Source organism: Jaculus jaculus, chromosome 19 (assembly GCF_020740685.1).
Source record: "Jaculus jaculus isolate mJacJac1 chromosome 19, mJacJac1.mat.Y.cur, whole genome shotgun sequence".
Lineage (NCBI taxonomy): Eukaryota > Metazoa > Chordata > Mammalia > Rodentia > Dipodidae > Jaculus > Jaculus jaculus.
Genome location: NC_059120.1, coordinates 29819088 through 30107445, shown reverse-complemented (window position 1 = coordinate 30107445; position 288358 = coordinate 29819088). Strand labels below are relative to the sequence as shown.

The 288358-nt window shown below is 40.3% G+C and overlaps 6 protein-coding genes, 1 non-coding gene and 2 pseudogenes across 14 annotated transcripts; 5 read left to right on the top strand and 4 right to left on the bottom strand.

Annotated features, from left to right (window-relative positions):
* Positions 1-11948: 11948 nt before the first annotated feature.
* LOC101594199 lies at positions 11949-12927 on the top strand (annotated as a pseudogene).
* A 41126-nt stretch (positions 12928-54053) lies between these two features.
* Positions 54054-88115, top strand: Lrrc39 (leucine rich repeat containing 39). 2 transcript variants are annotated; one of them, XM_045138843.1, is made up of 9 exons: positions 54054-54200; positions 77157-77262; positions 77675-77680; positions 78423-78540; positions 79503-79639; positions 81199-81344; positions 83316-83468; positions 84775-84911; positions 87987-88115. In XM_045138843.1, the coding sequence occupies exons 1-9, from the start codon at positions 54088-54090 to the stop codon at positions 88040-88042; spliced, it is 972 nt and encodes a 323-aa protein (XP_044994778.1). In that variant the 5' UTR covers positions 54054-54087; the 3' UTR covers positions 88043-88115. The 2 variants fall into 2 exon arrangements, with proteins under 2 accessions (XP_044994778.1, XP_004664004.1); XM_004663947.3 differs by lacking the exon at positions 77675-77680 and having other exon boundaries at positions 78384-78540.
* Trmt13 (tRNA methyltransferase 13 homolog) lies at positions 84441-111328 on the bottom strand. 2 transcript variants are annotated; one of them, XM_004663946.2, is made up of 11 exons: positions 111065-111327; positions 105359-105405; positions 105187-105253; positions 98078-98140; positions 97370-97439; positions 97135-97241; positions 96459-96626; positions 95683-95755; positions 93856-93930; positions 89511-89943; positions 84441-88467 (listed from the first exon to the last, which is right to left on the bottom strand). In XM_004663946.2, exons 1-11 carry the CDS (start codon positions 111197-111199, stop codon positions 88272-88274), a joined length of 1434 nt encoding a protein of 477 aa, XP_004664003.2. In that variant the 5' UTR covers positions 111200-111327; the 3' UTR covers positions 84441-88271. The 2 variants fall into 2 exon arrangements, with proteins under 2 accessions (XP_004664003.2, XP_044994777.1); XM_045138842.1 differs by lacking the exon at positions 84441-88467 and having other exon boundaries at positions 89530-89744; positions 111065-111328.
* Positions 111258-153594, top strand: Sass6 (SAS-6 centriolar assembly protein). 3 transcript variants are annotated; one of them, XM_045138839.1, is made up of 17 exons: positions 111258-111614; positions 123128-123188; positions 126265-126344; positions 126692-126796; positions 127756-127927; positions 128506-128571; positions 129681-129800; positions 136891-137082; positions 139400-139594; positions 139706-139795; positions 139873-140052; positions 140966-141047; positions 142967-143103; positions 145557-145685; positions 149029-149126; positions 151681-151775; positions 151862-153594. In XM_045138839.1, the coding sequence occupies exons 1-17, from the start codon at positions 111379-111381 to the stop codon at positions 151969-151971; spliced, it is 2148 nt and encodes a 715-aa protein (XP_044994774.1). In that variant the 5' UTR covers positions 111258-111378; the 3' UTR covers positions 151972-153594. The 3 variants fall into 3 exon arrangements, with proteins under 3 accessions (XP_044994774.1, XP_044994775.1, XP_044994776.1); XM_045138840.1 differs by having other exon boundaries at positions 111259-111614; positions 151865-153594; XM_045138841.1 differs by lacking the exon at positions 123128-123188 and having other exon boundaries at positions 111444-111614.
* LOC105944462 lies at positions 131810-132515 on the top strand (annotated as a pseudogene).
* A 772-nt stretch (positions 153595-154366) lies between the features above and the next one.
* Mfsd14a (major facilitator superfamily domain containing 14A) lies at positions 154367-196881 on the bottom strand. Its single transcript, XM_012950010.2, has 12 exons — positions 196674-196881; positions 181298-181393; positions 172921-172983; positions 171423-171550; positions 169533-169647; positions 167184-167402; positions 166731-166844; positions 165917-165988; positions 159343-159455; positions 158069-158166; positions 156824-156987; positions 154367-155649 (listed from the first exon to the last, which is right to left on the bottom strand). Exons 1-12 carry the CDS (start codon positions 196755-196757, stop codon positions 155443-155445), a joined length of 1473 nt encoding a protein of 490 aa, XP_012805464.2. The 5' UTR covers positions 196758-196881; the 3' UTR covers positions 154367-155442.
* Positions 196882-201285: 4404 nt separating this feature from the next.
* Slc35a3 (solute carrier family 35 member A3) lies at positions 201286-279503 on the bottom strand. 4 transcript variants are annotated; one of them, XM_004663949.2, is made up of 8 exons: positions 279361-279503; positions 260233-260437; positions 237606-237760; positions 237408-237530; positions 221801-221972; positions 212384-212502; positions 209091-209224; positions 201286-203221 (listed from the first exon to the last, which is right to left on the bottom strand). In XM_004663949.2, the coding sequence occupies exons 2-8, from the start codon at positions 260417-260419 to the stop codon at positions 203131-203133; spliced, it is 981 nt and encodes a 326-aa protein (XP_004664006.1). In that variant the 5' UTR covers positions 260420-260437; positions 279361-279503; the 3' UTR covers positions 201286-203130. The 4 variants fall into 4 exon arrangements, 3 of the variants coding, with proteins under 3 accessions (XP_004664006.1, XP_044993893.1, XP_044993894.1); XM_045137958.1 differs by lacking the exon at positions 279361-279503 and adding an exon at positions 278929-279056; XR_006634260.1 differs by lacking the exons at positions 212384-212502; positions 279361-279503 and adding an exon at positions 278929-279056.
* LOC123456120 lies at positions 209526-209632 on the bottom strand. Its single transcript, XR_006634340.1, has one exon. It is a non-coding gene; the product is annotated as a U6 spliceosomal RNA (small nuclear RNA).
* Positions 250476-250793, top strand: LOC123456053 (ubiquitin-fold modifier 1-like). Its single transcript, XM_045138665.1, has one exon. The coding sequence runs from the start codon at positions 250476-250478 to the stop codon at positions 250791-250793; it is 318 nt and encodes a 105-aa protein (XP_044994600.1).
* Positions 279504-288358: the final 8855 nt, after the last annotated feature.

Genomic DNA, 288358 nt, shown 5'->3' with positions numbered 1-288358 from the left:
ATGATTTTTTGAGAAAGGTACCAATGAATAGGAAAAAGATAGTCTTCAACAAAGGATTCTGTGAACACTAATCTTCACATGCACATACACAAAAAGAAGTTGAGACCTGCTTTGTTTGTATGTGCCCTGTCCCCACAATTTGTATGTTGAAATGTGACCACTAAGATGATGACATTAGGAGATAGGTTCATAGGGAGATGATTGGAAGATAAGCACCCTGCCTTACTTAAGTGTGTTGGTGTTCTTATAAAGGAGTCCTGTAGAGCACTTGTTTTTCCCATTTTCCATGCAAAGACAGCAAAAAAAGAGTGATATCTATGAGGAGCAGGTCTTCATCAGACTAGTACTAGATCTCTTGAGCAGCTTGATCTTGGATTTCTCAGCATCCACAACTATAAACAATAAATTCTCTCAGGAATTAATCTCAGATATATAGTCATAGTTCAACATAATCAAAACTATCAATATGAACATCAAATTTACAGAAACAAAATTGTATGACTGGGGCTGGGAAGATGGTTCAGTGCTTGCTTGTAAAGTTGGCTGGGCCTGGTTCAATTCCTCAGAATCCACATAAAGCCAGAAGCAAAAAATGGCTCATGCATCTGCCATTCATTTGCAGTGGCAAAAGACCCTGATGTGCCCATTCACTCACTGCCTCCCACAAAATAAATTAAAATTAAAGAAAAGAAAACCATATGACCATTTCAATAGATGTATAAAGGTATTTGATAAAATTCAACACCTTTTTTGGCAAAAGCCTTTCACAAATTAACAAGTGAAAGATAGTAAGTGCACATCTAATAGTAACTCTAAGACCAGGAATAAGACAGGATGACTGCTCTCACTACTTCTATTCACTATAGTTCTGAAAATCTTAAAGGAGTCAGGCAAAAAAATAAATAAAAATTACACAAATTATTTATTTATTTATTTATTAGTTTATTTTTATTTATTTATTTGAAAGCGACAGGCAGAGAGAAAGAGGGAGAGAGAGAGAGAGAGAGAGAGAGAGAGAGAGAGAGAGAGAGAGAGAGAGAGAGAGAGGGCGTGGCAGGGCATCCAGCCACTGCAAAGGAACTACAGACATGTGTACCCCTTGTGCATCTGGCTAGCATGGGTCCAGGGGAATTGAGCCCCGAACTGGGGTCCTTAGGCTTCACAGGCAAGCGTTTAACTGCTAAACCATCTCTCCAGCCCAAATTACACAAATTATAAAGGAAGAAATCAAGTTGTAACTTTGCAGATAACAATATTTTATACACCTAAAATGTAATTAAGACTTTAAATGTAGGACTTCTGGTTAAGATGGCAGTGTAGGAACCATGCCAAAGCAACCTACAGGAGAAGGAGCAAAATACACACTTTTACTAAAAAGTGAGGTGTATAAGAAATTTAAATGGTGCTAGGTGTTGTGGGGCATGCCTTTAATCCCAGCACTAGGGAGGCAGAAGTAGAAGGATCACTGTGAATTCAAGGCCACCCTGAGACCACAGAGTTAATTCCAGATCATCCTGGACCAGGGTGAGACCCTACCTCAAAAAACCAAAAAAAAAAAAAAAAAAAAAAGAAATTAAAATGGCTGCAGAGAAGTAGGAGAGATTCAGAGCATCCAGAGCCCACACAGGCAGGCTGAAGTGGCTCCAGCAGCGGGTGCTCCAGGCCCTCAGGGCCACAGCTGCCAGGCTTGGCTTGAGCCACAGGAAAAGCCAGCGCCCAGCTCGGGCGAAGACAGCAGCAGTCCAGCGACCTAGCCAGCCTACTTGAACCCATAGGGCACCAAAGAAGGACCCAAGCAGGAGTGAAGCATAATAATGAGAGCAAAATCATCCCGAAAGGTAACTGGGATTATACCAGGTCAGTACCTGCCTAACAAACCTGGTATATAGCCCTGAACTGGAAGTGCTAATTGCACCTTCCTTATCAGGATAAATTATATGTTAAATCTGATGGATGGTTAGATTTGCCATTCTTAAATAGGCTATATTTTGGGCTTGTTATTTGTTGCTTCTTGATTTATAGTGGCTTTCTTTCCTCTTCTGTTATACATTAGGGAAGGGTCTCACGTGGTCACAAGCTGACTTGGAACCATAAACAGACCAGAAATTTTAACCTCCTTGTTGATAGAGGATCTGGTTGTCGTAATACCTACTTTTTTTTTTTTTTTTTTTTTTTTTTTTTTTTTGGTTTTTTGAGTTAGGGTCTCACTCTGGTCCAGGCTGACCTGGAATTAACTCTGTCATCTCAGGATGTCCTTGAACTCATGGCAATCCTCCTACCTCTGCCTACCGAGTGCTGGGATTAAAGACTTGCACCACCATGCCCAGCTATAATACCTACTCTTGTATATATACTCTGTGCTGTTTTTCATTGACAATGTACATTGTTTAGTTAAAATTTAGAATCTATCTGTATTTTGTTCCACTAAGCCTACTTGAATATTCCCATAGCAGGCAAACCCATCACTATTGTAGATACTCTGAGAGTCTTAAGAGCCACACCTAGCACCTTAAGGTTCTACCCTGAAGACATATAACATCATAATGATTGATACATCTAATAATACCCAGCTAACTAGAAGATCCAAGCATTAAATTAACCAAAGATGCAAAAATATATACATTATAATACAAGAAACATCAAAAATCAAGACAATATATATCCACCAAAAAGTATCAATGCATCAGAAATGACCTCCAGTGAGAACGAGTTAGAGGAAATGCCTGAGAAAGATTTAAAAGAATGATTGTAAATATGTTCAAGGAAGTCAAAGAAGAAATCAAAGGAATGAAAAAGAAAAACAAAGGGATCAAAGAAAACACAGGATGCCAACTTAATGAAATAAAGAGGTCAATACTAGACATAAATAAGGAAATAGAAATAATAAAGAAAAATCAGTCAGGATTACTAGCAATGAAGAACACAGTTAATGAAATAAAAAAACTCTGTTGAAAATCTCACCAGTAGAATGGATGAAGGAGAGGACAGAATATCTAAGCTAGAAGACCAAGTGGCAGATCTAATACAGTCCAACAAAGAGAAAGACAAACTAATAGAAAAGTATGAATGGGAATTTCAAGACACTATGAAAAGATCAAACATAAGAATTCAGGGCACAGTAGAAGGAGAAGAATTTCACTCCAAAGGCATAGTAGGCATCTTCAACAAAATCACAGAAGAAAACTTCCCCCAAATTGGGAAAGAGGTGCCAATGCATACACATGAATCGTTTAGAACACCAACCAGACAAAACCTGGCAAGAACCTCTCCTTGCCATATTATAATCAAACTATCAAACACACAAACAAAATAAAAAAATATTAAAAGCAGTTAGAGAGAAAAATCATGTTACCTACAAAGGCAAACTCATCAAGATTACGGCAGATTACCCAACATAAACTTTAAAATCCAGAAGGGCTTGGAGTGATGTATTCCAAAATCTGAAAGATAACAACTGTCAACCAAGGTTACTTTGTCCTGCAAAGCTATCCATTCAAATAGATGGAGAAATAAGGACCTTCCACAACAAAAGCAGGCTAGAGGTGTATGTGAAGACAAAACCAGCTCTACAGAAAATACTTGAAAGAATCCTCCATGCTGAAGAGAAAGAAAAGCACACATATAAGGAACTGGGAAAAAACAAACAATACTCAAATACTAGTTAACACAAGAAAAAAAAAAAAGGTAGAACCAAAAAAAAAAGGCAAACATAAATGCACAGCTTTCAATAATATCTCTTAATATCAACAGCCTCAATGACCCAACCAAAACCATAGGTTTACACACTGGATTAAAAAGCAGGTCCTTCAATTTATTGCCTCCAGGAAAACCAGCTTTCTACAAAGGATGGACATTATCTTAGGGTGAAAGGTTGGAAAACAGTGTTTCAACCAATTGGCCTTGAAAACAAGCAGGGGTTGCTATCCTAATAACTGCCAAGGTAGACTTCAGTCTAATGTTAGTTAAGACACATAAGGAAGGTCACTATATATTGATTAAAGGCACACTCCAACAGGAGGACATTACACTCCTAAACATATATGCACCTAACATGAGAGCTCCCAAATTCATCAAACAAATTCTATTAGAACTAAGGCCACCAAACACAGTGGTAGTGGGGGACTTCAACACCCCACTCTTATCAATTGACAGATCATCCTAGGAAAAAAATAAACACAGAGACATCTGAACTAAATGAGGTCATAGAAGGAATGGACCTAACAGATACATACAGGACATTTCATACAAATGCTGCAGAATATACATTCTTTTCAGCAGCACGTAGAACATTCTCTAAAATAGACCATATAGTAGGACGCAAAGCAAATCTTAACAAATGCAGGAAAATTGAAATGATTCCTTGCATTCTATCTGACCACAATGGAATCAAACTACAAATCAATAGCAAGAAAGGCTATAGAGCATACACAAAATCATGGAAAGTCAATGATACACTACTAAATGATGAATGGGTCAATGAAGAAATCAAGAAGGAAATCAACAAATTCATAGAGTCAAATGATAATGAGAACACAACATACCAAAATCTCTAGGACACAATGAAGGCAGTCCTAAGAGGTAAATTTATAGTTTTAAGTGCCTATATTGAGAAATTAGAAAGGTCACAAGTAAACGACCTAATGCTTCACCATAAGGCCTTGGAAAAAGAAGAACAAGGCAAACCAAAAATCAGTAGATGGGAAAAAATAATAAAGATTAGGGCAGAAATTAATGAAATAGAAACCAAACAAAACAATCCAAAGAATCAATGACAAGGTGGTTCTTTGAAAGGATAAACAAGATTGATAAACGCTTAGCAAATATGACCAAAAGAAAGAGAAAAGGGACACAAATTAATAAAATTAGAGATGAAAAAGGCAACATCACTACAGATACCAGAGAAATTAAAAAAATCATAGGGACATACTATAAAACCACATAGCCCACTAAGTATGAAAATCTGAAAGAAAGGGATGATTTTCTTGATTTATATGACCTACCTAAATTAAATCAAGATGAGATTAATCACTTAAATAGACCTATAACAAGCATGGCCATCCAAGCAGTTATCAAAAATCTCCCAACTAAAAAAGTCCAGACCCAGATGGATTCACTGCTGAATTTTACCAGACCTTCAAGGAAGAGCTATCACCATTGCTTCCACCATTGCTTCTTAAGCTTTTCCAGGAAATAGAAAAAGAAGGAATTCTACCAAACTCCTTCTATGAGGCCAGCATCACCCTGATACTAAAACCAGGCAAAGATAGAACAATAAAAGAAAATTACAGACCAATGTCCGTCATGAACATAGATGCAAAAATTCTCAACAAAATATTGGCACAGAATACAAGAATATATCAGAAAAATCATTCATCCTGACCAAGTAGGCTTTATCCCAGAGATGCAGGGATGGTTCAATATATGCAAATCTATAAATGTAATACATTATATAAATGGATTGAAGGACAAAAATCACATGATCATCTCGTTAGACTCAGAGAAAGTGTTTGACAAAATCCAACATCCCTTCATGAAAAAAGTCCTACAGAGACTTGGAATAGAAGGAACATATCTCAATATAATAAAGGCTATTTATGACAAGCCTACAGCCAACATATTACTAAATGGGGAAAAACTGGAAGCTTTTCCACTAAAATCAAGAACAAGACAAGGGTGTCCACTGTCCCCACTTTTATTTAATATAGTTTTGGAAGTCTTAGCTATAGCAATAAGGCAAGAGACACACATAAAAGGGATACAAATTGGAAAGGAAAAGATCAAGTTATCATTATTTACAGATGACATGATTCTATACATAAAGGACCCTAAAGACTCTACTAGCAAACTGTTAGAGCTAATCAAAACTTACAGCCATGTAGTAGGATACAAAATAAATACACAGAAATCAGTAGTCCATATATGCTAACAACAAACGCACAGAGGATGAAATCAGAGAATCACTCCCATTCACAATTGCATCAAAGAAAATAAAGTACCTTCGAATAAACCTAACTAAGGAAGTAAAGGATCTCTACAATGAAAACTTTAAAACACTCAAGTGAGAAATTGCAGAAGACACTAGGAAATGGAAAAACATCCCTTGTTCCTGGATCAGAAGAATCAATATTGTGAAAATGGCAATCTTACCAAAAGCAATTTACACATTTAATGCAATCCCCATCAAAATTCTGATGACACTCTTCACGGAAATAGAAAAAACAATCCAAAAAAAAAATCATTTGGAATCACAAAAATATCTCAAATAATATTAAGCAACAAAAAATAAGGCTGGTGGTATCACAAGACCTGATTTTAACCTATACTACAGAGCCATAGTAACACAAACAGCATGGTACTGGCACAAAAGCAAACAGATAAATCAATGGGATAGAATAGAGGACCCAGACGCAAGTCCAGGTAGCTATAGCCACCTGATATTCGATAAAAATGCCCAAAATACTCATTGGAGAAAAGACAGCCTCTTCAGCAAATGGTGCTTGGAAAACTGGATATTTACCTGTAAAAAGATGAAAATAGATTCTTCTCTCTCTCTCCATGCACAAGAATTAAGTCCAAACGGAATAAAGCCCTTAACATCAGACCTGAAACTCTGAAACTGCTAGAGCAAAAATTAGGGGAAACCCTTCAACATGTTGGTCCTGGCAAAGACTTTCTGAATATAACCCCAATTGCTCAGGCAATAAAACCACAGGTTAACCGCTGGGACCTCATGCAATTACAAAGCTTTTGTATGGCAAATGACACACTAATAAAGCAAAGAGGCAACCTACAGAATGGGAAAAAATCTTTGCCAGCTATACATCTGATAGAGGATTAATATCTATGATATACAAAGAATTCAAAAAATTAAATAATAAGAAATCGAACAAGCCAATTAAAAATGGGCTATGGAGCTAAATAGAGAGTTCTCAAAAGAAGAAATATGTATGGTGTATAAGCATCTAAAAAAATGTTCTATATCCCTAGTCATCAGGGAAATGCAGATTAAAACTATGTTGAGATTCCATCTCACTCCTATCAGATTGGCTACCATCAAGAAAACAAATGACGATAAATTCTGGTTAGGATGTGGAAAAAGAGGAACACTTCTACACTGTTGGGGGGGGATGCAATCTAGCCCAGACATCGTGGAAATCATTATGGAGGTTCCTAAGACAGCTAAAGATTGATCTACCATATGACCCAGCTATAGCACTCCTAGACATATATCCTAAGTACTCATCTCATTACCTTAGAAATTCCTGCTCAACCATGTTTATTGCTGCTCAATTCACAATAGCTAGGAAATGGAACCAACCTAGATTTCCTTCACCTGATGAGTGGATAATGTAGATATGGCACATTTATACAATGGAGTTCTACTCAGTCGTAAAGAAAAATGAAGTTATGAAATTTGCAGGAAAATGGAGGGATCTGGAAAGGATTTTACTAAGTGAGGTAACCCAGGCCCAGAAAGCCAAGCGTCGCATGTTCTCTCTCACATGTGGGTCCTAGCTACAGATTATTGGACTTCTGTGTACGAAGGAAAAAATTCAGTAGCAGAGGCCAGTAAGCTAGAAAAGAGATATAAAGGGAAATGAAAGGAATGGAGGGAGTACTTAATAGGATGGTATTGTATATATGTAAGTAGAAGAATAGATTAATGGGGGGTGAAAAGGCCCAAAATGAGGTCAGAGGAAGAGATCGATAAAGGAAAGGTGGAGGGAGAGCTAATCAAAATCTAAGAGGATATAAATACATCATATCAAATTTACTTTTTGGACAATGGAACACTCAGGAGCCATAGATTATTGCTAGAAAATTTTCAGGGTCAGGGATGGGATACCTTCCAGTGAGTTGTTGGCCAGGGAGGTCCCTGATGGCCCCAAAACATTATAAGCCATTGCCAAGGCCGTTGGTTTCCCACCAGGAATAGATGGTAAGACCCTATTGCTGAAGACTCCACATACTTGGGCTGCAAGGCCACTGAGAAATCCTGCTGGAACTGAACTGATAACCTCCTCATAGAGATCAGCTAACAGAAAGCTGAAAGAAGCCATTCTGCATGCAGTTCAATGGGAGAAAGAGAAATCACTAGTGAAGATACTCAACAGTGGACATTTCAAGCCTTATATTTGGCCAGCCAAGCCAAATGAGCCAACTGGTGCAATAGTGGCACATCTGTCATAGTGGAAACCAACTGCCCTCTAATTGGACTGGAGGCCTGCTCCATGGGAGGGAATACATCCCTGATACTGAAAACTTAAAACAGGTGTAGTCATGAGCCCTAGGGGTGTAACATCTGTTGTTGTCTGGTGAAATGTATATACTATGCTTATCAAATTGCCCAGTAAGCACTTTTGTTAATGTTCACACCCTTATATTAGTGCTACTCTCACTTTGGGTAGAGAATTTTCTCTTTTCAGATGGCAGACCTTGTGATGACTCAGAAGGTATCATGGTGCTGGAAAGAAGTGACCGCAGTGCTCAGTACTGCAATATCTCTATCACACCTTCCAAGGTTCAGGGTCTAATGGGGAAGAGGTGGCAGATAGAATGTAAGAGCTAAAGGAAGGGTAGGACTCCATACAATGTGCTCCTTTTAGACACAAAATTGCCTGGATATCCATGGCCTCACAGTGCCTGACATTACCTGCACAAGACCATTATAAGAGAAGGAAAAGATAATGACATCAAAATTAAAAGAGAGACTGATTGAGATGGGGAGGGGATACAATGGAGAGTGGAGTTTCAAAGGGGAAAGTGAGGGGAGGGAGGGTATCACCATGGGGTATTTTTTATAATCATAGAAGTTGTTAATAAGAATTTGGAAATCAAAATTTAAATGGAATATTTAGAACTAAAAGCTATTAGAAGAAAAAACATGGGAAAACCTTCATGCTTTGGTTTAGGCAAATTCAAAAGCATAGACAAACAGGATGACATCAGAGTAAAAAAGCTTCTGGTCAGTAAAAGAGACAGTGAAGAGCAAAATGGGAGGAAATATTTCCTTGCTCTGGTTAAGAGGTCAGTTTTCAAAAGATAAAGAGAACTCAAATAACTCAAAAATAAGAAAAAAGAATTAAAAATGCATAAATCACCTGGGCATAGTGGTGCATGCTTTTAATCCCAGCACTCAGGAGGATCACTGTGTTCAAGGCCAGCCTGGGACAACAGATTGAGTTCCAGGTCAGCCTGAGCTAGAGTGAGACCTCTTCAACAAGTGGTGCCGGGAAAAATATGTAGAAAGGTGAAAATAGATCCTTGTCTTTCTCCATGCACAAGAATCAAATCCAAGTAGATCAGGGACTTTAATATCAGACCTAAAACTTTTAAATTGCTAGAGGAAAAGGTCAGCGAAATCTTTCAACATATTGGCATAGGTAATGACTTTCTGCATATAACACCAATTGCTCAGAAAATAAAACCACTAATCAACTACTGGGATCTCATGAAATTACAAAGCTTTTGTACAGCAAAGGACACTGTGAATAGAGCAAAGAAACAACCTACCAAATGGGAGAAAATCTTTGCCAGCTACTCATCTGACAGAGGATTAGCATCCAGAATATACAAAGAACTCAAGAAACAGAACAATAAAAAAAATCAAACAACCCAATCAAAATATGGGCTATGGAACTAAATATAGAGTTCTCATCAGAAGAAAGCACATATGGCACATAAACATTGAGAAAAGTGTTCTACATCCTTAGCCAGCAGGGAAATGCAAATTAAAACTAACTTGGAGAGATGGCTTAGCAGTTAAGCACTTGCCTATGAAGCCTAAGTACCCTGGTACAAGGCTCAATTCCCCAGGACCTACATAAACAGATGCACAAGGTGGCACATGCATCTGGAGTTCATTTGTAGTGGCTGGAGGCCCTGGCGCACCCATTCTCTCTCTCTGTCTGTTGCTCTCAAATAAATAATAATAAACAACAAAAAAAATTTTTTTAACTACCTTGGGATTCCATCTCTCTCCCATCAGAATGGCTACCATCAAGAAAACAAACACCTTTAATCCCAGCACTTGGGAGGCAGAGTTAGGAGGATTGCCGTGAATTCGAGGCCAGCCTGAGACTCCATAGTGAATTTCAGGTCAGCCTGGGCTAGAGTGAGACCCTACCTTGAAAAACCAAAAAAAAAAAAAAAGAAAAAGAAAACAAATGTTGGTGAGGATGTGGTAAAAGGGGAACCCATCTACACTGTTGGTGGGAATGTAATCTGGTACAGCCATTGTGGAAATCAGTGTGGAGTTTTTTGAGATAGCTAAAAATAGATTTACTATATGATCCAGCTCTAGCACTCCTAGGCATATATCCTAATAACTCTTCTCATTACGTTAGAGATACTTGAACAACCATGTTTATTGCTGCTCTATTCACAATAGCTAGGAAATGGCACCAGCCTAGATGTCCATCCACAGAAGAATGGATAATAAAGATGTGGTACATCTACACAATGGAGTTCTATTCAGCAGTAAAGAAAAATGAAATTATGAAACTTGCGGGGAAATGGATGGATCTGGAAAGGCTTATACTAAGTGAGGTAACCCAGGCCCAGAAAGCCAAACATTTCATGTTCTCTTTATATGTGGATCCTAGCTACAAATGTATAGACTTGTATGTGAGCTGGAACCAAAAATCAGTAGCAGAGGCCAAAAGCTAGAAAAAGGCTGTAATGGAGGGAGGAGAGGGAAGGTCTTAAGGGGATAGTATTGTACATATGTAAGTAGAAGAACAGATTACAGGAAGGGGAAAGGCCTAAGCAAGGTCAGGGGCGGAGATTGTATATAAGATAGGTGGGGGAAGTCAATCAAAATTCAATATATTCTGAATAAGAATATGAAAATCTACTTTCTTAAATAATGGCACATCCAGAAGTCACAGATTATTACTAAAAAATTTTCAGTGCCTGGGATACCTTCCAGTGAGTCATTGTCCAGGGAGGTCCCTGTTCCCTCTAAAACATTACAGGCTATTGCCAAGGCCCTTGTTTTCCTGTGAAAAAGAGATAGTAAGACCCTATTGCTGAAGACTTCTCATGTCTGAGCAGCAAAGAAGTCTCTGAGAAATTAAGCTGGTGCTGAGCAGAAAATCTTCTCTCTGTAGTCCAGCCAACTGAAAGCTGGAAAAAGCTGCACTGCATGCAGTCTTATGGGAGACAGAAACAATGGACAATGAAAACCTCAAGTTTGGCAGACAGGCCAAATGACTGAATGAGTGCAATAGTAGCATGTCTGCTCTGGGGGAAACCAACTGCTCTCTGATTGGACTGAAGGCCCACTCTATGGGAGGGAATATGTGCCTGGTACTGAAAACCTAATCAAAAGCCTATGGCAGAGGTCATGAGCCTTAGGGGTATAAAGCCTACTGTTGTCTGCATAAATGCATATATTACTTTCACCAAAGTGCCCTGAAAGCACTACATTTAATGTTCATACTCATATATTAATGTTACTCTCACTTCTGGTTAGATAAGCTAAAGGCAACATAGTGCTGAGAAGAAGGGACAGAGGAATGTCCAGCACTGAAACATCTCACACACATTGCGGAACAGGTGGCAGAAAGAACGTAGGAGTCAGAGGAAGGGTCCCACTCCTAATTTGGCCTCGATATCCAAGACCTCCCAGTGACTAGCAATACCCACACAAGACACTCACAGTAGGAGAAAAAGATGATGACATCAAATTAAAAGAGAGACTAATGGAGAGAGGGAGGGGATATGACAGACAGCAGAGTTATGAAGGGGAAAGTGGGGGAGGGAAATACCATGGTTTGTTGTCTAAGTATAGAAGTTGTGTGTGTGTGTGTATATATATATGTGTGTGTGTGTGTATGTATGTATGTATCTGTATTAAAATTTTAAAAAACAATGAGGAGTTCCATTGAGGTGGTGTCTCTGGAGTCTTTCTCACCTGGTCAGTCCCAAGGACACAGATTTACAGAATGAGTGAATTGGAACAGTTGAGGCAGGAGGTAGAACAGGTGCACAGCCAGATCCAGGATGCTAGGAAAGCCTGCAATGATACAAAGCTTGTTCAGATACTGCTAACATGGACTCTGTGGGAGGAATACAAATGCAAAGGAGACACAAGCTGCGGGGCCATCTCACTAAGATCTATGCTGTGCACTCGGGCCGTGACTCAAGGCTACTAGTCAGTGCTTCACAGGATTTCCTTGGGATAGCTATATGACGAATAAGATGCATGCCATCCCGCTGAGATCCTCCTGGGTGATGACTTGTGCATACACTTCTCCTTCTGGGAACTACATCACCTGTGGAGGCTTAACATACAACCTGAAGACCAGAGAGGGCAATGTGCAGGTGAGCCGGAGCTGCCGGGCCACACAGGCTACTTATCCTGGGGCTGCTTCACAGATGACAGCCAAATCATAACCAGCTCAGAAGACACAATTTGTGCTTTGTGGGATATTGAAACTGCACAACCAACCACCACCTTCACAGGACACTGTGGGGGTGTGATGAGTCTTTCCCTGGGTCGCGATGCACAGACCTTCGTTTCTCCGGCTTGTGGGATGTTCGAGATGGAATGTGCAGACAGTCCTTCACGGGTCACATCTCACATATCAACATTGTCGGTTTTTTCCCCAATGGATATGCCTTTGCCACTGGCTCTGATGATGCCACTTGCCAGCTCTTTGGCCTCTGGGCAGACCAGGAGTTACTGATGTATTCTCATGAAACCTATTCTGTGGAACTGCTTCCATAGCCTTCTCCAAAACTAGGTACCTGCTGCTGGCCGGTTATGACGACTTCAATTGTAACATGTGGGGCACCCTGAAAGGAGAATGTGCAGGTGTCCTTGCTGGTCATGACAACCGTCTCAGCTGCTTAGGTGTAACCGATGATGGCATGGCTGGGGCTACAGGATCTTGGGACAGTTTTCTCAGAATCTGGTATTAAAGGTGTTGGTGCCTCCAGAGTGCTGGGATTAATGGCATGCATCACCAAGCCTGACTCAGTCTTTTTTAGAGTAGATATTAGCATATAATTCCTGATATTCTAAAAGGCTGGTCATGAAACTTGACATTTTGAGCAGCCCTTTAAACAGTTGAATCTCGCTGTTCACTTCATGCTCTGTTCAGAGCAGGTGCTCGTATTTCAGGAGCTTCATCGAGCAGGTTTGTGCCTGCATCGGAAACTTTCCTTGTGTCCTCTGGAGGTCACAATACACTGATAGAATACACTGTCTTAGCATTAATATTTTTGCAAAGTGTAAAGCTTAACCATTGATTCATAACCAGGTGGCTTTCTCCATTTCATGTAAGAACTGGTTAGCACAACCATCAGTCACGGGCTCTGTGAATGCTAGCCAACTACTCTTACCCAGCTACAGCCCCAGTCCTCATAATTCTTAACATCAAACATGGAAACTCTGCTTTCCTATAGTATTTCTCTTTGGCACAAAATACTGGTTTCTAAGTAACTATACTTCAAAGAATGTCTAGATCCCCACTTTAAGTCAAAATAATACAAAAAAATCCCAGAAGTGTTTTCTCAAAGGCCCTAGAGGAACAAACCCAAGTAGCTCTTCTGCTTGTCAATGGTGCGCATACAAGTGAAGAGCCTTCCCACCTAATGCCTGACAGCAGCAGAGTGTTGGTGCTCCCGACACTGAAGTCACGGGTTATTCTCATGTATGTAAGTGTGTTGTATTCAGTAAACGGTGATTGTTTAGCTAGTTCTGTGCTAACTCACTGTAACCTAAATACGCCCAGGTTGTCTGTGTGAGTTTTCATTTCTGTATGTAAATGTGCTCATACATGTATCGCTGTGGTGAAATCGGCATGTGTTATGTGGATTACAATCAGTTGATTTTAGAAAGGATAAAATGGAGGCAAATTACAATAAAGGATTCACAGAAGAAATGGAATATTGCACATGGCAGGTGAGAACATAAATCATATTTGGTTAAGATTTCTATGAACTCTCTATTTTTTTTAATTTTTTTTTATTTGAGAGCCACAGACACAGAGAGAAAGACAGATAGAGGGAGAGAGAGAGAATGGGCGCGCCAGGGATCCAGCCTCTGCAAACGAACTCCAGACGCGTGCGCCCCCTTGTGCATCTGGCTAACGTGGGACCTGGGGAACCGAGCCTCAAACCGGGGTCCTTAGGCTTCACAGGCAAGCGCTTAACCTCTAAGCCATCTCTCCAGCCCTGAACTCTCTATTAATGTTTGTGAACTACTTATATCACATCATAAAGAGCAGCTTTTTGAAGTTAAAAAATAATGAATAAATCACCTGAATACATATTTCTCCAAAGAAAGCACTCAAATAGCCAATAGATAGACTTAAAAAATGCTCAAAATCAATAATCCTCAGAGAAATGTTAAACTTACAATGAGATATCACTTCACATCTTGGAGAATGGCTATTATCAAAGCAGATGAATATCCTAAATAATAACTGATTTCAGGGCTGGAGAGATAGCTCAGTTTGAGTAGATCTTAGCAGACCTTCAGTAGGCAGGCATGGAAGGTGACAGTTGGGAATCTGATCATTTCCATGCTCTCAGGTAGTCCACTAGACCCCCAGTTATCCTCAACCACTTGCCCAAGCTACAGAATCCCTGAGTCCCCAGCCAGGTTCATCAGCATGGCCCACATGCTACCCTCCCCTGACTGCTGCTTCCACCCAAATCCCAGGTATTCCCTGTCTCTTGTTGAGCTACCTGCAGGCTACCCCCACTCTGCATCTATTGGTGGTCTGCTCACAGTTTCCTTTTTCCCAGAGGTCATCCTATCTGAACTTGGCCCACTCATACTCCTCTGTCTCCCACTGCACTCCCACAAGCTCTACAGACTGAGCCCACAGCTCACTTGTGTTCTCCTGTCTCCTGTCATGCTTCTGTAGGTTCTAATGACTGAGCCCATGACTCACCCATGCTCCCTTGTCTCCTAACACACTCCTTCATGCACCCAGCCTACCCTTTGTCCCACCATGCTCCCACCAGCTTCCCCACTGCCCGTGCATGCTTCCCTCACCTTCTTGGTGGACTGGCCTGTAGGCTACCTTGCTCTCACTTCTCACAGACCCTCCTCACCTTGTACTGCTTATATGTACTTCTTGGCCAGTGCCACTGTCTCCCACACATCAGCCTGATCCAGCCTGGGCTGTAGAACCCAGCAACCCTCAACATGTGTCCAACACCCCCCCACACTCTCAGTGACTACCTGGGGCATCACTTTAGCCCCAGAAAAGGAACACAAGGGTATCAGGTAATCACCTGCCATGAGAAACAAATGAATCCTCCATAATCTGCCCATTTGTTTACAGAAGGAGAGCAAGGGCAAATGTGTTGGCCCCTGAGCAATAGGCAAGACACAGCTGAGACCAGGTCAAAAGGATCCCAGACCTCCAATCATACCTTTGGTAGTAAGTAGCAGCTCAGAGCTGCTGATACACTTATGCCCTCCACAACCTACAGAATCATCACAAACCTAGTCTATTCAAACATAAAAAGGATGACTCACCCAAGACACTACAAAGGGAAATTTGCTTGCTTCCTCCTTAATTAAATAAGACTCCCACACTGAGATGAGTATAGCCTGCAATGCAAAAGAAAAACATGAAACAACAAACTGAGAGATCTCCAACAAGGTTGCCTAGTCCCACAATGGAAGTTTCAATGAAAACAGAGGAGGCAACAGGAATACAATCCCAAAATGAAAACACAAGACATGTGACTCTGACCAAGAAAATTGAGGAACTGGTAGCAAATCAACAAAAAGACCACAATTACATGAACAAAATCCCCACAGCTGTCTTTACTAGGCTTAGTATGATAGATGAAAAACAGAGAGACCTCAAAAGACAGATAAAGGAGCTGAAAAGCCAAGAATGTAGAGGGTCTCAATGACCAGATGGTTAAACTTCATAAAGTCATAAGTAAATGCAAGAATGAATTCCAAGAAAATATTAAGAAAATCAAAACATGACCTGAAGCTGGGCATGGTAGCATATGCCTTTAATCCCAGCACTTGGGAGGCTTAGGTAGGTGGATTCTGTGAGTTCAAAGCCACCCTGAGACAACTTAGTGAATTCCAGGTCAGCCTGGGCTAGAAAACGAGACCTTATCTAGAAAAGCCAAAACAAATAAATAAAAATTTTAAAAAATGACCTGAAATTAACTTGAAAAAGGGATGAATACTATACAGAAAAAGGCAACAGCAGATACAACCCAAATTGAAGTAGTGAAAACCTCTCTATAAAGTCTCAATAACAGAGTTAATTGTGTTGAAGGTAGAACCTCCACGCTGGAAGACAAAACCGAATAAACAGTTTGGCAGACAAAATTTTTTGATAAATTAAAAAAATCTTGTGAAAAGAAGATGAGGGAAATATGGGATACCCTAAAATGCCCTAACACTCAGATCATGGATATACCAGAAGGGGAAGAAATTCAGAACACAGGTACAGAGAATTTATTCAACAAAATTATTAAAGAAAACTTTCCCACCCTCTCAAAAGAGAGTCCCATCCAGATACAAGAAACTAACAGAACTCCAAGCAGACTGGATCAAATAAGAAATTCTCCAAAGCACATCAGCATTAAACCTCTAAACAACAAAAACAAAGTAGGCATACTAAAATTTAAAAAAGATAAATAATAGCACATACAAAGGCAATTCCATCAGAATTACCTCAGATTTCTCAAAGGAAACCCTGAAAGCCAGAAGGCTTGGAATGGAGCACTTCAAAGTCTAAAAACCATGGCTTCCAACCCAAACTACTGTACCAAGTGAAGGCATCCCTCATAATAGATGGTGAAAAAAAAACTTTCATGATAAAAGCCAGCTCTATGTTATATGAACACAAAGCCAAATGGACAGAGAATTCTTCAGGGAATTCTCCACACAGAAAAGTCAAACAACCAATCTCAAGAGCCTAAAAGAAGAAGATCACAATAACCAAAATTAGAGCAGGCTCAAAAAAAGTACAAAGTACAAGAAAACACCAAACTCCATAAAGCACCCCAACATGGCAGGGATTAACTCAAACCTCACATTTATAACCTTAAACATCAATGGTCTTAAATAACCCATAAAAAAAGATACATTAATAAGGTGGATCAGAAAAGTGGATCTTTTATTTTGCTGTCTTTAAGAAACCCACCTCAACCCTAAAGAAAGACACTTCCTCAGGGTAAAAGAATGGAAAATGATAATCCCAGCAAATGGAAATAAGAAACAGGTGGGAGTTGCTATATTAGTATCTGAGAAAATAGACTTCAAACTAAAAATAATTAAAAAGTTGAAGAAGGCCACTTTTTTATTCAGTTTTTTATTTATTCATTTGAGAAAGACAGAGAAAGAGGCTGGGGGGGGTGCGGTGGGAGATAATGGGCACACCAGGGCCTCCAGCTACTGCAAATAAACTCCAGACATCTGTGCCCCCTTGCATCTAGCTAACACAGGTCCTGGAGAATCGAGCCTTGAACCGGAGTCCTTAGGCTTCATAGCCAAGCGCTTAACTGCTAAGCCATCTCTAGCCCCAAGAAAGCCACTTTTACTACTCAAGGGAACAATTCGACAAGAGGATATCACAATGATAAATCTATATGCACCAAGCACAGATGCATCATAGTTTATTAAACAAAACCTACTTGACAACAAAATAGAAATTAACACCACACCATCATAGATGGGGATTTCAGTACTCCACTATCATTAACAGACAGATGATCCAAACAGAAGATTAACAGGGAAATAATAGAGCTCAACATCACCATATATCAACTAGACCTAATAGACATCTACAGAATATCCAACCTCATTATACAGAATACATATTCTTCTTAGGAGCCCATGGAAACTTCTCCAAAATGGATTATATGTTGACATAAAGCATGCCTCCATAAATTCAGAAAAATTGATGTAACTTCAGATCACAATACTTCAAAGCTAGAAAGAAAGAGACACATCAGGAATTCTACCAGCTCCTTGAGACTGAAAAACACACTTTTAAGCAATGAATGGGCTCTGGAAGACATTGAATGATAATAAAACACAACCTACCAAAACATGTGGAACATAATGAAGGCAGTCATAAAGGAAAATTCACAGCTCTAAATGCCTTCATTACAAAAATGAAGAGATTCCAAATTAATAACCTAACCATACATCTAAAGGCATTGGAAAAACAGGAAGAATACAACCCTAAGTGCTCCAGATGGAAAGAAATAATCAAGATCAGAGCAGAAATTAAAAAAGTGGAAACTAAAAAAAAAAAATTGATGATATGAAGAGCTGGTTCTTTAAAAAAAAATAAGCAAGATTGATAAACTCTTGGACCAATTTTATCAAACAAAAAAAGAGAAGTCTCAAATTAACAAAATCAGAAATAAAAAAGGAGAAGTCTCAACAGACATCAGTGAAATTGGAAGAATCATCAAGACATAATTGCTAAAACTCTACTTAACAAAATTGGATAATCTGGAAGAAATGGATGAATTCCTAGACACATACCACCTACCAAACTAAACTCAGAGCAGATGAATCTCATAAACAAATATGCCACTTTCATTGAGATTGAAAAATTAATCAAAAACATTCCTAAAAAGAAAAGTCCAGGACCAGATGGTTTCTCAGATGAATTCTATCACACCTTCATTGAAGAACTGAAACACTTTTTCTCAAACTGTTTCACATAATTTGACAACAGTGAATCCTCCCCAACTCATTTTATGAAGCTAAGATCACCCTAATATGAAAACCAGACAAACATCAAACAAGGAAACACACACACACACAAAAACTATAGGCCTATATCCCTGATGAACTTAGACAAAAAGATTCTAAACAAAATCCTTGCAAACTGAATTCAAAAACACATCAAATCATTATCCCCCTTAAAGCATGATTCATCCCAGGGATGCAGGGAAGTATCAGCATGTGGAAGTCTGTCAACATAATACATCACATAATTCAACATATGCACATTGATAAATGCAAGCACTATATAAATGGACTGAAGGACACAAATCACATAATCATTTCAATAGATGCAGAAAAGGCATTTGACAAAATCCAACATCCCTTAATGGCAAAAGTCCTAAAGAAACTTGGAATAGAAAAAACATATCTCAACATAACCAAGGCTATACGTATGACAATCCTATAACCAGCATTATACTAAATGGGGGAAACCTTGAAGCTTTTCCACTAAAATCAGGAACAAGAAAAAGGTGTCCACTGTCTCCACTTTTATTTAATATAGTATTGGAAGTCTTAGCTATAGCAATAAGGCAAGAGATACTCATAAAAGGGATACAGCCGGGGGTGGTGGAGCACGCCTTTAACCCCAGCACTCGGGAGGCAGAGGTAGGAGGATCGCCGTGAGTTCGAGGCCACCCTGAGACTCCATAGTGAATTCCAGGTCAGCCTGGGATAGAGTGAGACCTTACCTCAGAAAAACCAAAAAAAAAGGGGGGGGGGATACAAACTGGAAAGGAAAAAATCAACTTATCATTATTTGCAGATGGTATATGATTCTATACATAAAGGACCCTAGACACTACCAGAAAACTGTTAGAGGGGCTGGAGAGATGGCTAGCAGTTAAGAGCTTGCCTGTGAAGCCTAAGGACCCCGGTTCCAGGCTCGGTTCCCCAGGTCCCACGTTAGCCAGATGCACCAGGTGGCGCACGCGTCTGGAGTTCGTTTGCAGAGGCTGGAAGCCCTGGCGTGCCCATTCTCTCTCCCTCTATCTGTCTTTCTCTCTGTGTCTGTCGCTCTCAAATAAATAAATTTTTAAAAATTTTTAAAAAATGTTAGAGCTGACAAACACTTTTTATGTAGCAGGATACAAAATTAACACACAGAAATCAGTAGCCTTCCTACATGCTAACAACAAAGAGAAGATGAAATCAGGGAATCACTCCCATTCACAATTGCCTCAAAAAAATTAATAAAAACCTTGGAGTAATTCTCTGTCTCTCTCTCTCTCTCTCCCTCTCTCTGTTACTCTAAAATAAATAAATAAAAATGAACATATTTAAAAAAATTTTAAAGGGGGTGCACATGTCTGGAGTTTGTTTGCAGTGGCCAGAGGCCCTGGTGTACTTCCCCCCGACCTGTCTCTCTCTCTGTAACTCTCAAATAAATAAAAATGAACAAAATTTTTTTAAAAAAAACTTGGAGTAAACCTCACCAAGGAAGTAAAGGATCTGTACAATAAAAACTTTAAAACACTCTAGAAGAAATTATAGAAGACACCAGGAAATAGAAAACCATCTAGAGAGATCGCTCAGCAGATAAGATGTTTGCCTGTGAATCCTAAGTACCTAGGTTTGATTCCCCAGTACCCACATAAGACAGATGCACAGGGCAGCACATACCTCTGGAGTTTGTTTGCAGTGACTAGAGGCCCTGGTGCACTCATTCTCTGCCCCTGCTCTCTCTCTCTCTCTCTCTCTCTCTCTCCCTCTCTCAAATAAATAAAAATAAAATGTTTAAGCCAGGTGTGGTGGCACACACCTTTATTTATTATTCATTGGAGGAAACACAGCCTGTTTAACAAATTGTGCTGAAAAAACTGGAAATCTCTATTTAGAAGGATGAAAATAGATCCCTATCTCTCTCCATGCATAAGAATCAAGTCCAAATGGGTCATGTTCCTTAATACCAGACCTGAAACTCTGAAACTGCTAGAGGAAAACATAGGGGAAACAATTCAATATATTGGCATAGGCAATGGCTTTCTGAATACAAGCCTAGTTGCGCAGGAAGTAAAACTACTGATCAACCTCATGAAATTTAAAAAGCTTTTGTACAGAAAAGGACACTGAATAGAGCAAAGAGGCAACCTACAGAATGGGAGAAAATCTTTGCCAGCTATACATCTGACAGAGGATTAATATCCAAAACATACAAAGAGCTCAAAAAATTAAATAATTAGAAATCAAATATCCCAATTAAAAAATGAGCTATGGAACTAAGTAGAGTGCTCCCAAAAGAAGAAATCCAGGTGGCCTATAAACATCTAAAAATATGTTCTACATCCTTAGCCATCAAGGAAATGCAATTTAAAACTACTTTGAGAATCCATCTCATTCCTGTCAGAATGACTGTCATCAAGAAAACAAATGAAAATAAATTTTGGTGAGGATGTGTAAAAAGAGGAACCCTTCTATACTGTTGATAGAAATGGAAACTGATACAGCTGTTGTGGAAATCAGTGTGGAGGCTCCTGAAACAGGTAAAAATAGATTTACCATATCACCCAGTGCTATACCATTCCTTGGCATATAGTCTAGGGACTCTTCTGACTACCTTAGAGATACTTGCTCATCCATGTTTATTATCACTCTATTCAAAATAGCTAGGGAATGGAACAAGCCTAGATGTCCCTCAACTGAAGAATGAGTAATAAAGATGTGGCTCATTTATACAATGTAGTTTTAGTCAGCAGTAAAGGAAAATGAAATTAGGAAATTTACGGGGAAATGGATGGGTCTGCAAAGGATTATACTAAATGAGGTAATCCGGACCCAGAAAGCCAAATACTACATGTTCTCTCTTATATATGTATCCTAGCTACAAATGTTTAGATTTGTATGTGAGTTGGAGTAAAAATTTGTGGCAGAGGCTTGTAAGCTAGAAAGGGGCTATAAGAGAAGGAGAAGAGGGGAGGACTTAAGGAGAGGGTATTGTATATTTGTAAGTAGATGAATAGATTACTGGGGGTGCAATGGCCTAAGCAAGGTCAGGGGAAGTGACTGAGTAAAGGAAGAGTGGTGGGAGGGTTAATCAAAATTTAAGATGTTATTAATAATCCATATGGAAACCTACTTCTTTGGACATTGGCATACTCAGAAGCCATAAATTGTTACTAGTAATTTTTCAATGACTTGTTGCCAGGGAGGTCCCTGATACCCTCCTCCCAAAATTGTAGGCCATTGACAAGCCTTCTGGTTTCCCACCAGAACTAGATGGTAAAACCCTATTACTGAAGACATCATATGTTTGGGCTTCAAGGTCACTGAGAAATCAAACTGGAGTTGAGCTGAATACCTCTTCCCTGTGGACCAGCTGAGAGAAAACTGGAAAAGGCATGCAGTCCTATAGGAGAGAGAAGTCATTAATAGTGATAAACAGCAGTGGACATTACAAGCCTTAAGATTGGCTAGCCAGGCCAAACATACCAAGTGGTGCAATAGTGGCATGGCTGTTATGGGGGAAACCAATGTTTCTTTAATTGGCCTAGATACCTGCTCCACAGGAGTGAATACATGCCTGGTACTGAAAACCTAGTCAAAAGTCTATGATAGGGAGATCATGAGCCCCAGAGGAGTAACACCTGCTGTTTTCTGGCTAAATGCATATGTTATGTTCTCTAAACTGCCCTGTAAGCACTTTTCCTATCATATATATTAATGCTACTCTTACTTTTTTTGTTGTTTTTGTTTTGTTTTTTGGAGTTAGGATCTCACTCTAGCTCAAGCTGACCTGGAATTCACTATGTAGTTTCAGGGTGGCCTCAAACTCATGGCGATCCTCCTACCTCTGCCTCCTGAGTACTGGGATTAAAAGCGTGTACCACCACGCCCAGCTTACTCTCACATTTTGTTAGAGAAGCTTCTCTTTTCAGATGTCAGAGACCACTGGTAAGAAGTGACAGAGGAGTGTTCAGCACTGAAACATCTCGATCACACCTTCCAAGGCTCAGCTTCCATTTTGGAAGAGGTGGCAGAAAGAATGTAAGAGCCAAAGGAAGGGTAGGACTCCTTACAATGCAATTTTCAAGACACAAAATGTTCTGGATATCTATAACCTTGCAGTGCCTGGCACTACCTACAAGCCCCTAATAGGTGGAAAAGAGAGTAGGAGGGGATGTTATGGAGGGTGGATTTGTGAGGGGGGAGAAGTACGGGAGAGGAGGGAATTATCATGATTTATTGTTTATAATTATGGAAGCTGACAATAAAAAAGTTTAAAAACTTCATACTTCTAAAATCTACTGAAATCGAAGCCTAGTTGCAGCAGCAGTTGGGGTCCCTTTGTTCTCCATGTTGATTCACAAATTCATTTTCTTTTTATGAAACATCTATGCCTAGAGTTCAAATATTTATGTTAGGTTTTTTGCTATACCATATATCAGTATATTTTCAAGTTCCTTTGCTTCAATTAAATCCAGTAAATTCTACTAAATACTTATGATCTGTATATTATGAAAGTTGAGAAGACTTTCATTAAGATTTTCTCTATCTAATACCTGCTTGTCAGATATGCGTTGGTCCTCTCACCAATTGGACTTTTTTTTATTGTTTGTTTTCTGTTTTGTCAACATAGAGTCTCACTCTAGCACAAGCTGACCTGGAATGTGCTCTGTAGTCTGGCCTTGCACTCACAGCAATCCTCCTACCTCTGCCTCCCGAGTGCTGGGATTCAAAGGTACATACCACCATCCTCAGCTTCCTTTTCTAACTTTTAATAAAATTCTCAACTTTATTATTTTTTAAAAAAGAATTTTTTCTGGAGCTAGAAATAGTTAACCCTAAGAGGTATGTTTTTTAAAATGCTTGTAGATAGTCTACAGAATGCACTCACATACATATCAATTGACTCTTTACACAGGAACTCCGCATGACTCTTGCTATTCTCGGCTGTCTGTGAACTAAAATTAGAACTAGGCTGACATTGCATCTCACTAGGTTACAGCCTAACAGAGGATCTCAGTCATTTGGATCCACACTGAAAAAGTTCCCTCTGTGATCTACTCTTAGCTGAAAATCATCAACCATGGCAAGTATATTCAAAAGTATTTTTTCTCTAATCTTAAACAAAAATAGATTGTTGATATATCTTTACTGTGTTCATAATGGCTGCAATATACAACTGAACTTGGAATTTAATATATGAGTCTTGGGGTGGGATTGGGAGGTTATAGTCACCCATGTAAGTGTCATTCTATGGGAGATAGACGTCCCTACCCACAAGAGTCATTTTTTTTGAGATTGTATTTCTTTTGACTGTGAGACACTGTCTTGTCCCCCATGTTATTGTTTTGTTTATCTCACTGCTGTCTGTCATGCTTTTTCATTGCAAGGTAGAGACCACAAACTGTGTGAAAGGCAGAAATACATAACTATTGACTTGTATTCTTCTGAGGGAAACCTGTCATTATAGAGAAACTAATAGATGATTAGTATTTAATGACAACAAGGAAATGGCTGAGAAGTTAAATGTATCTAGTAAAATATTCATATACATGGAGATACTTAGAATTTTTAAAACTATTTTTTATTGTTGAAATTATTTAGCAAATATTTCAATATTATTAATATCTGAGATAATAAATTATAGGTGATATGCCCAGGTAATTGGATTACCAGTATTTATACTGGAACCATCCTTCCTCCTGCCTCTCTTCTCTTACTTTCTTGGTAGTACCATGATAAAAAGAACTGGCCTCAAACTCACTATCCTCCTGCCTTAGCCCACCAAGAGCTGTGATTACAGATGTACACCACTGTGCTTGGCCCCACAGTTGATAGAAGAAAGACCTCACTATCAGTTACTGAGTATGCCCTACACACATTGCTTACAAATAGTGCTCCCTCCTAATAGTTTTCTAAACATTGCCAGTGACATAGCAATCTTATCTTTTATTTCTGTGCAAATAGTTGTTTTTCTGTCACTTACTCTCTTACACACCTGCACATACCCACCACATATTTTTAGTTAAAAAAAATCATATTCACAATGAAAAGGAGCACTCAGTCCTTTCTACCAGTTTTCAGTGATTACTTCCATATTTCCCTTTCCCAAGGTTAAGTAACATGCTATTTCTTATCAACATTAGACATTATTTATGGAACTTCAGGAAGGGACCTGATGATTACATTTTCTTATATGCCTACAAAGTTGTATTCTTTTTATTTATTTATTTGAGAGCTAGAGAGAGGGAGAGAGACAGGAAGAGAGAGAGAATGGGTGCACCAGGGCTTCCAGCCTCCACAAACGAACTCCAGATGCATGTGCCCCCTTGTGCACCTGGCTAACGTGGGTCCTGAGGAATTGAGCCTCGAACTGGGGTCCTTAGGCATCACAGGCAAGTGCTTAACCACTAAGCCATCTCTCCAGCCCCAAAGTTATATTCTTATGTTGAGTAACTTTTTAATATAATTTTTACTTACTTGATAGACAAAGAGGCAGACAGAGAGAGTGAGTATGGGAGTATCAAGGTCTTCTGGCACTGTAAACAAAATTCAAATGCATGCACCTGTGTGCATCTGGCTTTATGTAGGTACTGGGGAACTGAACCCTGGCCATCAGCCTTTGTAAGCAAGAATCTTTAACTGCTAAGCCATCTCTCCAGCCCAACTTTTAATATCTTATTGGTTACTTTTACTCACTGTAATTTTTAAAATGTGTTTTTTAAATTTATTTGCAAGCAAGAAAGATGGAAGGAAAGAGAAAAAAGAGAAAGAGAGGGCTGGAGGGATGGTTTAGCAGTTAAGGTGTTTGCCTGCAAAGCCAAAGGACCATGGTTTGATTCCCCAGGACCCACGTTAGCCAGATGCACAAGGGAGCGCAGGCATTTGGAATTTGCAGTGACTGGAGGTCCTGGCATGCCCATTCTCTCTCTCTCTCCCTCTTTCTCTGTCAAATAAATAAATAAATATAAAATATTAAAAATAGAGACCAAGAGAAGTAGAGTGAGAGTATGTGTACGGGCACACCACAGCCTCTTGCCAGTGCAAATGAACTCCAAATACATGTACCACCTTGTACATTTGGCTTTATGTGAGGACTGGGGGATCAAATCTGGATGCCGGGCTTTGCAAGTTAGTGCCCTTGACTGTTGAGCCATCACCTGAGAGAGGGAGAGAGAGACTGAGCATACGAGGGCCTTTAACCACTGCCAATAAACTCCAGAAGCATGCACCACATCTCATTTACGTGGGTCCTGGGAAACTGAACCTGGGTTCTTTGGCTTTGCAGGCAAGTGCCTTAACCACTAAGTTATCTCTGCAGCCCTCTGCCATATTTTTGAAACAAGGTCTTTCATGAAACCTAGATTTGCATTTACATGGGTCCTGGAGGTCCAAACTCAGGTCTTCTTGTTTGAGTGGCAAGCACTTTATCCACCCAGCATCTTCCCATCTACTTGTGAGATCATAAATCTTAGAACTTATAAAAATATATTTATTTTCTTTTATTTGCCAGCAGAGAGAGACAAGAGAGATGAGAGAGAGGAAGAGAGAGATAAAATGTTCTTGCCAGGGCCTCTAGCCACTACAAATGAATTCTAGACTCATGTGCCACTTTGTATGTCTGGCTTGACATGGGTCCTGGGGATCAAACCAAGGTCACTAGACTTTGCAGGCAAGTACCTTAACCACTGAGACATCTCTCCAACTCCATATAGTAGGACTTTTAAATTTTACTTTTTTCAATTTTAATACATCCACAGTTTACAAACATGCAAAATAATGTCCAAATCAAATATCTGCAGTATAACCATTCAAATTTGTTTTTAGTTTGGTTATCTAAGGTAAGCTCTTTCTCTAGCCCAGGCTGACCTGGAATTATTCTCAGCCTGGTTAGCCTCAAACTCACAGTAATCCTCCTACCTTAGCCTCCTTAGTGCTGGGACCAAAGGCATGCACCACCATGCTGGCTCTAATTTAAAATGAAGTACTTAAACTTACTTTTTGACCAAGAAATTTAGTAAGAAACACTTCAGGAAAGTCACCCAATTACTTCCTAGAGGACTGATGGCATTGGTATTACTTAGCTCCCTCATCGACATCCAGGCATCCTTTGTTCCATCTCTGTAAATTGATGGCATAACCCAGCTACTGAAAATGTGTCACCAACTACCCACAATGCACAGCATGGGAAATCAGACTGACTGAAGGTTAACCAGGGATCCTGAATCTCAATTAAGTGAGGATATTAATGGAAATATAAAATTCCAGAAAGCATTATTTTAATCTCTTAATGATTTTTTGAGGCAAGCCCAACAGACTGACCTCTTTTTGTAAGAGAGAGAGAGAGAGAGAAGGAATTGGTGTACCAGGATCTCCAGCCATTGTAATCAAACTCCAGATGCATGTGCCACCTTGTGTGCACTTGTGCAATCTTGTGCTTGTGTCACCTTGTGCGTCTGGCTTGCATGTAATCTGGAGAGTCAAACATGGGTCCTTAGACTTTGCAGACAAGTGCCTTAACCACTAAGTCATCACTCCTGCCCTCTTAAATATTATTTTTTTTTCTGTTTTGAAAGCTTCTGGGAACATTGTATGGATATACCACATATTTATTCACATGTCTATGAACGGCATTGTTTCCAGTTTGGGCTATTCTAAAAAATGTTACTAACAACATTCATGTAGGGTTTTTTTTATTTTTATTTATTTATTTATTTATTAGAGAGCGACAGACACAGAGAGAAAGACAGATAGAGGGAGAGAGAGAGAATGGGCGCGCCAGGGCTTCCAGCCTCTGCAAACGAACTCCAGACGCGCACGCCCCCTTGTGCATCTGGCTAACGTGGGACCTGGGGAACCGAGCCTTGAACCGGGGTCCTTAGGCTTCTCAGGCAAGCGCTTAACCGCTAAGCCATCTCTCCAGCCCATGTAGGGATTTTTGTTTTGTTTTGTTTTGCTTTGTTTTTTTGCTGTTGTTTTTTCAAGGTAGAGTCTCGCTCTAGCACAGGCTGACATGGAACTCACTGTGTATCTCTAGGCTGGCCTCAAACTCACAGTGATACTCCTCTCTCTGCCTCCCAAGTGCTGGCATCAAAGGCATGTGCCACTATGCCTGGCTAAAATGCACTTTTTTGTTTTTTTAAGGAAATGTTTTACTCTAGCCCAGGTTGATCTGTAACTTACTCTGCAACTCTATGCTGTTCTTGAACTAATGATAATCCTCCTACCTCATCCTCCTAAATGCTGGGATTAAAGGCATGAGCCACCATACCCAGCTTCATGTAGAAATTTTTGTGCAAATGAATATTTTCATTTCTCATTAGTACATATCCAAGAGCAGGTCTTTGGGTTCTGTCTATTTTTCTATATCTTTACTTCTAGGTGTACCTTTTGTTTTTTCAGTTCTACCATTATTTATTTTTTAAATATTTTTGAAAAAATATAATTTTTTTACAGTATTTTCAACTTAAACACTATTCACACTGAACACGTATGGCAGCTTAACCTACCCAAATATGAAGTTTAAGAAGCCAAAAATGTTCTAGCTTTGTTAAAAGAAAAATTGTGCTGCAGACTATTGTCATGATGGTTAACAAAGCAAGGAAAAGCACCACTCAAATCACGTTACAATCTCTTCAGTTCTCCAATTGGATTATGGGCTGGTGTTGGTCTTGTATTAGACTTCACACAGGTATGATACGATGCAACAAATCCTCAGAAAAAAGCAATTCTCAAATCATACTTCCTCAGGTGTTAATACTGAGAGAACTCAGTTATTTCTAACATAATACACCAAAAAAGCTAGCTCTTATCTGATTTTCATCTTGCAACCTCAGTCACCAAAGACACCTTTGATATAATGAATTGTTTCAAATTAACAGACTGTTCAGAAAAAAAAAAAATTTTTTTTTGAGGTAGGGTCTCACTTTAGCCCAGGCTAATCTGGAATTCACTATGTAAGTCTCAGGGTGGCCTCAAACTTATGGTGATCCCCCTACTCTGCCTCCTGAGTGCTGGGATTAAATGCGTACACCACCATGCCCGGCTAGAAAAAGATTTTTGATGAGGACAAATCCAACTGAGAAATCTGCTAAACAATTAGAACCTAATTTAAACTTAGCTTTACAAAGTGTTGATTAATCTTAAGGACTTAGTTTGGCCTCAAAGACAGACAAATTCAATAAAATTTGGAGGATATTTAATTTGGTATTTTGTCACAATTTGACTGGTACGGCTTTCCTTGCTAAGCCATGGGGCCAATTCTACTTTCATTAAATGTTTGACAGCTTTTTACTTAATAACAGTCTCAGCACTTTTATTAAGCATGCAAGACTAACAGAAACTTTGACAATGCACAAGTGTAACACAGTGAAGAGAGAGCTTTTACAAGTTAAGTCTTTTTTTTTAAAGTTTTTATTAGCATTTTTATTAAAAAAAATCCCATGGTAATTCCCTCCCTCCCCACCCCCACACTTTCCCGTTTGAAATTCCATTGTCCATCATATTACCTCCCCATTACAATCATTGTAATTACATATATACAATATCAACCTATTAAGTATCTTCCTCCCTTCCTTTCTCCACCCTTTATGTCTCCTTTTCAACTTACTGGCCTCTGCTACTAAGTATTTTCATTCTCATGCAGAAGCCCAGTCATCTGTAGCTAGGATCCACATATGAGAGAGAACATGTGGCGCTTGGCTTTCTGGGCCTGGGTTACCTGACTTAGTATAATACTTTCCAGGTCCATCCATTTTTCTGCAAATTTCATAACTTCATTTTTCTTTACCGCTGAGTGGAACTCCATGGTATAAATGTACCACATCTTCATTATCCAATCATCTGTTGAGGGACATCTAGGCTGGTTCCATTTCCCAGCTATTATAAATTGAGCAGCAATAAACATGGTTGAGCATGTACTTCTAAGGATATGAGATGAGTCCTTTGGATATATGCCTAGGAGCGCTATAGCTGGGTCATATGGTAGATCAATCTCTAGCTGCTTTAGGAACCTCCACACTGTTTTCCACAATGGCTGGACCAGATTGCATTCCCACCAGCAGTGCAGAAGGGTTCCTGTTTTTCCACATCCCCGCCAACATTTATGATCATTTGTTTTCATGATGGTGGCCAATCTGACAGGAGTGAGATGGAATCTCAATGTAGTTTTAATCTACATTTCCCTGATGACTAGTGACATAAAACATTTTTTTAGATGCTTATATGCCATTCGTATTTCTTCCTTTGAGAACTCTCTATTTAGCTCCATAGCCCATTTTTTGATTGGCTTGTTTGATTCGTTATTATTTAACTTTTTGAGTTCTTTGTATATCCTAGATATTAATCCTCTATCAGATATATAGTTGGCGAAGATATTTTCCCATTCTGTAGGTTGCCTCTTTGCTTTTTTCACTGTGTCCTTTGCGGTGCAAAATCTTTGTAATTTCATTAGGTCCCAGTGGTTGATCTGTGGTTTATTGCCTGAGCAATTGGGGTTGTATTCAGAAAGTCTTTGCCAAGACCAATATGTTGAAGGGTTTCCCCTACTTTTTCCTCTAGCAGTTTCAAAGTTTCCTGTCTGATGTTAAGGTCTTTAATCCATTTGGACTTAATTCTTGTGCATGGCGAGAGAGAAGAATCTATTTTCATTCTTCTGCACATATTTATCCAGTTTTCAAAACACCATTTGCTGAAGAGGCTGTCTCTTCTCCAATGAGTATTTTTGGCATTTTTATCGAATATCAGGTGGCTATAGTTACTTGGGCTTACATCTGGGTCCTCTATTCTGTTCCACTGATCTACATGTCTGTTTTTGTGCCAGTACCATGCTGTTTTTGTGACTATGGCTCTGTAGTATAGCTTAAAATCAGGTATGGTGATACCACCAGCCTCTTTTTTGTTGCTCAGTACTATTTTAGATATTCGAGGTTTTTTGTGATTCCAAATGAATTTTTGGATTGTTTTTTCTATTTCCATGAAGAAAGCCTTTGGAATTTTGATAGGGATTGCATTAAATGTGTAGATTGCTTTAGGTAAGATTGCCATTTTCACAATATTGATTCTTCCAATCCAGGAACAGGGGATGTTTCTCCACTTTCTAGTGTCTTCTGCAATTTCTCGCTTGAGTGTTTTAAAGTTCTCATTGTATAGATTCTTTACTTCCTTGGTTAGGTTTATTCCAAGGTATTTTATTTTTTCTGATGCAATTGTGAATGGGAGTGATTCTCTGATTTCATCTTCTGTGTATTTGTTGTTAGCGTATATGAAGGCTACTGATTTCTGTGTATTTATTTTGTATCCTGCTACATTGCTGTAGGTTTTGATCAGCTCTAACAGCTTGCTAGTAGAGTCTCTAGGGTCCTTTATGTATAGAATCATGTCATCTGCAAATAATGATAACTTGATTTCTTCCTTTCCAATTTGTATCCCTTTTATGTGTGTCTCTTGCCTTATTGTTATGGCTAAGACCTCCAAAACTATATTAAATAAAAGTGGGGACAGTGGACACCCTGGTCTTGTTCCTGATTTTAGTGGAAAAGCTTCCAGTTTTTCCCCATTTAGTAATATGTTGGCTGTAGGCTTGTCATAAATAGCCTTTATTATTTTGAGATATGTTCCTTCTATTCCCAGTCTCTGTAGGACTTTTATCATGAAGGGATGTTGGATTTTGTCAAATGCTTTCTCTGCATCTAATGAGATGATCATGTGATTTTTGTCCTTCAACCCGTTTATGTAATGTATTACATTTATAGATTTGCGTATGTTGAACCATCCCTGCATCTCTGGGATAAAGCCTACTTGGTCAGGGTGAATGATCTTTTTGATATACTCTTGTATTCTGTTTGCCAATATTTTGTTGAGAATTTTTGCATCTATGTTCATGAGGGAGATTGGTCTGTAATTTTCTTTTTTTTTCTATCTTTGCCTGGTTTTGGTATCAGGGTGATGCTGGCCTCATAGAAGGAGTTTGGTAGAATTCCTTCTTTTTCTATTTCCTGGAAAAGCTTAAGAAGCAATGGTGTTAGCTCTTCCTTAAAAGTCTGGTAAAATTCAGCAGTGAATCCATCCGGGCCTGGGCTTTTTTTAGTTGGGAGATTATTGATAACTCTTCGGATCTCCATGTTTGTTATAGGTCTATTTAAGTGATTAATCTCATTTTGATTTAATTTAGGTAGGTCATATAGATCAAGGAAATCATCCATTTCTTTCAGATTTTCATACTTTGTGGAGTATATGCTTTTGTAGTATGTCCCTATGATTTTTTGAATTTCTCTGGAATCTGTTGTGATGTTGCCATGTTCATCTCTGATTTTATTAATTTGTGTCTCTTCTCTCTTTCTTTTGGTCAGATTTGCTAAGGGTTTATCAATCTTGTTTATCCTTTCAAAGAACCAACTCTTTGTTTCATTAATTCTTTGGATTGTTCTTTTTGTTTCTATTTCATTAATTTCTGCCCTAATCTTTATTATTTCTTCCCCTCTATTAATTTTTGGTTTGCCTTGTTCTTTTTTTTCCAAGGCTTTAAGGCGAAGCATTAGATCGTTTACTTGCGACCTTTCTAATTTCTTAATATATGCACTTAAGGCTATAAATTTACCTCTTAGAACTGCCTTCATTGTGTCCCAGAGATTTTGGTATGTTGTGTTCACATTATCATTTGACTCTATAAATTTTTTGATTTCCTTTTTGATTTCTTCATTGACCCACTCATCATTTAGTAGTGTATTGTTTAGTTTCCATGATTTTGTGTATGCTCTATAGCCTTTCTTGCTACTGATTTGTAGTTTAATTCCATTGTGGTCAGATAGAATGCAAGGAATTATTTCAATTTTCCTGAATTTGTTAAGATTTGCCTTGTGTCCTAATATATGGTCTATTTTAGAGAATGTTCCATGTGCTGCTGAAAAGAATGTATATTCTGTAGCCTTCGGATGAAATGTCCTGTATATATCTGTTAGGTCCATTCCTTCTATGACCTCATTTAGTCCAGATGCCTCTCTGTTTATTCTTTCCCTGAATGACCTGTCAATTGATGAGAGTGGGGTGTTAAAGTCACTCATCACCACTGTGTTTGGTGTTATCTGTGACCTTAGTTCTAATAGTGTTTGTTTGATGAATTTGGGAGCCCCCATGTTAGGTGCATATATGTTTAGGATTGTAATGTCCTCCTGTTGGAGTGTGCCCTTAATCAATATAAAGTGACCTTCCTTATTTTTCTTGACTAACGTCGGACTAAAGTCTACCCTGTCTGATATTAGGATAGCAACCCCTGCTTGTTTTCTAGGCCCATTTGCTTGAAACACCGTCTTCCAACCTTTCACCCTAAGATAATGTCTATCCTTTGTAGAAAGGTGAGTTTCTTGGAGACAACAAATTGTAGGATCCTGCTTTTTAACCCAGTCTGCAAATCTATGTCTTTTCGTTGGGGCATTGAGACCGTTGATATTAAGAGATATTATTGAAAGGTGTGTATTTATGTTTGCCATTTTTGTGTGTGTGTGTGTGTTACTGGTTCTATCTGTGCTCTATTCTGTTAACTGGTATTTGAGTATATAGCTTGTTTTTTCTAGGTTTCTTATATGTGTGCTTTTCCTTTTGTTCAGCATGGAGGATTCTATCAAGTATTTTCTGTAGAGCTGGTTTTGTCTTCAAATACTCCTTTAACCTGCTTTTGTCATGGAATGTCTTTATTTCTCCATCTATTTGAATGGGTAACTTTGCAGGATTAAAGTAGCCTTGGTTGACAGTTGTTATGTTTCTGAACTTGGAATACATCACTCCAAGCTCTCCTGACTTTAAAAGTTTGTGTTGAATAATCTGCTGTAATCCTGATGGGCTTACTTTTGTAGGTAACTTGATTTTTCTCTCTAACTGCTTTCAATAATTTTTCTTTGGTTTGTGTGTTTGGAAGTTTGATTATAATGTGGCGAGGGGAGGTTCTCTCCGGGTTTTGTCTGGCTGGGGTTCTAAAGGCTTCCTGTAACTGTATTGGCACCTCTTTCCCAATTTGGGGGAAATTTTCTTCTATGATTTTGTTGAAGATGCCTACTATGCCTCTGGAGTGGAGTTCTTCTCCTTCTACTATGCCCTGAATTCTTATATTGGATCTTTTCATAGTGTCCCGAATATCTTGAAATTCCCACTCATACTTTTCTATAAGTTTGTCTTTCTCTTTGTTGGACTGCATTAGGTCTGCCACCTGGTCTTCTAGCTTAGATATTCTGTCCTCTCCCTCATCCATCCTACTGGTGAGATTTTCTACAGTTTTTTATTTCATTAACTGTGTTCTTCATTGCTAGTAATTCTGACTGGTTTTTCTTTATTATTTCTATTTCCATATTTATGTCTGTATTGCCTTCTTTATTTCATTAAATTGGTGTCCTGCCTCTTCTTTGATTCCTTTGATTTCCTCTTTGATTTCTTCTTTGATTGTTTTCATGTGTTCTTTGACCTCTTTGAACATATTGATAATTATTCTTTTGAACTCTTTCTCAGGCATTTCCTCTAACTCTTTCTCTCTGGAGGACATTTCTGATGCATTAATACTTTTAGGTGGATTTATATCATCTTGCTTTTTAGTGTTTCTTGTGTTATAATGTATATATTTTTGCATCTTGGATTAAGTTAATGCTTGGATTTTCTAGCTAGCTGTGTATTCTTAGCTGTATCAATTGATTTGATGTAATATATTTTCAGGGTAGGACCTTAAGGTATTAGGTGTGGCTCTTAAGACTCTCAGAGTATCTACAAAGATGTTCTTAGGGGTTGAGTTTCCCTGCTATAGGAGTATTCAAGCAGGCTGAGTGGAATAAAATACAGGTAGATTCTAAAATTTAACTAAACACTGTACACATTCAATCAAAAACAGCCCCGAGTATGTATGCAAGAGTAGTTATTATAAAGACCAGATCTTCTATCAACAAAGAGGTTTAGATTTCTGGTCTGTTGAGGGATCCAAGTCAGCTTGTGACCAAGTGAGACCCTTCCCTGGTGCAATCCCAGTTACCTTGGGTGATTTTTGTCTCAGTCAAGTTGCTGCCTGGGTCGTCGGGCTGCTGTTCTGATTTCTGGAGCTGGGCACTTGCTTTTCCTATGGGGCAAACCGAGCCGCTGCTGCCATAGCTGCCACCACCGGAGCCACCACCACTGCTGAAGCTGCCGCTGCCATGACCACCGCCACTGCTCCCCCCAAAGCTGCTGCTGCGGGATCTGCCGTCGCTTCCGCTCCTGGGTCCGCTGCTGCTGGGGCCGCTGGTACCAGTGCTGGAGCCTCTGAAGTTGCTGCCGAACTCTGCTCCTGCTTGGGTCCCGCTGTCAGCCCAAGTTGGCATGGCCAGGTCCCAGGCCGCTGCTGTGTTCGCTGGAGCTGGGCTCAGGCGGTGGGGGAGGGGAGGGAGCCGCAGCTGCTCTGGTTCTCTCGCTGCTCCACGTGTTCTTCTACCTCGCGGTCTGCTCCTCCGCTGCTCACTGCCGCTCTCCCCTCACGTTTCCCGAGTTGTGGAGAGCGCGGTGTGAGGGGAAAATCCCGCACCTGGCTTTTCCTGCGGCTCGAGCCGAGAGACTGGCAGCTTTCTACTGCGCCGCGGCTGCGGCGGTTGGCCGAGCTGTCGGAGCCACTGGAGCCGCTTTTTCCACCTGTGGGGGCTCTGGATGCTCTAACTCTTCTACTTCTCCGCTGCCGCCTCAATTTCCTATACACCTCACTTTTTAGTAAAAGTGTGTATTTTGCTGAGTTTTTTTGGTCTTTTTCCCCCCTAGGCTGCTTTGGCGTGGTACCTACGCCGCCATCTTAACCGGAAGTCCCCCCTTCTGGCTTTTAAAGTTTGTGTTGAATAATCTGCTGTAATCCTGATGGGCTTACTTTTGTAGGTAACTTGATTTTTCTCTCTAACTGCTTTCAATATTTTTTCTTTGGTGTGTGTATTTGGAAGTTTGATTATAATATGGCGAGGAGAGGTTCTTTCCAGGTTTTGTCTGGCTGGGGTTCTAAAGGCTTCCTGTATCTGTATTGGCACCTCTTTCCCAATTTGGGGGAAATTTTCTTCTATGATTTTGTTGAAGACACCTACTATGACTTTGGAGTGAAATTCTTCTCCTTCTACTATTCCCTGAATTCTTATATTGGATCTTTTCATAGTGTCCAGAATATCTTGAAATACACACACCAAAGAAAAAATATTGAAAGCAGTTAGAGAGAAAAATCAAGTTACCTACAAAAGTAAGCCCATCAGGATTACAGCAGATTATTCAACACAAACTTTAAAAGCCAGAAGGGCTTGGAGTGATATATTCCAAGTTCTGAAAGATAACAACTGTCAACCAAGTTTACTTTATCCTGCAAAGTTATCCATTCAAATAGACAGAGAAATAAGGACATTCCATGACAAAAGCAGGTTAAGGGAGTATTTGAAGACAAAACCAGCTCTACAGAAAATACTTGATAGAATCCTCCAGGCTGAAGAAAAGGAAAAGCGCACATATAAGGAACCTAGAAAAAACAAGCAATACTCAAATACTAGTTAACACAAGAGAGCTCAGGTAGAACCAGAAACACACACACACACAAAAATGGCAAACATAAATACACACCTTTCAATAATCTCTCTTAATATCAATGGCCTCAATGCCCCAATGAAAAGACACAGATTCGCAGACTGGGTTAAAAAGCAGGATCCTACAATTTGTTGTCTCCAAGAAACTCACCTTTCTACAAAGGATAGACATTACCTTAGGGTGAAAGGTTGGAAGACGGTGTTTCAAGCAAATGGGCCTAGAAAACAAGCAGGGGTCGCTATCCTAATATCGGACAGGGTAGACTTTAGTCCAACATTAGTCAAGAAAGATAAGGAAGGTCACTTTATATTGATTAAGGGCACACTCCAACAGGAGGACATTACAATCCTAAACATATATGCACCTAACATGGGGCTCCCAAATTCGTCAAACAAACACTATTAGAACTAAGGTCACAGATAACACCAAACACAGTGGTGGTGGGTGACTTTAACACCCCACTCTCATCACATGACAGGTCATCCCGGGAAAAAATAAACAGAGAGGCATCTGGACTAAATGAGGTCATAGAAGGAATGGACCTAACAGATATATACAGGACATTTCATCCAAAGGCTGCAGAATATACATTCTTTTCAGCAGCACATGGAACATTCTCTAAAATAGACCATATATTAGGACACAAAGCAAATCTTAACAAATTCAGGAAAATTGAAATAATTCCTTGCATTCTATCTGACCACAATGGAATTAAACTACAAATCAGTAGCAAGAAAGGCTACAGAGCATACACAAAATCATGGAAACTAAACAATACACTACTAAATGGTGAATGGGTCAATGAGGAAATCAAAAAGGAAATCAAAAAATTTATAGAGTCAAATGATAATGTGAACACAACATACCAAAATCTCTGGGACACAATGAAGGCAGGTCTAAGAGGTGAATTTATAGCCTTAAGTGCCTATATTAAGAAATTAGGGGCTGGACGAATGGCTTAGCAGTTAAGGCATTTGCCGGCAAAGCCAAAGGACCCAGGTTCAATTCCCCAGATCCCAAATTAGACAGATGCACAAGGAGATGACGTGTCCGGAGTTTGTCTGCAGCTGCTAGAGCCCTGGCATCCCCATTCTCTCTCTCTCCCCCCCCTCCCTCTCTCTCTCTCCCCCTTCCCCTTTCTCTGTCCAATAAATAAAAATAAAATAAAATAAAATAAAACATTAAAAAAAAAAGAAATTAGAAACGTCGCAAGTAAACGACCTAATGCTTTGCCTTAAAGCCTTGGAAAAAGAAGAACAAGGCAAACCAAAAATCAGTAGACGGGAGGAAATAATAAAGATTAGGGCAGAAATTAATGAAATAGAAACAAAAAGAAAATCCAAAGAATTAATGAAACAAAGAGTTGGTTCTCTGAAAGGATAAACAAGATTGATAAACCCTTAGCAAATCCGACCAAAAGAAAGAGAGAAGAGACACAAATTAATAAAATCAGAGATGAACAAGGTAACATCACAACAGATTCCAGAGAAATTCAAAAAATCATAGGGACATACTACAAAAGCATATACTCCACAAAGTATGAAAATCTGAAAGAAATGGATGATTTCCTTGATCTATATGACCTACCTAAATTAAATCAAAATGAGATTAATCACTTAAATAGACCTATAACAAATATGGAGATCCGAAGAGTTATCAATAATCTCCCAACTAAAAAAAAGCCCAGGCCCGGATGGATTCACTGCTGAATTTTACCAGACTTTTAAGGAAGAGCTAACACCATTGCTTCTTAAGCTTTTCCAGGAAATAGAAAAAGAAGGAATTCTACCAAACTCCTTCTATGAGGCCAGCATCACCCTGATACCAAAACCAGGCAAAGATAGAAAAAAAAAGAAAATTACAGACCAATCTCCCTCATGAACATAGATGCAAAAATTCTCAACAAAATATTGGCAAACAGAATACAAGAGTATATCAAAAAGATCATTCACCCTGACCAAGTAGGCTTTATCCCAGAGATGCAGGGATGGTTCAACATACACAAATCTATAAATGTAATACATTACATAAACGGGTTGAAGGACAAAAATCACATGATCATCTCATTAGATGCAGAGAAAGCATTTGACAAAATCCAACATCCCTTCATGATAAAAGTCCTACAGAGACTGGGAATAGAAGGAACATATCTCAAAATAATAAAGGCTATTTATGACAAGCCTACAGCCAACATATTACTAAATGGGGAAAAACTGGAAGCTTTTCCACTAAAATCAGGAACAAGACCAGGGTGTCCACTGTCCCCACTTTTATTTAATATAGTTTTGGAGGTCTTAGCCATAACAATAAGGCAAGAGACACACATAAAAGGGATACAAATTGGAAAGGAAGAAATCAAGTTATCATTATTTGCAGATGACATGATTCTATACATAAAGGACCCTAGAGACTCTACTAGCAAGCTGTTAGAGCTGATCAAAACCTACAGCAATGTAGCAGGATACAAAATAAATACACAGAAATCAGTAGCCTTCATATACGCTAACAACAAATACACAGAAGATGAAATCAGAGAATCACTCCCATTCACAATTGCATCAGAAAAAATAAAATACCTTGGAATAAACCTAACCAAGGAAGTAAAGAATCTATACAATGAGAACTTTAAAACACTCAAGCGAGAAATTGCAGAAGACACTAGAAAGTGGAGAAACATCCCTTGTTCCTGGATTGGAAGAATCAATATCGTGAAAATGGCAATCTTACCTAAAGCAATCTACACATTTAATGCAATCCCTATCAAAATTCCAAAGGCTTTCTTCATGGAAATAGAAAAAACAATCCAAAAATTCATTTGGAATCACAAAAAACCTCGAATATCTAAAATAATACTGAGCAACAAAAAAGAGGCTGGTGGTATCACCATACCTGATTTTAACCTATACTACAGAGCCATAGTAACAAAAACAGCATGGTACTGGCACAAAAACAGACATGTAGATCAGTGGAACAGAATAGAGGACCCAGATGTAAGCCCAAGTAGCTATAGCCACCTGATATTTGATAAAAATGCCAAAAATACTCATTGGAGAAGAGACAGCCTCTTCAGCAAATGGTGTTTTGAAAACTGGATATATATCTGCAGAAGGATGAAAATAGATTCTTCTGTCTCACCATGCACAAGAATTAAGTCCAAATGGATTAAAGACCTTAACATCAGATCTGAAACTCTGAAACTGCTAGAGGAAAAAGTAGAGGAAACCCTTCAACATTTTGGTCTTAGCAAAGACTTTCTGAATACAACCCCAATTGCTCAGGCAATAAAACCACAAATTAATCACTGGGACCTCATGAAATTACAAAGATTTTGCACTGCAAAGGACACAGTGAAAAAAGCAAAGAGGCAACCTACAGAATGGGAAAAATCTTTGCCAGCTATATATCTGATAGAGGATTAATATCTAGGATATACAAAGAACTCAAAAAGTTAAATAATAACGAATCAAACAAGCCAATCATAAAATGGGCTATGGAGCTAAATAGAGAGTTCTCAAAGGAAGAAATACGAATGGCATATAAGCATCTAAAAAATGTTTTATGTCACTAGTCATCAGGGAAATGCAGATTAAAACTTCATTGAGATTCCATCTCACTCCTGTCAGATGGCCACCATCATGAAAACAAATGATCATAAATGTTGGTGGGGATGTGGAAAAAAAGGAACCCTTCTACACTGATGGTGGTAATGCAATCTGGTCCAGCCAATGTGGAAAACAGTGTGGAGGTTCCTAAAACAGCTAAATATTGATCTACCATATGACACAGCTATAGCACTCTTAGGCATATATCCAAAGGACTCATCTCATTTCCTTATAAGTACATGCTCAACCATTTTTATTGCTGCTCAATTTATAATAGCTGGGAAATGGAACCAGCCTAGATGTCCCTCAACAGATGATTGGATAATGAAGATGTGGCACATTTATACCATGGAGTTCTACTTAGCGGTAAAGAAAAATGAAGTTATGAAATTTGCAGAAAAATGGATGGACCTGGAAAGTATTATACTAAGTGAGGTAACCCAGGCCCAGAAAGCCAAGCGCCACATGTTCTCTCTCATATGTGGATCCTAGCTACAGATGACTGGGCTTCTGCATGAGAATGAAAATACTTAGTAGCAGAGGCCAGTAAGGTAAAAAGGAGACATAAAGGGTAGAGAAAGGAAGGGAGGAGGATACTTCATAGGTTGATAATGTATATATGTAATTACAATGATTGTAATGGGGAGGTAATATGATGGAGAATGGAATTTCAAATGGGAGAGTGTGGGGGTGGGGAGGGAGGGAATTACCATGGGATATATTTTATAATCATGGAAAATGTTAATAAAAATTTTTAATTTAAAAAAAAACAAAAAAGTAAGTTTTAATATTGCTTATTCACAATATCTTGAATTTTGATTGATGCTCCCCCACTCAATATCTTCCCTGACCATGCTGAGTCCATTCCATCCCCAGTAATCTGTTCTTCTACTCACATATATATAATACCATCCCCTTAAGTGCTCCACTCTCCTCACTCTCCTATAGATCTTTTTCAGGCTTTCTGTCCTCTGCTACCAATTTTTTGTTCCAGTTGTCACAGAAGTCTAAGCATTTGTAGCTAGGATCTACATATAAGAGAAAACATGCAACATTTGGCTTTCCGGAGCCTGGGTTACCTAACTTAGTATAATCCTTTCCAAATCCATCCATTTCCCTACAAATTTCATAATTTCATTTTTCTTCACTGTTGAGTAGAACTCCATTGTGTAAATGTAACACATGTTCATTATCAGTTGAGGAATATCTAAGCTGGTTCCATTTCCTAGCTTCTGTGAATAAAGCAGCAATAAACATGGTTTTGCAAGTATCTCTAAGGTAGTAAGAAGAGACTTTAGGATATATGCCTAGGAGTGGGATAGCTGAGTCATATCTATTTTTATCTGTCTCAAGAACCTCCACACTGATTTCCACAATGGCTGTACCAGATTGCTTTCCTATCAACAGTACAGAAGGGTTCCTCTTTAACTGCATCCTCACCAATATTTATTGTCATTTATTTTCTTGATGACAGCCATACTGACAGGATTAAGAAGGAATCTCAAAGTAGTTTTAATCTGCATTTTCTTGATGGCTAAGGATGTAGAAAAAATTTTTGTTTATATGCCATCTGTATTTCTTCTTTTGGGAATGCTCTACACCTACACTGGACATATATTAATTCTGATATACATGGCTAAGAACACTGCAGATAATTAGAAAACCCAAGCATCAAATTAATACAAGATGCAAAAATCTCTACATTATAATACAAGAAACACAAAAAATTCAAAACAATACAATCCCACCAAATTTTATAATTCCATCAGAAATGACCTCTACTGAGACTATTGTAGATGAAATGTCTGACTTATACTTCCAAAAACATGATTATATCTATAGTCAAAGAAATCAAAGGAATCAAAGAAGAAAACAAACTCTTGAAGGAGAACACAGGAAACCAACTTAATGAAATAAGATCACTACAAGACATGAGTAATTAAAAAATACCAATCAGAAATACAAAAATGAAAAACACAGTATGTCCAATTGAAAACTCTTTAGAAAGTCTCATTAATAGAATGGATCAAGGAGATGACAGAATATCTAAACTAGAAGACCAGGTGGCAGATCTAATATAGTCCAACAGAAAGAAAAACAAACTAATAAGTAGGCATGAATAGGAATTTCAAGACATTTGGACACTATTAAGATATCAAACATGCCGGGCATGGTGGCGCACGCCTTTAATCCCAACACTCGGGAGGCAGAGGTAAGAGGATTGCCATGAGTTCGAGGCCACTCTGAGACTCCTTAGTGAATTCCAGGTCAGCCTGGGCTACAGTGACACCCTACCTCAAAAAACAAACAAACAAAAAACAAAACAAAAAGATATCAAACATAAGAATTCAGGGCATAGTAGAAGAAGAATTTCACTTCAAAGGCATAACAGGTATTTTCAACACAATCATAAAAGAAAAGTTTCTCCAAGTAGGGAAGGTAATGCCAATGGGGATACAGAATACAGATATATAATGCCAAACAGACAAAATCAGGAAAGAACCTCTCACTGTCACATTATAATTAAACTACAAAATACACAAACCAAATAAAATATACTGAAAGCAGTAAGACAGAAAAATCAAGTCATATAGAAAGGCAAGTCCATCAGGATAACAGCAGATTACTCAACACAAACTTTAAAATCCAGAAGAGCTTAAAATGATGTATTCCAAGTTTTGACAGATAACAACTGTAAACAAAGATTACTTTATGCTGCAAAGCTATCCATCCAGATAGACAGAGAAATAAGGACATTCCACAACAAAAGCAGGCTAAAGGAATACATAAACACTAAACCAGCTCTGAAGCCAGGCATGCTGGTGCATGCCTTTAATCCCAGCACTTGGGAGGCAAGGTAGGAGGATCACCATGAGTTCAAAGCTACCGTGAGAATACATAGTGAATTCCAGGTCAAATCAAGAACAAGTAAAAGCTATAGAGCATACACAAAATCATGTAAATTAAACAATACACTACTAAACAATGAATGGGTTAATGAAGAAATTAAGAAGGAAATCAAAAAATTCATCATCAAATGATAATGAGAACACAACATATTAAAACCTTTGGGACAAAATGAAGACAGTACTAACAGGAAAATTTATAGTTTTACATGCCTATATTAAGAAATTAGAAAGGTCACAAGTAAAAACTTAATGCTTTGCCTTAAGGCCTTGGAGAAATAAGAACAAGGCAAACCAATCAGTGGACAGGAAGAAATAATAAGATTATGGCAGAAATTAATGAAATTGAAATCAAAAAACAATCCAAAGAACCAATAAAACTAAGAGTTGATTCTTTGAAAGGATAAACAAGATTGATAAACCCTTAGCAAATCTGACCAAAAGAAAGAGAGAAGAGACACAATTTAATAAAATTAAAACATCCCATGTTCTTGGATTGGAAGAATCAATATTGTGAAAATGGCAATCTTACCAAAAGAAACCTACACTTTTAATGCAATTTCCATCAAAATTCCAATGGTATTCTTCACAGAAATAGAAAAAGAATTCTAAAATTCATTTGGAAACACATAAAGCCTTGAATATCTAAAACAATTTTAGACAACAAAAATAAGGCTGGTGGTATCAACATACTTGATTTTAGTCTATATTACAGAGCCATAGTAACAAAAACAGCATGGTACTGGCACAGAAACAGACACATAGATCAATGGAACAGAATAGAGGACCAAGATACAAGTTCAGACAGCTACCATCACCTGATCTTCAACAAAAAATGCCAAAAAGGGCTGGAGAGATGGCTTAGCAGTTAAGCGCTTGCCTGTGACACCTAAGGACCCCGGTTCGAGGCTCGGTTTCCCAGGTCCCACATTACCCAGATGCACAAGGGGGCACACGCGTCTGGAGTTCGTTTGCAGAGGCTGGAAGCCCTGGCGCGCCCATTCTCTCTCTCCCTCTATCTGTCTTTCTCTCTGTGTCTGTCACTCTCAAATGAAAAACAGCCTCTTCAACAATGGTGCTGGGAAAACCGTATATGTATCTGTAGAAGGATGAAAATAGATCCTTATCTATCTCCATGCACAAGAACTAAGTCCAAATGGATGAAATATCTGAATATCAGACCCAAATCTCTGAAACTGCTAGAGGAAAAGTATGGGAAACCCTTCAAATATTGGTATAGGAAAAGACTTTCTGAATATAATCCTAGTGGCTCAGAAAATAAAACCACTAATCTACCACTCACACCTCATGAAATTACAAAGCTTGGACTTCTATATGAGTTGGAATAAAACTCAGTAGCAGAGGCTAGTAAGCTAGATAGGGGATATAACGTGAATAGAACAAGGGGGAGGGACTAAGAGAATAATATTATGTATATGTAAGTAGAAGAACAGATTAATGGGGGTGGAAAGGCCTAAGTGAGGTTAGAGTAAAAGATTGGGTAAAGGAAAGGTGGGTGTAGGGCTAATCAAAATCTAAGAAGGAATGAATAAGTCATATGGAAACCTACTTTGTTGGACAATGGCACACCCAGAAACCATATATTGTTAGTAGAAAATTTTCAGTGCCAGGGATGGGATACCTCCCAATGAGTTGTTGGCAAGGGAGTTCCCTGATGCCCCCAAAACATTACAGGATATTGCTGAAGCTCTTGATTTCCCACCAGGAATATATGGTAAGGCCTTATTGCTGAAGACTCCATGTTGCAATCAGGTTCGTATAGCTGGTAGAAATCACCCAACCAAGAACAGCTTGTGGGAGAAAAAAATGAGGTTTATTTTGACTTACAGGCCCAAAGGGAAGCTCCATGATGGCAGGAAAACAATGGCATGAGCAGAGGGTGAACATCACCCCCTGGCCCACATAAGGTGGACAAAAGGAACAGGAGAGTGTGCCAAACACTAGCAAGAGGGAGCTGACTATATCACCCATAAGCCTGCCTCCAACAATACACTGCTTCCAGGAGGCATTAATTGCCAAATCTCCATCAGCTGGGAACTGAGCATTCAGGACACCTAAATTTATGGGGGGCACCTGAATCAAACCAGCACACTCCACATACTTGGGCTACAAGGTCACTGAGAAATCCTGCTGGAGCTGAGCTGAAAACATTCTCTGTGTAGACCAGCTGACAGAAAGCTGATAAAAGCTAGGCTGCATGCAGTTCCATGGGATAGAGAAAGAAATCGCCAGTGGAGTTAAACAATAGTGGACAATGAAAGCCTTAAATTTGGCCACCAGGTCAAATGAGCCAATGAGTGCAACAGTGGCATGTCTGTTATGGGGCAAACCAACCACTCTGTAATTGGACTGGAGGCCCGCTCCGCTGGAGGGAATACATGCCTGATACTGAAAAACTATGATTGGGGGAAGTCATGAGCTATAATGGTATAACGTCTGCTGATGTCCATCTCAATGTATTTACTCTGCTCACCAAACTTCTTGGAAAGCTTTTCTCTTAATGTTTATACCCATATATTAATGCTACTCTCACTTTTGGTTAGAGGAACTTTGCTTTGCAGATGGTGGTGACCTTGGGATGACTCAGAAGGCACCATCATGCTGAGAAGAAGTGGCAGAGGAGTGTTCAGCACTGAAACATCTCTATCACACCTTTCAAGGCTCAGGGTTTATTGTGGAAGAGGTGGTGGGAAAGTAGGTAAGAGCCAAAGAAAGGGTAGGACTTCTTACAATGTAATCTTCCAGACACAAAATGGTCTGGATATCCATGACCTTGCAGTACCTGATACTACTTACACAAGACCATCATAATAGAAAGAAAAGATGATGACATTAAAATAAAAGAGAGGGCTGGATAGATGACTTAGCAGTTAAGCACTTGCCTGTGAAGCCTAAGGATCCTGGTTCGAGGCTCAATTCCCCAGGACCCATGTAAGCCAAATGCACAAGGTGGCGTATGCATCTGGAGTTTGTTTGCAGTGGCTGGAGGCCTTGACGTGCCCATTCTCTCCCTCTCTCTCTCTCCCTCCCTCCCTCCCTCTTTCTCTGTCACTTTCAAATAAATAAATAAAAATAAACAAATTTTTTTATTTAAAATTTTTTTGTTTATTTTTATTTATTTATTTGATAGTGACAGAGAGAGAAAGAGGCAGATAGGGAGAGAAGAGAGAGAATGGGTGTGCCAGGGCCTCCAGTCACTGCAAAGGAATTCCAGATGCGTGTGCCCCCTTGTGCCTCTGGCTAACATGGGTGCTGGGGAATCGAGCCTTGAACCTCCACTAAGCCATCTCTCCAGCCCCCCAACTTTTTTAAAAAATAAAATAAAAGAGAAACTGAGAGGGGGAGGAGAAGAAATACAGATGGAGTTGCAAAGGGGAAAATAGAGGGAGAGGGAATTACTATGGTTTATTTTCTATAATTATGGAAGCTGTAAAAGAAAAAAAGATATATCATAAAGCCATAGTAAGCACGGTACTGACACAAAAACCTCACATGCAGATCAATGGAACAGAATAGAGGATCTGGATGTAAACTCAGGCACCTACAGCCATCTGATTTTCTCTTTTAAATTTTTTTTAATTTTTATTTATTTATTTGAGAGTGACAGAGAAAGAGGCAGATAGAGAGAGAGAGAGAGAGAGAGAGAGAGAGAATGGGCGCGCCAGCCACTGCAAATGAACTCCAGATACGTGCGCCCCCTTGTGCATCTGGCTAAAGTGGGTCCTGGAGAATCGAGCCTTGAACCGGGGTCCTTAGGCTTCACAGGCAAGCGCTTAACCACTAAGCCATCTCTCCAGCCCAGCCATCTGATTTTCAACAAAAACACCAAAAAATATTCATTGTAGGGAAGACAGCTTCTTTAACAAATGGTGCTGGGAAAACTGGAAATCTCTATTTAGAAGGATGAAAATAGATCCCTGTCTCTCTCCATGCACAATAATCAAGTTGAATTGGATCAAAGTCCTTAATATAAGACCTGAAACTCTGAAACTGCTAGAGGAAAAAAAGTAGGAGAAACACTTCAACATATTTGCATAGGCAATGACTTTCTGAATATAACCCCAGTTTCTCAGGAAGTAAAACCACTAATTAACCAGTGGAACCTCATGAAATTAAAAAAAAAAAAAAAAAAAAAAAAACCTTTGTAAAACAAAAGACACAGAATAGAGCAAAAAGGCAACCTACAGAATGGGAGAAAATCTTTGCCAGCTATATATCTGACAGAGGATTAATATCCAAATTATACAAAGAACTCAGAAAACTAAATGGTAAGAAATGAAACAACCCAGTCAACCCATGGAAAATGCTAATAAAAATTTAAAAAATAAAAAAAAAAGGGGCTATGGAACTAAATAGAGAGTTCCCAAAAGAAGAAATACAGGTGGCCTTTAAACATCTAAAAACATGGTCTAGAGCTGGAAGGATGGCTTAGCAGTTAAGGCTGCAAAGCCAAAGGACGAAGGTTCAATACCCCAGATCCCACTTTTGTCAGATGCACAAGGGGATGCACATGTCTGGAGTTCATCTGCAATGGCTGGAGCCCTGGCATCCCCATTCATTCTCATTCTCTCTCTCTCTTCCCCTTCCTCTTTCTCTATCAAATAAATAAAATATACAAATATGTTTACATCCTTAGCCAACAGGGAAATGCAAATTAAAATTACTTTTGAGATTCCATCTCACTCATGTCAGAATGACTATCATCAGTAAAACAAATGACAATAAATTTTGTCAAGGATGTGGGAAAAGAGGAGCCCTTCTACACTACTGGTGGAATGTAAACTGGTACAGCCAATGTGAAAATCAGTGTGGAGATCCCTGAGACAGCTAAAAATGGATTTACTATATGACCCAGCTATACCATTCATTGGCATAAGGACTCTACTGGCTACCTTAGAGTCCTCCACATCCATGCTAATTGTGGCTCTGTACACCTTAACTAGGAAATCGAACCAGCCTCAACTGCCGAATGGGTATTGAAAATGCATGCCTTGAGAAGCCAGCGGAGAGGGACGTATGCAGTGCCCAGGCCCTGTATTCCTGGCCCGGGATCCCAGCGCGGTGTGGAGCAGGAGCCACTGGCCCGGCCACCACTTGCCAGCGCGCTGCTAGCCAGCCAGGTAGCCTCGCTGCTCAGGACGAGGTTTGGCCGGCGCGGAGCTGCCGGTCTCCCGCGTTGACTGGTCTCCCCTAGGGACCGGGAGCACCAGGGCACCGGTCTCGCGCTCCCTGAGGGGCACACGCCAGAAGCAGGACGAGACCCAGCCTGTTCGTGCCCACGCACTCTTCATCTGCATTCTTATCTACTGGTATCGACAAAAAGACTTGGAACTGAAATTTAGAAATTTAAATTTACTTTATCTTATTTTCTCTCATTACGCTATGTATATGTGCGAACATGTACTTCCATTAGGTGGGAAGGTGAGGCGGCAAGAAGAAACAATTCTCAGGATTCTTGAAAACGATGTTAGGACAGGGACAAGTATGCTGAAGAAACTGCTACGGAAATCTGATAGGATTTCATGTTGACAGTAAATCTAAATTCTTTCTTGCAAGGTAGACAAATCATAGATCTCTGCTTTTCTTTTCTTTCTTTCATTTTTTGCGGGGGGTGAGGTGGTTCTGAGATAGGGTCTCACTCTGGCCCAGGCTGACCTGGAATTCACTATGTAGTCTCATGATGGCCTTGAACTCATGGGGATCCTCCTACCTCTGCCTTCAGAGAGTGTTGGGATTAAAGGCATGGATCACCATGTCCTGCAATCTCTGCTTTTTCTTTACGGAGCTTATGTAGTATTTAGACATTTCAGCCTTCAGATGGCACAAGTAATTTTTCACTTTGAAATTAACTTTTTTACAGTTAAAAAAATAAAATGTGGCTGGGCGTGCTTGTGCACGCCTTTAATCCCAGCACTCGGGAGGGTCGCTGTGAGTTTGAAACCACACTGAGACTACATAGTGAATTCCAGGACAGCCTGAGCTAGAGTGAAACCCTACCTCAAAAAAACAAAATAAAAAAAAAGTAAAATAAAATGTGGAGCCAGGCCTGGTGGTGCATGCCTTTAATCCCAGCACTCGGGAGGTAGAGGTAGGAGGATCACTGTGAGTTCAAGGCCACCCTGAGACTACATAGTGAATTCCAGGTCAGCCTGGGCCAGAGTGAGACCCTACCTTGAAAAACCAAAAACATAAATAAATAAAATAAAGAAGTGATACATTTATACAATGGAGTTCTATTCAGGAGTAAAGAAAAATGAAATTATGAAATTTGCAGCTAATGGATGGATCTGAAAAGGATTTTACATATATTAAATATATTAGTGCTACTTTCAGTTTTGGTTAAAGAAGCTTCTCTTTTCTGACTCAAAAGTCACCATAGTGCTGAGAAGAGATGATAACGGACTGTTCAGCACTGAGACCACTTTATCACACCTTCCAAGGCTCAGGGTCCATTGCAGAAGAGGTGACAGAAAGAGCCAAAGAAAGGGTAGGACTCCTCACAATGCAATCTTCTAGACACAGGTGGCCTATACATCTATGACCTTGCAGTTTGTCACATACCTACATGTCTTCATAATGAGTGAAAAAGAGGATGACAACAAAAATAAAAAGAGAGCTGGGCCTGGTGGTGCACGCCCTTAATCCCAGCACTCGGGAGGCAGAGGTAGGAGGATCGCTGTGAGTTCAAGGCCACCCTGAGACTACACAGTGAATTCCAGGTCAGCCTGCACCAGAGTGAGACCCTACCTGGAGGGAGGGAGGGAGGGAGGGAGGGAGGGAGGGAGGGAGGGAGGGAGGGAGGGAGGGAGGGAGGGAGGGAGGGGGAAAGGGAGAGGGAGAGGGGAAGGGGATATGATGGAGGGTGGATTTGTGAAGGGAAATGTCAATGTGGGTAAGGAATTATTATGGTTTACTGTTTATAATTATGGATGCTGTCAATAATTTTTTTTAAATCAAAAAAGCCAGGTGTGGTAGTCCATGTTCTTAATTCCAGCACCTAGGAGGCAGAGGTAGGAGGATCATGGTGAGTTCCAGGACACCCTGAGATTACATAGTAAATTCCAGGTCTTCCTGGGCTTGAACTAGACCCTATCATGGAAAAAAAATTCAAATAAGGGACTGGAAATAGCTCAGTGGTTAAGGCACTTGTCTCTAAATCCTAATGACCCTAGTTGTATTCCCCAGTACTCACATAGAGCCAGGTGCACAAAATGGCACATGCGTCTGGAGTTTGTTTGCAGAGGCTGGAGGCCCTAGTGTGCCCATTCATATTCTCTCTCTCTCTTTCTTTTTCTCTCTCCTGGGCATGGTGGCACATGCATTTCATCCCAGCACTCTGGAGGCTGGCATGAGATTACAAAGTGAATTCTAGGTCAGCCTGGGCTAGACAAGACCCAATCTCACGAAGAAAAAAAAAATCAGAGTCTGAGAGATGGCTCAGAAGTTAAAGGCACTTTCTTGCCAGGTCTGACAGCCTGAATTCAATTCCCCAGTACCCATGTAAATCCAGGTACACAAAGTGGCACATGTGTCTGGGGTTTGTTTGCAGAAGGAAGATGCACCCATACATGTGCGTGCTCTCTCTCTCTCCTCCCTCTCTCTCTGTTGTCAAAAATAAATAAATAAAAATACTTTGTAAAAATGTTGCATAAACATCAGATGTTTGGTTACAACAGCAAGAGGTCCTGGCATGTGAGTTTGAATTCATGTGCACACACACATGTGCACATAGATAATAACTGAAATCAAATAAATGAGCTGGGTGTAGTGGTGCATGCTTTTCATCCCAGCACTTGAGAGTCAGAGGTGAGGATCACTGTGAGTTCAAGGTTTGCCTGAGACTATACAGTGAATTCCAGGTCAGCCTGGACTAGAGCAAGACTCTACCTTGAAAAACAAAACAAAAGAACAAATGAAACCAAATACACACAAACACATGTTTATTTCCAAGTTTTTAAAAACACTTTTACTATTTTTATTTGTTTGCAAACAGAGAGAGAGAGAGAGAGAGAGAGAGAGAGAGAGAGAGAGAGAGAGAATGGGCATGCCAAGGACACGAGCTGCTGTAAACAAACTCCAGACTCCAAATGCATATGCTACTTTGTACATCTGGCTTTATATAAGTACTTGGAGAATTGAACACAGTTCATTAGGCTTTGCAAGCAAGTGCCTTAACCACTGAGCCAGAGCCTGTTGCTGTTGCAAATGAACTCCGGATGCATGCACCACATTTTGCATCTGGCTTTACATGGGTACTGCAGAATTGAACCTGGGCCTGTGAGCTTTGCAAGCAAGGAATTTTAACCATTGAGCCATTTCCTCAGTGCCCCAAAATAATTTCTCTAAAGCACTTTTGTAAGTAGTAAGTTAAACTGAAGGGTTTCTTTTATCTGAAATGGGTCTTCTACCCTATATATGTCCTCTGCCTCTTATTATTATTATTATATTATTTTGTTTGTTTTTCAAGGTAGGGTTTCACTCTAGCCTAGGCTGACATGCAATTCACTATGTAGTCTCAAGGTAGCCTTGAACTCATAGTTCTTACCTCTTACCACTGCCTCCGCAGTGCTGGGATTAAAGGTGTGCGTCATCAAGCCCTGCTCCCTGCCATTTTTATTTAAGTCCCTTATGATTATGGTATATTGTATGCATTTATGGATGTTGTCAATAAAATTTTTAAAAATTAAAAGCAAATTTAAAAGTGTAAAAATCTAATTACTTGTAAGGATATAGGATATTCTATTAAATGGATCTAGCATAATTCACAGAACCTGTTGAAACCCCTATTATTAGCTGAAGTGGAGGTGCATGCCTGCAATTTCAGCCCTTGAGAGGCAGAAGCAGGAGAGACACAAGTTCAAGGCCTCCCTAGGCTTCATAGTTAGCCCCAGGCCAGCCTAGGCTACATAATAAGATCATGTTTCAACCTTTCCCCACCCTACATCATGTGCAATTTGTTTTCCACAAGACCAAACAGTCTCAACATATTATCACTTAGCTGAATTCAACCTATATATACGGAATCCAGATTAGATATCCCAAGATGCCCTGCTTATTTTATCATATACCCATTATCTAGCCCCTTTGCTATAGTTGGACATGAAAGATAGTTATTTTGTTTCATACTGTGAATTACCTGGCAAAAAAGTAGACTTGGGGCTGAAGAGATGGCTCAGCAGGTAAGGTATTTGCCTGCAAAGCCTAATAACCCCAGTTCAACTCCCCAGGGTTAATGAACCACTGATCTTAGACCACTGACTTTGGTGGACCATAAACCTTTCCTGGACCATAGCATGATAAGGAACATCTATGACAAAGCAAGCTCATAACTCAAAGATCCTGCCTTAAGAGTTATCAGGCCATCTGGGCAGGCAATTAGAAAAAAAAGGAAAGGAGGCTGGAGAGATGGTTAAGGCATTTGCCTGCAGTGCTTCAAGGACACATGTTCGACTCTCCAGATCCCATGTAAGCCAGATGCTCAAGGTGACACAAGTGTACAAATTAGCACATGTGGGGCTGTAGGGATGGCTTAGCAAAGCCAAAGGACCCAGGTTCAATTCCCCAGGATCCACATTAGCCAGATGCACAAGGGGGCACACGCATCTGGAGTTCATTCGCAGTGGCTGGAGGCCTAGGTGTGTCAATTTAATCTCTCTCTCTCTCTCTCCCCCCACACCCCTCTGTCAAATAAATAAATAAAAATAAAATATTAAAAAATATTAGCACATGCTCACAAGGTTGGCATATGTGTCTGGAGTTCAAGTTCAGTGGCTAGAGGCCCAGCCAATTCTCTTTCTCCATTCCTCCTTTTGTCTGGCCTACTGCTATTAGACCTGTTGCCCACTTGGTTATATAAACCATGTGGCTTCATCCAATCCTCATAGATCTAGCTGGTTGAGGCCTGCCCATTCTGTTTGCAGGCAGTGTTCCTTCCTGGGAGGAACTGGAGATTCCCCATTTGTGAACCCAAGTACTAAATCCCCATTTTCCTTGGGATTCTAAGGTCCCCACAAAGCACAATTCTCTTTCTCATAAAAAAAGGCCTTGGGCTGGAGAGATGGCTTAGCGGTTAAGTGCTTGCCTGTGAAGCCTAAGGACCCCGGTTCGAGGCTCAGTTCCCCAGGTCCCACGTTAGCCAGATGCACAAGGGGGCACACGTGTCTGGAGTTTGTTTGCAGAGGCTGGAAGCCCTGGCGCGCCCATTCTCTCTCTCTCCCTCTATCTGTCTTTCACTCTGTATCTATCGCTCTCAAATAAATAAATAAATAAATAATTTTTAACAAAAAAAAAAGGCCTTAACTTCCTCCCATTCTTCACTCCCAAAGACCCCCATCCTCCCATCTCTTGTCCTCTCGAATCTTTAGCCTCCCACATTCAAACTGCAGCAGTTGCATCCCAGGAGAGTGGCTGTCCCTCCAGTAAAAATAGTCTGTGCCCAGTGTGGTGGTACATGCCTTTAATCCCACCACTCAGGAGGATGAGGTAGTAGGATCACTGGGAGTTCAAGACCAGCCTGAGACTAATTCAGGGTCAGCCTGCACTAAGCAAGACCCTGCCTCTAAAAACCAATAAATAAAATAAAATAAAGCAATTTGTTCTGGCTTGCTTGCTTTCTCTCTCTCATATTCATCATGTTGCTCTAGTCAATCCCAAATTCCATGCCCAATGCCCACATAAAGCAGAAAGCACAAAGTGATGTATGTGTCTGGAGTTTGTTCACACTGGCTAGTCTCTCTCTCTCTCTCTCTGCTTGCAGATAAATAAAATATTTGATAAAGGTCAATTTGGCCTCAATTTCTGCTTATTATCACATATTAATTATTAAAACTTAAACATATTTCCTATCTTGTTCAAGATTTGGTTTCCCCATCTGACTATCAGAAACAACAAAAGCACTCATATTAATTTTCATACATGGGTTTTAAAACAAAATATGACATGTAAAATATACAAAATAGCCAGGAATGGTGGTGTGCACTTGAAGTCTTGCAGGAGGCTCAAGTGAGGAATTTCTTGAGCCCTATAGTTTTAGGCCAGCCTGGGCAACATAAGTGAGGTCCTATCTCTAAACAACCAGTGGATGAACTGATGGTTGAATGAAGGATGGATGATGGATGAACAAACAAATAAACAGAGTTATTGTTTTTGGAACATAGGAAGTGTTCAGTAAGCATTACCTCTGATGGTTATTGTGGGACTTCATAACATTCTTATTGGTCCACTTCCTTCTGGTACAACAGGTCTGTTCTGAGATGGCCTCTGTGATTCAGATATTCAGAACTTAATGAAGTGGATGACCTGATGACAATGTAGAGAAATCATGACAGAAAATATGGTGTGTGCTGGAGCTGTCAATGCTGTGAAGGAAGTTTGGGAAGAAAGAATAAAGAAACACTCTGAAGATGTGAAGCGAGAGAAAGAATTTCAGCACAAGTATGCTATATTTAATTATGCTTGAATTTGTGAACATTCATAATCTTATTATAAAAAATTTATTAAGTATCCCATTGAATTTGATAAAGATTTTATTTTTAAAATTTATGTTAGAGAGAGTGAGATACAGAAAGAGAATTGGTGCTCCAGGGTCTCAGCCACTGTAATTGAACTCCAGATACTGATACCACCTAGTGGCCATGTGTGACCTTGCACTTGCCTCACCTTTGTGTGTCTGGCTTATGTGGTATCTTGATTGTCAAATGTGGGTCCTTAGGATTTGCAGAAAAGCACCTTAACCACTAAGCAATCTCTCCAGCCCAACATTGTTTATTTTTATTTACTTACTTATTTATTTATTTATTCATTCATGTATTGAGAGAGAGACAGAGAGAGAAGAAAGAGGCATAAAGAAAGAGAGAGAATGGGTGCACCAGGGCCTTTCAGCCACTGTGAAGGAACTCCAGACACTCCTTTGTATGCATGTGTGACATTGCATGCTTGTGTCACTTTTGTGTCGGGCTATACGTGGGAAATGGAGATTTGAACAAGTGTCCTTAAGCTTCACATACAAGCACCTTAACTACTAAGCCATCTCTCCAGCCTCTAAGATTTTTTTTATTTAACAAAAAGCAGTGGGATTACAGATGTACTCTACTGCATCTGGCTCTATGTGGATTGTGGGAATCTCAGCTGAGGTCCTCACATTTCTGCTGCAAGTGCCTAGCCCCAATGAGGAAAGAGTAATGCTCTCTTTTGCTGCATCTGTAATAAAATCAGTTCCTACTTTTAATATTTTTATATTGGGCCAGGAATGTAGGTCAGCAGTACAGCATTTGCTTAACATGCATAAGAGTCTCAGTTTTGATTCCCAGCATGATGAAACAGAAGGAGAGAAAGAAAGAAGCAAGGAAGAAGGAGGGGGGGAGGAAGAAAAGAAAGATGAAACTTGAGGGGGAGTTTATAAAATGAATCTTTATTTGTCTTCAGGGCAGAGGCTCACTCTACCCAGCCTGACCTAGAACTCTGTAGCCCCAAGCTGACCTTGAACTCACAGTGATCTCCTACCTCAGCATCTTGAGTTCTGGAATTAAAACTGTGCACCACCATGCTCATCTGTGAAATGAACCTTTTGGAAGCTTTCTAATGCTTAGTAAACAGGAAGTTGACTCACATCCACTGTGCTACATGCTTATAAAAAATGATTTGTGGGCTGGAGAGATGGCTTAGCGGTTAAGCGCTTGCCTGTGAAGCCTAAGGACCCAGGTTCGAGGCTCAGTTCCCCAGGTCCCACGTTAGCCAGATGCACAAGGGGGCGCACGCGTCTGGAGTTCGTTTGCAGAGGCTGGAAGCCCTGGCGCGCCCATTCTCTCTCTCTCCCTCTATCTGTCTTTCTCTCTGTGTCTGTTGCTCTTAAATAAATAAATAATTAAAAAAAAATGATTTGTACATCCTGCCAAGCTTGGTGGTGCACGCCTTTAATCCCAGCACTTGGGAGGCAGATGTAGGTGGATCGCCATGAGTTTGAGGCCACCCTGAGACTACATAGTGAGTTCCAGGTCAGACTGGACTACAGTGAAACCATACCTTGAAAAACCAAAAAAAAAAAAAAAAAAAAAGATTTGTACATCCATGAAATAAATACCCTGAGATCTTAAAAAAGAATTAATTCTAAAACAATGGCATTATAAAAATTACTTTAGGGCTGGAGAGATGGCTTAGCGGTTAAGCGCTTGCCTTTGAAGCCTAAGGACCCCGGTTTGAGGCTCAATTCCCCAGGTCCCATGTAAGCCAGATGCACAAGGGTGCATGCATCTGGAGTTCGTTTCCAGTGGCTGGAGGCCCTGGCACACCCATTCTTTATCTATTTGCCTCTATCTGTCCGTCACTCTCAAATAAATAAATGAAAATAAAACAAAAAAATTTTAAATTACTTTAGAGCATTCTCAAAAAAAAATTTTTTTTGTTTTGTTTTTCGAGGTAGGGTCTCACTCTGGTCTAGGCTGACCTGGAATTAACTCTGCAGTCTCCGGGGGCCCTTGAACTCATGGCGATCCTCCTACCTCTGCCTCCCGAGTGCTGGGATTAAAGGCGTGCGCCACCATGCCCGGCTCAAAAATATTTTTTAATTTATTATTTTATTTATTTGAGAGAGGGAGGGAGAGAAATAAGCATGTAGAGAGAGAATGGGAAACTCTTTCTTGATAAATCAAAATACTAAAGAAATAAATAGATACAGAACAAGTAGCAGTGTGAAGTGAAACTGGAACACACTACTGTGGATGTAAAATAGTGCAGCCAATTGGAAACACCTTGGTGGTTCCTGGAACAGTTAAATATGAAGTTACAATATGACTGAGCAATCCTAAGAATTATACCCCAGGGGAACAAAAATATGTAATTTATCAAAGCCCAAATTACCACTACCTACTTAATTTTTTTTTAATCAATTATGGGCATACTCAGTATGGATACATCACATGTGCCTCATCCCTGCCCCCTTTCAAAAGAGTTCCCTCCTCACTTGGGTCAAAGGTTCTCTCTGTGGGGTTGTGGGTTATGCATTGTGGGAGTAGCAGTTAGTTATTGGGGAGAAGCAGTGCCTCTGGGCATGATGTCCCCACTTGTGGCTGTAACAATCTTTTGGCCCCCTCTGCCACAAAATTCCCTGAGCCATGGTGGGTGTGTTTTAAATCTACTTCAGTGATGGGCTCTTGGGAACCTCTGACCTTGGCAAGTGTTGAGTGTCCTCAGCATCTATCTCCTTCACCTTGGTGCTGATTGTCAGGTTCACCAAGGAATCAGCACTTTTGTTCATCTCTCCAATTCTTCTGTGGTTTCATCTGGGGCTTGGCTGCAGTGCAACAGGTAGTTTATCTCCTTGGGTCTCACTCCCATCTGAAAAATAAAAGCAGATTCTCCAATGGAGAATGAAGTCAGCACAGGTTAAATGTGATAACATTATTAATTTAGAGAGAATTTTATGGATAGAGTTCCTATTTTATGTCAAGATTAATGGGAGCTTGACATTGGGGAGCAAAATCATTGTCTGTCTAGGATTCTGACTTGTTTCCCAGTTGAGATATGAGTTCTTTTCTGCTGAGTAGATCTCTTAGCCAAGGCTGTGTGCCACTTTTGCACTTGTGTGTACATCCTGTCAGGGTGTATGCTTCTAAGTAGCTTAGACCCCAGATTTGCTCAGACACTTGTTTGGCCACATTCCCCCAGTAGCTCATGTAGTGCCTTCTAGATGGGCTACTGTCTGTGGTCTGGCTGTCTTTGGGATTCCAGCCAAGTCTCTCTTGTGTTCCATACCAATAGCATATGGTGTCTTCAGCAGTAGGGTCTTACCATTTACAGCAGGCAGGTAATCAAATACTTTGACAGAAGTCTGTTTTGTTTTGGGGACCTTGTAGGTCTCTCCAATCAACAGCCCATTGTAGGTGGAAACCGCATCCTGGCACTTTGAGTTCCAGGCCAGAGCCAAGGGGAGAGAGAGAGAGAGAGAGAGAGAGAGAGAGAGGGAGAGGAGGGAGGGAGGGAGGGAGAGAGAGAAAGAGAGAGAGGGGAGGAGAGAGAGAGAGGAAAACTTTTAAGGTTAGGCTTCATCCCATTCTCTCCAGGGCAGGCCCTTCATTTCAGGTGTTTCTCCCATGCTCCTGTTGAGGGTTCAACCTTTTCATCTATCTTCAAGGATAACAGTTTCTATGGTATCAGTTCATTTTGGCTTCAGCTTTATGTTTCTCCCTCCCCCAACTTTTCCCTTCCCCTCAAGCTCTTTCCTCCCTCCTGTCTGGGTCTAGACTTGCATATCAACAACCACCTATTTTATTTTATTTTAATTATTTTTGGGGGTGGGGGTTCGACGTAGGGTATCACTCTAGCCCAGGCTGACCTGGAATTCACTATGGAGTCTCAGGGTGGCCTCGAACTCACGGCGATCCTCCTACCTCTGCCTCCCAAGTGCTGGAATTAAAGGCATGCACCACCATGCCAGGCTAACAACCACCTATTTTAAAGCTCTTAATTGGCAATACTTTATCCCACAGAACCCAGTAAATACGACTCTGAGCAGAAGAGTCTGCTGTTGCACACAAAGAAGGGCGGGGGAAAAATATAGAAACATAATCATAGAACACAAAGCCAATTGGTCGTTTCAGAATTATTTTCTTTATAATGCAGGAATAGGAGACAGAACAATAGAAAAATAACCAATTCATTATATCAGATTACTCCAGGTTAACTTTGGGCTAAGAATTAAAACAGAGGAAATTAATCACCAGGTCAACTGAAATTGACCTGTTGAGATCTCTCTCGCGTGCCCCTGATTTTTCAGGAGGTCAAATAACAATTTAGTTTCTTTTTGTGAGACAATTCAGAATGAGTGGCTTTATTTTGATTTTCAGTCTGGCTTGTTTGGATCCAATGCTTAATCTAAAACAATGGTCTATAATTTTTATTTAATAGGTCACACAAAAACATGTACACAAAGGTCCATAGCAGTATTATTCATAGTAGCCAAAATATAGACTTACCCAAATATCTTTCAACTGGTGAATGAACAAACATATGTGGTAGAGCCATTCTGACACAGAAAGGAAAAAATTCCTCATACACACTTCAGCATGGATGGACTTTGGATTATAAGAGGAATCCAGATACAAAAGACATATATTGTATGACCTTTTTTATATGAAATGTGTACAATAGGAAAATCTGTAGGTATTAAAAAGTGATTGTTATAGAAAACAAAAGGTTGTTAGGAAGGTAAAGTGAGAATAAAAAGTGTCTGCTAGCTGGGCGTGATGGTGCAAGCCTTCAATCTCAGCACTCAGAAGGCAGAAGTAGTGCGGGGCTCCTTCCCGCACAGGTAGTGCCGAGGTAAGGACCAGGCCTGCTGGTTCCTCCCTAGGGGTTGAGGGGATGATGAGCGTCGGACGACTCAGAACCTCTCCTGGCCACCGGAGAAAAACCACACTGAGTCGGGAGTCTTTGCAATGCAGGAACAACTCGCTTTATTACTCTGAGCAGTTGCCTATATCAGGTTGGGGATGAAGGCGGGGATTTTAGGGTGGGAGAAGAGGTAAGGGCCAATAGTAAACTTTAACTATTGAAATGGTAATTACAATTACCCGAGGAAGTAGCAGGCCAGAAGCCCTTAGGCATCCTGCTGAGTCATAGCTGGCCAGAGACAGGTCACCAAACTTTAGCTAGGCTCAGGAAGTTCCACTAGGCCTCACGCCTAGGCCTTTCAGGGCCCAACATCTCCCCCTTTTGTTTTTGTAAGAGCATTAGTCACCGTGGCCCCTGTCTTAGGTTGTCCCCCTCTGGGGATCTTACCCGTCATTGAGTACCAGGTGTTTAGCTCACTGAGTCACTCCACGGCCTGTCTTAGGTTGTCCTCCTCTGGGGATCTTACCCGTCATTGGTCACATGGAGGGCAGGGGAGGTGGCAGTGGGTCATCTGAGGAACTTAATTTCTTAGTTGTCAGCCTGTGATATCTCGACCTGATGAGGTTTTATTACCTCTAGCCGCTGGTGAATAAATTGTGTAATTTTGTTAATTACACAAGGCCCAACAGTGAGGATAAGGAGGAGGGGAAGGAGAAGAAGGAGAAGGAGGAGAAGGAGAAGAAGGGGAAGAAGAAGGAGGAGAAGGATGGGGAGGGGTTCAGGTAGAGGGAGGATGTAAGGTGTCATGTAAGCCCGTCTGTAGCAGGTTGTCTTGGGGGTCCCGTCGCCTCCTCTCCATGTCTTCCTGGAGCCTCTTAATCTTGTCCTGGACGATTCCCGATTTACTGGCATAAAAGCAGCATTTTTCCTGTAAAAACAAACATATGCCTCTCTTTTCGGCTGTTAGTAGGTCTAGTCCTCTCCTGTTTTATAGGACTACCTTAGCCAAGGAATCTAGCTTCCAGGAATGATATCTACATCTGGGATTAAGGTGGCTGGGGCACAAAGGCCCATCCAATTGCTGGGCAGAAAGTTACAGGCCATTTTGCCTCCACAAACATAAGCCATTCCAGAAGGCGGGCAGCATTGAGCACTGGGCTCAGTTTTGTTAAAATTACAGAAGGAAATATGAATGTATCTCACATCTATACTGGAATTATTAGGAGAAGGAAGGGCCCAAATGCCCAGAGGAAACATTGGGAAAAGCTGGACGGGGATGGGGAAAGTGGCTGAGCAGCTTTTTAAGGTCGTATGGACAACTGTACTGTAATCAGCCAGAGAGGCCCAGATTGGAGGCAAAGCCAGCAATCCTCCACAAGGGAGGGAGCTATTTAATTTAGCAGGGTAAAGGACCATTTTAGGAACAGTCCTCAGGGGTGGGACACCCCTAGAGAAGTGATTGTCAGTGTCCCCTTGTTCAGACAAATATTTTAGGTCCCTCGCTGGTACCCAAATGGGTCTTTTTTCATCTTGAGGGCAGACACATCCAAACCCTCTCCCTGCTGTGAGGAGCGGATCAGGCCCTCTCCAGGCCCCAGTCAATGGGTCCCTCCATCTTACCCAGATAGAACTGTAGGTAACAGATGAGGACCAATGTTTTTGAAAAGGGGATAATTGTTTATTTTCTTTGGAAAAGTTTAAAATGTTTAGGGTAAATAATGCCTTTTTTAGTTGGTCATGTGGGGGTAAGGACTCCCCCTTTTGTTTTTGTAATTGAGACTTGAGAGTTTGATTATATCTTTCAACTATAGCTTGGCCCTGGGGGTTGTATGGGATGCCTGTGGAATGTGAAATTTTCCAGGTCTGGAGAAAATCTATAAAGGCCTTGCTTATGAAGCAGGGGCCATTATCTGTTTTTATTTGATCAGGTAGCCCAAGAGTGGCAAAACACTGAAGCATATGACTAATGGCATGTTTAGATTTTTCCCCAGCATGTGCTGATGCCCAGCAGGCGCAGGAGAAGGTATCAACTGAAAGAAAGATATATTTAAGGTTTCCAAATGGAGAATAGTGTGTGACATCAATTTGCCAAAGATGATTAGGGCGGAGCCCTCGAGGATTGCTTCCTGTATTTTGAAGGGGGGGTACTTGGAGGAAAGGCTGACAGGACTTACAAGTCCGGACAATTTTTTTAAGGTTTTTGACTGGTACCTGTGGAAACCTGTGCTTGAGACCTCTCCAGTTGACATGGGTCAATAAGTGGAAGCGTGTAGCTTCTGTAATAGTATTACATTGAGGCACAGAAGTCATTTTATCAGCCAAATTATTTCCTTGAGAGAGAAATCCCGGTAAGTTTTGATGACCCCTGAGATGTTGAAGAAAAATGGGATTGATTCTTTGTTTGAGTAGGGAACGAGCTTGAATCATCAAAGGAGATATAGGGTTGGAGTCCAATCTAATATGGGCCTCAACCAGGTTGGGTAATAAATTAACAACATAAAGGCTGTCAGAAAATAAGTTAAATGGCTCTTGAATAGTGTCTAAAGCTAGAATGACAGCAAATAGTTCTTTGAATTGTGCTGACCCCTCAACCTCATGGGAGACTGAATTTATGGGGATAGGCTCTTTTTTCTGTTTTAAAGGAGGGTAAATGACTAGGGAAGCCCCCAGGCACCCTCCATCGGTAAACACGGTAAGAAAGTCAGGGTTAGGTTGAGACAGAAAAAGCCTGGGGGGCTTTCATTCTAACCTGGAGAAAGAACTCATCTATTTGTGGGGGCCATAATGGCAATTAATTTTACCTAGAAACCCCTCGAGAGCCGTAGCAACTCTGTTATTATTTCTCTGAAGCCAGGTGAAATCAGTTATCTTAAAGGGAGTGACAATAAGGTGAGGTTCTGTGCCAAACAACCGGACAGAGGTGTCTCTGCCCTTGATAATGCAATCAGCAACCTGGTTGGTTATAGAATAAACTCTGGGGATCCCACCGATTGAGAGGTGGATCCATTGGATGGGCTCACCTTCCTGGGCCAACAGTGCAGTACATAATGTTTCCCCAGAGAAAATGTAGAGGGAGATGGGCAAATTAGGATTGAACCTCTTTAAGGTCGCAGTATTTATAGCCTGTTGTACCTTATGAAAAATTTGTTGATGACAAGGGGACAAAATTACCTGAGAGGAGAAGTTAAGATCCTTTAGGAGGTCAAACAAAGGGGACAGCTCTTCAGTAGTTATGGGTATCCAAGGCCTCATCCAGTTAATTTCTCCCAAGAGCTTCTGGAGTTGAGGCAAGGTGTAAGAATCCTGAATATAAAGTTGTGGTTTAACAGGTGAAACTGTATCTAGAGTAAGGGTCGAGCCCAAGATCTTAAAGGGAGGCACAGTTTGAACTTTTTCAGGAGCTACTTTAAAGCCGTGAGTATGAAGGATAGTTAGACATTGATGGGTAAGGTCCTGGAGTGTGGAGGAATCCAGGCACCCAAGAATAATATCATCCATGTAGAAATAAAACAGGGTATTGGGGAGATTGAAAAGAGAAGAGAAAATGGATGACAGGTAATATTGACAAATGGGTGGGCTGTTAGCCATGCCCTGAGGCAAGACAGTCCATTCAAATCTCCTATCTGGGCCACAAAAGTTAATAGCGGGTACAGAGAATGCAAATTTTTCCATGTCTCCTGGATGGAGAGGGATAGAGAAGAAGCAATCTTTAATGTCAATGATAGTAATATGGTATATATTGGGAATAGCTGGGATCAATGGGAGTCCCCTCTGGGGGGTTCCAAAGGGGATCATGCATTCATTGATCTTTCTTAAATCATGTAAAAATCTCCAGGACCCATTAGGCTTTTTTATGACAAAGACAGGAGAGTTCCAGGGACTAGTGGAGGGATGGATATGTCTAGCCTCCAACTGTTGATCAATAAGTATGTGGAGTTGGTGTAACTTAGAAGAAGGGAGAGGCCACTGCTCAACCCATATAGGGTTTCCCATTCTCCACTGGATTTTACATGGTGGGGGGCTGTGTAGTGGCCCTTAGAATTGGGGGTATTCATTGGAGTAATTAGGATGACATTCCCTCCCTTCCTTAAACCATTGTTGATTTTTTTTTTTTTAACAAATCATTATAAAAGGCCTTATGATCAGTAGTGATGAAAGCCTCGGCATCTCCAAGGATGTCTTGCCCTAGTAAGTTAGCGGTGAGCCCAGTCACCACGAGTGGGTGGACTTTTCCCTTGTCTCCACCTGGGTCAGTCCAAGGGGGCCACGTGGCAGTCTCCCAGGAGGTGGATTGTCTGCCATTTCCCAGTAGGGGAGGGTCAGGCACAGGCTGCCAAGAGGGGGGCCATCTATTTAAATTACCAAATTTTGCCCCTGGCTCCCAATAGATTTATAACTATCATATATTATAAACTGTACTTAGTTTAATTTTAAAGGTCTCCACAGTCTTGACCAATATAAGATATTGAGATTTGTAAAATTAAACAAGTTAAACACTTAACATATAAAGGCATAGAGTAAACATTTTCATCTGATATAAGGCATAGCAAAGAGAGACTAAATCTCAGCTGGGCGTGGTGGTGTACGCCTTTAATCCCAGCACTCAGCACTCGGGAGGTAGAGGTAGGAGGATTACCATGAGTTTTAGGCCACCCTGAGGCTTCTTAGGGAATTCCAGGTCAGTCTGGGCTAGAGTGAAATCCTACCTCGAAAAACCAAAACAAAGAAAAAACAAATCTTTATTTTTTTTAAATCCAATATCTCTAGCTAAGCATATCAGTCTATTACAAATTTAACCTTGATTAAACTCTTTTTGGGCGTGGGCAGTAGGCCGTAGCCAGCCCTTATGCCAGTAGCCCAGTTCCAACGAAGTTCCCTGTAGTCTTTCTTTCCTCTTAGAAAGCTTATAAGCTAAGCCTCGAAGTTTAATGCTGTCTGTACTTATAATTTTTAAACTTTCATCTGAATAGTCCATAAAATTTGGCTTAACACTCCAGAAGACACATTTAGTTGTAAGCATTAAGTTTATGTCTATTTCTTTAAAATAAAGGTTCCAAAAGATTAACATCCACATGGTCAGGTTCATCTCAGCTTATCAGACAGCTTTAGGTTTGCTGAGATAAACTTCCCGACCAGGTACAGTTTTGGAGGAAGGAATATTTACTGAAGCTTACAGATCGAGGGGAAGTTCCATAATGGCAGAAAAAGCTGGCCTGTCTTCACAGGCCCAAGCAGAGAGAGAGAGAAGCACAAGCCTTTAGAAATACAAAAGCCTTTAGAAATACAAAAGCCGCGGCAAACCGAAGGTGAAGAGAAAGGGAACGAAGAGATGTCGACAAGTAAGTACAGGTTATAGAAGCAAAGTTTAGTGCAGTAAATAGGAAGACTACCTCATAACTTATGAGGGTACGCTCACCCGCAAACACCGATTACCTCCTCAACGACTGCCTCTCACGGGGTGCACTAGTCTGTCGGGGTCCCAGAGCCCCACGTTGGGCGCCAGATGCGGGGCTCCTTCCCGCACAGGTAGTGCCGAGGTAAGGACCAGGCCTGCTGGTTCCTCCCTAGGGGTTGAGGGGATGATGAGCGTCGGACGACTCAGAACCTCTCCTGGCCACCGGAGAAAAACCACACTGAGTCGGGAGTCTTTGCAATGCAGGAACAACTCGCTTTATTACTCTGAGCAGTTGCCTATATCAGGTTGGGGATGAAGGCGGGGATTTTAGGGTGGGAGAAGAGGTAAGGGCCAATAGTAAACTTTAACTATTGAAATGGTAATTACAATTACCCGAGGAAGTAGCAGGCCAGAAGCCCTTAGGCATCCTGCTGAGTCATAGCTGGCCAGAGACAGGTCACCAAACTTTAGCTAGGCTCAGGAAGTTCCACTAGGCCTCACGCCTAGGCCTTTCAGGGCCCAACAAAGTAGGATTGCCTTGAGTTTCAAGCCACCCTAAGACTACATAGTGAATTCCAGGTCAGCTTGGCCTACAGCAAGATCCTACTTCAAAAAAACAAAAACTAACTCAGTAGCAGAGGCCAGTAAGTTAAAAAGGAGATATAAAGGGAAGAGAAAGGAAGGGAGGAGGGTACTTAATAGGTTGATATTGTATATATGTAAGTAGAAGAATAGATTAGGGGGCCAAAGGGCCCAAAGTGAGGTCAGGGGGAGATTGAGTAAAGGAAAGGTGGAGGGAGGGCTAATCAAAATCTAAGAGCATGCAAATAAATCATATGGAATCCTCCAGTTTTGGACAATGGAAAACTCAGGAGCCATAGATCATTGTTAGAAAATTTTAAGTGCTAGGGATGAGATACCTCCAGTGAGTTGTTGGCAAGGGAGGTCCCTGATGGCCCCAAAACATTATAGGCCATTGCCAAGGCCCTTGGTTTCCCACCAGGAATAGATGGCAAGACCCTATTGCTTACGACTTCACATACTTGGGCTGCAAGGCCACTGAGAAATCCTGCTGGAACTGAGCTGATAACCTCCTCCACATAGACCAGCTGACAGAAAGCTGGAAGAAGCCATTCTACATGTAGTTCAATGGGAGAAAGAGATACCACCAGTGAAGATACTCAACAGTGGACACTGCAAGCCTTATACTTTGCCAGCCAGGCCAAATGGGCCAATGGGTGCAATAGTGGCATGTATGTCATGGTGGAAACCAACTGCCCTCCAATTGGACTGGAGGCCGCTCCATGGGGGAAACACATCCCTGATACAAAAAACTTAAAAACAGGGGTAGTCATGAGCCCTAGGGATATAACATCTGCTGATGTCTGGCTAAATGTATATACTATGCTTATCAAACTGCCCAGTAAGCACTTCTCTTACTATTTATACCCTTATATTAATGCTGCTCTCACTTTTGGACTCTATTCATAACTCTGGACTTGTTTGTATAAAAGCGGCACTCCTCATTTTAAAAAATAAGCATAGCCCTCCTTTATCAGCTATAAGCAGATTTGGGCCTCTCCAGTTTTTGTATAGCTGTGTTGGCCAGAGAATTCAGTTGTTTTTGTAGGTCTGCCAATAACTTGGCTATTTAGTGTAAAACATCCATTAATTTAGCAGAGAGGGTATTAGAAAAGTATGTACAGTGCCAGAGAGATGGCTTAACAGTTAAGGCACTTGCCTGGCAAGTCAAAGAACCCAGGTTTGGTTCCCCAGGACCCATGTAAGCATCCATCTGGAGTTCATTTGCAGTGGCCTAAGACCCTGGTGTGCCCATCCTGTTTCTCTCTCTCTATTTCCCCCGTTCTCTCTCTTTGGAATAAATAATAGTATGTAGAGACTCCTATTTCTGCAATTTTGATTGCTATTCATGGGTGCTTCCCAGAACTGTATGGCTTGATATGGTATAGACTGCTACCCAAATAGCCCTCCAATCATGTTTGCCATCACTATGTAGAAAAGGGCTATAGCTATTTTTTTCCCTAGGTTCTAACCCTGTGGGGCCATTGTCCCCACCCCCACTGAAAATACCAGCAACAATACTATTGTCAGACCCAGTTGGATGGAGTAGCATTGTGATTGTGGTCCAGAGGTGTCCTCCATAGACTTCCTCAAGCCTCCTGTGTACATAGGCAAATCAGCTCCAGTGGGAGGATTGGTGTGGGCCTGTAGATTCTCAAGCTTCAGCTGTGTGCACAGCTTCCATGTGTGATCGGAGCAGAACTGCAAATCTCTGGAGTGCTCCTGGCACCTCCGCAGAGGATTAAGAGGAGTTATTCTGGACACTGTTGGACACTGCCTGGATATTTCATAATTTAAACTGTATTTTGACTAGTTTTATAAGTCCCCATAACCCTTACCAATTTTAAGATAGTTGTAAAGCCTTAAGTAGATTTAGGACTGTTTGATAACAGTAACTCCTGTTAAATCAAAATATGTTACATATTTTTAACATATGATGGCACAAAGTAAGCATTTTCATTGTAATAAGGCATAAAAAGGCTGGAGAAATGGAATAGCAGTTAAGGCATTTGCCTGCAAAGCCAAAGGACCCAGGTTTGATTCCCTAGGACTCATGCAAGCCAGATGCACAAACTGGCACATGCTTCTGGAGTTCAATTCAGTGGCTGAAGGCCATGGTGCACCCATTCTTTTTCTCTCTGTCTCTTTTTGCCTCTTTCTCTACCTCATAAATAAATAAAAATAAAAAGAATTTTAAAATATATTTAAAAAAATAAGGCATAACCAGGAGAGACTGGACCAATACAAATGGATAATCATGTTTACCTAAACATAACCAGTAATGACAACCTTTGGATTTTCTATTTTACCACTCCAACTGGGCTGGTCACAACCTGGTCAAACATCCCATCCTGAGCCATCAGTTTTCCATAGTAACCATATCCTAGGGGAGAAATAAACCTTGACTTTGAAGAGCAGGTTACTTTTGGGGGGGAAAATATATATATATATATATATATATATATATATATATATATATATATATATATATATATATATATATATACACATACATACATACATACCTATTTGAGAGAGAGAGAGAGAGCGCAAGAGCGAGAGAGCGGGGCAGACAGAGAATGTGCATGTACCATATTGTACATCTGGCTTATGTGGGTCCTGGGGAACTGAACCTAGATCTTTTGGCTCTGCAGGCAAGCACCTTAACCACTAAGCCATTTCTCCAGGCCTAGAATTATTTTTTGTTTGTTTATTTTTATTTATTTGAGAGTGACAGAGAAAGAGAGAATGGGCACACCAGGGCTTCCAGCCACTACAAACGAACTTCATGTGTGCCCCCTTGTGCATCTGGCTAACTTGGGTCCTGGGGAATCAATCCTCGAACCATGGTCCTTAGGCTTCACACGCAAGCGCTTAACCACTAAGCCATCTCTCCAGCCCTGGAATTATTTCTTAAGTCATCATCTTTTAGAGAATTTGTATTCGTACTCATTGTACCTTTCCTGAGTTGATTTTACCCTCAGCCTTTTTTTTTTTTTTTGAGATAGGGTCTTACTCTAGCCCAGGCTGACCTGGAATTCACTATGTAGTCTCAGGGTGTCCTCAAATTCACAGCAATCCTCCTACCCCAGCCTCCCAAGTGCTGAGATTAAAGGTGTGTACCACCACGCCTGGCCTTCTTTCTTTCTTTTTAATTATTAGTCAATCTTTTGTTTAAAAGCAAACAGTGGCCAGACACAGGCAGAAGGCGGAATTAATGAACGTAAGAGCTTAGTAATGTGAACCAACATCAGACAAAGGCAACTATTGGTCTGAATTTTCATTTATTTTACTGGATGTTTAAGACCATGTAGGTAGCCAAAGTCAACAATATGAAGTTTTAGAGGTCCCTCATGGTCCTGTAGGAGAGAATATTAGGGACCTGTGAAAAGCTCTGACTCTCAGCATTGTGTCACCTGCTAGGATAAGTCAAGGATGTGTTGGCTACATGGCTTCCTTTGGAAGCCTCCATAGTTGACTCTCCTGAAGATACACTGACTTGGACCCTGTTTCCTGGTCTCTGGGTCTCCATGTCCTTTCTGACCAAGAAAACAGGTAACTTACTAGAGGATAGAAGCTAGATTTTGTTTTGTTTTTGTTTCGGCTTTCACAAGATTTTATAGGCAATAAAAATAGATTTTCAATGGTGTGTTGGTGCATGCCTTTAATCCCAGCACTCAGGAGACCAAGGTAAGAGGATCTCTGTGAATTCAAGGCCTGCCTGCAAGTATATAGTGAATTCCAGGTCAGGCTGGACCAGAGCTAGACCTTACCTCTGAAAACAAAACAAAAACCCACAAAAGAGAGATTTTATTTAAAATAAAAATTAAAAAAAAAAGGAGATGCAAAGGGCAATAAGGTGAATTCATGTTGGCAGGGGTCTTCCAGATGCAAGGTGTGATGCCTTTGTCTTTATTTCTGTAGTTATTACAAAGACCTTGGTATCCTGGGCTAGTTCCTAGCATTTATTTTTTCAGGCATGTGTGTGAGAGACAGCATGCATGCTAATGTGTGCATATATGTGTGGAGACTAATGTGGGATATCTTCAATTACCTCCCATCTCATTTACTGAGGCAGTTTCTCTTACTTGAACCGAGAACTTGATTTGGTAGGTCTAGATGTGGATTCAATCTCCAGCTCCCCAGGTTCGAAATAACACGTGTACCACCACATCCATCAAACATTTATGTGCATGCTGAAGGGCTGAACTCAGTCCTCTATCCAAGCCCCTGCTGTGTAAGTGTGATACCAACTGAGCCATCTCCCACCCCTAGCACCTGTAATTATTTAAACATTTGTACACGTTAATTCTCACAGCACTTGACATGTTTTGTGTTAGTTACATAGAACTGAATAATGACAAGCAGCATTATTGATTCTGATGTTATTGGAAAGCTGCCAGATGTTCTGGGTTCTGTAAGCCTAAAGGTGGTAGAACATTTACCTAGCACGTGTGAGGACATAGGTTCAATCATCAACAATGCAAAAAAGAAAACAATCCAAAGAAATATTATCAGTTAACATCCTAATCATTTAGGTGCTGATTTTTCAAATTTAAAATGTCAGGAAAGGGAGGGGAAGAAACTCTACAAACCACAACTGCCAAAGCAGTGGCCAATGTTATAGGAAAACATGGTGGTGAAAACTTTTATAATACTTTTTTTTAAATTTTTTATTAGCATTTTCCATGATTATAAAATATATCCCATGGTAATTCCCTCCCTCCCCACCCCCACACTTTCCCATTTGAAATTCCATTCTCCATCATCATACCTCCCCATTACAATCATTGTAATTACATATATACAATATCAACCTATTAAGTATCCTCCTCCCTTCCTTTCTCTACCCTTTATGTCTCCTTTTTAACTTACTGGCCTCTGCTACTAAGTATTTTCATTCTCACGCAGAAGCCCAGTCATCTGTAGCTAGGATCCACATATGAGAGAGAACATGTGGCGCTTGGCTTTCTGGGCCTGGGTTACCTCACTTAGTATAATACTTTCCAGGTCCATCCATTTTTCTGCAAATTTCATAACTTCATTTTTCTTTACTGCTGAGTAGAACTCCATTGTATGAATGTGCCACATCTTCATTATCCACTCATCTGTTGAGGGACATCTAGGCTGGTTCCATTTCCCAGCTATTATAAATTGAGCAGCAATAAACATGGTTGAGCACGAACTTCTAAGGAAATGAGATGAGTCCTTTGGATATATGCCAAGGAGTGCTATAGCTGGGTCATATGGTATATCATTCTCTAGCTGTTTTAGGAACCTCCACACTGTTTTCCACAATGGCTGGACCAGATTGCATTCCCACCAGCAGTGCAGAAGGGTTCCTTTTTTTCCACATCCCCACCAACATTTATGATCATTTGTTTTCATGATGGTGGCCACTCTGACAGGAGTGAGATGGAATCCCAATGTAGTTTTAATGTGCATTTCCCTGATGACTAGTGACGTGGACCATGTAGGTAGCCAAAGTCAACAATATGAAGTTTTAGAGGTCCCTCATGGTCCTGTAGGAGAGAATATTAGGGATTAGAATTTTAGATGCTTATATGCCATTCGTATTTCTTCCTTTGAGAACTCTCTATTTAGCTCCATAGCCCATTTCTTGATTGGCCTGTTTGATTCCTTATTATTTAACTTTTTGAGTTCTTTGTATATCCTAGATATTAATCCTCTATCAGATATATAGCTGGCGAAAATTTTTTTCCCATTCTGTAGATTGCCTCTTTGCTTTTTTCACTGTGTTCTTTGCAGTGCAAAATCTTTGTAATTTCATGAGGTCCCAGTGGTTAATCTGTGGTTTTATTGCCTGAGCAATTGGAGTTGTATTCAGAAAGTCTTTGCCAAGACCAATATGTTGAAGGGTTTCCCCTACTTTTTCCTCTAGCAGTTTCAGAGTTTCAGGTCTGATGTTAAGGTCTTTAATCCATTTGGACTTAATTCTTGTGCATGGCGAGAGAGAAGAATCTATTTTCATCCTTATGCAGATATTTATCCACCATTTGCTAAAGAGGCTGTCTCTTCTCCAATGAGTATTTTTGGCATTTTTATCGAATATCAGGTGGCTATAGCTACTTGGGCTTACATCTGGGTCCTCTAACTGTTCCACTAATCTACATGTCTGTTTTTGTGCCAGTACCATGCTGTTTTTGTTACTATGGCTCTGTAGTATAGGTTAAAATCATGTATGGTGATACCACCAGCCTCTTTTTTATGGCTCAGTATTATTTTAGATATTCGAGGTTTTTGTGATTCCAAATGAATTTTTGGATTTTTTTTTTCCATGAAGAAAGCCTTTGGAATTTTGATAGGGATTGCATTAAATGTGTAGATTGCTTCTGGTAAGATTGCCATTTTCACAATATTGATTCTTCCAATCCAGGAACAAGGGATGTTTCTCCACTTTCTAGTGTCTTCTGCAATTTCTCACTTGAGTGTTTTAAAGTTCTCATTGTATAGATTATTTACTTCCTTGGTTAGGTTTATTCCAAGGTACTTTATTTTTTTTTTTGATGCAATTGTGAATGGGAGTGATTCTCTGATTTCATCCTCTGTGTGTTTGTTGTTAGCATATATGAAGGCTACTGATTTCTGTGTATTTATTTTGTATCCTGCTACATTGCTGTAGGTTTTGATTAGCTCTAACAGCTTGCTAGTAGAGTCTTTAGGGTCCTTTATGTATAGAATCATGTCATCTGCAAATAATGATAACTTGATTTCTCCCTTTCCAATTTGTATCCCTTTTAGGTGTGTCTCTTGCCTTATTGCTATGGCTAAGGCTTCCAAAACTATATTAAATAAAAGTGGGGACAGTGGACACCCTTGTCTTGTTCCTGATTTTAGTGGAAAAGCTTCCAGTTTTTCCCCATTTAGTAGTATGTTGGCTGTAGGCTTGTCTTAAATAGCCTTTATGATATTGAGATATGTTCCTTTTATTCCCAGTCTTTGTAGGACTTTTATCATGAAGGGATGTTGGATTTTGTCAAATGCTTTCTCTGTGTCTAATGAGATGATCATGTGATTTTTGTCCTTCAACCCACTTATGTAATGTATTACATTTATAGATTTGCGTATGTTGAACCACCCCTGCATCTCTGGGATAAAGCCTACTTGGTCAGGGTGATATACTCTTGTATTCTGTTTGCCAGTATTTTGTTGAGAATTTTTGTATCTATGTTCATGAGGGAGATTGGTCTGTAATTTTCTTTTTTTGTTCTATCTTTGCCTGGTTTTGGTATCAGGGTGATGTTGGCCTCATAGAAGGAGTTTGGTAGAATTGCTTCTTTTTCTATTTCCTGGAAAAGCTTAAGAAGCAATGGTGTTAGCTCTTCCTTAAAAGTCTGGTAAAATTCAGCAGTGAATCCATCCGGGCCTGGGCTTTTTTTAGTTGGGAGATTATTGATAACTCTTCGGATCTCCATGTTTGTTATAGGTCTATTTAAGTTATTAATCTCATTTTGATTTAATTTAGGTAGGTCATATAGATCAAGGAAATCATCCATTTCTTTCAGATTTTCATACTTTGTGGAGTATATGCTTTTATAGTATGTCCCTATGATTTTTTGAATTTCTCTGGAATCTGTTGTGATGTTACCTTGTTCATCTCTGATTTTATTAATTTGTGTCTCTTCTCTCTTTCTTTTGGTCAGATATGCTAAGGGTTTATCAATCTAGTTTATCCTTTCAAAGAACCAACTCTTTGTTTCATTAATTCTTTGGATTGTTCTTTTTGTTTCCATTTCATTAATTTCTGCCCTAATCTTTATTATTTCTTCTTGTCTACTGATTTTTGCTTTGCTTTGTTCTTCTTTTTCCAAGGTTTTAAGGTGAAGCATTAGGTCGTTTACTTGCGACCTTTCTAATTTCTTAATATAGGCACATAAAACTATTAAGTTTACCTCTTAGAACTGCCTTCATTGTGTCCCAGAGATTTTGGTATGTTGTGTTCTCATTATCATTTGACTCTATGAATTTTTTGATTTCCTTTTTGATTTCTTCATTAACCCATTCATCATTTAGTAGTGCATTGTTTAGTTTCCATGATTTTGTGTATGCTCTATAGCCTTTCTTGCTACTGATTTGTAGTTTAATTCCATTGTGGTCAGATAGAATGCAAGGAATTATTTCAATTTTCCTGAATTTGTTAAGATTTGCTTTATGTCCTAATATATGGTCTATTTTAGAGAATGTTCCATGTGCTGCTGAAAAGAATGTATATTCTGCAGCCTTTGGATGAAATGTCCTGTATATATCTGTTAAGTCCATTCCTTCTATGACCTCATTTAGTCCAGATGCCTCTCTGTTTATTTTTTCCCGGGATGACCTGTCATGTGATGAGAGTGGGGTGTTAAAGTCACCCATCACCACTGTGTTTGGTGTTATCTGTGACCTTAGTTCTAATAGTGTTTGTTTGATGAATTTGGGAGCCCCCATGTTAGGTGCATATATGTTTAGGATTGTAATGTCCTCCTGTTGGAGTGTGCCCTTAATCAATATAAAGTGACCTTCCTTATCTTTCTTGACTAACGTCGGACTAAAGTCTACCCTGTCTGATATTAGGATAGCAACCCCTGCTTGTTTTCTAGGCCCATTTGCTTGCAACACCGTCTTCCAACCTTTCATCCTAAGATAATGTCTAGCCTTTGTAGAAAGGTGAGTTTCTTGGAGACAACAAATTGTAGGATCCTGCTTTTTAACCCAGTCTGCAAATCTATGTCCTTCCGTTGGGGCATTGAGGCCGTTGATTTTAAGAGATAATATTGAAAGGTGTGTATTTATGTTTGCCATTTTTTTGTGTGTGTGTGTTTCTGGTTCTACCTGTGCTCTCTTCTGTTAACTAGTATTTGAGTATTGCTTGTTTTTTCTAGGTTCCTTATATTTGTGCTTTTCCTTTTCTTCAGTATGGAGGATTCTATCAAGTATTTTCTGTAGAGCTGGTTTTGTCTTCAAATACTCCTTTAACCTGCTTTTGTCATGGAATGTCTTTATTTCTCCATCTATTTGAATGGGTAACTTTGCAGGATTAAAGTAGTCTTGGTTGACAGTTGTTATGTTTCTGAACTTGGAATACATCACTCCAAGCCCTCCTGGCTTTAAAAGTTTGTGTTGAATAATCTGCTGTAATCCTGATGGGCTTGCTTTTGTAGGTAACTTGATTTTTCTCTCTAACTGCTTTCAATATTTTTTCTTTGGTGTGTGTGTTTGGAAGTTTGATTATAATATGGCAGGGAGAGGTTCTTTCCAGGTTTTGTCTGGCTGGGGTTCTAAAGGCTTCCTGTAACTGTATTGGCACCTCTTTCCCAATTTGGGGGAAATTTTCTTCTATGATTTTGTTGAAGATGCCTACTATGCCTCTGGAGTGGAGTTCTTCTCCTTCTACTATGCCTTGAATTCTTATATTGGATCTTTTCATAGTGTCCCGAATATCTTGAAATTCCCACTCATACTTTTCTATAAGTTTGTCTTTCTCTTTGTTGGACTGCATTAGGTCTGCCACCTGGTCTTCTAGCTTAGATATTGTCCTCTCCCTCATCCATCCTACTGGTGAGATTTTCTACAGAGTTTTTTATTTCATTAACTGTGTTCTTCATTGCTAGTAATTCTGCCTGGTTTTTCTTTATTATTTCTATTTCCTTATTTATGTCTTGTATTGCCTTCTTTATTTCATTAAATTGGTGTCCTGCATCTTCTTTGATTCCTTTGATTTCCTCTTTGATTTCTTCTTTGATTGTTTTGATGTGTTCTTTGACCTCTTTGAACATATTTATAATCATTCTTTTGAACTCTTTCTCAGGCATTTCCTCTAACTCTTTCTCACTGGAGGACATTTCTGATGCATTAATACTTTTAGGTGGATTTATATCATCTTGCTCTTTAGTGTTTCTTGTGTTATAATGTATATATTTTTGCATCTTGGATTAAGTTAATGCTTGAATTTTCTAGCTAGCTGTGTATTCTTAGTTGTATCAATTGATTTCATGTAATATATTTTCGGGGTAGGACCTTACGGTGTTAGGTGTGGCTCTTAAGACTCTTAGAGTATCTACAAAGATGTTCTTAGGGGTTGAGTTTCCCTGCTATGGGAGTATTCAAGCAGGCTGAGTGGAATAAAATACAGGTAGATTCTAAAATTTAACTAAACACTGTACACATTCAATCAAATACAGCCCCGAGTATGTATGCAAGAGTAGTTATTATAACAACCAGATTTTCTATCAACAAAGAGGTTAAGATTTCTGGTCTGTTGAGGGATCCAAGTCAGCTTGCGACCAAGTGAGACCCTTCCCTGGTGCAATCCCAGTTACCTTGGATGATTTTGGTATCAGTCAAGTTGCTGCCTTGGTCGTCCGGCTGCTGTTCTGGTTTCTGGAGCTGGGCACTGGCTTTTCCTGTGGGGCAAACCGAGCCTGGCAAGTGTGGCCCTGCAGATCAGCACCCCTGCTGCTGGAACTGCTGCTGCTCAAGGTGCCCCTGCTGGGTCTGTAGCCACTGCTGCTGAAGGTGTTGCTGCTGAACCCACCGCTGCTGCTGTAGCTGCCACTTCTGGAGCCACCACTGCTGCTGAAGCTGCTGCTGCTGTGTCCACTGCCTCTGCTCCCCCTGAAGCTGTTGCTGCCGAGTCTGCCGCTGCTGCCACTCCTGGGTCTGTTGCTGCTGGGGCCGCTGCTACCGGTGCTGGAGCCGCTGATGTTGCTGCCAAACTCTGCTCCTGCTTGGGTCCCGCTGTCAGCCCAAGTTGGCGTGGCCGGGTCCCGGGTCGCTGCTCTGTTCACCGGAGCTGGGCTCAGGCGGTGGGGGAGGGGAGGGAGCTGCAGCTGCTCTGGTTCTCTCGCTGCTCCAAGCGTTCTTCTACCTCACGGTCTGCTCCTCCGTTGCTCGCTGCCGCTGTCCCCTCACGTTTCCCGAGTTGCGGAGAGCGCCGCTGTGAGGGAAAGCTCCTGCACCTGTCTTTTCCTGTGGCTCGAGCCAAGCCTGGCGGCTTTCTGGTGCGCCGCGGCCGCGGCAGTTGGCCGAGCTGCCGGAGCCGCTTTTCCCACCTGTGCAGGCTCTGGAACTCTTCTACTTCTCCGCTGTCACTTCAATTTCCTATACACCTCACTTTTTAGTAAAAGTATGTATTTTGCTGAGTTTTTTTTGGTCTTTCCCCCCCCCCCCAGGCTGCTTTGGCGTGGTACCTACACCGCCATCTTAACCGGACAACTTTTATAATTCTTACAAGCTAAATTTTCACCTGATTTCCAGGTACCATTGGCTCAGTGATATTATTGTTATTTATTTGGGGTGTGTGTTCCTATGTATGACTACAGACAAGCTTATGTGGCTGTCAGAGGATGACTTCAGATGTCACCTTCCACATTGTTTGAGGCAGGCTTAATTGTTACTCACTGCTCTATTCTGCAAAGCTTCTAGGAAATTCTCCTGCCTCTGCCTCCCTTCTCACCATAGGCACACTGGAATTTATCGAAGCCAGCCACATCTTCTGGATTTTATGTAGGGCCCAGGGATCTAAACTCAGGTACTCAGAGTTGCATAGCAATTGCTTTGTTCACTAAGGCATCTCCCCAGGACTTCAATGGTCATTATTTTTTTAATATATAAATTTAATTTGCAAGGAGAGAAAAAATAGAGGGGGATGGAAGGAGGAAGAGTGAGAATGTGCTCCCCAGGGCTCTAGCCAGTGAAAACAAACTCCAAATATATGCAGCACTTTGTGTACCTGGGTTTACATGGGTTCTGAGGAATGAAACCTGGGCAATTAGGCTTTGCAAGCAATCACCTTTAACCACTGAGAAATCTCTCTAGCCCCTCAAAAGTTATTATTTTTTTTTTTTGGGGGGGGGAGCTCGAGGTAGGGCCTCACTCCAGCCCAAGCTAACCTGGAATTCACTATATAGTCTCAGGCTGGCCTTGAAGTCACGGCGATCCTACCTTGGCCTACTTATGCTGGGATTAAAGGCATTTGCCACCACACTTGGTTTCAAGTTATTTTTGATGGTTCATTCTATAAAACACAGAAGTGTATGGTACTTATGTCCTTGCCTATGAATTAAAATGATTTTCTTGTTTCTTAGGCTGGTGAAAATCTGGGAAGAACGAGTAAGCTTCACTAGGCTGAAAGAAAAAGTCACCAGAGAAGAAGGAAGAGTTATTTTGAAGATAGAAAAAGAAGAATGGAAGGTAAGCTCTCAAGAAGTAATGCCTGATTTTCCACCTTTTGCATTTTGTGGTGGGGCTGAATGACTCCAAGACTGTAATTAATGGCATCATAGTTAGACAGTCTAATTTTAATAACATGAAAAGTAATGATCAATAGAAAAGATCAATAGAAAAGAAACCTAACTTACTATATTGCAAAAATCTGATTGGCGTCCATTCTGCCCACTTAAGTGATTTGTGGCAATTTTTCCTCCAAATCCTTCTAATAAACCATTTCTCATTTTCCATAAAATGACCACCTAGCTAATGAAAACCACACAGCTTTTCAAAATTAATGATTCAGACCTTATCAAATGGAAAAGAATATTACTTTTTTGTTAGGTATGCTTCCTGACTCATACTCTTCTCCTCTCCCTTTCATGCATGCACCCAGGTTCAGGTTGCTTAATTATATCTGGCATACAATGTAAGTCCATCTACTCCTTGGACCAGTGTTTGTTTTTATGTATGTAGGTACTTTTAGCTTTTTTTTTTTTTTTTTTTTTTTTTTTTTTTTTTAGTTTGTTTAGTTTTGTATTTGTAACTTGTTAGTTTTTTTTTTTTTTTTTTTTGGTTTTTCGAGGTAGGGTCTCACTCTGGTCCAGGCTGACCTGGAAGTAATTCTGTAGTCTCAGGGTGGCCTTGAACTCACGGTGATCCTCCTACCTCTGCCTCCCGAGTGCTGGGATTAAAGGCGTGCGCCACCACGCCCGGCTACTTGTTAGTTTTATCTCTGGTCTATTTTACGTTTGAAGGAGAAAAACAGAGAGTTATAAAGAAAACATAACTCTTAACAATTTTCCTAAAATAAGCAGAAGAGAAATTTAAATGACCGGGATGATTCTAGGGACAGTCTTATTTTCAGTAGTGTGTGTACCTTAGGAAAGCTTAGAGCAGACTTCTATATGTGTGCATTATTGACCAATTAGGTTGCTTTAGTTTATTCTATTATGATTGGGGTTTGAAGGTTTAGCAACAAGTAAATCAATAAATGTAATTGTCTTAAGACAGAAGAAACATGAAGTGCTTGGACATGTAATGCAGTGCGGCACAGTACTAAAATAGTGTAAGTACAATAATGACTCTATGATCTTTGACCTTAGACACTTCCTTCTTCTTTACTGAAACTGAACCAACTGCAGGAATGGCAACTTCACAGAACTGGCTTGTTAAAAATTCCTGAGTTTATTGGAAGATTCCAGCACCTCATTGTGTTAGATTTATCTAGAAACACAATTTCTGAAATACCTCGAGGAATTGGTAAGGAAGGTTGCTTTTATTCTCTAGTTTAAAACTTTTTATTGATAGCTTACATAAATATGAACAATATAACATGGTCATAATCCCCTACCACCATCTTCCCTTTCTTCCTCCTAAATCCCTCCTCCACTCAATCTCTTGTTCTTGCTTTTATTATTGTGCTATTTTTCTACCTGTATGTGTGCTTTAAAAGGTTTTTTATTTTATTTATTTGTTTGAGAGAATAGGCATGCCAGGGCCTCCAGCCACTGCAAATGAACTCCAGACTCATGCACCTCCTGTGAACCTGGCTTACGTGGGTACTGGGGAATTGAACCTGAGTTGTTAGGTTTTACAGGAAAATGTCTTAAGCATTAAAACATTTCTCCAGCCCATAAGGTTGTTTTTTTTTTTTTTTTGACACATGTGATAAAGATCTCATTTTCATATATCTCTGAATTTTGAGAAAATTTTCAACGTTTAATCTAACTTAAAGCTATAGGGGATCCAAACTCCTGGAATTACTGAGATGATTTCTATGCGAGAAAAAATTTTGGAAACATTGGTTATATAGACTTTAAAAACAATATTGCTGTTTAGCTATTTCTCTTATAGCACGTTGAAGGCAACCTAGAACAAGTGACTCATTGAACAAGGGGCAAAATCCTTAGGTGAAAATTACTCAGGGTGAGGTGTACTGTTTTTGTTGTTAGACTTTTGGTTTTGGTGCTGGGGATCAAGCCCAAACCTTCATGTGTGCTAGACAAGGGCTGTACCAGTGATGACATTCTGAACCCAGAATATATAGTATAGATAAAACCGAATTACCTCCCTCCCTTACCCATGATGCTGTCCCTTTAAAATTGTGGAAAGAGAAGAACAAGAACTGAACATTTGCCAATGAACAATTTAAGTATCTAAGTAGTAGGTAATAATTGGGAAATACTATATCCACCTGCTTTCTACTGTGTTGCTTTTTGTAGGACTGCTCACTAGACTTCAGGAATTGATTCTTAGCTACAACAAAATCAAGACTGTCCCCAAAGAACTAAGTAACTGTGCCAGCTTGGAGAAACTAGAACTGGCTGTTAACAGAGATATATGTGATCTTCCACCAGAGGTCAGAAAGTTCTAAATGTCTATGATATTATTTGTAATTTACTAGATTACTTCTCCATTAAAAAGTAAAAACTCATGGGGAAATGTTATGAATTTTATTTTAGAGAAAATACTTAGTGAAAATGATTTTCTATTATAAGGCTGGCTTTAAAATATTTTTTTAATTTTTTAAAAATATTTTATTTATTTGAGAGAGGAAAGCAGCACACAGAGAATGGGCATGCCAGGGCCTCTAGCCGCTGCAAACAAACTCAAGACAGACCCACCACCTTATGCATCCAGCTTTACATGGTACCAGGGAAATGACCCTGGATCCTTTGGCTTTGTGGGCAAGTGCCATTTCTCCAGTCCTTAGATATTTTTATTTACTTTGAGGGCAGAGGGAGAGTGCATCCTTCCTGCCATTGTAAACAAATTCCAGATGCATGTACCCCTTTATGCATCTGGTTTTATGTGGGTACTAAAACATTGAACCTGGGCCATCAGGTGTTGCAAGTATCTTTAACTGTTGAGCCATCTCTCCAGCTCAAGGCTGTCTTTTAATGAGAAAATCCTATTTAGTTGTACTGACATTTGTTGGCTAAATAGATCTCCATGAAGGTTAGGATGAGTTTTATTTAATTGTTAATTCATCAAGTGAAGGACAATCCTAGGTTAGTTACAGTGGTTACTTAGTAAATGCTTGTATTATTTAGGTATTACTGAGGAATGAACCCAGGGCTTTGTGCATGCTGGGTAAGCACTTTTCTCCTGAGTGATACTTTTTCGTTTGTCTGCTTTTTATTTTTATTTTTTTGAGGTAGTTTCACTCTAGCCCAGGCTCACCTGGAATTCATATGGAGTCTCAGGGTGGCCTCAAACTCATGGTGATCCTCCTACCTCTGCCTCCTAAATGCTGGGATTAAAAGGATGCACCACCATGCCTGACACATCTGCTTTATTTACTTGTTAGCAGGGTGGAATGGAGTGAGAGAATGAGAATGAGTGAGAGGGAATGGGCATGCCAAGGCATCTTGCCACTACAAATGAGCTCCAGATGTATGTGTCACTTTGTGCATCTGGCTTCATATGGGTACTAGGGACTCACACCCAAGCAATCAGTCTTTGTAAGCAAGTGCCCTTAACTGCTATCTTTCCAGCCTGTCTGTTTGAAACAAGGTATCACTCTGTAGTCCTTTGTGACCTCAAATTTATAATCCTCCTGCTTTAGATTTCAAAGTATTAGAATTATAGGTTTGCCCTACCACACCCTTTTTGGAATGAATACACAGGTGGTGGGAAATTGAAACTGGGCCATCAGGTTTTACAAATAAGTGCCTTTTAACTAACGTGCCATCTCTCTGGCCCCTAGATTTATTTTTATATTTGTCGTGGAGTCCTAATTCTAAATAAAACTCAAGTGTAATACAGGAGTTATTCAATTTTTCTCTTATATCCAATTGTGTGGACAGCTATCATTAAATAAGGCTTAGGTGTAACATGAATGTTGCTTTATCAGGGTGAGTCTTCTGGCAGTTTACTTTGTGGACATCTATTCTGAAAAATTTTGTTTTTCTTCAGCTCAGCAAACTGTTAAAGCTCACCCACCTTGACCTAAGCATGAACCACTTTAGTACAATCCCTCTTGCTGTGCTGAACATGCCTGCCCTGGAGTGGCTGGACCTGGGAAGCAACAGACTAGAACACCTTCCTGATGCCATAGAAAGGTAAAATTACTTTTCTGTACTGAAAAATGCTTTAAAACTACCTATGAAAAGCATGAAATAAACTGAACCAGGCAAAGGGAACCCCATGAATTTGCTATTTCAACAGAATACATTCATATATCCTAAATACATAAAAGGGTTTATGGAGTAGAAAATCTGGCTGACTTCATGTTAGTCAAAATATGCTACAATAACACTGCTTAGCACATGTCAGCCACTTCTGTACACTTTACAAAGAGATGAGGAAGCCCATGCACAAAGGTGTATTACAGGATTTGAACCTACGAACACTGGCTTGAGTCCATGCCCTTAACCATTAGGCATACTCCCTTCCCTAGGTTGACATATTAAAAATTTCTGCCACGGGGCGCTGGAGAGATGGCTTAGAGGTTTAGTGCTTGCCTGCAAAGCCTACAGACCCCAGTTCAAGGCTCGATTCCCCAGGACCCATGTAAGCCAAGGTGGTGCATGCATCTGGTGTTTGCAGTGGCTAGAGGCCCTGGTGTGCCTATTGTCTCTCTCTCTGCCTCTTTCTCTATGACTCTCAAAAAAATTTTTTTCCTGCCAGGTGTGGTGGTACATGCCTTTAATTTCAACACTAAGGAGGCAGAGGTAGGATCACTGTGAGTTCAAGGCCACTCTGAGATTGACTGCATAGTGAATTCCAGGTCAGTCTGGACTAGATTGAGACCGGAAAACTAAAAAAGAAAAAATATATATAATTTTTCTCTTAAGACTGTTGATGGTTAATCTTTGGTTGTCAACTTGACAGGATTTAGAGTCACTATGGAAACAAATCTCTGGTCATGTTTTTGAGGGATTTTCTAGATTAGATTAGTTGAAGTGAGAGGATCCACCTGAACTGTGGACAGTGCCATCCCACGGGCTGGGTGCTGGACTGTATGAAAAGAAAGATAGCTGAGGGCTGGAGAGATGGCTTAGCGGTTAAGCGCTTGCCTGTGAAGCCTAAGGACCCCGGTTCGAGGCTCGGTTCCCCAGGTCCCACGTTAGCCAGATGCACAAGGGGGCGCACGTGTCTGGAGTTCGTTTGCAGAGGCTGGAAGCCCTGGCGCGCCCATTCTCTCTCTCCCTCTATCTGTCTTTCTCTCTGTGTCTGTCGCTCTCAAATAAATAAATAAATAATTAAAAAAAAAAAAGAAAGATAGCTGAGCATCCAGCATTCATGGCTCTGTTCTCCTACCTCCCTGCTTATGAGAACATGTGAAATGCTCAGGCCCACCATCCCTTCTTGCCACATGAACACTTACTTTTTAAACTATAAGCCACAAACAAACCCTTTCTTTCCTCAAACAGCTTCTGATTGAATATTTTGTTCCAGCATCAAGAAAGTAACTGAGACTGGGTGTGATATTGCATGTCTTTAATCTGAGCACTTGGAAGGCTGGGATAGAAGGATCACCATGAGAGTTTGAAGCCACCCTGAGAATATATAGTGAATTCCAGGTCAGCCTGGACTACAGCAAGACCCTACCTGGACAAACCAATAAAAGTAACTGAAATAGACTCAGATACATTTGCAGCAGCTCTTGTAGAAAACTATGAAACAGTGTAACAAATACTAAAATATGCTGATTTTATTTCTGCCACAGTATGAAAGCTATACTATACAGTCTAATTCCTTGATGTAGATTCCTTACTAATCAGGTTATACAAAATAAAGCAAATTAAACCAATAAATATATTAGTTAACAGAGACATTGTAAAAATGGCATTCCTTTCTTGTTCTGGTTTTCCAAGGTAGGGTCTCACTCTAGTCCTGGCTGACCTGGAATTCACTATGTAGTCTCAGGGTGGCTTCAAACTCACAGTGATCCTCCTACCTCTGCCTCCTGAGTGCTGGGATTAAAGGTGTGTGCCACCATGCCCAGCTCCTCTGGTTTTTAAGGTATCAAGAACCCAGCTTTTCATGTTATAGCTGACTAACTGCAGAATCCTCTTCTGATCCTTAAGAATGCAAAATCTACATACATTATGGCTACAGCGGAATGAAATAGCGTGCTTACCAGAAACAATCAGCAATATGAAAAACCTGGAAACTCTTGTTCTCAGCAACAACAAACTTCAAAATATCCCAGTATACATGGAAGAAATGAAAAATCTGAGGTAAAAAGTTGTAGTCAAGGAAATGACATGCTAATTTCTGGTTCTAAGCTGGGGAAATGGCTTAGATTGGTTAAAAGCACTTGCTGCACAATCCTGATGACCAGAATTTGGACCCCCAGAACCCATGTAAATGTACACTCATGTGTCAGTAATCCCAACATACCTATGGCAATGGGAGGTGGAGCCAGGGGAGTCCTGAAGCTTGTAGGTGGCTAGTTTGCTGTTACAAACAAGGTGAAAGGCAAGGACCGACACCCCAAGCTGTCCTCTGACCTCCACACACATGCTATGGCATGTGTACTCACACACACACATCGTACATACATGGGTTATTTACAAGAATGCATACATTTAAAGTTCCTAATGCTGAAATTTAATACTTTTATAAATATCATTGTATAATACTAGTTTATTCAAGAAAGAATACTTGAAACTAAAACAGTACTGGGATTTATCATTTTTAAGAATTATCTTACATTGGTAACCATTTCATGAAAATTCTTCTTATATTGCTAACAAACCTCATTCACAAAACAAAACTCAAAGACATTAAATGAATGATCATTTTCCTTCTAAATAATTACAAATGAACACAGACAACTACCTTACCTATAGAATACACATGTAACTTTTTAGTTTTTGGCTTTTTTTTTCTTGAAGTAGGGTCTCACTTCTGGCTCAGGTTGACCTGGAATTCACTATGGAGTCTCAGGGTGGCCTCGAACTCATGGCGATCCACCTACCTCTGCCTCCTGAGTGCTGGGATTAAAGGAGTACGCCACCACGCCCGGCTTCAGATGTAACTTTTTAAAAAATATATTCTAAAAATATTATTTGCAAGCAGAGACACACATACACAGAGAGAGACAGAATGAATGAATAAATGACTATGAGCACACCAGGGCCTCTAGTCATTGCAAACTAACTCCAAATGCATGTGCCACTGTGTGCATCTGACTTTATGTGAACACTGGGAAATCAAACCTGGGTTTGATCAAGTTCCAGGTCAGCCTGGCCTACAGTGAGACCCCCACCTTGGAAAACAAAACAAACAAACAAAACAAAGTAAATGGCATTACATTAAATATATGTTACACACTAATAGTTGCTTTCATAAGCTTTGAAAAAAAGTTTTGTTTTTCTTCTAGGAAACTTAAGATACAGTACTTCCCAGAAAGATGCTCAGTTACAGAAGGCAGTTTAAATAGTAACTTAGTATACTTCTATTTGATCTTTCTCAAGGGAAATAAGTATTCATACATTTCTATGGCATCTACAAAAATGCTATTTTTTGGTGAACTGTTAGGTTTGTCAACTTCAGAGACAACCCACTGAAATTGGAAGTAACATTTCCTCCCAGAGAGGGCACAGATGGAGAAGAGGAACAGGAATTATTTGGCCTTCAGTTTATGCACACGTACATACAGGAGTCACAAAGAACAGGTATGAGATTAAATATTTTTTGGATGAGGAATGTGCATACAACTTAAGTTCTGATGTCCTAACAACTCCTCTATGGATTTCTCATTCTATCTTGCCTTTTCTATAAAATACAACCCTGATTATAATTTGGATAAGTGGCCTTTAATCCTAGCACTCAGGAGGCAGAGGTAGGATGATCACTGTGAGTTCAAGGCCACCCTGAGACTAATTCCAGATCAGCCTGGACCAGCGTGAGACCCTACCTTGAAAAACAAAAAACAAATAATTTGGTTAAGTGCTAGGTGAAAAGTTGTAAAAGTAGAATCAAGTGGAATCAAGGAAGTAAATCCTTTGGTGAAGCACTTGAAGCACAACCAGCAAGTAAAAATGTGCTTCTCTTCCTCAGTGCATGTACCTCTAGATGACTAAGGATCCAACACAGGGCTCGGGGCGCTAGGCAAGTGCTGTACCATTGAGCTGTAGCTCTCCCCTTGGTCCTGGTCATGATTCTTGAAGATTCACTCCCTGATTCTGCCAGGTGACATACATGTCAGATTGAGTTTGAGTAGACTATCCTTGTTCCTCCTTACCTAGCAAAAGCCCATTTTACTTAGGAATGAAAAAATATTCAGAACACTGATTTTGAACAAACAGAATATGAAGTATGAAATGCAGATTTCACTTAGCCTCGCATAATTTAAAAACTTTTTGTATGTAAGGAAAAGAGCTTTTATATCAAACAGGGGAACAGAGCTTAGAGCACCATTGTCTTAGTAAAAGCAGTGAGATGGTAGGGTAATACAAAAATCATGGCTCTGCAATCCATAGAAGTATGATGATATAAAAGGCAGACTTTAGTTGAGCTCAATCTATCAAAGTTACTTTGAAAAGGAGTATAACCAGACTAGACAGTAAGTCTTTCCACTAGAAGGAGAGATCAGGTCTATCCAAGCAATAGCATGGATGACAGGTTGAGGTAGAGTAAAAAAGTTCTTATAGTTTGAGGCCTAGTTTTGTAAAGCAGCGAGGATTAAATTATTGGAAAAGCAGAAGATAAAATTGGTAAGTGGATGAAGATGAGACAAGGGAGTAGTTCACAATGAGTCTGCTGTTGAGCATAGCAACTGGATAGTAGCGCAGAGCTGAAGGAAAAAGCAGAGTCTGGTTAGGTGAGCCAATCAGGTGGTAGGCACTGAGGAGGATTTTCAGGTTTCATTTTTTGTTTTTTTGAAGTAGGGTCTCACTCTAGCCCAGGCTGACCTGGAATTCCCTTAAGTAATATCAGACTGGCCTCAAACTCATAGTGATCCTTTTACCTCTGCCTTCTGAGTGCTCAGATTAAAGGCGGGTACTCCCACCACGCAAGTGGATTTTCAGTTTTAACAGTAAATTTGATCACCTGTGGGAATGTAATGTCCCTAATTCAGGTGTGACTAGCTTCTGTCATTGCCGAATGAGGTTATCACATACAGAGTTCATGCTTAAGAATCCCAATTGAGTTGCAAAAACAAATTACAAAAATATCCCCAAAACCTCATGTTTTAAGTTTATGATTTTGTGTTGGGCTGCATTCACATACTGAAAATGCTTGGTAAGTGAATGCGAAGTTCAAGAAGGAGGTTTATAAAACCTAAAATGTCTCAAGTCAAGAAATAGCTATACAACATATACCCATCTTACATGAACACTTCTGTATAATGTGAGAAACAGAAAATAAGATTGGAAAATAATAATCTTGACCTATGGTTAGCATTTTGAAAGATGAGCTTACTTTCCCATAAAGTACTAAGCCCCATTATCAGAAATATGTTATTAAGGTAAATAAGCTAAGCCATATACTGTATTGGTATGATAATTCTGGGGTGTATATTTATATCTTTTGAAATATAACAGAGTATACCTCTTGTAGAACATTTTTTTTTATTTCTAGGCATAAATCTTTCAATGATATAAAACAAATTTTGTGACACAAAGAACACTTATGACCATAAAATAAGGATACTCACTGAATGACATGTTATCTTCGTTTATGTTCTCCTCATTGGGGAGTATGAATAACTAACTTAAAAATAATCATTGTACCTTATTTTAATAACATTACACATAAAATTTGAAGAAAAAAAGTAACAATTTAAATAGAGATAAAAGAAGTATGTCTATTATATTAAAAATAGACATGTTAGTTACTACTACTAACTACTTTGTGCTTGGAACTGTTCTGAGAAGTTTACTTGTGTCATCTTTGATTTGATACACAAAGCACCTTTGTGAGGTAGGTTTCATTTTGTTATTATAATCATCTGTTTTAAGGTGAGAAAATTGAGGCACAAACAGATTAAATAGCTTGTCCAAGGTCACATGGTTGTGAGGCCAAAGGCTTAAAATTCAAACCTAGACAGTATGACAAGGCATATGAGATTAAACTAAAGTAGAAAGATCAGGAATTAAAAATGGGCTAGGCTCTTATAATTTATATGATTTTAAATCTACAGGATAAAAATCATTATTACTGTAATCTAAAGTTAATGGTTCTGATCCTCTGTCTTGGTATATGTACCAACAGTTAAGATAATCTTTACAAATACATATAGAAACAAATCAAGGATAAGATGTGGAAGAGAAAACCTGTCTTCCCATGCTTGCTTTAGAATTTTCTTGTGCATAGAAACCATTTATTAGTTAAATAAGGTCTAAATGTGAGGTTTGGTTTCATCATCTAATTTCTGTTGTATTCCAAATTATTTTCCAAACAGGAGTGAACTAACTTACTTTTTTTGTACTTATATTTTTAAAGTGGTGGTCTAATAAAAGATATGAGATTCCTAAGAGTTATTTGCAAGTTTTACAAGTATGCTTTGTATCTCCTTTTAAGTTTTAACTAGATAATTATCTGACAAAAAATCGAAGTGAAATAGATTTTTCTTGAAATTATCTTTTCAGTTTTGGTGTTTGTCAGACAAAAACTGACAAGGGATCGTTACATTTTGAGCTTGAGAAATGAAAAATATTAAAACCAGAGGTAAATTACTTTACCAAATTACCTCAAATATAAGTTTATATTCTGATTATGTGATGACATGTTATTGTGTGTTTCAGGTGACCAAGTCAACTGTTTGCCTACTCTACCGACCACTATAGGTTCCAATGGGTAACGTAATTGAAAACCCTCTGCCGAAGAACACTTTGGGAATATGGTGACTTCTGTTTTGGACTTCTAAAGTTAAAAAAAAAAAAAAAGCTATTGCTTGTTAAATGAGGCCACAGTATTTTTTAAAAGTTCATATTGCCTGCTGTTAATATTTCTGTGAATATAAAAATATAATTTAAAATGAATTTAAAGTTTGTTGGTGGAAGACAACAGATGGTCAAACTTCTTTTCCATCAACCAGTTATTTCTGGTGACGAAGAATGAGTTGGTAAAGCAGTTAACAATACATTTTCCAAAGACACCAAGGGGTCTACGTAGTACTGTAAAGCTGGACTGAATCCCTTCTGCTGTAAATACTGGATGCGACCTTGGTCAATCAGCAATTTGCAAAGATGCCCTATTTTCTTCTTTTCTTCAACAGTAAGAATTCTAAATTGAATAAACACAAAAAAAACAGTATTAAAATTTGTACAAGTTTATAAAAACTTATTTTTGTCACATTTATTGAGTCACCACTAAGTTAGTTACATTATACTAGGTGCTATGTAACTTGCTTCCAATACTTGATTGTCACAATAAGAATGTGTGTATTTTAACTTACTCTAAAATTAGTTTGCAAAATGTATTTTCTTTTTCTTTTAGATTTTATTTTATTTATTTATTTGAAAGGTGGGGGGGAGGGAGAGAGAGACAGAGAGAGGGAGAGGGAGAGGAGAGACAGAGAGAGAATGGGCACCCCAGGGCTTCTAGCCACTGCAGACAAACTCCAGATGCACATGCCCCCTTGTGCATCTGGCTTACGTGGGTACTGGGAAATCCAACCTAGGTCCTTTGGCTTCACAGGCAACACTTTAATTGTTAAGCCATCTCTCCAGCACAAAATATACTTTCTGAAACTGTTGATATGATCATCTTTTTTAAAAGAAAGTAGACCTCTTACTCAGTTTCACTTTCTTTTTTTTAAATATATATATTCCCAAGGTAGTCTCACTCTAGCTCAGGCTGACCTGGAATTCACTGTGTAATCTTATCTCAGGATGGCCTCAAACTCATAGCAATCCACCTACCTCTGCCTCCCTTTAGCCAAGACTGGAAAATAATCAGTAAATTTCACTTTCTGTTGTTCTACTGATGAGAATATTAAATGGCAAATTCTCACAATAAACTGTAAGTTTAAATTATCATGTTCTGTTTATCATGGCAAAGCCTTGTGCAATGCTGCTCCTTCCCTGGGATACAATTAGCCCTTGCTCTAGCATACTCACACTGCATGTGACTGGTTCATTAGTCATTGTGTAGCAATCTTGATTATCAGACTGATGGAGGGAGTATTTGCAATGCTTTTACACAGGGTTCTGCTCCATGCATGGTTTTAGGTGCTGGCTCTTGAAATGTAATACCCAGGGGCCAGGGGGACTATGGTGTAGCAATAATAACCTATAGACTTGTGTCTTCTTGCAGGACTCACGTACCCAGGCAAACTCTCCGTACTGTCCTCTAGGCTTCTGTGTCCTCCATCTTCATGTTCATCACCGTCATCATTTTGATTGACTATGTTCTTTGTGCTCACAGACAAGGCTTCCAAAGATGTTTTACGCATTCCACAAGTGGCCCAGCTACTCATCCGCTGGAAATAGTAGAATTCTGCTGCTCCAAGGCCCAGAGCCCTGAAGTAGTCTTTGCCCACATAATGTCTCCAATCACACCTGTGGTGACAACAGAGTGCAATAACAATGCCAGCCACAGGGTTCCACTTCTGTGGGACATTTGTTTCATTTCCTTCCTTGGCCAAAGTGTTAATTTCTTTTTCTGTTTTATCATTCTTTATACGTTTGGCTAACGGTTCTTCATTCCTTTGCTCAAAACTGGCAGCATAGGTTTCAACCAAGCATCGTAATGCAAGATCTGTAAACACAATTATGTGGCCCCCCAAACCACATCATCTTTAAAAATAAATATATATTTTTTACATTTCTTAAACAGAATGGTTTTAAAACCCAAAATAACAAAAAACAACTCAGTTTTATACTCACAACAATTTGATCATACATTATCAACTTTGTTCAAATTTGCTCTTTCCTATCTTTACTTTTCTAGTGATTTATTCTGTATAAAGTCTACTTCCTGATAAAACTTTTGAAAGCTTAACACATATAATCTGAAAACCTTTGTCCAACTCCTTGAATTGTCTTTCATTTCTCCCATCCTAGACTAGGAGATGACTTATAGTTACATAGACTTTACATTCCAAGGAACTTTTAAGCTTAAGACACCCAAGGAAAGAAATGAAGGAGAAAGGCAATTTTGCTTTGAATACTGCTTCTAATTCAAGATGCTAGTCTGTCTGTCTTTTGTTTTCTCTCTTTTTGAGATAAGGTATCATATAGCCAAGGCTGGCCTCAAAGCCATGGTCTTCTTGCCAGCCAAGTGTTGGTATTATATGCATGTTCCACACCTGCTTAAGATGCTAGTCTTGAAATGCAGTATATTCACAGCAAAGAGCGATGCATTGGAAAGTTGAGAAAAGAGAATCAGAATATGGAAAGTTGGACTCACTGAGTAGCCTTACTATTTTCATGTACTCTTTCAGCAAATATTTACTAAATGCATTTAGTGTACAAAACACTGAGGATACATGATGAATACAAACTTAAAGAGGGGTTGTATGCCAGGCTACAATAAAAAATAGTATTATTTTAAATTAAAAAGATGGATTTTTGATGATCATGGCTACTTCTCATTGAAAACTGCTATAGTGTATAGTTGACAATTTAGGGAAGATCACAAATATATTTTGTAAAAACAAAACATTTGTTTGAGGCCAGCCTGAGACTCCATAGTGAATTCTAGGTCAGCCTGGGCTAGAGTGAGACCCTACCTCGAAAAACCAAAGGAAGGAAGGAAAAAAGGAAGGAAGGAAGGTCTTAAAGTGGACCTGGAGATGTAGTTCAATAATAGAGTTCTTACCCAACACATGTAAAGCTATGGGTTCATTCTCTCACCCTGGGGTGGAGGTATGGGGAACAGTTTAAGAAGTCATTGTGAAGTTTCTGGTTTCTTACTTTGTAACAAGCCAGATCCTCTACTCCCTCCAAAATAACATGAGTTGACATGTCCTAGTTGTAAATGCCCAGATATTTTTTCCAGTGCTAGTGATTATTATTGCCAGTAGCAAATGTATTATTATAATTCTATATCTCTTTTACCCAAAATGTAATCAAAATTAGCTTCCAAATAAATGAGAGAAAAAGGAAAAAAACCACATTTGTGGATTAGATTGTCATACTGTGTCCAATTAATTAAAAACAAGTGAAAAGTTTTAAGCCTATTACCCTAAGAGGAAATAAGTGAATAGTATGTGCTATTTTACTAGTAAATTTAATTCTAAATATGGATTTAAGTCAACAAAAATAATTGGGAAATATTTGGAGAAAGTGATAGTTTTTTATTTATATGTGACTTATGTGAATAATTTTGAGAAATAAAAATATAAAAATATTAAAACAATTAAATTATGTTACAATTAAAAAGGACTTGAGGGGCTAGGAAGATGGCTCAGGAGCTAAGACTGCTTGCTGAGCAAACATGAAGACCTGAGTTTGAACCTTCAGCACTCACATAGAAAGCCAGATTCCTATAAACCCAGTGCTGAGGAGGGCAGACATGAGTACTGATGGGGCTCTCTGTCCAGCCAATCTAGCTGAAAAATGGGGAGCTCTAGGTTCTGTCAGAGACTCTTAGGGAAGCAAGGTCAAAGAACAAGACACTTGGTGCTATCTCTCCAGCCCTCAATCACGTTTTTGTGAGGTAGGGTCTCGCTCTAGCCCAGACTGACCTGGAATTCACTATGTAATCTCCGAGTAGCCGAGCCTTGAACTCACAGCGATCCTCCTACCTCTGCCTCCCAAGTGCTGAGATTAAAGGCATGCACCACAATGCCTGGACTCAAGCTCTTTTTATCTTAAGTACCTTCTCCATAGAAAGGGACAAGAAAATAGCAAACCGTTATGGCCAAGACCATTCATTCAAACACTGAGTTCCTCTTACACACCAAGGATATGCACTATTCTAAAAATAGTAGAATTGGTTATAGAAACAGATAATTAGAATAAAGACATGCAGAGGCAGGCTATTATGACAATACTAAGCAGGCAATAGTACATAAGAGGGCTCCTTACACTGGTGATAACTAAGCTGAAGGTCAAACTGAAACTGAGTAATTCTTTCAATTGGATTTACCATGGAATTCCAGGAACAGCAGGAGCAGTGGTATAGAAGACAATACATAGGGTCTGTTTATGGAACAGTAAAGCCATAGAGAGCTACTGATGAGTTTCAAGACAAAGAAAGATACATTAGGTATGTAGCATGTGGGTTGAATATTAATACTTAAAGGATAGATATACGACCATGGAAGACAGGAATGGCATTGATGAAGGAGACGAACTGAGAAAGAAATGTCACAAAAGGAAGAAAACTGAATTTCAATAAAGACAAGCAACTGAAGTAGAGATAAAAGGGAACATCAGAGAGACAGACAATGGGGAATGTGTACAGAACACAATAAACAGCCATAATAGCTTATGCTTTAGGGAAACATGGACTGAGCGAGAAGAGTCAAAGCTTCAGATGGACTTATTTTTTTAAAGTTTATTTGGTTTATGAGAGGGAGGGGGAGCAGAGAGAGAGAGAGAGAGAATGAGCATATCAGGACATCCAGCCACTGCAAACAAACTCCAGACACATGTGCCACCTTGTATATCTGGCTTATGTGGATACTGGGGAATCGAACTTAGGTCCCTAGGCTTCTCAGGCAAGTGCCATAACTGCTGAGCCATCTCTCCAACCCTGGGCTTGCTTTTGAACATTTTCATGAGGGTTAAATAAGATAAAGTCTATGAAAAGCACTCTAAAAATATAAACAACACAAATATACAGTATTCAAGCCATTTTTAGCCATGTTAAGTACCACCTAATGAAGGATCTAAGTTTCCTGAATGAGCATGGATGATGAAATAAATATGAGGCAAGAAGATGTAACAGTTAACATTTTGTGAGCACCAATTCAGACCAGACACTTTGCCTGTAACCTGGTAAATAATTACTTAATAATAAATAATCCCTATTTTACAGATGAGATAACAACCATTCAGAAAGCTTGGGTTGTGGAAGTTACACAGCTGACCTAAAGGGTAAGCTATCTGACTTCCAAGTGGCTTCTATTACCATACTAGCACTTAGGCTTCATGCATGATAGTTTTGTTTTTTTCCAAGATAGGGTCTCACTCTATTCCAGGCTGACCTAGAATTCATTCTGTAGTTCCAGACTGGCCTGGCACTCAAAGTGATACTCCTACGTTTCCTACCAAGCGCTGGGATTAAGGGTGTGTACCACAATGCCCAGCTAGATGTCTTAGGTTGTTCACATAATGCCAAGACACAAGAATCTTCTAGTGAGAAGGTTACAGGGTACTTAATAATCAGGTTACCAACTCTAAACTCAATACCTTCCAGAAGGTGGAATCATAGTTTCCCTAGATAATACCTTTTCTTTTTTGGTTGACACATACCCCACAGAACTTTAAGGTACCACACAACACAGCATTTACATATAAAACTAAATTCACCCTATGAAATGGTCCAAGTGAACATGTAAGTAGGAAAGCACTGTATTTCACTTAACATGGACCAGTGCTACTATGAAAAAGATGAGTTGTGAACATAAGAAATCTACTCAAGAGAAAACATTCAAATGATTAGAGCCATGCAAGCTAAAACTTACATGTTAATTTAGATGTTGTTAGCCTATTTGCATACCTGTTGCCACACCACACAGATGCTTTCCAATTCCTACCACCGGTAGAGTTCCTTCCCTTAGAACAGGAATTTTGTCTGAAATAAAAAGAAATGAGAGTTCATATAGCCCTCATGTGAAACAAAGAAAGGGGGGAGAATATGAATTACAATCTTTGAATTTTAGGCCTGAAAATCACTAAGACAACAACAAAAAAATATTCTCACTTCATGGAATCTAACATATAACACAGGAACATGCTTAAGGTTTATGATAACAGAAAAGTATTATGTCTAATATTTTTTTTTTTTTTTGAGACAGAGTTGCACTCTGTAGCCCTGGCCTGGAATTCACTATGTACCCCAGGATGGCCTCAAACTTCTTGGTGATCCTCCCACTTCTGCCATGCCAGTTCTGGGATTACATACTATTATGCCTGCATTCAGCTACACAGTTTTTAAGCAATGATTTTTATATAAATACTTGATTGCTTCTCAAGTCTGGATTAAAATTATGGGTGGGGGATGTTCGCACTGCCTTCTTTTTAAAGAAACGATATAGAAGGGCATTAAGGAGAATGACTTAGCAGCATATATGTACAGATGTAAATTCACAGATGACTTATTTTCTTTAACACAGTTTAAAAAGTATCTTGGCTACAGAGAATTAATTCTATTTTTACATTTTTTAAAATATATATGTTATTTATTTATGGAAGAGACAAAATGGGCACACTAGGGTTTCCACCAACTACAAACAAACTGCAGATGTTTGTGTCACTTTGTGCATTTGGCTCTACGTAGGTACTGGTGAATTGAACCCAGGTCATTAGGCTTTGCAACGAAGTGCCTCCTTAATAGTTGAGCCATCTCTCCAGTCCTAAAGGTTATTTTAAAAAAAACATTTTATTTGTTTATTTATTTGTAAGGGATAGAAAGAAAGAGGCAAGAGAAAAAATGGGCACACCATGGCCTCTAGTCTCTGCAAACAAACTCCAGATACATGTACCATCTTGTGCATCTGACTTTATGTGGTTACTTGGAGAATCAAACTCGAGTCCTTAGGCTTTACAGGCAAGCACCTTTAACTGCTAAGCCAACCTGCCAATGAGTTATCTCATTTTTTACATGATTGTGACAGGTATGTTAACTAGCAGCAGAAGGCTAGTGTATGAGGATGAACACTAAATTTGAAAAGGACAAAGAAGCAATCTAAGCACATGTCAGAATTCTTCCAACATGAAACTTCCTTTCCAGTGGATATGAAAAAATAATTTTTTAAGATTTCAATCTTAATTTAACTTATGTTTATTTTTTTTATTTTTTATTTTTTTTGGTTGTTCAAGGTAAGGTTTCACTCTAGTCCAGGCTGACCTGGAATTCACTATGGAGTCTCAGGGTGGCCTCGAACTCATGGCGATCCTCCTACCTCTGCCTCCCGAGTGCTGGGATTAAAGGCGTGCGCCACCACGCCCGGCTAAACTTATGTTTATTTAAGCATTACACATATATATATGCATATATATATATGTATGCATATTTATTTGAGTTGTTGTTTGTTTGTTTGTTTTGTTTTTTGAGGTAAGGCCTCGCTCTAGTTCAGGGTGACCTGGAATTCACTATGTAGTTTCAGGGTGGCCTCGAATTCACAGTGATCCTCCTACCTCTGCCTCCCGAGTGCTGGGATTAAAGGCGTGCACCACCACGCCCGACTGTGTTATATATATTTTATATTAACAATAGACCAATTTTGTTTTTCCTGAAGCACCACTCTACATGAATGGATTTCTAGGGAACACTCAAATTAGAATTGTCCATGCTTTCTGTGAGAGCAACAGTTATGCAACTTACTCAAACACAAATGCTGAATGTCAATCTGAACTCTTTCAAACACTGCATTCTTCTTTCTGTGTTTACCATCAACCTGCACAGAGAACATTCCTGTAACAATACTTTTAATGTTTCAAAAAATGAAGATTTCTTTTGATTTTGAAAATTCAGAGTAAATAAGCTCATTTTTTTTACAGTGAAAAAAGAGAACAAATTTAAAAAATCTAAGGGTGTATATTTTTGTATAAAATTCGGAAATGACACCACACATTATTATATGTTGAAAATTGCATGAAGTATTTCCTTTAACTCATTCACTCACAAAAGAATTAAGGCTCAGAGTCATTAAGTGATGATCTCCCTAGTATTATACTTTGACTTGCTCTTCTGACTCTTTAAAAGAACAAAACAATTTTAACCATCATACTCATGGATTTTATTAATCTAAGTGCCTACGACAATCTACATGTCTATCACAGTGCCTAACAGCGTGCTCAGTCATCTTTATTGAAGGGTAATCTGCCAGACATGCAAATGTAGGAGCAGGACCAAGACTTCATTCCCAGCTGGAGGCTGGCTTTCTGCATACATTTCCTTATCTTTGCAATAATTTTAAGAACTCCTACTACTGACTATCAAAATTTAAGTTTTAAATTACCAGTACACTTAGTGTAAAAAAGAAAACTATTAAGTATATAAAAAAGGAAATTTATTTGAAGAGACATGTTCCTATTTTTTTTCTCCTAGAAGAAAAATACAATGTTTGGTCAGCAATATACTGCAATGATCTCACTTACCTTGAATCTTGTGGTCACTTTTTCTACTAGGATGAAGTGAACTTTTTCAGCATCTTTTAAGGCAATATCAACCCAGTGAGATAATTTTCCCTTTCCTGCTCCAAACTCAACAAAGCATCTTCTTGGACCAAGTAACTTTAATTTTTCAATGTTACCTAAAATAGAAGCCTGCAAACTTCACAGGATTATTTTATAAACTAGAGCAAACAGATTCGACTGTAATAGGAAAACAGCAAGGCAGTTTCTATGTAAGGCAGTATGTTTACATAGACAATCACTGCTTGGCTTAAATTTTTCTTTCTCAAAGTTTAAAATATTAAGTACTCTATATGTGAGGCCATATCCATGCCAAAGATTTTTTTTTTTTTTTTTTTTTTTTTTTTAGTTTTTTGAGGTAGGGTCTCACTCTAGCTCAGGCTGACCTTGACTTGGAATTTACTGTAGTCTCAGGGTGGCCTCGAACTCATTGCAATCCTCTTACCTCTGCCTCTCAAGTTCTGGGATTAAAGGCATGCACCACCATGCCTGGCTATGCCAAAGATTTTAATATATGCTCACACATACTTTTGAAATGGAAATTGTACACTAAAAGAGAAACTAAATAAATATCCTGAGAAAGAACAGAATGGTCACTTCAAATCTGTGATCAAAGGTAGTTACTGTGGTCTCACCATACCTGCTGCTTCAGGTGCTTGGTGGCACAATCACCATTCTTAGGGTCGTTCAGGGCATCATATAATGCTGGATGAGACATAATGCGACCTTTAAGTGTAGAATTCAAACCTGTATCAAAACATAAACATGATATCTTAGGTAACCAAATATGAAACTACAGGTCTATGAACAATCACAAAGTATCAATTCATATCCCACTTGATTGTGCTAAAATAATTTAGTTTAAGCAGACATACCTTCACTTGCTTTTCTCAATTTCTTAATTAAGTTTTCCAACTGCTCTTCAGATAGACTGGAAATTGGAACCTATGTACAAAAGAAACAAAAGAAAATAACACAGCTAAAACACGCTGTAAGGAACTGGGGCAGAGGCCGAGCTTTAGGAGCTTAACAGCAGGACATATCCCATGGCAGTTTAGGCTCTTCTTCCTGATAAACCTCTTTGCTCAGCTGCCACTGTTAGTGCCCAACTGCCAATGCTCTACTCAGTATCTGCCAGGCTACTTTCATTCCTCTAACCTCCTCAGGGACAAGAAGTCTATACAGAGTTCACGAGTTACAGGGGACTCAGAACCATCTTGTAGCTCATGATAGGAAATAATAAACTGAGGGCAGCCCATCCCTAACAATCTGATTCTGTAGGAAAATTCATTATAAATTCAAAGCAACCAATTTATTTCATATAAAAATTGGAACATGGCCTATTTATAACATGAAGACAGCTTACAGACAGTATTTGAGATGAAATATTCAATAGTTAAGTTAAACACAATGGAGCACACCTTTAATCCCAGCACTTAGGAGGAGACAAAGGAAGGAGAATCACCATGAGTTTGAGGACTTTGGGACTACAGAGTGAATTCTAGGTCAGCCTTGGATAGAGTGAGAATCTACCTCAAAAAAAAAAACAAAAAAAAAAAAACCCAAAAACTATTAATACTTACTAATTGTTCAGGTATTCCTGCTTCATCCTTTAAGCCTGCATTAATATCTTGAATAAAGAAATCCTTGACAAAAACAAAACCATAACAGTACTGTTAATATAAAGTTCACAAAAACTAAGCTGAAGAACTGATTCTTCCCTTCATCCCATATTCTCTTTGCCATCCCTGCAATGCATTCTGTCATTAAATACTGAGGACCTACTCCTATGATGTCTGGTTTGCTTTAAGTGCTGGGGATTACTGTAGGAGGTAACAGATAGGCAGATGTGTAATGCTAGCTTTACTTATGTGTTTAACAGTGGAAATTGGTGACTGAGTGGAATGAATGAAGTATTCAGGTATTACAATGTTGTTGTGGGACTGAAAAAATACAATAGAAAAATTAGTTATAAATACTACACTTTGATGGGGTTTTTTTGTTTGTTTGTTTTTTCGAGGTAGGGTCTCACTCTGGTCCAGGCTGACCTGGAATTAACTCTGTAGTCTCAGGGTGGCCTTGAACTCATGATGATCCTCCTATGTCTGCCTCCTGAGTGCTGGGATTAAAGGCATGCGCCACCACACCCAGCATGATGTTTTCTTAGCTAAGAATGCTATAGGTAAATTGTGCTATATTCATGTATTTGAGAGAGAATGAATACAGTTGCAAGTGAATTCCAGTTTCTTGCCACTGCAAACAAACTCTAGACACATGTACCATTTTGTGCATCTGGCTTTACATGGGTTATTGGGAACTGAATCCAGGTTGGCAGGCTTTATAAGCAAGTGCCTTCAACCACTGAGCCATTTCCCCAGCCCGGATAGGATATGCTTTTTTAAAAATATTTTATTCTTATTTATTTATTTGAGGGAGAGGAAGAGGCAGAGAGGGAGATGGAGAGGGGGAGGGAGAGGGAGAGGGAGAGGGAGAGGGGGAGAGAATTGGCATCCCAGAGCTTCTAGCCACTGCAAATGAACTCCAGATGCATGTGCCACCTTGTGCATCTGGCTTACGTGGGCACTGGGGAATCAAACTGGGGATCCTTTGGTTTTGCAGGCAAGTGCCTTAACTGCTAAGCCATCTCTCCAGCCTGGATATGATTTATTTTAATTTTTTTTGTTTATTTTTATTTATTTATTTGAGAGTGCCAGACAAGAGAGAGAAAGGGGGGGAGAGAGAGAGAGAGAGAGAGAGAGAGAGAGAGAGAGAGGGAGAGAAAGGGCACACCAGGGTCTCCAGCCACTGCAAAAGAACTCCAGATATGTGTGCCCCCTTGTGCATCTGGCTAACATGGGTCCTGGGGAATCAAGCCTTGAACCGCGATCCTTAGGCTTCATAGGCAAGCGCTTAACCGCTAAGCCATCTCTCCAGCCCCCAGGTATAATTTTTACATGGGAAATTTATCACAAACTACTTTTATATAGTAAATTTTTTTTTAATTATTTGCATGTGTCAATTGTGTTTGTATATGTGTGTGTATGAACACATGCGTGCCATGGCACACCTGTGGAGGTCAGGGGTGTAAGTCTTCTCCTTCCATCTTGTTTGAAACTAGGTCTCTTGTGCTTTTTTGCCACTGAGAAGGTCAGTTTAGCTGGCCTCATGAGCTTCAGGATTCTCCTGGCTCAGCCTCCACTGCTTTAAACATGTTGGGATTATAACAACACGGCATTAGGCTTTATGGATCCTATGGATTGAACCTAGGTTGACAAGTTTATAGAGCAAGTTTTAACCACTGAACCACCTCCTCAGCCCCTACATAGTACACAAAATTAAAAAAAAAAAATCTTAGCGAAGAGCTTCACAAAGTAAAGCAGAACAAAGCTATGACCACCTAGGTACCAAGTTTCATAGTACACAGGTGTGCCTGATACATGCTGTTCTGTTTTTCTAGCCCTGTATCATCATTCACTACTTTTCTTTCTTCCTTGCCACTATGTCCTGGCATACAGTGAACCTTCCAAGGTTATTACATTTTTAATAATCTGGCTAGTCTCTCAAACTTTTCCCAGAACACAGATTCCAACTGCTAACTGCTGCTGACACACAGATAAGGAACAGACTCACAGGTAAAACCTTGTCATGAGAACCAAAGCGGCTTTTGCTGAAAGGAGACTCTCCATGTGGGCCTGCAGAGGGTTGATGGGTAACTGGAAACAGGATGTAAAAGCTTGGCATCTCTGCCATCATACTGCATCTGTCTGAGACCTGACATTTTAATTGACTCTACCATGTGAAGCATTTAATGAGTGTTTGTCTAAAAACTGGTAACATAAGATTGATTTACTTACCTCTTTTTGTCCCCTTTAAAGAATGAAGTAACTAAGATATATCAAATTCTGGGATTAGTGAACTTCCAAGGCTAACAATGATTCCATGATAGGAATGGAAGCTCTCCTTCAAAAGGGAGCGATTATCTGATGATGAGACCTGGACTGCAGCCCAGGTAGGAGTGATGACTTTCTCAGGTGCCGGCAGGACCTCAGTCTGACCAGCCTGCTTAACCATGCAAGTATCCTATAAGTCCCACTGCTCTTCCACTTACAGTCTATATGATCAGCACCTCAAACACATGGCAGAGGAAGACATTCCCCTAGTCCTTCCTAGTATGCCACAATATTGAATAAATTCTTTCCCAACTTCACAACTTGATTGGACTACTGAGGATAACGGGTGGTCAAATCTGGTCTTTTGGGATCCCAGAATTAGGCCTTTGGCCTGTGACTATGGAAACAGCCTTATTTCCTTTTTATTAAAAAGAGCTAAAGTGCTAGAGGGGTAAATGGTGGTCATAATTTTTCTTGCAAATCATTTTAACAGTAAAATACTTTTAAAGACAGGATTTCACACTGAAGCTCAAGCTGGCCTTAAACCCACCCAGTCCTCTTGAACCACTTCCCAAGTGCCATGGATACAGGCATGAGGTGCCATACCTGGTTAAAGTACTTGAAATTTATAGCATCAGGCCCAGTAGTTCTGAACTGGAAGGCATCTGGCAATGTACAGGAGCATTTTGTCAAAATTACTGAGAAGAGGTGCTGTTTGGAGACAATTCTCTTATGGGTTCTGGATGAGTTTGCTCCAGGCTATTATGGAAGTATAGCTATATACCAAATAACCTTAGAAGATAGAAAGAATGTTTCTTTCTAGATGACATGGCAGGCTTCTTTAAAATTGTCTGCTTATGGGACACAGGTCAGGCAGGTGTGTATACTGCTCAAGTTGAAAGTAAAATGTATTTCCTAGGAGTTTGGGGCTCGGCTTTTTTTTTTTTTTTTTTTTTTGAGGCAGGGTCTCACTTTAGCCCAGGCTGACTTGAAATTCATTATGTAGTCTTATGCTGGCCTTGAACTCTCCACGATTCTCCTACTTCTGCCTCCCAAGTGTGCCACCACGTCCAGTTAGGGCTCAGCTTTAACACAAGCCCACTGGACATGCTGTATTCTCATCTAAGCCGCTCTGTGTCAACTCCAAAGGCCATGGGAAATAAAATTGATGCACATTTAAGAAGCCTTTTTTGCATGTTATGAGGCAGTAATAAAATCCCCAGAGTTTTGGATAAAGTTGAGTAGTATAGCATCTACTTAGTACGTATTCCAACACCAAAAAAGAAAACATAAAGTCCTTTCTCTCAACTCAGGATTGTCTTCTGCTGTCACCCACAAACCTGTGACAGGCTAACTTGTTGTGGCAACTATAATGTTTGCCCCAACATCTACTCTCAGTAAGAGGAGATAAACACACTTTCCCTCACAAATCCTTTTCCTATAAGTACTTTTAGATATACATGTGCACGTACACAAACATGTATGCATTTTTTTAAGCATGAGCCATCAGGCCTAGCTTCACTTTTCTTTTTTAAAAACATTTTATTTATTTATTTATTTGACAGAGAAAGAGGGAGAGAGACAGAGAAAAAGAATGGGCGCGCCAGGGCCTCCAGCCACTGCAAACAAACTCTAGACATGTGTGCCCCTTGTGCATCTGGCTAATGTGGGTCCTGAGGAATCGAACCAGGGTCCTTTGGCTTTACAGGCCAACACCTTAACTGCTAAGCCATCCCTCCAGCCCCCATGTATGTATTTTATTTTATATTTTTTGGTTTTGGGAGTTAGGGTCTTACTCTAGCCCAGGCTGACCTGAGTGAGGGGATTAAACGCACGCACCACCACGCCCAGCAATGTATGTATTTTTTGATCAGGTTGACAGCTGACTGTTAAGACATTACTGTGTGTTAAACATTCCACTTTGTGACTATCATTAAAATTTTTCTATTCTATTCTTAAGTTTCTTTATAAAATAAATTTCAGGGGCTGGAGAGATAGCTCAGCAGTTTAAGGTCCTTGCTTGCAAAGCCCAGAGGTCAAGGTTCAATTCCTCAGTTCCCACATAAAACCAGACACATACACAAAGTAGCACATGCATCTGGAGTTCATTTGCAAAGGCCAAGGCCCTAGAGTGCCCATTCCCTCTCTTATTCTTTCTTTGCTTGCAAATAAGTAAATAAAAATAAGACAAAAAAATTCCATAGTGTGTGTTTAGGTTATATTATGTTTTGGGATACATATAGTAAAATAGTGAATACAATGAAGCAAAAGATATATCTATCATTTCATAGTTATTTTCCCCCTATTCTGTTACTGAATTGAAATCTGAATTTTAAGTCCTTGATTGAATGAATACTAAGACCACCTAGTCATTTGAAATGGTGCCAAGTTCAAATTCATTATCTCTATATACTCAGTATGACTCTCAAAGATGCTGCCTAAGCTTTACCTCCTTCTCTAAATTTCCTAATGCACCATCACCCCCTCAAACACCTTGTACCACTACAAAAAGTCAGCTACCAAGATGGGCGTGATGACATACATGTTTAATTCTAGCACTTGGGAAGCTCAACAGAAGTAATGCTTGAGTAGGAGACCAGCTATCTCAAAAAAGTAAACAGCCTTTAATCCCAGCACTTGGGAGGCAGAGGTAGGAGGATCACTATGAGTTCAAGACTAGCCTGAATGAATGTATAAATAAATACCCTACCTCAAAAAACCAAAATAAATTAAAAAAATAAAATAAACAAAAATTAAAATTAAATCCTGGGGGCTAGAGAGATGGCTTAGCAGTTAAGGCTCTTCCCTACAAAGCCAAAGGACCCAGATTCAATTGTGCAGGACCCTCGTAAGCCAGATGTACAAGGTGGCCCATGCACATGGATTTTGCAGTGGCTGGAGGCCCTGGCATGCCCATTCTCTTTCTATCTGCCTCTTTCTCTCTCTCTCAAATAAGTAACAATAAATAAATTACACATACACACATATGTAAATGTGTGTGTATGTATATGTATGTATGTATATATATATGTGTATGTGTGCATGTATATACATATATATATATACACACACACATACACATACACACACACACACACACACACACACACACACACACACGATTAAATCCTGGGCTGGGCATGGTGGCACACACCTGTAATCTCAGTATTTATTTAAGAGGCAAAGGAAGGATGATTGCAAGTTTGAGTTTAGCCTGTGCTATCCCTCCTCCTATTGATCACTGTTTCTGTCTGTGTTTTGTTCCCTATGCCTGTATGCTGGATGAGAACCTTTCCACCAGCAGTGATGTCCTAGTCTATCTCTACCTTCTGCCTTACCACTGGCTCTTTATTTTCGGCATAAAGTAAATGTACATTTCCTCAGTATAAGACAGCCCCTCTATGGTGCATCTTTTCTTATTGTCATTCTAACTCTCACAGACAAATGTCTTGAAAGATTGCCATTTATTCACATATCATTTCAGTGTGATTTTTGCCCACCCAATCTATTGAGTATGGATTTTGCCAAGGTCTTCATCCTTATCAGTCACATATTGCCAGTCTAACTCTAATGGACTCTTTTCCATCCTTATCTCACTGGATTCCTCTGTGAGCTACACAGTGCTAAACACTCTGAAATTCTTCTTCCTCTAGACTCTGACGTAACATGCTCTTCTAGTTTCTTACTATCCTGTCTCTGCAGCCACTCTTATTCATCCCATTTTCTGATGGTTTCTTTACTAGCCCCCCCTTCAATGTCACCATTGTCCAACATTCTGTCCTAAGCTACTCTCAAGTCTTATCTCTTACTCAGCATTCTTTACATTTTATATTCTAGTCACATGAAATGCCCAGGTCATGCAAAGCTCTGTACTCTCACTTCTATACCTTTGTGTAATATATGCACATACATTCCTCTTTGATAGGCTGATTCCCCCTTGTCCTTTAGCTCTTATGTGACACGTCTTTCAGACAAGCCTCCATGACTTCTCTCTCATTTTTCTCACCCTCTATATTCTCCAAAACAGGATTAGGCTCTTCCCCCTTAGGCTCTTTTACTTAATCAGTTTTAGCACATAATACTGTATTATCCATTTCCCTTACTAGATTCCAATGTTATTCCAGAATTTTATTAAATACTAGGAATATGGTAGTTTGAATAGATAGCCCCCACTATATTCAGTGTTTTCTTGGTTTGTGGTTTGTATCTGCAGCCACTTGGCTGGAGGCGGTGTCACTGGGTGGATCTTAGGGTGCTTGGATTTGAAATTCCAATCTAAAGATATGCAAAATGCCTAGTTCCACCTGGGGTTCCTGAAATATGCTCTGTGGCTTTTGGCTTTTTTTTTTTTTTTTTTTCTCTCTCTGACTGGTTCTTTAAGAGGTGGCCGACTTCTACCATTATGGAACTTCTGGATCTGTAAACTTTGATAAATCCCTTCCTTCCATAACTATGCCTAGTCCAGAAGTTCATCTCAGAAAACCTGAAGCTGTCTGCTACAAGTAGGATTATAAACTAAAATAACTTTAGTAGACACTAGCAAATATTTTTTTAATAAACAGTAAAATTATTCTCTGAGCAACATTCATGTTCCATATAATTTTATTCTCTCAATTAAGACTATAACTAAATTATAATCTCATATACTAACATGCATTTGCTAAATTCAAACCTCAACCGCAAGTGTTGTTAAATATACATACAAATAATACTGAGTCGTGTGTGTGTGTGTGTGTGTGTGTGTGTGTGTGTGTGTGTGTGTACGTATAAAATCTCACATACCACACATTAAAAATACTTACAGGTTTTGGCTTCTCTCTTGAGTTACATTTTTTCAAATGTTTTGTTAGTTGGTCTTCATATACGGTGCTGCATTTAAAGAGAAAATTTAGAAAAGAGAGAGAAATTTTAAAATGACAATTATGACAATTATTGTTTCTAGCACAGAAAAACACTTATCTGGTCCATACTTACTGCTTTGGATCCAAAGGACACAGGATTCTTTTCCGAGAATTTTCTTCCTAATAATGGGATACACTTGTTTAAATGAAATATCAAGATTAATATTTAATGATGCTTGATATAACCACAGTGTATCTATATTCCAAAAACAAGGTAAGGAAACCCTTTTAGACTTTCTTTTTAAGAATATAGGAAAACTGAGAAAAAATCAAGTTGTGGGATTAATAATAAACACAAACTCTTCAGTGTAGCTGGCTTTTGCATATATGAGCAAATACTGCTATGGACAACAGGTTATCAAGAAGGCTTACATATGGGATTTTGCATCTGAGATAACACAAAACAAGTATGATTATTATACTTACCACTGAGAACCAGTTATTTCAAATAAAGTAATTAAAACTGACAAAATAGCCAGGTGTGGCAGCACAAGTCTTTAATCCCAGCACTCAGGAGGCAGAGGTAGGAGAATCACCATGAGTTCAAGGCCACCCTGAGACTACATAGTGAATTCTAGGTCAGCCTGGGCTAAAGTGAGACCCTACCTCGAAAAACCTTAGAAAAAGAAAAAACCTGACAAGATATTGTACATATACTTATCAAGTACAACAGTTTGTTTTAACGTAAGTATATACTAAGAAATGGATAAGCTGAACTGTTTGTTTGTTTTCAATTCTTATTTATTTGCAAGGAAAGAAAGAGAATGAGTGTACCAGAGCCTCTTGCCATTGCAAATGAAGTCCAAACACAATATACCACGTTATGCATCCAGCTTTGTGTGTGTACAGGGAAACTGAACCAGAGCTGTGACACCCTGAAATCAAGCACCTTTAACAGTTGATCCATCTCTCCAGCCCTGAACTTTAGAGAGAGAGAGAACGACCTGGCATACCAGGGGCTCTAGCCATTGCAATCCAACTCCGAACAGGTTAGCCACATGAACTTGGATGCATACATGACTTTGCATGTCTGGCTTATGTGGAATCTGGGGGAGTCAAACATGGGTCCTTATGCTCTGCAGGCAAGCACCTTAACTACTAAGGCGTTTCTCCAGCCTTGAATTTAATTTTTGTTAATAACACAGACCTAATACCTCACATACTTATTCATTTTGCAAAATGCTGTCCACTTAAATTTTGACGTATCATTGATTTTAAGTGTGTCTTGTGTTCTAACTTGTTAAAAATGTGGGAAAAAGAAAACATAATATAGAGAAAAGGCATCTTCAGAACAATTACACATGACATTTTAACAGTTTAGTATGAGACAGCTTATTCTACTGGTTTTGCAACTTTCCAGTATAGTAGTTACAACTTTTCAAGTTACACATATTTAACTGTAGGCACTGGGGGGAGGGGAGAAGGAAAACAGTGTTGGCAGGTCTACCCGACAATCCATACGAACATTTGTCAAAGGCCAGCTATACTGCTTAGGTGATTCTCAGCTCTATACTACCAGCCCTATGCACCTATGGTGGGCTTACTGTCTCATGTAGAAGATAAGACTAATACAAAATCTTGCTTCCTAAGATTTATGAAAACTGCATTTTTTAAAATAAAAATGAGAAAACTGCTTAGCATAGTGCTAGACACACTGACCAAATACTCACTCTTACTATTTTTTCTCAATTTATTTCAGTTCTGAAGTATCTGTCAGCATGTCTATAAAACTAATGAATTTTAGAGCAAAGTTAAAAATTTTTTAAAAAATATTGTACATTACTTCTTCCTTATGGTCTACTTTTAGGCTTAATTTTGAGCTGGGCCCTTTGGTGGATACCTGTAGTCCCAGTTACTTGAGACAGTGAGGCTGACAGATCTTTAATGCCAGCATGAGACCTCTATCTCAAAAAACAAAAGAAAATACAACTTCCAAAGAAAGTAAAAGACTCTAAATTCAAAGCTAATCACAAAATGAAGAATTATTATTTGGGCCTAGAAACAGGGTTTCTCAACTCTGGCACTAATGACATTTTGGGGTAGAGATTTTTTTTTTGGAGGTGGGGATGGGGACTGTCCTGTGGTTTGTAGATTTAGCAGTACAATGTCTGTAACTATTAGATTTCAGTAATATTTTTCACTTATAGGCAAAATGTCTTCCAACATTGCCAAATGTCTGGGGGAAGGGTGGTGGTGAACAAAAATCATTTCCAATAGAGATCCACTAGGTAAAAATTACTTTAGTAGTGTCATTATAGTTATATATGATTCTTTAAAATATCATACCAGTTATATCATAAATTAGATTTATGTCAACCGTAGTCATAGAAAGTATTTCTGACTCATGTTTTAAGAGTTCTTTCTCTGAAATCTTCAAAGGACTAATTAATCAGATTAAGTTTTTTTGGGGGGCTATACCAATTATCGTGTGGGGCTTAATGAATATTCTTTTTTTTTTTTTTCCTGAGGTAGGGTCTCACTACTACTAGGCTGACCTGGAATTCACTGTGTAGTCTCAGGGTGGCCTCAAACGCATGGTGATCCTTCTACCTTTGCCTCCTGAGTGCTGGGATTAAAGGCATGTGCCACCATGCCAAGCCTATTTTTAAAAAATATTTTTTATTTTTATTTTTTTTTTTTACAGAGGGAGGGAGGGAGAAATGGGCATGCCAGGGCCTCTAGCCACTGAAAATGAACTCCAGATGCATGTGCCACCATGTGCATCTGGCTTATGTGGGTTCTGGGAAGTTGAACCTAGGTCCTTGGGCTTCACAAGCAAGTAAGTGCCTTAACTGCTAAGCCATCTCTCCAGCCCAGTATTCTATTATCTTTTTTTTTTTTTTTTTTCCTGAGGTAGGGTCTCATTTTGGCCCAGGCTGACCTGGAATACTATGGAGTCTCAGGGTGGCCTTGAACTCATGGCGATCCTCCTACTTCTGCCTTCTGAGTGCTGGGATTAAAGGCATGCGCCACCACGCCCGGCTCCAATATTCTATTATTTTTTTAGAATTTTATTTTAGAGACAGTGAGAAAGAGAATTCATATGCCAGGGTCTCAACCACTGCACTCAAACTCCAGATGCTTGCACCACCTAGCCTTGTGCTTGCCTCACCTTTATACATCTGGCTTATGTGGGATCTGGAGAGTTAAACATGGGCCCTTGGGCTTCACAGGCAAGTGCCTTAACTGCTAGGCCCTCTTTCCAGCCCACAATATTTTGGGTTTTTTTTGTTTGTTTGTTTTTAAAATATTTTTATGTATTTACTTGCAAGGGGAGACAGAGAGTGTGTGTGTGTGTGTAAATGGGCACACCAGGGCTTCTTGTCACTGCAAATGAATTCCAGATGAAAGTACCACTTTCTGTATCTGGCTTTACCTGGGTACTGGAGAACCAAATCAGGGTTGTCAACTTTGCAAGCAATTGCCTTTACCTACTCAGCCATCAACCCAGTCCTCAATATTCTCCTACTTATCACCATTAGTCACCTTCCAGATGACTACAGAATAAGAACAAAATTATTCTAAGACAAATTTCATTCTTCAATAAAAGAATGTTTGCTGGGCCCTTAAAACCAGCCAATACAGGTGTGGAAGTGGATTTCAAAATTTCCCACAATAAGTCACATCTCCCATATTCCAAAGCAAGAAAGTGTGTGTTTGCAGTATGCTTAAGTATCAGTCAAACCCAAATAGCAAGCAGGCTATCACTATGTTGGGCAGTGGTAGATAAGGGGCTGATCTGCACTGGATTTTTGCCTACGATAAATTACTTGAATAAGAAATAAAATACGCATGGGAGAGAGGGATTAGTCATCAGAGGAAATAAACAACAGTGGACACTCACTGCAAGCCCAAAGTTGAGCTAGCTAGGCCAAATGAGCCAGCAGGTGCAATAGTGGCATGTCTGTTATGGGGGAAACCAACCACTAACTGGACTGGAGACCCATTCCACCAGAAGGAATACATGTCTGATACTGAAAACTTATGACACGGGAAGTCATAAGCCCTAGGGATTTAACACCTGCTGGTGTCTGGCTAAATGCATATATTATGCTCACCAAACTGACTGGTAAACACTTCTCTTAATGTTCATACCCATATATTAATGCTATTCTCACTTTCGCTACAGAAGCTTCTCTTTTCAGAAGGCAGTGACCACTGGGATAACCCAAAACTCACCAAAGTGATGAGAAGTGACAGAAGAGTGCTCAGCACTGAAACAGCTCTATCACACCTTCCAAGGCTCAGGGTCCATTGTGGAAGAGGTGTCAGGAAGAATGTAAGAACCAAAGGAAGGGTATGACTCCTTACAATGCATTCTTCCAGATACAAAACTGGCTTGGTTATCTATCACCTTGCAGTGCCTGACATTACTTACACGAGACTGGCATAATAGGAGGAAAAGATAATGACATCAAAATAGGAGAGACTGATTGAGAGGGGGAGGGGATATTATGGAGAGTAGAGTTGTGAAAGGGCAAGTGTGTGTGTGGGGGGGGAGGAATTATGGTTTATTCTATAATAGTTATGGAAGTTGTCAAAAAAAAAAAAAAAAGAACCCAGGGTTCAATACCCATTATCCATGTGAAGCTGGATGTACAAAGTGGCATATGCATCTGGAATTTGTTTACAGTGGCTGGAGGCCCTGGCATACCCATTCACATACACATGCTGTCTCTGCTTGCAAATAAATTTAAAAAATAAATCAAATAATTCTAGACTTTTAGAAGATATGAAATCACCTATCTGAATTTGATTCTTTCTAATCTTATTAGACATGCTCTTTTATCTATGTTCTACTCTCCCCACTTTTTTTTGTTGTTGTTATTTTGTTTTTCAAGGTAGGGTCTGGTTTTAGTCCAGGCTGATCTGGAACTCTTGGTGGTCCTCCTACCTCTGCCTCCAGAGTGCTGGGTTTAAAGGCACTTGCCACCACCCCTGGCTTTTTGGTTTTACAGGTAGGGTCTCTAGCCCAGGCTAGACTGGAATGTACTATGTAGTCTCAGGGAGGCCTTTAACTCATGGTGATCCTCCTACCTCTGCCTCCCAAGTGCTGGGATCAAAGGCATGCATCACCACGCCCAGATTTTTTTTGTTTTTGAGACAGGATTTCATGAAACTGAAGCTGGCTTTGAACCATTCACTATTTAGCTGACTGTCTTGCCTTGTTCTTACTTTTATTTTCGAATCATATTGATATACATACATATAACATATATGTAATATATGTAGTATCTAGATACAAATATATACTGGCTGATTATATATATCAGTATTACTGAAAAAGCATGAACATTTTCAATTTTAAAAAGCGATGTATCTTAAAACTTTCCTTCCCTATTCTAGCCCAGTAGTTACATAAGCTGCTTCCTAGAGTGCAAATCTAAAAATTTGCAAGGTTTCTCCTCAATACATTCATAAGTGGTTAGCATTCACCAATTAGAGCACGATTAATGAAACCTAGCCTTCAAACACTACTTTGTCTAAGTTATCCCTTCCTCATGGGCAGGGAGAGGAAGGCGGAAGGGAAGCAACAGTAGCCGTCTGGGCAGCACTACTGAGGTAAAACTAGGTAAACGTGTCGCAGCGAGCTCTTCAGTTAGTCAAAGAAAGCAATCAATGCTCGTGGAAGTCAGAGCTGCGTTCATTCAAGGGAAAGCTGGAGAATCCGCGGGGCAGAAGTAGAAACCTGCCAAAGAGGGGAGGGCCGGGTTCCAGCACCCACCGACCGCGAAACTTATTTCCGACTCTCAGGAGGGTAGGGCGATCGATACCAGACCTCCGCGGCTCCAGCGTGTTCACCACAGAACCTTTTTCCCGCGGCCACCACCATCCTGCAGAACCGCTTCTTCTTTTCCACATAATAACTGCATCTACCCTCCGTCGGAAAACCAGAGGCGTGCGAAGCCGCCATACTGAGGATGACTTCGGCTGGCGACCTTCCGGCGATTGGCACAAAAGTTACCAATTTCGTTAGGGTCCCTTTCCCTTAACGAACATGGCGGTTCCGCGTCCCGCCAGCACAGCTTCATATCCGGAAATAGCACAACTAGCCCCACCCGGGCTCCTTCCGTCATACACCGGAAGAGGGTGATGGTGGCTGGCAAGGACCAAACTTTCTTCGTCTTTCCTCCCATCGCTCTTTCTCCTCCTCCGCGGGAGCTTAGCGCCAAACTCAAACTCTGTCAGGACTCGGTTGCTTTTCAGGCTTGTACGGAGGACCTGTTGGGCTTTTCCTCACACCCACCGGAACAGCGGGCCAAGATGAGCCAAGTTCTGTTCCAGCAGCTTGTCCCACTTCAGGTGAAATGCAAAGACTGCGAGGAGAGGTGAGGTCCGCGTTACCCGGTGTCCGCGGGTGGCGGTTGGGGTCGGGCCCGCGGGGAAAATGGCGCCTCGGCCCGGTGGACGCCGGTTTAGGACCTGGGGTCTGGGCCGACGCCCGGAGACGCGGAAAGGGAACCCGAGCGTTACCCGTCACGGGTCGGCTGTTGTCGAGGGGACTCTAGGAAGTGAGAGAGGCGAAGGGAGGCCTGGTCTGACCTAGCGACTGTCACTCCTGCTCTCAAAACTCCGTCCCTGCCCTGCCCTGCCCTGCGGCTGGCGCTCTGGCCAGGCCAGTTGGTTTTTTGCCAGGGCTCACGGTGAGTCCAGGGCTGGGTCAGGCTTCCCTACCGACACCTCTTGTTCTCCTGGCTCAGAAGTAAATTTTAGAACTTCAACTAAAAACAATAATAATATCAGTGGTGTACTGTTGACTCATCTTCTCAATCTAAACAACCGACTAAAAACGAGGAAACCCAGACAGTCATTTAAGAAATATTGTCAATTGGTAAAATTCCTTGTTGGGATGTATAAGGCGGTCTTCATAGAGTTTACAGTCTAGTGAGAGGAACTGAACGTTGATCTCACCGATAAATATAAATTTACAAACTTGCACCTTTAACCAAGGTTGCTAGTAGGTTGCTTAAGTAGATTTGGGTAGATGTTAGGAGATGTAATTCTTCCCAGTTGTGCCAGTCATTAGGTATTCATTTGTAAAATTTATATAACATGCCTACCTACATGGTTGAGGTAGGACTAAGTGTGAAAATGTGTATAAAAAGGGTGGGGTGTAGAAATTTCTTGTGGAAAATAATTGAGTTGCCAGTAATGTTAAACTGTAGTACATAATTCAGAATTTGGTTCAGAGTCATAGGCAAGCCAGTCAGTATAGTCTGAAAATAGCAGCTGTGTGTGGACATCTGTAGGTTACTTTAATGGGTTCGTTCATTTTTATTTATTTATATTTATTTTGGGAACTGAGCCCAGGGCTTTGCTCATGCTAAATGCATGCTCTATCACTGAGCTATACTCCCAATCCCTAATCTTTGCTTTGTATTGTCCAGTACAGTAGCCACTAGCCACATACGGTTATTGAACACTTAAAATGTAAATAGTACAAATGGATGTCCTGTGAAATGTGAGTGTAAAATTCACATTGGATTTAAATTTTTTTTTAAAAAAAAATTTATTTCCAAGAGAGAGTGAAAGAATGGACATGCCAGGGCCTTTAGCCACTGCAAATGAACTCCAGATGTGTACGCCTCTATGTGCATCTACCTTACATGGGTTCTGGCGAATTGAACCTGGGTACTCAGGCTTCACAGCCAAGCACATTAATCACTAAACCATCTCTCCCGCCCCCACATTAGATCTTTTTTTGTTGTTGTTTATTTTTATTTATTTATCTGAGAGTGGCAGAGAGAAAGAGGGGGAGGGGGGGGGAGGGAGGGAGGGAGAATGGGTGCACCAGGGCCTCCAGCCACTGCAAACGAACTCCAGACACGTGTGCCCCCTTGTGCATCTGGCTAACGTGTATCCTGGGGAATCGAGCCTTATACCAGGGTCCTTAGGCTTCACAGGCAATTGCTTAACTGCTAAGCCACCTCTCCAACCCTACACATTAGATTTTTTTATATATATCCATTTTATTTTTTTTTATCAATTTCTATTAACATTTTCCATGATTATAAAAACTATCCCATGGTAATACCTCCCCCCCCCACTTTCCCCTTTGAAATTCCATTCTCCATTATATCCCCTCCCCATCTCAATTGGTCTCTTTTATTTTGATGCCATGGTCTTTTCCTCATCTTATGATGGTCTTGCTTACACATTAGATTTTTGAAAACGTTTTATGAAAGAATGCACGTAATGAATGAATTAAAGAATGTAAAATATTTCATTTTTTATGTTGACTGTTAAAATCACAGTATTTGGGGTATGTTGAATTAAATATATTATATTAGCTGTATCTAGTTTTCGTTTTTGCTTTTGAGAGGCAGGGTCTCCCTCTAGCCCAGGCTGACCTGGAATTCACTATGTAGTCTTAGGCTGTCCTTGAACTCACAACAATCCTCCTACCTCTGCTTCCTGAGTGCTGGGATTAAAGGTGTGTACCACCACACCTGGCTATTTTACCTAGTTTTAACCTTTTTTTTTTTTTTTTAATGTGGCTTCTGGAAAATTTAAAATTACATCCATGGCTCACATTGTGGCCCACATATTATTTCTTTTGGGCATAACTTATGCTTTCCAGGTTGAAATTTTTAGTTCTTCTCTATCACATTTCTAAAACTCAACTTCTGCTGGGCATGGTGGCACACACCTTTAATCCTGCACTTGGGAGGCAAAGGTAAGAGGATTGCTGTGAGTTCTAGGCCAGCCTGAGACTACAGAGTTGAGTTACAGGTAAGCCTGGGCTAGGGTGACACCCTACCTCAGAAAAACAAAAACAACAACAACAAAAAAAAAAAAACCCTCAACTTCAACCTTTTCACTTTTCTTTTTAAGATATTTTCCTTATATTCCTATCACCTCCATCAGGGATCAGCAGTAGATGTCCATGCTTGTAAATGAGATTCTAGTGAAGCACACAATGCTTATTTGTTGCTTCTTTTGCACAAGGACTACAGGGAGTAATTTACTTTGTGTGTTTATGCTTGAAATTATTTTTTTGATATTTTATTATTTATTTGCAAGCAGAGAGATACAGACAGAGTGAGTACGGGCACCCCAGGGCCTCTAGCCACTGTAAATAGAACTCCAGATGCATGTGCCACTTTGTGCAACTGGCTTACTGGTTACTGAGGAATTGAACCTAGGTCGTTAAGCTTTACAAACAAGCACCTTAACTGCTGAGCCATCTCTCTAGCCCTTTGTGTGTTTTTAACAGAGGTGTGAGCTGGGCTGTACCTCTATTGTCTTGTATTAGAGCACAAGTCTATTCTCAACAATACAAATAAAGAAAACAAGTAATTGTGAGAGAGTTCTATAGCCCACATACTCCAAAATATTTACTCTGTGGCCTTTTACAGAATAATTTGCTAACCCCTGACTGATAGGAAAAATAACCTAGATGGTTTAGTTAAGTATTCATTGCCAGCTTACCTCAACAAGTATTTGTATATGCCTACTGTGTACCAGGAACTATCCTAGGTGCTGAGGATATGAAGCACCTCTTCCCTTTGCTTCCTACATGCCCAGCAACAAACCAGTTATCATTTTGCTCATAAGGAACTCACACTTCAATATGGGAGTTTAAAAGATTTCCTTTGGAGAAGCAACATCATGCAGGTTAAGTGTTCAGGTTGTAGGCGTTGGGGAGCTGGCTTTGTGTAAAATGCTTGTGTGAGGACCTGAATTCAGTTCCCCAGCACCCTCCTAAATGCTGGGTGGGCATGGCAGCCTGCCCATAATCCAAGGGCTTGGGAAGTGGAGAAAAGAGATCCCCAGGTCAAGCTGACTAGCTATACTCACCAAATTGGTGAGCTGTAGGTTTAAATGAGAGACCCTAACTCAGTAAATAAAGTGGAACACAAGCAAGAAAGACATTCAACATCAACTTTTGGCCTATGCACACATGTGCAAACATGCCTGCATATATGTGTGCTCATAGACATGTGAATACATACACATACGTGCATGTACACCACACACATATGCATCCAAAGAAGGTTCTAGCTATAGAGCCAGATGATTGGCTGATCTTGCACATTTTATGGATTTTTTTTTCTTTTTTTCTAGTGATTCTCCTAATTAAATTAACATCAGGGCTTTACTGAATTAAGTGTACACTCCAGCCCTGATCTTGTACAACTTATTTTTTTATTTGCTTCATCTTTAAGTTTATGGTAAAACCTCATGGGATTATTATGAGGGTGAAATAAGTTCATACATACAAAGTGCTTAATACAGTTCCTAGAATATAATAAGCATTAGCTAAAATAGGCATTAATATAGTTGGTTATGCATAAACTAATAACAAAGTCCTGGAGGAGAAGAAGGAAATTCAGTTGAGGATAGTGTAATGATAGGAAACTATCTGGAGAAAAGTGGTGCAGTTTTAAAACCTAGGACTTGCTGTCAGTCTGGTTTTTCAGTTATGATTCCTAATTTACTGTGTAGTTTATTAGTCACATGAGAATTCATGTTCTCTGCTGAATACCTGATTCTCTCTATATGCCATGCCTATACGCTTGTTATTCCCTGTGCCTCAAATGTTCTTTCTTTCATAACATCCAAAGTACATCTTAATCCCTTCACAATAAGGCCTCTTGAAGTTGCCTCAGTTGAAATTGTCTTTGCTCATGTGTTAGGCAGCAAAGTGTAGGTGAAAGATGAATTCTAATGTGGGCTTTGCAGTATGCTCAGGCTCTTCCTCAGCAAAAGTGATAATCTCCACTTACGATTATTGCTGTTTGGTGAGGTGAGACATGTAAAGTACTTGGTAGATACCAGTAATGTAGCTACTGAGTACATATTAGTAACCCTTCCTTTGCCTTCCTTGAAGGCCTCGCACAATCAGAAACAAACCTAGGGAAAACTCACTTATTTTGACCTCATATTTGTTTTTGATTGTTTTGATTGCATAGCACCTGGCTTACAGTAGGTTTCATTTGTTTGCTTTAGGAGTCTGAGGGCAGTTATTGAATGACACAGCCATAGGCAAGCATCCAGTTGTCCTAGTGTCTGCAGTTTAAGATGCTCATTATTTAAAAGCAATCCAGCCTCATCTAACTGGCCTGGAGGTGTTACCAGAGAGATGTATGCAATGCTCCAAGTGTGACACACTAAGATGAGACAAGTAATATCTTTTTGGTAAAAAAAATTATTTATTTATTTATTTGAGAGAGAGAGAGAGAATGGGCACTCCAGGGCCTACAGCCACTGCAAACGAACTCTATACATGTGTGTCCCCTTGTACATCTGGCTAACATGGGTCCTGGAGAATCAAACCTGGGTCCTTTGACTATGTAGGCAAACATCTTGACCACTAAGCCATCCCTCCAGCCCTTAAGTAGTATCTTTTATTGAAGTTTTGTTTATTGCTCTTAGGTCATTAGCCATTATAATATAGAAGTTAATTTGTGATTTCAGATATATCTGCACACACAGACTTTTTTAATGTGTAATTTTACTATTGACAATGTCTGTTCTTATAGCCATGATAATTCCCTTCCCTCTCTCTGGTAGTCTCTCTAGTCTTTTTCTCCTATTATGAGTGCTGGGCTTCCCCCTGCAGGTAGTGCTGAGGAAGGACCAGGCCTGCTGGTTCTTCCCAAGTGGTTGAGGAGGATGGTTAGTGTCCACGGCCAGGAGCACACCACCAAGCCTGGAGTCTCGTCAAAGCAGGAACTCAATTTATTGTAACAAGCAGGTGCTTATATAGCTTTGCGAACAAGGGTGGGGATTTTAGGATGGGGTGAGATTTAAGGACCAATAGCATACTGCGACTTTTGAGATGATTGGTTCTAATCGCAGTGAGAGAACTCCAACTTCGAAGTAGTGGGCCTGAGGCCATTAGGCGTCCTGCTTAGTCATAGCTGGCCAGAGACAGGTTGCCAAACTTTAGCTAGGCTCAGTAAGTTCAACTAGGCCACATGTCTGGGCCTGTCAAGGCCCAACAATGAGAGTCTTGTGAAGATATTGCTAGGCACTGTGAGGTTGTGGATATTGAGGCCAATTTCTGTCTGGACAGTTGCATTGTAAGGAGTTGTACCCCTCCTTTGGCTCTTACACTCTTTCCACCACCTCTTCCACAATGGACCCTGAGCCTTGGAGGGTGTGATAGAGATGTTTCAGTGTTGGACACTCCTCCGTCACTTCTGCTCAGCACTATGTTGCCTTTTAGGTCATCTCAGTGGTCACCACCTTCTGAAAAGAGAACCTTCTCTATCCAAAAGTGAGAGTAGCATTAATATATGAATATTAACATTATTAGTTATTAATATGAATTATTAATCAATATGAATTATTATTAATGTGAACATTAAGTGTAGTGCTTACTGGGCCATTTGGTGAACATAATGTATGCATTTAACCAGACAAGAACAGGCTTTATACTCCTAAGGCTCATGACCTCCCCTGCCATAAGCTTTGGATTAGGCTTTTAGTATGAGGCATGTAGTCCCTCCAGAGCTGGCCTCCAGTCCAATTAGAGAGCAGTTGGTTTCCCCCAGAGTAGGCATGTCACTATTGCATCTGTTCAGTCATTTGGCCTGGCTGGCAAAACTTGAGGCTTCCAGTGCCCATTGTTTTCACTGCTGATCACTTGTTTCCCATAGGGCTGCATGCAGTGCAGCTTTTTTTGTTTTGTTTTGTTTTGTTTTTTGGTTTTTGTTTATCGAGGTAGGGTTTCACTCTAGCCCAGGCTGACCTGGAATTCAGTCTGTAGTCTCAGGGTGACCTCAAACTCATGACGATCCTCCTACCTCTGCCTCCTGAGTGCTGGGATTAAAGGCATGTGCCACCACACCTGGCTGCAGTGCAGCTTTTTCCAGTTTACAGTTGGCTGGTCTGCAGGGAGAAGGTTTTTAGCTTAGCACCGTCTTGATTTCTCAGTGACCTTGCCACCCAGGCATGTGAAGTTTTCAGCAGTATGGTCTTACCACCTGTTTCTTATGGGAAACCAAGGGCCTGGGCAGTAGCCTGTAATGTTTTGGAGGCAACAGGGACCTCCCTGGCCAACAACTCACTGGAAGGTATCCAATCCCTGGCACTGAAAATTTTCTAGTAGCAATCTCTGGCTTCTGAATATGCCATTATCCAAAAAAGTAGGTTTTCATATGTCTTATTCAGAATATCGTGAATTTTGATTGACCCTTTCCCTTCCCCCCACCCTTCTGTTAATCAATCTCCCCTGGCCTTGCTTAGGCCCTTCCCCTCTCTGTGATCTGTTCTTCTACTTACATGTATACAATACCATCCCCTTAAGTCCTTCCCTCCCTCCCTTATAGCCTTTTTCTGGTTTACTGGCCTCCGCTGCCAATTATTGGTTCCATACTCAGACTTTAAAAAAATATATTTGGGGGGATTTTTTAAAAAAGATATCATTTATAAAGAGAGGTAGGGAGGGAGAGCAAGAGAGAATGGGGACTCCAGGGCCTTTTATATCTGCAAACGAACTCCAAATGCATGTGCCACTTTGTGTATCTGGTTTTCCGTGGGTACTGGGGAAATGAACCCAGGCTGTCGGGCTTGGAAGAAAGCACCTTTAACTGTTGAGCAGCCTCTCTTGTCCTCTGAGGATATTTTGAAGTAAAAATGTGGAGCACATTTAATTTATGTGCCTATCTTGTTTTGTTCCCAACATCTAATCCATTGAAGTATTTTGAATATGTGCAACAATATTAATGATAATTATTTAGAGTTATGTAAGGGGTAGTTTATTAAACTGATGCTGCCTTAATTTTTTAAAATAAATTTATGAAGTATAACCGGACTTCTGAAACTGTAAAATACTATAAAGTTAGGTGTCTTTTGCAGTATCATACCATTGTAGCATTATATGCTAGAAAACCCTTAACAGTGACATTCAAACATCATGACATTGTAGCGCTAAAAATACTGTAACAACCTTCTCTATTTGAATCTACATATCTTACAAATGGGAACCTGGGTCATTTTTCTTTCAAAACTCAAAGTAGTGGCACACGCCTTTAATCCTAGCACTTGGGAGGCAGAGGTAGGAGGATCACCCTGAGTTCAAGGCCACCCTGAAACTACATAGTGAATTCCAGGTCGGCCTGGACCAAAGTGAGACCCTATCTTGGAAAAAAAGTAAAACAAAATAAAAACCTCAAGGTACAATGGAGTACTGCTATAATCTGATTATCATGCATTGCTTTAGATACTAGAAAGGTAGAAACAACATTTTCTTGTTTAAAAAATTCTTCATCTCGGGAGGCAGAGGTAGGAGGATTGCTGTGAGTTCAAAGTCACCCTGAGACTCCATAGTGAATTCCAGTCAGCCTGGGCTAGAGTGAGACCCTACCTTGAAAAATCAAAAAATAAAAAATTCTTCATGGGATGTGGTATAATGCAGTGGTAGAAAGCCTGTCTAAACCACAAAAACAGGTGAATGAAACAGTGACCAATACTGCTGTTCCTTGCAGCTAGCAAGTGCATGTTATTGTAACATTTAACTCCCTCATAGAAACTAAGATTTGTATGTAGATCTCCATGAGTCCAAGGCCATCCTGAGACTCCATAGTGAATTCCAGGTCAGCCTGGGCTAGAGTAAGACCCTACCATGCAAAACAAAACAAAACAAAACAAAACAAGAAAAAAAACCCTAAGATTTAGCAATCCACTCTTGTGATCAATGAAATTTAACTAAAATGACTTTTTTTCCCTCCGAGGTAGGATCTCACTCTAGCTCAGATGGACCTGGAATTCACTATGGAGTCTCAGGGTGGCCTTGAACTCACTGCGATCCTCCTACCTCTGCCTCCTGAGTGCTGGGATTAAAGGCTTGTGCCACAACGCCCGGCTAAAATGACACATTTTTAAAGCAATATAAAGTTTAAAATCTAAGATTAACATATGTAAGCAATTGAATATATTTCCAAGCATTTGGAGTTTTTTTTTTTTTTCCATGTGTCTATGCCTAGTAGGCTGCAGAAAAGGTTTAAAACAACTCTTTAGAAGAATAGCTGATTTGAACAGTTCTGCTTGTTAACTTTTCCCTGCATGTGAGGGATCATTGCTATAGCAGATTAGTTTTACAAAACACCCACCCATGCATAGATGGTGTTCACTAATTTTCCTTGATTTTCTTATCAAAACTTTTGTCCTCTAGTGAATGTTTGTGGCTACTTTGTTTACACATATCTTACTGGATGTGATAACATGGAGTGTAGAATGTGGAATGCTAGGACCTTCCTGCCTCAGACCTTGGCATACTGGAAGATGAGATACCTGCAAATGAACTGGTTGAAAATACTTTTGTGGACATATTGCATAGAGACTGTGATAAGCAGCATTACTTTTTGGACATAAAAACATCTTGTGTATGCAAAAGGATAAAGATTGTTATTTCTTTGACTATAATGGTGTAAGCATTCTAATACTCACATTTTAAGTTTTTAAAATGGATTAAGTTCAGATAGATAGATATGTTTTTTAAGGTAGGGTCTCATTCTAGGCTGGCCTGGAATTCCCAATATAGTCTCAAATTCACTGCAATCCTGCTACCTCTGCCTCTTGAGTGCTGGGAATAAAGGCGTGTGCCACCACACCTGGCTAAAATAGTATTTTTAATTAACGTATGAACCCCTCTCCTATAAGACCTTAGACAAGGATGTGGCTTCATGTACCCTCCTTTCATGCCCCATGACAGGATGCTAACAGGCCCAATCTTGTTTCAGGTCTTTTGTCCTCCAATCACTGCTGTGTCTTCAGGAGTGCAAAGGTGACTTCATGTTCCCAAGACAGCATTTTCTACTTCACTGCACTATTTTCTTTTTTTTTTTTTTCTTTTTGAAAATTTTGTTTATTTATTTATTTTATTTATTTGAGAACAACAGACAGAGAGAAAGAGACAGATATATATAGAGAGAGAATAGGCGCGCCAGGGCTTCCAGCCACTGCAGACAAACTCCAGATGCGTGTGTCCCCTTGCGCATCTGGCTAACGTGAATCCTGGGGAGTTGAACCTTGAACTGGGGTCCTTAGGCTTCATAGGCAAGCGCTTAACCGCTAAGCCATCTCTCCAGCCCACTGCACTATTTTCTATGGCTGTGGGTTTTTTGTTCTTTTTTTTAAAAGGTATGGTCTTGCTCTAGCCCAATCTGACTTGGAATTGACAATGTAATCTCAGGGTGGCCTTGAACTCATGGTGATCCTCCTACCTTTGCCTCCCAAGTGCTGGGATTAAAGGTGTGTACCACCACGCCCAGCAGCTCTGTTTTTTTTTTATTGTTGTTGTTTTGTTTTGTTTGTTTTTTTCTGTTCTCCTGAGATGTTCCCATGAGTTTTGAAAGAAAGGAGTGATATAGGTGTCCCATTTGTGGGTGAACATTAAACAGTCTGCTATTCTGAGCAATTTGATCAGTTATTAGTCTGTACAGTTACTACAGCCTACTGCAAAGTAGAGCTTGTCTGCCCAAAGGTAAGGGCAGACAAATTTATGGTTATAAATATTATTTAGCTGGCATTTTTTTAAATTTAGTTTTTATTAACAGTTTCCATGATTATAAAAATCCCATGGTAATACCCTCCCTCCCCCCACACACACTTTCCCCTTTGACATTCCATTCTCCATCATATTACCCCCCCCCCCTTCTCAATCATTGTACTTACATATATACAATACCAACCTATTAAGTACCCTCCTCCCTTCCTTTCTCTTCCCTTTATATCTCCTTTTTAACTTACTGGCCCCTGCTAAGTATTTTCCTTCTCATGCAGAAGCCCAATCATCTGTACCTAGGATCCACATTATGAGGGAGAACATGTGACGCTTGGCTTTCTGGGCCTGGGTTACCTCACTTAGTATAATCCTTTCCAGATCCATCCATTTTTCTGCAAATTTTGTAACTTCATTTTTCTTTACCGCTGAGTAGAAATCCATTGTATAAATGTGCCACATCTTCATTATCCACTCATCAGTTGAGGGACATCTAGGCTGGTTCCATTTCCCATTTAGCTGGCATTTTGATAGGCATATCATGTCATTGAAATGGTAATTTTTCATATTAAAAGTTGTTGCTGGGCTAGAGAAATGGCTTAGTGATTAAGGTGCTTGCCTGTGAAGCCTAAGGACCCAGCATTGATTTCCCAGTAACCCATGTAAGCCAGATGCACAAGGTGGCCCATGCTCCTGGTGTTTGCTTGCAGTGGTTAGAGGCCCTGGCATTTTTTTTTTTCTCTCTCTCCCCCTCCTGTCTCTAATTAATAAATAAATAACAAAAATAAATTTAAAAACAGTTGGGGCTGGAGAAATGGCTTAGCGGTTAAGGTGGTTGCCTATGAAGCCTAAAGACCCAGTTTCAATTCTCCAGTATCCAGGTAAGCCAGATACCCACGGTGGAGTTCATATGCAATAGCTAGAGGCTCTGGTGCATCCATATTCTCTTTCTCTCTCTCTCTCTCTCTCTCTCTCCCTCTCCCCCCTTCTTCTTTCTCTGAAATCAATAATTAAAAACAAAATATTTTTTAAAGTACTTTTCATATCACAAATTGTAACTAAGTTGATGTCTTTCCATAGATGCTACTTTAGAATTAGGGCAGTAAGGTTATATTCCAAAATACTGGAGTAGGCTCTCTGGTTGCTTATCCCTTTACACCATTCCCATTCTAAAAGTCTTAAGTAGCTTTCCATAAAGCTACTAGGCTGACTCCTAGTGGAATAACAGGAACTTAAACTTCATAGCTAGTGTGCTTTCTGAAATTCTGCTTGTAAGTGAGAGAGCACCTGCAGAAAGACTTGTGGTTTAAGATGAAAACCTTAATGCAGATGCTAGTAGAGTTATGTCACAGGAATGTTTCTCATAGTGGGGCATGTCTTTTCACACAGGAGAGTAAGTGTTCGAGTGAGCATTGAACTTCAATCAGTTTCTAACCCAGTGCACAGAAAGGTCGGTATTTATATCTTTTTTGAAATATGATAATTTGTGCATGGTATGATAATTAACTTCTTTTTTAAGAAAGTGAGATGTGTACTTAACCTGGGAGGGGCAGTAAGGTGACCACGAAAGTGGTTCTCCCATTGTGAGGTTCCACATGTGCTGACCTTGCAGTTGTCCCCAAACGAGGGAGACTCAACTGTATAATTGTGGTAGGAGGGGACTGTGGACTGCATTCTGTTCTTCCCTCACCTTTTCCAGCACTGAAATCAAATTACTGAAATTTTTGAAAAGTCATCTCTTTTGTGAGACCCAGCTTGCTTTTCAGTCTTATAACTTATAAGGCTAGGGTGGTGAAATCAACCAGGATGGGAGCTAAGGATAATAATGCCATATATTATTAAATCGAATACAAGAAGACTTAGGGGTTGTGATAACAGTGTCTGTAGGTTTGTCTTACTTTGCCTTTTTCTTTTGTTTGTGTATTTTTATTTATTTATTTGAGAGTGACAGAGAGAGAAAGAGGCAGGAAGAGAGAGAGAGAGAGAGAGAGAGAATATGAATGGGTGTATCAGGACCCCCAGCCACTGCTTACATGGGTCCTGGGGAATCAAGCCTTGAACTGGGGTCCTTAGGCTTACAGGCAAGTGCTTAACCACTAAGCCATCTCTCCAGCCTAAACTTACTTTACCTTTTGGAAAGAGGCATTTAAGAATCCAGTTTCAGGCTGGAGGGATGGCTTAGTGGTTCAGGCACTTGCTTGCAAAGGCAAAGGACCCAGGTTCTATTCCCCAGAACCCACGTATGGTAGATGCACAAGGTGGCGCATGCCTCTGGAGTTTGTTTGCAGTGGCTAGAGGCCCTGGAGCACCATTCTATCTCTGTCTTGAATTATATATATATATATATATTTTTTTTTTTTCAATTTTTCGAGGTAGGGTCTCATTCTGGCTCAGGCTGACCTGGAATTCACTATGTAGTCTCAGGGTGGCCTCAAACTCTCAGCCATTCTCCTACCTCTGCCTCCCGAGTGCTGGGATTAAAGGCGTGCACCACCACACCCAGCTTGAATAAAATATTTTTTAAAACTCAGTTTCATGTCAGCTTCAAACTTTTAAGTCATTAAGCTGGGTGTGATGGTATATAACCTATAATCCCAGCACTCAAGAGGTGGATGCCAGAGGAGATTTCATGGTTAGCCTGGGGTAACTAATTGAGACTCCCTTTCCCCACCCCCATCATTAACAAAGCCAGGTATATCCAACCTTTTAAAATGCAACATGACCCTGCTACCTATAAAGTTCATGGTCAAGAACCATGCCATTTACTTACAAAAAAAATCATATTATGTTTTAGGTTAAGTTTTTGGTTTTCTGTGGGCCACATTCATAGCTGTGCTCAGCTACCTGCAGTCTGCTTGTTGGGTATACCTTACAGACTTTATTGCTAGGAAATGTAGCAGCCATCTTCTCTGTGGTACTTTTCCCCAAACATATTCAAGGACTTGGTAGTGCTGGTAGTAGCTTCAGTGGTTTTTAGTTTCACTTTCTATGCTATTAGGTGAATTTTATGAAGTCCTTACAAGTTACTGAATTACAGACACACTGAAAGTGAATAACTAATTTGTTAGTTGTCCATGTTGGAGCTGTACCATATTCACACATGCTGTGCTCTTCTGCCTATTCATTGCCTAAGCTCCACTAATAAAAGACTTGGATTTTTCTAGTACTTTAGTAGTCCCTTAAAAATCATGAGTAGATTTTATTTCAAACTTAATCTTGACCGGAATGCTTAGTTCTTTTAGTCCCATCTTGTCATGCAGTAGCTCAGTTTTCCCTGCACCAGTGTTCTTGGTAGTATGTGGTGTTGGTGGACATTTCTGTGTGTTATGATGCTCATCATACTATAAACTTAATAAGCTGGGAAGTGTATATGAAAGGAACCCCTGTCATTAGAAAAATAAAAGCAGATGGGCCTCCTGTCAGTAGCCACCTGGAAACATGTCACCTGATACTTACCTTCTGCCTTGCACAAAAGCTCCTTCCTTTTTTAGGGTGGCTGATTATCAGTCTTGCTGACATATTTGCTGCTATTGAAATGTTAGACCAGTTGATGTAAGAACTGTTCATTGGCAAAGAAATGTTTTGTCACGATGCCATAGTGCATAAACTTCCCTGTACCTCTGACAAGGTGGTCATCTTAAACTTGGAGCATTTAGTTAATACCTACAGACCCCATATGGCTGTCATAGAGCAAAATAGCTATCCCTGTTTAAGATTCCAAGTCTCTAAAAGCTAATAAAAATAAAGCAACACCTCAAAAACTATCTGAAGTGTAACTGTGATATATTTGCTTTGTTTAATTTATTTTATTATGTATTTATTTATTTTTTGGTTTTTCAGGGTAGGGTCTCTCTCACTCTGGTCCAGGCTGACCTGGAATTCACTATGTAGTCTCAGGGTGGGCTCAAACTCACGGAGATCCTCCTACCTCTGCCTCCTGGGTGCTGAGATTAAGGGCATGTGCCACCATGCCTGGCCCTAAAAATATTTTATCTTTATTTGTTTATTTGAGAGAGAGAAAAAAGCAGATGGAGGGGAAAGAATGGGTGCACCAGGACCTCTAGACACTGCAAATGAACTCCAGATGCATGCACCACCTTGTGTATCTAGCTTTATGTGGATACTGAGTAACCAAACCTGTGTCCTTTGGCTTTGAAGGAAAGTACCCTAACTGCTAAACCATCTCTCCAGCACCAACTGTGATATGTTGATGTTGTTGGATAATTTCATATTTAAGAAAGATGATCCAGGACTGGAGAGATGGCTTAATGGTTAAGGCACTTGCCTGCAAAGCCAAAGGACCTAAGTTAGATTCCCCAGGACCCACGTAAGCCAAAATGAACAAGGTGGTGCATGCATCTGAAGTACATTTGCAAGTGGTTGGAAGCCCTGGTGTGCCCATTCTCTCTCTGTGTCTGCCTCTTTCTATCTCTCTGTTTCTCTCTATCTCTCTAATAAATAAATTTTTTTAAATTAAAAACAAAGAAAGATGATCTACTGAAAACTTTAAAAAATCTTTTCTTTAGGATTTAGTTATCCGTCTAACTGATGATGCAGACCCATTTTTCCTGTATAATCTTGTGATATCTGAAGAGGATTTTCAAAGGTAACTAATTTTATTTTTTAATTGATCTTATGTTTAAGAATAAGTTAGTAAAGTTTTTGACTGTATTGATGCAGTTCCTTTTGAAACATATACCTTTTTAGAATATTAAATTGTCCTGGAACACTGGACTGTTTGTTTTATAATTATTTAGAATATTTTTGAAAATAAATATAGATTATCAGGCTTCTATTTAAGTCACCTCAACCATTTGGAGCATTAGCTAAATTTTTATAAGCTCTATAAAAATTAAAAGGTTACCCCTTTATAGTAATAAATGTTCAGTAAATAAACAACCTTTCAGGGTATTAGTTAAATTTCTAAAATTTTTTCCCTATTTTCTTGTATAGTTTAAAATTTCAGCAAGGTCTTCTGGTGGACTTCTTAGCTTTCCCACAAAAATTTATAGATCTCCTTCAGCAGTGTACTCAAGAACATGCCAAAGAAATTCCAAGGTAAATTGTATGAGAGTATTACATTTTTGAACTTCTTTAAAAGATGATTGATGATAAAATATTTTCCTTATGACAGAAATACCCAATTAATTTTTAAAACTGGGTTTAGGCTTTATTAAATCTCAAATTTTGAAAAATCTTGACAAGGCCTTTAAGGTTATTGAAGTATTTCAGAGTCAAGTATTTGAATATTGATCTTGAGAAAAGGGAAGAATAAGAGTGTGTGTGTGTGTGTGTGTGTGTGTGTGTTCATGTTAATGTTCATGTGGCAACACTTGATCTTTGTCAGTTTTACCACAAAGTTGCTCAGGTTTCATCATTTGATTATTGCTTGAATCAATTTTTTTTTCTGAGATTCTTTCCTAGATTATTCTTTTCATGTTTATTAGGTGTAATTCTTCTATAAAGACCTTTCCCTCATGAATTAAGGCTATATTTAATATAGAGAAACGGATAAGTGCTTAATTCTTACTTAAAGTTGTCTTTTGCCAAAGTAAAGAGCTGGTACTCTGGTTACTCCTGTGGTATACAAGGAGCTTTTGGTTTTAGCTTTTCCTTTTTGTCTCCTCATATTCTGTCTCTAGGAACTCAAGGACTGTGTTTCACTCTCCCACCATTATGTCAACTTCACCCAATGCACATCTTCACATTAGCCTCTGATTATTTATTTGTAAGCAGAGAGAGAATGAGAATGAGAATGAGAATGAATGGGCACGTTAGGGCCTCTAGCTGCCACAAATTAACTCCAGATGCCTGCGGCACTTTGTGCATCTGACTTTACATGAGTACTGGGGAAATGAACCTAGATTGTTAGGCAAGTGTCTTAACCACTAAGCCATATCTCCAGCTCCTCTGTGATTTTAAAATGTTCTTTCATGGTCTGAATGGAGGAATTATGGTTCAGTGGCAGAGTTCCACTATCTCTTAAGTGTGTGGTAATGTGACTTTTCTTTTTATAGGTTTTTGCTACAGTTAGTGTCTCCAGCAGCTATTTTGGATAACTCACCAGCATTTTTAAATATAGTAGAAACAAATCCTTTCAAACATCTTATACACTTGTCCTTAAAACTTTTACCTGGAAATGATGTAGAGATAAAGAAATTTCTAGCAGGGTGCTTGAAATGCAGCAAGGTGAGATTTTAAATTATTTACTTTTAAACTAGGCTTTGAGAAGTCATTGAAGAGCATATTGCCCTTATTTTATTTGATTTTATTTTTGTAGCAAACTTTACTATTTTTCATGTGGTTAAGATACAAGTATAGAACTAGACCAGAAATTAGGGAACTTGGGCCTTCGAGTTTTTACTGACTTTCTCTGACCTTTGGTAAGGCACCTAAACTCTTTGTCATGATTTCATCAGTTGTCATATATGTGTAACAACAGCTACCCTATGTAGCCAATCTTAAATGGAAGTAAGGGTATTGAATTTTACCCAGTGCTACCTAAGGTACATGGCACAAGAAAACAACATAGTGTTGCCACTTGAAAGAGTAAATATTATAGATTAGTTTAAGTCCAATGTTACAGTACACAGACCATCTGGAGCTCTTGTTAAAGTATTAAGTTCTCAAGTGGAAGGTCTGAGACATTGCATATCTGACACAGCTCTTAGAATGGTGCCATTGCTCTATTTTTGTAACACTTTGAGTAGCTTGGCTACAGATGATTAGATAAAATTGTAAACTGCATAGTTTTGTTTTATAATTAGGAAGAAAAATTATCATTGACTAAATCACTAGAAGATGTTACTAGGCAACTGAATATCACACAAAAGGTAATTCAATTTTCTTTTTGTAAGTTATCCTGACAGTTCTGAATTATTTTCAACTAAATCAAGCTTTTTTTTCTCAGTGTTCTACCGTTGAATTTCTTGTCCCTTTGCCATTATTCCCTACTAATTAATTAATCTGATGCTTTCTTTTAGATACTTAATCTCACCCAAATACATGTGTCATCATTCACATTTAAAATACTTTCTTTGAAGTCTATTAAGTAAGACTGCTTATCTAGAATCTATCAACTTCATCTCTTATTCAGCTCATACCTCTAGCTTAAAATGGCTTTTTCACTTCCTATCTTCTAAGCCTTTCTTCTCTTTTCATATATTAAAAATGCTATTGAGCATTTTTGCCAGTAATCCTTAAAATTGAGGGTTATAGTGTCTGCTGAACTACATAGCTGCAGGCAGAAAATACTCCTGGAAGCTAAGGTGGACATGGTGGCATACGCCTTTAATCCCAGCTCTTGGGAGGCAGAATTAGGAGGATCTTGTGAGTTCAAGACCACCCTAAGACTACATAATGAATTCTGGGTCAGCCTAGGCTAGAGGGAGACCCCACTCGAAAACACTCCCCCCCCCCAAAAAAAAAAGAAGGAAGGAAGAAGATACTCCTGTAACAAAGCCCTACTGGAAAATGTTCCTGTTTTACATATAAGAAGTGACCTGATTGACTTATGTCATCCCTGAGCTTCTTTTTATACCTGTCATTGACAGGAGAGGATATGGTAATAAAGAGCTAGATATAAGTAAAAGCTAAAAGATAGCTTACTTTAAGCTTGGGTTGGGGATAAAGCTCAGTGATCAAGTGATCAAGTTCTGCATAGGTATACTTAGCATGGATGGGGTCCTGGGTTCAGGACCCAACAACACACACACATGTTTGAGTTTGATCTATGGGACCATTACAGCTCTAAAATTATTTTATTCTAATCTTGACTTCCTTAAAGATATCTAATCTATTCTATGTGGGAAAAATGCTTTGAGTGTATATTAAAAAACTAAAATTTTATTTGTGATATCCCTGTAAGTATTGCCATATTCTAATTAAAAGTGTAATATATTTAGGAAACTGTCTTAATGTTTTGTACTGGATTCTAATATAGACATTATCAGAAAAGATACAAGAATTAGACAAATTACGGAATGAATGGGCATCACACACAGCCTCATTGACGAATAAGCATTCTCAGGAACTGACCAATGAGAAAGAAAAAGCCTTGCAGGTAAGAACATTAAAGGTAATTAGAAAAGGTATTTTTGTATTGTTCTTGGTTGTTTCATTAATTTAGAATTAATCCATAATTAATTATAAACTACATTTTTGAAATATAAAGTATATAAAAACATTCAAAGTCTTATTACTCAAAGGTAATCTGTTGATCATCAGAGACATTTTGCCCTTTTCTTTTTCCAGTTAGAGTATGTTCACCATTCCTAGGCATCCTGGCTGTTCTTTCCAGGAAGTTCATCTCCCACCTTAGGCAACCTGGTGGTCTCTCCCAGAAACTATTACAGATACTCATATTGATGCTGAGCTTCATGTAGATAACTTGGTCTTGCCTTCTCTATTTAGTTAATTTTTGTTTTTTCAATTCTTACCATAAATCTCCTTAAAGCATTTTTTCTCACAGGGCATAGTGATGTAGGCCTATAATACCAACATTTAGGAGGCAGTCAGGAAATTAGGAATTTGGGGACATATTTGGGTACAAAGTGAGCTTTAGGCCAGCCTGGGCTACAATGAGACACTATCTCAAAAAAAAGTTACCATATTTTTTTCCAGTTGCTTTATTTATACTCTCATTATTTATGAGTAATAAATGTGATAAGTAGCAATGTTGCATTCAACACAATAACATATGTCTAAAACCATGGCATTATATCCAGCCTTTCATTAGATCTCAAAGAATAGCTACTATTGCTATCAGAAACACTAAGAAAATTGAATCAAAGACCTGGGTAGTAAGTAGTTACAGGTGCTTGCTTGTAAAGTGTGCCTGCCCACATTCAGTTTCCCTACACCCACATCAAGCCAGATGCAAAAAATGATGCAAACATCTGGTATTCGTTTGCAGCTGCAAGAGACTCTGGCATACCCCCCCCCCCCATACATGCACACATTCAAATGTATAAATAAGATTTTTGTTTGATTTGTTTTTCGCTGCTATGTAGTGTCGGGGCGGCCTTGAATTCATGGCGATCCTCCTACTTATGCCTCCTGAGTGCCAGGATTAAAAGCATGTACCACCATGCCCAGCACATAAATATGTTTTTTAATTGTTGGATCGTGCCTTACGCTGTCATAAGCCCAGTGTCTGTCATAAAATTCTCAGTAATTATCTGCTAGTCAAAGTAAAAATAAAATAAACTTCACCTTAATCATGGAAAAGGCAGGTTTATATTAATTTTAGATTTTCAGAACTATATCTGAAACTGTGAGTTCTTTCGATTAAAACCTCTGTAATATATATATATATATATATATATATATATTTTTTTTTTCTTTTTTTAAACAAATACTGCTTCTACTTTGACGAATTCTCCCTTTTTTGTCAGGCTGTTTTTCCATAAGTCTAAAATAATCTCTCCAAAGATTATTTGTTACTTTATAATGGGAATATATTTTCTTAAAACACTTCAAATGATTTAGAGTCTGGATAAATAGCTCAGTGGTTAAAGGCACTTGCTGTGTTCACATAAAGCCAGGTAAAACCAGAAACAAAGTGGCACTTGTATATATGATCCCAGTGCACCTTGACAGTTGAAGGTGCTGCCAGGAGAATATGAAGTTCACTGGCCTTGTCTCAGAGAAGGTAGAGGAAGAACACAGACACCTCAAGGCTGTCCTCCCCACATATGCTATGGCACACGTGTACACATGCACGCACAAAACTTATTAAATTAAAGTAAAAATTTAAAACATTCAGCCAGTGTGGTGCCACATGCCTTTAATCTCAGCACTTGGGAGGCAGAGGTAGAAGGTTCACCATGAGTTCAAGGCCACCCTGAGACTACACAGTGAATTCCAGGTAGCTTAGACTAGAGTGAAACCCTGCGGGGGGGGGGGGGTGCTTCTTCCTGGGGAAAACAACAAATGACGGATGACGTTGGGACCCTGGAGACCCGGGCCTGTGTTTCGGCAGCAGGGTTTCGGCAGCAGTCTCTGGCCAAGGGTGTAGTCTTGGTCGTTGCCGAGGACGCGGGGCTCGTGGAGGCAAAGCCGAAGTCAAGGAGTGGATCCCCGTCACCATGCTGGGACGCCTGGTCAAAGACATGAAGATCAAGTCCCTGGAGGAGATCTGTCGGTTCTCCCTGCCCACCAAGGAGTCTGAGATTATTGACTTCTTTTTGGGTACGTCCCTTAGGGATGAGGTTTTGAAGATCATGCCAGTGCAAAAGCAGACTCACGCTGGCCAGCAGACCAGGTTCAAGGCTTTTGTTGCCATTGGGGACTACATTGGTCATGTTGACCTGTGTGTCAAGTGCTCTAAGGAGGTAGCCACTGCCATCCAAGGGCCATTATCTTGGCCAAGCTCTCCATTGTGCCTGTCCGGAGAGGCTACTGGGGAAACAAGATCGGCAAGCCCCACACAATCCCCTGTAAAGTGACAGGCTGCTGTGGTTCTGTGCTAATGTGCCTTATCCCTGCCCCCAGGGGCACTGGCATTGTCTCTGCCCCCATGCCCAAGAAGCTGCTGCTGATGGCTGGTATTGATGACTGCTATACTTCAGCCAAGGGCTGCACTGCCACCCTGGGCAACTTTGCTAAGACCACTTTTGACACCATCTCTAACACCTACAGCTATCTGACCCCTGTCCTCTGGAAAGTGACTGTGTTCACCAAGTCTCCCCATCAGGAATTCACTGGCCATCTTGTGAAAACCCACTCCAGAATCTCAGCGGAGAGGACTTAGGCTCTAGCTGTGGCTACCACATAGGGATTTTATACAATAAATAAATAAATAAAAGTGGATTAAAACAAAGTTCAAATGATTTAACAGTGAGCAAAGTAGTACTTTATAATTTAGTCACTCATATTTTTAAACTCTAATGATCTTTAGAATAAAAGTTATTAACTTCCTCTGATTTTTGTTTTTTGTGGTTTTTTTTTTTTTTTACTATATTCATAGTTTAAGTTGGCATCATTACTAGCTTATAGAATTTTTTTCCTTGATTGCTTCTTCAGTGTTTTATAAAACTGCATTTTTCAAGCTGGGTCGTGGTACAACCACGTGCTTTAATTCCATCACTTGGGAAGCTGGTGTAGGAGGATCATTGTGACATCAAGGCCAGCCTGGGACTACAGAGTGAGTTCCAGGTCACCCCGGACAAAAGAGAGATAAGAACTCCTTATCTCCTTATTTACAGTTTTTAAAAGTGTTTTATTTATTTACTTATTGAGAGAGATAAGAGAGAAAGCAAGAATGTGTGCCATAGCCTCTAGCCACTACAAATAAAGGCCACACACATGCACCACCTTGTGAATCTGGCTTTATGTGGGTACTGGCTTATTAGGCATTGCAGGCAAGCACCTTAACCTCTGAGCCATCTCTCTTGCACCCTTACGTTTGTTTTGCGGGGGAGGGAAGGGGGGAGCCTTTTTCACTTTTCTAGAAATGAGGAACTTCAATTAGTAATTTCATGTGGTAATAAAAATTCTCAGAGTACCTTATGTGGTGCCCTCCTACATTAGTGGTAAGAATTATGAGAGGGAACAAGGTTTTTTTTAAATTAAATTATTATATTTATTTAGAAAAGTATGGAGCCAAAGAAAGGTATCCATGTGGCTAGAGATCCCACATGGAGGAACTGAGAAAACTATGGAAAGAAAAGAGAGAAAAGAAAGTTCAAAGAGCTCCTGTCCTGTGGGGAGCTGGAGGGGATAAAGAGCCCATGTGAAGAGAGTAAGGGCTAGGGCTCTTCCCTTGACTGAGCCCCCCTGGATGGCGCAGGAGCAGCCAAGGGAAAACTCAGCAACAGCTGAAAGATCACGGGTGATCAAGCAGCTCAAAAAGTGTGCCCTCCCCTCCCAGATGTATTTATAACCTAATGGTGGTAGTCCCTGCCTTCTGGCTCAGGTGAACCAGAGGGACAGCTGTTTGGTTAGGGCTAGGGGCTGTCTCAGGAAGAGGCTAGCCCAACACCAAGTTCTGAACTGGACCAACCACAATGTTTAAATCCTACAAAAGACCTCCCTCCAGGAGGGTTTCAGGTTGTTTGTGAAAAAACAGGTTTAGGGAAGTGGGCAAGACAAAAGACTTCAAAACATCTTTGATTTCTAGCAAGTGCAGACCTTCCTGCCTTATTTTACTTACTTATTTATTTTTACTTTCAAGGGCCCAGTTACCCTAACTGCCTACTCCCTCTCATTCCCCACTCTCTTAAGACACTAATTGTTGCTAGATGAAAGATGACTGATTAGGCTGTAACTGCTTCTGGCTGAACAGGGGTGTAGACATGGCAGTTAGAGAGTCTCCTAGAGAGGGGAACAACGAGTTTTTTGGAATATAGTTTGGGAACATGTATTAAGCATTTATAGTTGTTTATAGTCTAACTTAAATTTGGTTATAAGTAACTAGTTAGAATTTGTTACATGTGTGTATGTAAATGTTTATTTGTAGCTGTGTAAAATTGGAAACTAATTGTCCAGATTAGGGCAGGGATTAAGTGAATTATATATGTAGCTATATGATGGAATATTGTTTTAATGGTATGAGAAGATGCAAATACTAAAGGAATAAGCAAAACATTAAATTGGTGCTGGAGTGATGGCTCAGTGGCTAAAGGCACTGGTTTGTAAAGCCTGTTGGTTTGATTCCAGTACTCACGTAAAGCCAGACACACAAAGTGGTGCATACATCTGGAGATGGTTTGTAGTGGCAGTAGGCCCTGGTGTGCCCATACATTCTCTTTCTTTCTCTCTCCTCTCTCTTTGCTTGCAAATAAATAATAAATAAAAGAATTTTAAAGACTGTATTAAACTGTATAAGTAACTTGATTTTAAATTATAAAATTCATGTGGTATGTATATGTAGAATGTCAATATAAATAGAAAGGGATATTCCTAAATATTTGAGAGTGACTCCCTATATGGGGTCATGTATTACTTGTGATTTCCTTTGTGCTTTTAAGACCACGTATAAATTAACTTTAAATTTTTTAATTTTTTTCCAATTTTGACATTTTCATACATAATAATGAAGTTACCCTCTCTGTCCCCTCTCTTCCCATTAACAACTTTCTTCTCTATTACTCCCATCTTATTTTCATGCCTTTTCTCCCCTATTGAGTTAAATTAGGGTTGCTTGCATGATCATGAGAGTAAGATTTCTTTTTATTATTATTATTTTATGAGAGTGAGAAAGAGAAATTGGCAAGCCAGGGCCTCCAACCGCTGCAATTGAACTCCAGACACATGTCCTGCCTTGCACACATGTGCAACCTTATATGCTTGCATCATCCTATGCATTTGGCATATGTGGTACCTGGAGAGTCAAACACGGGTCCTTACATTTCACAAGCAAGTGCCTTAACCATTAAGCTACCTCTCCAGCCCTGGAGTAATGTTTTTCACATGAAATGGGCAACTTACCAGTGGCTACACCACTGATGAACCTGGTTCTCCCTCCCAGCAACCAAGATCAGCCATTAGCTACTCTAAGAGGTATGTCACATACCCTTCAAATCCCATGTATGTGATATATTGACAGATTCAGTCTTGTGCAGGAAACCACAACTACTACAAATTCATGAGTGTAAAGGCCATGTTGTGTCCAGAGATAGTATTTCTCTTCCTTCTTCCCTCTTCCCTATCCTCCTGCTCTTGAATTCTTTCTAGCCCCTCTCACATACACCTGAACTTTGGAGGAGGTGGTTTAGATGTCCTGTTTGGGATTGAGCACACAGTAGTACTTATTCTCAGCAATTTTGCCAGTTATACATTATCAATGGCAGTAAGATTAAAGCTCCAAGCAATACAAATATATGGGAACAAATACAGAGATTTAGAAGACAGTTTGACATGCTCTTCATTTAGCATTAACCACATTAGTAAGCCCCTAGGGTCTATGTCCTTAGCCATAGGCTTTTGGCCAGGTGTGTTGTACCAGGAATGAAATCGCTCCTGTGGACTGGGTAAGCTACCTAGAAAGTGGTTACTCTCATAGCTTTCATAGCACTATTGTACTAGTGGGTAGAACTATTGATGGCTTTTCTTCCTTATCAAGATCATATGTAATTTTTATTATCAGAAAAAATATACCTTTTACAAAAGACATTAAGACTTGTTATATTTTCCAAAGGTATTTAAGATTTCATAGTGTTCCATTAATCCATCTTATGAAGAGAGTGTGATATGATTCAGCATCATAGATTGCATGCTGTCATATGCCAGTTTTTTTAAAAAAAATATTTATTTGATCAAGAGACAGAGAGAGGGAGAGAGAATGGGCACACCAGCGCCTCTAGCCACTGCAAATGAATACCAAATGCATGTGCCACCTTGTGCATCTGGGTTATGTAAGTATTGAGGAATCGAACTTGAGTCCTTAGGCTTTGTAGGCAAGCACCTTAACATCTAAATCATCTTTCCAGCCCCTCATATTCCAGTTTTATTGTTGGTAAATGTAACTGCTAACTATGAGATTGGACTACATAAATAAGCCTTACATATTTACACACTGATGATTAAAAACTGAAACAAGGAGCTGGAAAAATGTCTTAGGAGTTAAGGTACTTGCCTGCAAAGCCTAACAACCCAGGTTTGATTCCCCAGTACCTGTATAAAGCCAGATGCACAAAGGTGCATGCATCTGAAGTTTGTTTGCAGTGGCTAGAGGCCATGGCATGCCCACCCTCCCTCTCTTAACTCATTGTCTGTATCTCTCTGCTTGCAAATAAATAGGATTGCTGTAAGTTCAATGCCAGCCTGGCAGTACAGAATGAGTTCCATGACAGCCTAGGCTAGAGTGAGACCTACCTTGAAAAAGCAAAGCAAAAAGAAAAACTGAAACAAGATAATCTCTATAGGAAAACCTAAGAACTTTTGTGTGTTTGGTCATTCACTTACCTTTTTAATTAGGTTTTTAAAGGCATTAATCATATTCTCTTAACTTGAATACTATTCTAAATATATGTAGGCTCAAGAGAAGTAGAAATTATGTATAAGTATACTGTTAAATTTGCTTTCATTTATCTTTCATCATGAAATCCATAATTGAAAATTGACCTTCTTTGAAAATAGAGGAATCTAATAATGATGAAGAAATTGTGATCATTTATCTCTTATGTTTCCATATTTTTATTTTGTAATAGGCACAGGCTCAGTATCAACAGCAGCATGAACAACAGAAAAAAGATTTGGAAGCCCTCCATCAACGGAATATCCACCAGCTCCAAAACAGACTGTCTGAGTTAGAAGCAGCTAATAAAGACCTGACTGAAAGGAAGTACAAGGGAGATTCCACTGTCAGAGAACTAAAAGCCAAACTCTCTGGTGCTGAAGAGGTACTCAATGTTGCGTCTTCTCTAGTTCAGGGTATTTTAGTTCAGTCACTTTCTTCCCTTGGTTATTTTACTACTTGTGTGGGTGGTGGTGGTGGTCTAAATTCTGTGCATAGATCTCCTGAGACAACATGAAAATCACCTTAGAGAATCTGAAATTTGATAAAAAGAGCTAATTCAGAACAGAACTGAGATTAACTGCACAGTTTAGTGGAACAGATGTATATGACTTTTGAGAATATTTTTAATGTTAAAGTACATCGTATCTTATGGGAAACTCAGTATTCACATTTATTTTTTTAAATTTTTTTTAGTAACAACTTCCATGACTATAAACAATATCCCATTGTAATGCCCTCCATCCCCTCAACTTTTCCCTTTGAAACTCCATTGTCCATCATATCACCTCCCCCTCTCAATCAGTCTCTCTTTTATTTTGATATCATGATCTTTTCCTCCTATTATCATGGTCCTGTGTAGGTGGTGTCAGGCACTGTGAGGTCATAGATATCCAGGCCATTTTGTGTCTGGTGGAGCACGTTGTAAGGAGTCCTACCGTTCCTTTGGCTCTTACATTCTTTCCGCCACCTCTTCCACAATGGACCCTGAGCCTTGGTAGGTGTGATAGAGATATTGCAGTACTGAGCACTCCTGTCACTTCTTCTCAGCACCATGATGCCTTCTGAGTCATCCCAAGGTCACTGCTATCTGAAAAGAGAAGATTGTCTACCAAAAGTGAGAGTAGCATTAATATATGGGTATGAACATTAAAAGATGTGCTTACTGGCCAGTTTGATGAGCATAGTATATACATTTAGCCCAAAAGCAGCAGACATTACACCCCTAGGGCTCATGACTACCCCTGTTGTAGGTTTTCAGTATCAGGGATGTATTCCCTCCCTTGGAGCAGGCCTCCAGTCCAATTAGAGGGCAGTTGGTTTCCACCATGACAGACATGCCACTATTGCACCCATTGGCTCATTTGGCCTGGCTTGCAAAATATAAGTCTTGCAGTGTCTGCTGTTGATTATCTTCACTGGTGATTGCTCTCTCTCCCATTGAACTGCATTCAGCATGGCTTCTTCCAGCTTTCTGTCAGCTGGTCTACATGGAGGAGGTTATCAGCTCAGTTCCAGCAGGACTTTTCAGTGGCCTTGCAGCCCAAGTATGTGGAGTCTTCAGCAATATCAATATTTATATTTAATCAAATAACTATATGAAGTCTAATGTCTAGTACTAGTAGTATTGTTACTAGATAATAGCTAATGCTTGCTGAGCATTTGCTATGTAATAGACACTCTAAGCACTCTACATGAATTAACTTGGTTCTTGGAACAATTCTCAGGTGCTCACTCCATTGTAAAGATGGTGAACCTAAAGCACATCCATCTATGTTATGTCATTTTCTTAAACTCACATGGCCAGTAAGTTGAAGAATAAGGATTAGGAACTGACTGCTAGTTGCTGGTCTTTGCTACTACCTTGTTCTTTCTGGGACCTGAACGTTTAGTTTTGCAATGCTGCGATTCAACTCAGGGCCTCATTTGTGGTTGGCAAGTGCTCTGCACTGAGCTGTACCTACCCAGCCCATCAGAGAGATCTTTTTGAAATCTTTTTTAACTTAATAATTACTGTTTGCTTGTTTTTACTTTAAACATTACCCAAAGAGAAGTTCAGAAGCATTAATATATTTATAAATAAGAAAAGATAATTCTTATTTATTATGGGAAGAAGATGAGTTAGGCAGATTATAAAATTATACAGTATAAGTCCCACTTTTTTTGAGAGAAAGAAAAATCTCTACATGTAATCAACAAGAAAATACTAATTCTAGACTATGGCTCTTACCCATGACCACCCTTAGAATCACTTGTGAATGTGATCATAAAATCGTTGTTAGAAATTTTTTAAAGTTGTAATGTATTCATAAATCAGAATTGGCTTCTTTTGGTATGATTGAATTAGTTGTGTATTCTGCAGTTGTATTTTAGTTTATAATTTACAGATAACATTTTGTTAAATTACTGAAGGCTTGAGACAGAGTCTGTGTAGTTCAGATTGGCCTCAAGTTTACAGGCATTCTTGCCTTAGTTTCTGAGCGTCATTGATATTATAGCACCACCATGCCTGACTTTGAAGATTTTTTTTTTCTTTGAGGTAGGCTCTCACTCCAGTCCAGGCTAGCAGTATTCCTACCTCGGCCTCCTGAGTGCTTGGATTAAAGGCGTATGCCACCATGCCCAGCTGAAGATAATTTTTGCCATTTTAGACCCCTTATTTATAAATTACCAGATAAGCCAATTGCCTGATTTCCCCATAGGAGCTGCAGCGGACTAAGCAAGAAGCCCTCTCTCTGCGAAGAGAGAATTCTACCTTGGATGCGGAATGCCATGAGAAAGAAAAGCATATTAACCAGCTCCAAACAAAAGTGGCAGTTTTAGAGCAGGAAATCAAGGATAAAGACCAACTTGTTTTGAGGACAAAAGAAGCGTTTGATACAATTCAAGAACAAAAGGTCTTTTGAAATTTTTCTAATACATGAGCATCACATTTATAAGTAATGCTTTGCCTGAACAATCACAAATGCCTTAGTCATGGTTTTTGTTTGTTTTTATTTTCAAATCAGGTAGCTTTAGAAGAAAATGGTGAGAAAAATCAGGTACAACTGGGAAAACTTGAAGCTACAATAAAATCATTATCAGCAGAACTTCTGAAGGTTTGCTTTAAGAATGTAATAAAATATTAGTATTTCATTGGATCATATAAAGATTATACATATGAGGCTTTTTATAGGCAAATGAGATCATTAAGAAGTTACAAGGGGACCTGAAAACTCTAATGGGTAAGCTAAAACTGAAGAATACAGTTACTATTCAACAAGAAAAGCTCTTGGCTGAGAAGGAGGAAAAGTTGCAAAAGGAACAAAAGGAATTACACGATGTTGGACAGTCTCTCCGAGTGAAAGAGCAAGAGGTAGTCATTCTTCTTGGGTTTTGTGTTGTGACTGCTATGTCCACAGGAGAGCAAGCTTCCAGACATGTATTGTTAAAATTTCAACTTTAACCAAAAAAAAAAAAAGAAAAGAAAACTCAATTAGACATGTTTGTATTTTATTTTAGTTTGTAAACTTACCTATTGCTAAAATATTTTGATGCTCATATATGTGCAGAATGTATGGATAATTATGTGGATGTATACATACGCTTAAATATTTCATTACACCTGGGCATGATGACACACGCCTTTAATCCCAGCATTTGGGAAGCAGAGGTAGGAGGATTTCTATGAGTTCAAGGCCATTCTGAGACTACATGGTGAATTCCAGGTCAGCCTGAGCTAGAGAGAAATCCTACCTTGAAAAACCAAAAAAAAAAAAAAAAAAAAGAAAAAAGAAAAAAAATGTCATTACATAGTTGAGCTTCCTTTACTCTCATTTAGTAGCATTAGTAGAAGTACTCACTTAGGTATTTGGTTAATTGTAATAAGTAGTTTTTTTTTTAATATTTTCTTTCCTTTTTTTTTTTTTTTTTTTTTGGTTTTTTGAGGTAGGGTCTCACACTAGTCCAGGCTGACCTGGAATTCACTTTGTCCTCTCAGAGTGGCCTTGAACTCACAGCGACCCTCCTACCTCTGCCTCCCAAGTGCTGGGATTAAAGGCGTGCGCCACCACGCCGGGCAAAAATATTTTATTTCTTTATGAGTGGCCTCTAGCCACTGCAAACAGACTCCACATGTATGCACCACTGTGTGCATCTGGCTTACATGGGATCTGGGGAGTCAAACCTATGTTTATAAGTTTTACAGGCCTTAACCACTAAGCCATCTCTCTAGCCTGACTTTTCAGTTTTTATTTTAACTTTGCCTTATATGATAATTGACATTTTAGGTTTGCAAATTACAAGAACAATTAGAAGCTACAGTTCATAAACTTGAAGAAAGTAAGCAGCTATTGAAAAATAATGAAAAGTGTAAGTATGTTTTTATATACAAATGTACTGCTAACTTGAAATTTTTTTTTAAATTTTTATTTATTTATTTATTTGAGAGCGACAGACACAGAGAGAAAGACAGGTAGAGGGAGAGAGAGAGAATGGGCGCGCCAGGGCTTCCAGCCTCTGCAAACGAACTCCAGACGCATGCGCCCCCTTGTGCATCTGGCTAACGTGGGACCTGGGGAACCGAGCCTCGAACTGGGGTCCTTAGGCTTCACAGGCAAGCGCTTAACCGCTACGCCATCTCTCCAGCCCCTAACTTGAAATTTTTATTTGAATTCATAAAAGTGTACAGAAATCAAAATGCAGTTATCTACCAATACTTTCTGCTTTGAATATTCTGTCTTAATGACTGCTATAGTAAATTATGTTATCTGTCCTACAAAATATTTTATTATTGGGCTGGAAACATGGCTTAGTGGTTATGGTGCTTTCCTGCAAAACCTAAGGACCCAGGTTCAATTCCCCAGTACCCATGCAAGCCAGATGCACAAGGTAGCATGTGTATGAGTTTGTTTGTAGTAGCTAGAGACCCTGGCATACCAGTCTCTCTTATCTGCTTTTCTCTCTGTCAAATAAATAAATAAAATATAAAATGTTTTATTGTTATGAAACTGCAGTATATGTCAATAACCCAAAGTTAAGTGTTGAAAATATTTTCTCTAATTTCCTTTTTTTTTTTTTTTTTTTTTTTTTGAGGTAGGGTCTCAGTCTGGCTCAGGCTGACCTGGAATTCACTATGTAGGCTCGGAGTGGCCTCGAACTCATGGTGATCCTCTTACCTCTTCCTCCCAAGTGCTGAGATTAAAGGTGTATGCCACCACACCCAGCTTCTAATTTACTTTTGAAAGCCTTGCTACTCCTTTTTAAAAATTGTGTTATCTAATAGTGATAATATGAATTATTTGAAACTAAGACATTAAACTTTCATTGAATATTTTCTCAGTTCCAAGAAGTAGGTATCAGATGTAGGGTTCTAAACTATAAATAATCTGTAAGCTATCATTCTAAAAGCAAAAACTTGTATAAGATTTTTAACAAGCAGAAATGTGTATTTTTGAGAGTAATAGAACAAGATGTCCCATGTGGCAGTTGCTAAAATAAGTATCTTTTGTTATAACAATTTATATGAACTTACATTGTATAACCGTGATGCAAAACAGTTGTGCAAACCTAAAATTCAAAACACAAAAAAATAGCTCCTCATGGTGGCACCTGCTTTAATCCCAGCACCTGGAGGAAAGAGGTAGGAGGATTACTGTGACTTCAAGGCCAACCTGAGACTTCTTAGTAAATTCCAGGCCAGGTTGGGCTAGAGAGAAATCCTATCTAAAAAAAAAAAAAAAGCTGCTAATTCAGCATGCTGGTACATTCCTATAGTTCTAGCACTGAGAGGCGGAGGCAGAAAGACCTTGAGTTCTTGGCCAGCATGGGCTACATAGTGAGGCCTCTCTGAAGAAAGCAAAGCAAAGAAAAAATTATTATAATAAAAAATATTTTTGAAGCTGGGCGTGGTGTTGCACGCCTTTAATCCCAGTTCTCGGGAGGCAGAGGTAGGAGGATCACCATGAGTTCGAGGCCACCTTGAGACTATATAATTAATTCCAGGCCAGCCTGGACCAGAATGAGACCCTACCTCAAAAAAATATATATTTTTTTGTTTGAGAGAGAATGGGTATGCCATGGCTGCTTGGTACTGACTTTGAACTCCACACACATGCACCACTTTATGTATCTGGCTTTATGTGAGTACTGGGGTATTGAGCCTTGGCCAGAATGTTTTGCAAGCAAGTGCCTTTAAGCACTGAGACATCTCCCAGCCCTATAATTTTGAATATTAAAAATGATTGAAAATTAAAAACAAATTGTCTATATTGCACATTCTCTTATTTAAGTAATCACGTGGTTAAACAAAGAACTAAATGAAAATCAACTAGTGAGAAAACAAGATGTTTTGGGAGCTTCTGTCACTCCACCGGCCCATTCTAGCAATAACACCATCCGAAGTGGAATTTCTCCTAACTTGAATGTGGTAAGATTTAAAATAAGATTTGAGTGATATTAGTGAGTTCCTGGCATGTAAGAAACTCTTCTTAGATTGTTAGGTGGTCTCTATGACTTAGGGTGATGGTACTAATACAGTTTCTTAGTAGTGAAGTAGAGTTCTGAGTTGTACCTGGAAATGGGGCACACTTTGTAAGACTGAAGTGAGTATAGAAATCTTCTATTACTTAAATATTGTGAAAAACACACATGAGCATACATCACTTACAAACGTCAAGAAGATATCATTTTTACTCATTTGGAACTTTTGTAGGAAAAGCCTAAACTGCATTCTACCAGAAAAATAGAAGGGAGAGATGCTCTGTTTGCAAATTTGTGAGCTCTAGAGTCAAAAACATGAGAATAAGCTTTTTAGTCCCAATGACCAGGCCATTTACTTTTCTTTACAAGGATTAATAGGGAGAATAACAAAGGCAGCCCTTTACCTTCTGGTACTCTTTAAGGTGGTACTAGGAACTTGCTTATTACACAGACCCACAGCTGTCCTCTTGAGCCTAACTTTCACAGAATTTTTTTTTAAATTTTTTATTTATTTATTTGAGAGTGACAGACACAGAGAGAAAGACAGATAGAGGGAGAGAGAGAGAATGGGCGCGCCAGGGCCTCCAGCCTCTGCAAACGAACTCCAGACGCGTGTGCCCCCTTGTGCATCTGACTAATGTGGGACCTGGGGAACCGAGCCTCGAACCGGGGTCCTTAGGCTTCACAGGCAAGCGCTTAACCGCCAAGCCATCTCTCCAGCCCACTTTCACAGAATATTGACATCAGTCAAGGTCACCTGATGAATCAAAACAAAGATCAAACCACTCTTTTTTTTTTTTTTGGTTTTTCGAGGCAGGGTCTCACTCTGGTTCAGGCTGACCTGGAATTCACTATGTAGTCTCAGGGTGGCCTCGAACTCATGGTGATCCTCCTACCTCTGCCTCCCGACAAACCACTCTTAATCACAAAAGTGGCTAGATATACTTGTGTCCTGGTTAGCCTGAGTGGCTGCCACTTGAGCAGCTTATAGTTTTGGCCTTAATATATTCCTCCTGCCATATTATGTAAGATATAGTTAAGTAGTCAGTTATAGGTTTCCATTCACTTTGTGATAGCCTCTAATCCTTAGTAAAGTCCTACATTCCTTAACTTTTTCTTAAATCACCTGACTAAATCTGCCTAAGTCAAATAAATGAGTCATATTAACCCTTCCTGAGACACCCATTGTTCCTCATGTGTACTTACCATTGCCTGGAGCAGAAATCCCAGTGGTTACACCTATCGATATGTTCCTGTCCACACAGGATTGTCACAGATCGAAGACTGTGATTAAACAATACTATATGTCTAAAATTGTGAAAAGATTGCTACTGAGTTGGATAGAGGGCCAGAAAGAATGCCTGGCACTTAACTGCAAATGAGAAAAATTGAATCTTAGTTTAATGACTGATGAGTTAGCTTATCGACTCAAAACACTGTGAGGCTGTTTACATTATGCAGCTACTGGTGTGTGCAGTTGTACCTCAAGGTTGTATTTTAGATGGCTACTTATAGAAATAAACTGTTTTCATCATATTGGTTATGGATGGTGCTAAAATATTGGAAATCAGCATAAAATAAAATTTTCTAATTAGTTAACCTAAGGACACTAATCTTGATGTTATGTTACTCAGTCTGGTAGGAAATGTTATTTTTTTCTATTATTATTATTAGCAACATATTTTGTACGGGTATATCATGTGTTGGTACCTTCTTTTCCCTCATCCCTGCACCCATTCTGCTGGGGACCATCCTCATTGGTGTTATAGGTATTCCCTCTGGGGTTGTGGGTTATGTGTGGGAGCAGCAGTCAGTTATTTTGGGGGAAGGGAATGCCTCTGGGCATGATGTCTCAACTGGTGGCTCTTAGAATCCTTCTGACCCCCTCTTCCACAAAATTGCCTGTGCTGTGGTGGGTGAGTTTTAAGTCTACCTCAGTGATGAGCCCTTAGGAGCTTCTGGATCTCTGCTTTGGTAGGTGTTGAGTATCCTCAGGGTCTGTCTCCTTCACCTTGTCACTGATTATCAGGTTCAGCATGGAAACAGCACTCTTGCTTGTCTTCTCAGTTCTTCTGAAGTGCGAGAGGTAGTTTAACTCCTTATCTCCTATTGAATTGATGATCCTCACACCTTCTCTTTAGGGCCAGGTAGTTTGAACCAAGGTGGTGCAGCAGTCCTTGCTTTAGCCTAACTCAAAGGCAAGCTAATAGTTTGACCCAAACTTGCACAGCCAGTCTGAAAAACACTGAACCATAGGCATTCTAGCCTCCTAGTATATTAAAAGCAGTTTGTAGCATCATGATAAAGAAAACTGACCTCTGAGATACTGTTTAGTAATGATGGATCAGCAAATATTTATTTAAAATTATTTCTTCTCCTTAATCATTGTTTCATTTTTAGGTTGATAGTAGACTGACGTATCCAAACTGTGGGATTGGATATCCTGTCTCCTCTGCATTTTCATTTCAGAATCCCTTTTCTCACCCAATAGCTGCCAAAAGTACCAACCATCCCGTTTCAGGACCAAAGGTAACCAAATTAGTCCCCCCCACCTCATTTTTTTCTCAAAAAAAAAAAAAACCCAACTTACTGGCATATATAAGTCTTTCACTTTTTCAACATTCATTTATTGTTTGGTCAATTACTAAATGTGAGGTAATGAATGAGGGATGAATACTGAATATCTTGTATATGTGCTCACAAGAAATATATGCACCAACTGTTTTTGTGTTATCTGGCTTTATAGGGGTACCAGGGAAATCACACTTAGGTTATCAGGCTTTACAAGTAAGTGTTTTTAACCACTGAAGCATCTCTTCAGCTCCTCACTTCTCTGTTTTCATTCATTCTTTTACTTACAACTACAGGTTTAAGTAAGATCACTGACATAATCATACTGGTGCAGGGATCCAGACCCTGCCTCTCATTGGTTAGCCTCAGCAACTCTCTGGAACCATGATGCAAAATTCCATGATCTCAGTCTTGTACTTTTTATATTTTATTTATTTTTTATTTATTTATTTGATAGAGAAAAAGGGGGAGAAAGAGAGAATGCGTGTGCCAGGGCCTCCAGCCACTGCAAATGAACTCCAGACACATGTGTCCCCTTGTGCATCTGGTTAACATGAGTCCTGGGGAATCAAACCTGGATCCTTTGGCTTTGCAGGCAAACGCCTTAATTGCTAAGCCATCTCTCCAGCCTTCAATCTTGTATTTTTCATTCTTCCAAAACCACAAAAGCAATGCTGCTAAATTCTGTCAGATTGGGCTGAAGCCTGGCACACTGCCATAGCTCTGTCTGTCTGTGGTCCTTCAGGTGGTGAGGTATCTTCATTTAGACCTTTTCCTTTCAAAAGAGTTTGTATTCTTCCTCTTTTGAGCCTTTGGGGCATCTTGCTGTTGTACCAGGACAGAGCAGTTCCTTTTAAAAAATGATTTGTGGGCTGTGCACGGTGGTGCATGCTTTTAATTGGAGGCAGAGTTAATGAGGAGCGCAGTGAGTTCAAAGCCAGCCTGAAATTATACAGTGAATTCCAGGCCAGCCTGGCCTAGAGCAAGACCCTACTTTGACCCTCCCCTGCCCCCCGCTACTGGGAAAAAAAAAAGATCTCTGGGCTACAGAGATGGCTCAGTGGTTAAAGGTACTTGCTAGCAAAGCCTGACTGCGCAGGTCCAATTCCTCAGTGCCCATGTAAAGCCTAATATGGCACTATGCATCTGGAGTTTGTTTGCAGTGGCAAGAGGCCCTGGTGTACATATTTACTATCTTTCATTCTCACTTTTTCCTTGCAAACAAATAAAAATATTGGGCTACACCGATGGCTTAGTGGTTAAGGTTTATGTCTGTGAAGCTTAAGAACCCAAGTTCGATTCCCCAGTACCCATGTAAGCCAGATACATATGGTGGTGCATGCATCTGGAGTTTGTTTGCAGTGACTAGAGTCCCTGGAGTGCACATTCTCTCTCTTATAAATAAAAATATTTTTCAAAAAATGGTTTGATGCCAGGGTCCCTTCATGCCACAAGTGTATGCCAGACACATCTACCATGTTTTGGATGTGGCTTTATATGGTTGGCTGGGAAACTGAACCCCACACCAGGAAGTTCTGCAAGCAAATGCCTTTAATTGTTGGATCATCTTGCTAGCCTCAGCTTATGGTAGTAATCACTTTAGTAGTTACAGCCAAAGCAGCTGCAATTTCTATACTTGGGACTTTTGTTTTTTTGTTTTGTTAATTTTCATTCTACCTAGGATGAGATTATACTTCATTATACTTTTCATGTGTATTTCTTGTTTAAAAAATATTAATTTGCAAGCAGAAAAAGAATGGAGACAGAATGGGCACACCAAAGCCCCCACCCACTGCAAAGTAACTCCAGATGCATGTACCACTTTGTGCATCTGGCTTTATATGGATATTGGGGAATCGAACTCGGGTCATTAGCCTTTGCAGACAAGCACCTTAACTGCTAAGCCATTTCTCCAGCCCTTTATTTCTTGTAAATACCCAAATCAAAATGGAGCTCAGCTTTATTTATTAGGAAGGGTCTCATTGTAGTCAAGGCTAACCTGAAACTCACTGTAATCTTCAAAACCTTCAAAATCATGGCAATCCTCCTGCTTCAGCCTCCTGAGTGTTAGGATTAAAAGAGTGCACATCCAGCTGCTTTCATTTGTATTTCCCTTTATACTGATTCTTCATACTGGCCTTTTTTTTTTTTTAACTTCTTTGGTAAGTGTCTGTTTAGATCATTTGCACCTTAAGTAAAATATTTTTTTTAATTTTAATTACTTATGTGTGTATGAACATTTGTGTGCCACACCATGCCTGTACGAGTCAGAAGACATCCTTGGGGACAGGGTCTCTTGCCGTTGCTGTTTGAGCTAATGAATTCTCCCTGCTGCGTCTCTCATGCCATAGACATGTTGGGATTTTGATGCATGCTCCACTTTGGGTCCAGTGGGTTTTGCCTGGGTGCTGAGGAGGACTGAACTCCAGTCAGCAAACTTGCAAACAAGTACCTTTATCTGCTTTCGCCTTAGTTGCACCTTTTTTAAATTTGTTTTTTGAGAGAAAGAGCTGACACAATAGATAGAATTGGCACAGCCCTGCAATCACACTCCAGATGGTAATGTGCATGTACAACCTTGTGCTTGTGTCACGTTTGTGCATCTGGCTTACGTGGATCTGGTCCTTAGGCCTCGCAGGCAAGCACCACTAAGTCATCCTTCCAGCCCCCACCTTCTTTAATACATCGAGACCTCTATCAAATGACTATATGACAACTATTTCTCCCGTTCTGCAGGATTCTCTTCTCACTCACTTGACTTTGCTGTGCAGAGCCTTTTAATTCAATATATTGTCCTTTGTCATTTTGCTTTTGGTGCTTTCCCCAAACCATTGCCTGTACTAGTATCATGAAGTATTTCCCCTACACTTTCCTCTAGTAGTGTCAGAGTTTCCAGTCTTATATTTAGGTGTTTCAGTCTATTTTGAATTTTTATAAGGTGAGAGAGTCAAATTTCAGTCTTTTGCCAGTGGATACACAGTTCCCCATGCATAGGTTTATTTCTGGATTTTCTATTCTCTTCTGCTGATGTTTGTATCATTCTCTACCATTACCATGCTGTTCTGGTTCCTGTGGCTTTGTAGTATGTCTTGAAATTGAGTGTTGTGATACTTGCAGCTTTGCTCTTCTTGCCTAAGACTGCTTTGGTTACTGGAGTCCTCTCATTGTGGAAAGTGTACTTGTGCTGTGAAATGTAGGTAAGATCTTTATTTTTAAGATCTAGGTTTATCAGGAACAGAAGTATACCACCCATCTTGGAACTGTCTCATTCAGTTACATGAGCTCTCTTCTCTCTTCACAGGTTCAGTTTAACTTGCAGTTTACAAAACCAAACACGTCACTAGGAGATGCTCGGTCAGGAGCAGCTGTTAGTATGCAGTGCTCAACTGATAAGGAAAAGTAAGTACTTACAGACCTAAAATCTAATGTTTGATGTTTTGAAGGTCATTTTAAAGAATTCTTTTTAAAAAAATTTTTTTTTTGTTTATTTTTTATTTATTTGAGAGTGACAGACACAGAGAGAAAGATGGAGAGAGAAAGAATGGGCACGCCAGGGCTTCCAGCCACTGCAAATGAACTCCAGACGCATGTGCCCCCTTGTGCATCTGGCTAACATGGGACCTGGGGAACCGAGCCTCGAACTGGGGTCCTTAGGCTTCACAGGCAAGCGCTTAACCACTCAGCCATCTCTCCAGCCCTAAAAGCAACTCTTAAGTCTGCATCTTAAATGTCTCAAATGGAGGCATCATAACTTCCAAGCACTAATAAGAATTCTTTAAAATGGGGCTGGTTCGAGGCTCGACTCCCCAGGACCCATGTTTAGCCAGATGCACAAGGGGCGCATGTGTCTGGAGTTCGTTCGCAGTGGCTGGAGGCCCTGGCATGCCCATTTTCTATCTATCTATATGACTTTCTCTCTCTCTGTCTGTCACTCTCAAATAAATAAATAAAAAAAATGTTTTAAAAAGAGTTGCTTTTAGCTATATAAATGCAGGATACTAGTAATTACATAAATGAAGATGGCATGATAATCCTAGCACTCAGGAAGTGGAGGCAAGAGGCTCTGGAGTTCCAAGCTGGGCTCAGTGAGACCCTGTCTCAAAAAGCCAAAAGGAAGCCTGGGGTGGTGGCGCATGCCTTTAATCCCAGCACTCTTGGGAGACAGAGGTAGGAGCATCACTGTGAGTTCAAGGCCACCCTGAGACTATATAGTGAATTCCATGTCAGCCTGAGCTAGAGTGAGACCCTACCTGGAAAAAACAAAAACAGTCAGGCATGATGGCGCACGTCTTTAATCCAAGCACTTGGGAGGCAGAGGTAGGAGGATCACGTGAGTTCAAGGCCAGCCTGAGACTACATAGTGAATTCCAGATCAGCCTGGGCTAGAGTGAAACCCTACCTTGAAAGAGAGAGAGAGATAGAGAGAGAGAGAGAAAAGAAAAAAAAAAAAAAAAGCCAAAAGGAAGACATTCTGCTCTGGTCATGGGTTGTTTGGTGTAGTGCTCAGAACATCTTTGCTCTTTTATGCATTCATCCTTTTACATACGATTCCCTTCTTTTCCTTTTTTTTGCCCCAGATCAGGATTGATTCTCTACCCTAGCACATAAGGTGTCTGAACTAAAATGCTCCCCTTCCACTAGACAGTGAGCCCCCTTGAGGGCTTTCCCCTTGCTACATAGCAGTGTCTGCCTGGCACATAACCAATACCTAAGGCCATACCTGCAGATAAAGGCTCCAGGTGGATGGTGCTTCGATGGATAGATGTTTTCTTCTTGCTATGCTGTTCAGTGGAAAGCAGGCTTTTCCTGTCTTCTAGTGTAGCTATAACAGAGCTCCACATATAGAGGTGGTTCAGAAATATACTATCTTAAGCCTGATATGGTGGTGTATACCAGTAAACCCAGCCTTCAGGATGTTGATGCAGGAGACTCATTAGTTCAAGCCCAGCCTTGTCTCAAAAAATAAAATAGGGACTAGGAAAATGGCTCAGTGGGTAGACTTGGACCCAAATTCACCTCCGTAGTACTCATGTAAAACCTGGGTATGTGTGACTATAATTGGGGAGCATTGTAAAGGTCCACCAAATCGGTCTCTGGCTTCTGGCACCTTCATGTACATGGGTTCCCTGTATTTTCTCATCTGCCTCCCTCTGGGTATCTGTCCTAGGATTTTTTGTTTGCTTTTATTCATTTATTTGAGAGCGACAGAGAGAGATAGAGAGGGAGAGAATGAGCACGCCAGGGCCTCCAGCCACTGCAAACAAACTCCAGACACATGTGCCCCCTTGTGCATCCGGCTCACATGGGTCCTGGGGAATTGAGCCTCAAACCGGGGTCCTTAGGCTTCACAGGCAAGTGCTTAACTGCTAAGCCATCTCTCCAGCACTGTCCTAGGATTTTGATTTCTTCTCATCCTTATCCTTATCCAGTTTCTTAAAAGCTTACTCCTTGTTGGGAAGGAAGATAGTCATGTACATTGTTTTGGTAGCTGGAGAGATGGCTAAGTGGTTAAGGTTTTTGCCTGCACAGCCTAGTGACCCAGGTTCAATTCCCCAGTACCCACATAAAGCCAGATGCAGGTTAGGTATTCCTTATCCAAAACACCACTGGTCAGAAGCGTTTCAGGTTTCAGAATTTTTTTGAGTTTTGGAATATTTGCATATATATAGAGGGGGGGGAGGGAGGGACTGCATGCACAAGCAAGCTATCTTGGAATAGAATCCAAGTCTAAACACAAGACGCACTACACACAGCCTGCAGGCCATTTTACATAGTATTTTGGCATACCTGCATTTTGACAGTGACTGATCACATGAAGTCACAGATGTGAAATTTCTCACTTATGTGAAAAAAAAAAGTTATACTTAAGATGTCCATTCAGTATGGGTATATACGGTAGACAAACAAACATAAACTATTAAAAACCAGACTTTAAAAAAATACTCTTTTTAAGTGGTGAAAATTTAGGACTGGAATCCAAATACTTGAAGAAAAGAGACGACAGCATTCCTTTACGTGGACTCAGCCAGAATGTATTTATTAATTCAGGTGAGTGGATATCTAAATTGGCTATTTTACACTGTGGTCTAATTAACTGCACTTAAGACTAAAGTAGTATTTTCTGTCCTTGTCAGCAGACCATCAGAAAGATGGCACTCTAGGAGCACTGCAGACATCTTGCAAACCCACAATGCTCTCTTCTGCATCATCGGCATACTTCCCCGGGCAGTTACCAAACAGTTAATGCCAGTGCCTTTCATTTCTTATTGACCTTTCAGAAACTCAATAGAACTCACTTCCCAAACATGCAAGTATCAATTTTTACTTGAGTTTCTATTACACTGTTTGTCTCCTTTATAATGCTGCTGTCATTTGTCAGGCAATTCATAGGTACAAATTTTGAGTAGTACTTTTTGGTCTGTCAACACTATTTTATAAAATACTACTGTGAATCCTCATAAGGAACATCCTAATCACTGAAAGCCTGACAAAAATAAGCTGTACTCAGAAATTAATAGTATGAAAACAAAGAATGCTAGTAACTTTTATTACCATCTTCATTAGTAAAACAGATATTAAATTTGCCACCTGAGAATTAAGAGGGACCATGGTATTATATGAATGATAGGAAGTTACTTTAAATGAATGAAATGGATAAACACTTCTTACTAAGGAACACTGTCCCTGAAACACCAAGTGTGGAATAATCAGGATAGTATGTTTACATGACTAAGCATAAAGTGCTCTAGTCATCTGAACCGAGTTTATAGGATATTATTTCCTGAAATTTACCCTCATCCAACTTTTCTCCTTAATTGGGAGTTTTATTAGTTATGCAGCTCAATCTGGTCAGTGGGATTTTGTTTTAAAATGGAACATATAATACCTTCAGGAAGAGAGCATCATGTGGTGAATATTTATTGTACTTGTTTTCATAGTATCAAAATTATATTTAGGGTTGACTTAATGGTATAGGCAAATTAGCTATTAGAAGTTACAGCTTTCTCTTCCAATTACTAAATATTGCCAAGGGAATAAAAAGTGGGTTTTTAAAAAACTCACCTAGAATCATGGGGCCCTAATTTTTTCTTGTTGATACTCAACAAGTTGACTAAGAACTGATACAAAAATCAATTCTTATTTGAAAACTGGTAATGATCATGGGATAGCTTATTAAGTATTTTCAAGTACTTTACACAGATGAAAAGAAGATTCAACATAATAGTGACATGACATAACATTACTGGGGCCAAAGTAAGACAAGTGGCATTAGTCTTATAATTTGAAATTGCTGGCAGTTGCAAGAGTGTAACTGGAAACTTCAGTGAATCTCATTAGGCAGTGACTTTGCTCTCCTTCATTTAGGTATATACTACAGTAAGAATACTGTTACAGTTACTTGAAAGCACTTATTCTGGTAAGAAGTCTCCTGTCAGCATGAGGCTATGTTGTAAATACTGTGTAATATACATTAAGACATTGTGACAGGTTTTGAATGGGATATACACGTAACTTTCTGACTTTATACATATGTGAAAAAATTCCACGGGTTAATAGAGAGTTTTATTTTTGTCTTTCAAGGTAGGGTCTCAGTTTAGCCCAGGCTGACCTGGAATTCGCTACATAGTCTCAGGGTGGCCTCGAACTCACGGCAATCCTCCTACCTCTCCCTCCTGAGTGCTGGTAATAAAGGCATGTAGCACCACACCCAGCTAAATCATTCTCATATCAACTTGTTAAAAGATACTTTTATATTAAAATGTACATACCTTACAGATTTCTGATTGTGCTAATTCTTCCTCCTGAACTTTTATTCAAAATTGTTTTGTAGTATATCATTATACATGTGTTAATAATAAAATGTTTCATTTAATGCTATTCCTATAAACTGACCTTTATTAATAAAGTATGAGATTTGTGTGTGTGACACATAAAAAGTGTATTTAAGAAAGGATCAGGAAAGAAAATTTAAAAAATTAAAAAGAACAAAAGGATCAGGGTTGGTGAGATGGCTTAGTGGTTAAGGCACTCACCTGCAAAACTTAAGGACCCAGGTTTGAATCTTCAGTACCCACTTGAAGCCAGATGCACTAGGTGGCGTATGCATCTGGAGTTTGTTTGCTATGGCTGGAGGCCCTGGCATGCCCATTCTCTCTATCTGCCTCTTTCTCTCCCTCACAAATAAAAAAAGTAGGCTGGGCATGATGGCACATACCTTTAATCCCACCACTTAGAAGGCAAAAATAGAACTCATCACCATGAGTTCAATGCTATCCTCAGACTACACAATGAATTCCAGGTCAGCCTGGGCTAGAGCAAGATCCTACACCTTGAAAAACAAAATCATCAGTGCTTAGAATACTTTGAGCTGATGTGTAGTCTTTTCATTTTATCTTTCAGCATATTAAAGTAAGAAAAAAGCAGTGAATTCAGACAGAGAAGGGATTAAGCTTTGGTTTTGTCACTGCAAAAATGATTATGGTGAGAGTGCACCCTGCCTTGAAAAACAACAACAACAAAAAGATTATGGTAACAAAGCCAAAACTGGCCCTATAGGGAACTCACAGAGCAAGACTTTTTAAAAAGAAAACAATCATTAAAATATTTAATTTTATTAACAGAATATTTACATTTTAAGTCCTTATTTAATCATAGTGAATGTTCCAAGTTTAAAAAGCATTAGGCAGTAACCACACACAAGATGAAAACAGTGTAAACTATACAATACTTTATGTACAATTTTTACAAAGTAACACTTTTTAAATAACTGGACACAAAAATATACACTTTAGAGAAATTCACATCAATAATTGTATAAAGCTCTCTTCTAGGGTCCTGAAAATTTAGGACAAACATTAGCTCTGTAAATAAAGTGTTACTGTGACAGTCCTGAAAGGCCACTATATATATTTATCTACATATAGATATCACATTGACGTTTTCAAGGCTACCAGCTTTACTATAGAATCTTTAGATTATGTATTCAAGTGTTGAGGTTTTTATGATTATGCAAACATTAAAAGAATAGTGGTATAAGAAGCAGAACAGATTTGAACAAATCTGAACCAGCACATATATGGACAAGCTCCAACCACTCCAAGTTAAAGTCTAAATGGCCATCTTTTCTGCAAAACAGTAGTGAATAATGTTTAAAATGAAATTATGGCAAAAAAGCTTAAAACATGATTCTGATTTAGTACATTTTTCTCTTTTAATGCAAACAATTCATTTACCATTTCTTTATTCTAGTGCAGCTGCATTAAGGCTTTGAATCATTTGACTCAAAATTTTTACAATATTAAAATCTGACTCGGGATTTTACAATGTCAAACAGGTCCACAGCTATACTCCCTACTCTGTCTCACTGAGTGAGCATCAACAGAGGTAAAGCTCAACACCTTAAGGAAATGGTAGTAGAGACATATGCTAACAGCTAAGAGTTACATATATAGTTTTTAATTAAAGGAAGTGTCATAAAACAGTTTAGTGGCAAGAGATTGGTGCTAATAAACAAAGGTTTCTTTAAAAAAAAAAAAAAAGGTAACATCTTTGGAAAACTGTCCGGTTCATTCTTTAGTTCCCACGGAGTTCATGCAAATACATTTCTTAGGACAACCTTAAAGTACACTTTAGATGGAAATGGAATGTACATCCAGAACTACAGGTGAAAACTAAGACCTGGGTGCTGATAGAAAAATCTTCCTGATTTTGGTCCTTACACATTTGTGTCCTGGAGCAAAGGTTCTTTGGCCTCTCCTGGCGCTTGTGTATTGTGAGGATGGCTGTGGCTGCCACAATGCTTTCTCCAACTGCTGGACCTTAAACTTAAATTAGTATGTTCCGGAATGAACAAGGCAACAAGCAGAGCCAGCAGTACCGAACAGGCTCCAAAGAGGAAGGGGGGACCGGGGATGATGGAGTTCTGAGGAAAAAGAAATAAAACTTTGTACCAATACTGTTGTTAGAAGAACTGCTCATTTCTTAGCAGTAATGTTTTTAAGTGATTTCACTTTGAGAAAAGGGATACCTTCAATATAAAATTCTGGGTACGAAAACTGGCAAAATAGCCTATACTAAAACATAGCACAAAATCTGAAAACTTTTTTTTTTTTTCCAGGTAGAGTCTCACTCTAGCCCAGGCTGACCTGAAATTCACTATGGAGTCTTAGGGTGGCCACCAACTCACAGCAATCCTCCTACCTCTGCCTCCTGAGTGCTGGAATTAAAGGCATGTGCCCCCACGACCGGCTGAAAACATGTTTTGTTAGCCTTCCCTCAATCTGCTAGCCTAAGAGGAAAACAGGAATAGCCGTGTTGGTGCACATCCTTATTAATCCCAGCACTTGGGAGGCAGAGGATCTCTGAATTCAAGGCCAGCCTGAGACTACATAGTGAATTCAAAGCCAGTCTGAGCTAAAGCAAGACCCTACCTCAGGGAAAAACAAACAAACAAACAAACAAAAAATAGCATGTATTTAACTACACTACTAGAATCAGCTACCATTTTGTTTCAAAAGGTTAACTAATTACATTCTCAAGTGAGAAATAACGCTCTTACCACAAAAGAAATGGACATTTACTTTAGCCCCAAATCACATTCATTCTTAGCAAAACCTTGCACTGCCAGTTTGTGTAGCCCACATTGTAATTAAAAAAAAAAAAAAGATGACTTAGTCAGTTTTAAGATTAGTATGGTACCCTTGGGTAAGTCAAGGAAACTGAAAAGCTATTTGTATTGGGAAAATGGTCTGCACAGTTTAGCACTGGTATTTTCAGTTATAAGGGAGGTTTTTCTGCTTTGCAATGTTGAAGATCTAGCGTCGAGCCTGCTCATGCTAGACATGCACTGTATCCTATACCACTAGGCGTGTCTCAATCTACAGATAAGAACTTTATTCAGGTGTGGTGGTGCATGCCAGCATTCAGAAAGCTAAGGTGGAAAAATCATGTGAGTTTTAGGTCATCCTGGGCTACATTGCAACCTTTTCTCAAAAAGAAACAAAAACAAAACACAGTAATTTCATGTAAGTTTAACAAAAGTTATCTTTTAATCCTACCACATAAATGAGAATTTCATCCTGCAAATGAAGAATTACCTGTTCAAAGTGGTGCTGAGGGCTTGTGTTTGTCCCCAAGTCTGTTCCTGTGATTGGCAGTTCTTTAAGTTCCACATGGAATATGTAGAAAATAAATCCATAAAGGGCTGGTCCCAGACCGTTACATAATCCTCTAATTCCTGTTATCATTCCTTGAACAACACCTGCATTGATTAAAGAAATTATTTAGTACACTTATCTTTTTTTCCCCTACTCTAAAAACTGTTATAGATGTCAAGTCAATCTACAGGTTTTAAAAAGACACTAGTAATTTACTTCAGTGGCATGAATATACTCGGGTATTAAAAGAGCAGTACTATACTACCCTATGCTAGTGTAAGCTAAGACATATGCAAGATGATCACAGAGCAGGCAGGCAGAACCACTTCATTTCCCTGGGTAAAGTCAGTCATGAATGCACAAGAATGAATGTTGAAAACTGCCCTAAGCAGCTACTCCTGAAAATCCATACTCCTGAATTTGTTTCCCAATTTATTTTGACCAGAGGCCTTTCCTTCCTCATTTTATTGTTATGTAACATCCCCTTTCTACCTTATAGACTGTATCGTATCCTTTTCAAAGAACCGTTTGTTAGCATTCCAACAGTACCCCTACCACAAAGCATAATTTTGTTTCCCATGGCATACATCTTTGGTAACTGAAGCTTACAGGACTGTAACAAGTGCACAACATAGCAAAACCGTATTCAGTGAAATTTTGCTAGTAAATTGTTCAGTAAAATAATAAAGGAAACCATATATGAAATGTTCTCTGCAAGCTCATGTGTTGAATGTTTGGGCCCCATCTGGTAGTACTATTTTGGGAGAAGGGAAAAAAAACCCCTATGTGGTTATCTTGTTTCTGTCTCTCTGCTTCCCATCACCTGTAAGGTGAGCAACCTCTACCACAAGCTCCTACTGCCATAATGTTCAGCATCACTAAGGGCCCAGAATCAATGGGGCTAGGGAACCATAGACTGTGCTATGAAACACCCCAAATAGCCCCCCCCTTCCTTTAGGTCGATTCTGTCTCAGCAATGCGAAAGTATCTAATACAGACACAGAGTTCAATAAAGGCAAGGGACTAGAGAGCCACCTGAAGGTAATACCTAGAAACTGCTTTTGCTATTTACCATTGAAAGCAATCTTAAACTCTTCTGAAAATACACTGGCTTCAATACTTGTATATGTAAAAGAACTCAAGTACTCTGTTCCACTAAGGAACGACCAGTTCCTGTCAACTCACCCTGTTGATCAGCATCAGCAGTTCGGGAAACAAGGGCACTAACAGCAGGAAAGGTAATGCTGGACATGGCTGCAACTGCCCCAGCAGCCCACATCATCCTGTAACGAGAGCAGCAAAACAGATAAAAATGCTGCTTCTCCATGGACCTGTCAAAGTCAAGACTGTAGATCTGAATACCATCACTCTTACCATAAGGTGGTTCTTTCCTGAGCAACTTGGATGATTCACTTTAGCCCTATATATTCTAAGCATGGAAACAACCACAGAAAGGTGTGATGTTTTAATGGAAACTGGGTTACAAGCTCCAGACTATAAGTTGTGTGGAACATTATTTCTGCAAAAAGTTGGTTATTTTGAGGATAATGTATAAAATGAATAGTAAAAACATCAAGTGTTTCTAAACATGAAGCCAGCAGTCTTCCACCAAAGAATCCCATGCCCGAGTGGATCTATTCTTTGTTAGAAGTAACCTGGATGCTCCTGTCTTACTGCTGAAAGAAATGCTTTAGAACATCCAGACAAAAAGGAGGCAATCAACTGTTTGAAACACCAATGCCAACCACAGGGCATAGTGCCTGAGTACAACAATGTGTGTGGGCAGCCTGACACCGGTTTCCTGAAGGAAACCAGACTGCAAGAAAAACAGTAGACCAGGTCCAACACTTGCCTTCACTACCCAGGCTTTGTTGCTAGAAGACGTTGTGCTGCTTCTCAGTGACAAACTGGTTAGAATAAATGCTCCTGAGAAATCTAAATCTTTATTATTTTTTTAAATTTTTTTAAGAATTTATTTGAGAGAGAGAGAAAATGGATACCCCAGGACCTCTAGCCACTGCAGATGAACTCCAGATGCATCTGGTTTACATAGGTACTAGGGAATTGAGTTGGGATCCTTAAGGCTTTGCAGGCAAGTGCCTTAACCACTAAGCCACTGTTCTAGCCCAAAAATCCAAATCTTACAAATCTCATGCAAAAAATCAGCAAGTATCATCATTTTATCCTCAAGTCACTCTGGAATATAAACAAACAAGAGGGAGGCTGTATTATGTATGTTCTGAAGAAAAAGCATAGCAAGGAATAATGTCAATGACTTAGTTGAGAAGGAAATAAAAAGGCAAGACTGTGTGGTAGGGCCTACCTGTAGTCCTAGTACTTGAAAAGCTGAGGCAGTGGGATTATGAGTTTAAGGCCAGTCTCAACTACACAATGGGGACATATCTCAAAAACAATAAACACCAAAACTAAGGAAATGAACTTTAAAATATTTTACTTACCAAGGTTCTGAACCAAAGCCATACCATGCCAGTTGTAATATTTGAAATCCTAGACCCAATAAAATGGTGTTCTTATTTCCAATTGACCTCATAAGCAAACTCAAGACTATGGTCTGGGGGAGGAAAAACCACAAAATTGTTATCAGAATTTTTTTTTTAAATTTTATGTTTTATTTATGTACTTGCAAGCACAGAGGGAAGTAGGGAGGGAGAAAAGGGTGCACCAAGGCCTCTAGTCACTGCAAACTCCACACATGTGCCACTTTGTGCATCTTGGCTTTATGCAGGTACTGAAGAACCAAACCCAAGTTGGTAGGCTTTACAGGCACCTCAACTGCTGAGCCATCCTCCAGCTCAGAATAAATTTTTTTAATGGTTGGTGATTTCTTTTACTCTAACAGGAAATATTACTTTGCTACAAATTGGTTTTTCAGAAACAACTGCCCTGACTGTATCTGAGGTGGGTCCTTCATGTTGACACAATAGACCCAGTCAAAAAACTCAAGTTCTTCTAATGAGGACCAGTGAAAGCAGAGGGTGAGAGCAGTGGGCTCATTACTCTAATGGTGTTGAGATCCCAATTATAAAACCACTGAAAAGAAGCCATAAGGTCAAATCAGCCCACAATGCTTAACTGACAGCTAAATTCTACTCACAATTCTTTTTTATTCATTATTTTACAGACACATTTATTCATAAAAAACATAGCTAAGTGTGCATGTCAAGGGTAAAAAGTAAGCTAATATGTGGCCACCATATTACAGAATATAGGCTTGTAAACACTGACTAAAAGGCTGTGAAGCACACATATCTGAATTTAGTCTGCTGCACTTGTCCCTTTTATCATTCCATTACCCTCATCAATAAATCCACTCACAATTCTTTTTACCTCAACCACTCCATGAGGGAAGCCACAGCTTATTAAGTATGAATTGGAGGACTATAATATTTAAGGGTACTGACTTCAAAAAAACAAGTTTGATCATAATCTCTGCAAACCCTTCACAAGTCACTTCACTCTGAAATTCAGTTTCATCTCTTAAAAGGTAGGTAAAAAGCAGCAAGTTTAGCTGAATTTTGTGAGCAAAATGAGACATGTTTACAGATGGACTTAGTGTTGTACTCAGCACATTTGCATATTAAACAATTTGTCAGTAGATGAGCACTCCTGTAACTCCTTCTAAAGTTAACTGAAACTCAGCAATGCTTTGGGACATTAAAAATATTTCTGCTGTTATAACTAAGTTGAAAACAACATGCAAAATAACTAACGAGTCTGCAGAAGAAGTGACAATAGCTCAGGAAATCACAATAACTGCCTAACAGTGAAACAATTACAAAGCATAAGTTAAAACTTCATAAAATAAATCATTTAGGAGTTTGAGGGTTTGGTCACAAATATGGCAGTAAAAAGCAAGTACTGGGCTGGAGAGATGGCTCAGCAATTAAGGCACTTGCCTGCAAAGCCTAAGGACCCAGGTTTGATTCTCCAGTACCCACATAAACCAGATGCACAAGGTGGCACATGTGTCTGGAGTTCATTTGGACTGGCTAGAGGCCCTGATGTGCCCATTTACTCTATCTGCCTCTTTCTCAAATGAATGAATGAATAAATATTTTGTAAACAAAAGCAAGTATTTGGACATGGTAGTGCATATTCCCAGCTATATTCCCAGCACTTAAGAGGCTGGGACAAGAGGATTGCCGTAAGTCTGAGGTCCTTGGGTTACAAAGTGAGTTCAGGCTAGCCTGGGCTAGAGTAGGACCCTGTTTCAAAAACAAACAAGAAAAAGGGGGGGGGGTGAAGAGATTCTTTTAAAAATTTTTGAGCAATTAGGATTCATCTTTCTCCTCTAAGAATATGATTAAAGTCATGTAAGCACAGACAGTTCCATAACATTTGGCTATAGTATTACATTCTGCAGCCAGTCCACAAAAGGAATCTGAGAAAAGTCAAATCAACTAAACATGTAGACACCTTTACACTATAAAACTAGTATTTTGTAGTATGACAAATATGCAGAATATTTTCAGCTATAATTTCAATGAAATCCAGCCTGTTACTTCCTTGCCAGGTAATAAAAAAACATGTTTCCTGTGGCTCCTAACAGTAAAAATAATGATGGGAGAGTTTCTCTGGACCTTATTTTCAGAACATACCAGATACTGGCCACAACTGTCAAAACAAAATCTTTTGAGTATCCATAAAGCCCTGTGGCATCAAATGTCTGGAAGTGATGGAAGTGTAATGTAACACTGAATAAACTTGGGAAACGACACCCTGGAAGTAGCACTTCCATCCAGTAAGCCACAATTCCCTTCTGGCTGTAGAAGCTCACTGCGAGCAGCATGTGTTCTCTCTACTAAATGCAACCTAAAAGGCAATCAGAGTTTACCAGGATACAGGCTGCACATGGACCTGGATCGCTGAGACCCAAGCAGACTGACGAAGTAGGCACTCCACCAGAGAGAGCAGAGGGTCACAGCCATCACCAAAAGCTTCTCACAGCCCTTCATCCAGCCCAGCTAGCCATACGTATTTATCTTAGAATTCAGTATCTTCCTTTCCCCCTGGAGGAAGATAATAGGTCCCAGCTCAGTGCATTTTCAGCCCCTTTCTCCTTTTCCAGAAATGGGAGCTGAAACAAAGGTTAAGATAGTTTCTTACAGCCACGGGATAAGTCATTAAATCAGAAACAATTCAAAACACAAATCCCTATTGCACGCAGCCCCTACCTTCCTGGGATAACATCCTGTGCACAGTTCCCACAGCAGATGCAGGATGTGAGAACCTCTTACAACCCCCTTCCCTCCCCACATCCTTCAGTGTGTGACCCAAAGACACTGATGCTTATCTCCTGGCATTCTAACCAGAGACATCAATTTTCTCCTAGTGCGCAGGTATCTTTTAAGCCAAAGCATGGAAAACATGCATGATTTTAATTATCACAATATTCTCAACCAAACTAACGGAAAAATGAATATAAGTGGGCTGGAGAGGGAGGAAAAGAACGGTTCCCTCAAAATAGCTCTCATTTTGAAGATGACAGAACTGAGATCCAAAGGCTGTGAGACTTAACAAGATGACACAGCTGTTGGTACTGTTATCAGCTTCGGTCAATAAGCAAATACTTGCCAGCTTCCTATGAAGCTCCAGTCTGCTTAGATCTGAAGAAGACTGGTACGTCAAACACCAATCAGCATATAGATTTCCTTTTGCTGGAGAGCAGACAGACATGAGCACGCTTATTTTACAAGTGTGGTGATTCCTAGATAGCACAATTATGAAGATATGGCAGTGGAATAGAATTGCTGCATGAACCAGGATGGCCAGGGAGGGCTTTTCTGAGGTGACATCTGGAGTGAGAGCTAAATGAGAAGGAGGTGACGTTCTGGGAAGGGAGCAATCCAAAGAAGCGTGACAGCACGTGCAGAAGGCCATGGAGTAGGGTGTAACAGTGTGGATGGAGAGTAGAGGAAATGAGGTCACATTCAATTTTATTCATTGAATTTTCAACAGTTAAAAGGATCATGTAAGAGAAACCTTGTCATGTGCCTAAAACTTCATTCCCTATGGACTGTGTGTACACAGCCTGTGTTGGCCAGCAAGTCAATGGAGTGCTGCATGTTCCTATATCTCCTGCTTTCAAGGACTATGCTGCAGTGATCAACTCCACCCTGCTACAGCCAAACATCTAGATGCTCTGGCAAATTCTGTGCTCCCAGTTTCTCTTCTCAGTTCCAGTCCATCTGCAAAATGAGGACCCTGCAAAGCACCTTCCACTCATTACTCAGTCTGTAGGATTCTGGCCTGAATTTATTAACAGCCTATAGTTGCCATGAGCAGTTACATATAAAATGGAACTACAGGCCTACGGCTATCAATCTCTCTCTCAGTTTTTGTAGTCCAGGCTAACCTCACAGTTACTATGTAGCCAATGGTGACCTTGAAGTCACAATCCTCTGCTGCTACCTCTCAAATGCTAGAATTATCTCGTTATTACAGTAATGTTTAACCTGTCCCTATTATCTTCACCTAAATTTTAAACAAAATACTCATAAATCTAACCTCAGTAATATTTGAAAAGATGGTCATGATCAGGCTGGACTTTTCCCAGTAATGAAGGTTGATTTAATATTAGGTTTATTATACCCTGCTATTTATTTGTACACTTTTCCATTATACTTCAAAATAGTGCGTTTTTTTAAGTTATGCTTATATGTAAGCTACAAAATTTTTTCCTCTAAATTTGAAGGGTACATTTCTGGCAGAAAGGAATGAATATTAATATGCAAGGTTTTTCCAGATCAAGAATTTCTGAGCTAATGGGCTGGAGAGATAGCTTAGCGGTTAAGCGCTTGCCTGTGAAGCTTAAGGACCCCGGTTCGAGGCTCGGTTCCCCAGGTCCCAACGTTAGCCAGATGCACAAGGGGGCACACGTGTCTTGAGTTCGTTTGCAGACGCTGGAAGCCCTGGCACGCCCATTCTCTCTCTCTCCCTCTATCTGTCTTTCTCTCTGTGTCTGTCACTCTCAAATAAATAAATAAATAAAAATTAAAAAAAAAAAAAAGAATTTCTGAACTAAAACAAGTTAGAGGGCTGGGGAGATGGCTTAGCAAATGAGCCACTTGTTGGCAAAGCCAAAGAACCCAGGTTCAATTCCCCAGTAGCCACATAGAGCCAGAAGCACAACATGGTACATGCATTTGGAGTTCGCTTCCAGTGGCTAGAGGCTCTGGCACACCCATATTCTCTCTCTCTCTCTCTCTAATAAATATATAAAAATATTTTTAAAGGATTTTTTTGTCTTTCTTTTATTTTTTTTTAAATTTCTTTAAAAATTTTATTCATTTATTTATTTGAGAGTGACAGACACAGAGAGAAAAACAGATAGAGGGAGAGAGAGAGAGGATGGGCGCGCCAGGGCTTCCAGCCTCTGCAAACGAACTCCAGACGCGTGTGCCCCCTTGTGCATCTGGCTAACGTGGGACCTGAGGAACCGAGCCTCGAACCGGGGTCCTTAGGCTTCACAGGCAAGCGCTTAACTGCTAAGCCATCTCTCCAGCCCTGTCTTTCTTTTTTTTAAGGTACAAATACTACCCATATGAGCTGGAGGAGTATCTTGGCAGTTAAGGTACTTGCCTGCGAAGCCTAAGGACCCAGGTTCAATTCCCCAGTACCCACATAAGCCAGATGTATGGTACATGTGTCTGGGGTTTGTTTGCAGTGGCTGGAAGCCCTGATGTGCCCATTTTCTCTTTATTTCTATCTGCCTCTTCCTCTCTCAAATGAATGAATAAATAAAAATATTTTTAAAAAAGAAAATAGTACCATGTATACATGTGGAAGCTGTAGGGATGTATATTGTAGGCATTTAGTTTACATTTGAAGGCTGGAGAAATGGCTTAGCAGTTAATGCATTTGCCTGTGAAGCCTGAGGACCCAGGTTCAATTCCCCAGTACCCACATAATGCCAGATGTACAAGATGGCACATGAATAGGGAGTTCATTTTTCAGTAGCTGGAGGCCCTGGTGCACCCATTCTTTGTATCTGATTCTCTCTCTCAAATAAATAAATGATATAAAAACTTAAAAAAGAAGAAGAAATGATAAACCATCCAAAACTCTTTTTCTTATAAGCATTTTCTTATAAGCAGAGTAAAACACACTGTCAAGTCAATGGGATCAAAGGTAGAAATGAAGTGTTAAGTTGGTGTAAATCAGCTGCCAAGTCAAGAAAAAGCAAAGCCAATAGCCTAAGGTGATAGGGGGACACCTTGGGAGAAGGCTGTCAGAGACAGAGTTACAGTTCTAAGAGATGAACAGTGCTTTATTATGGAACACAATGTGCAGGCCCTGGAGGAACTATCTAAGAAAATCCAAATTCCTGTATTGATTAACAATACCTTTTTCATCAAAACCCATCCACTGTTTATCATCTGGGCCCCTAGCACCCTTTGCTTTGTTAGTTACACATGTCAGAAACAACCTCCCCAGAATCTTCTTCCCCTAGATACCCTTACAGCTCTGAACTCTGTTCAAAGCCACCAACAGCAAGGACTTCCTAACTACTTTACCAATACAAGGCTTTTCTACAAGCTTCTCTTTCTTCCTTCCACATCCCTGTCTCTGAATTTATACTCTGCCCCGGTGTTTCCATTGCTGTGCCTACTTTTGTCTTCCACACTGGACTGCAAACCACTGCAGCAGGAAGGCTTCACTGCCCGAGCCACAGTGCCAGACGTATGGAAGTCAGTGAACGTTTACTGCATGAGGGACTCTGCAGTAAACAGGACCTCGCAGACAACCAGGGTGATTGCAGTTGTATGCCTTTATATAAACCAATAAAATGGTTTTGTCTACACAGCACATATTATCATCTATCAGTCCTAAAAATATGATCAGTATAAGGTGTTTAGCAGTGGAGTTTTGGAACCTCAGACCTCAGACTCCTGACTTTGGTGACACCACAAAGATACCATCACTGTATGAGGCCTCACTTGTATGGCCAACTGGTCAGTCCCTGGGTCGTACATCTAAGTAAAAAAAAAAAAAATGAAAAAAAAAACTTACCTGTGCAATAATAGAAAGAATGCCAAGGACAGCTATGAAGGCTGCAACACTTTCTGGTGAAAATTTCATTATCTAGAACATTTACAGAACAAATGACATTAATGAATAAAGCAAAACAAACGCCTCCTAGTGTAACAGCTTCTCTATTACTACTCAATGGACAAAAACATACGTAATTTTAAATTCTAATATTATTTCACTTATACATTTAAAAATTCTCCATAAAGAAATATAAATCTTAACATAATAAAAATAACTACTTACACATCATAGATCTGTTAATTTAAATATATTAACCTACCAAGCATCTACCATCACTTTCAAAATAAACATGGCAGTGCTGTGTTCTTTGCATAGGTAGTGATAAGGGCTTGACTAGCAAGGCCTAGAAAGCTGCTGTAGAGAAAAACTTGCTATGCTGATTTTGGCCAGCCATTTCCTTACATATGCTATACTTCAAAAAGCAGCACTAAATGAACACCATGTCACCACCCATGTAAGCAACAACTCAAACCACCTTCCTCCACAGGGCACTGTCTTGACCTAAGCCAAAGCCCTCAGGTATAAAGAACCCTGAAGAAATGCATATGGCAGCTGGGGAGATGGCAGAGCCCTTTTCCAGCATTCATGAGGTCCTGGATTTCATTCCCACTAGGGGCAGGTAAGTAAAAAATACCAAGAAAGCCAAGTACATTAGATGGAAGGTGAAGCCTCAGCTACTTTTCACAAATGCTCTTCATTTTAAAGATGATGGCCACACCCTTAAAATGCAATACACTAAACAAGAAGTCACTTTGCAGGACAGAGGTTTTACCTGTCTGAGGTACAAGAAGAAGCTGGAGTACTGGCCTGCCTCGGGCAGGTAAGAGAGGAACACCGTGATACAGATGAGCAGCACGATGGAATCCTGACCCACTTTCTTTAAGGACTAGAGAACGAGAAGACAGACATAAGGTTTCATACCACAAATACTGGCATGTTCATAAGGATATACAAACATTCCTTTGGTTATTGAACATCAAATCATTATGCTGTGTGGTGGTGCTAGGAGGAAGAGGTAGAAAGATCTCAAGTTCCAAGGCCACGTGGGCTCCACAATGAGACCATGACAATAAACTAAACCCTTCAAGATGTCTCCCATCCCAAACACCCAAACACATGAACATGTCACTCAATCATGTCCTCCATCTCAAACACCCAGAATTGTGTGCTAAAATGACACTGAGCCATGTACTCACTCTTTTGCCAAAGACAATGGAAAACTTACTGCAAAAGGGTCAGCCTGTTCCCAGGAAATTGGTGCTCCCCATGATGCTGGCCGCATCTTCTCAGGCAGTGACTCTGGCACAGCCACAAGTATGAAGCAAATATCAAGCAAAGCTATTGCTGTAGCCAAGACCACCACTAAGGTATCCCCGTACACTCGTCCAAGGTAAGCTCCAATAGCAGGGCTGGTAACTAAACTTGCAGCGAATGTTGCTGAAACCTGCAAGCAATTATGGACAAAGTGGAGGTCAACAGTACACCTCTGCCAGATTGCGCCTATACACTAGTACTCAGGATGCAGAAGCAGGAGGGCTGTGATTTAGAAGCTAGCCTGGGAATAGAGAGACTGTCTAAAAAATAGACCTCGAGCCCACTGTGGAGGCAGAGATAGGAGGATTGCCGTGAGTTCAAGGCCACCCTGAGACTACATAATGAATTCCAGGTCAGACTGGGCTAGTGAGACTCTACCTCGAAAAACCAAAAAATAAAAATAAAAATAAAAAATAAAAAAAAGGCCTTGGCTAGGGGAAAATGACTTCAAGATAAGCCCTCCAAACTGCATTATGGTGATGGTATACATCTCTACCAATTTACTAAAACCCAGTAACCTATACACATAAAAATGGATTTTACTTTATATTAAATACTCTGCAATAAAGCTGTTTGCAAAAAACCTTGCTCTCAAAAGCCCCATAACATCTAGAGTTTGACCATTACAGTTGAAACTAGGAGAACTGATTATCTGTTCCTTTTTTGTGACAGTGCTCTTTGATTCAGTGAACCATTTTTTCAAGGAAACTCACATTCAGTCTGGCACAATATGTGGTCCTTCATTATCAAAGTATGTTTGTCTCACATTTGCTAAAGCTCATCACTGCCCTGCTTTAAGCAATGATCTGTACACTGCTGTGCTTATGGTGGCCATTCTGCTAAACTGGACAGGGCAAATGACTGTACTGCCATTCTTTTAATACTGTTCAGGTACTGGCAAGCTACTTATTGCCTGTGGACCATACCTAACCTAGGTTTTCATATTTAAAATAAATATATTTGATTTATATATTGAAGAAAGAGAAAGATGCAGATAGAGCAAGAATGGGCATGTCAGGGCCTCCAGCTGCTGTAAACAAACTCGAGACACATGCATCACCTTGTGCATCTGGCTTATTGGGTCCTGTGGAATAGAACCTTAGGCTTCGCAGGCAAGCACCTTAACCCCTGGGCCATCCCTCCAGCCCAGTTTCCACATTTTTAAACACACAGACATATGCAAAAGCATTATAATGTGACATAGACTGTGCATAGCCCACAAAAGAACTCTGGACTTACATTTTAGATAAAGGATTAAATGAGTAATTTTTAAACTCATAACATATTCAAGTATCCCATATTTTAGGATTCTATTAAAAAAAAAACTCAAGACAAAATATATTTTACAGGGCTGGAGAGAATGGCTCAGCAGATAAGGCATGTGCCTACAAAGACTAAACACCCAGGGTTTGATTCCCCAGTACCCACATAAGCCAGATAAAAAAATGGCACATGTATCTAGAGTTCATTTGCAATAGCTAGAGGTCCTGGCATGCCCATTCTATCTCTCTGTCATTTTTCTCTGCTAATTGTGTGTGTTTCAATTTTGACACATGATGTATAAACACTTCCTGAATATGAATTATTGAAGCTTACATGGTCCTAAGCTTGGAAAAACAAACTGTCTCACTCTAACCCAGACTGTTGTGGAACTCACTCTGTAACCCCCAGGCTGGCCTACAACTCATAGCAATCCTCCTACCCCTACCTCAGCCTTCAGTATGCTGGGATTAAAGATGTGCACCACTATGCTTGGCTTGGAAAAACTTTTGAATGCATTCTGGTTGGTGAATGTTTCTGAAATTTATTTTATACAAAAGATAAATCAGAGTTGATACCAACTGCACAAGGTGGCGCATACATCTTCAGTTCGTTTACAGTGGCTGGAGGCTCTGGTGTGCCCACTGTCCCCTCCCTCTCTCTCTCCCCCGTCTCTCTCAAATAAATAAATAAAAGTAAACAAAAATCATGTAATGCAATGTCTTCACCTCTTATACTGAGGGATATTTTTATCTTTTTTCTTTTACTTGTTTTTGGCAAACAGAAAGAATGGGTACACCAGGGCCTCCTGTCACTGCAAATGAACTCCAGATGCCTGCGCCACTTTGTACACCTGGCTTTATATGAGTACTGGGGAATCAAACCTAGGCCACCAACAGCCTTTAACTGTTGAGCCATCTTTCCAATCCCCCAGGGTTATTTTAAAGCAAGGTATTTTCAGCAGCAGAAAGGCCTGCTAGTAAAGGATAAACATACGTACCAACCCATAAGCCATACTTCTTTCATGCTCTTGAGTTATATCTGCTACGTATGCAAATACCACAGAGAATGTCACTGCAAAAACCCCAGAAACAGAGATAACAGCAAAATACCACCTAGGAATGAAAGATAACCATAAAAAAAAGGTTAAAACTATTGCTATTACTTAAAACATTCTTTCATTTCTATTAGGTTTTTGTTTTTGTTTTTTTGAGGTAGGGTCTCACTCCAGCCCAGGCTGACCTGGAATTCACTATGTAGTCTCAGGGTGGCCTCGAACTTACAGCGATCCTCTTACCTCTGCCTCCTGAGTGCTGGGATTAAAGACATGCGCCACCACACACGGAAATCAGTTATAATTCTAAAGAGTTTTCTAGGGTAGTTTATGGATTAACACTTCCCATAAATCCTAGGCCACACTAATGATAACATGGGCCTACAAAGAGATCTTCAGAGCTGTGTTGAATCTGCAAGGGCTTTGTTGTCTCTACTAAAAACATAAACAAACTCAAGTCCATTACACTTCTTTATTCCCCACTACTGTATTAATGAGAAAAAAACTGACAAGTTATTGCCATGTTTATTCTGAGCCCATATATAGAAACTAGATGTTTCCCACAAGCTCTCTTTAGCTCTTCAATTGTTGGCCAAACAAACTGGAAAGAAACCTAAATCTCAGTGTTCATAAAATTAAGAACAATTGCTGCAAGGGATGAACAAGACATATAAATATATATATATAAGTGATTCCAAATTAGCTAGTTAAGACAAGAAGTCTCTGTTATGATGACATTTCATTTTCTAAACCATTCAGAAACACAGAACTATCATTCTACCATGACCTTAATGCTAATGAAATCCTTCCAGTGTGCTGCTGTCTCAAGCTCATCTCTAGAATTCTTTGGTAAAATTCCATTCGCAACACTAGCATTCACCAAAGTCCTAGTCTTTGAATTTGTATCTAAGCTATGTATATAAAGAGATCCTGCCCCATATATGCCTTACACCTTTCTGGAGAAAACAAAACACAAAACCATAGTAGTATGCTTTTCTTAGCCACACCTTCCATGGTACCACCTATATAACAGGACTTGACAGCTGGTGTCCTAGTAACCATTTGGATAGTGATAGCTGGGAATGGCAAAGCAGCAAGACAGAATGACTGATGTACCAGATCGGGGCTGTTCAAGTCTACATTATTTGTAACATGAAGGGAGAAATCAACTTCTTTGACTGTAAGCAACTATTATTTATGGCCTTACTGATAAAAACTTATTCCTAATTAATACAAATGGTAACAAACAGAATAAAATTTCTACGTAAAAGGCAAGGTGGTACACACCTTTAATCCCAGCACTTGGGAAGCTGAGGTAGAAGGATTGCCATGAGTTCAAAGACTGCCTGGGCTACAGTGAGACCCTGCTTTAAAAAGAGAGAAAACACTTTTATCTAGTCCCTAAAATATAATTTCTATGAAATCTAAAACCAGGTTTGCCTGTGCTCTAGCTATTTACAATAGTAGCATCTAGTCTCAAACCCTATGACTGTTACATATAAACTGTATTTTTGGAGCCTTCTTATCTATGTCAAAGAATAAACATATTAATAAATTTAAAATCTACATGGAGCCGGGCGTGGTGACACATGCCTTTAATCCCAGTACTTGGGAGGTAGAGGTAGGAGGATCACCGTGAGTTTGAGGCCACCCTGAGACTCCACAGTGAATTCCAGGCCAGCCTGGACTAGAGTGAAACCCTGTCTTGAAAAACCAACCAAACAAACAAAACCTACATGGAAAAGCTGACCAAGAAAAGCACACATATTAAAGAAGCATTAAGAAAGAAAGCACAGAAAATGGTAATATTTGCTATAAATCTGAATACATACATACCATGGGCTGATTTTCATTAAAGGGATTGGAGCACATGTGAAAAAAACCGTTAGCAGCAAGAAGGACTTTCGGCCCCAAACATCAGAAAGAGCACCAATAAGGGGGGCACTGAGGAAGGACAACAAACCCTAAAAAAAAAGTTTAAATAAAAATGTTATATATTTGTGAGCCCAAAATAAACCATTTTACTATCATAAAAGAATTTTAAATGATTAGTTTCTAGAATAAGTCACCAAGCATTAGACTGATTTCTTACCAATATATAATTTTTAAATTTCCTATAGGGCTCTGGCAGGGTATTAATTATGAAATGTTCTGATGTACTCTCAATCCCAGCAATTAGACATTAGCAATTCAAGAAAGAGTATATCATATGTTAGTTGCCAGCTTTTACACTAGAATAAACCTGCTGGTCAATATGAACCAAGAGCAGACAATTTGTAAAACATGGTGTCAAACACGTGCGGCTTTGTGTTTATGAAGGATTCTTTTTTTCTTCAAGATCTATTCTTTCTGTTTTTGTTTTTTTGAGGAAGGGTCTCACTCTAGCTCAGGCTGACCTGGAATTCACTATGTACTCTCAGGGCGACCTCGAACTCATAGCAATCCTCCTACCTCTGCCTCCCGAGTGCTGGGATTAAAGATATGCACCACCACACCCGCCTCAATATTTATTCTTATTGTTGGCTTTTTTGTTTGTTTGTTTTAGTTTTTCAAGATAATGTCTCGCTGTAACCCAGACTGATCTGAATTTCACTAGTCTCAGGGTAGCCTTGAACTCTTTGGCAATCCTCCTACCTCTTTCTCCAAAGTGCTGGGATTAAAGACATGCACCACCAGACCTGGCTATTGCTGAAATCTTACTGCTATAAAAACACTAAGAGCTGAAGAGATGGCTCAATGGTTAAAGTGCTTGCCTGCAAAGCCTAAAGACCCTGGTTCAGTTCCCCAGTATTCATGTAAGTCAGATGCACAAGGTGTCGCATGTGTGTAGAATTTGTATGCAGTAGCTAGAGGCCACAGCATGCCCATTCTCTCTGTCAAGTAAATTAATTAAAAAAACAAAACACTGAGATCTCTGAAATAAAATCTAATATAAAACGGGGGAAGTATGATGTGATTTATTATTCATACATAATAATTACATTGCATCAATGTTAATTAAAGCCCAATAAGTGTAAGAAGGATTAAGTAATATCCCAACTTATATCTAGAGCTGGGCATAGTGGTGCACACCTTTAATCCCAGCACTCTAGAGGCAAAGGTAGGAGAATCATCATGAGTTCAAGCCCATCCTGAGACTACATAGTGAATTCTAGGTTAGCCTGGGCTAGAGCAAGACCCTATTTCAGGGAATTTAAAAAAAGAAAGCATAATACAATTATCAGACAATTGTTATTACTGTTGTTATTAGACAATTAATATACCAACAGAATTGCATGTACAAAGTATTTATGTATTCATGTATATGTGCACATATATATATGATTGATACTACCTTTACTCCTTGAATTAGGCCATTCATCAGAAATGTATGTTTAGGGAAGGTTTCATGTAATACCTAAAATATAAATCCAAAATTAAAACCATGTTCCATTTTGGTCTCAGCAAAACTTCTACATTAGCATTATTATCTTCACAATACAATCTGCTTTCAGATCTGCAGGGCTGCATATCAGTTTTACAGATGAAGCAACTGAGCTCAACCTGATTGCAAAGTCACTGCTTCTTGTGCCACACGGTGCTGACTCAGGACAAACAGAGAGTGGTGAGAAAAGATGAAGGAACACTGCGCTGAGTGCACTTTCTGACATCTTGCAAGAGCCAAGATAAGAACCTGAAACACTCCCTTTTCTTGTCACTCTTCCAGCCAATAGCAAGAAACGTAACAAAAATTTACCCAATGTATGTAACAATCAGAAAAATAATAGGGTTAAGAATGTAGCTCGTGTCTTTCTCTCTATGTCTGCCGCTCTCAAATAAATAAATAAAAAATGAACAAAAAAAATTAAAAAAAAAAAGAATGTAGCTCATGAATTTTTTTTTTCTTTTCTGTTGCCAATAGCAAACTACCTTTCCACTAATGGAGAATTTATGCCTTTCAAGCATTTTAAATAACAATACTTATAAATATGTGGTTTGGAGGAAATTGTTTAAATTCTTTTTCCTAATTTTCTTTCTCTTCAGGATAGATTCTTTTTCAAGTAATTTGTATTAATGACTGTGTTGACTTCAATTCTAGAGTGTAGTGGTTATGTTAAAATTAACTATTTGGTCTTATTAAAGCCAACACAGAACATGTTGCTGCATTATTTTTTCTTCAGAGATAAAAAGAGGAGGAGGAGAAGGAAGAAGGAGAAAGAAGGAAGAAGGAGAATATAGCTCAATGATGAGTGTTTGCCTAAGGTATGAGGCCTTAGGGATGATCACCAGCACCGAGTATAGATGGGGTGGGGGTGAGGTGAAAAAGAAAAAAACAGAAGTAACATGTAAGCAAAAGACAGTTATTAGTGAGGGCCAGAGCTCAGTGGTAGAGCGCTTGCCTAGTATGCACAGGACCTGAGTTCATTCCCCAGCACACAAAACAAGCTCCAGGTCATCCTTTGCTGCATAAGGAGTTCAAGGGCAGTTTGGGCTACATGATACCTATCTCAAAACAAAAAGGGGTTGTTTTTGTTTGGTTGGTTGATTGGTTTTTTCTTTCTTTCTTGGTTTTGGAAGGAAGGGGTCTCACTCTATTCCCTGACCTGGAATTTGCTATGCAGTCTCAGGTTGGCCTTGAATGTACAATGATCCTCCTACCTCTGCCTCACAATTACTGGGATTAAAGGTGTGCACCAACATGCCCGGCAAGAAAAAAATCTTTAATGAGCAAAACCACATATTTATAATAATCATCTATTTTGTCTGAACCAACAGTTCTTAACCAAGGGTTATTTTACCCCTAGATGACATCTGGCTAATTCTGAAGACATTTTTATCAGAATTTTGGGAAGTACAAGAGGGAAGATTCTTCCAGCATCTTCTGCAAAACAAACCACAACACACAGGGCAGCTCCAACAACAAATATTTATGTGGCCTCAAAATGATAACAATGTCAATTTGAGACATCTGTTGTTAGTTACAAGGACCATAAGGAGTCAGCAGATTTCTTCTGTAAAGGAGCAGACAATAAATATTTTTACTGTTCCCATCTTTGTGGGACAGACAATCTGTCAGAGGTACTCAACTCAGCCTTGTAGAACAAAAACAGTCACACTACCTGTAAATAATCCTTTAATCCCAGCACTGGGGAGGCAGAGGTAGGAGGATCGCCCTGAGTTCGAGGCCACCCTGAGACTCCATAGTAAATTCCAGGTCAGCCAGGGTTAGAGTGAGACCCTACCTCACAAAATTAAAAAAAAAAAAAAAAAAGTTTATGAGGGGTTACAGACATGGCTCAGAGGTAAAGCCTGGGTTCGATTTCCCATCATCCACATACAGCCAAATGCACAAAGTGATACACGTGCCTAGAGTTTGTTTCAGTGGCAGGAGTTGTACATGCATGCACATGCACACACATGAAGTTTATTCTAATGGAAATTATTTTAAACTTCTGAAATTTGTATCCCTAAATATTTTACAATCAACAAACATACTATTCTTCCAAAAATTACTAATGGCCTATTTTTGGCCAAATCTTTCTAAGTACCAAGAACAGGTTGGATGTTACAAAGAATGAAAGACAACTTTCAAGGTATGTCAATCTTATCAATGATTTGCTATGGCAAGCTAGTTCAACCTACCTGGTTCTCTTCAATGCTTTAGAAATATCCCTGGGCTCAGCAACAGTCATACTTGCACACATCTTGTTCACTCATTTTAAAGATTGTTCTTCTTAAGACAGAAAATTTGCCAAAGAGTTTGGCTTGGTCTTGGTGGCCTGGCAAAACGTTAGAGCCAACCCTAGATACATCAGTGCCCTTAAAGCTCAGGCAGTTCTCATGTGAAGTCAGAGCTTAGAATAACACAGCTGAGCCATCAGCCTCCAAAATAAAATGGAAAACCTTGTGCAGATAGGGTTGGAACACACAAGTGGTGTATATGTGTATGAAATGTATGCATAATTTTTTAAAATATGTATTTATTTACATGCAGAGAGACAGAGAGAAGAGACAGACAGACAGAATGGATGTCCCAGGGCCTACGGCCACTGTAAACGAACTCCAGACCCATGTGCCACTTTGTGCATCTGGCTTTCCATGGGTACTGGGGAATTGGAACTACAGACCTTAGGCTTTGCAGGCACATGAATGCCTTAACCACTGAGCCATCTCTCCAGCCCTGCATAATTCTTTTTAATTTAAAAAAAAAAAAAAGATTGTTCTTCTTAGCTTTGGTAGCAAGCCCCTAAACCTTTCAAATTGATCTTTTGCTAACAGAGTTGCCCCTTTAAAGCAAATCCTCTTTCAGGGCCATACAACTTCTAGTACGTTTTAACAGATAAAAGCAATAGTAAATCATTATTATAAAGACTGCCCACCTCACAGGGTTTCTCAGCACTGGTTTTTATAGAGTTGTGCAGGGAAAAAAAATATATACATTTCCTAAGGAATTTAACTGATCTTAAAAGTTTTTTAAGAACTTAAAAGATTTTTTTTTAATAGCTCTTAGGAAACTGACTGTCTTGGGGCTATGTCTAATGAAGGATACAAAAGCTAATCAGAAGAGATGCTGGTGGACTTGAGCGCCCACAGCATGGACTATGTAGCTATCATCAAAAACACTGGTTTGTCAAAGGAGTGCAACAATTCTTCAGTGTTACTTAATCTCTTCAGCCAATGTTATTTAATGAATTAATGATCACTGACACACACAACTTACAACTTCCTACAGTGTTACATCCTTAAAAGCCTATTGTCAGGGCTGGGAATATGGCTCAGTGGTAGAACACTTGACCTAGCATGCAGGAGGCTCTAGGTTCAATTCCCAGCACCACAAAGAAAAAAAGTTTTGTCAGAGCTCAATTTGGTGACACACACCTGTAAGCCCAGTATTCCTGATAGCTCTTAAGTTTGACGACAGCCTAGGCTATGTAATGAAAGAAAAAAAGGAAAGAAAAGTCAGTCTAGAATTCTTTGTAGTTAAATCCACTGTGAGGATGGCTTCAGCAACGTTCCCTAGACATCCTCCATATACAGAACACATCCTTTGTCCTTTCATTCTGTTCTATATGAGCTAAACTCAGAAGAGTTTTGTGAGACAGTCTTCTGTAGCCCAGACTGGCCTTAAACTCTTGATCCTCCTGCCTCCATCCTTGAGTGTTGGGATTATAGGCGCATGCTGCTATTAAAGAAAAAAAACCATGCCATCTTAGCTGTAGGAGTAAGAAATGCTGACTACCATAAATCTAAACCAAACATTTATAATTAATGTGTCATGTTAATTCTTCTAAATACATTCATTTGAAGATTAACTTTGAAACTATGCTGAAATAAACTATGTTGTAATTCTTGTTAGCTATTATGGGAAGAGAATGATACTGACTTAAAAATAAATCACATAATTCCTTCACCCTCATTTCCCACCTTTTTCACATGTTTTGATGATTATTATTTTTTACAACACACACACACACACACACACACACACACACACAGAGTATGTATAGAGGGGGGGCATACCAGGGTCTCTTGCTGCTGCAAATGAACCCTAGTGGCCTGTACCACTTCACACATCTGATTTTACATGGGTACTTGGGAATTGAACCTGGACCAGCAGACTTTGTAAGCACATACCTTTAACCACTGAGCCAGTTAACTAGCTCTCATTTCACCTTTTTTAATGAATTTAAGAAAATAACTGTCATTCCTCCAGCAGGTAACATTTATAATGCTTCAAAATACCTAAGATACAAATATAATACTTAAAATGGGCATGGTGGTGCACACCTTCCACCCCAGCACTCAGGAGGCAAAAGGAGAAGGACCACCATAAGTTCGAGGCCAACCTGGGACTACAGAGTGAGTTTCATGTTAGCTTGAGACCCTACTTCAAAAACAAGCCAGGAGTGGTAGTGCACGCCTTTTACTCCCAGCACTTGGAGGCCAAGGTAAGGAGGATCGCTGTGAAATCAAGAGCACCCTGAGACTACAGAGTGAGTTCCAGGTCAGGTTGGGCAAGAGTGAGACCCTTTCTCAGAAAATAAATAAATAAATAAATAAATAAATAAAAACTTAACAGCTACCACTTTTAGGAAGGATCCTTTTTTACTGTGAAACCCAGCTATACACACACCCCAGTGCTGAGGAGGAGGAAGGCCGAGCACAGAAGCATAAAACACAGAAGCTCATCCACAAAGACAGCAACACATCTGCAGGCAGAGCCTCAATGTGAACAAAACTTTTTTTTTTAAACCACACTGAATTTTTTTCTAATATATTTATATTTATTTGAGAGAGAAAGAGGCAAGAGAAGAGTATGAGTACACCAGGGCCTCTTGCTACTTCAAGCAAACTCCAGATGCTACTTTATGCATCTGCTTTTACATAGGTACAAAGACTCGAACCTGGGCTTTGCAAACAAGCACCTTTACCACTGAGTCATCTCTCCAGCCCTGAATATTTTTAAATTAATGACATATACCAGATATACAAGTAAATCACTTCCAAAAATACACAAGCCTAAGCTTCTCCTTGTGACAGGATTAATAGATATCACATTCTCAGTGATGTAATTATTCTATGTGGCTCACCTGTTCTAATGGCAAAGGAAAAAAAAAAAAAAAAAAAAAAAAAGACCTCCATGAAGCCTGAGCTCTTGCCCACAGGGGTACACGGAGAACTTCCATCTCTGACTTGACACATTTTTATACAGCTTAATATTTTGCAACAACCAGACATTCTCTATAGTTGTAACAAAGCAATACATTAACATAGAAACAGGCATGTAAAGCACCAGGAATTACAAGAGGCACACACCAATAATATCAGCTATACAGCAGGCTGAGCAAGTGGCTTGCAGAGTTCAAGACAAGCATGCGCAACCATAATATCCTTCAAAAGGGGGAGGGGCAGCAACATATGCACACAAATTTACATTGGTGTATAACAAAAATCTCTTTAGGCAAATGAGTGGTACTTTTTTAAAAGGAAGATTTCAGTGCAGGCCTTTAATACCAACACTGGAAAGCCAAAGGTAGAAGGATCATTGTGAGTTTGAAACCAGCCTGGGCTAGAGTGAAACGCTGCCTCAAAAAATAAAAAACAAATTCAATCAAAACATTCAAACTGGCATTCTTGCACTAATATGCTCATTACTGAATGAACTATTCTGATTACAATACAGTTTATTACAAAAAAATGTATTTGTATAAAGGGAAGAGAAAGGAAGGGAGGGGGTACTTAATAGGATGGTATTGTATATATGTAAGGAGAAAAATAGATTAATGGGAGTGTAAAGGCCCAAAGTGAAGTCAAGGGAAGAGATTGAGTAAAGGAAAGGTGGAGGGAGGGCTAATCAAAATCTAAGAGGACATAAATAAATCATATAGAAACCTACTTTTTGGGGCAATGGAACACTCAGGAGCCAGACTGTTGCTAGAAAATTTTCAGTGCCAGGAATGGGATACCTTCCAGGGAGTTGTTGGCCAGGGAGGTCCCTGATGCCTCCAAAACATTACAGGCCATTGTCAAGGCCCTTGGTTTCCCACCAGGAATAGATGGTAAGACCCTATTGCTGAAGACTCCACATATTTGGGCTGCAAGACCACTGAGAAATCCTGCAGGAACTGAGCTGATAACCTCTTCCATGTAGACCAGCTGACAGAAAGCTGGAAGAAGCCATGCTGCATGCAGTTCAATGGGAGAGAGAGAAATTACCAATGAAAATACTCAACAGTGGACACTGCAAGCCTTATATTTGGCCAGGCACGCCAAATGAGCCAACGGGTGCAATAGTGCCACATCTGTCATAGTAGAAACCAACTGCCCTCTAATTGGACTGGAGGCCTGCTCCATGGGAGGAAATACATCCCTGGTACTGAAAACTTAAAACAGGGGTAGTCAAGAGCCCTAGGAATGTAACATCTGCTGTTGTCTGGCTAAATGTATATACTATGCTTATCAAACTGCCCAGTAAGCACTTCTCTTAATGTTCATATGCTTATATTTATGCTACTCTCACTTTTGGTAGAGAATCTTCTCTTTTCAGATGGCAGTGAACTTGGAATGACATCATGGTGCTGGGAAGAAGTGACAGAGGAGTGCTCAGTACTACAATATCTCTATCACACCTTCCAAGGTTCAGGGTCTATTGCAGAAGAAGTGGCGGAAAGAATGTAAGAGCCAAAGGGTAGGACTCTTTACAACGTGCTCCTCCAGACACAAAATGGCCTGGATATCCACGACCTCACAGTGCCTGAGACTACCTACACAAGACCATCATAACAGGAGGAAAAGATCATGACATTGGAAAAAAAAAAAAAGAGACAGACACTGATTTGAGATGGGGAGGGGAATGGAGAATGGAGTTTCAAAGGGGAAGGTGGGGGGAGGGAGGGCATTATGATAGGATATTTTTATAATCATGGAAGTTGTTAATTAAAAAAAAAAATCACATTTACTTGAAGATTTTTTTTTTCTCCTGAGTCCTATTTTAGCAATACATATGAATATGTCCTGTGTAATCAAAGTAATTTTGTTAAACACTAATATTTAAATATATAGCACATATACTAGGCTATTAATAAATATGCCAAAAAGTGTGAACTGTAAATGTTCTTAGACTATAGTATAGTATACTTTAGTAGTTAATTTTTCTTTTTTAAACAATGATTTCTTAAAAAAATATATTTTATTTTTATTTACTTATTTATATGAGAGAAAGAGAGAATGGGCACGCCAGGGGCTCCAGCCACCAAAAACGAACCCCAGACACATGTGTCCCCTTGTGCATCTGGCTAATGTGGGTCCTGGGAAATTGAACCTGGGTCCTTTGGCTTTGCAGGCAAAAGCCTTAACAACTAAGCCATCTCTAGCCCTTTATCTTCCCTGAGCTTGTTGGTATAGAAACCTCTCCCCGGGCCTCACCCAAACACATGGTGTAAATTTCTATCAACAATCCTTTTAAAAAATGTTTGTATTGATTTATTACTTATTTGAAAAATGGGGGAGAGGCAAATAGAGAGAGAATGGGTACATCAGGGTCTCCAGCCACTGCAAATGAACTCCAGAAACATGTGCCACCTTATTCATTTGGCTTACATGAGGAACCTGGGGTCTTTAGGTTTTGCAGGCAAGTGCCTTAACTGCTAAGCTATTTTAAAAGTCTCTAAAATTTTGTAAGTACATTTCAAGAGATGAACTACTCCTATCACAGATAACCCTCTTCTGTCTCCCCACAGCCTTTACCTCCAGACAGGAGAAACCTGATCATCACCTGATCTATTGGTTTGGTAAGCAAGTCTTTTCTGAGGCTCCTAACCAAGGAAAATGTAGAGAAAAATCACTGTTAGTCTTTCTAGATTTTAGTCTAAATGAAAAGAAACCTGTACTGAGAAAACAGAACTACATTAAGTTAATCTCAAAATAATTATGTTTAATGGAAGTGACAAACTTTACCTTCCCTGAGCCTGTTGGTATAGAAATCTCTCCCCCACCCAAATACACTGGTGAGCCCACCTCTTCTAAAACATGTCCAATTTACACACAGGATCCCCTGCCACTCAAAAAGGGAGAGTTAAAGACAAGTGATATGGAAGACCAAGCAAGTACAGAAGAACTAACAGACAGCACTGGTTGGGGTTAATCATGGAAAAAAAACAGCTATTTTTTGTTCCAAAACTGTAGAAAAATAAATTTTAGTATCAGTGGAATGTAACTTAAAGATTACTTACCACCAACGTTGGTGCCGTTAATAGTCCCCAAGCAAAAAACTCCAGAAAGATGACAATAACCGCATGATAAACACTAGGAGAACCAATTCCTTGAGGCTATAAGGACAGAGATTTTAAAAAGTTAGAAAGTTATCAGTGCATCCCAGTATTACTAACAACAGCAACAATCAGTAAGTATATAAGCACATATTCAACCAAGTCTGCTTGGCAAAGGGGACCCACTACAATGCTGTCTAGCCTCTTTTTAAATTTTTTTGTTGTTGCTGTTTATTTTTACCTATTTATTTGAGAGAGACAGAGAGAAAGAAGCAGATATAGAAATGGCACGCCAGGGTGTCCAGCCACTGCAAACAAACTACAGACGCATGCACCTCCTTGTGCATCTGGCTAACATGGGTCCTGGGGAATCAAGCCTCGAACCAAGGTCCTTAGGCTTCACAGGCAAGCGCTTAACAGGTAAGCCATCTCTCCAGCCCCTGCCTAGCCTCTTAATTCATTTCATATCAGTAATTACACGCAAACAAGCAGACATGGTCATGTCTAAGGTTTTAAATATATTCAACAGCCAACATGGAAATGTTAACAATGTGTGGATTTCTCTAGATGCTAACATGATGCTATGTCATTTTTAATACTGTCAAAGGGCATCATGGTAGGGCTGTAGAAACGACTTAGTGGTTAAGGCACTTGTCTGCAAAGCCTAACAACCTAGGTTTGATTCCCCAGTAGCCATATAACACCAGATGCACAAAGTGGCACATAAATCTGGAGTTTGTTTGCAGCAGTTGGAGGCCCTGGGTATCAATCTCTCTATTTCTCTTCTCTTTATTTTTCTCTGCTTGCAAACAATTAAAAATAAATAATTTTAAAAGGCATCATCTAAAAGACAAGGCATGTTTATCAGCCTACAAAATTTAGGTACCTGAAAGCCCCCCTGGGTGAGCTTGCAACTGAGGAACCTGAAAGGGGAGGAAGGGTGTTGAAAAGGAACTTGTACAAGAGCTCACTCATTCAGCAGCATTCAGAGGGTCTGTGACCGCAAAAACAAGGCACACACCCTGATCTCAAAGTTCACAGCTTAGACCTCATTGTAACCCCTGCTTATGTACAAGTGCAATAAGAGAAATGCAGGTGCTGTGTTTCGATATGAAGTATCTCCCCAAAAGGAGCACATATGGAAGGCTGGGCCCCAGTTGGTACTGAGAGGTAGCTGGGTCATGAAGGCACTAACTTCATCAATAGGCTAGCCAGCTGAGTAGTACATAATGAATGAGTACTGGGAGGCGGGACCCAGTAGGAAGAAGCAGTCACTGGGGTATGCCTTTACCATGTATACTGGTCCCTTCCTGTTGGCCACAAAGTGAACCACTTTGCTCTACCCCATTCATCCTACCATAATGTTTGCCTGATCATGTTTAGGCCCCAAAGCAACAAACAGAGGAGGTGATCACAGGCCAAAGCCTCTGAAGCCAAGAACCAAAATAAATCCATAAGCTGTTTTCTTGGGTATTTTGTCACAGCCATGAAAAACTACCTACCATATACATACAGGTGAGAAGGCATGAAAAAGTACAGTATGTGTGGTCCATTAGGATAACCATGTCAGAGGAAAACCACCATACAATGGGCAAAGGTAGCACTGTTAAAGCTACTGGCAAATCAAATTCTAGTCCTGGATCACAGGGAGGCTGAAGGTGGAGCCTCGGACTCTGTGAAGTTTTTCATCTTGATGCACCCAGGAAGCCACTGGAGCAAGAGAATGGTCTTACCCACTAAGTGCTGAAACTGAGGTAACTAACTCACATTCCATAAGGGATGCTGAGGATGAGAAACAGCCAAACCTAGTGGATGCTGGAGGGAGGGACGAAACATGCAAAAGCTGAAATCAGCAGAAGTTGATGAACAGTGAGGGGAAGAATTAAAAATGACTTCCAAGTCTTAAAGCTGATAAGATAGTGGAAGGTAGTGATTTCCCAGCACGTTCTCCCTCATGAAACTCAAACTGATTTCAGGCTTATCTAAAGTGATTGCCCACCTTGACTTTGAAATACTGAGCCATGATTAAAGCACTTAGCAGCAGATGAGAAGTCTGAAATCACCCAGTGGGTAAGATTACCCCAGCATAGAAGAGTGCTATCTTGGTTTAGTAGTTGATACCTGAAAGTCAAAGCTGAGAGGTGAGCAGAGATAAAACTGGAAATAAGGGCTGGAGAGACAGCTTAGTGGTTAAAGCATTTGCCTGCAAAGCCTGAAGACCCCAGTTTGATTCCCCAGGACCCTTGTTAGCCAGATGCACAAGGGGGTGCATGTGTCTGGAGTTCGTTTGCAGTGGCTGGAGGCCCTGGTGCATCCATTCTATCTGCCCCCCCAATAAATAATTTAAAAACTGGAAGTAAGATTCAAAAAGCATCCCCTAACTTTTTTGTGTGTATTGGTATGTTACAAGATTTCTCTATGTAGCCCATACATATGGAATTTGACAGGTAGTCCAGGCAAACCTTGACCTCTCAATGATCCTGCCTCATCAGAGTGCTGGGATTACAAGTATCCCCACATCCAACAACAGAAAAACAGCCCCTTTAGGGGCTGGAGCAATTTCTCAGTATCTACATGTAGCCATATGCACAAAGTTGCACATACATCTGTATTTCATTAGCAGTGGCTAAAGGCCCTGAAGCGCCCATTCTCTCTGTCTTTGCTTGCAAATAAATATTTTTTTTAATTTATTTATTTGAGAGCGACAGACACAGAGAGAAAGACAGATAGAGGGAGAGAGAGAGAATGGGTGCGCCAGGGCTTCCAGCCACTGCAAACGAACTCCAGACGCGTGCGCCCCCTTGTGCATCTGGCTAACGTGGGACCTGGGGAACCGAGCCTTGAACCAGGGTCCTTAGGCTTCACAGGCAAGCGCTTAACCGCAAAGCCATCTCTCCAGCCCAAATAAATAATTTTTTTTAAAGCCTTTAGGTCACATGAAGGCTGAAGAGAAACATATAGTATTTTAAGCCAAAGCAGAACATCCCATCACAGATCTGCTGTGTTACAGCATTTTATAATTCCAGGTAGCAAACAGGGGAAAAGGAGGTTGGGAAGACCCAAAAACAGGCTGCAGAAAACCATACCTTGACTATGATACGTGGTAGTAGGAATGTAACATAGAAGTGGACATAGAAAGCCAGGCGTGGGGCTGGAGAGATGGTTTAGCAGTTAAGTGCTTGCCTGTGAAGCCTAAGGACCCTGGTTCGAGGTTCAATTCCCCAGAACCCACATTAGCCAGATGCACAATGGCTGGAAGCCCTGGCGCGCCCATTCTCTCTCGCTCTTTCTCTCTCTGTCACTCTCAAATAAACAAAAATTAAAAAAATTAAAAAAAAGAAAGCCGGGCATGGTGGCACATGCCTTCAATACCAACACTGGGGAGGAAGAAGTAGGAGAATTGCCATGAGTTCGAGGCCACCCTGAGAATATAGTGTGAATTCCAGGTCAGCCTGGGCTAGAGTGAGAACCTACCTCAAAAAACAAAAACAAACAACAACAACAACAAAAAAGTGGGCAAAGGAAGGGAAGGAGAAGAGGAAGGAGGGAGGGAGGGAAAGAAGAAAGAAAAGAAGGAGAAAAAAAATGTGACTTGTCAGCAGAATGCTAAGGATAGGAGCATGAAAGATGAATGCAGTTTTAGGTGCTCTGCTATGAGAACCGATTTTAAAGAGTGAACAGGGCTAAAGGAGTACTCAGTACTAGAGTACTTGTATAGCATGTTAGAGGCTCTGGATTGGATCTCTTGAACCTCAAAAAAACTTTTAAAAAAGAAGCAAATAAGCAGAAGAAGAATATATAATAAAAAAAATTAGTATCTTAAGTAGTTGAAAAATTCATAAAAACCAATACACAGGACTGGAGAGATGCTCAGCAGTTAAGGCACTTGCCTGAAAAGCCAAATGACCCTGGTTCGATTCCCTGTGCCCGTGTAAAGCCAGATGCACAAAGCAGCACATGCATCTGGGGTTTGTTTGCAGTGGCTAGAGGCCCTGATGCACCTGTGTTCATGCTCTCTCTCTCTCCTTGAAAATGAGTATTTTTTTTTAAAGATTTAATACAAAGCCAGGCATGGTGGCACATGCCTTTAATGCCAGCATTTGGCAGGCAGAGTTAGGAGATCACTGTGAATTTTGGCCACCCTAAGACTACATAGTGAATTCTAGGTCAGCCTGGCCTAGAGTGAGACCCTACCTCAGGGGAAAAAAAAAAAAAAAAAGAACCAATACAGGGTCTAGGGACATGGCTCAATGGTTAAAGATGCTTGCAAACCCTACCAACCCAATTCCATTCCCAAGCCATCCACATAAAGCCAGATGCAAAAAGTAGCACAAGCACCTGGTGTTCATTTGCAATAGCAAAAGACCCTGGTGAATACACAAAGGTATATATATACATATACGTATATACAAATAAATATTTTTAAACACAAAATTACTAAAATTTTACTTTGTAAAAATATATCTAATAACAGCTTATAATAAGCAAACATCAGAAAAAGACATTGCAAAGATGTTCATGGCAGCATCATCAATTAATAGGAAAAACAGAGATGTAAATGATCAATCTTTTACTATAATGCTAATCAGGCTGCAAATCAGACAGTATAATGCATAAACCACAACCTTTTAAGGATTTTTTTGTTTTGTTTGTTTTGTTTTGTTGAGGTAGGGTCTCACTCTAGCCCAGGCTGACCTGGAATTCACTACACAGTCTTAGGGTGGTCTTGAACTCACAGCGATCCTCCTACCTCTGCCTCCTGAGTGCTGGGATTAAAGACGTGCATCACTATGCTCGGCTTTGTTTTGTTTTTTGAGGTAGGGTCTCACTCTAGCCCAGGATGCCCTCAAATTCACCATGTAGTCTCAGGGTGGCCTTGAATTCATGGTGATCCTCCTACCTCTGCCTCCTGAGTACTAGGACTGAAGGCATGTGCCACCACCCCCGGCTTAGAGGTAATTTTTAATGATATATAATGTTTACATGAGGTAATTTTTTTTGCTTTTTTTTTTTGTTTGTTTTTTGAGATAGGGTCTCTCTCTAGCTCAAACTGACCTGGAATTCACTATGTAGTCTCAGGCTGTCCTCGAATTCACTACGATCCTTCTACCTCTGCCTCTCAAGTGTTGGAGGGGAGATGTTTAAATTGTTTTTCATTCTTTCCTAAACAAGCATTTTTAAACTATTTTATTCATTTATTTGAGAGAGACAGAGGGAAAGAAAGACAGAATGAAAATTGGCACGCCAGAAGATCAGCCCAATTCACAAGACACACACACACACACACACACACACACACACACACACACACACACACACAGCCTTGGCATAACCCTAGCCAAAGAAGTGAAGACAGCTATAAAGAAAACAATGAAGGAACTGAAGACACTAGAACATGTGAAGATCTCCCATGCTTATGGACTCAGACTATTGTGAAAATGGCTGTACTAGCAAAAACAATCTACAGAACAATGTAATACCCACCCAAATCCCAAAACAATCCTAAAAGTCATACTGAAACACAAAGGATCCAGAATAGCCAAATCAATCCCTAGCTGAAATAGCAATGCTAGAGGTATCACAATATCCAATCTCAAATTATATTACAGAGCCATAGTAACAAAACAGTGTGATACTGGCACAAAATAGACATGTAGTCCAACAGAACAGGGAATCAGAAATAAACCCTCATGGTTACAGCCACCTAATTATCTTACACAAGTGCTAAAAGCATACATCACAGCCCCTTTAATTAGTAGCACTGGGAAACCTGAATTTCCACATGTACAAAAATCCCTATTTCTCACCCTCTATAAACATCAATTCAAAATGGATCCAAAGATCTGAATGTAGCCAGGTGTAGCAGTGACTCATTTAACCCCAGCACTCAGGAGGCAGAAATAGGTGGATCACTGTGAGTTCAAGGCCAGCCTAGGACTATACAGTGAGTTTCAGGTCAGCCTAATCTAGAGTGAGACCCTACCTCATAAAAACAAGGGAACAGAAACACTTGAATATAAGATCTGAAACTTTATGAACTGCTAGAAGAAAACAAAGACAACACTTAAAGACACAGGTAAGGGTTCCCAAAGAGGACTTTGCATAGGAAATAAACCCAAGAACTGACAAAGAGGATCACACGAAATTAAGAAGCTTTTGTACACAGCCTACAAAATGTGAAAACCCTTGCCAGTTGTACTTCTCACACAGGATTACTATGCAGAATACACAAAGAACTCAAGAAGTAAACAGCAAGAAACTAAACAGCCCTATCAATAAATGGGGCTAGCGACATGGACAGGGGTCAAAAGATGAAATACAGGTCAATACACATACAAAAATCTGTTAACTGCACCAGCCATCATGGAAGCAAAACACTACACGACATTCCATCTTCCACTAGGCAACACGCTGGTTATTATGGAAACAAGTAACAAATGCTGGCCCACATGCTGGTGGGAAGATAAACTAGTCCAGCCACCACAGAAATGAGTACAGATCCTCAAACCAAAAGTAGATCTACCATCTGACCTAGCTCCAACACTCCCAGGTATCTACCCAAAGAACTTAAGTGAACATATCACAGAGATACTTGCACATCAGTGCTTACTGAAACTATTCACAATAGCTAAGTTGTGGGACCAACTGAAGTGCCCAACAATAGAGAAATTGATCAAGAAATGTGGTATTTATACACAATGGAACTTATTTTTTTGCCATAAGGAAGAATGAAGCTATGATCATTTATAGGAAAATGGATGCAACTAGAGGTAACCATATTTCTGTTAAAATTCTATTTATTTATATATTACTTATTGAGAGAGGGGGAAAGAATGGGCATGCCAGGGTCTCTAGCCACTGCAAACAGAGATGCATGCACCACCTTGTGCATCTAGCTTACATGGGTACTAGGGAGTACAACCTGTGTCCTTAGGCTTCATAGGCAAGTTCCTTAACCATTAAGTTTTCTGTCCAGCCCTGAAGGTAACCATATTAAGCTAATTGAGTCTTAAGACAACTATTCTATGTTTTCTCTCATTTGCAGTTGTGCACAGGTACATAAGACATGATTTGAAAACAGAAGTGAGACCTTCCAGGGGAAACAAAAGGGACTAATGGGAGGGGTAAGAAAAAGGAGGGTAGGGGACATGGAGAGAGAAGCTCAAAGCATATTACACACTTGTGATAAATACCCTTATGTACAATGTATATACATGTACAATGTGCATTCCATGCACAATGAATATACACACTTCTTTTTGTTTTATTTTTATTTATTTATTTGAGAGCGACAGAAAGAGAAAGAGGGAGACAGAGAATGGGCATGACAGGGCCTCCAACTGCTGCAAATGAACTCCAGATGCGTGCACCCCCTTGTGCATCTGGCTAACATGGATCCTGGGGAATTGAGCCTCGAACCGGGGTCCTTAGGCTTCACAGTCAAGCGCTTAACCGCTAAGCCATCTTTCCAGCCAAACACAACAAAGATTTTAAAAAATAATCCGGGTGTGATGGCTCATGCCTTTAATCCCACCACTCAGGAGGCAGAGGTAGGAAGATCACTATGAGTTTGAGGCCACCCTGAGACTACATAGTGAATTCCAGTGAATTCCCTGAGCTAGAGTGAGACCCTACCTCGAAAAACCAATAAATAAATTAAAACTTTGTGCCTGAAAAACAACTTCCTAGTCTTAATGTATTTCATATGAAAAAAACTTTTACTTTTGTGAATTCTTTTCTATTTATTTATTGTCAAGAAACAGTGAGAGAAAGGGGAAGATAGAGAAAGCAAAAGAGAGAGTGGGTACATAAGGGCCTCTAGCCACTGTAAACAAATCCCGGACTCATGCACCACCTTGCACATCTGGCTTGTGTGGGCACTGGGGAATCAAACCTAGGTCTCTAGGCTTGGCAGGCAAGCGCCTTAATCACTAAGCCATCTCTCCAGCCCACTTTTGGGAATTTTTTACCTTTCTGACAATCTTTTGTTGATTCATAAACTAACACATCTACTATGACATTTCATATATGCCTTATATATTTGGCAGTATTAAGTGTACATAAGTAAATACATAAATTAGTATGAATATTGTGTTACTAAGTATATTTTCTCTTATCTTACTCAATTTACTTAATTTATAAAATTTGGGGGGAAGGAGAAGGTGAACCCTTCTGAAAATATTCAAAGAAAATTTGCAAACATTAAAAACTCCTAATATTGCCGGGCATGGTGGCACATGCCTGTAATCTCAGCACTCGGAAGGCAGAGGTAGGAATGAATTCAAGCTACCTTAAGACAATGTAGTGAATTCCAGGCCAGTCTGGGCTAGACTGAGACTCTACCTCAAAAAAAAAAAAAAAAAAAAACCAAAAACACTGGGCTGGAGAGATGACTTAGCGGTTAAGGCGCTTGCCTGCAAAGCCAAAGGACCTTGGTTCAATTCCCTAGGACCCACGTAAGCCAGATGCACAAGGTGATACGTGCATCTGGAGCTCATTTGCAGAGTAGCTAGAAGCCCTGGCATACCCTTCTCTCTCCCTCTCACTCTCCTTCTTTCCCTCTCTCAAATAAATAAATAAAAATAAAATATTAAATAATAAAAAGAAAAAACAAACAAAAAAACTCCTAATATTAGGGTGAAGTAGCTTGGTAGTAGAGTGCTTATCTAGAATTTGTGAGGTCCTAGGCTCATCCCCACATAACAAAATTCCTCATACATTACACAACCTAATGTGATTTACTTACTTTTATTGTGCATGATTAAATGGGAACAGGGCTAATAACTTAGCAGCAAAGCTATTGCCTTGCCATGTGTTGAGGCCCTGAATTCAATACAACCCAGCTCAGAATAAAAGGAAAAAAATATATATTTCTGGGCTGGAGAGATGACTCAGCAGTTAAGGCACTTGCCTATGAAGCCTAAGGACTAAGGTTTGAATTTCCAGTACCCATGTAAGCCAGATGCACAAGGTGGTGCATGCATCTAGAGTTTGTTTGCAGAGTAGCTAGAGGCCCTGGCGTGCCCATTCTTTCCCTCTCTCAAATAAATTATAGAGATTCTCTTTTTTAAAAAAAAATTAATTTCTGTGCCAAGCGTGGTGGCACATGCCTTTAATCCCAGCACTTAAGAGGCAGAGGCAGGAAGGTCGTTATGAGTTCAAGGCCATCCTAAAACTACACAGTGAATTCCAAGTCAGCCTGGGCTAACGCGAGACTCTACCTCAAAAAAACAACAACAACAACAACAAAAAACCATAACAAAAAAATCTAATTTCTTCTGAGTGTGAGGCCAGCCTAAGACTACACAGTGAATTATTCCAAGTCAGGCTGGACTAGAAGGAGACTCACCTCAAAAAAAAAAAATTATGTATGTATGTATATATATATATATTTCTTTTGTTAATAACCTTAAACCTTTAATTTTTTTCTATATCACTAACACTATTAATTTCATTAATATTAAAGTAGTTTGAAAAGGCTTACAAAGATATAGGCAAAACCATAAAGCAAATTAGTTTCATTAGTGTTTCATTAAGCCCTAGGGGAAAAAAGGGGGGAAGAGATCAATTACTGATCAAATATGTGAATACTGTTCATAGACTGTCTCACAATGACCACATAGCCTTGGAAACCTGCCTCTGGATGAATTTAATTAGTGGTGGAGCTTTTGAGAAACTCAAACCACAGTATCAAAAGCAAAGGATTTAACAGTCCATGACAGAATGCACACAAGAAAACAAATGGCAGGCCGGAGAGATGGCTTAGCGGTTAGGCACTTGCTTGTGAAGCCTAAGGACCCCGGTTTGAGGCTCAATTCCCCAGGACCCAAGTTAGCCAGATGCACAAAGGGGCGCACGTGTCTGGAGTTCACTTGCAGTGGCTGGAGGCCCTGGCGTGCCCATTCTCTCTCTGTCACTCTCAAATAAATAAAAATGAACAAAAAAAATGTTTAAAAAAATGGCCATTTTTCCCCTGCAAAAAATGAGCTGAAAAGATGGCATATCAATTAAGGCGTTTGGTGCAAAGCCTAAGGACTGAGATTCAATTCCCCAGTACCCATATCAACCAGATGCACAAGAGTTTGTTTTCAGTGTTTGCAGCCCTTGGCATGCCCATTCTATCTCTCTCTCCCTCTCTCCCTCCCTCCCTCCCTCTCTTTCTCTCTCTCTCTGCCTCTTTCTCACCTTCTCTCAAATAAATAACATTATTTTTTTTAAAAATGTTAGTCCGGTGTGGTAGTGAACACCTGTAATTCTAGCACTTGAGAGGCTAAGGATAGAGAATCACCTTGAGTTCCAGGCCACTCTAACACTACATAGTAGTGAATTCCAGGTCAGCCTGGGCTTGAGTGAGATCCTACCACAAAAAGAAAACAAAACAAAACAGCAACAATAACCAAAACAAGACAAAAAAGGTTGCCGGGCTAGAGATAGCTCAAAGGCACTTACCTGAAAAGCCTGATGACCTGCGTTCAATTCCCCAGTACCCATGTAAGCCAAATGAATAAAGTGGCACATGCATCTGGAGTCTCTTGCTCTCTCTGCTTACAAATAAAACACTTTTAAAAAGTTGGACTGAAGCCGGGCATGGTGGCGCACGCCTTTAATCCCAGCACTTGGGAGGCAGAAGTAGGAGGATTGCCATGAGTTCAAGGCCACCCTGAGATGACAGAGTTAATTCCAGGTCAGCCTGGACCAGAGTGAGACCCTACCTCAAAAAACCAAAAAAAAAATAAAAAAAAAAGTTGGACTGGAGCAGTGGCTTAACAGTAAAGGCACTTGCCTAAAAAGCTAAAGGATCCAGGTTTGATTCCCCAAGATGCCCAGGCAGTGTATGTATCTGGAGTTTATTTGCAGTGGCTAGGGCCCTGGAGTGCCCTTTCTGTCTCTTTCTCTGTCTCTTTCAAATAAATAAAAATATTAACAAAAAATTTTTTAAGTTCACAACAGTAGTCTAATATAAGTAGTGAAGTAGAAAAGCAATGCTCTTTTAAAACAGATTAATACTTCTTTCTTTCTCTTTCTTTCTAAGTTTTTGAGGTAGGGTCTCACTCTAGCCCAGGCTGACCTGGAATTCACTATGTAGTCTCAGGCTGGACTATAACTCATAGCCATCCTCCACCTACCTCTGCCTCCCAGAGTGCTGGGATTAAAAACATGTGCCACCATACCTTACATACTTTTTTTCTTTTCTGAGACAGGATCTTACTAGGCAGACTAGTTCAGGCTAACCTGGAATTTACTACTGAGCCCAAACTAGCTCATGATTCTCCTGCCACAGCCTCTGTAACTGCGGGAATTATAATCAGGTGCTATCATGCCTGACTTTCTAATGCTTATAATTGTTGCATCTGCAGCTAAAATTAGATTAAAATATAAATACTGTAGTGGAAGAAATCCCCTGGCATTTACTGAAATCTGCTGGTTACACATAGGAATAAATAAAAGTTCATGTAGGAATGTACTAGTACCAGTAAAGGGGGTGGGGAGGCTACTAAATACAAAACAAAGCTCCTGTTCTGAAGGACACCTGCTGTCAGAACCCTGACACACTGAGTATAGTGAAATGAGCAGTAATGCCCATGGCATTCAGGAATAGTTTGTTTAAAAAAATAAATTATGTATTTATTTGTGAGGAGAGAGAGGATGAGAATATGGGTAGATCAGGCCCTCTTGCCACTGCAAACAAACTCCAGATGCATGTACCACTTTGTGCATCTGGCTTTATGTGGGTACTGCAGAAATGAACCCAGGGCTAGCAGACACCTTTAACCACTAAGCCATCTCCCCAGCTCCTAATTTGGTCTTTTTTTAATTGGAAGGTTACAAACAATTTTAACTGATTCTGTATGTCCTCTCAAAACACATTTACTGGTACAAAAAAATGTCCTTTGTGTTCAAATCAAGCTATAAATTCAATATCTATTAAGTAATGGCATTAAAAATGATGTTCGAAAATTTGTTCTAGCTGAGTGAAGTCGAAGGCAGACACAGAAGGATCAGAAGCCCCAGGCCCCCTGGGCTACATGAAATTCTGTCTCAAAAAGCCAAAAATCATAAGACTGGGAAGATAGCTCAGTAAATACCTGAAGTCCAGGTCTCCAGACCCCATACAAAAGCTGGAAGCCGTGGTAGACTCCTACAATCCCAGTGTGCCTATGGCAAGAAGGCAGGCTCAGAGAGAACTTCCCAGATATTTCTGTAGTAGTTAACAAGAGGCTTTGCAAGAACCAGCCTCAAGATTGTTCTTCCACACATGCGGACACTCAATACATGCATACACATAAGTAAATAATATTTTACTTTATTACTGTATTTATTTATTCACTCAAAGACAAGGAGGCAGAGAACAAAGAATGAGAATGGGCACGCCAGGGCTTCCTGCCACTGCAAGCAAGCTCCAGACACATGTGCAATGTGCATGTGGCTTTACGTGGGTACTGGAGAATCAAACCTGGGCCCATCAGGCTTTGCAAGCAAATGCTTTTAACCATTGAGCCATCTTTCCAGCCCCCAATAAATATTTTTTAAGCTCTGAAAAGCTACTGCTCAATTAAAAAAAAAAATCTCTTTGAAAATTCAAAGCCATGTGTGTTGTCTCAAGGATATTAATCCCAGCACTTGGGAAGTTTGAGATAGAAAGATTATCATGAGTACAGCCAGTCTGGGCTACAGAGTGAGTTCCAGGACCGCCTGAGCTAATGTGAGACCTTGCATTAAAAAAAGAGAGAGAGGGCCAGGCATGGTGGTGCATGCCTTTAATCCCAGCACTTGGGAGGCAAAGAGGTAGGAGGACTACCATGAGTTCAAGGCCAACGAGCCTACATAATGAACTCCAGGTCAGCCTGAGCTAGAATGAGACCCTACCTCGGAAAGAAAAAAAAAAAAAAGAGAGAAGAGAGGGAGAAAAGAAAACACAAAATTTGTAAAGCATATGCTACAGGGCTAAGCAGTTCAGTGGTAGGACACTTGCCTACCAGGCACAAACCAAGAGTTTGATCTCTAGTACCACAGTTAAAAAAAAAAAATTGATCAGTTTCATTCTTATTTTGCTAAGAATACTGATTTTACTTTATCTGCAAGAAAAGAGGAGGGAAAGAGAGAATAAATGCACCAGGGCCTCCTGCCACTGGAAACTCCGGATGCATGAACCACTTTATACATATGACTTTACATGGGCATTGGAGAAATTGTTGGAATTTGTAAGCAGGACTCTAATTGCTGAGCCATCTCTCCAGCCCAGAAAAGACTAATTTTAAATTAATAATTTTAATACTGAAAAGATGGCTTAAGGCCTTTAAGGTGCAGTTTGTCTGCAGAGCCTTAAGGACACAGGTTCAATTTCCCAGTACTCATGTAAAGCCAGATGTGCAAAGTGGCTCATGCATCTGGAGTTATCTACAGGAGCTAGTTCATATTCTTTCTCTCCCCCCCCCTTGCAAATAAATGAATAAAATTAAAAAAAATAATTTTAAATATTACTTGGTTTAATAAACTGTAACAGTTCCGTAAAATTTCCTCTTTCATCCGGATGTGGTAGCACACAACACATTTAATCCCAGCACTTGGGAGGCAGAGATAGGGGTTCGAGGCCACCCTGAGACAACATAGTGAATTCCAGGTTAGCCCGGGCTAGAGACCCTAACTCAAAAAAAAAAAAAAAAAAAGATCAAACAAAACAAATCCGTCTTTCTACAGACAAAGGCAAGCGTATTCTTTTCTCCTACCATAATTCTTACTGTTGGTCAAGAGCTGTGACCAGTCTGAAATGATTTAATCAAAGCAATACTAGGTGGGCATAGTGTCATATGCCTTTAATCCAAACACACAGGAGGCAGAGGTAGGAGAATAGCCGTGAGTCTGAGGCCAGTCTGAGAATACATAGTGAATGCCAGGTCAACCTGGGCTACAGGGAGACCTTACGTTGAAAAACAAACAAAAAAAGCAATATTTTTGTTTTGTTTTGATTTTCGAGGTAGGGTCTTGCTCTAGCCCAGGCTGACCTAGTATTCACTAGTTTCAGTCTGGTCTTAAGCCCATAGAGATCCTCCTACCTCAGCTTCCTGAGTGCTCAAAGCAATACTTTAATGAAGTATATAGTAAGAGGATCTGAGACATACCCAACTTTTTTCAGTAAATGTCAAAGCTGTGACAACTCACAAATTTGACAGTGTAACACAGTCTGAAACAGTTCCATATGTCCCAAGCATTCTAAATTTTAGCACAGTAGGCCTGGGCCATGTTCTGAAATGTCAAAAGAAACTTGTCATTTCGCCGGATGTGGTGGTGTACGCCTTTAATCCCAGCACTTGAAGGCAGAGCTAGGAGGATTGCCAGGAGTTCGAGGCCATCCTGAGACTACATAGTGAATTCCAGGTCAGCCTGGGCTACAGCGAGACCCTACCTTGAAAAACAAAAACAAAAAATTAAATTGTCATTTGTTTCACTTGAATTCAGTAACTCCACAGTGTCCATAGTGGAGGCCTGCTCACAGCCAGTACTTTGCTAACACTTGATTAAGGAGGGCTCCATTCAATGGAAACAGAAATGGAAATACAGGAACCATGCCTGCATGATTGCCATTTCCGCTCAGAATGGCGTACCAAAGGACTCAGCAAAGATCGGGGAGTGTAGCAACGGGTAAATTTCACCTGTCTCTCACACTCGTACAGGTAAGTTTATTTTGCCAATTAAAAGCCCCATGTCCCCTGCTGGCAACCTACTGCACTCTCCATGTAAAGTTTGCCGTGAATTACAAGTGTTTCTAAACTGCAATTTATCCCCAAGACACTTTCAAAGGGTCTCCCACGGCCCCCAGGCCACAATAAACCACTGCATGTCTTGTTTGACTCCTCAGAAAGCCGGCCGAGAGACGCAGGCTTCAGGTGGCTGCCGACAGGCTTGCGACGGAGGGAGAACTGGGCCGCTCACCTTCAGAGGGTGACAGAGCCGGGAGCAGCCCGAGCGCGGGGGGAGGGACCCGGCTGGCAGCATATGGGAGGCCGGGGCGCGCGCGAGCCGGAGGGCTGGCGGCGGAGGTAGGGCGCGGTGCCGGCAGGCCGGGTCCCGCGGCTCCCTCCGGCCCGGCGCACGTGCGGCCGCCCCGACCGGAGCGGGGCCGCCGGGCACAGAGACGACGGGCTTCGGGGCGGGCAGGCCCCGGAGACCGCAGGCCGAGGCCGGGAAGGCCCGGCCCACCAGCGGCGCGGAGGTGCGGGCTGTCGACACAGCCACCCAAGGGACACGGCCCGGGCGGCAGGGGAGGGGGGCCGACCGGGCGGAAGCGCAGGGGCAGAGCCGGAGCCGCCCCGGGGACTGCCGGCGCGGAAACGCAGCTCACCGTGCCTCCGTCCTTAATGATGATCTTCTTGGCCAGCATGATACTGCGGTTCGCGGCCCGTTTCTTTTTCTTTCCCTGGGTCATTTTACCATCCTCGACTCCTGGCGCTGCTGCAGCCTCCGGGGGCGGCCGGCCCTAGCGGCGAGTAGCCGTCCCGCCACTACTGCTGGGCCGAGCCGCTCCGGAAGCCCGCCGCCATCTTGAGGGCCCGGCCTGCCTCGGGCGGCGCGTCACATCGTGCGATCTGCGCCCCGCCCAAGCCACGTGACGCGGCCCCACGTGACCGCGCGGTCCCGGCGGGAGCCGGCGCCCGAGGTGAGCGCGGCGGCGTCCTGTCCAGCAGTCTTGGGTGCTGGGACTGTCCGTCAGCCGCTGGGTCCTCTCCCGAGGGAAACCTCGAGCTCCAGTTACTCCCAGTCCGTGGTTGATGGGCGGTTTGTAGTGGCAGCTGGACGTCATAACCTCTCAGCGCCAAATGTTTCCAAGAGAACTGAAGGAAACAGGAAAAAAATCTCCGCTTGAACTCAACTGGGTCAACCAGCTGCAACCCCCTGGCCTCAGGGCACTTTTTATTTCCTGCTAGTCAAAACTTAAAAGACAACCCAGGTCACTTTGAGAGTGACTATCTTTAGATTATTTAAAAACTAAGTGGTAGAGCACTGCTAGAAAAATCTAGTGGCACAGTGGAATGTGAACGATGTAATGTATTGCCAGTGTTAAAAATACCTTAGTAGAATATCCATTTTTTTATATATTTGAGAAAGAGGCAGATAGGGCGCGCCAAGTCCTCTATCCACTGCAGACAGACACATGCGTCGTCTTGTGACTGTGACTTACAAGAGCACTGGGGAATCGAATCTGGGTACTTAACCTTCGCAGGCAAGCGCCTTAACCACTAAGCCATCCCTCCAGCCAGAATATTCTTTTCCTTAATTGTACACTTTATGGTAGTGACAGATGTTATCTACTTAAACTGTTGGATGAGGAGAAAGACTGACAAAACATTACACAGTGAGCCTGGATATGGCTGTTCCAACACTTGCACACAATTCAGGATTTCTCCCTGGAAGTGGAGCCTAACTTCCCTTTCATGTCCACTGGGCTTGAGGATACTCTCTTGCAGACTTGAAGCAGTCACAGCGCTGACTTCATAGGCTAGGTCATAAAAGGCATGTATGGCATGTGCTTGATGGCTCTCTGAACCAGAGTCCTCTGAAGGAAGGCAAATTGCTGTCATGAGGAGAGCTATGAAGAGGTCCACTTGCTTAGGAACAGTGGCCTCCTACAAAGCTATATGCTTGGAAGTAGATCCTGTAGGAATGGCCAAGACTTGAACCAACATCCTCACTGCAAGTATGAGACCCTCAGCTAGGACTCCCCAGCTTAGTCACTGAAAATTCTTGACTCAGAAACTAAGATAAAAAGTAATTGTTTTCTGGCCATGGTGGTGCACGCCTTTAATCCCAGCATTCGGGAGGCAGAGGTAGGAGAATCGCCATGAGTTCGAGGTCACCTTGAGTCTACATAGTGAATTCCAGGTCAGCCCAAGCTACAGTGAAACCCTACCTCAAAAAACGAAAGGATAAAAAAAAAGTACTTGTTTCAGGGTACTAAGCTTTGGGGCCATTTGTGTATAGTAGCTAATATACAAGGTAAAGGAAGAAATACAGACTAAGGTGAATGTGTGAATTGCTGTGTATGTTCTGTAGATTTTAATATTTTTTTTTTTATTTGAGAGTGACAGACACAGAGAGAAAGACAGATGGAGAGAGAGAGAGAGAATGGGCGCGCCAGGGCTTCCAGCCTCTGCAAACGAACTCCAGACACGTGTGACCCCTTGTGCATCTGGCTAACGTGGGACCTGGGGAACCGAGCCTCAAACCGCGGTCCTTAGGCTTCACAGGCAAGCGCTTAACCGCTAAGCCATCTCTCCAGCCCTGTTCTGTAGATTTTAAATTATTTCAAAATAAAACTTAAAAATAAACTTGATTGAGTTTTCTGTTCCATTTTCATATGGATTAGAAAAAGGAAACAAACTAGTTTCCATGGGAGAATAAAAGCATCTTACTCTGATATATCCAGCAATATTTTCTCATCAATAAGTAAACTAATGCTTATTTTTAAAAATATTTTCATATACATCCTTTTTTTGTGAAGTTCAACTTGCTTGAAGCTGCTGAAAGTAATACAGGACTTGTTTGGGATGGATAGTTTTTCAGTTACATGGGCTTACCAGAGAGCCCCAGCAATCCTCCTGTACCCACACACCCTCAATGCTGGAGGTGGAGGTATGAGCAGCCACACCCAGCTTTTTACATGTATGCTGGGGTCTGAACTCATGTCCTTATGGTTTTTGCAGCAAGTACTCTCACCCACTGATCCATCTCCCCAGCCCCTACAAGACCTTCTTTACCACAGAATACACTCCTTGGTACTAGGAGACAATTTGTTTCTTGAAAATTTCTTTTTGAGTAAGTATGTCATCAGTCCTATGGGGAGAACTCTTTTTAAGAACAGTGAAAAGACTAGTAGATTGCAAGTACTCTTGAAAGGCAGAAGCAGCTGTAACACTCAGGTTATGAGGTACATTTGCATAGCACTTAGACTTGGCGATGGTAATTATTTTCCTTTTAAAATATTTTATTTATTTATTTGAGAGAGAGAGGCTCAGAGAGAGAGAATAGACACAGCAGGGTCCCTAACTACTGCAAATGAACTCCAGACGCATGTGCCCCTTGTGCATCTGGCTTACATGGGTCCTGGGAAATCGAAGCCCAGGTCCTTTGGCTTTGCAGGCAAATGCCTTAACCACTAAGCCATCTCTCCAGCCCCAAATGCTGACATTCTTATTGTGTGACTTTTTTTTTTTGAGACAAAGTATTTAGTATAAGATTATTTCAGAGTAGTAATAGAAATAAAATATGTATGTTGCTTCTTACATTAGCTTTTATACACTGTCACAATTGAAGAAATTATATTCAAATTATGAAAAAGGTATGCTGAATTACTGTTCTTAACCTTTAAGGTAGCAAAGAGTTATTTTATTGAAAATAGAACACTTTTAGGCTGTGGTCATCATATGGGTAGAAAAATTCTAACTAGGCTAAATAAATCCCAGTATTTTGCTAGAGAAAAGAAAGCAGTCACATGTGACACACTACTGAGAGGTAAAGATAAGCCATTCGTTTTTGACATATAAAAATAAGAAACTCATACATCAATTCAGACACAGATAAAAAGGGGAACAAGCATATATAGGAAAAAATCTAGTTATTTATGAAAATAATCTATTTCAATTATGTATTAAATATAGATAATGGATACCAAAAATGACATGAGAAATTATCAGTTAAAAATCCACTTAACAAAAGACAAGTTTATACATTCCTTTGAATTATATCCATAGAAATTTAACTATATAAATCATATTCCCAAACCCAAAAGAATCCTTCTAAATAAATGAAAGACATAAATTTAGGATCCAAATCATTTTAAGAACATACTTAAATCTCAGTAAATTATATCTTAAATGAAAAAAATAACACTTACATACAACTGTTAAAAGGTCTGAAAACCTGAAGGGTGGTACAGTCATGCCACAATTTATAAGTACTATTTACTGACACTTTCATATTATACGTTCTAGTTTTATTAGATAATAGATCTATAAATGTTGGAGCAAAAGCTGGAATTAGAGATACTGTGTTCTTTTCAAAACTCCAGTTTTGCTCATGTGTCTAAAGTTGTCAATTATAGAAATGTCTTCCAGAAGAGTCAGATATTTGGTAAAGCAAGGCACATAGGACCAAATTTTGATAAAGGTGCTTTTTCTTTGATCTTGTAAGTATATGTCTTAGAGACTGTTAAGATGACTTTCAATATAACATAATTTTTAAAATATTTTATTTATTTATTTAAGAGAGACAAACAGATAGAGAATGTAAGCTTCAGGGCCTCCAGCCACTTGAAATGAACTCCAGATGCATGCACCACCTGTGCATCTGGCTTATGTGGATACTCGGGAATGGGACTGGCTATACTTTAACAAATGTAATTTTTGAAGGGTTAAAAAAGAGGCAGGCTAAATGTAAACTACCATTAATTAGAAATACACCATATTAATGAATAATTGTACAAACAAGACTTTAATGTGAGCTGAACAGAAAGGTTTATCTTTAGAATTCTGTGCACTTGCAAGAATTAGGTTTAATTAGTAATACAACATAGGCTTAAATGTTGTGGCAGTCTTAAAATACCATGTTGAAAATATAGCGTTATCGAACAAAATTCTTTAAAAGGTGTTAAGTGAAAATCATAAATCAGCCTTCAGAAAATTTATATCATTTCATTTTCATGAGCAAATTGACTTTTTTAAATTTCTTAATTTGGTTGGGCATGCTGGTACACATCTTTAATCCCAGCATTCAGGAGGCTGAGGTAGGAGGATCACTGTGAATTTATTTATGTATTTACCTCTTTGAGAGAGAGAGAGAGAGAGGTAAAGAAAGAATGGGCAGACCAGGGCCTCCAACCACTGCAAATAAACTCCAGACACATGTGTGACCTTGTGCATCTGGCTTATGTGGGTACTGGGGAATCGAACCTCGGTCCTTAGGCTTCACAGGCAAGCGCCTTAACTGCTAAGCCATCTCCAGATCACTGTGAATTTAAAGCCAGGCTGTGCTACAAAGAGACCCTGCTTCAAAAACAAGAACAATTTTTTTTTTCTCCCTAATTTTACGAACTTTAAAACTCTGAATGGAGTTTGCAATCTATGGAGACTGTTTGCATTAGCAAGCTAAAGTAGCCAGTCTGTATTAAGATAACAGGGTAAACTAGCCAGTCTGTATTCACCAAGATTACCAACAGGTTTAAACAAAAGTATTTTTGAGTCAACCTCAATTTAACAAAATCGCTTAGAACTATATAAAAATATTTATCCTTTTACAGGTTTTTGGACAGACTTTTAAAATATATACAGTATAAATGAAAAAAATAAAGTACTTCTTAAACTCTATACAATTCTGTATATAGTCAATAATTAAATTAAACCTATATTCCAATCATAGAAACCATTTTATATACCAATTAATCTTGCTACTTTAAATATATTCACGTTTCCTTGAACCAACTTAAATTACATAACTCATAATCTGTACGTTCAATTCCAGTGTTCAAAAAGGGGGGGGGGGTCCACTATTTTATAGCAAGATGGTGGCTCCTTCCCAGCAGCTCTTGAGGGGAACCAGTTAGGGAACTCAGTATGCAGCTAACTTCTCATCAAATGATGCAGTTATTCCTGGACACAGTGGGGCTTATGAAAGGCCTAGAAAAATGCTTCTAACCAGCCTTGAACTGAGAAAGTTACAGTGTCACTTTAAGTAGTGTAGTATGGCTAGGGAATGCTGTAGGAAGAGTCATTCAGATCTTGGTCTTGGCTGATATGTACTACTTTTTGGTTGTTTTTGTCAACAATTGCAAATTAAAGTTTCTACTACAGATCAATGTGTAAATTATTCATTAAAAATTTTACAATTGTATACAGGGTATGTTTAACAGTTTAAATTTCTCCATATGGCACTATTAGTAATAATTATTTTCAATTATTAAATAAGTAATCTCTTAATTTTAAAACTTTAATCACATCCAACCCACACAAATTTAAGTAAAGTAATATTAAGGATTTATCTTATTCATGGAAAAGAAATGCAACAAAAAAAATGAAGGGTAAAACTCCATGATTATAAAATCCACTTGCCACTGTAGCATGTGAACAACTGGACTGCTCTCAGCTGTCTCAGTGCACAAAATGGTCTGAAGATATACATGGAGAAAAAGATTCTCTCTGCACTCAGCTTAAATATGAATCTTATTCTCTGACAAATCAGACCCAGGATGTTACTTTATCAAACTGTACGTATGTGAACAAACCACATTTAGCAATCCTTTTAACATAATTTTGTATGGATATATAAAATCTGATACATGAAAACATTTGTTTTCAATGGTATTTGTTGTTTTCACAGCTTCATATGAAATTGTGATTTTCAAACCTTAAATATTCCCTGTGATTTTATGTATCTATAAAGAAAGAGTAAGATAAAAAACATTTAATAAAAGTAAATAGATCTAATTTGCAAACATTGGTATCTGGCATTTGTGTGCTCTTCCAAAGAGTGCATTGGAGAGCTGTGCAGCAGTCAAAACAGTAAGTAAGCTCTGTATAAACTGACTTCACGTTTCTCCCAGGGTTCTTCTGTCTAGTCCCTCATGTTATGTGTTTTGTCACATATCCAGTCCACACAGTTTATCCTTCAGCCTGAATATTTTCAAACCATTTGAACAGTCTGATCAGATTAGCATGATGGTATCTTCGCAGAATCTGCAGGGAGTCTTTCATGCAAGATGATGTTGACACTCCTAGTGACCAGTGTAAGTCCAGTTAGGGAGTACTTGACTATGCTTTAATGGGATTTCCTGCAGGTTTGGGATCATAACCGTATAAGAAAGTAGCTGCTATTACAAGGATGGCTCCAAGGAAAAACACACTAAATAGGATGAAGGAAAAACAAAAAGATAAAATCAGATTAAAAACAAACGGGTCTATATTCCTACTATAAACACAACTGTAATATGGAGAAATGTTCTAGCAATATGACTAACAAACACTAAGTACTTCCTACATGCTAGTTGTTGGCTAAAAGCTTTACATGCATGATCTCCTTTGGTTCTCAGAACAACTTTAAGAAGTATTAGTGCAAGCTTCATTTTGTACCTAGGAGGAGACAGGTTGGAAGGGCTTAAATAAATTGTCATAAGTCCCAAACTTAAGCAAAAGACAGGATAGAAGTGCAAGTGCAAACTCAAAACCTACACTCTCATCTACTGCACGGAGTTTCCACACAGGAGTTTCAGTGCTATCTTCCAAGTACAAGTGCTTACTCAAGCCTCCATTCTCATCTACTGCATGGTATCTCCCACACAAGGAATCTCAGTCTTAGAACTGTGTTTTACTCTAACATGCACTTTCCATGAGACATATTTAGTTATAAAACATACTAAGTTTCTAAGAATTTGAAAACAGCCGGGCATAGTGGTGCACACCTTTAATCCCAGCACTCAGGAGGCCTAGGTAGGAGGTTCGCTGGGAGTTCAAGGCCAGCCTGAGACTACATGGTGAATTCCTGGTCAGCTTGGGCTAGGGCAAGACCTACTTGAAAAAATGAAAAAACAATTTGTTTTTGAAAACATAAAATCAAATTCTATCCTTTGAAGTCAAACCTGGGTCATTCAGTTTAAAATCCAAGACAATAACCAAAGCTCATGATCAAGTTTTATAGGATGTTTAACAAATGAAAACTAGATTAAATGCAGAGAATTCTAGGTATAGATCTAATATAGTTTGGCCTGGAGAAATTGCTTAGTGGTTAAGACATTTGCCTGCAAAGCTAAAGGAACCAGGTTTGATTCCCCAGGACCCACGTAAACTAGATGCACAAGGAGTACATGCATCTGGAGTTCATTTGCAGTGGCTACAGGACCTGGATGCCCATTCTCTCTGTGTCTGTCTCTCTCCTATCTCTCTCTCTCTCTCCCTCTCTCTCTCTCTCTCTCCCTGCTTGCAAATAAATGAATTTTTTTAAAAAAACATATACTTTATATAAACTGAAAATGAATTTAAATAATACAAACTAAACTACTAATCTAAACATTTTTTTATTTATTTGAGAGAAAGAGGTGGTAAGTGTGTGTCTCTCTGTGTGTGTGTATTTAAAATGCTTTTAGAGACATAAATTGGTTTTGGCTTTCAAATTTCTACTAATAGTTGACAGCTACTACTCTGAATCAAACAAAAAGCAACAAACAAACAATCTGAAGGAAAAGGATCACCAGCCCTCACTAACATCAAAGGTCTTTCCCTTTTTAAAAAAGACATGGGGGCTTGATGGATGGCTTAGCCATTAAGGTGTTGGCCGGTAAAGCCAAAGGACCCAGGTTCAACTCCCCAGGACCCATGTAAGCCAGATGCACAAGGGGCACTTGTATCTGGTATTCATTTGCAGTGGCTGGAGGCCCTGAGTGCCATTCTCTATCTGCTTCTTTCTCCTCCCCCCACCTCTCAAATAAATAAAAATGATTAAAAAAAAAAAAACACAGTCTTGCTCAGGCTGACCTCAAACCGATGAAGCTCCTACCTTAACCTCCCAAGCATAGAGATTGTAAGCAATGAGCCACAAGGCCCAGTTGGAAGACTTTCCTAACATGGTCCCTCCAACCTTTTACCCCCATATTTTTTTCACACCAAATGTATAATACAGCCATTAGTCTCAATGTCTTTTCTCATGAAACTGTCTTGGTAGATTCTGTACATCAGTCCATAACTTCCTTTGTTCATAACAACTCAGATCTACTGCCCAAGAATCACTCCACAGGCAGTCAATCTATACCAATCCAGCCCCTCCTTTGTATTAAATAGTACATCATTCACCTATTTTGTTTCCCAGCTCAACTACTTGTTCTTCAATACACACACACACACACTGAATGATTAAAATTTAAGAGTCAGTTATTCTCTCCCTGTCTCTGTCTTTCTGTCAAATAAGTAAATAATAAATTTTTAAAAGGAGGGAGGCTGGAGGGATGGTTTAGCAGTTAAGGCATTTGCCTGCAAAGCCAAAGGACCTTGGTTTGATTCCCCAGGAACCACATTAGCCAGATGCACAAGGTGGTGGCACATGCATCTGGAGTTAGTTTACAGTGGCTAGGGGCGCTGGCATGCCCATTCTCTCCCTCTGTCTGTCAAATAAACAAATTAATTAAAATATTTTTAAAAATTTAAGAGTTAGGCATATGGGACCCACCTATAATCCCACCACATAGAATGCTGGGGCAAAAGGAGCTACTCAGTGAGGACCCAGGCTCAGACAGTAACAAGGTAACATGAAATTTCCTAAATGTATCTTACACATAATGCTATAGAAAAAAAAAAGTATGCACAAAACATATTCTGTCCTGCCCAGTGCCATAATAATTAAGTTAATACTTGACTAATAGCCAACAGCAAGGATGACCATTTATTTTGAGCTCTTTAAAATATAGGATATTTTTGTCTAGACAGATAGCTTAGTGGTTAAGGCACTTGCCTACAAAACCTAAGGACCCAGGTTCCATTCCCCAGTACCCATGTAAACCAGCTGCACAAGGTGGCACATGCATCTGAAATTTGACTGCAGTGCCTAGAGGCCCTGGTACACCTCCCTTACTCTCTGTCTGTCTTGCAAATTAAATGAACAAAATTTAAATATATATGTAGGATAGTTCCCTAAGCCTGAATACATCACAAGAATATTAGGTAATTATCTAGGCTTTGGATAAATATCTGTCTGAACATTTCTCCACTAATCATTATGAACTTTTCTTATCTTTCTAGAATCAAGAAGTGCATAGACTGAAAGTTCATACTGAACTGAACTTGTCTGATTCAACTTTCCTTCCATTAACGAACACTCTTCTATGATAATTTTAACAGGTCTTGAATATATAACAATGTCAGGAGACCTATGTTTCTCAAGCCAGTAATTTTTAGATGGTTCTGAGCGAAAAAAAAATTCTTGTTAGAGAAAAGTCATATTAATGATTAATTTGAACATCTGAACTTCTGTCTCTAAAAAATCATATATATACTTCCATTGCTTTACTGATTATAAATTATTAATCTGTCTTTACAATCACTATGAGTGCAATTATGGAATATAAGAAACTGCCATTCCTGCATTTTTTTTTCTAGGATCTAGCACAGAGACAGGCTGACACATAATAGATACTCAATTTTTACAAAAAGAGTAAGAAAACCTAAATGGAACCACAGCAGAATCAATAAGCAAAAACAAGTGTATAAGAAAAATAAAAGTAGTTAAAGGCACTTGCTTGCGAAGCCTACTGGCCTGGGTTAAATTCCACAATACTCATGCCATTAGACTTTGCAGGTAAGTACCATAACTGCTGAGCCATCTCTCCAACCCCAATATTATTTTTATTTTATTTTACTTTTTTATTTTATTTTATTTATTCATTTATATGAGATAAAGAAAGAGGCAGAGGGAAAGAGAGAAAATGGGCTCGCCAAGGCCTACAGCCACTGCAAACAAAATCCAGATGCTTGCGCCACCTTGTGCATATGGCTTACATGGGTCCTGGGGAATCAAACCTCTGGGTCCTTTGGCTTTGCAGGCAAGAACCTTAACTGATAAACCATCCCTCCAGCCCTATTATTTTTAAATGTCACATCACAATGGATGTGGTAATACACATTTTTAATCCCAGAACTCAGGAGGCTAAGGTAGAATGATCACTGCAAATTTGAGGCCAGCCTGAGCTACGGAGTAATACCCTACCTCAAAAAAAAAAAAAAAAGAAAAGAAAAAAGAAAAAGTCACTGGGTATGTTTGCACACACCTTTAAACCCAGTACTTGGGAGGACAAGGTAGGAGAATCACTGTGAGTTTGAGGTTAGCCTGAGACCACATAGTGAATTCCACGTCAGCCTGAGCTAGAGAAAGACCATAACGCAAAAAAAAAAAAAAAAAAGCTAGGTATGATAGCTCACACCTTTAATCCCAGCAGCACTTGGGAGGCAGAGGCAGGAGGATCACCATGAGTTCAAGGCCATCCTTAGACTACATAGTGAGTTATAGGTCAGCCTGGGCTAGAGTGAGACCCTACCTCAAAAACCAACAACAACAAAAAGTAATATGGTTTTTTAAATTTTTCTTTTATTTTTAAATATTTATTTATTTATTTGACAGAAAAAGAGGAAGAGAGAGAGAATGGGCACGCCAGGGCCTCCAACCACTGCAAACAAACTCCAGACACATGCTCCCCTTGTGCATCTGGCTAATGTGGATCCTGGGGAATTGAACCAGGGTCCTTTGGCTTTGCAGGCAAATGCCTTAACTGCTAAGCCATCTCTCTAGCCCAGATTTATTATTATTATTATTTTTGTTTCTTTGTTTTGTTTTTCAAGGTAGCGTCTCACTTGAGGGGAAGCATTTGAATCTATTAGGAATATTCTGCCAACAAAACAGATGCTAAAATATTCTCTTTCATATATTTACTCTGAAATAATCTCTAAAAGATAGGTAGACCTGTAAGGTATAGCTCCATAATTTATCAAAATGTGTAAGAAAAAAAAAGATTTTAAAAAGAAATGTCATCTTGGGGATGGAGAGATGGCTCAGCAGTTAAGGCACTTGCCTGAGAAGCCCAGACTCAGGTTTGATTCCCCAGGACCCATGTAAAGCCTCTTTCTCAATCATACACACACTCTCTCAAATAACAAATAGATTAAAATATATTTTTAAAAAAGAGGGCTGGAGAGATGGCTTAGTGATTAAGGTGATTGCCTGTGAAACCTAAGGAGCTAGGTTCAATTCCCTACATAAGCTAGATGCACAAGATGGTGCATGCATCTGGAGCTTGTTTGCAGTAGCTGGAGGCCCTGGTATGCCCTTTCTCTATCTGCCTGCTCCCCCCTCTCTCTCTCATAAATAAGTAAATAAATAAATAAATAAAATATAAATAAATAAAATCTCTATTTTTTAAATAAGAAAGAAATGTCGTATTAAGTTGAGCATGGAGACGCACACCTTTCATCCCAGCCCTTGGGAGGCAGACATGGGAGGACTGCCATGAGTTTGAAGCCAGCCTGGGAATGCAGAGTGAGTTCCAGGTCAGTCTGGGCTAGAGTGAGATCCTACTTTGAAAAAAAAAGAAAGAATGTGATCTTAAATAAAAGAACAAATTTTACATAAATATGTGATATAAAAGTGATTATTTGAGGGCTGGAGAGATGGCTTAGCGGTTAAGTGCTTGCCTGTGAAGCCTAAGGACCCCGGTTCGAGGCTCGGTTCCCCAGGTCCCACGTTAGCCAGATGCACAAGGGGGCGCACGCGTCTGGAGTTCGTTTGCAGAGGCTGGAAGCCCTGGCGCGCCCATTCTCTCTCTCTCCCTCTATCTGTCTTTCTCTCTGTGTCTGTCGCTCTCAAATAAATAAATAAATAAATTTAAAAAAAAAAAGTGATTATTTGAGAAAAATGTTAAGATGATTAAACTGTTAAAATTACCTTAAGAACTGTTATTTTTCTAGACACCTTCAGGGATTTAAAGAAACAGAATATGGTGAAAGAATTAGAAAATTTTAAAGAAACAGAAAAAGGTGGGATTGACAGGGTCTTTTGTAATCTCAGAGCTTGGCAGACTGAGAAGGATCATTACTTGGAGGCCACCCTGGACTACAATGAGAAATCCTGCCTGAAAACAAACCAACCAAAATAAATAAAACCTGAGAAGGGGGGGAGAGGAACGATGGAAGGAGGGAGGGAGGGAAAAGAGGAAAATAAACAGAAAATAGCATTTTACCTGGTTGGCACAAAGTCTTGCAGCCAAAAATAGGATATGAGTGTTGATAATATTATGGACAAGGAGGTTGCGAATCCTTTTAAAATATTATCAGCATATTTAATAACAGCAGCTATTACAAGGCCTCCAAGTGCCTATAAAATTGTAAGAGATTATTTTTAAAACCAACACATAAAACTTCTCTTCAAAACAATTTCACTAGGAAAGCTTTAAAGCTTTTGTCCTTAAAGATATTACCACTACAACAAATGACATTAAACAGTCTAGATTTTCTTTAATAGCCCTTAATGTAACTACCAAAGCAATCTGAGGTTTGTTGTAAGGAATACTGATCAAATTGTGGGGAAAAATATCACCTGATAAACTTGTCACTCGGAATAGTTTTACCTTTCAGTAAACATTAAGTAATTTTAAAAAACATTTTTAAACTTGATTTTTTTAATGGAATGCTTTGTAAATTTGCATATCACCCTGGCTCAGGGACCATGCTAACTATCTCTGTATAGTTCCAATTTTAGTATATGTGCTGCCAAAGTGAGCACTTTCTTTCTTCTTCTTTTTTTTTTTTTAAATTAAGAATGTACTTTGGGAGCCAGAGCCAAGCATGGTGATGCACACCTTTAAACACAGCACTCAGCAGGCAGAGGTAAGAGGATCACCGTGAATTCAAGGCCACCCTGAGACTACATAGTGAATTCCAGGTCAGCCTGGGCCAGTGAGACCCTACCTCAAAAAAAAAAAAAAAAAAAAAGAAAGAAGAAGAAGAATATACTTTGGACAAATCATGTTTTGGTATGATCATTTCCTTCTTCCCTTCCCCCATTCCACTGAGGGCCCTCCTCGATGGGGTTGCTGGCATCCCCATAGAGTTGTGGGTTATGCGTAGTAATAGCCTCCTGATTCTGCTTTCTTCCTCTAGGTTGTCCCCATTCTAATCTGCCTGTTACTTTTTTATTGCACATTTTGGGGAGTTTGTGGTTTAGTTTGTTTGAGGACTCCTGGAAGTACCAGAGATCAACCCCAGAGCCTTGTACATATTAGACAAGTGCTTTACTACTGAGCTATGCCCCCAGCTCTATGCTCTTTAAAAGTGTAGAAAGGGCTAAAGAGATGGCTTAGCAGTTAAGGTACTTGCTTGCAAAGCCTAAGGACCTAGGTTCGATTCCCCAGTAACCATGTGAACCAGATGCACAAGGTGGCCCATGAATCTGATGTTCCTTTGCAGTGGCTTGAGGCCACTGTCTATCTGTCTCTCTATCTCTATAATAAATAAATAAAAAATTTTTTAGGTATAGAAAGAACTTTCTACCATGTCTTTCTCAAACTCTTGACTGGGTCTCCTTAAAAATGAAAGGGGAGGGTAGCTCAGTGATAGAAGGCTTGAGTTCAATCCCCAACAACACACATTAAAATAAACGATGAAACTAGGCAGGTTAAAAATGCCTAATCTAAAAACCTAACATACAAACTATTATAAAATGCTAAACTATTTATTTATTTACAAGTTTTGTATGTGTGTATCTAAACCTTCTCAAGAACTGGTATGATTCACAGGTGGAAAGTTCCACACCCGACCTTTGTGATGTGTCACAGTCACACAATGCAGATGCATTTAAAAAACTATTAAGGGCTGGAAAGATGGCTCAGTTGTTAAAGGTGCTTGCTTGCAAACCCTGACAGTCTGGGTTTGATTCCCCAGTATCCATGTAACGCCAGATGCACAAAGTGACTCATGTATCTGGAGTTCACTGACAATGGTGGCAGTAGGCCCTGGCATGCCAATTCTCATTTTTCTCTCTCTCCCTCTGTCCCCTGAGTGCTTGCAAATAAATATTAGAACTTTTTTTTTTTTTTTTCCGAGGTAGGGTTTCACTCTAGCTCAGGCTGACCTGGAATTCATGATGTAGTCTCAGAGTGGCCTCGAACTCACAGCAATCCTACCTTTTCCTCCCAAGTGCTGGGATTAAAGGCATGTGCCACCACGGCCAGCTTATATAAAAATTTTAACAACTATTAAAAATTACCTCCAGACTACTTCAACTCACTGTTGTGACCTTTCTCTCTGCTAAAGATGTGTAATAAAATGAACCAACATCTTCTGCCATGATAAAACTTCCCCTTGAAACTATAAACTGGAAATAAATACTTTCCTCCTCTATGTGACTTTTGTACCGGGAACAAGAAGTTTGAAGCCAGGTATAAGGGCACATTATACCTGCTCATGTCTTTAGGCCCCTCTTAAAGACAGACAGCTTACCAGTCTTGCTACAGTAAGATATATCACACACAAATTCTCCAAGTCACCCAATCCTCACTTAAATTTTTGAAAATTTTACTTCTCTTTATCTTCTTTTCTCCTTTCATAAAAACAAATCTCCTTCCTGCTTTTAAAACAAATCTAACTTTTCACATTGCCACCCATAACTCCAGGTCTTGATCCTTAGAGCTTCAAATACCTCTAGAAGAACAGAAATTTCTGAGAAAAGTAAGTTCTACCTTTAGTTATATATTCTACAAAGTATTCAAAAGGTACTTTTAGAGATGACTTTTTTTTTTTCCTGAGGTAGGGTCTCACTCTAGTCCAGGCTGACCTGGAATTCACTCTGTAGTCTCAGGGTGGCCTCAAACTCATGGTGATCCTCCTACCTCTGCCTCCAGAGTGCTAGGATTAAAGGCATGCATCACCACACCCAGCTTAACATTTTAAAAACGTATTTATTTATTTATTTATTTGAGAGAGAGAGAGGCAGATAGATAGGTATACCAGGGCTGCTTATTGCAACAACAACAAAAATACTTCAGATGCATGTGCCATCTTGTACATCTAGCTTTACATGGGTACTGGGGAATTGAACTGGGGTCCTTAGGCTTTGTAGGCAAGTGTCTTAACCACTGAGCCATCTCTCCAGCCTGTAATTACTCACATTTTAAACAATTTCAAGTTATATATAAACTGAAGTAATTTGACAGACATATTCTACTGCATAGAATATGTCAAGGCACTCCTTAAGTCTTTAGTGAGCTGACCATACATCAAAGAACCTTTCTGTACACTGTTGAGAACTGTAGAATAATCAGAAATTCTATTTGCCCTTAGCTTTAACTGTTTTAATATTAAACTTGCATTCTAATGTTAAATTTCAACACCATAGAATTTTCCAAAATCAATTTTCATTATGGCAATAAAACCAGTTCTATTTTAGCATCACTCAATAAACTAGGTATGAGACAACTAACAGTAGGGCCCTTCCCCTGGGAACGTCAGCACACCAGTACTACTTTATATGCTTTACCTGAAGAACAACAACTATCCATGTCAGCTGGTTATATCCCTGAAAAAATCCATTCTTTGATACCATTTCTCCATCATAAACGTATACACCCATTAATCCAAATATACTCCCAAAGAACCCTAAAAAAAAAGTGAAATCTATGTCATATATCAGTTTTTCTGAAGAGATTTTTTTTTTTCTTCTTGTCTGTTTTGAGGTAGGGTCTCACTCTAGCCTAGGCTGACCTGCAACTCACTCTGCAGTCCCAGGCTGGCCTCAAACTCAAAGGAATCCTCCTACCTCTGCCTCCCCAGGGCTGGGATTAAAGGTGTGCACCACCACACCCGGCAATAGTTTTACTTTTAAAATAGTCTTATATATAAGCTTAGCAAAAAAAAAAAAAAAAAATACTTAACATACTTGATATTAGGCTATTAGAGAAAAAATGTTTTTAAACCTGAAGTTACCAACCACAGAGAATTGAAATAATACAATATGTAAATTATGGACTTGTAAATCTTCAGAAAAAGTTTGCTTTTAACATATGACTGTATCTTATATTTTCATATTGATGTCTGCATTTTAATAAGTTACATTCATATATGCATAAAAAAGCATACAGGTGACTTAACATTTTTTTGTATTCAAAAGTTTTGGGTTGGAGAGATGTCTTAGTGGTTAAGGCACTTGCTGGCAAAACCAACAGACCCAGGTTTGATTCCCCAGTATGTACGAAAAGCCAGATGTACAAGTTAGCCCACGTGTCTGGAATCTGTCTGTAGTGGCAAGAAGCCCTGGTACACCCATTCATTCTCTCTCTCTCTCTCTCTGCCTCTCTCTCAAGTAAATAAGTAAATAAATAAGTAAAACATATTGTTTTAAAGTTTTGATTTTTTTGTTTGTTTGGTTGCTTTTGTTTTGGTTTTTCAAAGTAGGTTCTCGCTTTAGCCCATGCTGACCTGGAATTCACTCTGTAGTCTCAGAGTAGCCTCAAACTCATGGTAATCCTCCTACCTCTGCCTCCCAACTGCTAGGATTAAAGACCACAACCAGCTAAAAAAATAGTTTTCAAAGTATTACAGTTAATATAAAACAAATTGTCTAGACATGTGTTTACCAGAGGCCAGTAAGCTGGAAAAAAAGCTATAAGGGAGGGAGGAGAAGGAACTTTAGGGGATGGTATCATGTATATGTATGTGTGTGTATATGTATGTATGTATGTATGTATGTGTATGTGTACGTGTGTGTGTATATATATATATATATATATATATATATATATATATATATATATATATATATGCAGAAGAATAGATCACAGGGAGTGGAATGGCCTAAGTGAGGCCAGGGGAAGAGATTGAATAAGAAAAGGGTGGGGGGAGGGTCAATCAAAATGCTAGATATTCTGAATAAGACATATGAAAGCCTCCTTCTTTGGATAATGGCACATCCAGAAGCCATAGATTGCTAGTAAAAATTTTCAGTGCCAAGGATGGGATACCTTCCAGTGAGATGTTGGCCAGTGAGGTTCCTGTTGCCTCTAAAACATTACAGGCTTTTGCCAATGCCCTTGGTTTCCCATGAGTAACAAACAGATGGTAAAACCCTACTGCTGAAGACTTCACATGCCTGGGCAGCAAGATCACTGAAAAATCAAGCTGGTGCTGAGCTGAAAACCTTCTCCCTGTAGACCAGTCAACTGTAAACTGGAAAAAGCTGCACTGTATGCAGCCTTATGAGAGACAGAAGTCATCAGTGGTGAAAACAGTGGATACTGGAAGCCTAAAGTTTGGCCAGACAAGCCAAATGCCCAGATAAATGCAATAGTGACATGTCTGCTCTAGGGGAAACCAACTGCTCTAAAAAGCAGTCCAATTAGAATTGGACTGGAGGCCCACTCTATGGGAGGGAATACATGGCTGGTACTGAAAATCTAGCCCAAAGCCTATGGCAGGGGAGATCATGCGCCTCAGGGGTATAAAGCCTGTTCTTGTCTGGCTAAATGTATATATTATTCTCACCAAACTGCCCTGAAACCACTACACTTAATGTTCATATTCATATATTAATGCTACTCTCACTTTTGGTTAGAGGAGCTTCTCTTTTTAGATGGTGGTAACCACTGGGATAACCCAAAAGGCAACATAGTGCTGAGAAGAAGTGACAGAGGGGTGCTCAGCACTGAAACATCTCTACCATACTCTCCAAGGCTCAGGGTCAATTGCAGAAGAGGTGGTGGAAAAAATATGAGCCAAAGGAAAGGTACCTACTAATCCTTGCAATGCAACTGCCCAGACACAAATTGGTCTATCTGATATCCATGACCTCACAATGCCTAGCAACACCTTCACAAGATCCTCATAATAGGAGAAAAAGACAATGACATCAAAATAAAAGAGAAATTAATGGAGAGAAGGAGGGAATATGATGGAGAGCAGAGTTATGAAAGGGAAAGTGGGAGGCAAGGAGAGGGAAATATCATAGCCTATTGTCTGTAAGTATAGAAGTTGTTAATAAAATTAAAAGGAAAAAGATCAGTACTAAGAAATATACAAACCCAACACCAGAATATGTATTTACTACTAAAGCCTAGCTCATGGGCTGGACAGAGGGCTCAGCAGTTAAGGTGCTTGCCTGCAGAACCTAAAGATCCAAATTTGATTTCCCAGTACCCACATAAAGCCAGAAACACAAGGTAGCACATGCATCTACAGTCTGTTTGCAGTGGCTGGATGCCCTGGCACATCCATTCTGTCTGTCTTTTTTCTATCTCTCTGCTTGCAAATAAATAAAATATGTTTTTAAAAACCTTGCTCAATGAAAACAGAAACTATACCTTATTCACAACTGAATTTAATTCCTCGCCTCTACAACATAGTCTCTTGTATGACAACTGGACCAAAGAGAGTTCACGGAGGACTGCTGGCCTACAGATGCCTATTGGGCTGCCCTTTATGGGTACTTTGCAAGATATGCAGTCAAAGAGTGCAAGGGGTAAATGACTTGTTTTTAATAAAGTCATATCTAGGTAAAGATTCCCATGATGGAAAGGGATTTAAACAAATGTGAAGTGTAAATGTTCACTTATACCCGCCCTATCCTATTAATGTTATCTAACTTTGAATATAAAATTAACAATGGCATATAATTTTTAAAAATGCCTGAATATGAGCTGGAGAGATGGCTTAGTAGTTAAGACACTCCCCTCAAAGCCAAAGGACATAGGTTCGATTCCCCAGGATCCATGTTAGCCAGATGCACAAGGTGTTACATGTGTCTGGAGTTTGTTTGCACTGGCTAGTGGCCCCGGTACACACCTATTCTCACCCTTTCCCTTTCTCTTTATAATAAATTAATAAAATGTCTTTTAAAATATGCTTGAAGTGTGTTAGAGAGATGTATTAGTGGGTAAGGCACTTGCCTGTGAAGCCTAACAACCCAGATTCCATTCTCCAGTACCCACATAATCCAGATGCACATGGTGGTGCATCCATTTGGAGTTTGTTTGCAGTGGCTAGAGGCCCTGACACACCCAATCTCTTACTATCTACCTCTTCCTCTTTGTCTCTCAATTAAACAAAATATTATTTTTTTAAAATGCCTAAAGGCACTTTTTTTTTTTTTTTTTTTGGATACAGGGTCTCATGTACCCCAGGCTGGCCTCAAGGTCACTATTTACAGGATGACTTTGAACTTATACTTTTCACTACTTCCTGAGTGCTAAGATTACAGGCTATGCCATCACACCTAGTGTATGCAGTGCTAGAGACCAAACCCAGGGCTTCATGTATGCTAGGTAAGCACTCTACCAACTGTGCTATATTCCCAGCTTTGATTTTACATTAATTTACAAAAATGACATTGGATAATTACTAAAACACATATCTAGTGCATGCTATATTTAGAGGTAGAACGTCATCCAAAAACCTAGGTTTTAAGGAATGATCTCTTAGTAGCACTATTAGGTCATGGCTCAGTGGGAAGTCTTAGGCCATTGGGGCATGCCCATGAACAGGACTGTGGGACCCTGTTCTCTTTGTTTTCTGGCCACCATGAGGTAAATTACACCTCTGCCATTGGCTTTCCTGCTGTAATGTACTGCAGGCCCAAAACCAATGGGGCCAAGTGACCATGAACAGAAACTCCCAACACTTGAAGCCAAAACAAAGCTTCTATCTCTATAAATGAATCTGTCTCAGGTACTGTTACAGTGGTAGAAAGCTGACTAACAAGTATATATGTATAGCATAACATGAGTACAGTGTCTTACAGCCTAAGCATGTAGCAATAGGGTCTTATCATCTACTTCTAGTGGGAAACCAAGCACCTTGGCAATAGTGTATAATAGTTTGGGGAGTGTTAAAATATTGTAACAGTGGCCTAATATTTTACTGTATGGATGATAATATCAAATATGTTTATAATACTATGTGTCAGAAATCATTCCAAGTATGTTATGGACATTAGTGTACCACAAACCTATGAGGTAGATACCTGTATGCCCATATTTATTGGTGAAGAAACTAGCCCAAGCTTACACTATTGGTAAGTAATGGACTCACTGTTTGAATTCCAGGCAATGTGATCCTGGAATACACAATCTCATATGTTCCTTTTACTTTTTTTTTTTTTGTAGCAAGACATTAATTACACTATCTAACCACATCAATAATTTTACCACTTTTCCAGTTTTACTGTTGTAACCCATGATGAAATTAATAACCTTAGACATTTATTTTATTCTTGTAGGCTAATTTTTTTGTTTTTTGTTTGTTTGTTTTTATGAGGCAGGGTCTCACTCTAGCTCAGGCTGACCTGGAATTCACTATGTAGTTTCAAGGTGGCCTGTGCAATCCTCCTACCTCTATCTCCCAAGTGCTGAGATTAAAGGTATGTGCCACCACACCCAGCTCTCTTGTAGGGTAAATTCTTATTCAGATGTAGAGTTCTATCAAAGCCTACATTTATTTAAAAATGTGCTAGCCATTCATAAACTGACATTAGATTAAATCAATCTATTCTCTTGGCAACCAAAGATAAATAAGGTTCCTGTTTTTCTACTTTCTAGGTAGCATTAGGACTTATCAACTTAATAGTCTTTGGTAATACATTTGAAAGCTGCTATTTTTGTTTTGTCATCTGGAATCATCTATAACTTATTTAAGTATTTTTAAACTGTTAGCATACCATCTTCTTCATGAGCACTGTGCTTTCACATCAAGTCAAAGAATAAGAAATCCCAAAATATCTCACAATCATGAATTCTATTTGCCTTCAGTTAGAAAAAGGCTGTGGTGTATAAGAACCAAAACATAACACTTTGAAATAAAAAGGCATTTTAGGACTTTTAAAAGAGGTGAAAATTCACCATTTCCAACTTCATCTAATTAAGGAGCAAAACATAAAAGTTGTTTGCAGCACCTATGGAAAAGAAGCAAGTAGAATAGATATGTAAGGCTCCACAAGATGAAGAGAAAAACGAGTCTGCACTGTTACATCACAGCACTGACATTTGTTATCATGTATACACAGGCAGTCATTTAAAACGCAGTTGTTGGTATTTTTGTTCTTGTTTGTTTTTCATGGTAGGATCTCACACTAGCCCAGGCTGACCTGGAATTCACTTTGTAGTCTCAAGTTGGCCTCGAACTCACAGCGATCTTTCTGCTTCAGCCTCCCCAGTGCTGGGATTAAAGGCATGCACCAACATAACCAGAAAAAAAATAGTTTTTTCAAAAAATATTTTTATTTATTTATTTGAGAGAGAGAAAAAGAGGCAGATACAGAGAATGGACATACCAGGGCCTCTAGCCACTGCAAATGAACTCCAGATGCATGTGCCACCTTGTGTATCTGACTTATGTGGGTACTGAGGAATCAAAGCTGGATTCTTAGCCTACACAGGCAAGTGCCTTAACCACTAAGCAATCTCTCCAGCCCTAAAATAGTTTATAGAGGCAAAATAATCACCAGTTATTTACATCAACAATGGATTTTATGCAAGATTTATATAAAGACTCAGAGATCTGTAAATAGAACATAATCTTATTTTTAATTATTTTTTCCTTTTTCTATGATTTTAAATATTTATTTATAAGCAGAGAGGGAGATAGAGAGAAGAGACAGAGAGAATGGGCACACCAAAGCTTCTAGCCACTATAAATGAACTCCAGATGCATGCAACACTTTTATGTATCTAGCTTTACATGGATACTGGGTAATTGAGCCTGGGTTGTTAGACTTTACAGGCAAGCACCTTAACCGCCGAGCCATCTCTCCAGTCCTCCTTTTTTACTTTAACATAAGGTCTACCTTTGTTGCCTAAGTTGGCTTCAAATTCATGATCATTCTGCCTTGGTCCCTTGAATGCAGTGATTATAGGTGTGTACAACAACACCTGGCTAATACAGTTTTTAAACAATAGAAAGTGAAGAACATTTCAGTTGGGGAGGGACCTCTCAGTGAGTTGTTGGTAAAGAAAGTCCCTGATGTCCCCAAACTATTATACACTATTGCCAAGGTGCTTGGTTTCCCACTAGAAGTAGATGATAAGACCCTATTGCTACATGCTTAGGCTGTAAGACACTGAGAAATCAAGCTATATCTGAGCTGGAAGCCTCCTCCCTGTTGACTAGCTGTCATGATGCTAGAAAGAGCTAGGTAGCCTGTTAGGGGAAGAAAGATCATCAACAGATTTTTTTCTGGGGGGGTCTCACTCTAGCTGACCTGGAATTCAATATGTAGTCTCAGGGTGGCCTCAAACTCATGGCAATCCTCCTACCTCTGCCTCCCAAGTGCTGGGATTAAAGAGGTGTGCCACCACACCCGATTCATCAGTAGTCTTAACCAGCAATGGACCTTGAAAGCTGTATGGCAGGCTAGCTAGGCCAAACATACCAACTGGTACAATGTCATCTCTATTATGAGGGGAAACCAACTGCTCTCTGACTGGATTTGAGGCCCACTCCATTGGAGGGAATTCATGCCTAGTACTAAAAACAATCAAAAGCCTATGGCTGGGGAGGTCATAAGCCCTTGGGGGGGGGGGTGCTGACTATGACTGCTGTCTAGCTAAGTCAATATATTATGCCCACCAAATTGCCTTCTAAATGATGGCTATGTATTAATGTATTAATGCTAGTGTCACTTTTGGTTAGAGTTTCTCTTTGTAGATGATAGTGACCTCTGGGGAGACTTAAAACACATCAAAGTACTGAAAAGGAGTGTTAAACCCTAAGTGAGAAAATTTGTATCATACCCTCCACTCTGGAAGAAGTAATGGAAAGAATGTAAGAGCCAAATAAAGGAGAGAAGTGCTTTCTAATACTGTCTTCCAGACCTTAAGTGGCCATAGCACTCATGATCTCACAGTGGCTGATGTAACCTTCATAAGACCTTCATAATAGGAGGGGGAAAAATGATATCAAAATGGGAGAGAGACTGGATGGAGAGAGGAGAGATTCAGTAGAGGGGAGATGGAGAAAGGAAAAAGGAAGGGTAGAGGAAGGGGATTATGATCATAGAATATTGTCTATATATATGGAGGCTAACAATAAAAAAGTTTAAAAAGAGCTGAGCATGGTGATGCACGCCTTTAATCCCAGCACTCAGGAGGCAGGGTAGAAGGATTGCTGTGAATTCAAGACCACCCTCAACTACAGTGTAAATTCCAGATCAGCCTGAGCTAGGGTAAGACCCTACCTTAATGAAACAACAACAACAAAAAGTTTAAAAGCCATGCGAAATGAGCCAATGGGTGCAGTAGTGGCATGTCTGTTATGGGGGAAACAAACCATTTTCTAATTGGGCTGGAGTCCTGCTCCATGGGAGGGAATACATCCCTGATACTGAAAACCTACAAGGATAGTCATGAGCCCTAGGGGTGTAACATCTGCTGCTGTCTCGCTAAATGTATAGATTATGCTCACCAAACTGCCTGGTAAGCACTGCTCTTAATGTTCATACCCATATATTAATGCTACTCTCACTTTTCATTACAGAAGCTTTTCTTTTCAGATGACGGTGATTTTGGGATGATTCAGAAGGCACCATGGTACTGAGAAGAAGGGATAGAGGAGTACTCGGCACTGAAATATCTCTAGCACACCTTCCAAGGCTCAGGGTCCATTGCAGAAGAGGTGGCGGGAAGAATGCAAGAGCCAAAGGGAAGGGTAGGACTCCTTAAAACGTGCTCCTCCAGACACAAAATGGCCTGGATATCCATGACCTCACAAGGCCTGCCACTACCTACATAAGACCATCGTAATAGGAGGAAAAGATGACATCAAAATTAAAGAGAGACTGATCAAGAGGGGGAGGGGATATGATGGAGAGTGAAGTTTCAAAGGGGAAAGTGGGAGAAGGGAGGGAATTACCATGGGATATTGTTTACAATTACGGAAGTTGTCAATTAAAAAAAAATATTTTTTTTTAAAGCTTAAAAAGCCAGGCATGGTGGCACATGCCTTTTAATCCCAGTACCAGGAAGCAGTGGCAAGAGGACTGTCATGAGTCTGAGGCCACCCTGAGCCTAAATAGTGAATTCCAGATCAGCCCGGGCTAGAGTGAGACTCTGCCTCAAAAAACAAAACCAGGGCTGGAGAGATGGCTTAGCGGTTAAGCGCTTGCCTGTGAAGCCTAAGGACCCCAGTTCGAGGCTTGGTTCCCCAGGTCCCACGTTAGCCAGATGCACAAGGGGGCGCACGCATCTGGAGTTCGTTTGCAGAGGCTGGAAGCCCTGGCGCGCCCATTCTCTCTCTCTCCCTCTATCTGTCTTTCTCTCTGTCTCTGTCGCTCTCAAATAAAAAAAAAATTTAAAAAAAAAATTTAAAAAAAAAAAAACAGCCCAGGCGTGGTGGCATACGCCTTTAATCCCAGTACTTGGGAGGCAGAGGTAGGAGGATCACCGTGAGTTCGAGGCCACCCTAAGACTACAGAGTGAGTTCCAGGTCAGCCTGAGCTACAGTGAGACCCTACCTTGAAAAAACAAAAATAATTAATTAATTAAAGAAAGAAAGAAAGAAAGAAAGAAAAACAAACAAACAAAAAAGTTAAAAAAAAAAAAACAGGTCCAAGGATGTAGTTCAGTTGATGAAAGTGCTTGCATGAAGCCCTGAGTTGATCATCAGCCCTGAAGAAACAGGGCAAAGTTAAACACACCTGTCATCCCAGGATATGGGAGATAGAGACAGAAAAATCAGAAGTTCAAGGCCATCCTGTACATGGTGAATTCAACACCAGCCTGAGACACATGAAACCCTATCTCAAATACAAACACATACACATATGTTATATAGTATATATACATTGCACATAATATATAGGTAACCTAATACATATAGTGTGTATAATTTACATATACCCATGTAATATACATAATAAACTTGTATATAATATGCATATAACATACATGTATATTAGAAAGCATGTAAAACTTACCAAGCTGAATGTTTCTTATCCACACTGATTGTTTTGTTTCTTTTAAGATCTTCTCAAAATAAACGCCAGCAAAACCACTTGAAAAACATGCTGTGAGAACTGCCATGAGGCCTACAAATTGAGAGCCAGCTGATAGTTCCTTGGAATCAAGCTCTTGAGAATCTGAAGGCCACTGAAAAACAATAAAAATACATTCAAGTTTAATTCCTAAGATACTTTACCAAGTACGCATTAAGAACCTACTCTTAGACCTTAAGATAAAAATGCTCCCATTGTCATTCATGGGAATTGCAGATTTTGAAAGAAAACTTTAGTCATTTGATATTTTTCCCCACCCAATGATAATATATAACTTATTCAAAATATACCCTAAGGGAAAAGAGCCTACATGTCATCTCTTATAGAAACCAATTGCTTTCTTTAAGATAATTCTTTAAATTTTAATATTTTTATTTTTTTATTGCAAACAGCAAGAGAGAGCGTGAGAAAGAATGAAAATGGCATCCTGTCACTGCAAACGAACTCCAGACATATGTGCCATGCTATGCATCTGGTTTTATGTGGGTACTGGGGAAGCAAACCAGATTGTTAGGCTTTGCAAGGAAGTGCCATAACTGCTGAGTCATCCCTCCAGCCCCTAAAAGTTTAATTTTTTAAATATATTTTATTAATTTATTTGAGAGAGGAAAAAGAGGCAGAGGTGGGGGGAGAGAGAATGGGCACGCCAGGGCCTCCATCCACTACAAAGAACTCCAGATGCATGCGCCCCCTTGTGCATCTGGCTTATGTGGGTCCTGGAGAATCAAACCAGGATCCTTTGGCTTTATAGGCAAACACCTTAACCGATAAGCCATCTCTCTAGTCCCAAAAGTTTAACTTTTTGTTTTGTTTTACTTTTGATTTTTCAAGGTAGGGTATCACTCTAGCTCAGGCTGACCTGGAATTCACTATGTAGTCTCAGGGTGGCCTCGAACTCACGGCAATCCACACCTACCTCTGCCTCCCCAGTGCTGGGATTAAAGGCATGCGCCACTACACCTGGCTTAAAGTTTAAATTTTTAAAGACTACACAAATATAGGAAGATGAAAAAATTAGTCATGTTCCCTCTGCTGCCTGAGCAAACGCACAGGTAAGTGGTAAGATATACAAAGTCACCTGATATAACCAACTGAGAGCTTTTAACTACCACATGTTCTTTCACATCTGTTTCTTTACTCCTCTGATATTCTACTAGCTGAACTTACCAAAGCCATTGCTACTGAAACTGTTTATATTTTATAGCATATATTCATTATACACACTAATGGGTTTCATTATAACATTCTAACACATGTATATTATGTACTTTGGTCATGCTATCCCCATCATTATCTCCCTTGTCAGTCCCTTGGCCTTTGGTCCCTTTCCTTTTCCTAGACAGTCCCCTTCTACTTTCATACCTTTCTTTCCTAGACTGCATATGAAAGAAAACATGGTATTTGTCTTTGAATCTGATTAAGTTCACTTAACATGATGGTCTCCAGTTTCACCCATTTTTCTGCAAATGTTATAATTTTGTTCTTCATTATGGATGAATAAATCCCATTGTTTATATACCACATTGTCTACCCATTCATATAATGATGGCACCTAGGCTGATTCCGTAGCTTGACACTTGTGAGTAGTGGTGCAGTGACACTGATGTGCCACTATCTCTGTGAGGAGTTTATATACAGAACCAGGAGTGGCACAGCTGGATCACATGGACGTTCCTTTTTTCTGTCATGTGTGTATGTGTGTGTGTGTAAGAAAGGGGAGGAGATGAAGGGAGACAGGGAGAAGAGAATATATGTATCACAGAAATGTGTATGGAGGTCAGAGAGCAACTTTTGTTGTCAGTCCTCATCTTCTACCTGTTTTAGGCAGGGCCTTTAGTTGTTCACAGTTGCATATGCCAAGCTGCCTAGTCTGTGCGCTTCCTGGGATCCTCTGCTCTCTACATCCCATCATACCCGTTCCAGAAGTACTGAAAACACAGATTTTCCTACTACCGCATCCAGCTTTCCATGGGTTCTATGAATCTAAGCTCCTAATGAGCCATCTCCTCACCTCCATTCCCTGTAGTTAGTTCTACTTCTGCTTTTTGAGAAATCTCTATATTATATTCCCTACTGGATGCCTCTTATTTACATTCTAATCAAAGTGTATGAGTTTTCTTTCCCAGCCCTACTATTCTCCATGTATGTACTGTTTGGTTTCCTTGTGGAAACTGTTCCCACTGGGATAAGATGAAATCTCAATGGGGTTTCTTTGTTTTGGGGGAGCGGAGAGGGAAGGAGGTGCAGGGCAGTCTCACTCTAGCCCAGGATGACCTGGAACTCACTCTGTAGCCCAGGCCAGCCTCAAACTCATGGTGATCCTCCTACCTCATCCTTGAGTATGGGTACTAAAGGTGTGATCCACCATTCACAGCTTCATTGATCTGTATTTCCCAGATGGTGAAAGATGGTGAACATTTTTTCATATGTGTATTGACCATTTGTAGTTCTTTTTTAAAATACTTTTTTAGGGCTGGAGAGATGGCTTAGTGGTTAAACGCTTTCCTGTGAAGCCTAAGGACCCCAGTTCGAGGCTCAATTCCCCAAGATCCACGTTAGCCAGATGCACAAGGGGGCGCATATGTCTGGAGTTCGTTTGCAGTGGCTGGAGGCCCTGGAGTGCCCATTTTCTCTCTCTCTCTGCCTCTTTCTCTCTCTGTCTCTCTCAAATGAATAAATAAAAATTGAATAAAATACTTTTTATTTATTTATTTCCAAGCAGAAAGTGAAGGAAGGAGAAGAGAGAGAATATGAGAGGGTGTAGGCAATGGCAAGGCCTTTGGCCACAACAAACACGCTCCACACGCATGCACCACTTTGTGCATCTGGCTTTACATGGGTACTGGGGAACTGAACCCAGGCTGTAAGGCTTTGTAAGAAAATGCTGAAGCATCTCTCCAACCCTATACTTCTTGTTTAAATATTTTTTAATTTTTATTTTAATTTATTTTAATTTAATTTTTATTTGAAAGTGACAGAGAGAGAGAAAGAGGCAGAGAGAGAGAGAATGGGCGTGCCAGGGCCTCCAGCCACTGCAAACAAACTCCAGACACATACGCCCCCTTGTGCATCTGGCTAATGTGGGTCCTGGGGAATCGAGCCTCAAATCAGGGTCCTTAGGCTTCACAGGCAAGCGCTTAACCACTAAGCCATCTCTCTAGCCCTATACTTCTTTTAGAACTATCTGTTCAATTCATTGGCCTAATTATTTACCAGCTTGTGGTTTTTGTTTGTCTATAACTATATTGTGAAGTGTTTTCTTCTCATAGGCACAGAGTTTCAGGCCTTCAATCCACTGACTTGTGAGAGGGGGAATCTAGTTTTGGCCTCCTACATGTGAATACATAAAGTTCTCTAAGCATCACTTTCTGAAGGGGCTGTCTTTTTTCCAATGTGATTTTTGTTTGTTTGTTGTTTTGTTTTGTTTTTCTTTTTCAAGGTAGGGTCTTACTCTAGCTCAGACTGACCTGGAATTAGTCTCCGGGTAGCCTTGAACTCATGTTGATCCTCCTCCTCTGCCTCCCAAATGCTGGGATTAAAGGTGTGCACCACTGCGCCCAGCTCTCCAATGTGTGTTTTTAACACCTTTATCTCTGGCTGGAGAGATGGCTCTGCAGTTAAAATTCAGGTGGCCACGCACGGTGGCACACGCCTTTAATCCCAGCACTCAGGAGGCTGAGGCAAGATCACTGTGAGTTCCAGGCCACCCTGAGAGTACATAGTAAATTCCAGGTCAGGTCAGCCTGGGCTAGAGTGAAATTTTACCTAGAAAAATAAAATAAAATAAAATAAAATAATTCAAGGAGGGTACTTAATAGGTTGGTATTGTATATATGTAAGTATAATGATTGAGATGGGGAGGTAATATGATGGAGAATGGAATTTCAAAGGGGAAAGTACGGGTGGGGAGGGAGAGGGAGGGCATTACCATGGGATATTTTTTATAATCATAGAAAATGTTAATAAAAATTGTGAAAAGAAAAAAAAAATAAAAATTAAAATTGAAAAAAAAATAATAATTCAGGTGGCGGTGGGAACATGGGTTGATTTCTAGGTCCTCTCTTCTAGTCCACTGGCCTACACGTCTGTTTTTGTGACAGTACCATGAGGTTTCTGTTATTATGGTTCTGAAGTATAATTTGAAACCAGGCATTGTAAATCTTGGTGTTTTTTTTGGTGGGGGAGGGGGAGTGGGATGAGGCAGAGCCTCACAATATTGCCCAGGCAGACCTGTAATTCACTAAGTATTTCAGGCTGGCCCCAAATTCACAGCAAGACTCCTGCCTCAGCTTCCGGAGTGCTGGGCTTGTAAATGTGAGCCATCACACCAGCCCAGCATTGATCATGTTGCTCAAGATTGCTTTGGCTTCACAAGCAAGGTATTCTATATCTCCATATAAATTGTACAAGTTTTTGAATAGCAAGTTGAAATTTTTTCAGTCACATGGTAATAAATATGTTAATAAAGAAACTTTTTTCCACATTCATTAAAAATTGTTTTTTAAAAAACTATTTTGTAGAAAACATGGGTTACTTAAGAATGTGCATTCCTTAGCTGTGGATGGAATATTCCTCATATCTGTTAAGTACACTTCACTATAGTGCTGTTTAATTCTGAAGTCTGCTAGGTAACTTTTGTCAGTGATCTATCTATTGATGAAAACTGGGCATTGAAGTCCCCACTTTTATTGAGTCTAGACTTATCTACCACTTACATCCAGGAGTGCTGGAAGCATTCCCATTCCTGAATTTCTCAATGTGTTCAATAATTTTTTTTTGGCAACAGAGTCTTGTTACAACCCAGACTTGCCTTGAAATCACTAAGGAGCCCAAGCCTCAGCCTCTCAAGTGCTGGGATTCAGGTGTGTGCCACCATTCCTGGCTTACCTCACATCTAATAACTGAAGTGTTCACTTCCTATTCAGCTTCACTGCAGCACTGACATCATGAGGTTATAACCAATTCCCTGAATTACTAATTCCTTGAAACTGCCTCCTTTTTCCTTTCCTTTCTTTCATTTTTTTTTTGGGGTGGGGTGGGGTAAGGGTTCAAGGTAGAGTCTCACTCTAGTCCAGACTGACCTGGAATTCACTATGTAGTCTCAGGGTGGCCTTGAACTCATAGCAATCCTCCTACCTCTGCCTCCCGAGTGCTGGGATTAAAGGCTGGCCACCATGCCTAGCAACTGCCTTTTTTGGCTGTGTCCTCCCACACAAGAGACTTCCTATGAGGATGGAAATATTCTGTATCTTCACTGTCCAACAGGATGGGCACTAAGCTATATGTGGCCACTGAGCACATGTGGATAATATAACTGAGGAACTAAATTGTAATTGTATTAAATTGTTTTGAAGTATATGTGCTGGCAATCTATATAGTATATGGCTGCCCCACTGGACAGCACAGCTCTGCAGCTAGCTACTACTTGTTCCCTTCTAGATGAAGATTCATAGAAGCACTCACTTTTTAAGCTCAGGATTTCAAATGCTGCTATTCAGAAACTTCTTACCTATTTAAAGCTAATGTAACTAAAATTTACTTGTCCTTCTTTAAAATAAATAGACCATTCTTTGGGGGGAAAGTTGTTTTTTTTGTCAAGGTAGAGTCTCACTCTAGCCCAGACTGACCTGGAATTCACTATGCAGTCTCAGGGTAGCCTTGAACTCATAGTGATCCTCCTACCTCTGCCTCCCGAGTGCTGAGATTAAAGGCATGTGCCACCAAAGTCAGCTGTTATTTTTCCTAATTTATTTATTTGACAGAGAAAGAGGGAGAGAGAGAGAAAAAGAAAGAGACAGAAAGAAAGGGCGCTCCAGGGCCTCTAGCCACTGCAAACGAACTCCAGACATGTGCACCCCCTTGTGCATCTGGCTAACGTGGGTCCTGGGGAATTGAGCCTGGGTCCTTTGGCAATGCTTTAACCGCTAAGCCATCCCTCCAGCCCTGTTTTTTTAATTTTGTTTTTATTTATTTATTTGAGAGAAAGAGAAAGAAATAGGCAGAGAGAGAGAGAGAATGGGCATGCCAGGGCCTCCAGCCACTGCAAAAAAACTCCAAATGTGCTGACAGAAAGCTGGAAGAAGCCATTCTACATGCAGTTCAATGGGAGACAGAGATACCACCAGTGAAGATACTCAACAGTGGACACTGCAAGCCTTATAATTGGCCAGCCAGGCCAAATGAGCCAACGGGTGCAATAGTGCCACATCTGTCATGGTAGAAACGAACTGCCCTCCAACTGGACTGGAGGCCCACTCCATGGGAGGGAATACATCCCTGATACTGAAAACTTAAAACAGGGGTAGTCATGAGCCCTAGGGGTATAACATCTGCTGATGTCTAGCTAAATGTATATACTATGCTTATCAAACTGCCCAGTAAGTACTTCTCTTAATATTTATACCCTTATATTAATGCTACTCTCACTTTGGGTAGAGAATCTTCACTCTTCAGATGGCAGTGACCTTGGGACACCTCAGAAGGTATCATAATGCTGGAACAAAGTGATTGGAGACATCTCAATCACACCTTCCAAGGCTCAGGGTCTAATGTGGAAGAGGTGGTGGAAAGAATATAAGAGGAAGAGTAGGACTCCTTACAACATGCTCCTCCAGACATTAATGGCCTGGATATCCATGACCTCACAGTGCCTGACACTACCTACTCAAGACCATCATAAGAGGAGGAAAAGATCATGACATCAAAATAAAAGAGAGACTGATTGAGATGGAGAGGGGATGTGATGGAGAGTGGAATTTCAAAGGGAAAAGTGGGGGAGGGAGGGCATTACCATGGGATTTTTTTTTTTTCCCCAAGTGCAAGATCATCTGTATTCTGAGTGACTGAGCTATTGGCATTCAAGTTTTGACCAGTTTCAAGACAGTGCGAAGACCATAGACAGTGAATCTATGTAACACAAATCGTGGTGTACAACAAAGATAGTGGGTTATATATGATACATCTATAAGGTTCACTGATTATCCCAAGAGACTTTCCTCTCCCTGGCTGGAAGGCCTCTACAAAGCTGTATTCCTTTTTCTAGGTCCCTACCATTATTTACCTTGCTGATGCCAAGAATTCATGGCCTCCTCCTTTCTTAACTCCCTCAGCAGAGGGTGTGATGAGAAACTTATGACACCAGATTTGGGAAGTGTCTATTACCACCAACCATGTAATGCACAGCCTCACTTAGTAACTCCCTTCAACCTTAGAGTGTCCCAAGAGGTAAATGGAATAGAACTCCCCCCCACACCTGAAAAACAGAAGAAAAAAAAAATGGAGACACCAAGTTCATGGATCAGCTGTTTAAGGAAAGCCAAGCCAGGCTCTGGCTCTGTACACCATGGGATATTTTTTATAATCATGGAAAATGTCAATAAAAATTGAGAAAAAAAACACTCCAGATGTGTGCACCCCTTATGCATCTGGCTTGCATGGGTCCTGGGGAACTGAACCTGTGTCCTTTAGCTTTGTAAGCAAGCATCTTAACCGCTAATCCTAGCCCGTTTCCCCCCCCCCCCCCCCGAGGTAGGGTTTCACTCTAGTCCAGGCTGACCTGGAATTTACTATGTAGTCTCAGGCTTGCCTCAAACTCACAGTGTTCCTCCTACCTTTGCCTTAAATGTGCTAGGATTAAGGGAATGCACCATCATGCCTGGCCAGCCCATTTTTGTTTTTTGAGAAAGGGTCTCCTAGCCCTGATTTGGAAACCACTATGTAGTCCAAGCTAGCCCCAGAACTCACTATGTAGTTCCAGCTGGCCTCAAACTCACATCAGTCTTCCTATTTCAGCTTCCCAAGTGTGAACCACTGTATCCAGCAGAAAACAAACATATCTTTTAATACCTTTATGTCTATTACAAATACCACAACTTAAGCCTGTCTTATTTCCTTTGATATCTTTCCCCTGTGCTATTTATTTTATTCTTATTTACTTATTTATTTATTGGTTTTTTTCAAGGTAGAGTTTCATTCTAGCCCAGGCTGATCTGGAATTCAATATGTAGTCTCAGGGTAGACTCACGGCAGTCCTCCTACCTCTGCTTCCCAAGTGATGGGATTAAAGACATGCACTACCATGTCTGGCTCTGTGCAATTTATTAATTCTAAATTCCTACTGATTCTTCCATCATAAAAAAAGTGGGACTTTCTTTATTTTGGTTTTATAGTGCTAGGTAAGGTACTCAACCACTGACATCCCCTACCTACTAATAACTCTTACATCATCACTTTAGGAATTCCAATACCACTACCTGAACAATTAACTTTCTATCATGCTTCCTAACTGCCTTCTGTTCCTCCCACCTTCTCCCCACCAGTAAGTGCTGCATGCTCAGAGGGTTCAGTGATTGTGTCACTCTCCTTACATACTCCCATTGAGTGCCTAGTGTTCATGAGACTCTGGCTTTTATCCTCAGCATATGTGATAGGGGTAGAATTAGCCAGGCAAAGAATGGGGAACATGTACAAGAAGCAGAATAAATTAAGTGTAAATGCACAAAAGAGTATCTACAAACAGCTCATCTGTAGAAATTCAGAATGTATGGTAGGGAGCAACTAAAATGAGCTTAGCCTGAAGATGTATTAGGTAAGGTCCATTTTGTCATGACAACCATTCTAGGCATTATCCTGATGACATTCCCAAAATTTCAGGAATTAGCCTAGTGTCATGGATTTTGTCAAACACTTGGAACTATTAACTACTTGATATTTTAATATGAAATACCTACTCTTTTTTAAGATTTTAGTTCTAGAAAAAAGTCTTGTTATATTGTTGCTTTGAACTCTTTATGAAGCCCAGGCTAACCTTGAATTTGTAATTCTCCTGTCTCAACTTTCTGAATCCTGAAATTACAATGTAAATCACCAAACTAAGTCCTAAAATACCTTACTTAGGAACACAATACAGGGCTGGAGATAAGGTTCAGCAGTTAAAGTTACTTCCCTGAAAACCCTAATGGCCCAGGTTTGATTCCCTAGTACCCATATAAAGCCAGATACACAAAGATAGCACATGGGTCTGGAGTTTGTTTGCAGTAGCAAGAGGCCCTGGTTGTACCCATCCTCCCTCCTCCCTACAAATAAATACTTTTTTTAAAACTTAATACATATTCTACAATAAATGGCAATGAAAACATAAACTTGACATACCAGAAATATTTTTATAATGACCACAATATTAGTGATTATTAAAAATATTCAACAAAAGCAGGTTAAAGGAGTATTTGAAGACAAAACCAGCTCTACAGAAAATACTTGATAGAATCCTCCATGCTGAACAAAAGGAAAAGCACACATATAAGGAACCTAGAAAAAACCAGCTATACTCAAATACCAGTTAACAGAAGAGAGCACAGGTAGAACCAGTAACACACACACACACACACACACACACAAAGATGGCAAACATAAACACACACCTTTCAATAATATCTCTTAATATCAACGGTCTCAATGCCCCAACGAAAAGACATAGATTTGCAGACTGGGTTAAAAAGCAGGATCCTACAATTTGTTGTCTCCAAGAAACTCACCTTTCTACAAAGGATAGACATTATCTTAGGGTGAAAGGTTGGAAGACAGTGTTTCAAGCAAATGGGCCTAGAAAACAAGCAGGGGTTGCTATCCTAATATCAGACAGGGTAGACTTTAGTCCGATGTTAGTCAAGAAAGATAAGGAAGGTCACTTTATATTGATTAAGGGCACACTCCAACAGGAGGACATTACAATCCTAAACATATATGCACCTAACATGGGGGCTCCCAAATTCGTCAAACAAACACTATTAGAACTAAGGTCACAGATAACACCAAACACAGTGGTGGTGGGTGACTTTAACACCCCACTCTCATCAATTGACAGGTCATCCAGGGAAAGAATAAACAGAGAGGCATCTGGACTAAATGAGGTCATAGAAGGAATGGACCTAACAGATATATACAGGACCTTTCATCCAAAGGCTGCAGAATATACATTCTTTTCAGCAGCACATGGAACATTCTCTAAAATAGACCATATATTAGGACACAAAGCAAATCTTAACAAATTCAGGAAAATTGAAATAATTCCTTGCATTCTATCTGACCACAATGGAATTAAACTACAAATCAGTAGCAAGAAAGGCTATAGAGCATACACAAAATCATGGAAACTAAACAATACACTACTTAATGATGAGTGGGTCAATGAAGAAATCAAAAAGGAAATCAAAAAATTTATAGAGTCAAATGATAATGAGAACACAACATACCAAAATCTCTGGGACACAATGAAGGCAGTTCTAAGAGGTAAATTTATAGCCTTAAGTGCCTATATTAAGAAATTAGAAAGGTCGCAAGTAAACGACCTAATGCTTCGCCTTAAAGCCTTGGAAAAAGAAGAACAAAGCAAACCAAAACTTAGTAGACGGGAAGAAATAATAAAGATTAGGGCAGAAATTAATGAAATAGAAACAAAAAGAACAATCCAAAGAATTAATGAAACAAAGAGTTGGTTCTTTGAAAGGATAAACAAGATTGATAAACCCTTAGCAAATCTGACCAAAAGAAAGAGAGAAGAGACACAAATTAATAAAATCAGAGATGAACAAGGTAACATCACAACAGATTCCAGAGAAATTCAAAAGATTATAGGGACATACTATAAAAGCATATACTCCACAAAGTATGAAAATCTGAAAGAAATGGATGATTTCCTTGATCTATATGACCTACCTAAATTAAATCAAAATGAGATTAATCACTTAAATAGACCTATAACAAACATGGAGATCCGAAGAGTTATCAATAATCTCCCAACTAAAAAAAGCCCAGGCCCAGATGGATTCACTGCTGAATTTTACCAGACTTTTAAGGAAGAGCTAACACCATTGCTTCTTAAGCTTTTCCAGGAAATAGAAAAAGAAGGAATTCTACCAAACTCTTTCTATGAGGCCAGCATCACCCTGATACCAAAACCAGGCAAAGATAGAACAAAAAAAAGAAAATTACAGACCAATCTCCCTCATGAACATAGATGCAAAAATTCTCAACAAAATATTGGCAAACAGAATACAAGAGTATATCAAAAAGATCATTCACCCTGACCAAGTAGGCTTTATCCCAGAGATGCAGGGATGGTTCAACATACGCAAATCTATAAATGTAATACATTACATAAACGGGTTGAAGGACAAAAATCACATGATCATCTCATTAGATGCAGAGAAAGCATTTGACAAAATCCAACATGCCTTCATGATAAAAGTCCTACAGAGACTGGGAATAGAAGGAACATATCTCAAAATAATAAAGGCTATTTATGACAAGCCTACAGCCAACATATTACTAAATGGGGAAAAACTGGAAGCTTTTCCACTAAAATCAGGAACAAGACAAGGGTGTCCACTGTCCCCACTACTATTTAATATAGTTTTGGAAGTCTTAGCCACAGCAATAAGGCAAGAGACACACATAAAAGGGATACAAATTGGAAAGGAAGAAATCAAGTTATCATTATTTGCAGATGACATGATTCTATACATAAAGGACCCTAAAGACTCTACTAGCAAGCTGTTAGAGCTGATCAAAACCTACAGCAATGTAGCAGGATACAAAATAAATACACAGAAATCAGTAGCCTTCATATATGCTAACAACAAACACACAGAGGATGAAATCAGAGAATCACTCCCATATACAATTGCAACAAAAAAAATAAAATACTTAGGAATAAACCTAACCAAGGAAGTAAAGAACTTATACAATGAGAACTTTAAAACACTCAAGCGAGAAATTGCAGAAGACACTAGAAAGTGGAGAAACATCCCTTGTTCCTGGATTGGAAGAATCAATATCGTGAAAATGGCAATCTTACCTAAAGCAATCTACACATTTAATGCAATCCCTATAAAAATTCCAAAGGCTTTCTTCATGGAAATAGAAAAAACAATCCAAAAATTCATTTGGAATCACAAAAAACCTCGAATATCTAAAATAATACTGAGCAACAAAAAAGAGGCTGGTGGTATCACCATACCTGATTTTAACCTATACTACAGAGCCATAGTAACAAAAACAGCATGGTACTGGCACAAAAACAGACATGTAGATCAGTGGAACAGAATAGAGGACCCAGATGTAAGCCCAAGTAGCTATAGCCACCTGATATTCGATAAAAATGCCAAAAATACCCATTGGAGAAGAGACAGCCTCTTCAGCAAATGGTGTTTTGAAAACTGGATATATATCTGCAGAAGGATGAAAATAGATTCTTCTCTCTCGCCATGCACAAGAATTAAGTCCAAATGGATTAAAGACCTTAACATCAGACCGGAAACTTTGAAACTGCTAGAGGAAAAAGTAGGGGAAACCCTTCAACATATTGGTCTTGGCAATGATTTTCTGAATACAACCCCAATTGCTCAGGCAATAAAACCACAGATTAACCACTGGGACCTAATGAAATTACAAAGATTTTGCACCGCAAAGGACACAGTGAAAAAAGCAAAGAGGCAACCTACAGAATGGGAAAAAATCTTCGCCAGCTACATATCTGACAGAGGATTAATATCTAGGATATACAAAGAACTCAAAAAGTTAAATAATAAGGAATCAAACAAGCCAATCAAAAAATGGGCTAAGGAGCTAAATAGAGAGTTCTCAAAGGAAGAAATACGAATGGCATATAAGCATCTAAAAAAATGTTCTACGTCACTAGTCATCAGGGAAATGCAGATTAAAACTACATTGAGATTCCATCTCACTCCTGTCAGATTGGCCACCATCATGAAAACAAATGATTATAAATGTTGGCGGGGATGTGGAAAAAAAGGAACCCTTCTGCACTGCTGGTGGGAATGCAATCTGGTCCAGCCATTGTGGAAAACAGTGTGGAGGTTCCTAAAGCAGCTAGAGATTGATCTACCATATGACCCAGCTATAGCGCTCCTAGGCATATATCCAAAGGACTCATCTCATTTCCTTAGAAGTACATGCTCAACCATGTTTATTGCTGCTCAATTTATAATAGCTGGGAAATGGAACCAGCCTAGATGTCCCTCAACAGATGAGTGGATAATGAAGATGTGGTACATTTATACAATGGAGTTCTACTCAGCGGTAAAGAAAAATGAAGTTATGAAATTTGCAGAAAAATGGATGGACCTGGAAAGTATTATACTAAGTCAGGTAACCCAGGCCCAGAAAGCCAAGCGCCACATGTTCTCTCTCATATGTGGATCCTAGCTACAGATGACTGGGCTTTTGCGTGAGAATGAAAATACTTAGTAGCAGAGGCCAGTAAGTTGAAAAGGAGACATAAAGGGTGGAGAAAGGAAGGGAGAAGGATACTTAATAGGTTGATATTGTATATATGTAATTACAATGATTGTAATGGGGAGGTAATATGATGGAGAATGGAATTTCAAACGGGAAAGTGTGGGGATGGGGAGGGAAGGAATTACCATGGGATATATTTTATAATCATGGAAAATGTTAATAAAAAAATAAATAAATAAATAAAATAAAATAAAATAAAATAAAATTTAAAAAAAAATATTCAAGATAAACAAACAACACTGGGGAAAATGATGGCAGTACAGTGATCTGAATGTTTGGGATAGACTAAATGGAACAAAGAAATAGTGAATGAATAAGAGTAAAATAAAATAAATAAGAGAGACTTGGCAAGGGGGCACATACCTATAATTCCAGCACTTAAGGAGGCTGAAGTAGGAGGCTCACCCTGAGTTCAAAGCCAGCCTGGGCTGCTTCCAGGTTAATCTGTGATAGAGCGAAACCCTACCTTAAAAAAGAAAAAGAAATTAAGGGGGCTGAAGTGATGACTTGTAGTTAAGGCACTTGCTTGCAAAGCCTAAGGATCCTAGCTTAATTCCCTAGAACCCACATAAGCTAGATGCACAAAGTGGCACATGAATCTGAAGTTCATTCCTTGCAGTGGCTAGAGGCCCTGGCATGCCCATTCTTTCTCTCTACCTACCACTTTTTCTTTCAAGTGAGTAAATAAATATTAATAAAAAGTGGGGGCAGGCTGAAGAGATGGTTTAGCAGTTAAAAGCACTTGGCTGCAAAGCCTGATGAGCCGAGTTTGATTCCCCAGTACCCATATAAAGCCAAATGTACAAAGTGCTGCATGTGTCTGGAGTTTATTTGCAGTGGCAGGAAACACTGGCATGCCCATACACACTTTCTTTGTTGGCATCAATCTCTCTCAAATAATAATAAAAAAACTAAAAAGAAAAAGGAAGGAAGGAAAGAAAGGAAGGAAGGAGAAGGAGAGAGAGAGAGAGAGAGAGAGAGAAAGCAGGCAGGCAAGCATGGTGGCTCATAACTATAATCCCAGCACTTGGGAGGCAGAGGTAAGAGAACTGCTGTGAGTTAGAGGCCAGGCTACAGCAAGACCGTACCTCAAAAAAAGAAACAACAAGTGCGAACCAAGGATGGCATGAACTCAGGACGCGATAGTGAAATGGCAGACAAGGACAAAGTCAAGAAGTCTGACTCAGCATCAGGAAGCACTTAGTGAGAAGAGAGTAGGACAATGCCCAGCCGAGTAAATCATGACTGAGAATACAAACAAAAACTACTTTGCTGAGTGTTAAATCCATGGAATAAATAAGTAAAAGTACCCAACAGGCAATATCTACTATCTAACCCTAAAACTCAAAATGATAAAAACAATGACACAAATTGGAATCATTAGACTGCTGGTGTTAATCTCTACAACTAAGGAAATACCTTTAAGTATGGTCCACATAGCCAGTAAAACTCAATTTCTTTCACATACAGTATCTTATTTCCCTTAAAAAACAAAAAAAACTAGACTATTATTTCTTTTCTTTTTTTAAAAAAAATATTTTATATTTTGCTGTGCATGGTGGCACACACCTTTAATCCCAACTCTCAGGAGGCTGAGGTAAGAGGATCACCATGAGTTTGAGGACTGCCTGAGACTATAGTGAATTCCAGGTCAGCCTGGGCTACAGACCTTACCTCAGGGAAAAAAAAGTTTATATTTATTTACTTGTGGGGGAGGAGAAAGGGAGCGCCAGGGCCTCCAGCCACTGCAAACAAACATGTGCTACTATGTGCCTCTGGCTTACATGGATTCTGGGGAATTGAACCTGGGTCCTTAGGCTTCACAGGCAAGTACCTTAACCACTAAGCCATCTCTCTAGCCCTCTTTTCTTTATCTTATCAGAAGTAGTGCACATGCCTGCAACACAAACACCTAAGAAGCAAGAATCAGGAGGATCACCTGAGGCCACCCTGGTCTACAGAGGGAACTCCAGGCCAGCCAGGGCTATAAAACAAAACAATTGTCTTTGTGGTACTAGAGAACAAACGGACCACCTGCATGATAAGCAAGGGCCATCAGTGAGCTACACCTCAGCCCACTTCAGTTCTTGCACAAAGGAAATTCTCAATAAAAAAATTCAGCATTTATTTGCTTTACTAACATTCTCTGGACAGAATAACAAAACTTTTAAAGCTGTGATAAAAATGAAAGGCAAACATCTTGAATAGTTACCTGTACAAAAGCAACTCCTGTCATCAAAATTACTAGAGAGAGCCACTGGTACACACCTAATTTTTTACCAAGCATGGACACAGAAAATAATGCCGTTGTAAGAATTTTCAACTGATACGTGACCTAAAAAAGAAAATAGCAAATATCACTGTTTGTTTATGTTTCTGAGGACTATTATTAGAAAGGTGTTATAAGTACCTGGTAAGTGGCTGCGTCTAGATTGGACAGTGCAACATAGAGCAAGTTATTCTGAAGCGTATAGATCCCTGATGGAATAGCAAGCTTAAGTGTCTCCATGGGCTTATTCAGAATTTCATCATGGAGGACTCGATTCAGTGTTCTCACACTACATTCTAGGATGAATAAATGAAATGGGAAAAGTCAGTAATGACCCCTAAGTAAGCTATAAATCCTTTCTTTAGCACCTCAGGTTTTTTTTTGTTTTGTTTTGTTTTTTTGTTAAGGAAAAAAAAAGGAAAATGAAGAGCTGGGGAGACTACTCAGTACTTAATGGGGTGTGCTTGCAAAGCTTGCCAGCTAGAGGTTCAATTCTGCAGCCAACCATTTGTTTGCAATGGCTAGACGTGCACACACATGTACACACAAACACACACACATATAAATAAAATGGTAAATAGAAAAATGAGCTAAACGTTAGACTACTTTTAAGGACCAAAATATACTTCTATAAATTTTTTAATTTTTATTTTTATTTATTTATTTGAGAGAGATGGGTATGCCAGGGCCTCTGGCCTCTGCAATGAACTCCAAACACATGTGCCACTTTGTGCATCTGGCTTACATGGGCCCTTGCGAATCAAACCTGGGTCCTTTGGCTTTGCAAGCAAATACCTTAACCACTAAATCATCTCTCCAGCCTCAAATCACACTTTTTGAGACTAATATTTTTATGATAAATATTATAAGTTAACATATCAAGAACACTAGCGTTATAGCACTCTGATACATAACCAGATTATGTAAATAAATATATAAATACACACAAACATTGATAACCAAAAGCTCAAAGTATTATTTTGTCAGCCAAACATTCCTGCTTTATTACAGTATCATAAAACTTTGTACTTTATGCATTTCTTTCATCATCAGCCATTCCTATCAATAATTGTGAAGCAAGGGCACAGAGATGGCTTAGCAGTTAAGGCGCTTGCCTGCAAAGTTAAAGGTCCCAGGTTCAACTCCTCAGGACCCATGTAAGCCAGATGCACAAGGTGATACATGAGTCTGGAGTTCATTTGTAGTGGCTGGAGGCCCTGATGCATCCATTCTCTGTTTCTTTCCCTTGATAAAAGAAAAAGAGAGAGAAGAAAAAATCTTTAAAAAAAGAGAGAGAGAGAAAATTGTGAAGGCAGTGGCTAGAGTGATGGCTTAGTGGTTAAAAACATTCGTTTGTAAGCCCGACTGCTCAAGTTCAATTCCTCAGTATGACAGAAGCCAAATATGCAACGTGGCACATGTGTCTGGAGTTCATTTTCAGTGGCAGAAGGCACTATTGCACCCATATTCTCAGTCTCTCATTTTCTCTCTCTCCTTGTGAATATGAATAAATAAAAATTGGAAGCTAGAGAGATGGCTCAGTAGTTAAGGCACTTGTCTACAAAACCTAATGACCACAGTTTGATTCCCTACTACCCACATAAAGCCAGATGCACAAAGTGGTGCATGACTCTGAAGTCTGTTTGCAGCAGCTGGAGGCCCAATCCTGCCCATTCTGTCTGTCTGTTGAGCCAGGCATGGAGGCACATGCCTTTAACCCCTGTAGAGGTAAGAGAATCACCATGAGTTCAAGGCTACCTTGAGACTACATAGTGAATTCCAGGTCAAACTGGCTAGAGAACCTACCTCAAAAAACCAAATGAGTAATTTTTTTTGAAAAATAATTGTACAGACAATCATGACAAGAAAGCAAATCAAGCCAGGCCTTTAATCCCAGCACTCGGGAGGCAGAGGTAGGAGGATAACCATGAGTTCGAGGCCACCCTGAGACTACATAGTGAATTCCAGGTCAGCCTGGACCACAGTGAGGCCCTACCTCAAAAAAACTTTAAAAAAAAAAAAAAAAGCAAGCAAATCAGGGAGTTGGTTTAGCTGTAACCAACGGCAACTCAGTTTGGGCCACCCAAGTCCAGTTCTAAGCTCCTACCACAGCCCAGGCTCAGGCTCGCTCACTACACCCTCAGTGTCACCTGTTGTGTACACAGCATCCAATAAGGCCATTAAGTAGCTGCTGACCTCTGCTTCTTGTTTCGGGCAGCAAGAAAGGAAGGACCACACAACAGCCTCACAGATGTCTTCTCTGCTCAAATGAATACTGACTTGGGCTATGTGACAGAGCTACCACTAGCTGTAAGGAAGCTGGGAATCCAGTCCTTTCCTTTATTTCCGTCACATTCCAGACAGAAACGAGGAAAGGAATTGGGAACAGACTTTAAGCAAACCAACCTACAATGTTAAAGAATTCTGAAATCCCTCAAGGAAAAATTCCTGACAATGGCACAGTGGATCTAGCATTGTGGGCTTGGGTGGAGACAGGGTATGAGATGAGCTCTTGAGAAGGGAGACTTCCAATGTGGTCCCTCTCTGCCAGTTCTGCTGTCAGACCCAGATGCTCCTCTTGAGGGAACAACCTCCTTTTATCCTATTAAACAGCTACTTCTAATTAGCCAGAACCATCCACCATGCCTGGGCCCAAAGAAGTATCCAAGCCCTCTCATAGTACCACTACAAATAGCATTTTCTCTTTTTCTTTCAAACATTGTTAGATAATTTTGCCTGCCTCTTTCTACAATGCATGCACGCTTTTTCTGGTGGGATATCATATAGACTAATTCCCAAGGTATTCTAACTACTCTCCCACTCTCAAGAGGGCAGCTGGAAACACCATGGGAGAGCTACTCTTAAAGCAGAACAATTTGGATTCAAAATATTAAAAAAGAAATTGGCTTTCTTCTAAATTTCCTGCTTGTTATGAACATGGTCTTTAAATCTTAATTCTTACTTTCAAGGGTAGAATATATAGACTAAATAAAAGAATATAAAGTTTTAAAAATGTTAAAAAATTTTTTTCCATTTGTAAAGACTTCTCCCTCTCTGCTTAGCTCCCTCTCTGTTTAGCTCTCAAAATCAAATGGAAAATTAACTACTATAGATCTAATAAGTAAATTAACCAGTGATCTTTTATATTATTGAATCTTACACCTAACAAGATATAAAATTACAGCCTAATTTTCTTCAGGTGCACGTGTCATGTGTGCCCATGTTTTCATGTTTGTTTTTGTATGTTGTCTTATCAAAAAAAAAAAAAAAAGAAAGAAAGAAAATAGAGAATAGCCAGGCATGGTGGTACACACCTTTAATCACAGCATTCAGGAGGCAGAGATAGGAGAAGCGCAGTGAGTTTGAGACCACCCTGAGGCTACCTAGTGAATTCTAGAGTGAGACCCTACCTTGAAAAAAAAATAACAACAACATAAAATTCAAAATATATAAAACTTGTGGGCACTTCAATATTTTAAAATTTTCTTTCTTTCTGTATTTATTTGAGACAGAGGAGTGGGGGAGAGAAGGGGAAGGAAGAGAATGAGCGTGCCAGGGACTCCAGCCACTGCAAATGAACTCCAGATCCATGTGCCACCTTGTGCATCTGGCTTACATAGGACCTATAGAATCGAATCTGGGTCCTTAGGCTTCAAAGGCAAGTGCCTTAATTGCTAAGCCATCTCTCTAGCCCCACTTCAATTATTTATTCTTAAATTTTTTTGGTATACCAACTTAAAGTGTGAATGTATGTGAATGTTTTGGTGATATTATTAAAAGGCCATATAAGTACATATTCATAAACTTAAGTAATCTTAACTTTTTTCAGTGTATCACCTATTTATATTTCTTTTTTTTCTCAATTTTCATTAACATTTTCCATGATTATAAAAAGTATCCCATGGGCTGGAGAGATGGCTTAGCGGTCAAGCGCTTGCCTGTGAAGCCTAAGGACCCCAGTTCGAGGCTCGATTCCCCAGGTCCCACGTTAGCCAGATGCACAAGGGGGCGCACGCGTCTGGAGTTCGTTTGCAGAGGCTGGAAGCCCTGGTGCGCCCATTCTCTCTCTCCCTCTTATCTGTCTTTCTCTCTGTGTCTGTCACTCTCAAATAAAATAAAATTATTAAAAAAAAAAGTATCCCATGGTAATACCCTCCCCACCCCCACTTTCCCCTTTGAAATTCCATTATCCATCATATACCCTCCCCATCTCGATCAGTCTTTTTTTTTTGATGTCATGGTCTTTTCCTCCTCTTATGATGGTCTTGGGTAGGTAGTGTCAGGCACTATGAGGTCACGGATATCCAGGCCATTTTATGACTGGAGGGAGCACGTTGTAAGCAGTCCTACCCTTCCTTTGGCTCTTACATTCTTTCTGCCACCTCTTCCGCATTAGACCCTGAGCCTTGGAAGGTGTGATCGAGATGTTACTCAGTATTCCAGTCACTTCTTTCAAGCACTATGCTACCTTCTGAGTCATCCCAAAGTCACTGCAAAGAAAAGAGAAGATTCTCTACCCAAAGTGAGAGTAGCATTAATATAAATATTAAGAGAAGTGCTTACTGGGCAGTTTGATAAGCATAGTATATACATTTAGCCAGACATCAGCAGATGTTACACCCCTAGGGCTTATGACTACCCATGCTTTAAGTTTTCAGTATCAGGGATGTATTTCCCCCCCATGGAGCGGGCCTCCAGTCCAATTGGAGGGCAGTTGGTTTCCACCATGACAGACGTGGCCCTATTGCACCCGTTGGCTCATTTGGGGTGGCTGGCCAATTATAAGGCTTGCAGTGTCCACTGTTGAGTATCTTCATTAGTGGTATCTCTGTCTCCCATTGAACTGCATGTAGAGTGGCTTCTTCCAGCTCTCTGTCAGCTGGTTTACGTGGAGGAGGTTATCAGCTCAGTTCCAGAAGGATTTCTTAGTGGCCTTGCAGCCCAAGTAAGTGAAGTCTTCAGCAATAGGGTCTTACCATCTTTTCCTGGTGTGAAACCAAGGGCCTCGGCAATGGTCTATGTTTTGGAGGCATCAGGGACCTCCCTGGCCAACAACTCACTGGAGGTATCTCATCCCTGGCACTGAAAATTTTCTAACAACAAACTATGGCTCCTGAGTGTCCCATTGTCCGAAATCGGAGGATTAACTTTTTAAAACCTATACAAATGTTATTTTTGGATTTACTAAGTGATTTATAAAACCATAAATGCTGGGCTAGCATCTGGCTTAGCAGTGATAGACACTTGCCTGAGAAGCCTAAGGATCCAGAATCAATTTCCTAGTACCTATGTAAGCCAGATGTACAAGGTAGTCCATGTGTCTGGAGTTTGTTTGCAGTGGCTAAAGGTCCTGGCATACCCATTCTCTTTCTATCTCTATCTACCTCTTTCTCTCTCTGAAATAAATAATTTTTAAAATTTTTTTAAAAATTAAAACAAATGCTACTTGTTTGTGTGATGTAATATTAATTAAAATTATAAAAGTTTCATTAGGCTATAGTTGTTAACATTGGATACATAAATTTTGATAATGATTTCTTTCCAAAACAGGCTTTACAACAATTCTATTTTTCAGTGATTATAGGTAACAAAATTAAAATATCAAAATACCTCTAAATGTATGTTAAAGGTCCTTTAGTTAGATTGATTACATCTGATTTCTTTTTTGTAATTTCTTAAATCTATTTATGGGGTGGAGGAAAAAGCAGACAAAATGAAAGAGAGACAGAATGGGCCACTACAAATGAACTCCAGATGCACGTGCCACCTTGTGCATCTGACTTTATGTGGGTACTGGGGAACTGAACCCAGGTCCTTGGGCTTTGCAAGGAAGTGCCTTAGCCATGAGCCATCTGTCCAGCCCTCTACTGGATTTTTTTTTCAGGATAAAGTACACATACCAAATGTAAAATCTTATTTTATATGCTTGTTGGGGATTTTATGTGAAATTTCCTTTTCATGGTGGAAATTACAAAAGATGCCACTCTAGAAATCAATGACATTCAAAAATCTGGGTACAGGGCTAGAGAGATGGCTTAGCGGTTAAGGCATTTGCCTGCAAAGCTTAAGAATCCCTGTTTGATTCCCCAGTACCCATGTAAGCCAGATGCACAAGGGGCACATGTATCTGGAGTTCATTTGCAGTGCCCATTCTCTCTCTCTCTCTCTCTCTCTCCATGACTCTCTCTCAAATAAATAAAAATAAAAATATTTTTTTAAAAAAGAAAAATCTGGGTAGACTTTTAAAAAATATTTTATTTTGTTTTATTTATTTGAGCGAGACAGAGAGAGAATGAGAATGGGCACACCAAGACCTCTAGTCACTGCAAACAAACTCCAGACACCTTTTGCATTTGGCTTACATGAGTCCTGAGGAATTGAACTTTGGTCCTTTGGCTTTGCAGGCAAGTGCCTTAATTGCTAAGCCATCACTCCAGCCCTGGGCAGAACTTTTACTAAGAAAAAAGATGGCTTTGTTGTTAAATTTTAAACTAATGCCTTATAATTTTTTTATTAACTTTAACTTACAATGTAACATTAAGATATAAAAGTACTGCCTGTCTGCCCTTCCCCCCTTTTAAGGTATAGATTTAAATATAAAGATCAAAAATAGCCAGACTTATGGGATTCAGTGATGAAAGGATTTAATCCCTACAGTTGTAAAAAAACAAAATTAGAAAGATTTCTGAGCCAGGCATGATGGTGCATACCTTTGATCCCAGCACTCAGGAGGCAGAGGTAAGAGATCACCTTGAGTTTGAGGCCACCCTGAGACTACATAGTTAATTCCAAGACAGCCTGTGCCAGAGTGAGACCCTACTTGAAAAATGAAAGAAAAAAAAAGATCTCTGCAAATTTGAGGCAGGCGAAAATGAGTTCCAACTCAACCTGAAATACAATTAGATACTACCTCAAGTTTGTAATTGGGAACTGAAAAAAAAACAACAACAACAAAAAAAAAAAACACATTTAGGGCTGGAGAGATGGCTTAGCGGTTAAGTGCTTGCCTGTGAAGTCTAAGGACCCCGGTTCGAGGCTCGGTTCCCCAGGTCCCACGTTAGCCAGATGCACAAGGGGGCGCACGCGTCTGGAGTTTGTTTGCAGAGGCTGGAAGCCCTGGCGTACCCATTCTCTCTCTCTCCCTCTATCTGTCTTTCTCTCTGTGTCTGTCGCTCTCAAATAAATAAATTTAAAAAAAAACACATTTAATCTACATATTTTTGCCTAGCCATATTGAGTTATTTTTACTATTAGATACATTAGGAACTAACTATACACAAGAACCAGATTTAAAAGCATTTTGTAAAGAACATCATTTCTGTACTTATACAATATATTTCTTTGTGGTTTCTTATTTTTTTATTATTTGGTTTTTCAAGGTACGTTCTCACTCTAGCCCAGGCTGACCTGGAATTTACTACATAGTCCCAGGGTGGCCTCAAATTCACAGTGATCCTCCCACCTCTGCCTCCCAAGTGGTGGGATTAAAGGTGTGCACCACTATGCCCAGCTCTTTGTGGTTTCGAATGACAGGTATTAAGTTAACAAACATATGACAATTTCATTGGGGTTTGCACTACCCTTTTGGTGCCTTAATTTAAGAAAATTATTTTACTGCCATGAGTACAAGTTTTTTTAAAAATTGTGTGCTGGGGGCTGGAGGGATGGTTTAGCAGTTCAGGAGTTTATCTGTAAAAGTCAAAGGACCATGGTTTGATTCCCCAGGACCCATGTAAGCCAGATGTACAAGGTGGCACACGCATCTAGAGATCGTTTGCAGTGGCTGGAGGCCCTGTTGTGCCCATTTTCTCTCTCTCTCTCTCTCTCTCTCTGACTCTCTCAAATAAATTTTTTAAAACCTTTAAAAAGTTGTGTTTTGTTAAGTTTTTCACTGATAATTGGCTTAATTTTAAAATACTCAGGTTTATAGGACTTTCATAAATTATATGCAATCTGTATATCAAACTACCTGCTACAATAAGTGGCTTTATTAAACAATATACAAGGTGACAGCAATATTTAAAAACAAGAATTATGACAATATATCCATAATGTTTTCCAGTTAACTATTAAACTCTTCTCCAATAACAAGAGTTGATTTATATGGATAGGGTAATTTATTGTTTATTTTTTTTTTAAATTTAATTTATTAGTTTTCATTTCAGTGAATACAGGCAGTTTGTTTATTTTTTATAATAAACAGTCATATAGATAAAGTTGTTAATTTGGCTCAAATTCCTTTTAAAACACAATATAATTAACATTTTTAACAACAAGGGTAACTAATCAAGATTTTATTCTATAAGTTACTGTCTCAATTTTAATTTCATAAAAACTCCTTATTGCTTGGACTAGCCATCAGAACATGATGGTTCCTGCTTTAGTATTTTATTCTCGCCCTCATAAACAAATGTCCTCACCTGAGAGGGTGTTGTATGACTTTTCTTTTTTCTCTAGACATAACTTAAAGCCATCTTTAGGAAAAGCAAAAATACCTTGGCCAAGTAGTACTATAACTTTAACACAAAACAATACAGTGATACAAGTTCTATAGCAATAGTAAGACAAGCATAATGGATGGAGAAAGTGAGGATCACAAGACCCTCAATAGTTCCCTCCCATTTGCCCACAATCAATGTCAGCACTTATCCAAAGACAAACAAAAATATATCACTTCTAACTTCTTATAGCTATAAGAACATAAGACCCCACCTTTTAAGATTATTTAGTGTTATAAGAAAATATAATAATAATTAAGATAATTTAATAGCAAATGATAATTTTAAAAACTATAGAATTTATTTAACCTTTACAGTGGTCACTGTTGCTAAGGATTAGGTATACTGTCTATACTAATAGTAACACTGACTCATAAGTGAGGACTCATATATTAATCAGGATATTTATCACCAGCCACTTGTTATGCTGTTCTGTGTTAATGTTCCATGTAACTTGTCATTATGTGTAACTAAATTTATGTCCAGTAAATGTTCAAAAGTACATGGATAAACATTAAAATAATACTAAATTGCTAAAATTAGGCTTATAATAAAATTAAAATAATTCATCTCTAAGCTTTTGCATTATGCTTGTTCATGCTTGTTACAATAATTTAAAGTTACCTTCTAAATAAATATTATTATAATTTTTTTTGAGGTTGGGTCTCGCTGATCTGGGCCACCCAGTTTATAAATTAAATCTTTTAATGAATTAATTAATTTGGATTTATTAATAAACCACAGGACTGTTTTTAATGTATTTTGTCTATATTTATAATTGTTATACTTTCTGTAAAATACTGTGTGTTGATTTGATTCAAGCGTACCCCATAAACTTAGGTGTGCTAAATATTAGGTCCCCAGCTGATGACAATTTGGAAATTAAAACCTGGTGGCACTGCAGAGTTGGAGGCAGGCTTATGTGTGTTATAGCCACCTTCTCCTTGCCAGTATTTGGCACACTCTCCTGTTGCTGTTGTCCATCTGATGTTGGCCAGGAGGTGATGTCTACCCTCTGTTCATGTCATCATTTTCCCTGTCCATAATGGAGCTTCCCCTTGAGTCTGTAAGCCAAAATAAATCTTCCCCCCACCCCAAGCTGTACATGGTTAGCGTTTTACACCAGCATTGCAAACCTGTCTGCAACAGTAAAGTTGGTACCAAGAAGTGGGATCATTGCTGCTAGAAACCTGACTGCGTGGCTTTTGGCCTTTTTGGAGCTGATTTTAGAGGCGACTGTGAAAGGATTTTAAACCTTGGCCTAAGATACACCTTGAACAGCTGTTAAGTACAGCTTGATGGACTATTGTGGTCAGAATTGAAAAACCTGACTACAGTAAGAACTATGGACTGTGAGGTTTGGCTTATGAGGGTGATAAAGACCTTTGCCTGGACTGGGCTAGAAGTAGTTTGTGTGAGAGGCTTGCTGTTATGACTGTGTGTCCTGAGAAGTTGTGCAGGGTTGCACTGCATAGAAATGGACTGGTGTGAACAAAGGGATATGACACAGAAATGAAATCTGTGGATGAAACTTCTGCCTACTCAGCTGCAATTGTATGAGAGATTAGTCTTTGAGATTAGGCAGCTGACTTGCATTGGGAAAACAGGAAAAATGCAGAGTTTTTGAAGGGACCTGAAGCTGAAGGAGTGTCCTGCTCTTCAAAGTCTGCCTTATTCCCCCCACTACCCCCCCACCCCGCGTCCCTGGTTGAACAAATTGGTAACCCACCTGATATTATGTAGTATAAAAATGCAGGAAAGAGACGGTCTTTGAATTTGCAACACAGTTTTGTTTCTTGGAAATGGGCATGGGCAGTGTGAAGGAGGCTTATTACTTCCACGGAGGTCCAATGGAGCCATGAAGATAAACTGTGGATGGCGGTTGGAGACCCAATGAAGATGCCAGGACTATGGGATAGCTGCCAAGGAGAGCTACCAGCATCAGATAAAGTTTTTCTGGGACTGTGAGTAGCCTAGCTGGAAGGGTAGAATTGGAACTCCAGACTTGTCACTGGCTAAAATTATCAGACTTGGAGACTGACTAGAATTGTTGGACTTGAAGCTACAGAGTTTGATATCTGCCCTGTTTAAATCTTGTATTGGTTGAAAATTTCTTTGCTATGCCCAATGTCATCTTTTGCAGTGTGAATGTTTATTCTGTGCCATTATGGGGTTTTTTTTGGTAGTAATTGCTCAATTAAAAGATCTTGGACGATAAGGATATTTGAACATCATTGTGATTGCTAAATACTATGGGGATTTTTAAAGTTGATGAATGCATGAGTGAATTTTACATCATGTATGGTTATCAGTTTATGGGGGCCAGAGGCAGAATGCGGTGGATTGATTCAGGTGTGCCCCATAAACTTAGGTGTTCTGAATGTTGGGTCCCCAGCTGATGGCAATTTGGGAATTAAAGTCTCTTAGAGGCAGTGTATTATTGGGGACAGGCTTATGGGTGGTATAGCTAGCCTCTTGCCAGTGCTTGGCACACTCTTCTGCTGCTCTTGTTCACCTGATGTTGGCCAGGTGATGTCCACCCCCTGCTTATGTCATCATTTTCCCCTGCCATCATGGAGTTTCACCTCAAGCTTGTAAGCCAAAATAAACCCTTTTTTTCCCCACAAGCTGCTCTTGGTTGGGTGTTCTTTGTCAGCAATGTGAACCTGACTACAACATATAGCTTCCTGGATTTTCATTTTAATTTCTAAATTATAACAAATAATCATGATAATAAAAGTAATAATTATAAAAAGAGATTAAAAAAACTGGGCTGGAAGGATGGCTTAGTAGTTAAGGTCCTTCAAAGCCAAAGGACCCAGGTTCAACTCCCGAGGACCCATATAAGCCAGATGCACAAGTTGGCATATGCATCTGGAGTTTGTTTACAGTGGCTGGAGGCCCTGGTGTGTCCATTCTCTATCTCAAATTTAAAAAAAAATTAATTTTTAAAATATCATTCAATATGAAGAGATAAAATTATAAATATAAGGTATATTTTCAATTTAAAAAGACATGTTTTAGATCAAAAAAGACACATGGTATATAAAAAGTTGTTAAACAAAAAGAAGGGGGAGGGCCAGAGAGATGGCTTAGCAGTTAAGGTATCTGCCTGCAAAGTCTAAGGACCCAGGTTTGATTACCCAGTACCCACATATGACAGATGCACAATGTAGTGCATGCTTCTGAAATTCATTTGCAGTGGCTAGAGGTCCTGTTGTGTCCATTTTCTCTCTCTATGTGCTTTTCTCTCTCTCATTCTCAAATAAATAAATAATTTTTTTGAAAAAAGAAGGGGGAATAAGGGTCAGTCACCCATTACTAAACTACATACTATTATTGTTGTTATTATTATTAGTTTTTTTGAGGTACAGTCTCACTCTAGCCAAGGCTGGCCTGGAATTCACTATGTAGTCTCAGGGTGGCCCTGAACTCACAGTGATCCACCTACCTCTGCCTCCCAAGTGCTGGGATTAAAGGCATCCACCACCACGCCTGGCTATCATCATTATTTTTTAATGTTCAAAAAGATGGTCTCATGGCTGCTCAAACTCAGAGCAAGCCAAATCAATTCTGCCCAGCCCTCTGCTCCTCCTGCAGACCAAAACGGCCCTACTGTGACCTAACGAAGCCTGAAGGAACTTTCCCATCAGATTAGGTGGTTCTGACTGTGTCAGGACAACCTAAAGTCCACTCCTATGCTTGTGGACATAGTGACTGTCATCTCCTATGTGGTAATGTATTTATCCAGGGTAAAAGGGAATACATATTAGGCTTTCATTGCTAACCTCCCTTTATGGGAACCCATTATAGGGGAGGATTCACCTTTTTCCCTATTTTCAATATTTTCAATGTCACTTCTTGGCTAGGAGGCATACAGCCTCCTGAAATTAATAGCCAATTTAATATTACCCACATTTCACCCTCAGATATCAATTATTAGTCCATTCATTTGTCAATATGCATGAATTCTAATACTTATGCCTTACACCCAAGATACAGGCATGGCTCCACTTAGAACTAGGCATGGGGGCTGGAAGGATGACTTAGCAGTTAAAAAGCCATAGGACCCAGGTCTGGTTCTCCAGGATCCATGTTAGCCAGATGCACAAGGGGGCGCATGCATCTGGAGTTCATTTGCTGTGGCTGGAGGCCCTAGAGTGCCCATTCTCTCTTTCTCTCCCTCTTTCTCTGTCAAATAAATAAATAAATATTTTTTAAAAACTGGGCATGGTGGTACATGCCTTCAATCCCAGCACTTGGGAGGCAGAGAAAGGAGGATTACCCTGAGCTCAAGGCCACCCTGAGACTACTACCTACAGGCCATTTATAAACTATGATTGGGCCGGGCGTGGTGGTGCACGCCTTTAATTCCAGCACTCAGGAGGCAGAGGTAGCAGGATTGCTGAGAGTTCAAGATCACCCTGAGACTGCATAGTGAATTCCAGGTCAGACTGGGCTAGAGTGAGACCCTACCTCGAAAAACTAAAAAAAAACTAAAAAAAGTAAAATTATGATTGGAGCCTTCTGCCAGCTCAAGACCAGGGCTGCAGGAAGTCGGTGCGGCTCCACCAAGTCAAAGGCGTCCTTTAAGATCATGCTTACGTCGGACCCGCGGCTGCCCTATAAAGTGTTCAATGATCCTGAAAGTACACCTTTTACAGCAGTCTTAAAGTTTGCAGCACAAGAATTTAAAGTTCCTGCCGCAACACATGCAATTATTACCAGTGATGGAATAGGCACAAATCCTGCTCAGACTGCTGGAAATATTTTTCTAAAGCATGGTTCACAACTACGAATTATTCCTAGAGATCATGTTGGAAGTCATTAATACATGCAACTTGGAGCACAGTGACCAACCAGAATAAATATTGATGTTTGTTGTTGCTGTAAAATTGAAATCAGGTATTTAAGATACTATGAAAACACTAAGAATCAAAGAAACAATGAATGGTGGCTCTTCTGTCCCTTGTTGTTCATACTTTTCGTATGAAGTGGGAAGCCTCATGAATGGAAGGCATGACCTCCAGAGAAGGTGGTACAGTTGATGACTGCTACCGCATAACAATTGAGAGTTCACTTGTAGCAAATGGATTATCTGACTTGACTAATAATTCTTAGCCAGAACATTTGGAAAGAGAAAGTTCACTTATTCTTACATTATACTTGTACTTGAGTTAAAATATAAAAGAATTATGGGTCATGGATGATAACTGATTTAATATTATCTTACTTGCAAACTCGTAGTTTGATTATTATATAGTTTGATGAAGTTAATAGACATTTCAGTAAAAATCTTAGCTTTTATTGTTTAGGATTTAAGCTTCAACCTTAATATAATTAATATAATATAATTTTAATTTCTCAACATGAAGCCAAAAAGTGAATTTTTAGATCTCTCCATTGTATCTATAAATTGATATCTTACACCAAATATTTTAACTGTGATCTTGCAAAATTCAGTATTTATAATTGAATTGACAAAAATAGAAACATCTTTTGTTATGTATTCTTTTAATACCAACTTTACATGACAGAAATCCTCAAGAAACCATTTTTTTAAAGAGGATTTATTTTTTAAATATTTTTTGGTTCATTTTTATTTATTTATTTGAGTGACAGAGAGAGAGAGAGAGAGAGAGAGAGAGAGGCAAATAGGTAGAGAGAGAATGGGCGCGCCAGGGCTTCCAGCCACTGCAAACGAACTCCAGACGTGTGCGTCCCCTTGTGCATCTGGCTAACGTGGGTCCTGGGGAATCCAGCCTCGAACTGGGATCCTTAGGCTTCACAAGCAAGCACTTAACCGCTAAGCCATCTCTCCAGCCCAAGAAACCATTTTTTGAGGATATTTTTGAACAGCGTTCAGAAAGAATATTGTTGCAGAGGAAATCTGAAATGTACACATGTCTTTGAGCAAAGAAACACTGACTGGAAGTGCTGAAGAGCAGAACTCACTGAGGCAGTGTCACCACCAGTCATCCTGTGGATGAGAAGCCAGGGATGGAAGATGGGAAAGTCCAGATGACCAGACTGGGTCAAGGAAAGCAAAGTTCAGCAGTAACAAGGAAGAGCTCTGACACCAAGCTGCAGGAAAAAAGTTCAGGCTGGACAAACCTAAAAGAATAGGTTGTAGAAAACTGAAAGGGAAGACAAAATACATGATATAGACTTAACTACCAAGCGACAGAGAGGAGGCTATATTATTTGAATGTACACACTTCAGAAATACCCCTGATAAAAGTCCAAAAAAAGGCTTGTCCTTAACAGAGAAAATCTCTATCTCTGCGTGTCTTGAATGATGAATTAAAGGCTCAGTAACTCAGAGCCAGGGCTTGAGCAACCGCATTTTCAGTAATAAGCTCTGGATGCAAGGGAAGGTAGGTTCTCACTAAAAACTCACTAAATTCATGGATAAAGCTCTAGGACCAAGTTTTACTTTAACATGTTTGAGTGTTACAGGGCCTCAGTTCATTCATAAGAAAATGTAACATACACAGTATATGAAAGCTACATTAATGGTTTAGGAAATTATTAGATATCGATCACAAATTATCAAAGTGGGGGGTACCAGCCTCCCATGCCCTACTGCTCTGTTCATACAGATCATCATCCTGAACATCAAAAAAATCCCATGGGGAATGTGTTAGGGCCCTACATGACATGTAATCAGACTGGGGAAATATTCTATTATTGATTAGGGCCCTAAAAACTTGGATTTATGATAAACATAACCATTCCTTGTCTGTCTATACTTCTGTTAGTGGCTTAACATTATATACCAATAATTCTATTATATGGGAAGAAAGAGGGCTATACAGCCCCCAACCTTTCTGGTGAGCTGGCTCCACCTCTTTAAAAATCATTCAATGTGGGAAAGTAAAGTTACAAAAGTAAAAAATGTATCTTTGCTTTTCTACTGATACCACACTGGACCAATTAACCTTTGTACTCCCCATCCATTTGCCTTTTTTTTTTTAATATTTTATTTATTTATTTGACAGAGAAAGAGGGGGAGAGAGAATGGGCACACCAGGGCTTCCAGCCACTGCAAATGAACTCCAGATGCACACGCCCCCTTGTGCTTCTGGCTAATGTGGGTCCTGGGGAATCTAACCAGGGTCCTTTGGCTTTGCAGGCAAATGCCTTAACCACTAAACCATCCCTCCAGCCCCATATGCCTTTCTTATTGGCCCTCTGAATATTACACAAAAGCAAATTGGCTTCTATGCTTTGCCTGCTTGCTTCTTTTTTATTTATTTATTTGAGAGAAAGAGAGGAAGAGGTAGAAAGACAGAATGGGTGTGCCAGGACCCCAGCCACTGCAAACAAACTCCAAAAGCATGCGCCCCCTTGTGCATCTGGCTCACATGGGTCCTGGGGAATCGAACCAGGGTCCTTAGGCTTCGCAGGCAAACACCTTAACCACTAAGCCATCTCCCCAGCCTCTATTTCTTAATAAAAGTATATTCATGTGATGTGAAGCCTTTGCCTTATCTCAGTAAATTACACTGAGCCTTAAAAATAATCCAGGGCTCCTACTATAATTAATAAAGTAGTATAATACTTCCTAAATGGTTTTTGGTATGCTCATAGTCACTACTGTTTTTATCCTAGCTGCTTCTGTCATGACAGTGCCAAAAGTCACCTAATCTACTCTTACAACACACTTTGTATATCAAACTGTGTGTAATGTAATAAGTGACATTACTACACAACATGAAACAAAAAACTACTAATCTGAGTACAACTAACGAAATCAACTATAACATATGTTGGGGGCCAAATTCAAGCCACTCACCTCCAGGCCATTTTAAAATTGTGACTGGAGACATGAGTCCATATGTATGACCCCACATCTTTAATATAAACCTAACTATACATGGGACAAACTAATAAACATCTTCAAAGGTCCCTACTTAATTATTATTACTATAAATATTAACTTATTACATGACCAAATTAGTCAAACAGTGCTTGTCTTACAAAACAATATTTAAAAGGTATCTTGGCACCAGAATTTTGCCAACAATTTGTCTTGCCTTATTCTATCTTCCTGGCTTTCATTTGGCCTTATAGTTGAGTGGCCACTGGATTAACTATCTATACTTTATTCTTTGTACAGTTGGGGGGACCAACCTAAAAATACTTATTTGCCAGCAACAATATGTCTAATTCATTGGACTGCTTTTGAAGAAAAAGAAAAGGGGAGATGTGGAGGTCAAGCTAATTGACAAAAGGTTAATATTTGCACAGGCTAAAGCCTGGGGATAAAGAACACTATAAGCCTTGGGTGGAGCTGCTTGAAGACAGGAAAGTCAGCAGCTTCTCCAAAGATTTCCTGATTTTCTTGATCTGATGCAAACACATAATCTGTTTTATGCTCTGACTCCCCATTGCTTTGACTGCCTGAATCTAAGTAGTTAGTGGGAAGCACTCAAACATATCTCCCTGACCCTCCAGTAGATCATATTTGCCTGCTGTGTTCATTTCACACTTACCCAAACATGGCTGAATGGTGTGTACAAAAACTCCAGACACATGCACCACCTTGTGTATCTGGCTTGCATGGGAACTAGGGATTTCAACCTGGGTCCTCAGGCTCTGAAGGCAAGCACCTTAACCACTAAGGCATCACTCCAGCCCTCCAGCCCTTTCTTTAAAAATTTTTTTCGGCCAGGTGTGGTGGCACACGCCTTTAATCCCAGCACTTGGGAGGCAGAAGTAGGAGGATTGCCGAGAGTTCGAGGCCACCCTGAGACTACATAGTGAATTCCAGGTCAGCCTGAGCCAGAGTGAGACCCTACCTCGAAAAACCAAAAAAAAAAAAAAAAAAAAAATTCGAGGCAAGCCCAACAGACTGCCTTTTTTTTTTTTTAATGTGAGAGTAAGAAATGAGAGAGAGTGCAAGAGAAAAAGAGAGAGAGAGAGAGACAAACAGACAATCGGTGCGTCAGGACCTCCAGCCACTGCAATTGAACTCCAGACACGTGCAGCCCCCTGTGCACATGTGCAACCTTGTGCACTTGCATCCTTATGTGTCTGGTTTACAAGGGACCTGGAGAGTCGAATATGAGTCCTTAGGCTTCGCAGAAAAGTGCCTTAACTGCTAAGCCATTGCTCCAGCCCTAATATTTTTTACTATTTGTACATGAGTATATGCACCTGTAGTGCGTGTATGAGTGTGTAGGCACACCAGAGTGTCCTACTGCTGCTAACAAATGCTTGTCTAGCTTTACATGCATGACTGGGGACTTGAATCTTGGGCTGGCAAGCTTTGCAAGCAAGCATCTTTATTAAGCCATCTCCCTAGCTCCTTCCTTGTTTTTGTTGCTGCATGAGTATTCACCAATCTAGCTGGGGCACTAGCTTTGGATTTACCTGGCTCCACATCCCATTAACACAAGCAGCTGCAATCACAGACAGAAGGGCCATTTTTTTTTTTTTTTTTTTTTTTGGTTTTTCGAGTTAGGGTCTCACTCTGGCTCAGGCTGACCTGGAATTCACTATGTAGTCTCAGGGTGGCCTCGAACTCTCGGCGATCCTCCTACCTCTGCCTCCCGAGTGCTGGGATTAAAGACGTGCGCCACCACGCCCGGCTCAGAAGGGCCATTTTGCATCTGGTTTTACACGGATGCTAGGGAACTGAACACAGGCCAGCAGGCTTGCAAACAAACACTTTCAACCACTGAGCATTCTCCGCAGCCCCTGATTATGAAGATTTTTTTTTTTAATTTAAAGATTACTTACCTTCCCAAAGTAAGTTTTAAAATTGTAAACTAAAACTGGTTTTTTTTATAAATGTTTATTTATATGAGAGATTTGAGGCAAAGGACTCGCCAGGACCTCCTGTATCTGCAAGTGAACTCCAGATGCACTACTACTTTGTATTATCTGGCTTTATGTGCGTACTGGGGAATTGAACCCAGACTGGCAAGCTTTGCAAGCAAGAGCCTTTTACTGCTGAGCCATCTCTCTAGCCCATTTTCTTTTAAAGCTTTTCAAGGTAGGGTCTCACTCTATCCCAGGCTGACCTGTAGTTCACTAAGTAATCTCAGGGTGGACTTGAACTCATGGTGATCCTCCTACCTCTGCCTCCTGAGTGCCGTCCAGCCCAAATATTTTTATTTAAAAAAAGAGAGAGAGAGAAGCCGGGCATGGTGATGCACGCCTTTAATTCCAGCACTCGGGAGGCAGAGATAGGAGGATCACGTGAGTTTGAGGCCACCCTGTGGCTACATAGTGAATTCCAGGTCAGCCTGAGCTAGAGTGAGACCCTACCTTGAAAAAAAAAAAAAATGAGAGAGAGAGAGATTTTGGGGGCTAAAAAGATGGCTAAGTGGTTAAGGCACTTGCCTACAAAGCCAATGGACAAAGTGGCACATGCTTCTGGAATTGGTCTGCAGTGGCTAGAGGCCCCGCTGTGCCCATTTTCTCCACCACCCAAATAAATAAACAAACAAACAAAAGATTTTGTGGCTGGAGATATGGCTTAGCAGTTAGGATGCTTGCCTGCAAAGCCTAAGGACTCAAGCTTAGTTCCCCAGTACCCATGCATAGCCAGATGCCCAAGGTGGCATATGCATCTAGAGTTCGTTTGCAGTGGCTAGAAGCCCTGGTGTGCTATTCTCTCTCTCTTTCTCTGTGCCCCCTTACCTCTTTCTCTCCTCCCCTCTCAAGTAAAATAAATAAAAGATTTTAAAAGATTTTGGGCTGGAGAGATGGCTCAGCAGTTAAGGCACTGCCTGCAGAGCTCAAGGACCTGAGTTTGGTTTTCCAGTACCCACATAAAGCCAGGTGCACAAGGTGGCACACATATCTGGAATTTGCAGTGCCTGGAGGCCCTAGTGCACTCATTCTCATTCTCTCTCTCTCCCTCTCTCTCTCTCTCTCTCCCCCCTAGGCATAGAAGAATCACTGTGAATTTGAGGCCAGCCTGAGACTACATACTGAATTCCAGTTCAATCTGGACTAGAGCAAGACCCTATCTCAAAAAAAAAAAAAAGGGGGGGCTGGAGAGATGGCTTAGCGGTTAAGCGCTTGCCTGTGAAGCCTACGGACCCCGGTTCAAGGCTCGGTTCCCCAGGTCCCACGTTAGCCAGATGCACAAGGGGGCGCACGCGTCTGGAGTTCGTTTGCAGAGGCTGGAAGCCCTGGCGCGCCCATTCTCTATCTCTCCCTCTATCTGTCTTTCTCTCTGTGTCTGTCTCTCTCAAAAAATAAATAAATATTAAAAAAAAAAATTTCCAGGTGTGGTGGCACATGCCCTTAATGCCAGCACTTGAGAGATAGAGGTAGGAGGATCACTGTGAGTTCAAGGATAGCCTGAGACTACAAAGTAAATTCCAGGCCAGCCTGAGCTAGAGCAAAACCAAACCTCAAAAAACAAACTGAATAAAAAGATTTTTATTCATTTATTTGCAAGCATAAAGAGAGGAGATGGAAAAAAAGAGAGAGAGAGGAGATGGGTGCAGTGGGGGTGGAATGGGCACACCAAGGTCTCTTACCCTGCAAACAAACTCCAGAAACATGCCCTACTTTGTGCATCTAGATTTATTAGGGTACTGGAGAACTGAACCAGGCTGACAGGCTTTGCAAGCAAGCACCTTTAACCACTGAGCCATTTCTCCGGCCCCAGAATTTTTCCTTAATTTAACTAGAAAAAAAAATTTAATACTAGTTTATTTTTATTTTCTAAGACAGAATTTTAAATAATCCATGACATCATAGTTTTCAGTCCCTCGGGGAAGGCCTTGTCCTACTCCATTACGGCAAGCCAGCAGTATTGTTAGAATTCACTTTTATCAACCTGAAGGTATCAAATTGAATCTTGTAGCTATAATTTCTGTGACTGTTAGTAAGACACCATCCTTTACCACTATGGTGCTAGAAGATCAAACCTAGGGCCTGGTATATACACCCTTAGCCCAGACCATCTTTTCATATATTTCAATCACTCAAGTTTCTTTTTTTACCCATTTATATCCTTTGCATCTTTTCAATCATCTTTTCAGAATTATTTTCAATTCTGGAGCCTCATCAGCAATGGTTACATATCTTCTTTCAGAATGTGGCTTGTCCCCTCACATGACTTGATACAGACATTGTTCACTTTACTGTATTTCCCCAAGATTATCTATTTTTTTTCTTTAAAGTATATTTACCTTTGTATTTGTTTGTTTTGGAAAGACTGCTGATGTCTGCACAGTACCGTGAAGAAAGAATGCCGATGACATATACATCACACTGCTAAAATAACAAAGCTTAAGGGCATACAAATTGGTCCAATTAAAAAAAATAGCTAGGTGTGGTGGCACATGCTCTTGGGAGGCCAAGGTAGGAGGATCATTATGAGTTCAAGGCCAGCCTGAGGCTACATAGTGAATTCCAGGTAACCTGGGCTAAAGCAGGACCTTACCTTGAAAAAAAAAATTCAAGGGGCTAGAGACTTGGCTTAGCAGTTAAGACATTCGCCTACAAAGCCAAAGGACCTCGGATTGATTCCCCAGGACCCACGTAAGCCAGATGCACAAGGGGGTGCATGCACCTGGAGTTCATTTGCTGTGGATAAAGGCCCTGGAGCACCCATTCTCTCTCTCTCTTTCAAATAAATAAATAAATAAAGCATTTAAAATATTTCAAAGCCAAGTGTGGTGGCTTATCTATAATCACAAGAAACTGCACATAGTGGATATAATCCCAGCACTCGGGAGGCTGAGACCAGCCTGGGCTACATAGTTCAGTTGAGTCTAGGCTAAAGTGAGACCCTGTCTCAAAAAAAAAAAAAAAAAGCTAGGCATGGTGGCACACGCCTTTAATCCCAGCACTTGGGAGGCAGAGGTAGGAGGATTGCCGTGAGTTTGAGGCCACCCTGAAACTACATAGTGAATTCCAGGTCACCCTGGGCTAGAGTGAGGCCTTGCCTCAGAAAACAAAAAAAAAATGTCTGAGAAACATAAGTTCAGAGTTGGAAAGATGGCTCAGTGGTTAAAAGCTCTTGTTTGCAATGCCCAGTGGCCTGTGTTCAATTCCCCAGTACCCATATAAAGCCAGATGTACAAAGTGGTACATGCATCTGGAGCTTGTTTGCACTAGCAAGATGCTCTGATATACCTCTTTCCTTCCCACCCCACCCCCACTACTTGCAAATAAATAACAAAATATTTCTTTTAAAAAAAGTTAAAAATAAGCTGGACTTGGTGGCAACGCCTTTAATCCTAGCACTTGGGAGGCTGAAGTAGGAAAATTGCCTTGAGTTCAAGGCTATCACATATAGTGAATTCCAGGTCAACCTGAGGTAGATGTCAAAAAACCAAAAATAATAATAACAATAAAGTTCAAAATAAGCTAGGTATGGTGGTGCACACCTTTAATCCCAGCACTTGAGAGGCAAAAGTAAGAGAATCACCCCGAGTTCAAGGCCAGCTTGAGACTGTATAATAAATTCCAGGTCAGCCAAGTCAGTCAAACCCTACCTTGAAAAACCAAAATAAATAGATGATAGATGATTGATAGATAGATAGATAGATAGATAGATAGATAGATAGATAGATAGGATAGAGAGATAGATAGATAGATGATTGATTGATAGATAGATAGATAGATAGATAGATAGATAGATAGATAGATAGATAGATGACAGATAGATAGATGATAGACAGACAAAAGGAAAGTTAAAAATATACCAAAACAACCCACTGAAGTGTCCATTTACAGTGGGTCAATATATGCCCAAGGCCCTGAGTACAATATTCAGCACCACCACCCCAAGAGAAAAGGGGAAGCTGGATCATGTGGCTCAGCAAGCATGAAGCCTTGGGTTCAATCTATAGTACCAAACAACAAGGTATATGAATTGGGGCTGCAAGATGGCTTAGCAGTTAAGGTGCTTGCCTGTGAAGCCAAAGGACCCAGGTTCAATTCCCTAGTGCCCACATAAGCCAGATACACAAGGAGGCACATGTGTCTGGAGTGTTTGCAGTGGCTGGATGCCCTGGCGTGCCCATTCTCTCTGTGTCTGTCTCTTTTCTCTCTATCTCTCACTCTGCTTGCAAATAAATAAATAAAAATAAATATTTTTTAAAAGATACATGAATTGTATGGCTTTGTGTCCATACTAATACTGCTTTAATATCTGTTTTACATGTTGAAATGGTCTTGAGCCTAAGATAATAATGCAAAAGATCAAATATGTCTTTATAAATCAAATATACTTACATGCATGTAAATTAAACTAGTTATAGTAACTAAAAAATTAATAGCTAGATACTTACTACTGTCTTTGTAAACTAATATAATGCAGGCCATTATCTTCAAAAGTTCAGCCACAACCACTGCAGTAGAAGACAGATAACGAGGACCCTCCTCTTTTAAAGTCCTAGAATAACGCATGGTTAGAACCAAACTTGTAGTCTGAAAGACCAAAATTCCCAAGGAAAGATATTTTAGGTTGGCAGCCATTGTTTTATCTTCATTTGCCTGAAAAACAAAAAACAGGGCAAATTAATCAAATTATAATATATGGAAAATAATAGCCAACAAAAGCCTTCTGGCTCCAAATAAGATGGCGAAAGCATCCTATTTTTTCTAATCACAACAAGAAAAAAAAAAAAAAAAACTGGACTAAAGACAAAGTAAGCTGCCTGAAGACTGCAGGGCAAATAGGCAAACTGGAGGGATGAATGGCCAGCAATGAATTCTTCGGAGATTTCTTGCCACCTGTATATTCCATCCTGAGTGCTACAGTAGCTCTCATCCTGAAATTGTCAGTAAGTTAGAACAACATAACTGCCTTAGGAAAAGTCTGGTTTCTCTAGCGCAAGGATTAAGAACAGCAGCTCACCCAACTGGAACAGAGCCTTGTCCACCATGCACACCCTGAACCAATTAGAAGAGACCCTCCCCTACCTCCAGAGTGTGCAGGACAGCTCTGGTGGCCATCCGCTACATATGAAGTGAGTATCTGTAAAGAGGAGGACCCTTCCTCCTCCTAAGGGGCTAACTACTAATAGAGACATCTCAGAATCTGTAATGTCCAGGACACAGTTCAAAAGGAGCATACTCAGCAAAAACCAAGACAAATCTCGCTGAAAAGCCAAAATTAACAGATAATAATGCAGACAATTTCAAAGATACTGTCATAAAAATGTAGCCACAAGCCGGGCGTGGTTGGCGCATGCTTTTAATCCTAGCACTTGGGAGGCGGAAGTAGGAGGATCACCATGAGTTCAAGACCACCCTGAGACTACGTAGTGAATTCCAGGTCAGCCTGGACTAGAGTGAGACTCTACCTCGAAAAAAAATTTAAAAAAAAAAAAAACCTTTAAATGTTCTACCAAAGACACTAAAAATATGAAATGGCAATCAAAAAAAAAAACAAAAAAAAAAAAAACAAAAAACAGCCGGGCGTGGTGGCGCACGCCTTTCATCCCAGCACTCGGGAGGCAGAGGTAGGAGGATCGCCGTGAGTTCGAGGCCACCCTGAGACTCCATAGTGAATTCAGGTCAGCCTGGGCTAGAGTGTGACCCTACCTCGAAAAATCAAAAAAAAAAAAAAAAATGAAATGGCAAACTACATCATTGAAGAAAATATTCTGTGTCCAGTACACATATGACAATGGCCTGAATCCATACTAAGTAGAAAACAACACAATGTTTCCAGAAAAAAAGATATTTCACCAACAAAGACAAATGAATAGCTAATACACATATGAAAAAAATGTTTCTCAAACTAAGTAGAAAACAACACAATGTTTCCAGAAAAAGATATTTCACCAACAAAGACAAATGAATAGCTAATACACATATGAAAAAAGTGTTTCTCATACTAAGTAGAAAACAACACAATGTTTCCAGAAAAAAAGATATTTCACCAACAAAGACAAATGAATAGCTAATACACATATGAAAAAAATGTTCATCACAGCCATAAGAGAAATGAAAATTGAAACCACAATGAGAAACCCCTACTAGAGTGGCTAACTTCTTTGAAACAGAATCTCTTTTCTTTGTTGTTTTTGAGATAAGGTCCAAATCTACAGATCAGACTGGTCTGGAACTTACTGTGTACCTCAGGCTGGCCTCCAACTCACTAACCCTCACAAGCAGCTGGAATCATAGACAGGCAGCATGCTACCCAGCTCTAGCATGACTAACTTTAAAAAGGCAATACCATCAAGTATTAGAGAGTATTTCAAGCAAAGAGAACACTTAACATTGCTAATGAGACTGTTTGGTAGTTACTTATTAAAAGCAAACAGCAGGCTGGAGAGATGGCTTGGCAGTTAAGGCACTTGCCTGCAAAACCAAAGGACCCAGGTTTGATTCTCCAGGACCCATGAAAGCCAGATGCACAAGGTGGTACATGTGTCTGGAGTTCATTTACAGCAGCTGGAGGCCCTGCTGTGTCCATGTCTCTCTCTCTCTCTCTCTCTCTCTCTCTCTCTCTCTCTCTCTCCCTCTCTCTCTCTTCTCCTTCTTTCTCTCTCTCACAAATATATAATAAAATAAAATAAAAAAGCAAACAGCAACTTGGATAGGTGCTGCATACCTGTAATCTCAGCATTCACAAGGAAGGAAGAGGTAAGAGACTAGTCTGAGCTACATATGGAGTTTTAGGCCAATCAAAGCTACACAGTGAGACCCTATGTCAAAAAATCAAGAATAGGACCAAGAGAATTGGAGAGATGCCTTAATAGTTAAGGCCCTTGCCTGCAAAGCCAAAGGACCCAGGTTCTATTCCCCAGGACCAACATAAGCCAGATGCACAAGGTGGTGCAAATATCTGGGGTTCATCTGCAGCAGCTGAAGACCCTGGTGTGCCCATTCTCTCTCTCTCTCTCTCTCTCTCTCAAATAAATAAATTAAATTAAATTAATTTTTTTTAAAAAACAGGGCTGAGGAGATGAGTCACTTGCTTGCAAAGCCTAAGTGTGACAATGCCCTGGCACCCACGTAAAGCCAGATGCACAAAGTGGCACATGTGTTTGGAATTTGTTTTCATCTGCAAGAGGTCCTGGTATATCTTTCCTCGTATTCTCTCTCTCTCTCTCTCTCCTTATACATAAACAAATAAAAATGTTAAGAGATTGAAAAGATAGTTCAGTGTTTAAAGGTACGTGCTTGTAAAGCTTCCAGGTTCAATTCCCCAGTACCCACTGAAAGCCAGATATAGAAAGTGACACATGTATAGAATTTGTTTGCAAGGACAAGAGGCCCTGGTGTGTACATACTCTATCTCTGTCTGTCTCTATCTTTCTTTCTATCCCCTATCTAACTATCTGTCTGTCTATCTATCTATCTATCTTCTATCTCTAGCTCAAATAAGATTAAAAATATTTTAATAATATTTATTTGCAAGTAGAGAGAGATAGGAGACAGAATGGGTACACCAGGGCCCCCAGGCATTGAAAATGAACTCCAAAAGTATGTTTCACCTTGTGCATCTGGCTGTATGTGGGTACTACATAGTCAAACCACAGTCCTTAGGCTTTGCAGGCAGGTGCTTTAACTGCTGAGCCATGTCTCCACCCACAAAAAAAGAAAAAAAAATCTCTTTTTAATTTTTTTCTTTTTTTTTATTTTTTGAGGTAGTGTCTTGCTCTAGCCCCAACTAACAGAATTCACTATGTGGCTTCAGGCTGGCTTAGAAATCATAGTGATCCTCCTACCTCAGCCTCCAGAGTGCTAGGGTTAAAAGGCATGCGCCAACACGCCCAGCTGAAAAAAAAAAAATTATTTTTTAATCAAAAACCCACAGAGGGCTGGAGGGATAGTTTAGCAGTTAAGACACTTGCCTACAAAGCCAAAGGACCTATGTTCGATTCCCCAGGACTCACGTAACCCAGATGCACAAAGTGACACATGCATCGGGAGTTTGTTTGCAGTGGCTAGAAGTCCTGGTGCACCCATTCTCTCCCTCTCTCTCTCTCCTACTCATCTTCTTTCTGTCAAAGAAATAAATATAAAATATTTTTTTAAAAAAACACAGAATTAAGGACATAGTTCCATTAGTAGAATACTTGACTAGAATATAAGAAGTCCTGGTGCTAAAAACCTAATCAAAGGCCCATGGCAGGGGAGGTCATGAGCCCTAGGGGTATAATGCCTGCTGTTGTCTGGCTAAATGCATATATTATGCTCACCCAACTGCCCTGTAAGCACTTCTCTTAATGTTCATATATTAATACTACTCTCACTTTTCGTTAAGAGAATCTCCTTTTTTCAGATGACGGTGACATTGGGATGATTCAGAAGGCACCTTGGTGCTGAGAAAAAGTGACAAAGGAGTGCTCGGCACTAAAATATCTATCACACCTTCCAAGTCTCAGGGTCCATTGCAGAAGAGGTGGTAGGAAGAATGTAAGAGCCAAAGGAAGGGCAGGACTATTTACAATGCAATCTGCCATACACAAAATAGCCTGGATATTCATGACAAGGATATTCATGCCTGGTGCTACCTACACAAGACCCTCATAACAGGAGGAAAATATGATGACATCAAATAAAACCACAGATTAACCACTGGGACCTCATGAAATTACAAAGATTTTGTACTGCAAAGGACACTGTGAATAAAGCAAAGAGGCAACCTACAGAATGGGAAAAAATCTTCGCCAGCTATATATCTGATAGAGGATTAATATCTAGGATATACAAAGAACTCAAAAAGTTAAATAATAAGGAATCAAACAAGCCATTTAAAAAATGGGCTATGGAGGTAAATAGAGAGTTTTCAAAGGAAGAAATACAGATGGCATATAAGTATCTAAAAAAATGTTCTACGTCCCTAGTCATTAGGGAAATGCAGATTAAAACTACATTGAGATTCCATCTCACTCTTGTCAGATTGGCTACTATTATGAAAACAAATGATCATAAACGTTGGCGGGGATGTGGAAAAAGAGGAACCTTTCTACACTTTTGGTGGGAATGCAATCTGATCCAGCCATTGTGGAAATCAGTGTGGAGGTTCCTAACACAGCTAAAGATTAATCTACCATATGACCCAGCTATAGCACTCCTAGGCATATATTCTAAGGACTCATCTCATTTCCTTAGAAGTGCATGCTCAACCATATTTACTGCTGCTCAATTTATAATAGCTGGGAAATGGAACTAGCCTAGATGTCCCTCAACTGATGAGTGGATAATGAAGATATGTCACATTTATACAATGGAGTTCTACTCAGTGGTAAAGAAAAATGAAGTTATGAAATTTGCAGAAAAATGGAGGGATCTGGAAAGGATTATACTAAGTGAGGTAACCCAGGCCCAGAAAGCCAAGCGCTGCATGTTCTCTCTCATATGTGGATCCTAGCTACAGATGATTGGGCGTCTGTGTGTGAGAAGGAAAAAACTCAGTAGCAGAGGCCAGTAAGCTAAAAAAGAGATACAAAGGGAAGAGAAGGGAAGGGAGGAGGGTACTTAATAGGTTAGTATTGTATATATATAAGTAGAAGAATAGATTAATGGGGGTGAAAAGGCCCAAAATGAGGTCAGGGGAGGAGATTAAGTAAAGGAAAGGTGGAGGGAGGGCTAATCAAAATCTGAGAGGATATAAATAAATCAAATGGAATCCTTCAGTTTTGGACAATGGAACACTCAGGAGCCATAGATGGTTGCTAGAAAATTTTCAGTGCCAGGGATGGGTTACCTTCCAGTGAGTTGTTGGCCAGGGAGGTCCCTGATACCCCAAAAACATTATAGGCCATTGCCGAGGCCCTTGGTTTCCCACCAGGAATCAATGGTAAGACCCTATTGCTGAAGACTCCACATACTTGGGCTGCAAGGCCACTGAGAAATCTTGCTGGAACTGAGCTGATAACCTCCTCCATGTAAACCAGCTAACAGAAAGCTGGAAGAAGCCACTCTACATGCAGTTCAATGGGAGACAGAGATACCACCAATGAAGATACTCAACAATGGACACTGCAAGCCTTATAATTGGCCAGCCAGCCCAAGTGAACCAATGGGTGCAATAGTGCCATGTCTTTCATGGTGGAAATCAAATGCCCCCCAAATGGACTGGAGGCCCGCTCCATGGGAGGGAATATATCCCTGATACTGAAATTTTAAAACAGGGGTAATTATGATACCTAGAGGTGTAACATCTGCTGATGTCTGGAAAAATGTATATACTATGCTTATCAAACTGCCCAGTAAGCACTTTTCTTAATATTCATACCTTTCTTTTTTTTTTAAAAAAAAAAATTTTTTAATTTATTTATTTATTTGAGAGCAATAGACACAGAGAGAAAGACAGATAGAGGGAGAGAGAGAGAATGGGCGCACCAGGGCTTCCAGCCTCTGCAAACAAACTCCAGACGCATGCGCCCCCTTGTGCATCTGGCTAACGTGGGACCTGGGGAACCGAGCCTCGAACCGGAGTCCTTAGGCTTCACAGGCAAGTGCTTAACCGCTAAGCCATCTCTCCAGCCCATTATTCATACCTTTCTATCAATGCTACTCTCACTTTGGGTAGAGAATCTTCTCTTTTCGGATGGCAGTGGCCTTGGGACGACTCAGAAGGTATCATGGTGCTGGAAAGAAGTGACTAGAGTACTGAGAAACATCTCGATCACACCTTCCAAGGCTCAGGGTCTAATGTGGAAGAGGTGGAAGAAAGAATGTAAGAGCCGGGCTGGAGGGATGGCTTAGCGGTTAAAGCGCTTATCTGCAAAGCCAAAGGATCCAGGTTCAACTCCCCAGGACCCATGTTAGCCAGATGCACAAGGGGGCGCACGCGTCTGGAGTTCATTTGCAGTGGCTGGAGGCCCTGGCACACCCATTCTCTCCCTCTCTCTCTCTGCCTCTTTCTCTGTTTATTGCTCTCAAATAAATAAACAAACATGAACAAAAATTAAAAAATGAAAGAAAGAAAGAAAGAGGGAAAGAAGGAAAGAAAGAAAGAAAGAAAGAAAGAAAGAAAGAAAGAAAGAAAGAAAGAAAGAAAGAAAGAAAGAAAGAAAGAGCCAAAGGAAGGGTAGGACTCCTTACAACGTGCTCCCTCCAGACATAAAATGGCCTGGATATCCATGACCTCACAGTGCCTGATCTGGCATTTAAAGTTTTTAACAACAGAGATGGAACTGGAAAGATGGCTTAAGTACTTGCCTGTGATGCCTAAGAATCCCGGTTCAAGGCTCAATTCCCTAGGACTCATGTAAGCCAGATGCACAAGGTGGCACATGCATCTGGAGTTTGTTTGCAGTGGCTAGAGACCCTGGTGCACCCATCCTCTCTTCTATCTGCTTCTCTCTTTCTCTGTGTGTTGCTCTCAAATAAATAATTAAAAATAAACAAAAAAAAATTCACAACAGAGAGGATCAGGAACAGACTGAGTGGCCAGAGACAGGCAGCAGTCCCAGTTCCTGGCTGGGGCCTTAAGGCTTCCTACAAAGAAGGCGATGGGGGGCCACAATGCTCACCACCAACACCCTGCTTCAAGCGCAGCCACACCAGCCACTGGGCAAAAACCTGCCACAGGCCACGCCCGCTGCCAGGGCCATGACCTCACTGCAGACTTGCCGGACACTGGAAGGTTGACTGTCCTTTGCCTCGACAAGACAGGCCAGCCCCTTCCCCTTGTCCCCCACAAGAGTCAATTGCTGATCTTCTGGGCCTTGCAGCCGAAGATTAACGGTGCCCTGGGACCTCAACCCCCACCAACTCACTCCATATTACAATGGAGGAGTCCAGCTGGCAGGAAGGCCTGACCAATACAGAGGCCAGTTGGTAAATCCTGCCAATGTACTCTGGTAAGACTTTTCCCTCGCAGATCTCCTTGTCAGATATTGAGAGCCTATCCCAATCCCCATGCATCACTACCCCCTTAACCTGTGTAGTATGGGATACTCCCCTCTACCATAAATTTCTCATAATACCCTCTTGTCCTGTTCCTCTCCTGGGTAGAGATCTTATGCAAAAACTCTCTGACTTACCACCCACACTGTCTTCCTCCTCATGCCAACCCCCTCCTTTACAAAGGATTCAGGTTTCCCTCTCCCTGCCAGTGAAGTTAATCCCAGGGTGTGGGACACTTCCCTGATGGCACTAGCCTCTCATCATATGCCTATCCTCATCAGACTCAAAAGACCCCATATCCTTTCCCTGCTGCCCTCAATACCAATCTCACTAAAACATCGCCAGGGTCTCAAATCTATTATTTCTCTCCTGCTCCAAGCTGGACTTCTTTGCCCCACTCATTCCCCTTGCAAAACTCCGATCCTGCTTGTTATTAAACCTGATGGGACCTAACTCATAGTCCAAGTCAATGCTGCTGTTATGCCCATTCATTGTCCCCAACCCCTATACTCTCCTCTCTCACATCCCCTCCTCCAGTACTCATTTTTTAGTCCTTGACCTCAAAGATGCCCTCTTCTCCATGCCCCTCCACCCTGATTCCTACAATTGTTGAGCTTTCACCTGGGGGGAAGCCCGATACTCTCATACTGTCTCTCAACTCTCCTGGACTGTTCTTCCCCAGGGTTTTAGAGACAGCCCCCACCTATTCGATCAAGCTCTCTCCACTGACCTTTTGTCCCTCAATCTGTTGCCCATAATACTTTTACAATATATAGATGATTTTCTGCTCTGCTCATCCTCTATCTAGACTACATACTAACAAACTTCTTAACTTTATCAGATCTAAGGGATATCGAGTTTTCCCCAAAATAGCTCAACTTTCTTTAACCCAAGTGAGGTACCTGGGCTTTCTCCTCACCCCCACCTCACAACAACTCACCCTAGACTGCAAACATCTTCACTTTCTCCCCGCCTACTTCTAAGGAAGAAATTCTCTCCTTTCTTGGCTTTGCTGGGTTTCTTAGAATGTGGATTCCAAACTTTCCCCTTCTGGCAAAGGCCCTTTATGACAAGGGAAGCCCTCATGAACCCAAGTCAGAGACAGATGCTGCCTACTTCTGCCTGCGCAATGACCTTTTGGAAGCTCCAGCCCTTGCACTTCCAGACTTCCAACAGCCTTTTCTTCTTTATTCCACAGAAAAAGGGGGTATGGCAGTGGGAGTTCTGGGCCAAATGAAAGGCCCATCCTTCGCCCCCGTAGCCTCTCTCTCTAAACAACTAGAAACCTCTGTCCAGGGCTGGCAACCATGCCTACATGGTCTTGTTGCAGCTGCTCTTCTGGCCCAAGAGGCATAAAATTCACTTCTGGACAACAACTCACTGTCTTCCCCCTCCCCACAGACTTAAAGATCTACTCTCCAACTCTTGTCTGTCTACTCTGACCCCATCTAAAATTCAACTCTTTCACATCACTTTCCTTGATAACCCTTACATCACACTTGACTCTTGCCCCCCCCCACTTAACCCCGCTACCCTCCTGCCTCTACCAAAACACCTTACACACTGCTGCTTAGAGACCCTAGAGGAACTCACCTATCATAATCCTAGAATCTATCTATCTCCTCTCCCCAACCCTGATCACACCTGGTATATAGACAGCAGCTCCTCACGGGGCTCTTAAATAGCAGGCAGGGTATGCTATTGTCTCAGCTGACCACATAATAGAGACTGGCCCATTGCCTAAGGGGAGTACACCCCAAAAGACTGAGCTGATAGCTCTCACTAGAGATCTAACCTTGGCATAAGACAAAACAGTTAATATCTATACTGATTCTAAATATGCCTTCCATATTCTACATAGGCATGCTGCTATCTGTAAGGAGAGAGGCTTCCTCTCAGATAAAGGAACCCCCGTTACTAACGGACCCCTTATCCTTAAACTGCTCCATGCCTCCTATCTTCCAACAAAGGCGGCTGTCATTACTGTAGGGGACACCACCTAACCTCACCTGTGGCCAAGGGAAACTCTTTTGCAGACAGAGTCGCCAGGGAATCCAGCCTCCACAGCATGCACTAAGCTTCAGCCTTCTTCCTTGCCCCTACCTCTCTCACTCCTTTATACACACCAATTCTAACAAAACTCGGAGCCACCCAGGACCACAAGGCTGGCTACTCCTGGGGGACCTCTACTGCTTGCCTGATCTCCAAGCTACTACCATCCTGACCCACCTACATAACCTGTGTCATGTGGGAGCCTGCCCTTCTACAAAGACTCCTGACCCCGCTCCTTTTCCACCCTTGCCTCTCCTCACCTCTGTGACTCAGGCTTGCTCACTCTGCACCAAGGCTTTTCCACAAGGGGGAATCCGTTCCCTCCCTCTTTCAAGCCCCACCAACACAGGGGCTCACTTCCTGGGGGGGGGGGGAGTTGGGGGGGGACTGGCAGATAGATTTTACTCACATGCCTCCTCACAAAAAAACTAAATACCTTCTCACTATGGTGGATACTTTCTCAGGTGGGTTGAAGCTTTTCCTATGACAGGAGAAACTGCAAACATAGGCACCTCTCATATTCTTGAGTCTATTTTGCCCTGCTTTGGGCCTTACCATCCTATCACACAGATGCGCATGCACACACGCACACATCACATAATGCATATATTTCATTAATGTATACCACTATTACCACCCTCCTCCAAGTTCATCAGGATTACTAAGACATTAGCTATATATATATGCATATATTCATTATTGCATTAAGGACATACATTAAGTGTTTAAATACTCAAAAATCACACAATAATGATCTCTACTCCCCTTTTCAAAGTCCTGATAGACAAATTTGACAATCAGTTGGCTAGACTGACATCCAGTGCTTTACTACTGTGTAATCAGTATGCTCATTAGGTCTGGGGATAAAGCCTATCATTCCATAGAGAAAGTATCTGTGCTTTGTTGTTACAACTCCCCAGCCATTAAAAGTCATGAAGTTCAATGTTTACTCCATGTTTTAAAATACAAATCAAGGGCACTTGCCTGCAAAGCCTAAGGACCCAGGCTCAATTTCCCAGAACCCACGTAAGCCAGATGTACATAGTGGCACATGTATCTGGAGTTCATTTGGAGTGGCTGAAGGCCTGGCATGCCCATTCTCTCCCCCCCTCCCCAATAAATAAAATATTAAAATACTCATGAAGTCAGACCTGGTAGCATACCTGTGTAATCCTAACACTCAGGAGGCCGAGGCAGGAGGATTATATATGTGAGGCCTGACTGGGCTACACAGCAAGATATTAACTCAAAAAGCCAAAAGCCAAGCTGGGCGTGGTGGCGCAGGCCTTTAATCCCAGCACTTGGGAGGCAGAGGTAGAGGATCACTGTGAGTTCAAGGCCACCCTGAGACTACATAGTTAATTCTAGGTCAGCCTGAACTACAGTGAGACCCTACAAACAAACTCCAAATGCATGTACCATTTTGTGCACTTGGCTTTACGTAGGTACCATGGAATTAAATACATGCCATCAGGCTTCACAAGCAAGTGCCTTGAACTGTTGTGCCACCCCTCTAGCCACCAACTTCATTTTATAAAAAACAAAAAGGTGAGCCATATGTAGTGGCACATGCCTTTAATCACTGTACTCGGGAGGCAGAGGCAGGAGCATTGCCTTGAGTTCAAGGCCAGCCTGAGACTACATACTGAATTCCAGGTCAGCCTAGGCTAGAGTGAGACCCTACCGCTAAAATGAAAAAAAAAAAGAAAAAGAAAGAAAGAGGTGGCATAATTTACACTATTGATATGATCAATATTGATTCTATAACCAGAATAATAAATTTCATTAAATTAGTTCACTCTTTTTGTTGCTTATTTTTCTTTTTTTTTTTGTTATTTTTATTTATTTATTTGAGAGCGACAGACAGGGAAAGTGGCAGAGAGAGAGAGAGAGAGAATGGGCACGCCAGGGCCCCCAGCCACTGCAAACGAATTCCAAACGCGTGCACCCCCTTGTGCATCTGGCTAACGTGGGTCCTGGGGAGTCGAGCCTCAAACCGGGGTCCTTAAGCTTCACAGGCCAGCGCTTAACCGCTAAGCCATCTCTCCAGCCCTTATTTTTCTATTGTTGTTTTAAGACAAGGTCTCACTTTATAGACCAGGCTGTGTCAAACTTGCAACAATCCTACTTCTCCTTGTGTCACCACCACAGGTGCTGCTACACTCTTAAGTACTTACAAAAAGCTAAACTGGGGGGCTAGAGAGATGGTTCAGTGGTTAAAGGCACTTGTTTGAAAAGCCTGCTGGCTCAGGTCCAGCACCCATGTAAAATAGATGGAAAACCAGATGCAAACTGATGCATGCATCTGTGATGCCACCATGCCTATGACAATGGGCAGTGAGGCCAGGAGAATCTGAAACTCATAAGTCAGATGTTCCTTTGTAGTCTGGCTATTCATTTACAGTGACGAGAGACCTGGTCTCAAAGAAGGTAGAGAGCACAGACAACTCAATACTGTCCTCTGACCTTTATTCATATGCCAAGACATGTGCTCACACACAAATAAGTAAATAAAAGTTTTTTGTTTGTTTTTTTTAAAGAAAAAACTCTTACAGATGGTAATGTGGCACATTGGTGTAGTGCTTGCCTAGCATGTACAAGACTCCTGGGTTCAATCCCCAGCCCTGATGAAAAGAAGAAAAATCTTGGTTGAATGAGCTGGGCATGGTGGCACATGCCCTTAATCCCAGCATTTGGGAGGGAAGCAGAACAAGGAGGATTGCTGTGAGCTTGAGGCCACCCTGAGACTACATGGTGAATTCCAGGTCAGCCTGGGCTAGGAAAAAAAAAAAATCTTGGTTTGCTTACTTGCTTTTGTTGTGTGGTGAACAAAACCCAGACCTGTGGACATGCTAGCTAAGCCACATCTTCAACCAGTTTTTTCCTGCCTACAAGCTCCTATTATATTCTAAAGTAAACTTTTCATTGTTTCTCCTTCCCTTTCTTCCTCAAGGAGTTAAGTGTCTGTTTCCACAAGACAATGTCACCTGTATGTAAGTTACAGGGCTGTTAATTTTTAACTTGTTTTTTCATAAACTACAGAATTTTCATTATTACATTCAAGTAAAATCAACACTATTCAAATATTTCCTCAACTATACAAATACAAAACCTACTTGAAATCCAATTTATAGATTAAAAGCTTGTTCATTGCCAGGCATGGTGGCACACGCCTTTAATCCCAGCACTGTGGATGAAGAGGTAGGAAGGTCACTTTGAGTTCAAGACCAGCCTGATACTACACAGTGAATTCCAGGTCAGCCTGGGCTTAGAGGGAGACCCTGTCTCAAAAAAAAAAAAAAAAACTTATTGATGCTCAACAGAAAGTCAGTGGTTTGGACAACAAAATGACCTAGTAAGTATAGCACTGAAATCCCCTTCCAGTAGGTGGTGGCAAGCAGCCCTACACACTCCTACCCATCCCCATGAAATTCCATTCTGCTCTACAATTTTCCCTGTGGCCATTTTTCACTACTAAATGAAAGAGTAAAAGGCATTCAACAAAAAAGAGAAAATAATGTGAAAAACAGGAAGGGCCAAGGCACCAAACATTATGAAAAATTCAAAACTAAGAAGACTAGAAGTAAAAAATACAAACACTCAACTCTCCCAATTGCAATCAGCTTCACATTTGTCAGGCACATGTAGTATGGTAGGATGGTGTCATCAGCACCGGGGACACAGTTACTCATCAAACAATCTGCTTCTTCATGGAGCTGAGCCTCCAGAAAGGAAAAAACATTCAAACAATTCAACAGTAAAACAGAATAAATGAAATAGTCTAAGCGTATAATCTGATACGACAGTAAAACAAACTGAAAGGAACAAGAGGCAAAAATAGAGACATTAAGGTACTCTTTCTATGTTCAGTGAAATTAAGAATCCTGGAGCCAGGCTTAGTGGCAGATGCCTGAAATCATAGCACTAGGGAGGTGAACATAGGAGAGTTAAAAGGAGTTCAATGTCTGCCTAAGCTATAGAGTAAGTTCAAGACTAGCCTGAGCTGCATGCTACCCTGTTTCAAAAATCAGAAGAGGGCTAGGGGGATGGTTCTGTGGCTCAGCACTTGCTGTGTGTGTAAAGCTGAGTAGCTGATTCTCAGAACCCACGCACAGTTTGACCCTGTAAACTAGTATCTGTAATCCCAGCATGCCTAGGGCAAGAAGGGAACCAAAGACAGGAGAATATGCTCGAAGCTTATGGACCAGCAAACCAGGCAAATGGAACAGTAAACAAGAGACCCTGAGGTGGATCACACGAAGTGGAAGGCAAGAATCAACATCCAGGGCTGGAGAGATGGCTTAGGGGTTAAGGAGTTTGCCTACAAAGCCTAAGGACCTAGGTTTGATTCCTCAGAACCTATGTAAGCCAGATGCACAAAGGGTGCATGTATCTGGAGTTCATTTGCAGTGGCTACAGGCCCTGGGATGCCCATTCTATCTACCTCTTTCAATCCCTCACTCTCAAAAAAAAATAAATAAATAAAATATATATATACAGATATATTCCCTCCCCTGCCCCCAGAAGTAGGGTCTCACTCTAGCCCAGGCTGACCTGGAATTCACTATGGAGTCTCAGGGTGACCTTGAACTCACAGTGATCATCCTACCTCTGCCTCCCAAGTGCTGGGATTAAAGGCATGCACCACCACGCCTAGCTCTATCTTTCTTTTTTGTCTTGGACTGTAATGTGTGCCTGTGTGTATGGTTGATCGCAACCAGCATGGTGCATTAGCCTGTTGTGGACAGAGCAGAATGTTCAGTGCTATTACTCATTCACCTGTTCTTATTTGAGCTGGAGTCTCTTACTGGACCCAAGGCTTGCTATTTTTTCTTGAGTTCCAATGATTCTTGGGTGTCTGCTTCCCTTCAAGACTGGGGGAGGGGGGGGGCGCGTGGTGGCATATACTTTTAATCCCAGCACTCAGGAGGCAGAGATAGGAGGATCACAGTGAGTTTGAGGCTACCCTGAGACTACAGAGTGAAGGGGGTTATAGACCCACATGGCCATGCACAGCTGTTTATGCAAGTCCTGGAAAATCAAAGTCCAGTGGTCTCTCAGGCCCTCTTAGCTCTTAACAACTGAAACATCTCTCCAGCCTTTCTTATTATTTTTGTTTCATTTTATTTTATTTTATTTTATTTTATTTTATTTTATTTTATTTTATTTTATTTATTTATTTATTTATTTATTTTGAGGTAGAGTCTTGCTCTAGCCCAGATTAACCTGGAATGCACTATGTAGTCTCAGGAGAGTGGCCTCAAACCCAAGGCAATCCTCCAAACTCTGCCTCCTGGAGTACTGGTATTAAAGGCATGTGCCACCACACCCAGCCTTCCTCTTTTTATTTTTTAAAATATTTTTCATTTTTATTTATTTATTTGAGAGACAGAGAGAGAGAGAGAGAGAGAGAGAGAGAGAGAGAGAGAATGGGTATGCCAAGCCCTCCAGCCACTGTAAATGAACTCCAGACACATGCACCATCTTGTGTATCTGGCTTACATGGGTCCTGGAGAACTGAACCTGGGTCCGTTGACTTTGCAGGCAAGTGCCTTAACTGCTAAGCCATCCCTCCAGCACCTCTTTTTATTTACTTTTTTAAATCTTTTAATTGTTTTATTTATTTATTTCAGAGTGAGTATAGGTGCACCAGGGCCTCCACTGCAAACAAACTTCACATGCATGCACCATTTTGTATGTCTCATATTATGTAGGTACTAGAGAATTGAACTGGAGCATCAGGCTTGCTATCAAGTGCCTTTACCCATTGAGCCATCTCTCCAGCTCCCTTGCTTTTTTTAAATTTTTATTTATTTATTTGAGAGCAACAGACAGAGAGAGAAAGAGGCAGAGAGAGAGAGAGAATGGGTGCATCAGGGCCTCCAGCCACTGCAAACGAACTCCAGACACGTGCGCCCCTGGTGCATCTGGCTAACGCGGGTCCTAAGGAATCCAGCCTCGAACCAGGGTCCTTAGGCTTCACAGGCAAGCACTTAACTGCTAAGCCATCTCTCCAGTCCCACCCTTTCTCTTTTTTAATCACCACTTTCTATACATGAAATTGCAACCTCTTCCCCCCCCCCAAAAAAAACTATAGTTTTACACTATGGTCTTCCGCGCTTAAACTGTAGAATAAGAATTATGTTAATAATGCTTATTCAGTATTTACTGCTAATCCCTCCTCATTCTGCCTGCTAACTGACAGGGACAGGCTTCATTCAAACTCTTTCAACTCTAACCTACCACAATATAGCACATGTCCTAATAAAATGTAGACTTGGTCACATCCCCTTCCTTGCTTGTAAAGTTCAACTGACTCCTTATCAAACAGAGGATACAGCCTCTTATTACTGAGTCCTAGTCTAAATTTCCTGTCATAAACTCCACCTATCTCAAACACAACCCTTCAAGCATTTTTTGAACAAATATTTGTCTTTAAAAAAAAAACTCTTTCAAGCTGGGTGTGATGGTGCATATCTTTAATCCCACACTGGGGAGGCAGAGGTAGGAGGTGTGAGTTCAAGGCCACCCTGAGAGTACATAGTGAATTCCAGGTCAGCTGGACTACAGTGAGACCCTACCTTGAAAAAAAAAAAAAAGTGGTGTTAGAACACCTAAATATCTTAGACTAGACTCAAACTACAGGTTGCCTGTCAGTTATGTTTCCTAGGTCTTCCCAGGCAACTGCGTCCCCACTACTACACTCCATGCTGTATATAAAACCTTATAATAGTACTCATAAATTTTATGAATTATCACTTAAGGAGACAGATAGGAAGAAAATATATGAGAGCATCTATTTCTAGTGTTCTAAAAGCTGTAAGTTTGAATTTTATTAAGTGTTTTTTTTCTGCAATCAAAAAAACAATAATTTTGCCAGGCATGGTGGAGCTTGTCTTTAATCCCAGCACTTGGAAGGCAGAGGTAGGAAGATTGCCATGAGTTTGAGACCTTGAGACCAGAGTGAATTCCAGGTCAGCCGTATGTACTGCAGCAAGACACTACCTCGAAAACCACCCCCCAAAATTTTTTTTGTCTAACTAATGTGTTGACAATCAGACAGTTCCTTGATCTCCTTTAACATACTGGGCATTTACTCTGCGCTGAATTTACCAAAGGAAAAACTCAGAATATGTAAACCCTCAGAAGAGAATGATCTCTCTGTGAACTCAGTCTTTCTGAAGTGCTCTGATGCATTTAGGGTTCAGGTTGACATGTTCTTAGATATTTCTTACTATACAGAAAAGATGCAGGACAAAACTGGATATCTTGAAATGTTTTCTAATAACTGTAAATAAAACAGCTTTAAGCCAGGGAGGCCCCTGCTGCTCCCAAAACAGTAAAGGCCATCGCCAAGGTTCTTGGATTCCCACCAGGAATAGATGGCAAGACCCTATTGCTGAAGACGCCACCTACTTGGGCTGCAAGGTCAGTGAGAAATCTTGCTGGAGCTGAGCTGAAAACTTCCTCCCTATAGACCAGCTGACAGAAAGCTGAAAAAAGCTATGCTGCATGCAACTCCATGGGAGAGAGAAAAGTCATCAGTGGAGATAAACAACAGTGGACACTGCTTGGTACTAAAACCCACTCAAAAGCCTATGGCAGGGGAGGTCATGAGCCTTAGCGGTGAAATGCCTGCTGGTGTTTGGCTAAATGTGTGCTCTCCCTGCCCAGTAAGCACTTCTCTTAATGTTTACACCCATATATTAATGCTACTCTCACTTTTGGTTAGAGAAGCTTCTCTTTTCAGATGGTGAAGACCTCTGTGTGACTCAGAGGGCACCATAGTGTTGAGAAGAAGTAACAGAGGAGTGCTCTGCACTGAAATATCTCTATCACACCTTCCAAGTCTCAGGGTCCATTGTGGAAGAGGTGGCGGGAAGAATGTAAGAACCAAAGGAAAGGTACCGCTCCTTACAATGCATGCTTCCAGACACAAAGTGGCCTGGATGTCCATGACCTCACAGTGCCTGACACAAGACCAGTATAACAGGAGGAAAAGATGATGACATCCAAATAAGAGAGAGACTGATGGAGAGGGGGAGGGGTATGGTGGACAGTGGAGTTGTGAAGGGGAATGTTGAGGGGGAAATTATCATTGTTTATTGTCTATAATTATGAAATTTGTCAATAATTTAAAAAATTTAAATACAATATGTTGGATAAAGTACCTTTAAAAATTTATATATAGGAAGAGGTGGTGGAAAGAATGTAAGAGCCAAAGGAAGGGTAGGACTCCTTACAATATGCTTCTCCAGACACAAAATGGCCTGGATATCCATGACCTCACAGTGCCTGACACTACCTACACAAGACCATCATAATAGGAGGTAAAAGATCATGACATCAAAATAAAAGAAAGACTGATTGAGAGGGGGAGGGGATATGATGGAAAATGGAGTTTCAAAGGGGAAAGTGGGGGGAGACAGAGTATTACCAAGGGATATTTTTTATAATCATGGAAGTTGTTAATAAAAAATTAATTAAAAATTTATGTGTATATGTATAGAGAGAGAAGGAGTGTGTGTATGTATATATATATGAGAGAGGTAGAGAAAGAGAATATAGGCACACCAGGGTCTCTTGCTGCTGCAAAGGAACAACACATCCGAAATAAATAAATAAATAAGTAAGCAAGCAATTATGGACCAGAGTGGCAGACAGGCTGAAAGCTGTAATTGCAGTTTGGAAGAGGGAAAACAGAAGAGCCTGCTTAGCAGAGACAAGGGAAATAAAGGAAAGAAAGATCAGAAATGTAAATATAGAAGTCATTCCAGGAAACAATTTGAGTTTACCAATGCGAGTAAGTACGACCACCACGTGGAGAAACAGTACCCAACATAATTTCACAGACTTAAGCCTGGTACCATTTTCAAATATTGCATATGATTCGGGCTAACGTAAGGCTTATTATATTACATTTAATTAATATTTTTAGCTCATTTCGACCAGCCTTCCTGAACTGAGAGGGATAGTTTAGTAGGTTTAAACAACGGCGTTCATAGAAATCCTCCATTCCTCAGTGCTCAGGACCCTCCGTCAATACCACACACACACACACAAATCACTATTCTGATGGAATCTCACACCACCTTAGACCACCCCTGCCTTACCAGAGGGGCCTTTTCCATTTCTTGAAGTCCCTGTAGCTTCGGGAGGACACGGCCTCGCCGGGCGCATCCGTCCCCACCGCAGGGTGACACGCAGAGCGGGAGCTCCAGCGACGGCCACACGACGACAGAGCGGCCGCCAAATCGGCCCAGGCACTTCCTGGGCACGCCTCACGCTCCCGGGCACAGGCCAGTCCCACCCGGCCACACCCCTCTCGCCCCGACCTTTTCCTCCTCCACCCTCACATTCCACACGTCGGGGGCCGGAGTAACAAGGCGTCCCTTGATCGATCTGCTCCCGCTCCAGCTTAACCGGCCCAGCCGGTCGCCCGGCCGTACGCACGACCACCTCCACCCGAGCCGGGAGCGGAGCCCGCCGTCCTCGCAGCCCCGGGCCTCGGAACCCGCTCCTCCCCGCGAGCGCTCCGCACTCACCTCCTGCGCCGCTCGGCCAGCTGCTCGTCCCGGGGTCCAGGACCCAGCGAAAACGCGGGACACCCCAGGCTGCCGAGCCCGCCGCGACCCCTGACCCGCGGCGCCGCCAGCTCCCGCGGGTGCCACCTCGGTGCGAACCAGGCGTTTCCGGGTTCCCGCGGTCCCATCCCCCAAGCGCTCCGGCTGGCGCCTGCGCCCCGGCGAATGCCGTTCCCGGCTCGGCTCCGGCAGCCCCAGCTTGGCGTCGGTGGCTCTGTCCTTAAGGCGACCCCACCCGGCGGCGCCCGATGGGCCTTCAAGGTGCGGCGCGCGCCGGGAACCCTTGTCTTTCGGAGACACCTCAGCGGTCCCTACCGAAAGGGGGACTCTCGCCGCGGGCCTCTGCCAGACTGTCGGGTCACAGAGTGATCAGCAGCTTAAGGAAGGGCAAAGTCCTGTGGGGCAAAGGACCCTGAGAGAAAGAGCGGGAGGCGGGTCTTGGAGGCAAAGGAACCCGTTCCTAAAAGTGACGGTCAGTGAGCTGAAAACCTGATTATCTCTGATGCAGATTACCACCCAGTACTGAGAAAAAAGCTTCTTCGCTTGGCAAAGAGCCTTGTTCCCACGCTGCGACTTGGAGACTCAGAATAAAAAAATGGCGTTAGTGTCATTATGTGGTGGTGGGCAGAGGAGAGAACCCAAGAAAGGAGAGAAACGGACATGTGCGAGAGAGCTCTACCCTTTCCTATCTGCTTGGATCCCAGACACAACATTAACAATACTTCTGTTTGTTTTTGTGGGGTTTTAATTTATTTTATTTTGGTTTTTTGAGGTATGGGTTCACTCTAGCCCAGGCTGACCTGGAATTCACTACGTAGTCTCAGGCTGGCCTCGAACTCACAGTGATCGTACTACCTCTGCCTCCCTCGTGTTGGCATTAAAACCATGCGCCACCACGCTGGGCAGAGTCCTTTTATTTTTAAGGATTTTTGTCTCAGCCAGGTGTGGTGGCGCACACCTTTAATCCCAGCACCCATGAGGCAGAGGTAGGAAAGTCACTGTGAGTTCAAGATCATACTGGGACTACTGAGATCCAGGTCAGCCTGAGGAAGAGTGAGACCCAACGTGGAAAAAAACTAATTAAAAAAAAAATTCTGGGCTGAAGGTGCTAGCCTGCAAAGCCAAAGGACTCAGGTTCAATTCCCCAGGACCCATGTAAGCCAGATGCACATAGTTGCACATGTGTCTGGAGTTCATTTGCAGTGGCTAGAGGCCCTGGCGTGCTCATTCTTTCAGTCTCTCTCTTCTCCTCTGTCTCTCTGGTGTTTTTTTGGTTTGGTTTTAATGTTTTCTTTCTTTCTTTTGTTTTTTTTGGTTTTTCAAGGTAGGGTCTCACGCTAGGCCCTAGCCAAGACAGACCTGTAACTCAAGAGTTGAGTGGCCTCAAATTTACAGCCATCCTTCTACCTCTGCCTCCCAAGTGCTGGGATTAAAAGCATGCGCCATCACGCCCAGCTCTTTCTTATAAATATATAAATAAACAAACATAAAAAATATTTTTTTAAGTGAGTAAACTTTTCTTCAGATGGGAAGGGTCAGCTGGGCATGTCAATTCACAACTTTAATCTCAGCATTTGAGAGGCTGGGGGAGGAGATGGTGCAGTGTTTAAAGAGCTTGCTCCACAAGACTGAGTATCTCAGCTTGGATTCCCAGAACCCACATAAACTTGGACATTGAGGCACTGGCATCTGTAATTACAGCATGTTTAGACATAATTGTTATGATATGTGAAGCATCTTCTTGTCCCCTCTACCCTTTTCTGTGGCCCCCTAGCATCTTCAAGCATCTGGTGCATATCTAAGCAAGTTCACTTACTCCACTGAGTTGTGATTTACATTTATAGTCTTAGCTCCGCTACTAAGGTGAATGCTGCCCTAGTTAAGTTTGGTTCTCCAACACTTTAACAAGATGCCTTACATTTAGAAAATCAAAATAAACCAGGCATGATGGCTCATGTCCATAATCTCACCATCTATAGATCTAAGGCAGGAGGAGTTTAAGGCCAACCTGGGCTACATAATGAGTTTCAAGACAGCCTGAACTACTGAGTGAGACCCTGTCTTAAAAAAAAATAACCGGGGGTCTATAGGACTATGCCAGCATGAGCCTTCAAGTTAGTTCTATGCACAACCATTCACCAAATACTGCTATTGTGGTTCTCCAGGGCCACCCTGTTGTGTGCCAACATATCCTCGTGCTGACCTCAAGGACAGACTGTGTTCATAATACCTCTGTAACCAGATGTAAAGTAAAGACAACTGCACAAGGGTCAGTGTTTGTTGTGAAACTGGCCAGTACCTCAAAGCTTCTGTGACTGTGTGCTTAACTCTCAAACTTATAGAATACAGTAAGGTTAAAAAAAAAATAACCAAGGGCTAGAGAGATGATCTTAGCAGTTAAGGTGCTTGCCTACAAATCCTAAGGACCTAGGTTTGAGTCCCCAGTACCCAGGTAAACCAGATGCACAAGGTGGCACTTGGATGTGGAGTTTGTTTGCAGTGGTAGAGGCCTTTGTGTGCACACTTTCTCTCATCTGTGTGTGTGTGTCCTGTTTCTCTCTCTGCCTCTCCTCTTTTCTTCCTTCTTTTCCTTCGTGCTGACCTGTAACTCCCAGTACCAGCATGTGATTAACATCCATAATGAGCTGTTGATCAGAACGACCTACAAGATTTCCCAAAAGAAGAAAGATTTCTGATAGTCTTGATGACTCACAAAGGTTATTGGTAAGACCCCACTGCTAAAGACACCATATACTGGTGGTATGGAACATGAAGTGACATGGCTGAATCTGAAAGAGTCAGTTCTCAGACAGCTCGTCTAGTGCCCGAAGGTGCTATATGAGCGACTAGGGGGAAATGACCAATATCTGTCTGAGCAACTCATGGTCTAAACTACTCAGCAGCAAACAACCTGACGTGATGCTCACACAAGTGCAATAGTAGTATACAGCCATGGTAGGAAACCAATTGCTCTTGATTTGGCTAATTGATGTGCTCAGTGGAACAGAACCCATAGCTGGAGCTAGGAAAAAAGTCAGAACCATATCCAAAAACAAGCCTGCTCTCCAATATCAAGCTCCCACCAATCGTGGGCTACAAGAGGGTTTACACCTATTAAATTCTCTCTAAAATAATAATGGTTTTCCCATTTATCTGGTGCTGACTGCACGCTTTGTTGAAGAATTTGCTTTTCTTTTTCAGATGGATGCAGATCCTGAGGAGAGAATCAGCCCATCGCACTTCAACAGGGCCCCAGCTGAAACCAAGAGTAATTGAAACCAAGAGAAATGAGCAAGAGTGGTGCTTTCGCCAGGCATGGTGATGCACACCTTTAATCCCACCACTCGGGAGGCAGAGGTAGGTGGATTGCTGCGACTTCAAGGCCACCCTGAGACTCCATAGTGAATTTCTGGTCAGCGTGGGCTAGAGTGAGACCCTACCTCAAAAAGCTTAATTCTTCAGAGCAAAGAACCAGTTCATGAATTAAGCTGGAAACTGTTGCATAGTTATCTATTTGTCCGTCATTGTCCTCTAAGAGAATGTGAATGAAGTCACTTCCTTATCAGTGTTTAACAGTCCATCATGTGAGCCTTAAATTTTTGAGACAGAGCTATAGCATTTGAAATGGGCTTACTTTCCATTCCCTCCTTTGCCAAGGAAAGCTGCTGCAGTGACATCTACTTCATTGATTTTGTTATTGGCCAGCATGTGTTAGGCCTTGAGACCCCAGACGTGAAGCCTAGTGGAACTTCCTGAGCCTGGCTAACGTTTGGCAATCTGCCTCTGGCCAGCTGTGGTTCAGCAAGATGCCTAATGGCCTCTGGCCTGTTACTTCCGCATAGGAGTTGGAATTCCCGCGTACGCATGCTTAGAACCAATCATTTCAAAAGTTGTGGTATAACTACTGGCCCTTACCTCTCCCCCCATCCTAGAATCCTCTCCCTCATTCTCAACACTATATAGGCAACTGCATGTAACAATAAAGTGAGTTCCTGCTTTGACAAAACTCCTGGCTTGGTGGTGTGTTCCTGGCCATTGACATTCATCCTCCTCCTCAACCCCTTGGGAGGAACCAGCGGACCTGGTCCTTCCTCACTACTACCTGCCAGAGGAGCCCAGCAGTTTGGCGCCCAATGTGGGGTTATAGGAACCCACCAGACTGGTGCCCCATATGAGGCATTCTTGTTGAGGAGGTCAATCAGTGTGTATGTGTGGGTGAGTGTACCCTCATAAGTTATGAGGCAGTCTTCATATTTAATGTGCTAAATTTTGCTTCTATAACCTGTACTTGCTTGTCAACATCTTTTCATACTCTTTCTCTTTCCTTTCACTTTTGGTTTGCTGGCAAGCTGCATCTGTGGCTTTTCTATTTCTGAATGGGTCATATGTCCCTAGTGGACACACTGTGTGTGCAGACCTGGAGGAGACTCAAGTCATATTGCCCCCTCATTTGAGTGAGGGCTCCATCACAGAAGACAAAGCAAATCTGCTGGGGAGACCCGCTCCCATCCACACCGTGTTTGATATCATTGAACTGTCCCCTAAGGACACAGACTTGTCTGGCCATCACGGATCTACATCTGAACTTAATTCTACAGCATTTTTACCTATCTTTTTGGTCCTTGTGTTTATGTTGTACTCATGTGTCTGTGGATTGCTATTGCCCTAATTTTATGGACATTTCTCTCTTGACTTTATAATATGGGACAGTCTACCTCTAAATCCAATCCTGCCTTAGATTCTCTTAGGGCACTCCTGAAGAGTAGAGGGCTTGATTTGACTGATAATCAGGTTCAACAGACCTGGGATTGCCTTCTTAAGCTGGCGCCATGGCTGCCGGAAGGAAATCTCTTTGATTGGGACACTTGGGATAGGGTAGAGGCCCTTGTTCATCGGGCACATGTGGAAAAGGGTCATATACCCCCCCTTAGGGGTCCTGCCTATGATCTCGACCCTTAAGGGCTGCTTCCCTCCAAGGCCAACCAAACAAAAACAAAAGACAGATGAAAAAGAAAAAGATAGTATACAGCCTTATCTGGCTACTCCTCCTGGAGATACAGCTTTAAAAACCCCAGAAAAGGGTGGATCCTTAAACCCCTCACTTGATCCCTTTGGGAGTGCTCCTTGGCCTTCCAGGGGACCTCCCCCACTTCCTCCATTGACTAGTCCTTTCTGGACCCCCTTGGCCCCTCCTTCATATCCAGCTGCCAAGCCACCAGAAAATAAAGCTACTTTTTTATTTCCCATCAATCTAAATCCTGGAGGCAATCGTCCTGCTGCCTGGTATCTGTGGGAAGCTCAGGACCTTAAGGAGCTTAAAGAGGCAGTCTCGGAGGATGGACCTAACTCCTTGGGCTGAGACCTTGTTATAGGGACTTGCCCATCAACATTGTACAACCCAAGATTGGAAAAATATAGTCAGGGCTGTCTTGTTGGGTTCCCTATACATTAAGTGGTGTGCCTTTTTTAAAGATGAGTGCCATACACAGGCAGAACAAAACCAAAGTCAACATCCCCCTGTGCCAATAACTTTTGGGATGCTCTCCGGTACCTCTGATCAATATGCTACAGGCACTCAACAGGCGGCTATCCTTGACCCGTATACGGACCAGGTCAGGACACTGGGCTTGGTGGCATGGAAAAGGCTTAATGAGGGACCCTCTGAACCCTACCCCTGCCCCTGCTTATGGGTATTACTCATTTGAGGACTTGGCTACATTTATAGATAGCATGAAAAAAAGTCTCCAAAGAAAATTTCCCCCACAGGCATTACAGGATCAGTTTACTAAAATGTTGGTCTGGGAAGGGATAATGGCCATCACTGCCTCACCTGTGCGGGTCTCAAGGACAACTCCATGAGTAGATGGATTGTAGCCACCAAGGATGTTGGCACTATCTCCCATCAGGCTAGGGCCATGGCTGCCACCCTTCAGGAAAATAAACAGAGAGATTTGGCCACTACAATCTGCACATTACAGTTAAATCCTAAAAAAATCAACACATTTCAGGTGTGGGGATGAGGGCCACTTTTAAAAGGAGTGCCCCAACAACACAAAGCCTCCCCCACCCTCTGGGGGGGACAACCAATGCCCCTCACACCCACTACTCTAAATGCAATAAGGGGTTTCTTTGGGCTAGGGAGCGTCGGTTGAAGTTTGACATACAGGGAAAGCCTTTAAACTCCTCCCAGGGCTCCCCCCAGCCCCATTAAATAAAGGGAAAGAGACCATCAAAGCCCACTGGACCGTCCCTCTGGTCCCCAGCCTTAGACCCAAAATTATTTTAAATATTGGCAATAAAAAATTCAAACTTCTCATCAACACTGGAGCAGACCGAACAGTCCTGAGAAAGGAGGAGGGCCCCCCCCTCCTGGCAGCTTGTGCCCGGCCCTCCCCTACTGGTTGTTGGCAGGCAGTCCACCTCCTGGGAGACTGCCACAAGGCTCCCTTGGACTGACCCAGGTGGGGGCAGGGAGAAGTCCGCCTTCTCGTGGTGACTGGGCTCACTGCTAACTTACTGGGGCAAGATATCCTTGAAAATGCCTAGGCTTTCATCACTACTGACCATAAGACCTTTTATAATGATTTGTTAGATGAAGAAGAATATCAATAACAGTTTGAGGAAGGGAGGGAATGCCATCCCAATTATAGAGATGACCCTTACTTTGAGCAACTCAGACAAAAGTACTCCAATGAACACCCGCTGCCCAGCCCTCCCCCCCCCCCCCATTTAAAATCCAGTGGAGACCAGGGGATCCTATATGGGTTGAGCAGTGGCCTTTCCCTTCTTCTAAATTACACCAACTCCACATACTTATTGATCAATACTTGGAGGCTGGGCATATCCATCCCTCCACTAGTCCCTGGAACTCTCCTGTCTTTGTCATAAAATAGCCTAATGGGTCCTGGAGATTTTTACATGATTTAAGGAAGATCAATGAACACATGATCCCCTTCAGAAGCCCCCAGATGAGACTACCATGGATCCCAGCTATTCCCAATATATACCATATTATTATCATTAACATTAAAGATTGCTTCTTCTCTATCCCTCTCCATCCAGGAGACATGGAAAAATTTGCATTCTCTGTACCCACTGTTAATTTCTGTGGCCCAGATAGGAGATTTGAGTGGACTGTCTTACCTCAGGACATGCCAGTGAGCAGATAGAGCTGTAGGAGAGCCAGTCCCACCAGTCTCTTCCTGGGGCTGAGTGGGATGGTGAGTGTTGATGACTCAGAACCTCTCCTAGTCACCAGAGAAAAACCACACTGAGTCAGGAGTTTTATCAATGCAGGAACTTGCTTTATTGTGACAGGCGGTTGCCTATATAATGTTGAGAACAAAGGCAAGGATTCTAGGATGGGGGGAGAGGTAAGGGCAAATAGTAAACTGTGATCTTTGAGATGATTGGCCCCAAGCGCACTTGCACGTGGGAATTCCATCTCCTACGCAGAAGTAGCAGGCCAGAAGCCATTAGGCATCTTGCTGAGTCATAGCTAGCCAGAGGCAGATCACCAAATTTTAGCTAGGCTCAGGAAGTTCCACTAGGCCTCACACCCTGGCCTCTCAAGGCCCAACAAGGGCATGGCTAATAGCCCATCCATTTGTCAATATTACCTGTCATCCATTTTCTTCTCTTATCAATCTCCCCAATACTCTGTTTTATATTTACCTGGATGATATTATTCTTGGGTGCCTAGATTCCTCCACACTCCAGGACCTTATCCACCAGTGTCTAACTATCCTTCATACTCACAGCTTTAAAGTAGCTCCTGAAAAAGTTCAAACTATGCCTCCCTTTAAGATCTTGGGCTTGATCCTTACCCTAGATACAGTTTCACCTGTTAAACCACAACTTTATATTCAGGATTCTTACAGCTTGCCTCAACTCCAGAAGCTCTTGGGAGAAATTAACTGGATGAGGCCCTGGATACCTATAACCACTGAGGAATTATCCCCCTTTTTCGACCTACTAAGGGGCCTTGATATTTCGTCCCAAGTAACCTTAGCACCTGGGCAGAGAAAAGTCCTCCACAGAGTACAGGAGGCCATAGATAACTCTAATCTCAAAAGATTAAACCCTGATCTTCCTCTTTCCCTCTGCCTTTTCCCTGGGGAGACCCTGACCACTGCCCTGTTGGCTCAAAAGGGCAAACCTATTCAGTGTGTTGGGAGCTATGAACCAAACCTCGGCCATGTTAACATAAACCGTCACATAGCAAGTTAAGTTTATACTTCCTCACCTAATATTCAACTACCAGAAACAAAGACTGCCATGTAGCAAGTTAAGTCTCTACTTCCTCACCTAATATTCAACCACCAGAAACAAAGGGATCGTACACTTGGCTGATTACTCCCCCATGCTTTCGGTAGCTGATGAAGAAACAAAGACATTGCAGCTTAACCAGTAACTCTGTGAACTTTGGCCTGATTATGTCCCCTTCCCTCTACAACCTTATATAAACCTACATGTAAGAATAAACTCTAGAGACCTTGACAAATACCTAGGATGGTCTCCTTGTGTCTGTTTGCCTTTCCCCACTCAGGTTAACTTCCCCTTGGGTCCTTGTTCAACTCCCTACTGGCCGGGGCACAGTGGATTCACCTCTCAATCGATGGGGCCCCTAGGGTCTATTCTTTAAGTAACCAAGTAGCTGATTGTATCATTAAAGGAAGGGAAACTGCCATTACACTCTTTGGTATTGAACCTCGCTCCATCATTATCCCATATAAGATAACTGATTTCACTTGGCTCCAAAGAAATAATATAAGAGTCACTATGGCACTTGAAGTGTATCTGGGCACCATAGACTGCCATTATGGCCCTCATAAGTGGATGAGCTCCTTCTCTAGGTTGGAGTGGAAACCCCCCAGGCTTTTCATACCTCAACCTAACCCTGACTTCCTCATTGCCTTTACAGATGGGGGATGCCTGGGGGCTTCCCTGGTTGTGTATC

Bases quoted from the DNA above. Each gene is read 5' to 3' on its own strand.
- Lrrc39 (XM_004663947.3), top strand. From the start codon at position 54,088: ATGACAGAAAATATGGTGTGTGCTGGAGCTGTCAATGCTGTGAAGGAA. The intron at 77,263-78,383 runs GTAAGCTCTCAA...CTTTGACCTTAG, and splicing joins TAGAAAAAGAAGAATGGAAG to ACACTTCCTTCTTCTTTACT. The intron at 83,469-84,774 runs GTAAAAAGTTGT...GTGAACTGTTAG, and splicing joins GAAGAAATGAAAAATCTGAG to GTTTGTCAACTTCAGAGACA.
- Trmt13 (XM_004663946.2), bottom strand. From the start codon at position 111,199: ATGGCGGCTTCGCACGCCTCTGGTTTTCCGACGGAGGGTAGATGCAGT. The intron at 97,440-98,077 runs GTAAGTATTAAT...TTTTGTACATAG, and splicing joins CAGGAATACCTGAACAATTA to GTTCCAATTTCCAGTCTATC. The intron at 88,468-89,510 runs GTACGTGAGTCC...TATTCAATTTAG, and splicing joins AGTACGGAGAGTTTGCCTGG to AATTCTTACTGTTGAAGAAA.
- Sass6 (XM_045138839.1), top strand. From the start codon at position 111,379: ATGGTGGCTGGCAAGGACCAAACTTTCTTCGTCTTTCCTCCCATCGCT. The intron at 111,615-123,127 runs GTGAGGTCCGCG...CTTTTCACACAG, and splicing joins TGCAAAGACTGCGAGGAGAG to GAGAGTAAGTGTTCGAGTGA. The intron at 139,796-139,872 runs GTTTGCTTTAAG...GGCTTTTTATAG, and splicing joins TATCAGCAGAACTTCTGAAG to GCAAATGAGATCATTAAGAA.
- Mfsd14a (XM_012950010.2), bottom strand. From the start codon at position 196,757: ATGACCCAGGGAAAGAAAAAGAAACGGGCCGCGAACCGCAGTATCATG. The intron at 167,403-169,532 runs GTACGTATGTTT...AATTGCTTGCAG, and splicing joins GAAGTATGGCTTATGGGTTG to GTTTCAGCAACATTCGCTGC. The intron at 166,845-167,183 runs GTAAGTTTTCCA...CTCGTTCTCTAG, and splicing joins AACAGGCTGACCCTTTTGCA to TCCTTAAAGAAAGTGGGTCA.
- LOC123456053 (XM_045138665.1), top strand. From the start codon at position 250,476: ATGATTGGAGCCTTCTGCCAGCTCAAGACCAGGGCTGCAGGAAGTCGG.
- Slc35a3 (XM_045137958.1), bottom strand. The intron at 237,531-237,605 runs GTACTTATAACA...TTTCTTTTTTAG, and splicing joins TAGACGCAGCCACTTACCAG to GTCACGTATCAGTTGAAAAT. The intron at 203,222-209,090 runs GTAAAATGCTAT...CATCCTATTTAG, and splicing joins CAAGACTTTGTGCCAACCAG to TGTGTTTTTCCTTGGAGCCA.